At 39.2% G+C, this 288,358-nt stretch overlaps 2 protein-coding genes, 1 long non-coding RNA gene, 1 other non-coding gene and 1 pseudogene across 14 annotated transcripts; 3 read left to right on the forward strand and 2 right to left on the reverse strand.

Annotated features, from left to right (window-relative positions):
- The first annotated feature begins 18,122 nt into the window (after positions 1-18,122).
- Positions 18,123-36,063, forward strand: METTL21A (methyltransferase 21A, HSPA lysine). The gene is made up of 4 exons (XM_004458141.4): positions 18,123-18,500; positions 19,380-19,559; positions 21,022-21,133; positions 31,713-36,063. The coding sequence occupies exons 2-4, from the start codon at positions 19,413-19,415 to the stop codon at positions 32,108-32,110; spliced, it is 657 nt and encodes a 218-aa protein (XP_004458198.1). The 5' UTR covers positions 18,123-18,500; positions 19,380-19,412; the 3' UTR covers positions 32,111-36,063.
- Positions 36,064-38,028: 1,965 nt separating this feature from the next.
- Positions 38,029-116,870, reverse strand: CREB1 (cAMP responsive element binding protein 1). 9 transcript variants are annotated; one of them, XR_009186492.1, is made up of 9 exons: positions 116,744-116,863; positions 92,049-92,170; positions 86,911-87,057; positions 79,919-80,019; positions 69,103-69,245; positions 65,183-65,365; positions 63,111-63,261; positions 43,722-44,134; positions 38,029-42,302 (listed from the first exon to the last, which is right to left on the reverse strand). XR_009186492.1 is itself a non-coding variant. In XM_058300277.2 (8 exons), exons 2-8 carry the CDS (start codon positions 92,160-92,162, stop codon positions 43,990-43,992), a joined length of 984 nt encoding a protein of 327 aa, XP_058156260.1. In that variant the 5' UTR covers positions 92,163-92,170; positions 116,744-116,870; the 3' UTR covers positions 38,029-43,989. The 9 variants fall into 9 exon arrangements, 4 of the variants coding, with proteins under 4 accessions (XP_058156260.1, XP_058156259.1, XP_058156262.1 ...); XR_009186493.1 differs by having other exon boundaries at positions 43,567-44,134; positions 116,744-116,848; XR_009186491.2 differs by having other exon boundaries at positions 116,628-116,848.
- Positions 101,203-101,307, forward strand: LOC111764066 (U6 spliceosomal RNA). Its single transcript, XR_002796768.1, has one exon. It is a non-coding gene; the product is annotated as a U6 spliceosomal RNA (small nuclear RNA).
- Positions 116,837-130,871, forward strand: LOC101434575 (uncharacterized). Of its 3 annotated transcripts, none has more exons than XR_011649211.1 (4): positions 116,837-117,149; positions 119,336-119,509; positions 120,717-120,796; positions 130,304-130,871. It is a non-coding gene; the product is annotated as an uncharacterized lncRNA (long non-coding RNA). The 3 variants fall into 3 exon arrangements; XR_011649210.1 differs by lacking the exon at positions 120,717-120,796 and adding an exon at positions 129,406-129,612; XR_011649209.1 differs by lacking the exon at positions 120,717-120,796.
- Positions 130,872-269,552: 138,681 nt separating this feature from the next.
- LOC101445598 (histone-binding protein RBBP4 pseudogene) lies at positions 269,553-271,469 on the reverse strand (annotated as a pseudogene).
- Positions 271,470-288,358: the final 16,889 nt, after the last annotated feature.

Genomic DNA, 288,358 nt, shown 5'->3' on the forward strand with positions numbered 1-288,358 from the left:
GTTTATATTGTAAAAGAGAAGAGAAATAGAAGTAAATCCTCCCCCCGACCAAAATTAATATTGATAAGAAGACATATATGATGAAATTATTTATTTTACAAGGAGATTCTATACATCAGGGAAGCACCTTGAAGTACATCAGGTTTTTACTTTTTTCTTACATTATGATTGTGAATTGGTAATTATAAGGAAAGGGAACATAAAATCCATTTTATTTAAGAAATCAACAAAACCTGAAAAGACTTATCCCCCAAAGTATCTTGTTTCAAAAGGCTCAGGCCTTCCAATTTACCCGCTGCTGAGGGTGCGTGGAAGGAGAGGGCTTTCAGCAGGGGTGTTATGACTCATGTCCCATTGGCCAGGACCAAGGCACAGGACCCCAATTAACAAGGCAGTCAGTTTTCCTTTACACAGTTTATTTCACTTAATCCTCACAGCAAGCCTAGGAGGTAGATAGTAGTCATATGCTCGTTTTATAGATGAGAACGTTGTGACTTACTTAGAGAGGTTAAATGACTCACCCAAGGGCGTCCACCTAAGTGGATTAGAACACAGGCGACCAGCCTTCAGAGTGCACTCTGAACATGCTTTCTGTATTGCCGACATTGCTTGCATTCTAAAGAGAACAAGAAAGTTGGTAACATACCAATTATCTATTTATATTTGGTGTGAGAAACTCAGAATTTTTTAAGATTTTAAAATTATTTATTCCCTGAATAACTGTAGCTGGACAGAGAAGATAGTTATGCTACAGAGTCTAAGGAAAAGTTTAAACCAATTGCTATCAAGAGTGGTGCATGGCCACTGGGGAGCCCTGAGAACTTTTTGAGGAGCTGCAAGATCAAACCATTTTCATAATAATACTAAGGTTATTTGCCTCATTCTTTCCCTTTTTTTAAAAAAAAGATTTATTTTTAAAAATTCTCTCCCCTTCCCTGCCCTGTCTACTCTCTGTGTATATTCACTGTGTGTTCTGTGTTTTCTGTGTCCACTTATATTCTTGTCAACAGCACTGGGAATCTGTGTCTCTTTTTGTTGTGTCATCTTGCTGTGTCAGCTGTGTGTGTGTGTGGCACCACTCCTGGGCAGGCTGCACTTTTTTCATGCAGGGTGGCTCTCCTTATGGGGTGCATTCCTTGTGCATGGGGCTCCCGTATGTGGGGGACAGCCCTGCATGGTATAGCTCTCCTTGTGCGCATCAGCATTGCATGTGGGACAGCTCATCACATCAGGAGGTTTTGAACTCTGGACCTCCCATATGGTAAGTGGACGCTCTATCTGTTGAGCCAAATCCACTTCCCTCATTCTCTCTTGAGTGCATTGTGGAGTTTTCCAGAGGCTTTCTCATGTGATATTATCACTGTGATGTTAAGATGTAATAGATTTATAGTTGTTACTTTTAAATGAATTGAGACATAGTTTACCATTTTTAGTTTCTAATATGATAAATATCAATGGATATAACCGACATAAACCAAAGTTCTTTGGGGTTCTCAATAATTTTTAAGAGTATAAAGGGTACTAATACCGAAAGGTCTGAGAATTGCTGTGTTAGTGCAAGGCAACGTGTTTTCAGATACCAATTTTTTTTTTAGGATATACCAGGGATTGAAGCCAGGACCTCATATATGGGAAATAGGTGCTCAACCATCAAGTTACCCAATAAAAGTTGTTTTTTTTGTTTATTTTTAGGAGGTATTGGGAATTGAAGCTGGGACCATGTATGTGGGAAGGAGGCATTAACCACTTGAGCTATATCTACTCCCCTCTGATATCAATTTAATTTCATCTATAGCAATTAAGAGACTCAATTTTAAAAATATTTTAAAAATTTCTGTCTCAACTTCTTCATCTTTCAAATGAGATTATAGGGCTATTATAAAACTAATCTATATTTTAGCATAGAATAAGAGATTAATTAAAAAACCATAATATTCTGGACTACCATCAAGCATTCAAAAAAACTAAAACAGAGGAATATTAACAATAAATTCAGGGAAGAGCTGTGGCCAACTGATAGAGCATCCGCCTACCATATGGAGGGACTAGGGTTCAATACCCAGGGCCTCCTTGACCCGTGTGGTGACCTGGCCCATGCACAGTGCTGCTGCGCACAAGGAGTGCTGTGCAAGGAGAACCACCCCGCATGAAAAAAGTGCAGCGCCACATGAAAAGAGGCGCTGCACACTTGGAAAGCTGCCACAGCAAGATGATGCAACAAAAAAAAAGGAGCAGTTTCCCAGTGCCACATGACAAGAATGCAAGCAGACACAGAAGAACACACAGTGAATGGACACAGAGAGCAGACAATGGGAGGGGCAGGGGAAGGGGAGAGAAATAAAATAAATCTTTAAAAAAAAAAAACCAAAACAAAACAATAAATTCAAAGAAATTTCCTTGATTTTTGGTCCCCTTTTAACCTTAACTCCATTTTTCCTCAGGAATAGTGGGAAAATGTGTCCAATTGGATATCAACAGTACATTAAACCAATGAAGGCATCATCTGTTCTTTTGGAGGTTAGTAATCAATTTACCTTGGTTTGCACTAATGAAAATCCCTACAGGTGAAATTCCATGGTAACAAAGCTCATTTTAACACCATACTGTACAAACAGATAGTTCTTGAGCTTGACTGATGGCTTAATGTGTTAGTCCATGCTGTTGTTATGATGGTAAATTTCAGTTTAAACAAAATCAAGTAGCTAGTCTCTGCACTGGATATAAAATATCACAATAAAATAACATGGTATTTATATCCCATTTCACCTTCATTTAGAAGGCAAGCCATATGGGCAAAAAGTTCACTGCAATAACAACATTGTTATTATACCAAAAGCCATTGATTATATATACACTTTGGACAGATCATATGGGATGTGTATACATCTCAATAAAACTACTTAGAAAATAAATAATTGTGCAAGAATAGACAAATAGTAGCTATATGCAGCAGGGGAAACAGAGAGACATTGAGTGGTGAAGATTTTGCCTGTTTTTTATTATTATTATTGAAATAATGAAAATGCTCTAACAATAACTGAAGTGATGAATGCACAGCTATGTAATTTTATCAAATACCACTGTGGTACACTTTTGATGAATTGTATGATTAACATGTATCAATAAAAGTGATTTGTCAAAGAAAAGTTCACTGTAATAAAATTAATGTCAGAATAGCTTGAAATTTATAATCCGTGTTACCATACAAAGGTAACATGAAGGTAACTAGAAGGTGAGCCATATAGGCACAATTAGCCAATTTACAAAACAGATAAAACTTGCCCAAATGTTTGAAAGCTAATAACAGGGAAGTGGATGTGGCTCAAGTGATTGGGCTCCTGCCTACCACATGGGAGGTCCCTGGTTCGGTTCCTGGTGCCTCCTAAAGAAGAAACACAACAAAGCAAGGAGTGGAGATTCCCAGTGCCTCCTAAAGAAGATGAGCAAGACAGCAAGCTGATGCAATGGGCTGGCGTTTTTGCAAGCTGACGCAGCAAGATGATGCAACAAGAGACATAAGAAGAACATAATGAGAAACACAACAAAACAGGGAATGGTGGTGGCTCAAGTGATTAAGCACCTCCCTCCCACATCAAAGGTCTCAGGTTTAGTTCCTGGTGCCTCCTAAAGAAACAAGGAAGACAAACAGACACAGCAAGTGCAAACAATGAAGGGGAGGGGAGAAATAAATAAAATAAATCTTAAAAAATAAAGCTAATAACAAAGACTGATTTAAAATATTCTAGCTTTTTAAAAAAAAGATTTATTTATTTATTTATTTCTCTCCCCTTCCCCCCCAAAAGTTGTCTGTTCTCTGTGTCTATTTGCTGTGTGTTCTTCTTTGTCCGCTTCTGTTGTTGTCAGCAGCATGGGAATTTGTGTCTCTTTTTGTTGTGTCATCTTGTTGTGTCAGCTCTCCGTGTGTGCAGCACCATTCCTGGGCAGGCTGCATTTTCTTTCACGCTGGGCAGCTCTCCTTACGGGGTGCACTCCTTGCATGGGGGGCTCCCCAAAGTGGGGACACCCCAGCGTGGCACAGCAATCCTTGCGCACATCAGCACTGCGTATGGGCCAGCTCCGCATGGGTCAAGGAGGCCCGGGGTTTGAACCGTGGACCTCCCATGTGGTAGACGGACGCCCTAACCACTGGGCCAGGTCCGCTTCCCTCTAGCTTTTTGAAAAATTAAGTTTCTTAACAGTTAATAAAAAATAAAACAGGGAAATGGATATGGCTCAAGCGATTGGGCTTCAGCCTACCACATGGAAGGTCTTGAGTTCTGTGCCTGGTATCTCCCAGAAAAAGTGAGCTGGTGCAGTGGGCAGGCATGGTGACATGATGCAACAAAAGAGACACAAAGAGGAAAGACAATGAGAGACACAACAAATCAGGGAGCTGAGGTGGCTCAGGTGACTGAGTGCCTCTCTTCCATATGGGAGGACCTGGATTTGGTTCCTGGTACCTCCTAAAAGAGAAGATAAGCAGACATAGAGAGCACACAGCAAATGGGCACAGAGATCAGACAGCGACTGTAAACAACAAGGGTGGGGATAAACAAAATAAATCTTAAAAAAAATAAAATAAACCAGAACACATTATCAAATATTATACTTGAGTTAGTACTAGAGAAGTCTTATTGACTGATAATTCTGTGCCAGTGTTCTACATGGCAATTCACATGTTTTGTTCCTTTATCACCCACCCCACCCCAACCCAAAGAGAGAGCATGACTACCATTTAATTTCTACAAAAACAAAGAAATTGAGCTTTATAGGATTTAAACCCAGGCATGTTCTCAATCACTATGCTATGCCACTTTCAATGATAAAAACGTGACTTTTAAACTAATCCACAGAGTTAGGGGGAAAAAAGTATTTTCATTAAAATTTTGTGCTCATTTATTTGTCCTCACTGCTTTGGTTGCTGACTTCTCAGATCTTGACTGTTGCTGCACTGCCCTGACAGATACCAAGTAGAAACCTGGGGAAGAGTTCGGTGGCAGTTTGAGATTTATGAATTCCAAAAGAGACATTGACTATGTTTGTACTCTGGTCTGTGTCTCTGGGCATGATACCCGTTGACTGTACTAGATTCAGCTGAGGTGTCTTTTATTAAATTATGTTAAGATGAGGGCTGTACGTGTGGAGCTGGCCGACGTGCAGTGCTGATGCATGCAAGGAGTGCCGTACCGTGCCTTGCAGGGGTGTCCCCGTGTAGGGGAGCCACATGCACAAGGAGTGCGCCCCATAAGGAGAGCCACCTAGCATGAAAGAAAGTTCAGCCTGCCCAGGAATGGCGCCACACACACGGAGAGCTGACACAACAAGATGACGCAACAAAAAGAGACACAGATTTCCGTGCTGCTGACAACAGAAGTGGACAAAGAAGAACACACAGAAAATAGACACAGAGAACAGAGAACAGACAACCGGGGTGGGGGGGAGGGAAGGGGAGAGAAATAAATAAATCTTAAAAAAAAAAAAAAAAGATTAGGGCAGTAAGGGAAGGGTTAAATTTAATTTTTACATAAAGGTGAAGCCAGGGCTGGCTCTGCAGTTGGAGGAGGAAGGGAAAGGGGTTCTAGTGGCTTTGGCACCAAAGTGAGGACGGGTCCAAAGGTGGGAAGTGAGGGTGGGGCCAATGGTGAGAAGCAGGGCTGAACTTGAAAAGTGGTGCCAGGAGTGAAAGCAGTGCCAGGAGTGAAAGCTGCGCCAAGCCACCAGAATGTAGGGAACTGGGAGCGGCAACTCAAAGCAGGAAGCAGTGTAGGTTAATTAGACCTCTTGGATAGGTGTAACCCCTGAAGTACCCAATCAATGGGGAGCAGGGGGAGGAAGCTGCATGTTAGGTTTAGGGTATAAATGTCATTGTTTCTTGCTGTTTGGTGTGCTGGCCATTTTATCCAGGTCATGTGCCTTTTCTTGCAAGATCGTTAATAAAATTCTTTTCTCTTCCACAATCAGGTAAGCTTTGTTCTCTTACAGGTGCAGCTTTCTTTCTAACAACTTTGGGGGCTCATCCAGGATCCAAAGCTTCAGAAGGGGGAACCCCTGGGGTGGACGAGGGGAAGGTATTTCCCACTGATTGAGCAGTCTTGGATTGCACCATTGAGGGCCTGCTTTGACAGCTGGAAGGACCTGAGACCAGATGCTTAGATCTGCTGGTTGTAGATGAGAAAAGAGGAGGGGAAAACCTGCATCTCAGTGACCAGGCAACCCTGTGCATGGGCCAAGGTAAGAAATGGGACTATTAAATATTACCTTGGTGGTAGGGAAATTCTGATGAATCTGGGCTTGAAAGAAACCCAGACAAGACTCAGAAAGGGGAATAGAGGTAGTCGGTTGACTGGGGAGGGGGTATCTGTAAGATCCTCAGAGAGGACATTCCTCCATAAAGTCATTAGGGAGGAGGTTGGAACATTGGACCAATAATGATCAGACCAAGGGAAAGGAAATGATCACCTGATGTATTCTGGCCAAAATATGGGGCAGATGAGGTTTGGCTCTGTGCCAACCTTGCTTTCATAATTCTTTTTGTGTTTGTTCAGTGTATGTTTTAATACCTTCAGGTGGTAGTATTAAATCGGCAAATGAAAATTCTTAATTGAAATGGCTAAAAATCAAATAAGAAGTTATATTGGTAAATAAAGTATGGAAATCTTTGGAATGCCTAAGTTGAGATGAATAGTTCATTCTTTTTTCACAGAACAGAGTGAGGGTTATGAGACCTAAGTAGATATAGAAAGATGTAAAATGTTTGGGGGAGTCCTGACTAACATTTGTTAAGTTTGTTTAAAGGAATGCATTTTCCCCTAAGACAGGATAGCTGGTTTTCATAAAATCAGAATGGAAGAATGTAGGACAAAACTTGAATGCATATGGCAAGTGGTAGAACGTATTGTAGAGGGTAGCATTAAGTAAGGGAATGTGTTTTGTGAAGGCGGAATTTGTCTTGAGATGAAGCAACTATTGTCTATGTGGCTATGGATGGTAGTAAGAAGTTTGTAGAGGTAATGTTTAAACCAAAATATTTGAATGGCTAATTCCAGTAAGTCATTATTAAACTGAATTGATTATAACAACAAAAAGTAGCTTCATAACAGGAAAAACTGTCAGAGGCTACCACAATCTGCATATTAAAGTGGTGGTAAAGGAAGATAAACTTGATTCCATTGGTTATCTGTACTGCTAAAGTAAAATACTTGTTAATTAATATTGTCATGGTGAAGGTGTAGAAGTAAAAAGCTCCAGGGTGCTGAAGGGTGCTATGCACCAGGCCGATGGAATACTAGAACCTACCTTCCTAGCTTCTCTCTAGGGCCAACGGTGCTACAGCATGCTGGCTGTGTGAAGACATGCTAAGTGGAGTGGTGATGACCAGAGTGCTGTGAGTAGAACTTAAACATAACTGGCATTATGGCCTGCTCCCATGTAGAGACAACTTGTATGGTATTGCAAACCTGGAGCTTAGATCTATTAACTGCAACTCAAAAAGAAACTTATGCATATGTTAGTGCATTGATTAGTATTAAGTACTATACCTATATCTCTCCTATTCTAGATATATGCTTGATGATTATGGTGATATCTTTTCTAGCTCATATGCAGAGGAATACTGAACATGTTAAAAGGTCCTGGTAAACTTCATTTTCTAGTAGTTAATGAACATACTTAATCCAAGTCTCCCTCCTAGCCCTTATTCTAAAACCGGTCCCACTCATATTCTGGGGAGAACTGGCAAACCCACAAGCCATCCTGCTGGGGCTAAGCATTTCCCACCAGGAGGGAAACAGCAAATGTGGTGGCTGAGATCCACTTCAGCTTAACCCCTTTAAGATAGTCTATGGGTAACATTTCCTCACTTAGGACCTGGAAACCAGTTTCTGATGAAAACCTGCAAAATAAAACCCATCAACTTTGAGAAGAGGCAGGCATTAGGCACCTGGACTTTTCTAATTTTGTGGCCCAATATCCTTTCAGTGAAATCCTATATCCTCAAAATTCTAATTAAGTTTATTTCTTCCATCTTGTTAGCCATACAGGGATTTCATCCAGTTTCACCCAAGGTGCCATAGTTGTCTTCCTCCAATCATGATAGACTAGCAGGAAGGTTTTATACCTTGCCAGGTAAGGCCTACAGCCCCTAACCAGCAGGAAGCAGCTACAAAAGAAGGACCATCATCCTTTGGTACCCCTTGAAGAATGAAGGTATAAGCTCTCAGGGATAGATAGAGGCTTTAGAGGGGCTCAAATGGGAATTGGTGCAAGCTCCTGTTCTGGCCCTCTATTCTCTTCAGAAGCCTTCCCACATGTTTGTTACAGTAGATAGAGGGACTGCATTGGGGGTTTTGACCCAATTTTGGGGAGGTCAGAGGAGACCTGTAGTCTTCCTTTCCAAGAATTTGGATCCTGTCTCCAGGGATGGCCCAGATAGATTCAAGCTGTGGTGGCAACCCCTCTGCTGGTAGAAGAGCAGGAAGCTGAATTTTGGAGGAGCCTTAGTCATTAGCACCCCTCATCAGGTCAGAACTATTTTGTCTCAGAAAGTGGGATGGTGGCTGACTGACTCCTGAATTCTGAAGTATGAGGCTATCCTAAAGAAAAAAAAAATGACTTGGCTTTGACAACAGACCATAGCTTAAACCCAGCCTCCTTCTTTCAGAAGGGACCTGATCAAATGGAGGCTCCTGAGCATGACTGTTAAGACCTGATTGAGTATCAGACCCGAGTCCAGTCCAACCTAGAGGAACTTCCCCAGCATTCAGGGGAAAACTGTTCATGGACAGGTCCTCCAGGGTCCTACAAGGAAGGAGGCACAATGGCCATGCAATTGTAGATGGACTGACTTGTGAGGTGAAAGAAGTTGGCCGATTGCCCAATGACGGGTCAGCTCAAACTTGCAAATTGTATGCATTAAATCAGGCCCTCAAATTATTAGAGGGAAAGGATGGTTCAGTCTACACTGACTCTAAGAATGCCTTCGGGGTAGTCCACACCTTTGGGAAAATTTGGGAAGAGAGAGGATTGATTAACAGCAAAGGAAAAGGGCTAGTCCATGGGAAATTAATAAAACAAGTCTTGGCCAATCTACTTTTACCCAGGGAAATATCAGTGGTGCATGTGAATGGACACCAGAAAGGTCATACATTTGAAACAAAAGGCAATAGATTAGCAGTTGAAAAGGCTAGGGAAGCTTCCATTAGTTTCCCTTTGGAGTTGATGATCTTGATACCCTCCATCCAGGGTCCCCACATTCTCTGAAAAGGAGGTGAAAGAGCTGGAGCAGTTAGGAGTGACCCTAGATGATCAAGGGAGGTGGTTCCTCCCGGATGGCAGGCAAATGTTGAATAAAAAAGGGATGAGAGAGGTATTAGCAGTCTTACACCAAGGGAGTTGTTGGGGGGTACAGGCCATGTGTGATCTGGTTCTTAAGTATTTTGGATGCATGGGCCTTTATACTGTAGCTAAACAAATAAATGAAGTATGTATAATTTGCCAAACAGTCAATAAGAAAGTTTTTTTTTTTTTAAAGATTTATTTTTATTTATTTAATTCCCCTCCCCTCCCCTGGTTGTCTGTTTTCTGTGTCTTTTTGCTGCGTCTTGTTTCTTTGTCCGTTTCTTTGTCCGCTTCTGTTGTCGTCAGTGGCACGGGAAGTGTGGGCGGCGCCATTCCTCGGCAGGCTGCTCCCTCCTTGGGGCTGGGCGGCTCTCCTTATGGGTGCACTCCTTGCGCGTGGGGCTCCCCTACGCGGGGGACACCCCTGTGTGGCACGGCACTCCTTGCGTGCATCAGCACTGCGCATGGGCCAGCTCCAGACGGGTCAAGGAGGCCCGGGGATTGAACCATGGGCCTCCCATGTGGTAGACGGACGCCCTAACCACTGGGCCAAAGTCCGTTTCCCAAGAAAGTTTTAAGGAAGCAAGAACAAGGAGGAAGGGATCTAGGCCTCAGGCCACTCCAGAGATTCAGGTTGATTACACGGAAATGCCCCCAATGGGTCAGCTAAAGTATGTTCCGGTTATTATAGATCATCTGACAGGATGAGTGGAAGGATATCATCTGGCCTCAGCTACAGCATCAGGAACTTCTAAAATTATTCTTGAACAAATCATTCCTCATTATGGATTAGTGGAAAATACAGACTCAGTTAATGGTTGCCACTTTACCTCCCGTGTACTGCAGAAGGTTTTGTGAAGCCTGGATGTCACACGGAACTTCCATATACCTTGGCCAACTGCAGTCTTCAGGGAGAGTGGAGAGAATGAATCAAACTTTAAAGAAGCATCTTTCTAAATTGGTTTTAGAAACAAAGTTACCCTGGATTAAGTGCTTACCCATAGTCCTATTGAAGATTAGAACTGCCCCTAGGAAAGAACTGGGAATGTTCTCTTATGAAATGCTTTTTGGCTTGCCTTTTCCTGGGAGGGCAGGAGACCTCCATTCCTTAGAGTCACAGGATCTCTTCCTTAAGAATTATATACTTTTTTTGTCCTCTACTTTGTCATCTGTCAGGCATTGTGGTTTGCTGGCCCAGACCCTGCCTCCAGAATTCACTGTCCATCAACATTGACCTATGGCTGGGTCCTAATAAAGTTCTGTAAGGAGTCCAAACTTCAGCCAACCTGGGGAAGACTTTATCAAGTTTTGTTGACAACTAAAACTACAGTCTGGACAGCAGAAAGAGGCTGGACCCAACACACCAGAGTAAAAGGACCAGTGCCCAAACCGGATGATAATACCCAACAACACCGTCCAAGTCCTGGGAAATAACTCCAACCTTGGATCCCTTAACGATCACCCTGAGGAAGCGGTTTGGTTCAACTGACGGAGCGTATGCCTATCACATGGGAGGTCCAGGGTTCAAACCCAGGGCCTCCTGACCCATGTGGTGAGCTGGCCCACATGTAGTGCTGATGCACACAAGGAGTGCCATACCATGCAGGGGGGTGGGAAAAAGTGCTGCCTGCCCAGGAGTGGGACTGCACACACGGAGAGCTGATGCAGCAAGATGATGCAACAGAAAAAGAGGTGCCGCTGACAAGAATACAAGCGGACACAGATGAACACAAAGTGAATGGACACTGAGAGTAGACAACTGGGCAGGGGGGCAGGAAGGGAGAGAAAAAAAATCTTTTTTAAAAAAAAGGATCACCCTGAGAAGGCAATAGTTGGGAGGGCATATCAGGAAAGGGGTGGGGATGCGGGACTGGTTGGACTCTGTATGAGGGAACTTTTCTGGAAGATATCCCTCCACTTAGAGAGCAGGCTATTACCTATATCCACCTTGTCCAGTGCCTTAAGAGATTAGCAGATGAAGGATTTAAAGTTTCTAGAAATGAGAATAATTATACTATGATGTTTCAGATTTGGGTTATGCCAAGCCCCACTAAGTTGATAGTAAATGTAACTGAAGGCTGAGAGTCCCAGACTGTGGAATCTGATGCCTGCCAAGTGATAAAATGTGGGGATCCAGAAATCAATGGTGGCTGAGTGGGCAAAATAAATATCTATGCCTAGAGTTACTGAGAGGTTATCTCAACCTCTTCCCATCTCAACTGCAACTTTGTATGGTGGACTACTGAGTACAAGGGGTGGACCACTGGGAATGGAGGAGGCCATACTCACTGGAAACCACGGGAGGATGAAATAGCCTTTTATAAAGGTAAAACCCAACCAGACTGCAGAAACCTCCAGTGTAACCCAGAGATAATAACCATTAGAAAGGCAGACAAATTCAGCAACTACAACTGTGTTATTCTTTCCCTGACAGAGTCTATGGGATAGGGGTGGACATTACAGGTAAAGACCCTCTGGGGAGGCTCGTATTCAAGTCCTTCCTTCCCCTGCAGATATGATGTCAACAGTGTCCCCTCCAGCTAGCCTTTCAGAGATACCAAGGGAAATCCCATCAAAGGCCAGTTCCCCAAAGTAGAATGATCCCAAAACAGTCAGGATACTTAAGGCAGAAAATTTAAAGCAGACCATAGAAATAGAGACAGGATATGGGGATGCAAATGCCTGGGTAGAATAGGTCAAATATACCTATCAGTCCAGGGTCTGAACAAAAGCAACTGTTACACTTGTGCAACAGGCCGGCCCATTGCCCATATTGTACCTTTTCCATTAGGTATGAAAAAGCACGAAAGAGAGTTTAAGTGCAGGGTGCTCCTCTTCCAGAATGCTACTCCTGGTGAAAATTGTAGTTCATTTTCCTCTCTCTTCCCTCCTGTCAAAAAGGGAAACATTAAAGCCGTCTGGCTTCCCACCTTGGCCCAGGAAGTCACTCTGCCTATCTCACTAGATGGGGAAAAGAGCTCCAGGATCTTGGGACCATGGCCTTGTATACACAAGTATGGAACCTGAGTAAGGATAGTACTGGCAATTTCTCCAGTTTGGCCATACCCCAAGCAGACCTTTGGTGGTACTGAAGAAAGGGTGCCCTCTGACTGGTGTCACCTGAGAAGTGAGGAGGAACCTGTGCTCTGGTTCAACTGGTCATTCCATTTACCCTGGCATTTGAAAAAGAGGAAGAAACACAAAACCAGGGAAAAAGAAAGGAAAGAATTTTATCTGGTTCCTTTGATGACTGAATTTATCTAGATAGTATAGGAGTTCCCCAAATGAATTTAAAGTTAGAAATCAGATAGCTGCAGGATTTCAGTCATTCTTGTTCTGGTGGGTCACCACTAACAAAAATGTGGATTGGATTAGCTGTATATTATAATCAACAAAGATTTATCAATTACACTAGGGATGCAGTAAGGGAATAGCAGAACAGTTGGATACTACTAGCCGAATGGCATGGGAAAATAGCCTTAGACAAGATTGAAAAGGAGGCATCTGTGTTATGATTGGAGGTAGTTGCTGTACGTTCATCCCCCAAAATACACCCCAGACAGAACTATCACCAAAGGCTTGCAAGGCTTAACAGACTTATCTGCAACATCCGTAATGATCATATTTCCAAATAAGGTCACATTTAGGACTTAAGCATATTTGGGGGGACGGGGCAATTCAACCCATCACACATGCAAAGAGTGGAAGACAGCCTACGACAGAGGGAAGGAGTGCTGAGAAACAGAGGCCGGGAGCCTAAATCATACTCCAAATCCTGACCCTGATGGGAAGAAGAAAGACAGGCCTAACAGGGACACCGCACATTTGAAAGTAAAAAGGAGAAAGACTGAGTGGGAAGCAGACCTCCTCAGGACTGGCTGTGGTGGTGGTGGTGGGGGGCATGGGAACAGCCCACCTCTGCATCCTAGAGTGGACAGAGAGATGTAGCCAGTGATCATGCTTCCATTTAGCAAACATTTATTGAGATTTATGCAAACTCATAACTCAGGTCATCTGCTGACAAGGGTGGTAAAGAGACTGCTATAGTTCAAACAAATGTCTGAGTATAGGTTGTCTGGCAAATATGACAAGCTAGCCACCACCAAATTATTTCTAAGGAAATTACAGAATGTTTATGTTCCACCTATATTACTTCCTAAGAACAAACAGCAACAAACAGCAATTCTAAGTATTTATTAGGATTCTGGTTGCATGTAGCAAGCATTCACTGAAACTAGCTTAATCAAGAAACAGAGGGAAGCGGACTTGGCCCAGTGGTTAGGGAGTCTGTCTACCACATGGGAGGTCCGTGGTTCAAACCCCAGGCCTCCTTGATCCATGTGGAGCTGGCCCATGCGCAGTGCTGATGAGCTCAAGGAGTGCCCTGCCACGCAGGGGTGTCCCCCACATAGTGGAGCCCCATGCGTAAGGAGTGTGCCCTGTAAGGAGAGCTGCCCAGTATGAAAGAAAGTGCAGCCTGCCCAGGAATGGTGCCGCACACACGGAGAGCTGACAAAAGATGATGCAACAAAAAGAAACACAGATTCCCGTGCTGCTGACAACAACAGAAGCGGACAAAGAAGAACATGCAGTAAATAGACACAGAGAACAGACAACTGGGGTGGGGTGGGGGGGGAGGAGAAATAAACAAAATAAATAAATCTTAAAAAAAAAAGAAACAAATTTATTATCAGGCTACACTGGTGTCCTGTGGGCCCCCAAAGCCCAGGAGCAGCCCAGGACAAGGCCCTGGAGAGCCCCTGGGAATGCCATGATTCTCCATCTGCACAGCACACTAAGGATGGCCCCCCAGGAGTGACTTTATATCTCCTTTGTTTTAGGGACTAGCCCAGACTGAATGTTTTAATGTTTTTTTCTTCTGTGGGGGACCAAAAAAAAATCCACAAAAAACAAAAGCAGCTAACTGGCTTCCACTAATAAGGGGATTTAGTGGCTCAAGTAACTGAAAATTCCAGGGGAGCTGCTCCCTCCATCCTCAACTGCACTCCTGCATTGGCTTCATTCCTTGCTGGTTATGCCCTCATGGGACCAAGACAACCAAACAGGACTCTAGACTTCTCTCCTTCTTCAATGGGCTGGTTCTCTGAGAGTCCCAGAAGGTCTTCGGATGGGCTCTAATTAAGCTCAGCTCTGGGTGCCTGCCTACCTCTGAACCACCCATGGCCAGATGGAAAATGTGACCAGACCTGGAACTGGGGCTGAGGTTAGCCCCAGCCCAAACACAGACAATCACAGCAAATACTCCAAAAATACTTGTACCAGTTAGCCAAAGGGGGACTGAAGCAAAATGCCAGAAATCTGCTGGCTTTTATAAAGGGTATTTATTTGGGATAGAAGCTTACAGTTACCAGGCTATAAAGCTTAAGTTACTTCCCTCACCAAAGTCTACCGCCCCGTGTTGGAGCAAGATGGCTGCTGATGTCTGCCAGGGTTCAATCTTCCTGGGTTCATTTCTCTCAGGCTCAGCTCCTGTTTTCTCCACAAGGTCACCTGTAGACTATGTGGCTCTCTAGGCTCTGTCTTTCTCCACAAGGCCAGCTACAGATTATCAGGCAATCATCTCTGTCTCTCTCTCCAGGGCTTGATTCTCTCAAGGCTTAGCTGCTCTCTTCCTCTGTGTGCTTACTTCCCAGGCTCCAGCATCGAAACTCCAGCATTAAAACTCTAACATCAAAACTCCAACTAACTCCTCTGTTCTGCCATGTAGTTCTATCTGTAAGTCCCCGCCCACCAAGGGGGCAGAGACTCAATGTCCTACTGACATAGCCTAATCAAAGCCCTAATCATAATTTAAACACACCCAGGTACAGACCAGTTAACAAACATAATCCAATATCTATTTTTGGGATTCATATACCAAACTGCTACAATACTCCATAAAGCTTACTTTGTAGGCACTCTTACAAGTACTTTTGATAGGTGAACTCATTTTAACCTCAGACTATCTTGTTTGTTTACTAATTTAACCAGCACATTATCCTCATTTTTCCGATGGGAAAAAGGAGATACAAGTTAAAGCATCTTGCCAAAGCCACACAGCTACCACGCTGCAGAGCTGGGATTTGAACCTAGACTGCTGGGCCTCAGAAGCAGGGTTCTTGACCATTAGCAGAAGGGAACTGCTACCAGTAAAATGGAAAACGGATGCTGGACAGACAGTAACAACAGATGTCCAAAACTACTCCAAATTCTCACTTAGCAGAGAAAATTATTTACCCAGCCTGGAATGGGTATCCACTCTGACCAGGGGGAGGTTGGGGAAGGATCAATTGTACCAAGGTGGCTGCATCTACGGTGACCTTACACACAGACTTGTTCCAGAAAACAGGAGGGACAAAAGAATTAAGTGTCCTTCTACCATTTTTCTCTGGAGAGGTGTCATATGATTGGGGAAAGGTAATTTTAGTCAGGCAGATAAAAATAAAAAGCTCTCAAACAAATGCTCCTGGGTGTACTTATTTATATTCTACCCTTACCTTAAATTCAACAAGGGGTTGAGTGGTTATGAAACTGTCCAGGAGACTGAAGGTGCACGGGACCCCACTGAGCTGGAGATGCCCAAGGATGTTTCCTTTTTAGTTGTTTGAGTCCAGGAAGGAACCAGGGGAAAGGAGCCTTGTCTACCTTTCCAGAAAGAAAAGGCATATCTTTTATAAACTGTTACATTACAATTGAACTGCACTTTAGAATTACTCACAGATAATGCAGAGTTAATTTACCCTTCTGCACATCCTAGCAAGACTGCCAGTATTGTCATCAATTCTTAGAATCCCTATATAATGGTGTTAGGCAGCCTTAGGCTGATGCTGACAGGTGTAGGGCCATTAAGGCAGCCATTTTGAGCCAGGTGGAGCTCTAAAAAACGACCTACTTTACAGAAAAGCTAAACTAAGCTACACTTTTTTAAAAAATCAAGCCAATTTTTGAAATTATAATCAACAAAGATTTATCAATCTTTGCACCTGGTGCTCCTGCTCAGGGGGGCAAACGTCATTCCTACCCATGTTCCATTGGCCAGAGGCTGACCTGAGGGTGGGGAGACATATTTCCCTTGGGAAGAGGCCCCAGGAACAGGCCCTGTAGAAGGCGTGTGAATATTTTAAACAATATGACCTACCACACGCACATTTTTTTTCAAGGATTATTATTTATTTTCACATATTCACAGGGAATCACTGGTTATCTTAATTTTTTATAAAAACAGATTCGCTGAATACACTGGTATTGTGTATATTCCTAAATATTATTTTCAGTGTTTCCTGAGCCAATCATTACCAATTAGACCCACATTATTTTAAGGACAGAACCAAATGACTTTCTTTCCTATACAGCTAAGAAAAGGTAAATTAATTTCTAAATAATCAGTAAATAAATGTAAAAAGGCAAATGTCCTTCTATGTTAGTAGGGGGTTGGAGAGATTGGGAAGGTGTTTTTTTTTCGTTTGTTTTTTACCGTATTTTAAGTCACGGGAATGATTTCAGCAGAAAAGATGGAGAGCAGGGATAAGGACGGAGGAGGGAGACCAGAATCTCTTTTATTGGATGTGGGTTGGGATCTGGTGAGGTTACTCAAGGCCATCCCATTTAAAATGTCTGGGACAGAAGTTGAATTTTCCAGATCTCTCTGGCTCCAAAGCCCAAGCTTTTCCCTGTGCCCAAGGCTGGCTCCCCAAAGGGAGAGGCAAAGAGAGGAAAAGAGAAAATAAAGGGAAGGAAGGGAGTTTTGAAAAAGGAAAGTTAAGAGAGGCAGAGGAAGCACAGTGAGGGGCCTGAGGTAAGAGAGAAATGAAAGGATTGGTAAGAGAGAGGCGGTGGAAGAAAAGAAGAGGGAGAGAAGACAAAAAAGAGGTGGAAGACTCTCTCTGGTGATCTTCAACTTTATTCGCAAAGTTCGCCTTCCCAGTTCCAGTTTACAGACTGATGTTGGAAGGTTGAAGAAATCTGGAAAGAGAGTGGGTGAGGCCTGCGGTTCTCAACTCTTGGTTGCCCGGGTTCAGCCTCACACCAACTGAGATGCTCCCGTGGCGAGGTCGGGGAATGGGGAATTAAAAATCTTTCCAGTTCTTTCTATAATAATTTGCCGCCAGAGCTGAAAATCACCTCGAGAGAGCGGCAGCTGGGTAGAATGAGGGGGCTTGGGTTAGAGTCCAGATAACAAAAGGAAACCGTCCCCGAGAGGAGGACGCTGCCCCCGTGCGGTCACACTCTGGCCGCTGACTCAGGCCTCCCGCAGTGCGAGGCGCTCCGACCTGGGTGCCAAGCCGTCCGCACCCTTCATATCACGCATGGGTGCCTCCACGGCAGGTGCTTTAGCCGTCCGCTCCGGGAGGAGGAAGACTGGAGCATCTAGTCTCCAACCATCGCCGGGCTCAGGGACAGGGGATCACCGCTCGCCCACGCCCGCGCTCCCGGGGCCGCTTCACCCTTCGCGTCCACCGGGCGCATTTTCAAATCCAGACCCAGATGCCCTGCCCCGACTCCCCGTTTGCGCTTTAGTTGGGAGGGACTTCTTTCACTCGATTGCCACCGCGTGGGCGATTACGCCATTTCGGACCCCACTTTGGTGACGCAGGGACCAAGGAGTGTCCACGCCTTCTTTCTCCTAAAACCATTAACTGACCACCTTTAAAGCTAAAAACAAAACGAGGAAATGAGAGAAAGAGGGAGGGAGAGAGCGAGCGAGCGCATGGTTAAAAAAGCGGAACCGGTACACGTGCGGTTCCAGTGCAACGCAGGTCGCTCTCTGCACTCGCGTCGCCCGCGCACCCCGAGCCCTCGGTGCACCCACCCGCTGCTCTGCACCTCGCTCTTCCTTCAGCGCTCCTCTCGGTGCAGGGCCAGCCGATCTGACCGCCCGAAAACCCTGGGGGACCACGCGGGAAGCCCGACCCCTCCCACAACGTCTCCGCACCCAGCGGAGCCGGGCGCCCCGCGGCGCTCTCACTGCCCCTGGCGGGCGTGGGGGCGGGAGCACCGGAAACGCGTGTCTCCCCGCCGGGCGCTTTTCACCGCCTCCCGCCTTCCTGCTCGGCCTCCGCGGGACCCGCCTCCCGGTCCTCCGGCCCTTTACGGCCGGTAGTTTCCGCGGCCGAGCTCGGGGCGGAAAGCCAGGCGCGCGGCGCGCCGGGGCCGCCTCCGGAGCCGTAAGTACCGGCGAGGCCGCGCCTCGGGCCGGGAGCCTCGAGGACCCCGGTTCGGGGGGCCTGGGCGCGGTCTCGCGGCTCGGCGGGGCCGGTCACCGTGCTGCCGGGGCGGGGCGGAGCGGGGCAGGCGTCCGGTGCGGCCGGCAGATCCCGGAGGATCCGTGAGCTCTTACCCGCTTTTACCCCCACGCCCGGTTCCCGGAGCTCTGGAGCCCGCGGGACGCAAGGACCCACCTACCGACCATTTAGGAGAGTTGGGCCGAGTTTCGGGGTCTTCCGGGGAGGCCTTCGAGCCGCCGACGCCCGAATTCGCCCCAGACGGGAGGCTTCCCTCTCCGCGGAATTTTCCAATGTCTTTCGCTTCCAGTCTCGAGGAGGTGGAACAGCGTGGTCCATACGTATCCGTCTGGGTGGATAATCAAAATGTTAGCACCGAGTCCAAGTGCAAGTTTGGGGCCCTTTTTGTCACCTGTTCGGAGAAAAGCCACACAAAACAAAACCAGCCTCCCGGCGGCGGCGCGTCGGGGCGGTTTAGCAAGCACTGCTTTACCTGGCTGCGCCGAGACCCGTGGCCGTCAGCGCCGCTCTGAGCGCAGCAATCCGGCTCCGGCTTCACCCAGTGCTGGCTGTGGAGTGTGAAGGGCATCCCATGGGAGTCGTGACGTTCTGGGTTCTTTTGCCCAAACAGATCTTGAATCCAGAGCTAAATAAATTCCCTTAACACTTGGAGGAAGAGGCGTGCAAAGGGAATTAGAAACAAGGTTTTCCCCTTAACCTTCTTCTTTTGAATTTACCAAATGACTTACAAAGTTTTTGGAGCTACTTAGGAGACGTGCATTTTCTGACCAGAGCATGACTCGGGATTCTTTTGCACGACAGATCTGAGGGAGAAGAGAGCCAGGCGCTGGCGAAATGGCCCTGGTTCCTTATGAGGAGGCGGCCGAAATGGGGTTGCAGAAATTCCACAAGCCTCTTGCCACCTTCTCTTTTGCAAACCACACGATCCAGATTCGGCAGGACTGGAGGCAGCTGGGAGTCGCAGCAGTGGTTTGGGACGCAGTAAGTAGTCCCCAGGCCTCCGAAAACATCCACACTGGTCCACAGATTGCAAAAAAAACAAAAAACCCCACTGCTTTCTTGAGATATAATTCACATGTCATACACCTCACCTCTTTAAAGGGAACATTTTCATCACTCCCCCCCAAAATCCATACCCATTAGCAGTCACTCCCTTTGTCTCCCTACCCCAGATTGCATTTTAAGGATGAGTGAATGAAGGCTTAGGGTAATTGTTTGACTTGCCAGGAGTTACCCAGCTGATGAGAGGGGGGACTGGGAGGAAAGTGGGAGGCTCTAGCCACTGTTGATAACTTGTTAGCCTTTTACAAACATCTCGCGAAGAATATTGTAAAATATTCTTTTACAAAACAACCCCCAAAATGAATCTTTTTTTTTTTTAAGTTTTCCATTGTTGTAACTATTGCAAAAATGATATTCTAATTGCTTTTTTTACTTCCTCTCCCTGCCCTCTTTTGTCAACCATTTGAGGGCAGCCTCTACCTTATTTGTGCCCTCAACCTCTAGTCACACCTGGGATTCAGTGGGCGTTCAATTAATGTTGAATAAATGGTTGGCACACATACTGTTTTACATTTTTAACATTGTATTAGGACTGTTAGGTAAACATTTAGGAATAAAACTGTTTATATAGTTTTCTGTATTAACCCACTAATACCATTTCTAGGAATACAGTTCAAGGTAATTATGGGAAAGGTATTCACATAATGAGTAAATGGTGAGGAGTGGAAAGCCTCATCAAGAAGAGGAATTGCTAATTATACTTTATTTCCATTGGAATATTCAGTGGCCCTCAAAAACAAATTATATTAATTATTTTAATAGGATACAGTTCTTTTTATAGAATCATAAGCAAATGCTGATTCACACATCAAGTATCCAAAACTTTGGCCAAAACTTACTTTCTGCCTAAAATATATGGTGAGCGCCCCTGTGGGTGCAGTGACTATTCTGAGGTGCAGGAGAGCAGGAGAGCCTCTGCTTTTCCTCTCTGGCTGAGGATGTGGCCTTGCTAACCTGTTCGGTTTAGGAACCAAACATTCCCTTAAACAAAATCCCAGATTGTTCATGTCAGTTCTTCCAGAATAGTTCTGTCCTCCTGTAGTGTAAAAGAGCTGTGATACGTTAGGAACGCCCCAGATTCAGCAGGACCCTGCCTCGTGTGGGCAGTGTCACTGACCCCTGCCGACCCCCTGAAGGACTTAGGTGAGGCCCGGGGAAGCTGACGCATGGGACGCTGTGTCCCTGCTGGTTCATGGAGGTCCTCCCGCCTTGCAGCAGCAGCTCAGTGCCAGTGCGAGTTGTTACCTTGGGAATTGAATCATGCAGTGGGAGAGGGTGTAGGGGTCTACGTGTTCGCATGCCAGTGCTTAGCCTCCCTGAAGCCCTGAGGCTCCTAAAGGCTCGACAGCTTCAACATGATCACACTTGTGTTTTGCCTCAGGCGGTTGTACTTTCCACGTACCTGGAGATGGGAGCTGTGGAGCTCAGGGGCTGCTCTGCTGTGGAGCTGGGCGCCGGCACGGGGCTGGTGGGCATAGTGGCTGCCCTGCTGGGTGAGTGTGACGCTTCAGCTCTCCTTAGTGAGCGGAACTCATTGAGAGATGCATGTGCTGTTCTGAGCACAAAACCCGCTGTTGGTTTTCCCCTTTACTTATTAGCTGTGGACCAGTAGTTGGGGATCTTAACTCCAGCAAGGTTAACAGGCCAGTTTCTTTTCTTTCTCTTTCTCTTTATTATCTTATTGGCTGTACTTCTCATGGGAGATTCCTTAGCACCCTTCAGTTCTATGGGGCCAATAATATGATCTTTAGGTGACTTTGGTTTCAAGGAGAATAATCTTACCCTGTGTATAGTTTTTTACAGTTTAAGGTGCTTTCCTGTATACCAGCACATGTAACCCTTTGAGGAGAGTAGTGCAGATAGCCTCTTTTCTGCAGACCTGAGGACACTTTGGTTGTTTTTCTTTTCTAAGGAGGTGAACCCCACTATAGTTTGTCCTGACATCTTATATTAAAAAATTATATTAACGGTATACAGTTCTGAATTGATATCAGTGTTTGCCATCCTTTTTTTTGGTGTACAGACACTAATTTAGCCTTAGATCATTTTAAAGCTTATTTTTATTATTTATGTTTACTCCTTTCTTTAACTTCTGGCTCATGTAGCCCAAGCTAACCAATGATGAGTGTGTTAGTCAGTCAAAGGGGTGCTGATGCAAAATATCAGAAATTCGTTGGTTTTAATAAAGGGTATTTATTTGGGGTAGGAGCTTACAGATACCAGGCCATAAAGCATGAGTTACTTCCCTCACCAAAGTATTTCCACGTGTTGGAGCAAGTGGCTTCCTGGGTTCCTCCCTTCCTGGGGCTTGCTTCTCTTTCCTCTGTGTGCTTACTTCCTGGTGCTCCAGCTTAAGGCTTCAGCATGAAACTCCAGCTTCAAAACTGCAACAGTAAGAACCCCCCAACTCTGTCCTTTGCCATGTCTTTTATCTGTGAGTCCCTACCCACCAAGGGGTGGGTACTCAATGCCATATTACTTAATCAAGTAAACCTCTGAATCCAATAAACATAATCCAATATTTCTTATTGGAAGTCACCAATAAATAAAACTGCTACAATGAGGCTAGGTCAGCTTCTAAGACACCAAATATAATATTCACCACTATATCCTTAGTATCGTCACTGGCATTAGTGGTGCTTCTCAAACTTTACTGTGCATACGAATAAGCTGGGGCTCTTGTTCAAATGCAGTTTCTGATTCAACAGAGGTCTTGAGTGGGGCTTGAGAGCCTGAATTTCTAACAAGCTCCCATGTGGTGATAATTCAGTATTCCTTTTTCTGCTGAGTTGTCACTTTCCCAAAGTTGATGGCAAGCATAGTAGTGATGATAGTTAAAAGTATCTCTAGGGCAGCAGGTGTAGCTCACTGGTTGAGCATCTGCTTTGTATGTGTGAGGTCTGAGTTCAATCCCCAGTACCTCCTAAAAAAAGAAAAGGATGTATAAATTGTATAGGTGCCTGTCTGTCTAAAACCACAGCAGTTTTAGTCATTGATGAGGCCCTTGCTGATACATTGCCTCTTCTTCTCCTTAGACTAGCCTTATAATATCCCTTATAAAGTAAATATTATTTTAAATTTTTATGTAAAACTGGAATTCCTGGAGGAAAGCCCCTTCCTGAAGTCCTGGTCAGTGGAGACCTAGGACTCAAAATCAGGCATGTCAGGCTCAGCAGTCCAAGTTATTTTCTTTCCAGGACACCAACTTCCCTCTCTGCTGATATGAGAGGAGTTAATTGGAAGGGTTTCCTTTGTTTCTTGCTGAGAACAAGGGTTCATGCAAAACTCTGGCTGGCATAGTAACATTAGTGATAAAAGTGCATAGGTTGGGGGAAGCAATGTGGCTCAAGCGATTGTGCTCCCATCTACCACATACAAAGTCCAGAGTTTGATTCCCGGGGCCTCCTGGTGATGGCTAGCTGGCCCATGTACAGTGCTGGCCCACGTGGTGAGCTGGCCCGAGTGGAGAGCTGGCGCAGCAAGATGATGCAACAAAAAGAGACAAAGGGGAGAGACAATAAGAGATGCAGCAGACCAGGGAGCTGAGGTGGTGCAAGAGATTGAGCACCTCTCTCCCATTCCGGAAAGACCCAGGATTGGTTCCTGGTTCTGCCTAAAGAGAAGACAAGCAGACACAGAAGAATGCACAGCAAATGGACACAGAGAGCAGACAATGGTCGGGGGGGTGGGGAGGGGGAATAAATAAATCTTTTTTTTTAAAGTGGGAGTGGATGTGGCTCAGGCAGTTGAGCACCTGCTTCCCACATGGGAGTTCCTGGGTGCAGTCCCTGGTACCTCCTAAAAACAAAACAAAACAAAAAAACAAGCAAACGGAAAAAATCCACCCAGGGGAGCCATTGTGCGTCAGTGGTTGAGTGCCAGCTTCCCACTTACGAGGTCTGGGGTTCAATCCCTAGCCTCAGTACCTCAAAAAATTTGTATAGGTTTAGAGTTATATTTGGTTTTGACATCTCTTACCTCTTACTAGCTGTGTTCCCTCAGGCAAGTTGCTTAACCACCAGTCTTCAATTTCCTCATCCTTAAAAGGGGGGTAACAGTAATATTTACCCCACAATGAAGATCAAATGAGATGGTGCATAAAAAATCTGTTAGCTCATTGAAAGGTACAAAGTGAAGGTTCAGTGCGTGTTTGAATTGCTACTCTAAGTATTTCTGTTTCGTTCTAGAAATCTATTTGTGTGGGTTTGGGTAAGAGGTGTGTTTCAGAGACTATCTCAGAGCAAAGGACTAGTTGGTTGTTGCCACAAAAGACTTGGTTAGTTTTGGTAGTTACTGGAATGACAACAGCAGATGGTGATCTTGTGCCTGGAAGAGGCATGCTTCCTAGCCCTGCTTCACTGTTCCCGCTCTGAGGCTTTTCCTGCCCTGCCCCACCCCAGAGGAGAATTAATTACAGTCTTATTTCTTTTTCCTGTGGCACTTGGTATTCTTTCCACCTGTGTTCCAGCTTTATTACATTTCCTTATAGGCAGTTGTTTCATGTGTGTCTCTCTTAGTGGGCAGAAGCTCTGAAGCTCTGGAGAACTGGGATTGGGGCTCCTGCATGTTGATGACCCTAGAATAGTACCTGCCACCCAGCAGCTCCTCGACTTGTTCTGAAATAAGGATGAACAAACTAGATTGAAGGCTATTGCAGTCATGGAGATCAATGTTTTTCTTATTGAAACAGATGTAACTCTATTCCAGATTAAACCTAAAAGCAGTCTAAAGAAAAAAAAACCCTCAGCAATAATTCTTTTTTTTTTTTTAAGATTTATTTATTTCTGTCCCCTCCCCCCCACCCCGGTTGTCTGTTCTCTCTGTCTATTTGCTGCGTCTTCTTTGTCCGCTTCAGTTGTCAGCAGCATGGGAATCTGTGTTTCTTTTTGTTGTGTCATCTTGTTGTGGCACTTCTCCATGTGTTGCGACACCATTCCTGGGCAGGCTGCGCTTTCTTTCGTGCTGGGCGGCTCTCCTTACGGGGCGCACTCCTTGCGTGTGGGGCTCCCCTACGTGGGGGACACCCCCTGTGTGGCAGGGCACTCCTTGAGTGCATCAGCACTGCGCATGGGCCAGCTGCACACGGGTCAAGGAGGCCCAGGGTTTGAACCGCAGACCTCCCATGTGGTAGACGGACGCCCTAACCACTGGGCCAAGTCCGCTGCCAATAATTCTAATTATTCATGACCCTGCAACATAATTGCCTTTATCATTTTGGTGTTTTTCCTTCCATTCTTTTTTTTTTTTTTAAGATTTATTAATTTATTTCTACCCACCCCCTTGTTGTTTTCCACTTGTTGTGTCTGTCTCCCTTGTTTCTTTAGGAGGCAACAGAAGCTAAACCTGGGACATCTGATGTGGAAGGGAGGCGCTCAATTGCTGAGTCACCTCTGCTCTTTGCATTTTGTTGTTTCTCACTGTGCCTTTCCTCCCCTGTCTTTTGTTACATCAGCTTGTTGCACCTGCCCATCGCGTCAGTTTGCTGTCTTCCCCAGGAGGCACCGGGAACCTCTGCTCCCTGCTTTGTTGTGTCTCTCGTTATGCTTTTTCTTCTTGGGTCTCTTGTTGTATCAGCTTGCCGCACCTGCCCACTACATCAGCTCACTATCTTCTTTAGGAGGCACCAGGATCCAAACGAGCAACCTCCCATGTAGTAGGTGGGAGCCCAGTCACCCGAGTCCCATCGGCTTCCTGCCCCATCCATATTATTAGTCATAATTATAGTCATAGTTATATGTACATTTATATATGCTAAGTGTACACGCATATATAAATGATGTTTTATTTAATAGTGTAACATTTCTCAGTGCTCACTACGTGATTTTCATACATATTATTTGTAATGGCTACAAAGTATTAGGCTGGAGTTGTTTTGATGTTGAACCTCGAGGTCAAGAAAAAGTTAATCTCTTTAAAGTGGAAATGGTGGGAGTTAAAGCCGGTAGTGACATTGAAAGCCTTTGTAAAGCATTTTCATTTTTTGAAAGCTTAGCATTTAGTCATGAATTCATAGAGTACCTACCATGTTTTAGGTGCTATGGGTATAGCAGTAAACAAAAGTGGGCAGGTCACTGCTCTCAGGAAGCTTACCTTCTAGTTCTAATGGGAAGGTAACGACAAATTACATAAAAAAGCCTCAAAATGTTGGCTCAAGTAGTTGAGTGCCTGCCTCCAACATGGAAGGAACTTTTGTTTACTGCATGGGCCAGCACTCTTACATGGGCCAGCACTCTTACATGGGCCAGCACTCTTACATGGGCCAGCACTCTTACATGGGCCAGCACTCTTACATGGGCCAGCACTCTTACATGGGCCAGCACTCCATGCAGGTCAGCATTCCATGTGGGCCAGCTTGCCGCTCAGGCCAGCATGTCATGCAGGGTATCACTCTGTGTGGGCCAGCTCTCTCTTCGGGCCAGCTCGCCACGCAGGTCAGCTTGTCTTCACCAGGTGGCCCTGGAAATCAAACCCTGGATCTCCCATATGGTAGACAGGAGCCAAATTGCTTGAGCCACATCTGCTTCCCCCAGTGCCTCTTAAAGAAAAAAAACCACAATAAACAATGAACAAAAACTGCGAGCAAACACACGAGGGAGCCATCTTGGGGGGGGGGGCTGTGTGGAGAAAAAAGCCTCAAAATGGTAAGCATTCTGCAGAATATTAAAATAGGATGATAACAATTTTCCTGTTATGAGAAAAAGCAGTTGCTAACTACTAAGCACTTTGTATATTCTGGGTGCTGTGTATTTGCCATTTCTCATTCTTGCAGCAACCTTGCATGGTTGGTGCCCTTAGACCCCTCTTCAGGTGATGAAATGAAGGCTTAATGAATAGACTGTGGAGCCAGAATTTGAATCTAGTTCTGACTCTCAAACCTTGGTTTTCAGTTTGCAGATCTCCCCAACTGACTTTATACTTTATGATATTTGGGAAGTATCCTTAGAAGAAAAATACCCTATCCTGAAGTTGATTCAGTATGTTGGGGTAGGACTGGGGAACTGGATTTTAAAAGCTGCTGGGTGATTGTGATGTCCAACCAAGCCTAGGGGTCACTGTCCAGAAATACTATGCTCAAGAAGAAATAGCCCTGTAGTTTTCTGTACTTCTAGTGCATATCTCCTGTGAACTTTAGACCAATATGTCTGGTATGTCAGACTAAAGGCTAGTTATCTCTATGAGGCTACTTCCCAGCACCTCAAACAATATGTGTTTAAACCCAAACTCTTCTTCCCTTTTCAAATTCATTCTTCCTCCTTTTTTTCTGAGTTGGTTCACTATCCAGGTAGTCACTCAAGTCAACATCTTGACACGCCCCCTCCTCCCCTGGCCCTTTTAACTACTTCTTGAATCAATTCTCCCTTTTAACCCCCACTACCATGTCCCTCCATGAGCCAGATTAAATTTACCCTCTTTCCCAGTAGTCTTTAGGTGGTCTACCTGAAATGTAAAAGTGATCAGCAGACTTCCCTTGCCTCTTGGCTGCTGCAGGCTAAATCCCAGGCTCTTTTGCAAGCCTGTGTAATCTGCTGCCTAACTCTTCAGCCTTACTCTTCATTTTTCAGTACCATCGCATTGTTTGAAGTGCCCAGACTGTTTCTGGTCTGTCCCTTCTGCCTTGAAAACCCTTTCTTCATTCCTCTCCCCTGGTTACTGCCACATCTTTGAAGCCCAAATTCACAGTTCCCCTCCTTTGGGAATCTTTCTTTGTCCTCTGCCCCTCTTAAAGAATGCCTCCTTGGTGACTGCATAATTTCCTGTGCACACCATTTCGTTTTTTTTTTTTTTTTTAAGATTTCTTTATTTTATTTTTATATTTACACCCTGCTCCCCCCACCCCAATTGTTCTCTCGTCTGTCTTCTCGTCGTTTGCTCGCCTTCTCCAGGAGGCACCAGTAACTGAACCTGGGACCTCCCACACAGGAGGCGAGTGCCCAACAGCCTGAGCCACAGCTGCCCTCTGTGGTTCGGCATCTGCTGGCTTGTGGTGTCTGCTCATTGTGGCGGGTGCAGTGTCTGCTCGTCATCTTTAGGAGTCATCGGGACCCAAACCCAGGACCTCCCGTGTGGTAGGTGGGCACCCAACTGGTTGAGCCACATCTACTTCCCCATTTCTGTTCTTTTGTTTCCCACACTGCATCACCATTATGCTTATGTCTCTATCTCCCTCATGAGACTCGAGTACCTAGAGGGCAAAGTCTTTCTTCCTCATCTTTGTATCTAAAAGTGATGACAGATGTTTACACTTTTCTTTTTTCCATCACCAGGTGAGTGACTATGGGCTCTGTTGTCATATTGAGTCCATTCCCATTACTTGTTTATGAACTAAGTATTGCCTCGCTTACCTTCATACCCAGCATAAGTCTCACGGGCAGTCAGTTTATCAGTTTTCATATACAGGCAACACTCTGCCCTTCCTTGCTCCTTCTTCTTCACCAGACTAAAAACAACCCAGGTTATGTCCAGCTCTCCACAAGTTCAAGGCCTGTATCTGTGCAACTTCATGAGACTGGCATTCATGATCAGGAACCTCAAGTACACTCTCAGTGCTGTACAACAGCACTACTTCTTTCATTCTGCTAAGCAACCGTTTCATATTTTTTGTCAGGCCCCCAATCCTTCCTCTCTTCTTATTCTCAGCTGATGGCATTTCCTCCTGTTTCCGTGAGGTCAAAGCAGTCTGAAGAGAATTTCCATAACTTCCCACCACTGCCTGCATGTGGGCTCATAATCTCTGCCTTTGTTCCTCCTGATGCTATTGATGAAATATCTGTCCCATCTAGGGCCAGTCCTCTACTCAAGGACATTGTTCAAGTAGTTCTAGCTACTGCGTCATCACTTTTCCCCCTTTCTACCTGATCAAACCCATTAGCATATGAACGGGCTGCTATTTCTCCCATCTTAAAAAAAAACAAAAAACAAATACCTGTTTGGGAAGCGGATGTGGCTCAAGCAGTTGGGCACCCTCCTACCACATGGGAGGTCCTGGGTTTGGTTTCTGGTGCTTCCTAAAAAAAAAAAAAAAGAAGACAGGCACACAATGAACAGACACAGAGAGTGGACAGCGAGTGCAAACAGTGGGGGTGGGGAGGGGGCGTGGGGAGAAATAAAGAAAAGTAAAAGCTTTAAAAAACAAAACAAAACCTGTTTAGTAGCTGGTTCTAGGTGTATGGTAGAAAATATAAAAGATGAGCCTGGAATATCTTGTTACATCAGATAGCAAGGAAGCTACCGAAGATGTTAGAGTTGTGTCAGAAGGCTACTGGCAAAAGATGGGGCGATTTGAATACCAATAAGGATAATAAAGACAATGGATAAAAATACAGTAAATATGTTTAATCAGTGAGCTCATGATGTAAGAAAAAAAAAAAAGAAATTGGACATTGTTTTAATTTCCTTGTTGCTAGAGCAAATACTATTGCCTACATAATGGGAATCTATTGGCTTATGGTTTTGAGGCTAGGAGAAGTTCAAAACCAAGGTGTCATCAAGGGGATGCTTTCTTTTTGACGATTGAGGTCCTGGGGCTGGCTCTTGGTGATCCTTGTTCTTGGTGTTCTGTTGCATGGAAATTCCATGGTGGCTTCTCTGGCTTCTCTCTTCTCTTCCAGATTCCCTTGACTTTCAGCTTCTGGCAGTTCCTTCTGTGGCTTTTTTTTTCTTTCTGTGACCTATCTTGTGAGGCCTTCAGTAATAGGATTAAGACCAATCCTGGACCACACTTTATCTGAAGTAACCTAACCAAAAGGCCCTGTACAAGGGTCCACACCCACATGAATGGATTAAGTTTAAGAACATGTTTTTCTGGGGTAAATAGCTCTAAACCACCACAGTCATTTTTGGACAGTGCTGAAAAATCAACTCTTATTTTGAAATCTGGTAAGAAATAAAAATGTGGAAGGAGAAGCATATATAGCTGCCTTTCTATGCAAAATAAGTAACTAAATCATAATTAAGAGAGAAGCTTCTCTTTATAGAAGTTTCTGGACAAATAAATGCAAAAGGAATCTAATGAGTTAAGGATCCAGGAATTTAGTATCAGTGGCTGCTCTCATCACAAAAAGAAAGCCTAGCAAACATTACATACGTCTTAATGAAGAATATACTACCACCTCTGAAATAGTTCTATTCAAAACAATCAAACTTGAATCAATAAATTTACTAGAGATACAGAGGACTGAGGAACATGCTAAAGTGCACAAAGGATGTAATTAGCAAAACCCACATTGTGGGAAACTTAAGGACAAATGGTGGGGAAACATTAAAAGTGACCTAAAATGACATCCCTGCTCCCCTTCCTTTCCCCAATACACGGACAAAAAACAAACCAAAAAAACAAAACCACAGGCAGAGCTGTAATGATTAGGGGTGGCCATTTGGGTGATAAAAATTTAGCAAATAGTAAGGGAGTGATTACCGTAAAATCAAGAGAGTGGTAACTTTTGGGTGGGTTGTATGTGGGAGATGACTTGTGCAGGGTGTCTGGTTGGTCACAGCAAGTTGCAAGCTACCAGTATCCTTCATTTGATTTTTTGTGGTGTGGTAGCCTCCTCACTGGACTCACTTCTGCCCTTGCTCCACTGCCAAATACCTGAGTGACTCATGGTATTTGTTTAATTGATGGATAATACAGGGGAATGATAACTGACACTAAGATCTTTTTTAGACTTCTGGAACACCTAGACAGTTAGAAGTAGCCTCAGAAATTCCTGGAGACAGGCATTAGAGGAAGTATACTTATAGGGGCTATTAAAATGAATATCAAGAAATGTGTAAAAGACTAGACCACTCCATTGTTGCTAGCAGAGTATGTGAGAAGGCATGAGATGAAGTTCTTGTTTAAACCAGGAAAACATCAAGACTGTTTTTTATTATTAGGAGAGATAAAAACTGTCATTAAAGTTTTCTAATAGGCAGTACACCATTTAACAACAAATGGTCAAGATGGTAGGTCCAAGCTTGTAAAATCTAACAACTTGAACATTTTCATCAGTATCATACTCTAGGACTGTAAATGGCAAATTGAATTACATACTGTCCTAATGTTACACATCATGAAAAGAAAAACTATGTATAAACTGCCATTGCTTACTACAGTGATCTGGAATCCCATGGGGGAATTACCTATGATGTTTACAAACTTAAGAAGGATGCAAATAAGAAATTTTAGAAAAGAAGGAGGTATAATTGTAAATATCAGAATTTATGGGACCAAAATTAAATAGGGTTACCCTTAATATATTGTTATTACAATGTAGATTAAGTGTTTCAGGACTGACCTTATGTGGTTGCTTCACCTTAAGGGTAACTATCAATTCAGTCTTACCCTCAGCCATGTTAAAAAAATGAGATCTTTTAGTTTCGTGGTAAACAACCCACAAAAAAAGCAGAATAATAAAATATTGCCTCATTAATTTTCTACACTGCATGTAAAAACTCAGCACCTAGAACATCATGTAGTGTTTCAATCTACAATCCTTTTATACAGTCTAATAATTTCTAAGTTTATCGTTTTTTTCAATAATTACTTATGTTACATAAATACATGTAGGTTGGCTGCTTTATAAGGAGAGGTGGCCTGGGATTTCTTAGTAGCTAGTTAACTCTTTCTTGATTCTTTTATTTTTAAGTTTTAACCCCAGATAGCAGCCTTTCCCTGTTTTTGGTGTCTTGTCATTTGTGTAATAGTTCCCAGATTTTTCATTCTTGATTTTCCTTTTATCCTGAGTCCCATACTGACCTAAGGAACATGACCTGATGAATGAAGTTTAGTGGTAGACCCCTGTGGAGGGTAGACCACTCTACTTGCAGAATTCAGAGGCATCAAATTATTATCACCTGGTGACTTTGCATTTCCATTGGCACAACTTCAGCAAGCAGCAGATGTGTCGTTGAGGCTGTGTAGGAGTTCTTGCTGGTCACTGTCTGATCCATTGCAGCTGTCCATGAAGAACATGATATTCTGCATTTTGGGTGGAAAGTGTAGAGACCTCTGCCCTGTTTAACTTGATCTCCTCTCTGCCTATTACATTTGTACTGATGGGCACATTACTTTTTCTCTGTTCCACATTCTAGGTGCTCATGTGACCATCACAGATCGGAAAGTAGCATTAGAATTTCTTAAATCAAACGTTCAAGCCAATTTACCTCCCCATATCCAACCCAAAGCTGTTGTTAAGGAGCTGACTTGGGGACAAAATTTGGGGCGTTTTTCACCTGGAGAATTTGACTTGATACTTGGAGCTGATATCATATATTTAGAAGAAACATTCACAGATCTTCTTCAGACACTGGAACATCTCTGCAGCGACCACTCCACGATTCTTTTAGCTTGTCGAATTCGTTATGAACGGGATAACAACTTCTTAGCAATGCTGGAGAGGCAGTTTACTGTAAGTAAGGTACACTATGACCCTGGAAAAGATGTACATATTTACAAAGCACAGAAGCAAAACCAGAGGGAAGATTTATAGTTGGCTATAATTTATATATGTGTATCATATAGTGGTATAATGTATAATGCCAATGAATATGCCAATTAAGGTCATAGATTGGGAATATCCCAATTTAATTAAATGGTTTGCTGTACAAAAAGTATAACCAGAGGTTCTCAAAGGACAGAGAATACTTGCAGTTTTAGAACAAAGCAATGCTTTGTTCTATTTGCTGTGGCTTTTTAGTCATGTTTTATTCATTTCGAAATTCAATTGACATTAAAGTAAAATGGGTGAGTTTTGGCTTTGGTTGTTTCTGTATCCCATGCTGTTCCCTCCTGAAGAACAATTTTCATTGGTATATGATAAAGGGCTAGTATAAGGGTGTCTTCAAACCAGTGAGAACTTTTGGTGAGGCTAAATGATAAATTATCTTAAACACATTCTTAGATATGTATTGTTTAGCCCAGTTTTCTTATTTTCCACATATCAAACAAGAGGTTTAACATAGATTACCTGAGCTGTTAATGCTACTGAAATCTTTGTTAGCCCATTTAAGTCTTAAGTACTTTTGGATGCCAGTTTTCTTGAATCTCCTATCATGTTTTTTGACTTACTTTCAAATATAAGTATAGAAACAAAGGAATAAATAAAAATATTTTATATGCTTTTTAAAAGCACTTAAAATCTTGGACCTGCATGTGCTGTGAATAGGATATCTTCTTCAAATCAAAAGTTGTGGGTTTTCCCTTCAGTTTTACCCTTTCTCTGAGGTTGTTTTTGTACGTTTCTTTCTTAGACTTTCCCTGCCTTCTTAGAATAGGAGGACAGTGAAAAAGTTTTAAAGCTCATCCCTCCATGGAAGTTAGCTCTCCAAGTACAAGTTCCTTCTGATCTTACTTGTAATTACTTATTTAATGCCCATAATCTCCACTAGACTGTAGGCTTCTTGAGGGCAGTGAATGCTTCTGCCTTTCTTTGTTGCCTCATTACCAAGTATATCATAACCACCCACATATTTATTAAATGAAAAGACATATTCCAATTAGAGGGCACTGATATTTTGTTGAATGATTGCTACATTGTTTTATGATTATCTTTGATAGATTTTACGGATCAAGTCACACACATAAACCTTGCTTTTTACAATGTAAAGCTGGAAACAGCTTAAATCTAGACCACAAGAATATTATCATTTCAATATGGTATTTGGTATTAAAATAAATTTTCTTTGCAGGACATGAGAAACATGACCTCCTTTTCCACCCCTCTTAACACTTTTATGCATATCTTGGATGTGAAAATACCCATTTTCTACATATACTTTAAATATACGTTTTAGTTTAATAAAGTTAAATTAAAAGTTGAGTATTCTGTAATATAACAAGCTAACACAATTCTGATAAATGCACATTAAATGGAAATATCCATAGCCTGAGTCCATAAAATGCCAGAGTGTAGCGTGAACATGATCTTTTTTTTTTTAAGGAGGTACCAGGGATTGAATCCAGGATCTCATATATGTGAAGCAGGCACTCAACCCCTTCCCAACATCTACTTCCTAATGTGGTCTTTTAAAACAAGTAAAAGCTCTGTACTATCACCAGCACCGTAATCAAAAGCCAAGCCTATTATTGTGTGTTACTGAAATATATTAGAGTTCAACTCCTTTGCTTTAAGGTCTAAACTTCAGAGATAGGTATTAAAATGAGCGCGCACAGGGCCTTGATTGGGTTGTTTTACATTTTCATAAAATATTAACTAAAAAACAGAAAAGGTTGAAGGTAATTTTTTTTCTCCTGTTTTATAAATAGAAAGGCAGGAAAAATTCAGGAATATTTTGCTTGTGTAAGTGAAAATCAAGGTTTTTTTGTTTTTTTTTTTTTGCTTTAGGTTTAAAAGGTTGTTTCAGGCCAGGCTCCCTGGGGAAATAAACTCAAGAGTTGGAGATCAAGGTTCAGGAAGTTTAAATGGGAATGCTTTCAAGATCAGTACCTCTGAGATACTCTAAAGCAACAGGAATTGGAAAAGGAGAAATTGGGCTGGGATACAGTCAGATAAGTTCTCAGCCAGTTCTTCAGAGCTGAGAGGGATGGTCTTGCAGCTTTGCCATATTTAGGCAAGAGGGTGGGTCTTTATACTTGTGTGAATTAGGCATTGGATATAAGAGGCATAACCTTGGGCTGGTGGCTCTCTTGGGCTCAAGACAATTCCTGGTCAGGCACTCAGCCGAGATCCAACAGCAAGTAACATTCCCAGAAGCTGGGAGAAATAAGTCCCGGGGTGGAGGGGAATCTGGGTGGCCTCACTATAGTATCCACTACAAGTGTCAATGAAATTTCGACATTTTTCACTATGCCAAAAATACTAATATATCTTATAAATGTACATTTTAAGTGTGCTTGCTTTGTCCTCAAGTTAAAGATGGAAACCTAAACCATACCTTCACTAAGCCTTGATTCTCACATTTCTCTATTTCTTTAAACTTAGGCAGTTAAGTTACCAAGTCACTATCAGTAACTTTATGCCAATTAGTATCAAATACTACTGCAAAGATGCTATGGTAAAATATGTGTAGAACTACCACTAAAAAGTATGTTATTGTTTTGTAAGTACTTTACCTCAATGGCATCTTGCTTTAGTTCATGATTGAACTATCTGGAGCCCTGATAACATGTTCAAATAGTTGCTAGTGGAATACTTATTTTCACACAAGAGCTGGAATTCTTATTACTCAAAATTCTTATTTTATCTTAACATTAAATTGAAAGGACAGGCCATATTTCTTGAGTTTTTTTCTCTTACAGAATGTCTTACACATAAAAGGTTTGCAAGTGCATGAAATGAAAACTGTCTAGGGAAGTTAACTTTGATGGATTATGAGGATACTTTTTTTTTTAAACAACAGGGTGAGTACCTTTTTCTTCAGAAATTGCACTCATCCCAATATCTATATAACCTATACCTTCCCTTTCAAATATCTGGAATAAGTTACTTTGAGCTAATAGCAATGATTACCTACCTTCCACATGACCATATTTAAATAGTATTTAAAACCTTTACACCATAACAAATACATTACGGCTAAATAGTTAAGGTACTATGTACTCCTTGTAGAAACGATTGACAGCTACTGAAGACCATTTATTTTTCAAATTTAAGAGAATACATGATGAAAACATTTTATGGAAAATACATTTTGAATGGAAAACCCAAGAGAAAGTGTAGTCTAGCTCTAGACTAGAAAGAGCCAAGTTACAAAAATGAGAGGATGGAAGTGTATATATGGTATGCTGGCAAATTTAGTGCCTGTAAACTGTGCATGGTTTCAAGTACATAAATGATACACCTCTGAAGAATTCAATTCCTTGCCAATAAGATGAACCAATTTCAATTAAAAGGATTTAAGGGGAGATAACAAAGCTCATCAAAATTTGCCAGATCTAAATACAAAAAACACTATTATTAATAAGATTTAAAAAAGTATAGGCAAGTTAAATTGTTCATGAAATAAGTCTTGGCTGTACTAGTACTGCACTTGCTTAGGCAGGAGATTTCATTGCTGTGAACAGGCCAACATTGTATGGAATGGCAAAATTTGATGGGCTTATAATTAGTGAATCAACATTAATCAGAGAAAGGGAGCAATTCCATGTGTTAAATGCCTGGAGTTTTAGTAATAATTTTGTAATCTTCAAGGCTATATACGAATTGCTAATTCTGTCCTTGGAAATAATCAAGTACAATCCCACAAAGTTTTCAAGTGTTAATTTTTTAATGACCAATTCTTTTAAGACTAGTTACAGAATAGCAGTAACGCAGAGGCTGTGGAATTTAATAACAACATTGCCCGAAATGTTTTATCTTACTAAATACAACTTATGCTCCTGATAAACAAGGATTATATATAGTTTATACTTCTTTGTATTTCAGTTGTTTTAACACGTTGCTGTGTTCAGAAAGGGAGTTCAATAAACTTTTACTCATGAAAATATGGACTCCTTTACAGAGTAGCTACTTTCCTAAATTACCTAATGTTTGTGTTTTATTTCTTCTTGTGTACTTAGGTAGAGATTAGTACACTCTCTAGAATAACAAAGTTACCATGAATTCATATAAAAGATCCACCTCCAACAATTCTGCTTGATCTGTATACTTTTATAATAGTTGAAGCATTTTCTGTCAGTTCTTACATTCTTAACAAAACAAAAATAAAACCTTAAAGTATGTTTAACAAACACTATATAATGTACTCAGGATTGGTAAGTGATCCCAGATATAGAATCCAATTTAATGGTGAAATAAACACATGCTTTATTTTAGGGTCAGAGAAAGTAATAATCCTACTGCTCCTCAAAACCTTTGTCTAGAGAGAAGTAGCAGTTTCAGAGTCTTTACCAGGAATGAGGCTAGTCATTTGTGAATACAGAGGGCCCTATTCTGGGAAACTGGAGACTTGGGTTCTCATCATAGCACTGACATGAACTGCATGACATCTGGGCAGTCCTCAGCTCTATTTTTTTACTTTAAAATTTGAGGACCTGATTGTTATCTCAAGTCTCTTTCAGCTCTAAAATCATGTTACACCTTTCCTTCTACTACTAGAGAGGAGAGCATACTGAAAAATTAAGTCTCTTGCTGAGAATAGTGTTTCTAAAGGAGACAGTATAACTGGAGAAGAAGTTTTTAATTTTATGCAAGGTTAGTTCAACTTTTAGTCTTTCTAGCAGGGGTGGGGTGTGGGCGATAGATTGTGAAATTTGACATTTAAAAAAAGGGAGCAGGTGTGGCTTAAGTTATTGAGCACCTGCTTCCCACATAGGAGGCCTGGGGTTCAATCCCAGGTCCCCCAGTACCTAAAAACAAAACAAAACAAAAAAACCAAACCAAGAGATTTTTTATTAATTTAGCAGATTCTTAAAAATGCTTAGGAAACAGCCTCCAAATAGAAAGAAATCAGTATTTCAGAACAGAATTTTCACTTAATATCTATGCTGGAGATATAAAGGCTTAGATATGCATCTACACAAACTTGTGTATATCTCTGTGAGTCAAGTTTCAAACCTAAGGGTCTGCAAGAGAGTACTTGTTAAAGTATGACATCCATAAAATGGAATACAACACAAGTGTTGACTGAGGCAGATGTACATATACTGAAACAGAACCTTCTCCAAGGCACATTCAGTAAAAAAAGCAAAAACTTTCATAAGCCATTTGTGTATAGATAAAGGGAAGGGGAGAATATACATTTTATGTACATGTATATACAGATTATCACCAGAAAGATACACAATAAACTGCCTTTTACCGTTTGCCCTTTTGTAATGTTTTATTTTTTCCAGTGTAGTTAATACCTCAAAAACAAAATCCCTAAGTTACAAAATATTAAGAATGAAACTCTAGTTCTTTCAATACAGGTGTAGCCAGGTTAAACACATCTTGGCAGTTATCACAAAATAAGAATAAATGCACCTGCTTATTTTCAAATATTGAATTATAGTTAACAATCTCACCTCCTCCCCCCATTCCCTTAAAATTCTGATAGGATCACAGAACTGCAAAGGGAACTGAGTTAGCTTTTCCTATTACTCTTCCAACGCAAGCATGCATTTTAGGACGCCAGAGAAACCTGGTCATGTTTCCTATCTGTTGTGTCAATAAGGTAGTAAATATCTCTAGGTCTTCAAATAGGCACTGTTCAGTCTTATGGGAGGAAAAAATCCTGTGCTAAAATTTAGAATGTACAAGAAGATTACTTAATTACTTAAAAGAGATATATTTTCTTGCTGCTTGAATTAGGTTTTTTTTGTTACTTGGCAAGACCAGCTTGTGATATATTCTAATATAACTTGCTCGTCTAACAAAAGTAATAAACCTAAGTCCAAGAAAACACAGCTTTTCACTACTATGGTAAACCAAAATATAAAGAGATCCCAGCCCCAAAAAAGAGACTTACAGAGTTTTTAAAAGCATATTTATGTGACTGCACATAATTGTTTGTGTAAAAAGGGCATTATGACAGTTGATACCACAAAGATTACAGTAAGAAAAAGCACTTTATGACAATATTTCACAAATTCACAAAGATCACTTTAATATACAAAGCAATTGCTATCATTTTGAACACAAAGCAGCTAATATGTACATAGTGTTAATAAAATGCATTATAACTCAGTACATTTATTTTCTCTTTACAGATAAAGCACAAAAAGATTTAGGTAAAAAAATTAAAACAGGGATGTTTCTAGAATGTAGGGAATTTTATTAGAAATGTACTTCCCTCATTATAGTTATTTATTTAGTATTCAACTCCAATAGAAACATCAGAGTTAAAAGCAATACCCTGTTTTGTGCTGATAGTTTTGGGAGGACATACTCATTACCCCAATCCTCCAGGAAAAACCCAAAAACCAAAACACCTTTCTCTAGAAACTTCCCTGATTATTTTATTTCTAAAAAGTTTCAAGTGATACATCTAGGTTAAAAATAATTCCTTTTGTGGGGATGACAACTGACATGTGAACAAATCAAGTAAAGTAAGGACAACTTTACATGGAAAACTGCTAACTAGCACTCTGCTTTTTCCACCCCTAATCTATACTCACAGAAAAATGTTGACAAGTTATTTCCCACTTTAAATAACTTTATTACACAAATTGGAGTGGCATGTGGATAAAAATATGCCATGGAGCATTTACCAGTTCAATTTTAAAAACTTAAGAAAATAAAACCTCTCAAACACAAAGATAGGAATTTCTCTTGGCCAACTAACATCAGATCATTATCTGCAGGGATTTTCCTTCTCCCCTACCAAATTTTAAACTATCTCAGATGTACTGTCCCATGTCTGAGATGCTCTTCAGCTGGACAGAAGTTTGGAAATGCCATACTTCTTTCTCTAGGCAAGTACTAAATAATGCCTATATAAAGTAGGTAAAATATGAAATTTCTACCATCTGGCTTTTTTCACAGACATTTCCTAAGGATGGTTCATTTTCCTTTTCCTTGCTTGAGAGTAGTTCAAAATATATGTTGTACCCCAGCCAGGACCTGCACCCACAGTACCAGAATGCAGACAGGTTACTATTTTCTTTCTGTGCTAAACAACTCTGCCTGTTTATAATATCAACTTGCTTCACAGGCTTGTTCTATTTTTTTAATTTTCCTTTTTTATTAAAAAATAAATTTCAAGCTAAAACACCTGAAATATAATCCCTCCATTCAAATGTTATCTGGTCCCTCTTAAAGTTTGCCCCCTGAGGACACATACAAAGGCTTAAGCTACATTCACTAATCAATAAGAACTTATCATAAGCGAATGAGACAGATGGAACTTCAGCACCCTGTTTTGATTTATTTGAAATTCTTCCATACTGGCTCAGCTTCATGATATGTTCAAACCCCTCAAGGATTAGTGCCTCTCCTATCCACTAATTTAGAAAGTCAAGGAAACTAGTTCCTAGTACATACAGTGACTGTGTAGTCAATTTTTAAGTCAACATTATCAATATTAAAAGTATTTAAGATGTATCTAAGCCACCCAACAAAAAGTTCTAGTTGTGCTTAAGTTAACAAATTTAACCCACAACTCCTCACCTACAGGCTTACTTAGCATACTCACTTTCCTCCTCCTTATGGGAAACCAGTCAAATTTAGGCAGCATTTCTTTGATGTTAACAAAGTCAATTGAAAATGAAAACTCTAGTCAAATCATTATATGTGGTCTCCATGATGATAATTAATTGCTTTTAGAAATCATCTACTGTTTCGAACAAATTCACGGGTATTTTGGTACCCTAGAGATATGTATTAATGTTGGGGTGAGGACTAAAGCCTCATTTAAAATTAGAAATAAATATTACTCATTTGAACTACTTTTCCTCCCACCCCACCTTTTTCCATGATGAAAAACAAGATATGGTTTGAGCCCAACTTTTAATTGTGTTAGCCAAATCTCATTTCCTGATATTTTTCTTTTACAATTATTTTCAAGGTTAGCCTTTAGGTGCTAAAATATTTTAATTAATGAAAAGCTTCCATTTAAGAGTCACATGATTTGAAGAGAGAAAGATACAAAGTCTGTGGACAAATAAATGATGAGGGAATTTCTAAAGTTGCTAATACCCAAACCGGGTCATTTTTAAAAGTGCCAAGTTACACCAAACATTTACAAAGAATGTACTGTAAATATAATCCAAATAAATATACAACTTGGTAAACAATATACCAAGTTTTCAAGGCTACAAAGGCAACAAAATAAAGCCTCTTGAAAATAATTGAAAAGATGTATAACCACTAACTCTAAAACTCACTTTAATTAAAAATCTTAACTTTAAGATATTAGCCTTATTTAAAATGGTCTTCAAAATAAAGAGACTAATACATGCTAAGAGCTGGCTGTAGCGGATTATAAAATTAAGAACTTAACTACACGTGTAAAGAAGAAATCTAGTTGAAATCACTGCAAGTAAATAAAGCATCCCTGTTTAAGCAAACTTATTTCTTCCTAATAAGCCTTTGTATGATTCCACGTATCACCCCAAATGGTCAAAATGATAGTAGGGATTAGGCCTGAGAGACAGATAAACTTCAGCCAGATGATTTCTGATCGGACAGCCTGCCTGACTGGTATTGTGCTTTCAGACACTAGCATTGCTGCTGACCCACCATCAAAACAGTTTCTGACAAAATCTGCCTCCCCGCCCCCTGCCCTGGTGATTTTTGAAAAATCAGTGGTTCCTTTCAAAAAAGTTAGATTCAAAATGTTCTTACCACTGTTATAGCTGCCAGAGAAAAAGAATAAAAACTGAATACTTTCAGGGGGAAGTTTTCAAGTGACTAGTAACATTTAAAAGTATCAAGCCAACAGACATGGAGAAAAGAAAGGAAAAAAACTTTGATGAAAATCAGAAGATAAAAATCAATCATGAATAATGCAGTCCAAAAGACTACCAAAAGGGATGCAACAGAACACACAAAAATGTAAAATTTCATCTGACCTCAATATACTATAATACTCAGCATTCCTGACTTAAGAGCTCTCAGAGCTTCAGATTATATACTGTGTGTATATATATATGTACACATATATTATACAAATGTTATTTTTTCCCCAAGAATACCTAAATGAACAGAGCACCTATGACAATGTTATGGTTGCCAGTAAGGTACTTGAAAATGAAAATGAATGAACTTAAAATTGTCTCTGATTTGAACTTTTTAATAATGTCAGCACATTGGATCTAGCCCTTTCTAAATAACTTTTCAGTTAAGCACTATCAAAGCTTGAAAACTCATAGGAGTAATATATCAAAAATAAACCCCTCCCCACTTCATTTTTATTAGAATTAATCTGTCCTATAGATAAAAGTGCCACATGGCCCTATATTTGAAAAGTAAGCGATACCAAACCTGTGTTTTCTAGAGCAAATCAGTAGCATATGTACAGATTCCTATGATGACATTTTCATTCCCTTTTGGCCAGTATGAACAGAAAAACATTTATTATTGGTAATGTGGCCACATATGTTCTTGGCTACAATATTTTTTTAAAAAATTATATCATTTTCTTAATAAAGATTCTCAAAGTTGCATGCTTAAAAAAACACCCTTTTCCCATTTTTCTTTTAAACAAAAGCAAGTCTGCACAAAAGATGCTTGATTTACCTGTATAAACTGAAATCTTCAAGTTCACCCAAGGGTCTATCTTCAAGTTTACCCAAGGGGCTAAAACAGATTTAGCAATAGAATATATTTCTCACCTCACCACGAAGTAACTGACTTCAAACCAGTGTAATCATCCTCAAAGAATAAAGGACCAGGTCATTAGAACTTACGAATCCAACCAGCTCATCATGAATGTGATTGCCTTGATTTATTAGGGACTAAGAGGACCACCAACTTACTTCCCAATTTAACTGGAAAGCCTCAACTTTCAAAAAACATACAGCTTTAGAGGAAAGAATAAAACTTACTTAACAGCAGGAAATTTACATTTACAAACAGATTTGTGATTTCACTTTGGGTTCTGGTAAACCAGTTTTGTAAAATAACAGATTTATCCTGGTATACAAACAATTTGTATGCTATAACTTTCCGTTAGGCTCAGCAGGATAAACATCAAACTTTACAGTCGTTTGAAAGCCTTCTTGCGAATCTGGTGAATTGTCCAAATATAAAGACTACATCACTTAATTCTTAGAATGATGCTCCTTCATAAACTTTGTTCACCCTTGAAAAAAGACAATGGTTTGTTACAAACAAAAATATATCATTTACAAATATTAATTTAAAATCTTTTCAAAATGGACCAAATAATCAACATTCATATTTACATATTTTAATATGTTAAGCAATTTAACTTCCCTAAATAACCCATTACTCAATTAAAAAACATTAATTTTTCAAGTTTCTTGACTCTTTTAAAAGAGAAAAAATTATAACCTAAGTTTTTAAATTCACCTTAGTCTTATTTTTCATTTAAAGGGTAATATTTAGATTAGGCTTAGTGAATAAAATAAGCAACAATAAATGAACTATTGGAAACACTGTATGATATACACATAGACTGTTCTAGAAGATAAAATAGGTGTCTCCTTTATAAAATGACAAAGCTTATGTAGCATATTGGAAAGTGTAAGCATAACTAGCCTTTTTAGGGGAAACCAGTAGTAACAACAAAAAGTTTTACATGAATGACAATCCAAATACTGTGCTACAGCAATCATTCAAATATGTCTGAAGAAAATCACTTTCCTTGTGTATATTTAACACTGTACTTTTTAGAACAATATCCTTATAACTTCTTTCATTAAAAAAATTCATGAGATACTCTTAAAGTATGTTAATGTGGGAAAGATTTAAAAGTCAGTATTTTCCTATGACATATTTCATAAACAAATACATCATTTTGTTTTATTCAACATCTTGAAGGCTTTCCTGATGGTGGTACAATGTAAGTGCAAAGGGAGCAGTAAAATTCGAGTATCTTTTTAAGTAAATGAGTGACAATATAAATATTTTTGAAGACAAGGACAAAAACATTTATTTAAAAACTTTGTTATATATAAATCAAGGGGTTGGTTTACTAATGAGCATCTTTTTGTTAAGTATTTAGTCCTAACTAAAACAAAGCTTTTATTTTTATTTACTTTAATTAAAAATCCAAATACCAGGCTTTTTCATTCAGTTGATTACTTCTTTTAATGTATTCAAAATGTTGAACACATAAGAAAACCGAATTAAGAAGCAACAACTGACCTGTGGAAGAGCTGTAGTTTATACAAAATGTTTTGAGGAACCAACGACAAAGTTTTCAGTTTTGAGGAAGAGGATGTACATAGAAAACACTCCAAATTCATTTCTAATTTCATCACCACCACACTAAAACTCTTTTTTTAGAGGGTATGTCTTTTAACAATTTTACATAATTCACAATGAAAATGTGAAAACATGTCAATTTGGCAATCAACACTTCTTCATTGCACCTTACTTACTTTATGCATGCGGCCCATACATTACTTCAGCTCAAGAAGCTGGGGTAATTCTGTCCCTAAGGCAATCAAGGAGCTCAGCACAAACATTGAAATCATTTTAAAGATTTCCTTTTCCCCATTCCCCCCTATTAATTAACAAGTAAACGAATTATTACTTCTTGAGGAAGGTGGGGGTTGAAAAGCAGAAGTCTCTTCATGATTCCTGGTGCTGAAAACTTCTTAAGGGGAGAAGTGGAGGCAGGTGTTGGAACATTCACAGTTTAATGCAAAAGCACAAATGAACAAAATTCTGTAGTTGCTTTCAGGCAGTTTTGCGCATAGAAAAAAAGAAATCTTTAGAAAATAAAATGTTTATTTTGTCTTTCTGGTTGTGGCCAACCCAATCCTTTTTCCACCTTAAGTGGTGAAAATTTAAATTCCAAATTAATCTGATTTGTTGCAGTAAAGGTCCTTAAGTGCTTTTAGCTCCTCAATCAGTGTCTTGTTTTGGTTTTCAAGCACTGCCACTCTGTTTTCTAAACATTTCACATATTCCTTCTTCTTTCTACGACATTCTCGTGCTGCTTCCCTGTAAGTAAAAAAGAAGAGTAAAAATTATCATACAATATTTCTGTATCACTTAATCTGGGTTGAACAGAGTACATTTTTTAGAGAAATCCTTTTGCTCCAAACATTTTTATGTATCGTTTAAAAGGATACGCAGAATCACTTGGAAACTGCCTACTGCCGATAAAAAAAAAACAAACAAAAAAAACCTTTTATAAAAACCACAATAAGTTGAATAATCACTTAAAATCTGATTTCTCACTGTTAATTAAAATTTTCTATATCATTTATAAAACTTGAATTCTATCCATATTAACTAAAAAAAATCCAATATTAAATTTCATTGTGAAAACATTTTTTAACTAGAAAATCTCTCACAAGACTTAAAAAAATAAATTTTTTAGCAAGCTAAATCTAAACTAGTAAACTTCTTTAGCTCTGGGTGGGCAAGGAACGCACACATATATATACATTTTTTGAAGCACTGGGATTGAACTTAAGACCTCATATATGGGAAGCAGGCACTCAATCTGAGTTAACACCTGCTCCCAACATTTTATTTTTATATTCCTAAGCTTCTAGCACAGGGGCCTGGCATGTTATAGGAACTTCTTACTGAATGAATATGAATTGAAAACACGGTTCTAAGCCTTTTAAAAAATGAAATAAAAGCAATGATTTACAATAACTCATTTATAGCAGAGGCAGTATAATGTAGCAGTTAAGAATAGCATCTTCAGAGGCAGATTCCGGGGGTTAAATGGTTTTACCCCTTACAAATTATATGACCATGGGAAATTACTTTATCTTACTATCCTGACTACAATATGGTGCTATATCTACCTCAAAAGATTTATGAACACTAAATGTTAATATATGAAAATCACATGAGATAGTACCTGGCATTTTGTAAATGCTATATATGTGTTAGCTTTTATTATTTCTAGGTAACTCAAATGGTAGAATATTATAAGCCCATTAATGTCTTTATCTCTATATAGGCTGTCAATTCAGAAAAATGTAGCACGTGCTTGGATTGCTAACAAGATTTTTGGAATTAAAAACCTAGCAGCCTTTTCTACAGAAATGGAAAAACTGACCACAAATTCATAAGGATTCAAAAGGGACCAAGAGCCAAATTATCTTGAAAAAGAAGAGAGCTGGGGGTCTCACTTCCTGATTTCGAAATTTATTACACAAAGCTACAGTAATAAAAACAGTACTGATGTAAGGATAGACATATAGACCAATGGAATAGAATTCAGAGTCCAGAAATAAACTCACATATTTATGGCCAATTGATTTGACAAGTGTACCAAATGCATTTAATGGAGAAAGAACAGTCTCTTCACAAATGGTGATGGGAAAACTGGCTGTCCATATGCAAAGAATGAGGTTGGGATTCCTGCCACAGTCATACATAAAAATTAACTAAAAAATAGATTAAAGACTGAAATTTAAGAACTAAAATCATAAAATCCTTAGAAGAAAACAGGGAAACATCTTCATGACCTCAATTGAGTTCGGCAATGGGTTCTTAAATATGACACCAAAAAAACCAACAGACATACTGGGCATAATAAAAATTAAGAACTCTTTGCATCAAAACACATTATTAAGATAATTTAATTCTAAATCGTGCATCTGGAAAGTGTTTAATATCTAGAATATATAAAGAACTGCTACAATTCAACAACAAAAAGACAAACAGCCCAATTTAAAAAATGGGCAAAGTACCTGAATAGACATTTCTCCAAAAAAGATGTAAGAATGGCCAATAAGCACTTGAAAAGATACTCAAAAGCTTCAGTCATCAAAATCTTTAGTCATCAGGAAAACACATATCAAAACCACAATAAGATGGCACTTCTCACCTGGTAGGATGCATTACATATATAAAAAAGGAGGGTAAGTATTTGTAAGAAAATGGAAAACTTGTGCAGTGCATAGGAGTTTATGCAGCTGTTGTGTAAAACAGTTTGGCAATTCAGTTAAACATAAAATTGCCATATGATCTGGTAATTCCACTTCTAGGTATATATCCCAAAGAAGTGAAAACAGGAATTCAAACAGATACTTGTACAGCAGTATTCACAGCATTCACAAGAGCCATAAGGTGGACACTACCGAAGTGTCCACGAACAAATGAATGGATAAATGTGGTATACTGGAATACTATTCAGGTGTAAAAAGGAATGAAACTCTGCAACATGAATGGACCTTGAAAGCATTATGTTGAGTGAAATAAGCCAGACACAAAGGCACAAATACTCTTATGATTCCCTTTATATGAACTCTCTAGATGAGACAATTCATGGAGACAGAAAATAGATTAAAGGTTATCTGGGGTGGGGGTAGGAAGGTGACGGCAGTTACTGCTTAATGGATACGGGTTTCTATCTGGGGTAAAGAAAGAGCTTTGGTAATGGATGGTGGTATTAGTGATGGTGGCACAACACTGTGAATGTTATTAATGCTACTTAATTGCACACTTAAAAATGGTTAAAATAAGAAAATCTGCATTATATACACGTAACTACAATTTTTTAAAAAAAGCCTAATGGTGAAGAAAACACACCAAGAGATGCTCTGAGCTCAAGAGGGAAATGGTGTTCTAAAGGATGATAATGGGAATGATCTGGAGGTCAATTTGGTTGTTCTATATTCAGTTCTAACAGAATAGAAAGCATGTAGGATTTATATGGCTTATTGGCAGGTTAGGAAAACGTATCCCATTAAAATCAAATGATGGGTATTTGTATATTATTAAAAGGGATAATTCACAAGAAATAAAAATAAATATGCCCTAACCTGGGTACCCAAAATATATGAGGCAAAAACTGGCAAAAGTGAAGGGAGAAATATACATCTCTACAATAATAAACGCTTTAACATACCCCTCCTGTCATTAGATAGAACATATGGACAGGGAATCACTAAGATAGTGATAGGCAAGAAATAAGACATATGGACAGAGAGCTTCAATAATATAACTGAACTAGATCTAACAGACATAAACCTAACAGTGTACTCCAAAACAGGATATACATTCTTCTCAAGTGCTCATGGATCTTTCTCCAGAATAGCCCATAGGCTGGGTCACAAAACAGGTCTCAAAAAATCAAAAAGACTGAAATTACACTAAGCATCTTCTCAGATTATAATGGAATGAACCTCAAAATCAGTAACAGACTTCCAGGAAGATGGTAAACTAGAAAGAAATGGGACTCTCTTCTCTCCCAGAAAAATAGCTAGAGGACAGGGAGAAACAGCCTGGAAAATTTTTTTCTAGGGTTTAGGAAACCAGGAAGCTGGACATCACCCAGAAGACAAGGCGGCAAAGGGAAAGAATCAGGACAGCAAAACCCTGAGTTAAAAACTAGAGCAGCAACTGCCAGCATTTCCCCCCATCCTACAGACTTGAATTCTCAGTGTTGGGGCCTATAGCTATAGACAAAGGGCCCCCCAAGGGACTCACCTCCCTAGGAAAGGGGGGAGAGAGGGACAAAGCATAAGGCTGACTCAACTTATGACCCACAAATTTGGCCTGCCTTGCAGGCAAGGGGGGCTGCATCATTGTTTGCCTTGGAATACAAATGCCTTGGCTCAATACCCCTCTCTACTGACAGAGGCGAGAGGAATTATTATTAGAGGGGAGTGTAATCATTTTCTACTTAGGAAAAAGGAGGGTGCTGCAGGCAAAGGTTGGAGAACTGCCTCTGAGAAACTGTCAATTAATAGCCTCCAGGCAGAATCCTTCCTCACATCTGATCCTGTCACAGTTTGCAGCAAACACATTCTGACTAAGCATGGAAACTGAGATGGCAACCAAAGAGCACCATCTGCTGATGGGCCTAGGAAGTGCATGTGAGGAAATTAAAAGTAAATAAGAGGGTTTTCCTGGCCTTTACAGCCTCCCTTCTTGAGGCCCTAGGAAGCAGGTCTGCATCCCATTACTGGGTCCAGGGCCCAACTTAGTGCAACTAAGTGGGACAATTTTAAAGACCCAGAACACACTGAACCAAGAATCAAAGAACAGCAATAAAACACAGCATCCTGCCACTAAATCCCTATGAAAGAAAGAGAAATTGAGCATCTGAGTAAATGCATCCTAATCAGATGCCTACACATCAGCAAAAAATTACAAGACATACTAAGAAAATGAAAGAAATGGCCCAAGAAAAAGACTATATCAAAGCCCCAGAAGAGATACAGGATTTGAGACAATGAATCAACAAGATGCACACATTTCCAAAATCAAATTAATGAGCTGAAAGACAATATGGCTAAAGAGATAGGGCACATCAAGAAGACACTGAGTACAAAGAATCTGAAAACCTGAAGAGAAAAGTAATAGAGCTCATAGGAATGAATGACACAAAAGGTGAGATCAAAAACACATTAGAGATATTCAACAGCAGATATGAAATGAAAGAATAAGTGATATAGAGACAGAAATAGGTGGAATTGAAGAGAGAAAAGAGAAAAGAATGAAAAAATTAAGCGGGCACAAGGAGTTGAATAACACAAAATGTAACAACGTACATGTCATGGGAGTTCCAGAAGGAGAAGAGAAGGGAAAGGGGGCAGAAAGAGTACCTGAGAGAATATGAGCTGAAAATTTCCCAACTCTCACAAAAGAAATGAGTTTACATGTCCAAGAAGCACAGCGTACGCCAATCAGAATAAATGTGAATAGACCTACTCCAAGACACATACTACTTGGAATGTCAAACATCAAAGATAAAGAGAAAATTCTGAGCACAGCCAGGGAGAAGCAAATTATCACAAACAAGGGACACCCAGTAAGACTTAGTGCAGATTTCTCATCAGAAACCATGGAGGCAAGAAAGTGGTATGATATAATTGGGATACTGAAAGAGAAAAATTGCCAGCCAAGAATTCTGTATCCAGCAAAACTGTCCTTCAAATATGAAGGTGAGTTTAAAATATTCACCAACAAACAGAAATTAAGAGTTCATAAAAAAGAATCCACCTTTGCAGGAAACATTAAGGAAAGTATAGAAGAAAGATTAGCACAAAGGATAACAAAGAATAAAGAGACAGATGGAAATAAGATATGACATATGAAAACCAAAGAATAAAATGGTTGAAGCAAATAATGCATTTAACAGTAATATCACTGAATGTGAATGGACTAAACTCTCCAATTAAAAGATACAGGTTGACACAATGGATAAAAAAAACATGAGCCATCCATATGCTGCCTACAAGAGACTGACCTTAGACCCAGAGATACAAACTGGCTGAAAAAAGATACTCCATGAAAACAGAAACCAAAAAAGAGCAGGTGTAGCTATACTAATATTGGACAAAATAGATTTTAAAATACAAAAAAAGTTATGAGATAAAAAAGGCCATTATATACTAATAAAAGGGACAATCCATCAGGAAGAAATAACAGTCATAAATAGCTAGTTATGCTTCCCACCAGTGTGCCCCAAAATACATGAGGCAAACTCTTACAAAACTGAAGGGAGTAATAGCCATCTCTACAATAACAGTTAGAGACTTTAACACATCACTCACATTATTAGACAGAATGAGACAGAAGATCAATAAGGAAACAGAATTTGAACAATAAGATAAAAGAGACAGACCTAACAGAAAAATACAAAGCATTTGTACCCAAACTGAGCGGGTTATATATTCTTCTCAAGTGCTCATGGATCCTTCTTCAGGATAAACCATGTTAGGTCACAATGCAGGTCTCAATAAAGTCTAAAAGTATACAGAACATAATGGAATGAAACTGGAAATCAATAATAGATGGGAAAGGGGAAAAATTCACAAACGTGTAGAAGCTGAACAACACACCCCCAAATAATCAGCGGGTCAAAGAAGAAATGGTTAAGTGAAATTACTGAATATACTGAGATGAAAGAGAACGAGAACAAGCCTTATCATCAAAACTATATGATACAGCGAAGGCAATACTGAAAGGGAAATTTATAGCCCTATAATGCCTTTATTTAAAAAGAAGAGCTAAAATTGAAAAACTGAACTGAAGAAACCAGAAAAAAAAAACCATTCCCAAGCAAGCAGAAGGAAAGAAATAATAAAGATCAGAGCAGAAAGAAATGAAATTGAGAAGAAAAACAACAAAAAATAGAGAAAATCAACAAAACCAAAAGCTGGTTATTTGAGAAGATTTAAGAAAACTGACAAACCCCTTGCTCGACTAGTAAAGTAAAAGATGCAAATAAAAAAAGGAGGTTATGACTGATCCCATAGAAACAAAAAAGGATCATAAGAGGATATTTTGAGAAATTGTGTACCAACAACTAGACAAACTACCTGAAACGGACAAATTCTTAGAAATATACAAACAACCTACACTGATGTTATAAGAAACACAAGAACTTAATCCAATCACATTTAAAGAGATTGAATCAGTAATCAAATATCTCCCAAGAAAGTAAAGTCCAGGACCAGATGACTTCACAGGTGAATTCTATCAAGCATTTTGAGACGAATTAACCCTAATCCTTTTTTTTAAAAAAAAGATTATTTTATTTCTCCCCACCCCCTTGCTTGTCCTTGCTTTGTCTGCTCATCTTGTTTCTTTAAAGATTCATTTATTTTATTTTGTTTACTTATCCCCTCCCCCTTGTCATTTGTGCTCACTGTCTGCCTCAGCTCTCTGTGGCGGCACAGGCCAGCTTGCCTTTACCAGGAGGTCCCAGGAATAGAAACCAGGGCCTCCCATATGGTAGATGGGAGCTCAATCACCTGAGCCACATCCACCTCCCTTGTTTCTTTAGGAGGCACTGGAAGCCAACCCAGGACCTCTGATGTGGTAGGGAGGAGCCTAATCACTTGAGCCACCTCTGCTCCCTTTTTTGTTGGGTCTCTCATTATGTTTTTCTTCCCTGGGTCTCTTGTTACATCACCTTGTGTCAGCTCACTGCATCTGCCTGTTGCATCAGCTCACTGTCTTCTTTAGGAGGCACCAGGAACCTCTGCTCCCTGCTTCGTTGTGTCTCATTATGTTTTTGGGTCTCCTGTTGTATTATCTTGTTGCATCAGCTTGCTGCACTTGCCCATCATGCCAGCTTGCTGGTTTTTTTTTTAAGGAGGCACTGGAAACTGAACCATGGACCTCCCATGTGGTAGGCAGGAGTTAAGTCACTTGAGCCACATCAGTTTCCCATCATTCCTTTTAAAACTCTTTCAAAAACTGAATAGGAGGGAAAAATTACCCAACACATTTTATGAAGCCCACATCACTCTAATACTAAAGCCAGATAAAGACACTACAAGAAAAGAAAATACAGACCAATTTCTTTAATGAATATAGATGCAAAAATTCTAAACAAAATACTTGCAAATCAAATCCAACAGCATCTCAAAAGACTGATACATCACGACCAAGTAGGATTATTCCTGGTATGTAAGAGTGGCTCAATATAAGAAAATTGATTAAAGTAATACACCACATTAATGAACTGAAGGGAAAAAAACACGGGATCATCTTGATTGATGCAAAAAAATGCATTCGACAAAATCCAGCATCCTTTCTTGATTAAAAAAACTTCGAAAGATAGGAATAGAAGGAAAATTCCTCAATGTGGTAAAAAGAAGATATGAAAAACTCACAGCCAACATTTAATTCAACAGGGAAAGCTGAAAACTTTCCCTCTAAGATCGGGAACTAAACAAAGATGCTCACTGTCACCACTGTTATTCAACACTGTGCTGGAAGTTCTAGCTAGAACAATTAGACAAGGAAAAATAAGTAAATAAAAGGTAACCAAATAGGAAAAGAGGAAGTAAAACTCTCACTATTTGCAGATGATATGATCCTATATTTAGAAAATTATGAAATGTTTACCTCAAAGTTACTTGAGCTAATAAATGCGTTCAGCAAAGTGGCAGGATACAAGATCAACACATAAAAAACCAACAATGTTTCTGTAACTAGTATTGAACAATTTGAGGAGGAAATTAGGGGGAAAAATTCCATTTACAATAGCAACAAAAAGACTAAATACCTAGGAATTGATTTAACCAAAGAAGTAGAGGACCTATATGCAGAAAACTACAAAACAATGCTATAAGAAATCAATGAAGGGAAACGGACTTGGCCCAGTGGTTAGGGCGTCCGTCTACCACATGGGAAGTCCGCGGTTCAAACCGCAGGCCTCCTTGACCCGTGTGGAGCTGGCCCATGCACAGTGCTGATGCGTGCAAGGAGTGCCGCGCCACTCAGGGGTGTCCCCCGCGTAGGGGAGCCCCACGCGCAAGGAGTGCACCCGTAAGGAGAGCCGCCCAGCGTGAAAGAAAAGTGCAGCCTGCCCAGGAATGGCGCTGCCCACACTTCCCGTGCCGCTGATGACAACAGAAGCGGACAAAGAAACAAGACGCAACAAATAGACACAGAGAACAGACAACCATGGGAGGGGGGGAATAAAATAAAATAAAATCTTCAAAAAAAAAAAGAAAAAAAAAAAAAAAAGAAATCAATGAAGACCTAAACAAATGGAAAGTTCATGGACTGGAACACTAAATATTGTGAAGATGTCAATCTTACCCAAACTGATTTACAGATTAAATGCAATACCAATAAAAATTCCAACAGCCTACTTTACAGAAACAGAAAAGGCAATTAACAAATTTATTTGGAAGTGCATCCAAATAGTCAAAAGCATTATAAAAATGAAGACAGAAGAATTTCATTTCATGCCTGACAATGAAACATATTACAAAGCTACAGTGGTCAAAACAGCATGGTATTGGCATAAAAACAGACACATTGATCAGTGGAATAGACTTGAGAGTCCAGAAATAAATCCTTACCTCTTTGGCCAACTGGTTTTTGACACACTCACTGAAGCCATGTTAATAGGACAAAACAGTCTCTTCAACAACTGGTGCTGGGGGAACTGGATATCCTAACCAAAAGAATGAAAGAGGACTCCTATCTCATTCCCTATACAAGAATCAATACAAAATGAATCAGAGACCTAAATATGGAAAAAAGCCAGGACCACAAAACTACAAGAAGAAAATGTAGGGAAACATTGTGGTAGGTGGTGGTTTTTTCAACCTTACACCCGAAAGCATGAGCAAAAAAAGAAAAAACAGATGAATGGGACTTCCTCAAAATTAAGCATTTTGCACCTCACAGGACTCTGTCTAAAGAGTAAACAGCAGCCAACTCAATGGGAGAAAATATTTAGAAATTACTTATCTCATAAGTGTTTAATATACCTGATATATAAAGAAATGCTACAATTCAATAATAAAAAGACAAATGACCCAATTAAAAAATGGACAGAAACTTGAAGAGACATTTGTCTAAAGAAGAAATACAAATGGCAAAATAACACATAAAAAAATGTTCAACACCAGTAGTGATTAGGGAACTGCAAATCAAAGCTACAATGAGATATCATTTCATACCTGTTAGAATGGCCATTGTTAAAAAGACAGAGAACTGCAAGTGTTGGAGAGGATGTGGAGAGATAGAATACTTATTCACTTTTTGTGGGAATGTAGAATAGTGTAGCCACTGTGGAGAACTGTTTGGCAGTTCCTAAAGAAGTTAAATATAGATTTGCCATGTGACCTAGAAATATCACACTACTAAATGTATACAGAGAAGAACTGAGACCAGTGACATGAAAAGACATCTGCACATTAAAGTTCACTGCGGTGTTTATTCATGATTGCCAAAAGCTGGAAACAACCCAGGTGTCCATTAACTGATGAATCATTAAACAAACTTTGGTGTATTCACACATGGAATATTATGCAGCTGTAAGAAGAAATGAAGCTGTAAAGCATATGACTTTATTATGGTGAGTGAAGTCAGTCAGACACAAAAGGACAAATACTGTCTGACTGTGCTACCAAGAACTAAATATACTGTATAATCTCATGGAGTTAATAACTTGAATATGGGCCACCAGAAAATAGAATGAGGTTAGAGAATGGAAAGCGGAGGGCTAACTTGTGCAGAATTAGTAAAAAAGATGTGTGTTAATCTTTGGTTTAAAGGGAAAATCTAAGGTCATGTACATTACTATAAGGAAAGCTAAAAAATGAAATGTGACTGTATAGCATAGTAAAACCACAGGTGAAATATGAATATTGTGATTATACTAAAAGCCACTGATTATACACTTTGGATAGATTGTATGGATATGATGACATCTCAAAAAACCTGCTTAATAAATAATTATGCAAGAATAGCTAGAAAGAGCAGCTATGTATAGCAAGGGGAGCACAGAGAGACTGAAATGTATAGAATTTTCTTGTTTGTTTCTTTGTTTTTTATTTTATTATTATTGAAATAATGAAAATGCTCTAAAAATGACTGAAGTGATGAATGCACAGCTATGTGATTATACCAAATACTATTGACTGTACACTGTATATGAATTATATGCTATATTCATATGTACCAATAAAGTTTATTTGTTCAAAAAACTAACGTGGGACTGTATAGCATAGTAAAACTGCATGTGAAATATGAATATGAATTAAATTGCATATATAAGGCTAATTTTCTTTGAAACTGAACACATGTATATTAATACTATAAGATGTTAATATCAGACAAAAAAATTATGCTAAGTGAAAGAAACCAGACACAAAGTACTATATATTGTATGATTCCACTTACAGAAAAAGTAAATATAAATTCATAAAAATGAAATTATATTAGTGGTTATGTAGGGCTGGGGAAGGACTGCTAATGGATGTGGAGTTTTTCTTTTTGGAGTAATGAAATTGTTTTAGAAATTTTTGTGGTAATGAATGCATAACATTGTGATTATACTAAAAGCCATTGATTATATACACTTGGGATAGATCATATGGTATGCGAATATATCTCAAAACTGCTCAATAAAAAAATAGAACAGAATAAAATAAACTCAGGAAAAAAATCAATAACAGATAAAAAAAGGAAAATTCACAAATATATGGAGATTAAATAATACTCTTAAACTATCAGTACATAAAAGAAGAAATTGAAGAAGAAATCAGTTAATTTCTTATGACAATGAAAATGAGAACACAACTTTTCAAAACCTATGTGGTACACTGAAGGCATTGCTGAGAGAGAAATTTTTAGCTCTCAATGCTTACATTTAGTAAGAAGAGCTAAAATCTAAGGCTTAACTGTAATCTAGAGAAACTAGAAATTGAACAACAAAGTAATACCACAGCAAGCAAAAGTAAAGAACTAACAAAGATTAGAGCAGAAATAAATGAAATTGAGAACAAAATAACAATAGAATCAACAAAAGCAAAATTTGGTTCTTTGCGAATTATCAACAAAGAGAAAAGATGGAAATAAATAATATCAGAAACAACTAGAGGGGGTGGGTACATTACTACTGACCCCACAGAAATAAGAGAGATCATAAGAGGATACTATGAACAATGGTACACCATTAACTAGACAACACGGACAAAATGGACAAATCCCTAGAAACACAAACAACAAACACTGATCCTAGAAGAAAAAGAAAACAACAAACCAATCACAAGTAAAGAGACTGAAACAATCTTCAAAAATTCCCCAAAATGAAAAGCCCAGGACAAGATGGCTTTACATGTAAATTTTACCAATTATTCAAAGAAGATTTAATACCAATTTTGATCAAATTCTTCCAAAAAAATCGAACAAACTCATTCTATGAAGCCAGTAGCACTCTAATACCAATGCTAGATAAAGATACTGAGAGAAAACTACAACAATTTCTGTAGTGTATACAGATGCAAAAATCTTCAACAAAATACTTGCTAATTGCATTCAACAGCACATGAAAAGAATTATACATCATGACAAGTGGGTTTTATCCCAGGTATGCAAGTTTGGCTCAACACAAGAAAATCAATTACTGTAATACACGTCAATAATCAAAAAAGAAAAATTACATGACCACCTCAACTGATGCAGAAAAGGCATTTGACCGAAGGAAAAAAAAAAAAAAAAGCATCCTTTCTTGATAAAAACACTCAAATAGACAGGAAAACAAGGAACTTTCTCAACATGGTAAAGTCCATGTATGAAATACCCACAGCTAACACTGTTACTCAATATTGTTCTAGAGCTAATCAGACAAGAAAAAGAAATAAAATGCACCCAAGTAGGAAAGGAAGAGGTAAAACTTTCAATATTTGCTGATAATATGATCCTATACTTAGAAAATGCCAAAAAATCCTTAACAAAGCTACCAGAGCAAATAAAAAGAGTTCAGCAGGGAAGTGGATGTGGCTCAAGTGACTGGACTCCCTTGTTCGATTCCTGGTGCCTCCTAAAGAAGACAATGGGTGGTACAATGGGCAGGTACAGTGAGCTTACACAACAAGATGATGCAACAAGAAACATGAGGAAAACTTACTGCGAAACAAGAGAAAGCAGGGAGTGAAAGTGGCTCAAGCAATTAAGCACCTCCCTCTCACATCAGAGGTCCCAGGCTCAGTTACCAGTTCCTCCTAACGAAATAAGGAAGACGAATAGACACAGCAATGCAAAATAATGAGTGGGTGGGGAGAAATAAAAAAATAAAGTTCAGCAAAGTAGCAGGATATTAAGATTAACATGCAAAAAGCTATAGTGTTTCTATTAGTAATGAACAACCTAAGAGAGGAAGTCAGGGAAAAAATTCCATTTTCAACAGCAACTGTAAGAATAAAATATTTAGGAATGAACTTAACCAAGGACATAAAAGACATGTATTCAGAAAACTACAAAATATTGCTAAAAAAAATGAAGGAAGACCTAAATAAATGGAAGGACATTCCGTTTTTGTAGATTGGAAGACTAAGTATCATTAAAATGTCAATTCTACACAAGCTTATTTACAGATTCAACACAATCCCAATAAAAATCCCAACAGCCTTTTTTGCATAAATAGAAAAGCCAATGATCAAATCTGGAAGGATAAGGAACTCTGAATAGCCAACAATATCTTCAAAAAGAATGAAGTTGGAGAACTCTCACTTCTTGACTTTAATGCATGTTACTTAGCACCAATGGTAAAAATAGCATAGTACTGGCATAAAGATAGAAATATTGACAAATGGAATTGAACTGAGTTCAGAAATAGACCCTTATATCTGTGGTCAAGTGATTTTTGACAAGGCTGTCAAACCCATCCATTTGGATCAGAATAGTCTATTCACAATATGGTGCTGGGAGAACTGGATATCCATATTTTAAAAAAAGAAAGAGGCCCCCTATTTCACACCTTACACAAAAATTAACTGTAAACAAATCAAGGACCTAAATATAGAAGCTAAGCCATAAAACTCCTAGAAGAAAATGTAGGGAAACATTGCCAAGATCTTATGGTAGGTGGTGGTTTCTTAAATCTTAAACCCAAAGCATGAGCAACAAAAGAAAAAACAGATAAATGGGACTTCCTAAAAATTAAACTTCTTTGTTCTTCTAAAGACTTCATCAAGAAAGTAAAAAGGGAGCCTACTCAATGGGAGAAAATTTTCAGAAACCACAGATATAATAAGGGTTTGAGTTCCATGGTATATAAAGATATCATCCAACCCAACAATAAAAAGACAAGCAACCCAATCAAAAAACAGGCAAAAGACCTGAATAGACATTTTTCCATAAAGGAAATAAAAATGGTCAAAAAGCACATGAAAAGATATGCAACATCACTAGCTATTAGAGAAATGCAGACCAAAACCTACAAAAAGACATCATTTCATACCTTACAGAATGACCATTATTAAAAAAAAAACAGAAAAGTACAAGTGTTCGAGAGGATGTGGAGAAATCTAACACTCCTTCAGTGTTGATGGGAAATGCAGAATGGTGCAGCCTCTGTGGACAAGTTTGGCAGTTCCTCAGGAAGCTAAATATAGATCTGCCCTATGATCCAGCAATTCTACTACTGGGAATATACTGAAAAGAACTGAAATCAGGGACACGAACAGATATTTGCACACTGATGCTCAAAGCAGCATTACTCACAATTGCCAGAAGATGGAACCAACCCAAGTGTCCATCAACTGATGAATGGATGAAGAAAATGTGGTATATACATATGATGGAATACTATTCTGCTGTACAAAAAAATGAAGTGGGGATGCATAGGACAATATGGATGAACTTGAAGGACATGACGTTGAGTGAAATAAGTCAGACACAAAAGGACAAATATTGTATGTTCTCAATAATATGAACTAAATACAAAGAGTAAACTCATGGAGTTGAACTACAGAGTATAGGTTAGTAGGAGACAGAATGCGGGTTGAAAACAGGGAGCTAATGCTTATTGCATGTAGAATTTTTAATATGGTTGATTGTAAACGTATGGAATTGAATAGAGTTGATGGTAACACATTATAGTGAGATTAACTAATAATGATTTATAAATGTGATTGTGGCTGAAAATTGAGTCTAGAGATATAAATGTCAAATGAAAGAAAGCTAGAGCATAATCTAGGGACTATCTAACATTAAACTATAAAACTTCTAGAGGAAAATAAAAGATAAAAATCTATGTGATCTTGGGTTAGGCGAAGAAGTCTCAGATACAACATTACAACCACATTCCACAATAGAACACAACTGATAAAGTGGATTTCATTAAAAAGCAAACCTTTTTTGCTCTGCAAAGGACACTGTTAAGAGAATGAAAAGACAAGCCACAGACTCGAAGAAAAGATCTGCAAATCACATCATCTAACAAAGGACTTGCATCTAGAATAAAGATCTCTCAAAACTCAACATAAAGGGAACAAACAATAAAAGCATGTGGAAAAGATCTTCACCAAAGAAAATATACTAACAGAAATATGCATATAAAAGATGCTCAAAAGCATTAGTTTCTAGGGAAATGCAAATTCAAGTCACAATGAGATGCCTCCACATACCTTTTAGAATATCTAGACTTAAGAAAATCAACCTGACCATACCAAGTTCTGGAAAGAGCACAGAGCAACTGAAACTCTCATACACTGCTGGTGGTAATGCAAAATGGTACAGGCACTTTGGAAAACTGTTTGGCAGTTTCTTACAAAGTTAAATATACATTTACCATTTATCCAGCCAGTGTACTACTAGGTATTTACCCATGTGAACTGTAAATTTGTATTAGTATAAAAACATTTATATGCAAGTTTATAGTAGTAGCTTTACTCACAGTACTAAAAAACTGGAAAAAACTAGGATTAATTTCAAGGTGAATGGATAACAAACTATAGTACATCCATCCAATGTAGTACTACTCAGTGATAAAATAAATGCAATATGGGTGAATCTTAAATATATTTTTCTAAGTGAGAGAAGCCAGATCCAAAATACATATTGTATGATTCCATTTATATGAGATTCTGGAAAAGGCAAAACTGTTAAGGATGGAAAACATTTCAGTGGTTGCCAGGTTGCCCTCCAGAAAAGCTGCCCCAATTTCCACTCTCACTAATGGTATACAGTACCTCTTTTCTTACAGCCTCATCAACAATACAAGTAATTCTTTATAACCTCTATCAATGAGGTAGGGCAACTACCTTTACATTTATTAACGTGCATTTCTTTAATAGTAAATGTAATCCCCCCATTTTATCATACCATTTCTAATTAAATTTCTATGAATTTGCCTATTTATATCCTTAACTGACCTTATTTGTCAATAAGTTTCCCAGTTGGCTTGCTTTGCTACTTTAGGTTTTTCTTCTTGGTTAAAGAGAAGTTTTCTATTTTTATATGGTCAAATTCATTTAACCTTTTCCTTCATTGTGTCTATCTTTAGGGACCTGCCATTAGACTCCCCCTGCATCCTAAAATTATATAAAGGTAAGTGATAGACTGTATTATTTTCATAATTATACACTCTTCCCCTCTTCCCTGTTGGAAGAATAGACATCCTTAATGACTTTGAGCCTGTGCTTGGCCAGTGGAATATGAGTGGGCCTGATGTTCACCACAATCAAGCAGATGCTCTTAAAAAGCACTAATCTTTGCCCTTTGCCACAAGAAAGTCATACTCAAAAAGGTCCTGCTCCTCTGGATTGAGTCCTGGAACCAGACAGTATGTGGAAGAGAGCCACAGCACCTGATTTGCAGCCGTCAAAAAATCTAACAAAAGGAAGAAATTTTTGTCATTCTAAGACATTGAGATTTTGTGATTGATTCTTACTGCAGTAACAGGGTAATATTATAACCATCTATATTTTTAGAATGTTTACCACTTAGCTTTACTCTTAAGTAAATGGCAATTTGGATGGTATAAAATTTTTGACTCAGCCTTTTTTCATCAAAGCCTAGTTAAGATAGGCTGTATTTGAGGTGTGTAGTATGTTGAGGAAGATAGTGGTTCTCTAACGTTTCTAGTGAAGTACCTACAATGGTGGAAGAAACTATGTTCCCCTGGGAAATTTCTTTTTGATCTCTTATTTTACCTTTAAAATATCAGCCATATATCCCATTGCACAGCAGGAGACAGTTTCATAATGGAATCTGAGAAGTAGCATGTACACAGACTTTGGCACCAGACAGAGAGAGGTTTAAACTAAGCTCTCCAATTTTTAAAAAGGGGTCCTTTGGCAATATATTTAACTTCTCTCTGAACTATATCCTCCCTCTTCATCTGTAAAGGGGGATAATTTTTTTTTTTTTTTACTTTATTGTAGGTAGAACTCATAAAGTAATATATAAAGAACTGAGGTATAGTGCCCAGCATATAATGGGCCTTAAGGGACAAGGTCAAAGCTAGAATATACATAGAATTAAAAGGATCAACATACAGGTGATGCCTGAAATACATAAGCATGGCTCACAGTTGCAAGGGAAAATTTTGAGAAGTAGGCAGAGAACTAAATGAGTTAAGTCAAAGGGAAAGAGTTTAGGGGAAAGAGTAATCAAAAGTATACATAGAGGTAAAATGGAATGGAAAGATTATACAGGACATGCAAAGTGGGAGGGGATCTGTATGTTTTGATAGAGAGAGAAGTGATATGGGGGTCACAGAAGCCAGTTTCAGTGAAAGAAGGTAAGAAAGAAGCAGTAGCAGTAATCTGGTAATGAAGGGAAAGAGGGAAGTATGGTAGAGTCAATGGCAAATTTCCTTTTTTCGGATAGTGAAACTAAATACAAGCAAATGTATTTTATTAAAGAGTCCCTGGTAAGTCAGGCAAGCACAGGCTGTTAGATACTGTAGCTATACATGTCCTGCCCCTAACTTGGTGGAAGGATTATAAATCTGAAGTAAAAACAAAGAGAGAAAAAAGGAAATTTAGTTTGTTATTTAGGAGTTCTCACAAATGGGCAGCTTTTCTGGGCTAGTTTCTAAACAATGGAACAGATTAGAGGCTACAGAGTTGCCCTCTCAGCTACAATTTTATTGCCTGTTAGATTTTTTTGTTTAAGGGGGAAATGTATTTGTTCCCACAGAGCCAAACGATATAGGCATAATCTGAAGTCCTTCTGCTGTTTTTATAATTAAGATGATTTATCTTCTGATTGCTTTGCTGTGCCTGCTTAGAACTGGTTTCTTTAGTAAATGCTGTTGAGTTAGAATTTTACAACCTAGTTTTTCCTTGAGATTTCTTAATCCGAACTTGCTTCTAATTTTGAAAAGGGTTAAGTGCTTCCTTGTAAACATTTTAAAACTAAGTACTTTTTTACCCCTGTTGATTTTTTTTTCATTTTTTAATCTTTTTTTAAAAGATACATATATCACCCAAAATGTGAGCAAAATATTTTATATGTGTAGTTTTATTTAAAAAATACATTTCAGTATGAATGCAAATATTCTTCTCTTCTTTAGTATTATAACTTAAATACATAAAGAAAATCACAGAATGATGGGGCACAAATAAAAGTCACTCAGCTTGTTTCCATCTCTTTTTATAATATCCCAGAAAAGGCCCTGCTATTTCTTATAGCTCAGATGTAATCCAACTGTCTGCAATGGCTAAGAATATTTTAGGAGTTGATCTGCGCTGAAACATCAAATTGCATAAAATAGACATTTCAATAAAGCACTACAGTTACAAAGTGTTTTCAGAATAATTATCGTATTTGACTCTCAGAATAACCCTTCAGGTTGGTGGTAGCATCCCATTTTGCAAAGGAAAAAACAACATCTGAGATTTGGAAAGATTAATATGCTCCCCCAACAGTACAGGTAAGTGGTAGAACAAAGACTTGAGGTCATTATCTTCTAAACTCAAGTTCTGTTTCTTTCATTTTATCATATCACAGTGTTTGAAGAGAAATATTTTCACCAATTTCAAACTTTTTACATCTTTGTATACCTTTATTTTTAGTATTTTTTGTTTTAGAGTGTACATATTAAAATTCTAAGTAACTTTTTTTTGATGACAAAAACATCTACACCTACAAATTTACTTCTGAGAACTGTGTTGTCCACATTTCAGATTAAGATATGTAGTATATTCACTGCTGAAGACCAATTACATGTATTTTAAGATTTACATCAGTAACAAGGTATTCTTAGAATTCATCTATTTTTGAAGAATCCTGATTTAGACGTTAAATTATTCCTGAGTTAATTACAATTATTTATTAAAGAAATTCATAAAAGCACAGACTAGCCACTGAACATTTATTTTATTACTAATAAATTTAATATAAACAAAACTGGACATTTAACTTTAATAGCCATACATGAAACTCTTGATTTATTTGAACAATACCACTGTATAAAAAACAATTTTTAAATAATGTGGTTGATCAATGCAGTTAGTTCAGATATAGCCAAGGATGTGTATTAAATCTTCATAGGGAAACTGTATTAAAGCAAACTCCATGGTCACAAAGATATATCCATAATCCCATTAGCCATCTCATCGTAAGTATGGTATCTTATTAAATAAAGATTTTTAAAGCATGATCCATTAATTCCATCAAAACAAAAACAAACCCAATGCAAATATCTTATTAACACAGCAGATGCTATGCAAAGACACATATCTGACATACTTTAAAAATGTACCTACAATAATCTAAGTAAATGCAATGTATCTACCTGTTCTTCATTAGACGAACCTCTCTCTTTCGTGCTGCTTCTTCAGCAGGCTGTGTAGGAAGTGCTGGGGAGGATGCCATAACTACTCCAGGGGCAATGGTGCTAGTAGGTGCTGTGCGAATCTGGTATGTTTGTACATCTCCAGAGGCAGCTGGAAAGGAAAATAGCAAGCATGGTGTAGAACACTGAAACACCGTGACTTGATTAAACTACACATGTCAAATCATCATTCTAAACATACGAAAAGGATTAACAAGGGGAAAAAAGGAACAAGTGATTCTGGCTAAAATGTTGAAGGAATCAGCACACTCTGGGTCATTACTGAGAAATAATTGAATTCCCAATTTAATAGATTAGTATAGATACTTGGATAAAAGAGGTCTTAACCTATATCCTCTAAGTCTTTTATCTTTCATTGAAATGTAGTTCTATTCTGTTGTTAACATGCTTACCAACCTTAAGTCTAAAAGGTAAGTAGGACACAGCTTGGATGATCTTCCTAGATAGAGTATAGTCCTCAATGTCTTCCTTTGATATTGGTAAATTCATATTAAAAAATTTCAAGTAGACTCTTGCCACGACATAAAAACGACCATGATTTTTCATAAAATAGCAAAATGGAAGAGAAAATAAAGCATTATGGTCAACTATTGTAAATTTCCAATTTAAACAAAACTGAAAGTATGAAAAATTGTACCAGTTGATGCCAATTATATTATTTGTAGACATATTGTTTTAATGTAAATGGTAATGGCTAAATATACTAGTTTTATTTTTCTAACTAAATGATTCATCATTTATGACAAGAAACACAATCATTATTTGACAACTGCTTCTAAAACAGCTTAATATTCCCTCCTAAAAACAAAAAACCTAACGTTGAGAGAATTTCAAGGTGTTCATAAAATTAGCCTTATTTGCTATTAATACCAATTAAAATGTGTAGTTTGAGTGGAAAAGATTTATATACTAAATATGTTACCATCTTCAAACTGACGTTCAGAATTCAAATTCACTGACATCTTGCTTTACAATTTTTGAGTACCTGCATGTAAAGTGAAAAGGTGTTTTACTGCCATTAAATTAAGCAAAATATTATGTTCTTCAAATATTGTTAATAACAGAATATATTCTGTAAATACATTAGGGCCCTTTAAGTAAATTATGACTCTCTCTAGTTGGTGTTTTAGGCTTATTCAGAAATTATTATCCACAGTGAAGGGGCAAAATTGTCATTACTTAACAAAAGCAAGATGCATTATTATTAATGAAAATATTTTTAGAAACAAATTTATTCCCGCAATTTGTGAATTTCTGATACAGATTTTATTCTTGAAGTATCCGTACGGATTCTAAGAAAAACAGTCAACTGCCATCTATAAAGAGACCTGAAACAAATAAGAAAAATCTATCTAAACTAAAGAAAAACAAAAACAAAACAACAGGAAAAGGCTATTTCTATAATTCATGAAGGATTTACCTACTTTTTGCCTAAAGGATGAGTCATGCTTTGACCAGCAGACTTGCATACTGATATAAGATTTTTAGAATATGTTTACAATTGAAATAAAAATTGATGATCTTAGAAAGGAGGACAGAGAATTCTTTTGAATAAAAAGCAGAGAAACAGAATTCTGAAACCTCTAAAGATTTTTTTATCTGAGATTTATCAGCACTCTCACCTGACACATCAAAAACAAAAAGAGGTCGAAAGAGCTTGGGTCTTACTCAAGGCTACATGGCAAGTCCATGTAGGGTTAAATTTAGAATACAGCTTTCTTAACTCTTGATTTCATTGTCTTTCCTTCTAACCTACCCTGTTTCTCCTATTCCGAAATACTAAAGCTGTTAAAGATAGAAGTTAAATTTTTTAAAACTGAAAATAGTTGTTTTTATGCCATGACATTTTGGTCCAAAAGGAATAATGGAAGAGTTCATAGAAAATATTATCTTTAGTGAACAAAACTTTACATTGCAAAGTGCTTTTTGATATAATACTTACGTTTTCTGAATTTAAAAAAATTTAATCTTTCAAAGAATTTACCACACCTGTGAATTCTGAATTTCCTTACCTTGGACAACAACTTGGTTGCTGGGCACTAAGATCTGTTGTCCATCAGTGGTCTGTGCATACTGTAGAATGGTGGTACCCGGCTGAGTGGCAGCTGCATTGGTCATGGTTAATGTTTGCAGGCCTTGTACCCCATCAGTACCATTGTTAGCCAGTTGTATTGCTCCTCCCTGGGTAATGGCAACTAAAACCCAATGGAGTTTATTGTTACAAGTTTAATTAACACCATATAAGACTTTTACAACATACTAAATTCCATGCAGAATAATCTGTAATGCATAACCTAGGAGAAATTATTACAGCAAATAATATCATTAAGAAGGATTTGATATACTCAAATAACTTCATGTTCAGGAAACTCACATCCAATTTCTACAATATAAAGGCACTCTTTGAACCCCACTATAATTGATAATAATAATGCCTGTTATTTATTTATATATTTCAAACAGATAAGTGAGAAAATGTTAAATTCCTTTCAGAGTTATTTGGTTTTCAGAGACAGTACCATTTTGTGCTCCACACTTATGCTAACATTAATTACATAGTATTTTAATTGTTTAATACTTGCTGTCCCATTAGTAAATTGGTTTCTTGAGGATAAAAGAATGTGATTTTTGTCTCCATTTTAATGTGCTTAATGTTAAGCTAAGAATGTAACAGGTATTCAATGAATGGATGCTTTAATGAATCATTAATAAACGGTTTAGCAGTGCATTCCCTAACTCACCTAGCAATGCAAGAACTATTAACAAAGTCCACTCAATGAAAAAACTGAAATGTCCTATGGAACTTAATTATCCAAGTCTCTCAAGTTGTTTAAAATTAGAGTTCAAAATCATCATTTAAAAAACAAAATATTTTACTGTTTCTAAAATTACATATCCAAGCATTTTCATATAGAATCTTTTGTCAATTAATTAACCACACTTGTCATTCACCTGTAATAAAGCAAATCAATCAACTTTGACTCATATTAATAAATATTTCACTTCATTAAAAAATTGAAATTCTTTTATGCTATAGTACAGAAAGAGTTAATAAAAAATTATTTTATCTGGGAGAAACAGTCCTTTAGATACCAGCACTGCGATTGGTGTAGCCACTCTCCCTGCTAGGTTTCAAGTGTTTCCAGAAGGGGAGGAACCAAAACTCACAGTATTATGTGCAAAACTACATAAGAGGTTTTAAATGAGTAAGAGAAAAGTAAAAAATGTTAAGAAAGTCAATTTATCTGACCTAATAAGCATAATGTTACTTTCTATTAGAAGGTAATTAGTTTGGGATCAATTGTCAGCAAGCTGGGAAACATTAATATCTAGAGTCATCTGAATACAGAAAATTAATTTTCCACTGCTTAATCAAAGAGTAAGAGATAATGGCTATGATTTGTTGAATTTATCACATGATACCTGTGGAAATTAAGATACTATGCATATATAATCCACCCACTTTAGCTAATCTTGGAAATTTTACTATCCTGGAACTGAAAAAAATTGGAATGTGTAAGAACTATTCTAAGATTAATTTTCCAAGATGACTCAAAAGAATCAAGAGGTCAACAGAATCAAACCACATTTCTTATATAGAGAGTTAATAAGCAAAATCTACATACAACTTTCTTCCTAGGTTCATACCAACAAACTCAAAGTAGGAAGAAAGTAACAAGCTGTGTATCAGGAGATTTGGGGTGTGGCCAAGGTTCCACTACTAATTTGTTTTTTTGCTTCTGGTATCTCTTCTTTGAAAATAAAAATATCTCGTTTCTAGCCACTTTATACAATTCTTTTAAAAACTGAATGAGATAATATGAAAATACTTTGAAAACTAAAGCCAATCATGTCAACTATGGTTATTCTCTGTAATATTTATATATTTGATCATTATTCCAAAGGGATGTGAAGTAGTTTCAATGAAACCAAATCCATTAAAACAAGAATAAAAAGGTAGAGATCAATTAATTGATGTCTCTAGACCAAGCAAAGAAAATACAAATAAGCATAAACATAGTTGAGGCCATGGGGTGCTAAGATAAAGAGAAAAACATCATGGGTTACAGTTTTATTCAGTGAAACAAATTCAAATTCAAATTTAAAATGAGAAACAGGCAGGTGAAAAAGTAGAACCCCCCCCCCCCAAAAATGAAAAACGAAGCAAAAAAGCCCACAAACTTTCAATTTATATTAATACTATAAACCTCTAGCATTTGAATACTGGCAACTCTACATATGTTCTGTAAGTTAAGAAATACATAAATGTTTTTGAATATTTGAGTATTCTCAATATTGATTCTTAATGAAAATCAAGAACAGGATGTTAAATCAGTTCTACCAAAGCCATGTGTGTATGTAGAGAGGATAAGGGATAAAGATAATGAATACAACTCTCAAAATCTTAATGTATTATTCTCTTAAACTAGTGATTTTCAGTTGTTGGAGGAAGAGGACATGCTAAGTTAAACATCTAGAGGGAGGGTGACTTTTCCAAACTTCACGTCCCTACTTAAGATTCTGATAGGCCCCTTTTCTAAAAAGCATGCTTTCTAATTCAAGTTAGAGTTGCTTAAATAGTGGATGACTGTTACTGGTAGGCGTTATGTTGTATCCCTCAAGTGTGCTGAAGTATGAGGAAAATAAAGGTCATGAATCACTGTTTTAGAACACCCATCTTAACTGAAATTATCAAGATATAAGGTAGTGCTCTCATTAAACTAAAAATTCACACACACATATACAGGTATATAGACAGCAACTCTTTATCTCCACCAACAAAGACTTAGGAAGGAAAAGATGACTAAGCTCTATTGAGTTTTGACAGTGAACAAGAAGCTTACTCAAAGCATTCCTTCAACAGTATCAAAAGTTCCAGCTTTGGGAGAGCTAAAAAGTCTGCTACTTGGGAATCTGTTCTTAATAGACTTGGAAAGCAAAGTAAAGTTATGGAAACCAAGGTTCTATTTTAATTCGAAAACTAGTAACTTGGGGGGTCAAGCTTTTATACATATTTCTGATACTACCCCAGGACATTAGAAGACTAATGCAGCAAAGGAATTTCAATGTATACATTTAATTTGTAACTAAGGAAGAAAGGGTGGAAACTATAAAATGGGCAGCATTGGGTTTAACAAAGAAATAAAAAATATGTGTGAGGCATTTAATGAAAGGCAAAAAGGTATAATATAAAAAAGAAAAAAGTACCATTCACACAAATGCCTACAATCAAACAAAAGCAGATTTCAAAAGACCTTATAAAAGATTTAGGTGAAAGATAAGTGATAGAGCTAAGAAGAAAGACCTAGGTGCCAGAGTAATCAAAGAAATAGAAATTTTAAAACTTTTACAAGAGAAACTTTACTTTCTTTAAGTCAAAAAAAAGTCCTCTTAATTTCAGTAGTCCATGACATTTACATTATTATAATCTACTACAGTTAACTTTTTATATTAAAAGAAATAATCACTGAATGTCCTAGTAGATTGCAGCCCAAGCCCTCCCTGCCAGAAACATTTAATGTGAAGATTTTAAAATCCATTTTTAGAAGGGAAGATTAGTTATTAAAACAGATAAACAATCAGAACATGTTTGGTCTTAACTATATCCAAAGAATGATCATTTTCTTTATCAGAAAACAAACCTTGTGTTCTTAACATCATTATATCCAGAATTTCAATTACTGGTTCAAGAAACTTCTAAGGCATTTCCTGCATCTGTACAAAACAGAGAGACATCTAAGGGGCTAACATACTTGAATCATCCTACCTAAAGCCCTGAAGAAAAGAAAATATTTAACTTATAGATCTTTGCATAATGAACAATAATGGCAGCTAAGACTGATAAAAGACTTGGCATTTGTATGTTTCCTGTAAGAAGAAAGCAACCATTAGTTTCTCTTTTTGATTTTTAAAACAAATATCCGCTACTCACTGTACTGTCCACTGCTAGTTTGGTAAATTGGAGTTGGCACCGTTACAGTGGTGATGGCAGGTGCTGATGTTTCCTCTTCGGACTTCTCTTCTTCAATCCTTGGCACTCCTGGTGCATCAGAAGATAAGTCATTCAAAATTTTCCTAGAAAAATAGAGAATTATATCAATTAAAATAAAAGCAAAGTATACTGGCTAAATAAAATTAATAGAAAAAAAGATCAGAAAACTGGCAGAAAGCGCCTAGCTTGCGGGATGAAAGAATTTACAAAACAAAATTCCATCAGGAAGACAAATGAAAAAATGAAACCACACCAGTACTGGAAAAAACACAGGTGAATTCCTCTTGAATATGAGTGTAGGGAAATGTTAAATATGACTCAAAATTCAGATGCAATTAAAGAAGTGTAAAATTGAATATGTTAAAAAAAATGCTTTTGCATAGAAAAGAATACCAAAAACCAAGTCAAAAGACAACCAACAAAACTAGAAGAAAATACTTATGTAAACCACAGATACACACAAATAAAAGGCCAATAACCCCTATATATATATAAACTTAAAAATTAAGGGAAAAAAAGGCAATAAAAAACCTACTTTTTCAAAATGGGCAAAAGATGCCAACAGACAATTTACACATATACATATGTAAAAAATGGCCCTTAAGCATATAAAATATTCAGCCAGGTTCATAATAGAAACACAAATAAAAATTACAGAGATACCACGTCTCAACTCTCAGATTATGTATCTCAATATGGATGTCTTTGAGTTTATCCCATTTTGAGTTTACTGAGCTTCTTGGATGTATAGACGCATGCCCTTTATAAAATTGGGGACATTTTTTTGCTTCAAGTATTTTTTTCTCTGAACTCTTTCTCTCTCTCCTTTCCTTCTGGGATTCTAATGATGTGTATGTTGGTAAGCCTGATGTGTCTCACAGGTCCCTTAGTCCTTATTCATTTTTCTTGTTTTTCCTTTTTGCTTCTCAAACTAGATAATTTCAACTGATCTAGCTTTAAGTCTGCTGATTCATTCTTCTGCCTCTCAAAACTACTGTTGAACCCCTCTATTGTGTTTTTCATTTTATGTATTTTACTTTTCAACTCAAGAATTTCTATTTAGTTTCTTTTTATAACTTTTATTATTGATATTGGTTTTTTTCTATTTGATGAGACATCATTCTTATTTCTTTTAGTTCTTTGATCCTTCAGCTCTTAGAGTATATTTAAGACAGCTGGTTTAAAATATTTTGTCTAATAAGTCCAATGTCTAGATTTCCTCAAAGACAATTTGGTTCCTTTTTTTTTTTTGGGTTGGAGAATGGGCCATACACTCGTTTCTTTGCATGCCTCATAGTTTTTGTTGTTATTGAAAACTGGGTAGTTTGAATGTTATGATGTGGTTAACTCTGGAAATCAGATTCTTTTCCCACCCCAGTTTGTTTTTCTGCATCTTGTGGACGTAGTTTTGTTTAATGAGATTTCCATACTATTTTTGTAAGGACTGTGTTGTCATGTGTAATTAATCACGTCTCTCTTCCATTAGGTTAGTGAGCAGAGCTAGTGATTTAATAAAGATTTCCTTAAATACTTGGAGTAAAGGAGGGAAAAAAAAGCTTCTGTTGGTCTTTTAAGATTGGCTCTGAAATGAGCACTACTTCAACACTGAGGAGACTATTTATAACCATGCCTTAGCCTTCATTTCCTGCTTTCATGGATCCTAAAGATCAGACAGAGGTGAGAGCTAAGGGCTGTCTCCAGGCTTTGCTGGGCATGAATCCAGTACTAGGAATAAATAAGGTCTTCTAGATTCCCTATTGTATATATGGAAGGTTTTCAAAGCCCTTATTCCCCATGTACTTTCCTCCCCAACCTCTTCCTTCTAAGGCTTTTGGTCTGTCTGTTGCTTGCCTTGCCCTCAGTAGCTTCAGCTTTTACTGCTGGGGAGAGCCTTCCAGCACAAACATCTCTGGGGAGGGCAAAATGAAGGCAAAACTCTGAGATGACAGGTCAAAACATACAATTACAATTCTTGGAGAACCAGGTCCACACTGACCCCTAAGATACCAGAAAGCTACACCAAGAATGCAAGCCTCCCTCCTGGAAAGACACTAAGGATCTGATCTCAGCCTTGGGTGGTATTCTGGAGGGACATCAGCAGCTTGTCATCTAAAACAGACGTGGCCCTTTGTTTCGCTCTCTTGGAAGGCTGTGTGGTCAGCTGTGCCCCCAGCACTTGGTTGTGTCTTGAATATAAGTTATTTATTGCTGCTTTTATCACAATGATTACTTTCTGATTTTCCAGGACTGAAATGTGGCCCAGGACTCTCTTCACTAGACAAAAGACATTCACAATAATCTCTTTGAATTCCTCTTTTGTAAAAGAACATCCAGCGAGATGTTCGACTCAAAGGAATGAATCGCTAATGGGGGGATTTTCCCCACCTGGGTAACACATAGATTTGTAGGGAAAGATAACTTCCAAGCACCTCGCATGTCATTTGGACTCAATGCCAGAATGACCTATGCTGAAATACTGAGACCAGTGGCCCTGAGAATGAATCATTTTGCTTTGGTGGCTGCGCAGAATTAAATTTGTTTAGAATTAGAAGCTAACACTTAAAAAAAAAAGAATGCAAGCCATCATTCTCAGGGTTGCTGCTCAAAGTGATGGGTTAGGGGCTGGTAGATATTTAATTAAAATGCCACAACACTCTTACTGATATACAACACGTTCTGTCTTAGTTATGCATTATCCTGGTTGTTTTAAGTTTTGTTTCAATTCCACAGATCAGAAGACGTTGTTTCTAACAATTTTTGCCAGGTTCATCATTGCTTTAGTGAAGTGACAGGTTTTTGGAGTTTCCTACTCTGCCATTTTCAAAGACATAATTCCCAAGTGACTTATGACATCAGGCTAAAGACAAAAATAATTCTAAAAAATGTGTACTCTTTAATCAGCTTCTCTTTAACAGAGGCATCGGTTAACAAATTTGAAATTACTTTCTGTGTATTCTAGAACTGAGAAAATAAGGAAATATACTGTAGATATAATGGGAGCCAGGTTTCTCATCTTTGAAGAAGGAAGTTAAAAACAGAGAAGAATGAATGATAAAATCAGCCTTGCACTGGATTGGAATTGGAGGTTTCAATGTGAACTTTGGTTTTATATAGACAGGTATGCTGATAGAAAGGATATACAGATTCAGATGCGCGTGGTTATGTGTAGGTACACACACACATATTTCTATATACACATGAGTGTATGTATGTATACACAGCTGTTTTATAGCTCTGCCCATTGAGAGGGCCTAGAAGCATAAAACCATCTAGCACCAAGACTGGTTCCTAAAACACTCTCCATTAAAAGAAACCAGGGCTTCTTGGAGCCACAGCTGATTCTAGGACTGGGGCAGGGAAAGTTACATGTAGGGTCTGGAGCATACTGTTCTGCCAGAAATTAAGAAGTGCTCGGGAAACGGACTTTGGCCCAGTGGTTAGGGCGTCTACCATATGGGAGGTCGGCGGTTCAAACCCCGGCCTCCTTGACTCGTGTGGAGCTGGCCATGCGCAGTGCTGATGCGCGCAAGGAGTGCCGTGCCACGCAAGGGTGTCCCCTGCGTGGGGGAGCCCCACGCGCAAGGAGTGCACCCGTGAGGAGAGCCGCCCAGCGCGAAAAGAAAGAGCAGCCTGCCCAGGAATGGCGCCGCCCACACTTCCCGTGCCGCTGACGACAACAGAAGCGGACAAAGAAACAAGACGCAGCAAACAGACACCAAGAACAGACAAACGGGGGGGGGGGGGGGGGGGGGGGGGGGGAGGAATTAAATAAATAAATAAATCTTTAAAAAAAAAAGAAGTGCTCAAAGAATGATAGGTACATGCCAAAAGGGCATAGGAGCCAGCCAGAAGAGGCTGGTCAAATCTGGGAAAAATTGAGAATAAAAATAAATAATTATAATCCACTGAAGGAAGAACCCATGAATCTACAGTGATATAAATATATAAGATGATATAGCTCTTACCTAAAGTAGAAAGCCAACTAATAAAGGTAAAAAGGATTATGGAACTGGGAAAAACACCATAATAATAATCATCATCAATGGATGCTAGGAGGTGAAAGTTTGAAAATAATTTACAAAACATTTTTCATTATAAATGGAAAAATAATTTTAGAAAGGAGAAACTTGGCAGATACCAGCTTAAACAAGAGATCAAATTAGCATCTCAAGCAATGGTACAAAACAATTCGACCATGTCAGTAAGGTGTAACTCAGGTTGAGTCCCTGCCCTCTTGGTAGGTCTGATATAAATGAATACTCACACAGACAGACAGACACATAGGAAGAGAGAGCTGTCATTTCTGATCCTGCCATATGATAGAAAGGTGAAGCCTCAAACAGCTGAAGCCCTGGGAACAGATGAGACATTTTGCCTCATAGCTTCCAACTGACCTTGGGAAGAAAGCGGAAGAGCTGAGACTGATATGGTACTGTAAGAGAAGTCCTATGCAAGCCTGCGGTGGCCAAACTCTCTCTGAACAATGGGCTGAAATATCCACCCTCTTCAAATACTTGGGAAAACTCACTCTCTGTACACAAGGGTAGGATCCCTCTCATGGCCTGAGGAGATGTCTTGATTCCAGACCTCAGCTTCCATAGTTTTCCTTTTAAAGCCGTCTTCCCTTCCATCTCTCTCCTCCCTGTCCCTTTTAGCCCAGGCTGACAATGGGTTCATTCATATATAGTTCATACAGAACGCTCACAAAGCTTGTTGGTTTAGCATGCAGGAAGCAGGGATCCAAACCATCAGACAGTCTCTCCTGGATAACTGCATTTTCAATCCTGAATCCTTGGAACTTATTCAGTTCCAAGTGTAGTTAAGACCAAAGAAATAGAACATCTCAATTTAACACATGATCTGGGATTTTCTTTAGCTATAAAGGACATTTTTGGTACAATTAGTAAATTTTGAATAAAGTTTGAAAATGAGGTAATAGTATTTTATCAAAGTTAATCTTTGATAAGTAAACTTTGGTTATGTTAGAGAATATTCTTGGTTTTAGGTGATACGTAAGTATTTAGTGACAAAAAGTCTGAAACTTACTCTCAAATAGTTCAGAAAAATTATATTCATGTTGTCTTTATCTTGAAATAAAATTATAATAGTTTTTTTCTAAAAACAGTAACCCTTTGACAATGTTCAAATTACTAAAAAAAAATTTCTTTTTCCCCAAAGAACAATTGTTAATTAGAGGTATAGCACTGACCAATTCCGAATTTTGAAATTCTTGGTATAATCTGATATAAAAAAACAATTATGATTGACATATTTTCATGCAAAGTAAATGGCAATATATGTTAAGTTCTGTTCTTGTGCCACCATATATCTGTGCTTATTACTGGAAAAAGGTTGATTACTGCATATAAATTCAGAAGTTCAGAATGAATTTCTTCTACTCCAAGATCAAATTCTAATGTGAAAAAGGAATTTCTAATAAAAGTCTTCCTTCATCTTTTACAATAATCCCTAACACTGGTGATTAGAATTTTAAAAGTTTAAAGAAAAACATCTTCCTTTCTTTTCCTTAATTAGTCTCATCAGAGTTCTATTTTGTTTGAATTTTCAAAGAACCGCTTTTTGGTTTTATGAAAATCTGTTTATGATTAAAAATTTAATTTTTTATACAACGAACATATGTTGTTTTTTCTCTACTATTCCCCGTGAAATTATTCTGTTCTTAGTTTCTTGAGTTAGAATTTTCTAGGGCTGTAAGTTAAATGCTCAGCTAATTTATTTCCCAATCTATTTGTTGTCTAATAAATGCATTTCAGGCTATAAATTTTCTTCTAAGTTGTACTCCAGAAGTTCCAGTCTGTGGTATTTTCATTATTATTGAAGTCCAAGTATTTGTCCTTTAACTCATGATTATGTAAAAAGTGAGTTTTTTAAATTCCACAGTATAGATGTTGCCCCCATGTTCAACCTTTTATTGTTAATTTCTTATTCAACTTTGTGGTCATAGAATGTGCCCAATTTATCAATTCTTTGGAATTTGTAGAGATCCACCTGAAAACTAGTACATGTTTAATTTTTGTTTCACATGTTTAACATATGTGTGCATATATATATATTTTTTTCTTTCTGGGAGTGACAATTTTTATTAAAGATTTGTTCAAACCTTATATCCCTTCTAATAATCTGTATGAGCATCCAATTTTTGAAACTGAGATATTATCAGAGACATATCACTCCTTTATGATCAACACTCTTGATTTATGTCTCCTAAAAAATAGCATTATATCACGCTTTTCTGGATTAGGAATTCTCTCAGGGTTTGTTTGAGTAATTCGTTGGTTCTTTTTGTGTTGTTGCCAAAGTTACTTGATTTTATTTAACCCCATCTGAGAGTCTATCAATTAAAAATGTTTACCTTATTGTGATACTGATATACTAGAAACCCACATGTGGTTGAATTTGGAGCTATATGTATCCCCAAAAAACATGTTCTTAAACTTAATCCATTCCTGTGGGTGTGAACCCATGGTAAGGAGGACCTTTTGATGAGGTTACTTCAGTTAGTAAGGTGCAGCTCCCCTCAATCAGGATGGGTCTTAATCCTAATATTGGAGGTCTTTCTAAGTGGAATGGAATTCAGACACAGAGAGAAAAAGCCACAGAAGCAAGAAGGTGCAATTCAATGGAATCCAGAAGAAAACAGAGGCCACCATGTGCACTGCCATGAGACAGAGGCACTAAGGCCAAGGATTGCCAGCAGCCAGTCCTAGAATGCCAGTCTTGAGGGAGAAAGCTTTGCCTTGCTGAGAACCTGTTTTGGAATTTTTCCTGGCCTCAAAACCGTAAGCCATTAAATTCCCAGTTTTTAAACCATCTCTTTTTGTGTTATTTGCTTGAGCAGCCTAGAAAATTAAACCACCACATATCTTTGTGTTTATTTTCCCCCTTTTCTATATTTTTCCCAACTTCTGCCTATCTTTGGTTAGTATGCATTTTCTTTATTCCTTTTTCTACTACTGTTTTTTGGGCACATTTTTCTTTTAATGGTGATTCCTTACTTATTACTTTCATATTTTTTTATTCTTTTAACCAATTATCTCCATCCTTTTGACCAAGGCAAGTACTCAGAATGCTTAAATCTTTCACCTGAACTACTCTCCTTCTTCCTGTTTTCAATCATGGGTTTCCAAAATATTAGTTCCAGCTTGATTCAAACAGACAAAAAATAAAGTCTTATATATGTTCTTGGCTTTAGTAATTGAGTTATCTAAGACATTTTACTGATGTATTTACACCCTACTCTTTTGAATTAAATCAGCCTTTATTTGTTCTTCCAGAAAGAATTTTCAGGTACATTTTTTCAGGTTTTGATTTCTGAAAATGTCTTTATTTTGTCTTCACCTTGTCCAGATTATTTATTGTTGTATTGCAAACTACTCCAAAATTCTGCACTTTAAAACAAGTGTTTTTTTTATTATCTCATAATTTCTTAACTTAGGGATTCTGGCAGGGTTTGATTGCGTGATTCTTCAGTTGCTTGTGGTGTTGACATGTCATTTGATGGCATTCAGCTAAGTGTTTGGGCTGGTCTGGGAGGGTCCAAAATGGTTCCCCAATATTAGGTGCCTTGGCAGGGATGGCTGGGAGGCTGGGTTCAGCTGGGATTGTCAACTTGAGTCATATTGGCATGGAAGACTCAGGGAACTGGATTATCTTACTTGGTGGCCCAGGCTTCAAAAAATACATGCTCCAGAGAACACAGTTAAAGCTGCACGGCTTTTTGTGATCTAGCTTTGTAAGTCACATTAATAGCAATATTTCTACTCTATACTAATAATTAAAGCCTGCCCAGATTCAAAGAGGAATGTGAAGGAATTTGCAGCCATATTTTAAAACCACTACATTTTTGAATGATAGAATACTATGTCAATAGCTTCCCTCAGGTCTTCAAAGATATTACTCAAGTATCCATTGTTGCTGACAAAAAGTATACTGTCTCTCTGTAACTTACTTCTTTATAGACCCTGCTATGGCTGCTTTTAAGAGTTTCTTTTCATATTAGATGTTCTGTAATTTTTTATTTTTTTCTAGGTGTGAGTTAAAAACTAATTTGTTCTGCTTGGTACTTGGTGCATTGTTTAATGAGGCCTTTTTTTCAATTGTAGAAAACATTTGATTTTATTCTCTTCAAATATTTTCTCCACTCCCACCCGCCCCTCCCATTTCCTACTTAGGAAATTCTAGAAATGCTTCTACTGGAGAGCATCTCATCTCTTCTATTCTCCCTGACTTTTCACTTCTTTCATGTTTTCTACCTCTTTCTGTTCTGCATTCTCAGTTATTTTCACCATTCTCTTCCAATTTACCAATTCTCTCATCAGCCACTTCTATCTAATTTATCTTCTTTTTTAAAAATTCCAGCGTCTGCATTTTTCATTTCCAAGATTTCTTACTGGTTCTTGTCCGTATCTGCTTTTTTTTATTTAGCAAACTCTCATTCTTATTGTAAGGATGTTTTTTACTCTTCAACAACTCTTTGAGGATGCTGAACTTAACTATTTTAAATAGTTTGTGGACTGGCAGCCAGTCAGCAAATCACTCACTTTAGAGCAGTGCTTGTTAAATTTTAGCATGCAAAAGCAGCTCACAAAGAGCATGTTAAAACACAGATTCCTGGACCACAACCTCAGAGATTCTAATTCAGCAGGCATGAGGCAGGGCACTAGAATTTGCATTTCTAACCAAATGCTGCAGACCACATTTTTAGTAGTACTGCTCTCCAGAACATTATTTTTCAAATTGAGATCATAACCCACATGTGGGCCAAGAAAACAAATGCACTGCAACTAATATAAAACAACAAATTAATCTGAGAACATCTAATAAAAGTATTGCTTTGTGTAACTTGTTTTAGGTGCCCATATTTATATAAACATTTATTTATATATATATATGTGTATTTATATGTGTGTGTGTGTATATATATATAGCCATAATGTAAAAATGTATTTCTAACTGTGGGTTGTGGTCAAAAAGTTTAAAAGCCACTACTCTAAATCTGCAAATAAATCAACTTTTTTGCATAATAATCCAATCACATGAAATCAGTAACTATTCTTAGTCTTCTGTTTTCTAGATTCTCAAATTGTTGCTTCAGATCATCTTAATCATTCTCCCCTAGATACAGTTCAGTCTCTCTTAAAGTATATTCCATATGTTGTCTGAACAATGGGATTAATTCCCTCCCCTGATCTGGACACTAGGTTTACCAATGTAGCCTTACATTGCATTGACTTTTTTATCAGTCACATCACATCACATCACCTGCATATTTCATCCTATTCGTTTCCATCTACTTTTCTTGACTGCTATGATTTGCCAAAGTACTTATTTTCCCTTTCATCATGGTAAATATCCCATAAGGTTCTGTCATCTACAAATTTGATAAACTAAATTGCTAGTCAAATTACCAAGCCAGATGAGACCAAATGGAGAGCCCTTCAAGGATCCTCTCAATATAAACTAATCACTATCAAGCTGGCTTGTTCTAATTAAAAATAATAGTACTCAATGGTAGAAGAATGATGATTAAATAAGATACTGTTATTTTTCTTGAAAGCACACCTTTCTCTACATATGTGTGGTCTCACAGATCTTTCATTTGATTATTAACTAAGGTATTACTATTTAAATGACCTTTGCTAGAATTCAGGTTACAAGGAAACTGGGACAAATAAAAGATGGCCATTTTTTCAACGTAAAGCTCATCTTTTATGAACCCATAGCTAGGATTTGCCAAGAATTTAGAATTCCTGTATTTAAAAATATATAGAGAAGTCATGCAGGTTATTTTGTAGTACCTGGTTGGATTTGCTTCAGGGACCAAGGTTTTATATACTTCTGTGAGATTTACATCAAAGTTGAAATTAACACTAACTCTATTTAAAACAAAACTAAAGAAATCAAGGGAGTGTAAATGCATACAGCACATATTCAGTCACATAAAATTTCTTAAGTTGTCAAACTCAACTGATATTCAGGGCCATTAATTTAACTGTGAGAAGAGAGAAAAGGGCTAAGGAAAAAAATCAACCACTCCTTTGTAAAATAGATTTACATATGTGAATAGAAATAATTTAGGCTAATAACAAGGAAGATAATAAGTCTGAGGTTTATTAAACTTGGGAGTAAGCTTTATCCACGAGATCTGAGGAATCACCCTTCCTGGAGATGTTTAATATGGAACCAACTTCTATATATAAAAATAATTTTGGTTCAGCTTAGAGGCAAGGCAAGAACTAGGTTAACTTCTATAGCTGAACACAAAACCTACAGTAAGATTTCCCTAAATTTGGGGGATGACAGCAAAGGATCACCTTTAGACAACTATTAAATTAACAAACACCTAACTGCTAAGTACCCTTACATAAGAAGGAGTTTACGACTATGTTGTTAAGTATATAAATATGCAGTCTCAGAACTGACACATAACTAGACAATGATAAAATCTTAAGAAATATACTCCAAACTTTTAAACTGAAAGGTATGAACAAACAGTCTGCAAAAAAGCAGCAGAAAAACAAAAAAAAACCACAGTGTTTATCCAAGGTTATTCAGAGTAAGAAGGGCTTTCATTCCATATAAGCTTCAATTTATTTGAGAGAAGTAACTCAAGAGAAAGTGATCCATAAGGTACTGATACAGCAGCTAATTGGTCTTCTGACATCTCTTTAGCTACAACTATTAGTCTTCCTCCACATCTGTAATTCTAAGTTCTTTAAACTATTAATTTCCATACCTGTAGGAAGGCCTCCTTGAAAGAATCTCTCTTCGTTTTTGGGAATCTGTTACACTATCCACTGACTCCTGTGAGTCTTCACTTTCTGCAATAGTAGAAATCTGAAAATAAAGAAGAACTTCATCTTGACAATCAAATTTAGTTCCTATAAAATCTTCATGTATTTTAAGAAAAAGTAAAATATAAAAGGACATATATAAACTTTATTCTTAACTTCAGCAGGAAAAAAAATCTGTTTTCATGGGAGACAACCTTACCAATCATACTTCTCTCCCCTTTACTTACCCTATAGATTCTAAAAGACAAAGTCTGAGAACCTAAAAATATTTTGTCAACACCATATTTTGTAATAGCCAAATCAACTTAATTTCTTTTAGGACTCATTGTAATTAATACTGAATATATCAATATTACTTGTCAGTTATTTTCTTTCAGTTGTTAGAACAACACTACCAATTGAAGTAAGGTTTCTGTAATGAAGGAAAGAACGAATGACTAAATATTTGGTCATAAGTCTATGCAGTAACTATGTATTTTCCTTTGACTACTGTGTAAACAATTGTGAATATATTTACTATTGTACAAATAAGATCAGTGATCCCCCACCATGTTTCAGATAGTTGTTTCTGGCAACCTCAGAAAAACCCCTCTGCTCACACAGACATGTTTCAAAATTGGCATACTACAATTTTTATTAAGAAAAACTTCAAGGTAAACAACTGTGCATTTCTGGACAGTATCTCTGGACTGGAAAGTAATGAAGATAAGTGAATAAAGATTTAGATGGGATAATAACAACACCAACTAGCATTTATTGAAAGGTTATTATTATGTGCCAGATACTATACTAAAACATATATTACTTAGCACAGTAACATTAGGTATCAGATAGTACTGCTCTTTTTAAAAATTTTGAAATTTAAATGGGTGTATCTGAGGTAAATTCACAGACAGTACTACTATTAAATCCTTTTTATAGATGGGGAAGAATGTTTAAAGAGCCAAATCACAATTTGCAGCTTTAGATGCATATTTCTTAAATTTTTTTTGTTCAAAACCCATACTTCCTGTTTTTTTAAGGAAGAATCCTCCCCCTCTGGCCTCTACTTTATTTGAAATCTCAAAACAGACTATATAATGACAAGAACCAAATCAAAGTATTATAATTTTGGACCTTTTCCTAAAGCTATACATGTTCCCCTGGAAATTTAAGTACTTTCCTTGGGGAGAAATAAGATAAATATAAATATAAAGTTTTATTTTTAAATTTCTTAAAGATAAATAATTTAATTTTTCACTAACGGTGAGAATGATGTGATATAATATGCTTCACTAAAAAATGTTCACTTAATCCTTTGTAACAGTGATTCAAAAACCTGATTCTAAACTCAGGTTTTTTGAAACGTGATTTAATATGTGCTATTACTGAAAGAAAGAGACCTTGCAATGATATGCAGATATAAAAGTAAGTTCATTTTTGGCTGGGCTTACTAAGAAAGACAATCATTTTTCATCTTCCTATAACAATTATGCAAGTTCCTAATGAGATTTACCTAGCAAATTTCTGTCTCTGGGCTATCAGTCAGTTATTGCATGTTAATAGGAAAGTGTTACAGCTTCCTATTTTTAATAAATAAGTTCAATACTTAGTGAAACTTTGGAAGATTTCTGAACAGTTTAGAAAATTTCATTTTTATTTAATGAGTGCATATTTGAGTTCTGAGAGGTGACAAACTTAAAATGTTTGTAATTAAACCAAAAATTAAATAAGTAAACAGTTCCAAACTTCTGTTTTCAAATTGCTCTCCCACAGCACAAGTTTCTTTCAAAGAGCATTACACTCTGATGCATGGTAAAAATGTTACTTTCTCCTAGAAAGGATAGCTCAAACATATTTTTTTTTCCAAAAACATCTGTTAGGTAATATATCCCTATAAGTCCTTGCTTGCCATCATTAAAAGATCAGAAACTTTGAAATGCTTATTTAGTCAATAAAAAAATAACTAACCTCTAAATTAGACAATACTTTGCTGTACAGTAATCGATGAATTCCTATGTAGTACAAAAAACGTTATTTCCTATCACATTACCAAATATTGGAAGACTACAGAAAATCTCATCTCCAAGCACTCTCTTCCTTGCTCACTCTATTCCAGCAGTATCTTTTTGTTATTCCTTGATACGCCAAGCATACTCTCACCTCAGAGCATGTGGAATGCTTTTCTTTCTAACAGAATGCTCTCCCAGATATTCTGTATCATGTAAATTCCTACACTGCCTTCTAGTCTCTATTTACCCTGTTCCCTCGCTAACCTATATAAAACAGAACACCTTTTTCTCCACGTGATTCTCTTCCCTTTACTTTAAGTCATCTTCTGAGCACTTAGCATCACCGGATCAAATTTTATTAGTTCACTGTCTCTTTTTACTCAAATGTGATCTTCATGAGAATACAGACAATTCTCTTTGTCCACTGCTGTCTGTTCTAGCACCTAGTGATTGGTAAACAGTTATGTGATTAATAAAAATTTGTTGAAGGAAAATATTAATTTAAGATAATATAATCCATCAGTCATCTATCTGGTAAATTTAAATTGCACTATATTGAAACGGGGCCAAAACTAATGAATGGAAAGTGTGAGTGCCACTGTCAACCTCTAAACATTGTGTAAATCCCATTATTTGAGGGAAGGGGGGGAGTTAGTCACATAATCTCTGAGATGTGACTTACATAGAAAGATAGAAGGGCACCAATGTTGTCACACCATACCTGAAATATTAGTACAGCTTAGTTTCTAAGTGTTTCAGATAAAAAAAATATAAAATATAAATCCTAATACCTTATCGTCCCATCAAATGAAATGTACCTTTTATCTCGTCTAATTCCAACTACTAATTCAGTTGTTCCTCTAGTATTCAGAAAGATACACAGATGAATATAAATTAGTAAATGATGTAAGTGCCTGGACAGAATTTTCCAAGAGCAATGTTTTCATAACTTTTGAAGCAGCATTTTTCTGTTATTTTATATTTTTGAATTTGAAATAAAGTTATTAAAAAAAAAAAAGAAATGTACCTTGTATATTTTGGAAACACTGATCTAGAACACTAATATTCTCCCATATAGAACTTTGAGGACATTACTCTCCTAACTTGGTTACTTCTTCTGATACTGTGAATTACTTCCTAGTTATTAATACTAGCTACTGTTAACCTGCTGAAAAGACCATTAAAGTTTAATAGGTTCTCCATGGTTTAGGTCTTTAAAGAAAAAAATTACCATATTGTGTCTCTATTTATAGAATTCAAGTTTTAAGAAGTCCAACTTCTCTTTCTTAAAATACATTCACTGAAAATTATAAGCATAGTGCACACCTTAATAGAAAAATGTGTTCTTGAAAGGGTGAGTACATATTTCTTTTATAAATTTAATGGCCATATAACCCCCAAACCAAAATTATTTTGCCCCCAAATAAAATTAAGAATATAAGCAACGGGAAGTGGATATGGCTTAAGTGACTGGGCTTCTGCCTACCACATGGGAGGTGGCTAGTTTGGATTCCAGTGTCTCCTAAACAAGACAGTAAGCTGGTGCAATGGGCAGGTACGGCAAGCTTACACAACAACAGACACAAGAAGAAAAAACATAATGAAAGACACAATAAAAGCAGGGAGCAGAGATTTCCGGAGCCTCCTAAAGTAGAGAGCAAGCTGACACAACAAGATGACACAAGAGATGTGGGGAAGAAAACACAGAATGAGAGATACAACAAAGCAAAGGGAACGGAAGTGGCTCAAGCAATTAGGCACCTCCCTCCCAAATCAGAGGTCCTGGGTTTGGCTCCCAGTGCCTCCTAAAGAAAAAAGGAAGACTGACTCAGCAAGTGAAAAACAACAAGGGGGTAAGGAGAAATAAATAAAACAAATCTTAAAAAAAAATATATAAGCAACAATTAAATATCAGGTACTGTAACAAAAAATAAATTTTGTGGCTATAATTTTAGTAAATTTTCTGTGTTCTTTATAGAAACAGTTCCTTCTTGTGGCAGTTTGGTATTATTTATGAATTCCAAAAATAGATATTGGATTGTTTGTAAACTGGTTTGTTCCTCTGGGTATATTAAATTATATTGGATTCAAAAGTTTTATTTTTAATTGATTAAATAATGATTAAGGCTTTGATTGGGCCATGTCAGTAGGATGTTGCATCCCCGCCCCCTTGGTGGGAGAGGAATCACAAAGAAATGGCACTGCAGAGAATGGAGGTTAGAGTTTTGATCCTGGAGCCCGGGAAGTAAACACACAGAGAAGCAGATAAGTGAGGAACTAGAAAAGGTTCCATTAGATACAGGAGGAGCCGGGGAGAGAGACAAAGCCATTCACCTGATACTCTACACCTGGCTTGTGGAGACAGCACAGCAGCTGAGCCCAGAGAGAAACAGCCCTGGGAAGAGAGGAACCCAGGAAGCCTGAACACTTGGCAGCCACTGGTAGCCATCTTGCTCCAACACGTGGAAACAGACTAGTTAGGGAAGGAACTTATACTTTATGGCCCAAATAAATACCCTTTATAAAAGCCAACATATTTCTATTATTTTGCATCAGCACTCCCTTTGGCTGACTAATACACAAGTAAATGCTGAACCTGCTCAAAGTCATATGGCTCCTCAATGCCCAAACTAAGCCTATAATCTAGGCCTCCTGACTCTCAAGTTCTATCAACTACTATAAAGACCAGGATATAGGTGGGAAATTATGGAGTATGGAGAATGGTAAGGTAGCATTTAACAAAATAGAAACTGAGACACAGAATATCCTATTTGATATATCCACAGACACATCAAATTCAAAGGGAGTTTACACTGGACAACACTGCCTCCTACTTGGTAACAAATTCTATTACCAGTATCTCTGAGTATGAAAATTCATACAACTGGATGATTTCACACGATAACACCCCTACTCCCCAATGTACAATCAAATTAAAAGCACAAGGACAGAAGGACTAGATTGGCTAATAGCCACTCAGTAACAGAACAGTATAATATGGCTGACAAAATCTAATATACTACTTGATGACTTTAACAGAATGCTTCCAGAATAAGGGAGGCACTTCTCTCCTCTACAAATATCACATTTAGGTTGTTTCAGACAGTTCTGGCTATACAATACTCAAGGAAAACACAATAATAGTCCATCAGAAGAAAACAACCAGGATGATGAAGAGGCATCAACACTATACCATATAATAAACGGAATACACTGTTCCTTCCTGGCAAATTTTTTTTTTAATTGGATAGGGCTGGGAGATGGAGAATGTGGTCCAACAGAAAAAATAATTAGGCGTGCTTATCCAGTTTCAGAAGATAGAACTGGGATCACTAGGTAAAAGGTTTAGACAGATATATTCTGGCTCAATCAACTGAATTAGCAATCACCCCTAATTGTAAATAGTATAGCTCAGGAGACAAAACTTCCTATCTCTGAAAGTTATTTGAGCACTTCTGGACTACAATTGGTGGCAGTGGGGAGTATTATACAGGAGAATTAAGCAGCTGACTGAAGGTAGCGTGATAGTAAATTTAGCCTAGGCCTACAAAATCTCTACAACTTTTTCCAGTCTTGAAGTTTCATGTTTACAGAGGAGAAGGACAAAGATGTAAAGAATATCTCACCTTCCTTTCTACTAATAGTTTCCAAATCTAGTATCTAGAACTCACCTGAGTTCTGGAGAAAAGTCTTTTTAAGTCCTTAAGGAAAACTGTGAAGCAAAAAAATGAAATGGGAGGCTGGGGTTATGGCCTACTTGAATGACTGAACAAGGTTTCTGTTTGTCTGTTTGTTTTTAAATAATATTCAACTGCAAAGATCTATACTGCTCTTGGTTCCCTACAATTTAGTAATCATCTTCAGAGGTCTACTATTCCTTTATTTTCCTTTGGAGCCAACTCAAAAGGAACAGAATTTTTCTAAAGAATAGGACAATATATGTAATATAATTCTTGATACTTAAGATTTACCTTAGGAATGTATCATACTTCAAAGTCATATATTCTAACTAAAAACCCTAAACATAGTTGTTTTAAAAAATGCTTTATGTGACCTCTAACTTCAAATGATGTATTAGGAAAGGTGATAATAATTAACTTTTGATGAGGGTTTATTTTTTTCCAATTGCAAGTTTAACATAAAACCAGTCAATTATTTTTGTATATCAATTTCCTTAACTGAGGTACATTAGTCAAAATATTTGGCAGCTGTTTCATGATCACTTTCTTTCATTTCTAACTAGTTTTCTAGTCATCAGTCCTACAAAGTCTCTTCTTAACATTTCCACTTAACTATTTTCTCCAATCCTTTTTCTTCAGTAGCTTAACAAAGTCTTTTCTTTATAGGTCTGTTCTGTATGTGTTCCTATACTTAAGGTAATTTTATAAATGCAGCATATTCCATTAATGTGAAATAAATTCTGCACTAGAAATGTTCCTATTTTTTTTTTTTTTAAAGATTTCTCTCCCCTTCCCCTCACCCCCCATTGTCTGTTTTCTGTGTTCATTCGCTGTGTGTTCTTCTGTGTCCGCTTATATTCTTGCCAATGGCACCGGGAATCTGTGTCTCTTTTTGTTGTGTCATCCTGCTGCATCAGCTCTCCGTGTATGTGGTGCCATTCCTGGGTAGGCTGCACTTTTTTTGCACTGGGTGGCTCTCCTTATGAGGCACACTCCTTGCGCATGGGGCTCCCCTATGCGGGGGACCCCTCTGCATGGCACAGCACTCCTTGTGTGCATCAGCACTATGCAGTGGACCAGCTTCACCACACGGGTCAGTAAGCCCTGGGTTTGAACCTTCGATCTCCCATGTGGTAGGCAGATGCTCTACCCATTGAGCCAAATCCGCTTCCCAAAATGTTCCTATTTTTATAACCAATGAAAGGAAAGAGACATAACTATAAACGATTATCAAAGTAGATGCAAAAGTTTTTATACACATACCTGAACTGTCTGGACCTGTGGAGACTGAATAACTGATGGCTGGGCTGCCTGAATAACTCCATGGACTTGAACTGTCTGCCCATTGGGCAGCTGTACTAAAGTTACTGTGGGAGCAGATGATGTTGCATGAGCTGCTGGCATAGATACCTACGGTGATGAATATGAAAAACAATCACTGATACATTTTCAGGAATATTCAGATTAAAAAGGAAATAACTTTCAGTAGCAAAAAAACAAAACAAAGTTTCTATTAGATATTTCATTGATGTAAAAGAAATGAATAACTACATTTAATATTCTTAATAAGAAAAAAACTTCTGAAATCCCTCCCTTAATTTTCAATTCCTCCAAAATCTATTTTAATATAATATTAAAATATATAAGAGACTTCCTTTGAACATTAAATACCACTTATTTGCATGATACTTTACATTTTTCCCATCTGGTTTCATATCCAATTTCTCATTTTGCTCTTCAAAGAAATGCTATGAAAGAGTGGGTAATGAAGATTATCTCCATGTTAGAGATAGCAATAATCACTGCTCAAAGAGATTAAATAATGTATCCAAGGTCAAAAGAAAGGTGAAGAAATAGGGAAAAGACACAAATAAATACATTTCAGTGGAATAATGAGGTTTGCTCAGAGAAAAATGGACGCAAATGAGGACAGCTTAACCAAACTAATCAAGGCAGGGAAGGTTAGCAGGGAAGAATGTGAATTTTTTACAAAGAAAACAAGTTAGGAATGTTACTATTATCACTTTCAGGTGAGAAGGGGAGAATTTCAAGCAGAGAAGGGAAAAGAGCATCAGTATGGCAGGGAGGGAAGTCAAGTATTTCAATACTAATGGCAAATAAATGTGTCACTATATGATGTAGGAAGTGGACAGAGATGAAATAAAAAGATAGGAGAGGACAGATGTGCTAATCATGAAGTACCTTGTACATGGCACATTAAAGAACTTGTATTTTATCCTGAGGATACTAGGGAAGTTATTGCAGAGCCTTTAACTCCTGAATATCATAGCAAGGTTTGCATTTTAGATAAATCACTTTAGTGCTCATATGAGATATATATTTCGGGGAAGAAAAACCTGGAGGTGGGGAGACCAACTGAGATTATCTATGCAGTAGTCAAGGAGCAATAATGAAGGCTAGGGCAGTAGTGGTATTAGGGATAGAAAAAGAGCAGTGATTTAATAAAAATTCAGGCAGGGGCTTTATGAATGATTGGTTAAAGGATGTGAGAGGGGAATCAGACCCACATGTTTCAAATGAGTGAGAATTGGTAGATGGTTTGCTATCAACCAAACAAATGAAACAAAGAATGGAAGAAGTAAGGAGACACTTTTGGGCGGCTGAAATTCATAGGACACCTGAATACAGAGATGCTAAGGAGACAATTAAATATTTGATTTGAAGCTTCACAGAAATATCCCTAACTAAAGGCAGAGTCTTTGGAGCTTCAATCTATCAACAATTAGGAGGTTCTTCTTCTTTGATCATCTTCTCTCCGGCTACTAACTACAAGTCTTGCTTAGTTCTATTCATTCTGGGAGTGGTTCTCAAAGTTTAGTCCATGGACTACTTGCATTAGAACCACATGGGGTACTTGTCTGAAGAGTCAAAATCTCTGATGGACCCAAGGACACTCTCCTCTATACTGAAGCCTGAGAACCACAACCTTAATGTCATTCAGAATATTTCATTTCACTTCTTTATAAAAGCTCTTCTAAAATTTGAAGTAATTATGTCCTCTTCCCTGAGTCTTCTCTAGGATAAATGTAACAAGCTAACACAATAAACAATGTTTTCCACTCTGATCTTTTTTACTGTAATAGCTCCTCTTATTAAAAGTTTATAAAATACAGATACAGAAAGGAAAAAAAAAACACTTATATTCCCACCATTCAGAGCTAATCACTATCAATATTTTTGCTGTATATCTTCTAGGTATTTTTTTTTAAGACACATATATTCAATTTTAACAGCATACTATCATGGAAACTATTTATCTTTAAAATACATTATAAATCTTTCCACATCAGTAACAGCCTTCTTTGTTTTAATGCCTATACAACAGTAAAAATTAAGTTGTTTGATAATTTCTTATTATGAATATTTAAGACTTCCAAATTTGCTTATTACAACAAAGCTACAATACTACAAAGCTACAATGACACCTCTACTTAACTCTTTACTTAAATCCATAAAAATTTATTGACAATCAACACATTTTTTTTTACTTTAAAAAACTATGTAAATTCCAAAGGCAAAAAAGATATCTTATTGTCTAAATTTGATTTTCTTTTTTTACTAGTTACTTAATTTGTTTTTCCAGTTCATTGTCTAAACCACAATCATTCTGGATGTTGGACAATTTTATTATTTTTAGTATTTAAAAACTGACTTTTAACATGCCACCTCCCTTTTAAAAACCTTGACTGACTTAGGGCTGCCTGATAAAGATGACAAATTGAATATGAGCACATAATTTTACTTTCTCTTGAATCCCTACTTAAACTTCACAAGATTTCTTATATTTTATAGGCATAATCATGTGAGTGTAGGGAGAACAGGAAAAGAGTTTTAACTCTTAGGCAGATGGATGAATGGTAATAAACTTGGAAGACCTAGTAAGAAGGCCAATTCATAAGCCAGAGAGAAGGAATGCTTGATTTGCATACAGAATTCTCAAGAGGTTCATGACCTATAGCACCACAGAAGATGAAGCCAAAGAAAAGGCTGAAAATAAGGAAGGCTGATCGAAGGCTCTTTGAGAAGCATTTGGATCTACTCCCCAACTCTCTGTGGAAGAGCAACTAACCTACTCCACCCTGATAGAAAAATGGAGATTTACTCTCTGGAAAAGACAGAGGTCTCTGTACTGCCTAATATCAGGTACTTCATTAAGATGGGGTACTAAAGAAAAGCCCTCTTCTCCCTCTTGGCTCTCACACCTTTATCCTATATATAAGCAGGGGCTTAGCAAAGGCTTCTCTGGGGAACCTGATGAATGCAAGAGGAAGGCTGTACAGATAATGACATTGAGGACCACAACTATTATCCTAGAGTGAGGTTCACAGCTCACAGCTAATGGTACCAACAACTATTCACAGAGCTTGTAATAAAGCAGTTTGCTCTCCTACTTTTAAACCCAAGCAGACAACCACCAATAATCAAACATTTGAGGAAAGCACTAATATGAAAGATGCAGTTCAAAACAAGTGAGGAGGGGAATGCTGTATGTAAGAAAATCTATATAGGGAAAAAAAACTTTAAAAAAACCTAATTAATATTCTCAGAGATAAGAGAAAATATTGTTCCCATGAAACACAAACAGGATACTATTATAAAACAAAAGGACTATTCAGAGGTCAAAACATGATTCTTGGAAACACGACAGAAATAAAAATCTCAACAGCTGGGATTGTGGAATGTGAAATTGAGGAAACCTCTCAGAAAGCAAAGCAAAAAGACAAATAGATGGAAAAGGGGAGGAAAGATGAGGTAATTTGAGGACCAGTTCTGGAGGTATAACATTGGGATTACAAAAAATTTAGAGAAAAGAGAAAGAGGGGGAAAATCATTGGCCAAATAATTTAAAGAAATCACCCAGAACCTAAGACATGAGTTTCCACTACAAAGGATCCACTGAATAGACAGCACAATGGATGAAAATTGATCCAAACCAAGGCCAATCGTAATCAAATTGTGAAGCACTTGAACACAGAGATTTTACAAGATGCCAGAGACACAAAATAAGAAGTGGATTTAGTCTTTTCAAATAGCAACACCAGAAGTTAACTGTGGACCAATGCCTGCAAAATTCCAAAGAAGACAGATTTCCTTAACAAGAATTCTTTACCCCAATTTTTTTTTTCTCAAGAAACCACTGGAAATATGCTATACTAAATCAAGTACTTAAATCCTACAAGAGAAAAAGAGTAGAGGGAAGGAAATTTTGAGGATGATACAATGAAGTATACAGGTCATCCAGACCAGACAGAATAGTGTGACCCAAAAGACAGATATGTAGTGGCCTGTCATCATCAATATGCCTGCTGACATTGTACCTACTTTTTCAGGTGGACAGACTGCTTGGATAAGTCTAGATTCGTATTTGTGCTTGCTTGCCTTGATGAAGTCCTGGCTCCCCCTCCACCCTCCATTTCTACCCGTCTGCTTCAGTTGAGTGCAATCATTTCAGCCCACATATATTCTGCATTGCTTTTATTCCTAAGGGCTAGAGGTGGTGGGCCCTGATGGACTTAGGAGAAAACTCAATGCAGTCTACTCCTTCTATGCTCCTGCTATATGCCCAGTATCTGGCCTACATTTTAGCTGAGCCAGATACCACAATGGTGGTATTTCCCAAGACCCATTCTTGCTCAGTGATTCCACTAGGATGGGAACCTTAATTGGAAAGAGGTGGTATCATACTCTCTTACACAGCAGGTTTATCTTTGCTACTTGGTTTTTATAATAAACCACCTTTTGCGTTCATATATATATATATGAAAACAGCTAATGAAATATTTGAGGAAAAATACATGAAAACAAAAAAAATAAGGACAAGGGAATGAATGTAACTTTAAAGAAAGTTAAATGACTAAATGAAAGAATCATGTACATTTAAAATATTCAGGAAGTAACCTCTTTCATCCTTGAAATTTACAGTGTGTCAACTTACTGCTTATCTTATTTTTTAGTTTAAGCATATTTAAACTTAGCCTTTTCAGATTATCTGTGCGGCCCCATGCAGCAAAATAAATGATATGAAAAAAAGCAGTTGTCACAACCAAGGTTTTCTTCCCTTGAGAGGCAATTTCTTCATCAACTAAAAAGAAGTATTTCTGAATCATGTCACTATAAATACCATATTAGTACATAACAGTCCATTTTACTGTCATGCTACTGGACTAATACTATCATTTCTAAATTTGGGTTAAAACTAAGTAAATAGGAATTCTGATATTCTAAGAACATCTCTAATAAAAACCAAATTCTCTTGTCTAAAACATACAGACACCACTTGAGTTAGCATTTTTTAAGCAATAAAGTATTTTTAATTAAGGTTAAAAAAAAAAAAAAAAGACAAGACACCACTTGGAGACATTTTTCCATGTATTTTATACCTGGGCTAATGTGGCAATCTGTGGCTGGGCCTGAACTGTCATTTGTTGGTTTTCTCCTTCTGTTACAGCTGCATCTCCACTTTGCTGGTTTTCTGCTCCTGATTCCATGGTCATTTAGTTACCTATAATCATAGGGAAGAATGTTACAAGCACTACAGTGTTTTGTCCTTTTGTGATTTAAAAACAAATTTCAAGTTATAAACAGGTGTATGTGTAGATTAGGCTCCACATACACTCAGAAATGTAGTTAAAATATAATGTAACTGAATTATTGCCAAACTAGTCCAAATTTGCTGTAAAAGTTACAGTCCTTTAAAAAAAAACAACACAAAACAGAACACTTTCTCTGTCCTTCCTTTTCCTTCCCAAGGGGCTAATTACTCCATCTAGATAAGAGATTCCTCTCTTCAATTAATATCCCCAACTAATATGGAGGATGGCACAGGAAGTAAAGGGCAAACTGATAATTTTTCCAACCTGGACCAATCAGGTATGGAGAAAGGGGAGACAGTATTAGAGACCTGATGATAGGGTCTATGATGTATTGGTTTTATGGTACCTCCTGTAAGGGTATTCTGTCCTGTATAAGGTAAAAAGTACAGAAATCATAAGCTACTCTTGTGAATTTAGTTTTGGGGAGATTAATGGTGGTAGGGCAAAATCAGTCCAAATTTCTAGAGCCCAAGTTGTGGGGTATCAAGACAGATGGGATAAGTGGCCACAAAATAGAAACTCTGGAATAAGTTAATCAAGGCATATCTTTTTTTTTTTTTAATTTACTTTTACTTTTTGGACACTGCTTTGCTAAGTACTTAGTATTTTTGTTGGTAATCTGGCACTGGATGGTGGCAAATGTAAATGGATAGCAATCTCTATACCAACAGTAGCTACATGGAGGTTAGAGAAATTTCTGAACTGAGGAAACAATCCTACATAAAGAATTAAGAAGAAGAGGGATAACTTCTTTCTGGTACACATATACCTGTTATCACCCAGTGCCTAGGATATTATGTTACATTTGTTAAATGACATTATTAGCAAGGGAGTACTGAAAGTGATTCCATGAATAACACAAAAACCCCAATACTTTTCCAGAATTTACTACTTTTATTTTCTAACCTTGATATTGATAAATAATCAAAACTGTTGCTGACCCTCACGTGATTATTACATGCCATTACAATGTATCACATACTAATACATCTTGCCATCATTCACAAGCTTCAATAAACAGAAAAGTGTTTTTACAAATAACAGTTAAAAATGAAAGTGAAAATATCTCTGTGGAATATAAATAATTAAGAAATACAGAATCCAGGAAACACCAGATGAAAAAAGGAAAAGATCACACATTTTTACATTATTTAAAATGTTCATATAATAGCCACCAAGACAAGTACAGTGGGAGAAAATATTAGCCACATATAATCAATATAATAACATCCAGGCTACAGAACTACTAGTCAATTAAAATATCTTATTATTGACTAGTTCACAAAGATTTATGTTCAAAGTTATTCACTGTAGGATGATTTTTATAATAGCAAAAAAAAAAAAAAAAGGGGGGGAGAACAAATATCCATCATTAGGAGGACCATTAAAGAAATTATAGCAATGAAAACCCATAATGTAACAACATATAAAGTTTTCTATGTCAGACTGGAGTGAAAAGGCAAGTCACAGTACACATTGTGATACAGACCTCATTTATGTTACAAACAAGTAAATTATAAAGGTGTACTACATGGAAAAAGATGTGGAAATTATATACTCAACTGTAAGCAGTAGCTGGGGAGAAGGGAGGTAGTATTTGGATGGAACTGGATAGGAAGATGACTTTTATTTTTAATTCCTGAAATACTAAAGTGTTTTAGTGTTGATTTTTTAAAAAATTTCACTGTGAACATGAATTCAGGATTAATTTGTACAGTTTAAAATAATTAATACCAGAAGTCAATATAACTTTTTTGGTTAACTATGAACCAGAACTTCATCTCAATCATGATTTAAGAAACAAGTTCACAAAAATTTTTCAATTCCCACACTCTTTATTTGGAATTATCATTTTTGTGTAAAGTTTGCTTTAATTGTTAATGATCCATTTCTAAATAATAATAGTGATCATCTTAAAAAATTATCCAGAAACTTTGGTTATCACTTGTGATGATTCACTGAGGTGTACACTTCTGATTTGCACTCTTTTAAATGAAAAAGTTTAAGAATGACATCAAATGTAAAAGGAAACAGCAACAACAAAACAATTTAATCTCTATACTTTTGGTCTGAAAGAAAAAGCTTGTAAAAGCAAAAACCTAAATCTCAACAACTATAAAATAAGTAAATGAATCCAGTCAAGGTCAGTACTGAGTCAAGCTATATAAGAGCAGAAATCTGCAAACTGCAAACTTCTCTCCACTCTCCCTTAAGTCATCATTTTCACTAAAAAAAAGATAAACACAGATTTTTAATCATATTACCTCTTTTATAGATGGAATACACACAAAAACTTTATTCCAAACCAAACTTTTTTAGCTACACGGTCATCCATGTATAGTTTCACTCCACCATTTGAATAAAAGTAATCTGAGGGAAGCGGTTGTGGCTCAACTGATAGAGCATCCACCTACCACATGGAGGGTCCAGGGTTCGATACCCAGGGCCTCCTGACCCATGTGGTGAGCAGGCCCAAGCGCAGGGTTGCCACGTGCAAGGAGTGCCGCGCCACGCAGGGGCTGCCCCTTGTGTAGGGGTGCCCCACACACAAGAAGTACACCCCACAAGGAGAGCCGCCCCATGTGAAAAAAGTGCAGCCTGCCCAGGAGTGGTGCCGCACACACAGAGAGCTGACACAGCAAAATGATGCAACAAAAAAAAGTGAGTTTCCCTCGTGCTGCATGACAAGAATGCAAGTGGACACAAAAGAACACACGGTGAATGGACAGAGAGAGTAGACAATGGGCGAGGGGGGGGAAGGGAGAGAAATAAATAAATCTTTTAAAAAAAAAGTAATCTGAGGCACAAATTATACTTTTTTCTATTTACAGCACATCATGACTACTTAATATTATTTGCCATTTAAGGCATAGGGCTTCGTTACAGCTTTTTGTTTGATAATAAAATATTTATATTATCATAATAAAGGAAAAAAACCTGGTAGCTAATATAAGAAACTATAGCTATAAAGACATTCATAGCAGAAATGAAATTTTCTTCCTTCTTCACTAGCCAACTGAATAATGTTCTTTCTTTTTATGTTTAATGGATAGAATCCCCCATGAGTTGCTAGTATTTTTTGGATCATTTCATTAGGCAGCCTACCAATCCTACATGAATTTTTTCCAGGGTACAGGACAATACTTTTAACTTATATAACTCTTAGCTTGAGTAGATATTAACCATTTGGGCAATGTACAAATAGTGTTTCATCATAAAAGTGAGGCTTCTTAAAGTATAGATGAGAATTATTTAGGGAAGAATAATTTATTTCAAAAAGAGAAACTCACTGACTCAACCAAAATAAAATACTCTTCTTTTGGTTTTCACCTTGAAGGTACAGCAGTCTCCCAATTAGACCAAACCAGCATTTAAAGTGAATGCATTAATTTGGACTTACAAATTGCTTACTCTTTTTTGTTTACATCCTCACCAGAAGTAGGGAGAAGACTTGCCATAGTGTTCTGTGTCTAATCTTCAGTTTTGTTATTAGTCCGCTGTCTGGACAGTAGTACAGCATCCAAACACAGGATTACATATTAAGGACAATATGTGGATTTCCAACATTGTTTGAAGAGATTCCTAATTCATTAAACATTGTGTGTGTGTGGGGGACTGAATAATGGACGTAGAACATTAAAAACAGAATGGATCTTAGAAATCACTTAAAATCTAGTACTGGTTAACAGTTTGTGATTTCTGTTCTTTGAACAATTCTGAATTTAGGATTGTTTTGATGTGGGATTGGTGTTAGGGTTAGATTTGGGCATAATATAAGGCTTTTGGAAACTATAATTTATAATGAAATACTGTCATGCTTAAATTTTTTAAAAACCATTTCACAAAGATACTATCATTTTGCTATAATGTTTTTCAGAGTTATTCCTTTTGATATGAAAAATATAAAGTGAAGTGATTCTATATCTGCAGTATTATTCTCTCAATCTATAGAGAAATAAAGAACACTAATGTAGGTAATTGGGAAAGGATATCTAACACTTGGTAGAAAGCTGGATTTGTGGGAAAGAGATGTGGCTCAACCAATTGGGTTCCCATCTACCATTTAGGAGGTCCAGGGTTTGATGTCCAGGACCTCCTGGTAAGGGCAAGCTGGTCCACATGGCGAGCTGGCCCACACGGGAATGCTGCCCCACACAGGAGTGCCGCCCTGTGTGGGAATGCCGCCCACCACAGGAAAGCCGCCCCACAGGAGTGCCAACCGACGTGAAGAGCTGGCGCAGCAAGATGACACAACAAGAGACACAGAGGCTAGAAAGTAAGAAGATGTAGCAGAACAGGGAGCTGAGGTGGTACAAGAGAGTAATCACCTCTCTCTCACTCTGGAAGGTCCCAGGATCAGTTCCCAGAGCTGCCTAATAAGAATATAAGCAGACACAGAAGAACACACAGTGAATGGACACAGAGAGCAGACAACAGGGGGAACAATAACATAAATCTTTTTTTTTTTTAAAGCTGGATTTGTCACAAAGTGGCAATTGGTCATTAGACAAAGTATTTTAAACTTTTTGTGTGTTAGTTTCCTTATCTGTAAAAACAAGAGGAATGGATTAAAAAATCGCTTCCAATTTTAAATTCTAAGATCCTAGGAACTAAGACCACAAAAAGATGTACACATGTAATTATTCATGCCACATAAAAAAATATTTATACTAAATAAGTATTTTAAGACACTGAATAAGAGTAGGTCACCTAGCCTTTTGGTGCTTGGGCAAATAGAGATGTTACCATTCCTTATACATATATTAACACTCTCTCTTTCTAAGTATATAACTATGAGAATGCAACTTGAAATAATTAGCAGTACTTTTTAAAATGCTCTAAGACTAGGCTATTACCCAATAAAGCTTCTGTGTATGTCTCTCTTTCCCATGGTTATGGTGTCACTTACTCATTGCATTACTCTGGTCATAACTGTTGTTACAGAAATTATTAATTGATAAGTTTATAGTCCCTTTTCTTAATTTTCAAAGAGGAAAGCGGTTTTTCATTTTCCTTTCTATCCTAAAAACCTTCAAGAAATTTATCTAGGTTCCCTAATGTAAAGGGCTTTATCACTTCTGTACCTTTTACATAGTAAAGATATTAAGTTCTTATTTAAAATGTACTTGGGACAAACATCCCCCAGAGGTGCCACATGAGTGCTTTCATGACATTTAAAGGACAGAATATGAAATGCAACAGTAAGGAAAGTGATGGGATTTCAAAGACATATTAAAGATGGATACAGTATTGATAAATTTAAGGAAGAGAGTGACTTTTCTGGTAAGGAAAATGGTATGAGCAAAGGAGGCATTTAGAGAATAAGTGAACCAGTGGTTGGTGCCAGATTTTGTATAGAAGTAAGGAGAAAAGGCACATGATAAAATAGAATGGTCACTCCAAAGTAATCAGCAACTACTAGTGAAAAATGAAAAATGAGAATGATGTCTCTTAAAGTCAATTATCCTGTTAAGGATTTTTATAACGCAATCAACTTAACTTCTATTCTACATTGTAATATATCCTAGGGGAATTCACCACAAATGAATAATTCACTTTTCTAAAAACAAATGATAAAGTCTCAACTACTAGGGATAAAGCAATGAACGAAATTTTCTTAAAAAGACTGCTTTTATGGAGCTTAATTCTAGTGTGTGTAAAGCAAAATACACAGCAAGCTAGATACAAGGGTTGTGCAAAAAAATAAAATGAGAAGAATTTTGAGATAATTTCAGTATTTCAGACTGACCACCAAAAACCTCACTGAAAAGTTAGTATTTAAATGCATTTACTCAGGGAGTGATGTGGCTCAAACAGTTGGACGCCCTCCTCCTACATTGGAGCCCCGGGTTCAGTTTCCAGTGCCTCCTAAAGAAGACGAGCTGATGCAGCATGCAGACACAATGAAGCAGTGAGTGGATGAGACTCAAGCAGTTGGGCACCTGCCTCCCACACAGGAGGCCCCAGGTTCTGGTGCCTCCTAAAGAAGATGAGCAGAAACAATGAGCAGACAGATGAGGTAGCCATTATGAGGGGGGAGGTATATTAAATTCATTTACTCAGCACCTATAGAGACCTGTACCAAAGCAAGGACAAAACCTTCTGGCAGCACTATTTCCATATCTATAATTCTTGTACCAAGTTAACACAAACCTTCATCAAATTGCAAACTACAGCTTATCAAGCAAGACAATTTCAACACTTATTAAGCAAAAATAATCATGCATGCTTTTACTTTGTCCTTTTTCCTAACACAGTTGGTTTTAGGTGCCCAATCTTTATACTAAAATTGTAGTATAATTAATGAAAAATAAAAGAATCTCCTTCACTCCCTAGTTTCTTTTTTCTTTTTAAAGATTTATTTTTATCCTCCCCCCTCATTGTTTGTGCTCACTGTCTGTTCTGTGTCCATTTGCTGTGTGCTCTTTCTGCTTGTCTTCTCTTTAGGAGGCACCAGGAACTGAACCTGGGACCTCCCACATGGGTGAGACGTATCCAATCGCTTGAGCCACCACTGCTCCCTGGTTTCCTTTGCTTCTCCCTGTTGCATCATCTTGCTGTGCCTGCCCATCGCACAAGCTCACTGTCCTGCTCATCCTCTACAGGAGGCAATGAACCTGGGACCTCCCATGAGGTAGGCAGGAGCTCAATCGCTTGAGCTACATTGGCTTTCCCCTAGTTTATTTCTTAATCCCCTAAATTTATGACAAATTAAATCCACTTTAGGAAGACAAGTATTCAAAGAAATGAACTGCAAATTTTGAAACAGAAATAATGCATTCATAGCCAAAGGACTTATGAATGTATGCTGTGATTTTTTCCCCTGAAAATTACTGTGGAAGTTTGGTATTGTTTATGAATTCCAAAAAGAGATATTGGATTGTTTGCAAACTAGTCTGCTGCTCTGGGTGTATTAGATTGTATTAGACACAGAGGTTTCACTTTTACTTTAAATCAAGATTAGGGCTTTTATTTGACCACATCATTTGGGTGACTTAGTTTGAGTCCCCACCTACAGCTGTGGGCTATAGAAATGGAAGTTCAAAATAAATACATGGAGAAGGAGAACACAGAGAGTTTAGTTTTTGATGCTAAACTCTCTCTTGGGGAGAGCCAAGCAGTTCACCTAATATTTGCAGTTGAAGAGACCAGAGCCCTGAACAGTTGAGAAAGCCCTGGAAGAATGAGCCCTTGGGAGAGAGACCAACCTTATGCTAGCCTACAGGTGAGAATAGAAGGAGTTGGGACCATGGAGCCTTAGGAGGAAGAGGAAGGCTGAACCCTCACAGAGACTGGCAGCCATCTTGCTCCAACATGTGGCAACAGACTTTTGGTGACAGAAATAACTTATGCTTTATGGCCTTGTGACTGTAAGCTTCTATACCAAATAAGAAACCTTTATAAACGCCAACAGGTTTCTGGTACTATGCATCAGCACCCCTCTATATAAGTTGACTAATACAATGACCTTAATTATAAATGAGAAAAAAACTTGCCTTACACTCTAGCAAATGGGCACCTCCTCCTGAACTCTTTCAAACCAGGCCAAAATTCCAGAGGTTTAAAGAAATCACATAGACTAAAAAGGAAGATGGCAACAGACTAATAGGCAGAGCTGAATACTCTTACAAAAACAATGGAGAAAGAAGCAAACACTATCTGACGGATCTGCTTTGGGGGTCAGCAGACCAGGACAGTGCTACACAATTCCTAGGAGGGTGAGGGACTGAGAGACAAAGACACCAAAATGACAAACTCGATTTTCCAAGCCCCCTCGGCAGTCACACCCAAGATATTAAGCTGGGGTAAAACCCCCGGCTGCAGTCTACTGAGGGAAAGAGACATCTTCCTTTCTGTCAGCTATTTCAAGGGAGAAGGGAAGGGAGGTTGGGGTGCTTTTCTTGAGTGAATTCGGCCAGCAGAGCCTGCTTTGAAGCTCTGCTCTGGAGAGTCAACACATGAACACAGGAAAGTCTAGAATGAAACACCTCAGAGGAAAGGTGCTCAAATTGCGCCATCTACTGGCTAGTCTGGAAACTGCAGACAAAAACTTCAAGAGCTCTGTATCCAATCTCTGGGAGAAAACTCTGGTAAGATCCTGGTCTGATTTTGAAAACTTAAGCTGGGCAATTTTTAAAGACAGAGAATAACTTGAACCAAATACCAAAGAAAATTTGTGGGGGGAGAAAACAATAGGCAAGAGAAAGAAATTGGCCATCAGAGTAAATTCGCCAACATACTCGGATGCTTAGACATCAACAAAAAATTACAAGCTATACTAGGAAACAGGAGGAGATGGCCCAGCCAAAAGAATAAGCCAAATATCTTGAAGAGATATAGGATTTAAGACAAGTAATCTGTGATAATCATACAACTTTCTCCTAAATCACTTCAAAGAATTTATAGAAAATATGACGAAAGAAGCAAAGGATATTAAGAAGACATTGGGAAACCATAAAGAACAATTTGAAAGCTTGAAAAGTAGCAGATCTTATGGGAATGAAAGACATAAGAGAAGAGATTAAAAATACATTAGAGGCACATAGGAGCAGATGTGAATTGCTTAAAGACAGAATTAGTGAACTGGAAAAGACAGAAGAACAGAAAGGGAAAAGAATGGAAAAAATAAGAGTCTCAGGGAACTGTATGACAATACAAAATGGATAAACATTCACATTATTGGTATCCTAGAAGGAGAAGAGAATGAAAAAGGTGCAGAAAGTATATCTGAGGAAATAATGACTGAAAACTTCCCAACCCTTTTGAAGGACATAAATATCAATATCCAAGAAGGACCACACACCCCAAACAGAATAAATCCAAATAGACCAACCCCAAGATATCTACTATTCAGAATTACTAATATCAGAGATAAAGAGAGGATTCTGAAAGAAGAGAAAAACAAAGTATCACATACAAGGGAAATATGATTACATGCAGTGCTTGCTTCGGCAGAACATATACTAAAATTGGAACGATACAGAGAAGATTAGCATGGCCTCTGCACAAGGATGACACACAAATTCGTGAAGTGTTCCATATTTGGAAAAAAAAAAACTAAGTGCAGGCCTCTCATCAGAAACCACAAAGAGAAGAAAGTGGTACGATGAATTTAAGGTACTGAAAGAGAAAAACTGCCAGTCAAGAATTCTGTATCCAGCAAAGCTGTCCTTCAAAAATGAGGGTGAGTTCAAAGTCTTTACAGACAAACAAAAACTGATGGAAAATGTTACCAAAAAGACCAGATTTACAAGAGATACTAAAGAGGGTGCTGCAGCCTGAAAGGAAAAAAACAAGGGTAAGAGATTTGGAGAAGAGTTTAGAAAAGAAGATTATTAGGAAGAGTAAACAAATGGTATAATGAGAAAATGGAAAGGCAAAAGGGATAAAGTAATTCCTTTATAGTAGTAACACTGAATGTTAATGGATTTAACTTCCCAATCAAAAGACTTAAGAATGGAAAAAAAAAAAAACGAGCTATCTGTATGCTGTCTACAAGAGACCCACCTAAGATGTAAGGACTCAACCAAGTTAAAAGTGAAAGGTTGGAAAAGTATTCCATGCAAATAGTATCCAAAAACACAGAGCTGCAGTAGACAATATAGATATAAAACAACAAGATTATAGTAAATGAACAATAATTACTCAGTGCAATTAGCAAATTGTTTCTGTGATCAGTACTCTAAGTTTCCTCACACAAAATAAACCCTTGCTTTTAACTGAGGACTGGAGAAGAGATATATTTTTGGATACTTCATTTTTCTTTAATTCTTTCTTAAGCCTAGTTCTTAATTAAAATAATCCATCTGGATCAGTAATGACTTAGCATGACTACTATTGATAATGAGTTGGCATATTGTTATTTATTTTCATAGGAATTTGATTATCCAGAAAGAATTATGGCCTAAATGGAAATTAAATAACTAAACCAATAATTTATTTCATTCTTAAAGATTATGTCCAATAGAGCTGTAATATAAAAATTAGAACCATGCTATAATTTCTATATTAAAATTATGATTTACATTTATAAATGTTTGTTGCTATACTATCCATTTCTAATAACTGATTATATTAAATCTTAACCTAGACTTTCACTCTTTAAAGTTTTGTAATTTCTTCCAATCTACATTTCTATTTATTTTACAATAAAGTTCTTTTTAACAGCTAAAAACAAACAAACAAACCACTGATTATACACTTTGGCTAGCTCATATGGTATGTGAATATATCTCAATAAAACTGCTTAATAAACAAATGAATAACTGTGCAAGAAAAAGAATTACAAACATAGGTACAACATCTCCAGGGTCAATAATAACAAAAGGCGTATTTGGGAACATAGTTTTAAACCTAAATGACTGATTTGCAGAAGTGTACCCCAAAACACCTGCGTGATACACAATACTTTCTACATAGCTATTTTGTACCTGTATTTATTATTTAGGGTATTACAATGTTTGAAAGCATTGCTAACACATTCTTAAACGTTCAACACATCTTGGTAAATTTCTAAAATGTTATGATTAAAATACATAATTAAATGTTCTGATGCTACACAACAGATTTTAGTTTCCATGAATTACTGTGTTACACTGCCTTTTTCTACTCTTTTTTGTACAATTATTTAATTGTTAAACTTGAAATACTTGTCATTTATCTTTGTCAGATGTTCAATCTAGCAGTACTAAGATATATACAATTGGTATTAGAAATTTAGCAATGCTCCAACTTTTTGATGCTAACAATAAATAGCAAACCATCACTGAAACCAGATGTGAAAAAAACAGCATAATCAAATTTTGCATGTGTATGTGTGAATGTATGTATGTACATACATACAGAACACATCAACCTCTGTATAAACTTTTCAGATTAGACTGACCACATCCTAACCAAAAAAAACCCACATTGTATATAATCAACTGTATGATTTGAAGAGATCAAGACAAAAATAAAAGCTTGAAATTTTGTTTATATAATTTTATAAATTCTCTGTATTAACGGTAAATACAAGTATAATCTCACCATTACCAAGGGAAAAAAAGGGCAGCATATAGTAAAGGAGAATCTTTTTGAAGTTACTTAAAATAAAATCCCTAGTTCAGGGAAACGGACTTGGCCCAGTGGTTAGGGCGTCCGTCTACCACATGGGAGGTCTGCGGTTCAAACCCCGGGCCTCCTTGACCCGTGTGGAGCTGGCCCATGTGCAGTGCTGATGCGTGCAAGGAGTGCCCTGCGCAGGGGTGTCCCCCACGTAGGGAAGCCCCACACGTAAGGAGTGCACCCGTAAGGAGAGCCGCCCAGTGCGAAAGAAAGTGTAGCCTGCCCAGGAATGGCGCCACCCACACTTCCCGTGCCGCTGAGGACAACAAAAGCGGGCAAAGAAACAAGACACAGAGAACAGACAACCGGGGGAGGGGGGGAATTAAATAAATAAATAAATCTTAAAAAAAAAAAATTCCCTAGTTCATTTGTTTATTGGAACTTGGGAAAATGGCTTTAGGTTGAATATTATATTTCAGGATTTTTTTTTGCAGTTTTTTGATTACCATGACATTTCAATGATATTTTTAATATATTAATTTATTTTAAAAATATGTATCAAACCCTATGAGAAAGACACTGTCCTTAAAGAAAATATTTAACAGAAGTCGAGAAAAATGTTATTTGGTTCATAGAAACATTATTACATGGCTTATGCTAGCCATTCTAGCATATATGATTAATTCCCCAGTGCCTTTCAACAAGAAAGCCACTATGCGTTCTCAAATTAAAGTTGCCTTTTTTTTTTTTTTAAGTATTGGCAAAAATTATCTGCCTTGTTTTCCTTTACCTAAGACTACTCATGGCTCTGAAATATGCTTTCATGTATCTGGTCACCAAGAGACAAACAGTGTCACTTCGCAAAGCAGCAGCCATGACTATGCATTATTTTAGACAATGTTTTATCACTTCTCATCCCATTCCTCTACTTGTAATATCGGTCCCTTAGGAAAAAGCTGTTCATAGCTTTGAATACCTTAGGTCTTTCAAGAAAATAATCACATACAGACTTCTACATATGAAGTATTACTAAATGACTCTTGGAAGCTGAATTTTTTCAAAGGAAAAAAAAGGATTTTATATATCCTACATATACTTTAGAAAAGCAATTTTTATGCTGACTAAAGAGTGAAGCTTGCCTTTAAATTTTAAGGGTTGCTTAATAAACCAGCTCAATGCTGAAATAGTAAAGACTTACAAAAGTTATGCCCTTAAATATTTATAGTGTACTATTATACTTACTCAACAAAATCTGAGTAACTATGTAAAAATCACGACATGCAAATAGGAAATGAATGTTCAAATGTTTTCTAAAATGAGCATACAAATTAACATTTATTTTGACAGTTCTGCTTCGATTTAAATTTTGAAAAGTTATCCTTAGCAAAATACTTAAGAATTAGTATTGGAAGAAAAAAAATTCTGTTTCCTGATGTGAGAGTATAAGTCATAATAGGAGTCTAAGACAGGAATTCTGGTTTCAGCTTTGACTTCACAGATGGGAGAAATAGTGATGTTAAAAGATTTATAAAGAATTTACAACAATGATGCACAACTGCTAAGCCAGACCCTAAAAATTTTTGTATGTTTGGTAATGGAACTGCATAAATTATTAAGCAGCATGCTAATCATTTGAATTATATCTTCTTTACTACTCAGGCAGCCCCAAAACTCAAGGGAGCAAACATATATTGGATTCTACTGGCTATAATCTATAAAGCTGAAAAAAAAAAAACATGCAAGGACTTTATATGCATCTTTATAAAAAGACTCATTTCAAGTTCAGGTAACCCTGAACTTAACGCTTTCGTTAATCCTGAAAGCAATCAAAATTTAGTCCAACCTTTGTGGTAGATACACTTTAAAAAATAATCTGTTTTTTTACCAAACTGGTAGCGATTTCTGGTAAGGCAATTTTGATGAATAAGACCCCATACTATTCCTGATATCTCAGAGGTGGGAAGTACTACATCAGCAAATCACTAGAATGAATGAAAACTCAAAGCAAAACCCTCTTTCTAAGCCACGGAAAATGAACTTACTTAACTTGATTTAAAAAATAAATAAATCTATAGCTCCTGCAAGCTTTAATTGTCTAAAACATGTATGCCTACTTCCTCTAATCTGTGCAACTCTAAAAAGTGATTTTTAACCCTGCCTTTCAAATTTGTGACCCTCCAAAACAAAATCATTCATTAAACAAATTTTGTGCCTACCACATAATAAGTGTTCTGTCAAAAGTTATAGGAGAATAGAATCTTTCTCTCAAAGAACTTGCGACCTAATAAGAGAGAGAAAATAACGCATTATATATGAAAGAGCTAGGCAAGCATAAGCGAACCCTTAAGACCAGTTTACCTAAAACCTCCCTCCAAAAAAGTAACAGTGATTTAAAACCATAAATTTGTATCTTGAAATGATAGGAATACATGAATTATGGAAAAAAAGAAAAGCATGAATTTACCATTTGTGGTAATCTTTTCTACTGATCCAGACGTGGTTTGTTTTTTACTATTTTTTTTCTTGCTTCTCTGCCCTTCCCCCCCTCCACTGTCTGCTCTCTGTGTCCATTCGCTGTGTGTTCTTCTGTGGTCTGTTGTATTCTCATTAAGTGGCTCCAGGAATCCATCCTGGGACCTTCCAGAGTAGGAGAGAGGTGATCATAATCTTGCGTCCCCTTAGCTCCCTAGTTCACTGCATCTCATATTGTTTCTTCTCTGTGTCCCTTTTTTGTTGCATCATCTTGTTGCGTCAGCTCTCCATGTGGGCAGCGCCACTCCTGGGTAGGCTGCACTCCATGCGTGGGGGGCTCCCCTGTGTGGGCCAGCTTGCCACACGGGCCAGGAAGCCCTGGGTATCAAACCCTGGACCTCCTATATAATAGGCAGAAGCTTTATCAGTTGAACCACATCCACCTGCCATGATCCAGATGTGATTAATAAGATAATGAAACCAATATATTTTTACAAGACTATGGCCAGAATACTTACTCAGTGAACTATTTATAAATGTAAACCAACACTGTTTAGAAACAAAAATTCTAGTAACTGTTAATAATTCTAGTAACCCTGAAAACCTTCTTCAGTGAGAGAATGCTACAGAAGAGTGATGAAGAATATGCTTTCTTGCCCAGGGAAAATGCTCTACACAGCAAGTAAATCACTTAACTTCTCTGGGGTTCAGTTTAGTCATTTGTAAAAATGAAGGAGTTACTACTATCATGGTAAAAGTTTGGAAGTGTATATTTCCCAAATACAGTACAATGCAGTGAGTAATACATTACACCCACAGTTATCATCATAATTCTCAAAATATACTATTTCAAGTTAAAATGCTTCACTCAAAATTGTCCTTTCTTGGTATGTGTCTTTGTTGCTTCTCATCAGTTACTTCAGCTAAAGTGTCTAGACAGAGAATATGGGGAAAACCAGAAGGAGGTGGGGTGTATCTCCAAATATACATTAGTTTATTTTCTCTGACCTCTAACTGAAATCTAGCATTTCCTTCACTTATGAATGTATGCAATAAACAAATTATAGTAGTATTCACTTCACCTGACTGGCAAAGGGGTCTGTAGAACAAAAAAAGGTTAAGAACCCCTGCAGTAGTGGTTTTAGTTATTTTTCATTAAGTAATAGTATCCTGTTGGCCTGAGTTTTCACAGTGACCTTTGAGAAGAAAATGTCCTTAATAAATAAACAAGAATCTATGATTTCCAATATATACCACTTAAGGCACAAACAACAGAAGAAAAATTAAACTGGAAATCAAAAAAATCTAAAAACTTTGTGTTCCAAAGGGCACCATCAGTAAGTGAAGACAGCCCACAGAATGGGAGAAAATTTTGCATGTCATATCTCATGGGGAGGTTTATATCTAAAATATATAAAAAACTTATACACCTCAATAATAAAAAGACAAATAATACTAAAAATGGGTAAAGGATGTGAACAGATGTTTCTCCAAAGAACATTTTCAAATGACCAATAAGCACATGAAAAGATGCTCTACACACTTGGCTTTAAGGAAATTCAAATCAAAACCAAATAGGATAGTTATAACAAAAAAGACAGATAATAACAAATATTGATAAGGATGTGAAGAAACTAAAACCCTCATACATTATTGGGAATGTAAAAAGGTACAGTAGCTTTGGAAAACAGGCTGGTGGTTCCTTAAATGGTTAAACATAGAGTTACCATCTGACCCAACAATGCCATTTTTAGGTATATACTCATGAGAAGTGAAAACATTTATCCACACAGTAATGTGTATACAAATGCTCATGGCACCATGAATCATAACAGCCAAAAAGTGGAATAACTCAATACCCATCAACCAATGAATGGTTGAAAATGTGGTATATCCATTTAATTGAGTATTATTCAGTAATGAAAAGGAAAAAAGTACTCATACATGCTACAATATGGATGACCTAGAAAATATTATACTAAGTGGAAGAAGTCAGCCACAATGGACCACTTATTTTATGATTTCATTTATGTGAAATGTCCAGACAGGAAACTCTTCAGCAGGAGTTCTTAACATTTTTTGTTCCACGGACCCCTTACTAAGTCCAAACTGTACTGTGTATTATTTAATAAATACATCACACCCGCACCAACAGGTCCCCATAAGAATAATGTGCTTTTGAATTTCAACTCAAGCTCATGGTCTCCTTTTTAAGAACCCCTGATCTAGAGAGACACAAAGTAGACTAGTGACTGACTACCCAGAGGGGATGGAAGATTAAATGGTGATGGCTAAGGGGTGCAAGGTTTCCGAATGTTGTAAAATTGATACAGAGGCCATGTACACAAAAACTCTGAACATACAAAAAAACATTAAACTGTACACTTGAAATGAATGGGCTGTATGGTATGTGACTATACATCTCAATAAAGGTGTTTAAAATAACCTATGCTGGGCAATGGATGTGGTTCAAATGATAAGAGCGTCCGCCTACCATACAGGAGGTCCAGGGTTTGAACTCAGGCCTCCTGGCTTGTGTGGTGAGCTGGCCCACGCACAGTGCTGCCACGTGCAAGGAGTGCCATGCCACATGGGGGTGTCCCCTGCGTAGGGGTGCCCCACAGGAAAGGGGTGCACCCCACAAGGAGAGCTGCCCACACCCACCCACAAAAAGCACAGCCCGCCCGGGAGTGGCGCCGCACACGTGGAGAGCTGAGGCAGCAAGATGGCTCAAGAAAAAGAGATAGAGATTCCCAGTGCAGCCGAGAATGCAAGCAGACACAGAAGAACACACAGTGAATGGACAAGAGAAAAGACAATTGGGGGAGGGGGGGAGTGAGAGGGTAGAGAAATAAAATAAATCTTAAAAAAAACAAAAACAAAAACAAAACAAAACAAACCTATGCTGTCCAGTTTTTAAAATGGCAACATAATCTACCATGAAGAGAGGATTTAGAGACAGGAAGTCTACATTTTATCCTAATTCATGTTGTCATTCCTCTGCTTCTACCTTTCTTCCTCTTCTATGAAATTTAAAGCATCCTGCCGCATGCTCAGGATTCCTCATAATGTGGTTCTACGGTTACTCTAACACCTTCTTCACCACCTTGTGAGAATGTTAAATTTATTCCTATTTCCATGTCTTCACTTTTATTGACCATTCTATGGCGCAAAATACTCCCTTTGATCTCTATCCAAATTTTTCAAGGTTCCATTTCAATGCTACCTTTCCCACAAAACTTTTCCTAAATTCCTTCTCTTTCTCTTTTTTAATTAGAGAAGTTGTGAGCTTACAAAACAATCATGCATAATATGCAAATTCCCATACATTACCCCTCCACCAAAACCTTGGAACTAAGGTCCTTCTCTTTGAAAGTCAACAGCCCTCAAGACAGTAATGAAAACTGATACTCTGCCACCATGTAATAGCCATTCTTATGTAATTTTTATCACCGCCCCCCCCTACAACATAAGTTTCTTGAAGGCAGGAGTCATATACTGTGGCATTACTGTTTAGGTTTTATTGTTTATATCAACTAGAGAAATACTTATATCATCTATAAAAGTACCCAATGAATAAATTTTCTCATGATTACTTCACCAACTATAAAAAAGTTAATGTTCAAATGTTTACTGAATAACAGATAAATGGCAGTATATAAAACCAAGATGTTATTATATAATATCACAATAAACAATAAAGGTGATATTGATACTTATAAGAAAATAGTATCCCTTTAAGAGTACAAATAGTCAAAAGAAACAATAATTTTCACTGCAGTGATGAAAAGTTATTTGAGTTTCCTATCACTACCACTTTTACAGAGATAACCTTCAAGAATAATGGTCATCTAGCCTCAGCTAAATTACAGACATTTTAGTTATATCTGTACTGTCATATACTTATAACCAGAAACTCACATGAAAATAACCAGCTCGTGTGTAATACACTTGAAACTATGAAGAAATCTTAGATTCAGGGAAGACTCATCTTCCATTCTACACCAAGTCATTACTTAGCTTTTTTAACTTCCCACTTTATTTCTTCTCCAACCAAATTCAGGTCTTTCCTTCTCATTCGGACCACCTCCTTCTCAAACCTAGCCTCTTATTTATTGAGATACTAGATTAATGCAATAGCAGGAAAAGAACTAATAGGTGCTTTTCATCTTTGTTCTTATGATCTGTCCTATTTAAACTCCTTTATCATCTTACTTCAATCCTGAGAAGCAATCCCAAGCATTTATAATAAGTTTATCAAGGAGCACCACTGCTTTTTTTTTTTTTTTGAGATTTGTGTAATTAGCTTCAAGGATTAAATACTAGTAAGATTGTTTCTCATTATGAATATATAAATACTGTCTTCTACTTAACTGTTGGAATAAACACAGGAATAAAAAGGACTGGATTTTTTTAAAGCTTATTAGACAGCTAGCAAAACTCTGGGCAGAAAAATGAAAAACATTTTTACAGGGCCATGTATCCAGAGCTAAGAACAGATAAGAACACAAAACAAAAACAAACAAACAAACAAAAACACAGGATGTGAGACGAGTGTATATATTAAAGGGAGAAGTATTTTGAATGAAAAGAAAAATTAATGGCTATTTTTTTTTTTGAAGTACCAGGGACAGAGACTGAACCCAGAACCTTTTATGTGGGAAGCTGGTGCTTAACCACTGAGCCACATAAGCTCCCCTGAGTTGTTTTTTCCATTTGTTCACTTGTTTGTTTTTGTTTTTAGGAGGCACCGAGAACTGAACCCAGGACCTCCCATGTGGGAAGAAGGCACTCAACTGCTCCACATCCACTTCCCTATTAATGGTTATTCTTATCCAAGTCTCAAAAACCTATGTTGGGAAGCAGATGTGGCTTGGTTTCAGTTTGTGGTGACTCTTGGAGAAGAGCCAGACAGCAAGCTGGTACGACAGCTGGCGTGGGGAACTGATGCAGCAAGATGATGCAACAAAGAGAGACAAAGAGGAAACACAATGAAAGACAACAAAGCAAGGAGTGGAGGTGGCTTAAGTGATTGAGCGCCTTTCTCCCAGATGGGAGGTCCCAGGTTCGGCTCCTAGTGCCTTCTAAAGAGAAGACCAGCAGACAGAGAGAGCATACAGTGAATGCAGAGAGAACAGACAGCAAGCATCAACAACGGGAGTGGGGTGGGGGGGAGGAATAAAGAAATAAAAATCCTTAAAAACAAAACAAAACAAAACCAAAACACACAAAAAAACCCCTATGTTTACAGATATGATAGTGTGGAGTAAGTTTAAAACCATTATTTTCTTCCTACAATTTCAGTTACCCGATCAGGGTTATTAGCCTTTTATAAGAGGGCTGAGCTAACATTTATATTAAATAGACAGAGGAATAACAAACAGCTATTTTCACACTATCAGACTGTGGTTTTAATTCAATAATATTTACTTCTCTACCCCAAGAGGAACTCATATTGATTTCACAAGGCTGTGAGAAGTCATTTAAACTCCTTCCAATTATGCTCCAGAAGGAAAATTTTCTTCCTTTATAGATTTCAATACCTGCCCCTCCCCAGATCTGTGAAGATAAATGCTTTGTAAACATTTTAATCATTAAGCACATGAAAATAGTAAATAATATCTTATATAATATTAAAAAACCTCAAAATAGTAAAATAATATATTATGCTAACAATTACAGTATATGTGGTTACAACATCTGTCAAGCTCAGCTTACAAAGAATGAGCTACTTGCACCATGACAGTTCCATGATTTTTTTTGAAAACGAACGAACTTCTCTATGTTGCTGCTACCAATTACTTACCATTTCTAAGTTTGATCAACTTAAAAAACATACAGGGAAGCAGATGTGGCTCAAGCAGTTGAGCACCTGCTTCCCAGAGGTCCTGGGTTCAGTTCCTGGTGCCTCCTAAAATTAACATATATAATGTATATTTAAAATGTACTATAGGTTAATGCTGTGTAGAAGATTCAGAAAAGAAAAACAGAAAAAAAAAGGCACTAAATATTACTAAGAACCTTGTTTTGTGCTCTAGTTGAAATGTATATTACTTGATGCAGTTGGGTTAACCAAGGACTTCCACAATTAAAACCACATAGATGAAGGTCACTATACATTTAGGTACCAAATATAAATATAACTCACTGATTACTACACTAAAAAATATTAGAAATCAGCAAAGAATAAAATGAGTATGTAAAAAATGCAGGAATAACTGCACTAAAGGTGGTTACATAAGTGAATAGCCTTGGTCTTTGGAAATAAACATGGTCTTAGGAAATGTACATGGTATATTCAAGGAGTATGATTTATGCAACCTACACCCAAGTGTTCAGAAAACAAAGACAGCTGGATTGATAGACTGATCTGGTAAAATGTGGCAAAATGTTAATATTGGTAGATGTGGGTATCCAGGGGTGGGGTGGGGTGGGATTATTTTGGGAGTTCTCTGTTATGCGGTTTGTATTATTTTGTAATAATTTTTGTAACTGTCTTTTAAGTTTAACAGTACTTTAAATATAAATGTCAAGTAAATAAATAAAGCTTGACAGTATTTTAAAATAAAATGTTAAATGTATAAATAAAGGCAGGGAGAAAGCTAAGTACACCAATCAGTCTTACCAGGTAAAAAGAGTTAGTTGTTTACTTTAAGGAAAAAAAAAAAAGCACAATTGAAACTACATGGGATAAGTTTTCTAATTAAGGGAGAAAACCACAGAAAATTTTTGGCTGAAATAATAATTGAAGAAGACTGTTCAGGAATATAAGAACCCTAATGAAAGAAAAAGTTAAATTCAGATTAAATTCACTCATACAGCTTGCTTGTCTCATATACATCTTGAACACTTAATAAAACATTAAAAAAAATGAGCTAAAAAGGAAATGAGGTAGTTCAAATAACAACTTCCTGCCCCAAAGTATTTAATATTTCTCATTCAAAAGAAATGTTCTTCACTTACAGAAATAAAGGAGTAATGGCATATTCCCTTAGTTAAAAAGGTAGTATTAGGTTTAAGAATAAAATCAAATTACTGATTAATACAGGTACACTCACACAATGAAATTATCTCAAAAAAGAAAGAAGCTTGTTATATACTGATATAAACCAATTGCTAACCCATATTAAGTGAATAAAAGCAAGGTATAGAATAGTATGCTTAATATGCTACCATTTGTACAAAAAGGAAGGGGCAAGAGTATATGCATAGTTGCCTGTTTATGGATGAAATCCCTCTGGAAGCACAAATATGAAATTAGTAATACTTGGGAGATGGGGAAGAGAGGAGCAGCACACAACTTCCTGTTGTATTACATTTTATGTTTTGAATTATGGATTATCTAAATGAACTGCTTAGTCAAAAATTAAAACTGGAAATACAAAAAACATACTTTTTCCACCATGGTACGGCTAAGAGCGTGAAATTCATCTTTGGATGCCTTGTAGCTCCTGGCCTAGGGTACCGAACATAGTAGTAGTAGTACTTTAAAAATGAAGGCAACATGTGTTGAGGACTTGGTAAAATGCCTGGCAATTAATATGTATTAACTTATTTAAGAAGTTTACACATATTAACTTAATCAGTCCTCATAATTCTGTGAGGTAGGTACTGTACATTTATCACCAAGGAAACTGAGGCATGGAAAAGTTAAAAAACTTGCCCAAGGTCATAGAGCTAGGAAGTAAAAATAGATATTAAAAATGAATAGCCATCATTAGTTAAGTCCCTAAGGTGGTGCTTTATAATTATCTCACAACTTTATGAAGGAGGAGGTGGTATTCTAATTTCATATGAGGAAAGTGAGGTTGTGAAAGGTTAAGAAACTTTCTTTAGGCCACAAATTCCTTGAGGGTAGGACATGACAAGTCGCAATGCTAGAATTCAAACCAAGGACTACTATTCCAAACCTGATGTTCTTTCCACTAACTACATTCTCTGCCACAGTTAAGTGCTAAATAAATATTTGAATTAACACAAACGATTGTCTCAAGTGAACCTTCAGTAGAGATGAGTTCACATATAGGTAAGAAAAAAAAACCATTTTTTCTATTCCCTGACTATTTACACATCCTTACATTCAGAGCTGAACTGTAACAATTCAATAAAAAAGCTATCATTGGAAGTGGCACTGTACATAAAGATATGCTTGCAAGACTATGTTTTAGGGTGGCTATAAACAAGCTTATATAATGGTAACTGATTTTTACAGAATAAATAAAATTACAAATTTTTGTGATACATTATAAGCATTAAGTTACAAGTAAATTTTCTGTTAAAAAAAAAGCTAAAAATGAGGGTTAATGGGGGATACATATTGGTTTTTCTACAATCATATTGTACCCCCCAAAAAACCCAAATATCTTAGAATGAAAAACAATAAAAGTTCTAATGATGAAATCAAAATTTCTATTAGTCACATCTAATCGAGAAAACGAATTTCAGAAAGCAGAAAAAGGTGCTGTTTTATGGATCAAGTTTCTAGGTTTTAGGTTCTTATGTGAAAGTTCATTCAAAGGGGCAACACTAGAATTTTAAATTAAAAAAGAAGTCTCCTTTTAACATTCTTCAGGTAACTGTCAAAGAATTAATTTGTTTTCTGATGCACGTGCCCACCAAAAAAAAAAAAAAAGATTCAAACAAATTCAATTGTTATTTTTACTGATTCCTGGGAGGGGAGAGATGTATAATTCAGTTCAAGTGAGTATTCCGTATTAATGAACACAAAAGCTTGAAAAGTTTCTCTGGAATTGCTCAAAACCACAAATTATGAACCTGTAAATAAAAGTAGAGTGTAAAAGATCTTTTGAACAAGACCAAAAAAATAACACATCAGAAAACAAAAATTTTTTTTAATTTCACAAAGTGTACAGTACAATCATGTATTCTTTATAGGAAAATAATTCTACTCAATTGATGCTGCTTGCAGTAAATCTTTCTCAGGGAAAAACTCTTAATCTACCATCAACAATACTATAATAATTTCCCCAGTATTCAGAAATAAAATCATTTTCCCAATTCTAATAGGAAAAAAAACCTCCTTTTATTGCACCTTCTTAATTAGGTTTCTCAGCAATGAGAAATTGCTAATGTGGTCGTTTAAAGACCAGCAATACAGCAAAGTAGGGTTTGTAAAAGTGATTTGGATACAGAAAAACCAAGAGACAGTGCTTCTACTACCAATCAATACTTATTCTTAACCAGAAGTCCTGTATCAATCATATTTCTATCTTCTGTGACAGATAAGTATTTTTAAAACATAACTGTTCATCTTTTGCACACCTAAAATAATCGTTCCTGGCTTTACTCTGCAAACAGGAAAATGAGCAGTTGAGTGTAAAGATTTCAAAAGCTAGCAGCCTAAAGTTATCGTAAACAAAACCTTTAGGAGACATAACTTACTTATGCTATCTGAGGCTGGGATGAAATTCTAACTTCTTGGAAAGGTATGACGAATTTAAGTAGGTCACACTCCGGATCTTCAAAAACTGTCTTTTAATCTTTAATGTGTCAATGACTTTCCTGCAGCCCCTTTCTTCCCAACAGGTGAAGAAAAAAGTCTTGTGGTTTAAACTGTCGTCATTCCCAACTGGTGTAGACTACCGCAAGCGAAACAAATAATGGAATCTTTTAAGGCCTATTTTTAGAAATAGTATCAATCTCTTATTTAAATTTGGACAGAAATATGTCAGAAGCATGGCGAACGGTGAGGCACGGCAGTGTAGGAGAATATCTAAATGACCCAAACGCCTTTGGCAAGGTTGACCCCCACCACCCCTTACGTGCGTCGGCTAATACTCGTTTTAACGAAGTGTTTCAGAATGATAAATCTCAAGTGATTATTACACTATCGAAAAGGGTTAAAACCGAAACTGTTTCAAACACCAGCTTCCTTTTTACAAGATCCCAACACTTTTTAAAAGTTATTACCAAAATGTTTTTCTTAGTACCCCTTTCCTCCCCCAAAAGAATGCATCTCCATGACTACTGACTTTTTAAAAAAAGGGCGGGGGGGGGGTGAGGGAAAGAGTAAATAATTATCTAAAAAAGCATGAGCTCTCATCATCTCAACTAAGCAGAAAAGAGCATTTCCCCATTGGGGTGGGTGCGGGAGGGGGGAAAGAGGGCATGAATAAAATACAGCACAAAAGGAAACCTTTGGTTTCGAACTTTATTGCACAAAGAGAGAGTGAAGAGTAGGTCAGACGTTGCAGCTCTTCCCCTCGCGAAGCGGGCAGAGGAGACACGGAGACTACCGGGAAGGCAGCAGGCACCTTCACCTCCTCTGCCCTCAACTGTCGCCTTCTTCCTCCTCCACCCCCCGCGGGTACCCTGGCGGCGGCTGCCCCGGTAGACAGCCGGGCCGGGGGCGAGGCGAGGCGGGGGCCGGGGACCGGGCGAGCGGCGCGGGGGGCAGCGCCGGGCCGGGCAGGCGGCCTCCCCCGGGGCGGCTCCCGGCTCTCGGCTCCAGGCTCCGCGCCCGCCCGGCCCGGCCCAGCGGCGGCGGCGGGAACGCGGGCGCCAGCTCTCCGCGGCCGGCCGCCCGCACACACCCCCGGCCTCCGGCTCCCACCCCGCCCGCCGCCCGTCGCCCCCCGCCATGAGCGCCGCCGCTGGCTGCAGGCAGAGTCGCTGCCGCCCCGGCCGCCGCTGGCTCCAGTTCGCCGCCATTATTCTTTGTTCGCTGCGAGCGGCGGCGATGTTGTGGGGCTCGGGCGGAGGCTCCATCTTTACCGCGGCCCCTCCTGCGAGGGTAAGGCCCCAAGCGCGGGTGTCCGGCGCCTCCCTGTCCCCCCTCCGTCCCCCCGGCTCTCTCCGGCTCCTGCCTCCTCCTCCTGCTCCTCTTACCGGTGGTACAAGCTCCTCCGTCACTGCTTTCGTTCGCGGCCCGGATCTCGCTGGAGTTTTATTCTCTCCCCCACGTAACACACCGCGTCAAACTACACCTCCGCCGCGTCACTCACCAACACTCCGCTTCTCCCAGCCGCCCGGGCCACAGGCAGCAGCAGCCGCCGCCGACTGAGGAGCCGCAGCCAGGGAGCCAGCCAGCGCCGCCCAGTGCCGAGTGCGCAGCGGCCGCGCACGGAAACAGCCGAGTCGGACCCGAAGGTGGCCGAGTGGCCCCGCCCACTGCGCTGGAGACGGAACTTGCCGAAGCCATTCGCCTAAGGCGAAGGCATTCCGCCAGGAGAGGAGAGGAGGACGTGGCCCGAGACCGGCAAGCAGATCTAAGCCCCATCTCGGCGTTTCTGTGGGTAAAACCCGGGGCGGAAATTTGGCGGAGGAAGTGGGGTTTGTGTGTGGCCGTGGGGAATTCCCGAGAGGTGTCGAAGACTTGATGGAACCCCGCTCAGTCCTGTCCCTGCGGCGGTAAGCGGCGGGCCATAATGCGGGCTGGGCTGGCTCAGCCTCGGGTCCTGGGCGCCGGCCGCCCTGGGAACTTTCAAACCCTGCCCGGACGTGGGAGACCAGCCGCTCGGTGTGGGAGGCGGCTGGGGTGCTGGGTTGTGCTGGAAGGAGGAGCAAAGAGTTGCTGCGGTCCTGCAAACGCCCCCAGGACTCTGTCCCTAGGAGCGCCCGGCCGCGAGGTCGCTTCACTGCTTAGGAGGGTCCCTGGGGTCTTAGGGTCTGTGTAGGTAGGAGCCAGGATGCCTCTCCCCGAAAATCCTCAGGAAAACCAGCGCGCTGCAGGCGGAACTGTTCTTTTCAGAGGAGGGAGGGAGCCCGTCCCCATTCGGCGGCAGCTCCAGGACTGTGGCACCTCGCGGAGTTCAACCCTGCAGCGTGGGCGGAGGGCCGCGGGTTTTCTCAGTCGCCTCGGAGGCTTTCTCAGAGCCTGACCTGCCCTGACCAAGGCTGCTCTTCGACCCTCACTCTGTGCTCCCAACCCTCCCGCCTTTCTTCAGGCTACATCCTGTGTCGCTCTCTTCACGACCCGCTTTCTACTGCAGTGGTTTCCACCCACCGCACCCTTCTCTTCACCACCCACCCTCTCTAAACCCGACTGTTACTTCCGTTGTCTCGGAGCTACGGAAAGTGCTCTCTCAGAGGTCGCTCAAGGCACACTACTACTGTACTCTTTATTTCTCCGTTTTCTTGAACTCTGCAGCTGTTCCCCATCTTTCATGTCTCTCGAGTCTCTCTGTCCTTTAAAACAAACATATCTTTTGGAAACAGACAGAGGGTTCAAATCTGGTGTCTGTTAAGAGATAAAGAGTTGCCCTTACTCGAGCTTGTAATCTTGACCCCATCTGCCTTCTCAGGGACTTTGGGCTGAAAAGTTATCTCCCTTTCCTTGTATTTTCAATGGTTCCTTCTGTCTCTTTCGCATCAGCATTTAAACATGCTTAAATCTCATTTCTTTGAACAGATTTATATCCTCCCTAGATCCCTCTTCAAGCCACCACTCCAACTGTTTTTTACCCCATGAGCATTCTCGTGTATTCCTCTCAACAGCTCTTCGGTCCATGTTCTTACCCTTCAATCTGAAACATCTCTGAATTGTAACAGACAAGTTTCATGTCTTTAAACCCAGTCATTGCAGTGTTTGACACTATTGACCTGTCTTTCAAATAGGCTCTTCTCTTAGCTCTCAAGTAAAAAATTTCCTGTTACCACTCTGACTGCTCTTTAACAACCACCTCCTCCTCCTTTATTCAACACTTAAATATTTGAATCCTGCTTAGCTGAGCCTTTTTGAGTCCCACCATATACATCTTCCTATGTGGTCTCATCATCTCCCATTGGCTTCAGATGCATCTTCTTCAAAACCCTTCTCCCATAGTCCTGGGCTCAGTGAAGGGCATCCCACCTTCCTACCCAGGTCAAGCCAAACACCTGGGACATCTCCAGCACACTTTAGAGTCACCTAGACTTGTCTGCCACCTGCATATTTCTTGGATTTGTCACTTCTCTGTTTCCATGGTCCCTTTTTCATTTACTCTGTAGTTTAGGCTATCTTCATCTTTTGCTTGAAGTCCTGTAATAACCAATTTTAAAGAATTCCAAAGGTGTTCTTGCCTCATTCCAATCCATTTGCCACACTGCAGCCAGAGTGATCTTTTGAAAATACAAATCTAGTAAAGTTACTACCCTGGTTAGATCACTTCAGTGTCTGTCTCTTGCTTACCAATACAATCTAAGTTCCTTCACCTGAGCCTGTCTTTCTCCCTCACCTCCCCAGCTGTTTGCCTTGCTCCCTGCACTGCAGCCCATATCATTCTTTGTCTTTTTTTTTTTTTTTTCTAGTCTCCCTTTTCTCTTTTAACCCTAATGCAGATTCTCATCTCAAGGCATTTATACATGCCATCCCTTTGTCTGGAATTCTTTTCTCTCACCCAAAATCTACCTAATTGTAACTTACCACTTTTCTGATTCAATGTCTGTGCTACCCTGTAGGGACCATGTCTGTCTTGTTCACTTCTACTTTTCCCCTTCTCTCTCCTCCCATCCCTAGCACCAGTGCACTATCTAAAATATAGTGGTGCTTGTTAAATATTTATTGAATGAATATGAATATCTGTATAATCTCATGCAAAGTTTCTTAATATTTTCAGGCTTTGAATCCTGGCTCAACAACTTACTTCCTGTGTGACTGTGTGCAAATTGTTTACGCATGTGGCTGAGTTTTTCCATCTGTAAAATAAGAATGATAATGGCATCTACCTCATAGTGTTATTGTGATGATTAAATATCATTATTTGAACTCTACTTGGAACAGTGTCTGGCATGTAAGTATTAATAAAAATGTTGGCTGTATTATGAGCATCTCACCATTGCGTCAAATTCATTTTCAAAATTAAGCTTTTTATGTGCCTGTCTCAACCATCTTTTTTCTTACTCTGTCCCTATACATGGTTCCACAATCTTGGAATGATCTACTCATAGCTTGTATCTATCACCCACCAAACATCTGGCTATCACCCACCAAACATCTGGTAATGTTTTGCTTTAAAATTTCCTCACATTCCTCCTTTCCGTTCACACTGACCTTGATTTAGACCCAGTCCCCCCAAGTCTCAGTTAACTTTGCCTACTTGCTAGATGCCTTCCTAGGCCCTCTTCCCTTATTCATTTACCCTACTGTCAGTCCAGTGGGTATCAAACAGTTATTAAATCACATACTCTCCTTGACTTCTATTTTAGTGACCCCTGTTCTCACCTAACTTTGTTAATTCACTCATTCATTTGATCTTTCATTCAGGTGCAAGTTAGCTCACTAAACATTTGGGTATCTTCTGGATTCCCAATTTCATATATTCTACTCTAGCATCTCTATAAACCATTTGTGTGAACTAGAAATGTCAAATTTTCAGCATTCAATTTTTGTCTCTGGGGCTCCATTTTTTACTCAATTTTTTAACTGGTAAATATGGTCAATATTGAGGAAATGAAACAGAGAAGATGAAAGGAGAGTATATGTATATAAAACTCAACATAGAATAAGATAAGTGTCTTCAGAGAGGTCCAGAAAAGGGGGAAGGGCCCATGAGATGATTATAAAAGACTTCAAGGATAAAGTGATATTTGAGCGCTTTTCTCTAACCATGACTTCCTTTTCCTGTTCTTTCTCTTCCTTCTGCTAGTGAACTTAATTTTCACCCTTACTATGATCTCAAGTCCCATGAACCTTGCCTATCCTCCATTCATCATCTCTCATGACTTGTTTTGCTTTCCTTCCTAACCCCAATAACCTGTTTCATTTCTTCTAAAAATATTTATTGAGCCCCTACTGTTCTAGAAACAGAATACAGCAGTGAATAAAACATTAAATCTCTACCAGAGATGCTAAAATTTTCAACCTCTCATTTTCCTGACATTTCACATTGTCTTCGTTCACCTGTTTGGACTCTCATCCAATCCCATGTTTGTAAATACCATGTATATACTGATACCTCAAAATTGTATCTTCTCCCCCAAATCACTCTCAAACTCCAGACTCATATAAACAACTACCTATTCACATCTCCCTTTGGATGTTGTCATAGCCTGGATTCCTCCAGAAGGCAGAACCAGAGGTAAGGCTTCTGTGCAGTTTTTTTCATTATGGTACAAAATTCCAAGGAAATGGGGTTAGGGAATATAAGTGAGTTAGGGAAGGTGGTCACGTTTCAGCCAGTAGGTTGCTAATGCCCCCTGTTCCCTCACACACACTTCCATCTTACATGGGTACCAAAGAGACCCTCTTGTGAGAAGTGTGGCCCAAGCATGACACAAAGGGCTGTGAGATTGTTACTACCTGGAGTTAGTTGCTGTGGTCAGGTGCTGTTGGGTTGCCTGGGGTTGGCCTCACAGTCAAGTGAAGCCAAAAGGAACCGAGGTGTTTTAGACATTTAATAGACATCTCAAACTAATATGTCCAAGACTGAACTGATACTTATATATTCCATACCTACAGGCTTTCCCATCTTAGTTGCCAAGGTTAAAAATCTAGGCGTGATTCTTGATGCCTTTCTCTCACATGTCACATCTATTCCATCAGTAAATTTTATTGGCTGCACTTTTAAAATAATATCCAAAAACAGTACTATTCATTACCTCCATTGCTGTTTGCACACCTAGTCTACCTTCTCTTGCCTGGATTGCTGCAATAGCTTCCTAAGAGGTCTCCCAACTTCTTGCCTGGCACACTACAACCAGTTTTCAGCATAGCCCAGGGTAATCAGTTTAAAATGTAAGTCAGGTCACATTACTCCTCTGCTCAAAATCCTGTAGTGGCTTCTTTTTCAAGAGTAAAGGCTCACATGCTTATACCGTCCTCTGAGGCCCACAGAATCTGTACGTATCTCCACTCCTGCTATTCTTCTGTATTTGCTTCATGGCAGCCTCACTGCCCTTTGTTCTTCCACAGACACACCAGACATGCTTTTGTCTTAGCAATTGAGGCTGTTCCAGTGCTTAAAGTACCTTTTCCATATATACTGAGAGCTAACTCCCTCACCCCCTTTATTTTATTTTTTAATATGTATATTTTTAAAGATAATTAGATTACATAAATGTTACATACAAATATAGGGGATTCCCATATGCCCCATTCCCAACCCTTCCACATTTTCCCTCATTAACAATAACCTTCATTGGTGTGGTACATTTGTTAACAACTGATAAACACATTTTGGAGCATTGCCACTGAGCAGGATTATAGTGTATATTGTAGTTTACACTCTCTCCTGCATATTTTTATAAGTTATAACAAGATATATAATGGTCTGTGTCTGTCATTGTAATGTCATTGAGGACAATTCCCAAGTCCCAAAAATGCCAAATTACACTTATTTTTCTTTCTCCCTGCCCTCAACCTCCAGTGACCACTGCCTCCACATCAATGATAAAAGTGCTTCCATTGCTAGAATCACAATAAGTCTATAGTAGAATAACAGTCTACTCTAGTCCATTGTTCATTCCCCAATCCTTATGATTCTGGAATGGTGATGCCCCCTCCACCTCTAATTGAGAGGGGGCTTAGATCCATGGGCAAATAGATGGGACTATCTTGCTTGCAGTTGCATACTCTTTCTGTTCATCATCATCTCCTTATTGGTTGTCCTGGGTGAGTCAATGACCTGGAGAGTTACTGTCGCAACTCTGTTAAGACTCCGGGTCCAATTGGTATATGGATAGCCCAAAGATTTAAGTCTCTTGGACATCACCTATCAACTCTAGTACTAACTATAGGTTAAAACAGAAGGGGCAGGAGAGTCATGAGTAGGGAAACCACAACTCAGTCCAACTCTGTCACACTGGGGAGCATAAATTTCAAAGTAGGGCCCACTGGCAGGGTGCCAAACTCCTGAGCTGTCTGACCTGTCATAATGTGTATGGATGTCTCCAGAGCCCTCAGGAACCCTGCTACTTGAGACAACATTTACTTAGTGAGATCCTGCTGAGATTTGTATAAGTATAACCTCTGGAATGACCTGATTCACTTTGAAATCTCTTAGCCATAAAAACTCATTTGTCTTTACCTTTTCCTTCTGTTGGTCAAGGTCTTTTTCCAGTTGCATTGCTAGTTGGTACTTAGTAGTAATCCTTTGGTGCCAGGGAGGCTCATACCCAGGAGTCATGCCACATGCTGTGGGGAAGGTTACGCTGAGTTTGGCTTAGAGGAGGCCACATTTAAGCAACATAGAAGCTCTCAGGAGGTAACTCTTAGGCACCCTATAATACTAGACTAAGTTTCAATTTCAAAACCAATGGTTCATAAGTACAGTCAACAGTATTAAGGGTCCGTCAGTGGTCCATCCTCCTTCACTAGTCACTGCCCCTGTACTGGGGGTATTCTTGCTGGCCCGTTAGAGAATGTGGCAGAGCTCCCCAGGATGGGAATTCAATATTCTTAAGGTTATTAGCTCTACCCACCGTGACAATACCCCATGAACACTTGAACACATTCATATGCCTTATAGGTATGACCCAGCTGAACCTCCTCCCATACAGCCACCTTCACTGACACCCTGTACCAGTTATCCTCCCCTGCCACAGTTGTAACCCTTCTGTGATCCAAAACTTCAAAATGAAGCCAACAATATAATAAAAAACAATAAGAAAATGAAAGAATTATGGTTTTAAAACTAAATACAAAAATTTTAAAAATAAATTTGAAATAATAAAAAATATAAAATTAAGGTTTTTTGACACTATGTATTTTACCACTATAAGATCTGTTGTCTTGTATGTGTAGTGGCATTTTCTTCCATTTATTTCCCCAGTGTCTTTTTTTTTTCATTTTGTCTTCCAAGAAGTTTTAGGTTACAGCAAAGTCATGTACAGAATACAGTGGATTCCCATACATCCAACATCCTCCCCCATTCCCCTTTCTTGTATTAATAACATTTTACATGTGGATGGTACATCTGTTATAAGTGATGTACAAATATTGAAACATTGCTATGATTTACATTACGCTTTACATTTTGGATCATACACTTTTATAAATTTTGATGAAATTTAACATGGCCTATATCCATCATTGCAAGATCATGTAGAACAATTCCATCACCCCAAAAATGCTCCATGTTCCATCTAGTCTATTCCTCCTTCCCCTCCCCTTGGGATCCTTGAAGATCTTCACTCCTTAAAGAACAAGAGCATAGTTACTTGCAACAACATGGAGGGTTTGACATACTGGCCCCTCCTCCCCCATTAGGCACTACCCATGTTCTTGAGAAACTCCTGCTCTGCTACTTGAGAACATAGCAGGATTCTCCAAGATGGGAGTCCAACACCTTCCTGTTCATTATGTGGGCCTCCACCCACTGGTACAGCACACTATTGCAAGATGAACACTCACACATTCCCTAGAAGCCTGCCTCAGGTGAGCCCTGTCCTGAATGCCCCCCATATCCAATACCTTAAACCAGTAACCCTCCCCTGCCATATTGCCATAAGAACATTCCCAACGTTGTAGTTTCAACCTCATACCCGTAAATCCCGAGTTCACCAGCACCCTCCACCCAGTTCCATGGACAGTCCAACCCAACCTCACCCCATCCCACCCGCCAACAAACCCGCACCACCCAACCCAGTAGTATCACTACACCCCTGTCATGCCCATTCACTGCACAACTACACCCTTCTACCTTCTCCCTTTCTGTCTCCTATAAACCTATCTTCCGGACTCTAGCTCTGTGAGTCTGTTCAATTTGCTAAATTCATATCAGTGAGGTCATGTAATATTTGTCCTTCGGTGCCTGGCTTGTTTCACTCAACCTAAGGTTTTCAAGCTTCATCCATGTTATCCCATGTGTTAATACTGCATTCCTTTTTAGAGCTGAGTAATATTCCATTGTATGTATGTACCACAGTTTGTTTATTCATCTGTTGATGGACATTTGGATTATTTCCAACTTTTGGCAATAGTGAGTAATGCCTCTATGAACATTGGTATACATATATATGTTCATGTCCCTGCTTTCAGTTCTTCTGGGTATATATCAAGTAGGCTCATCTGCTTTAAAACTTTGCTGAAAAGTCACCTTCTTTCCGAGAAAATCACAGCCTGGCTACCCTATATTCACACCTCAGATTTCTGGAATTCCCTTACCCTGCCATATATATGTGTGTGTGTGTGTACGTATTTCCGTAGCATATATCACCTGCAAATATAGTGTTTTTTTGTTTTTCCTAATTTCTTGTTTATTGGTGGTTGGCTGTGTCCTTTGCTAGAATTTAAGTCCTAAAAAGCACTCTTTGCTTTCTTCTCTGATGTATTGCAAACATCTGGAATCATGCCCCAAAGTATAATACAATATATATTTGTTGAATGAATTTCCAACTTGCCTGCCCTCATCTAACTAAGGTGGGTTACACTGTTCAGATTTATTTTCTTGGTTGCTGTTTACTTGAGTATATAATAAAGTTTTCTTGTTTGGTAAGATTTCCTACAGTCTTAATGTGACATATCAATAAATATTTCTGGGTAAGAACTCAATTGAAATTCTTAACATCCCCCTATTTATAACAGAAAAGAAAGAAAAGGGGAGGGGAAGGGAATGAACTAAATGTCTCCATTACTGAATAGCTAATCACTTAATTCATTTTTATCTGTTATATGTACATCTACCTATTTTAATTCTTGTTATAACTGTAACTATTCATTTCCTAGTCTCATCCATTATTGAATCATGAGCTCCTTAAAGAAAAAGTTTTGTGTTTTCTTTTAAGACTTGTATCCCTAATAACTGACACATAATAGGAATTCAATAATATTTCTTAAATGAAAGAATGAATGATTGGTTAGTGTTTCTCCAGCACTGGGCAAAGCAGAGGTACTCTGCCTGGCTAATTCAAGCATCTGGTCTAGTTAGCGGTTTTTTTCTCTGCAGTGCAGATAGATGCTTGAGATTTTTTTTTTCCCGAAGATTTATTTTTTATTTATGTCTCTCCCTTCCCCCCGCCCCACAGTTGTCTGCTCTCTGTCCGTTTGCTGTATGTTCTTCTGTGTCTGCTTATACTCTTGTCAGTGGCACCAGTAATCTGTGTCTCTTTTTGTTGCATCATCTTGCTGCATCAGCTCTCTGTGTGCAGTGCAGTGCCACTCCTGGGCAGGCTGCACTTTTTTTTTGCGCTGGGCGGCTCTCCTTATGGGGCACACTGCTTGTGCATGGGGCTCCCCTACGTGGGGGACACCCCTGCGTGGCATGGCACTCCTTGCGCGCATCAGCACTGTGCATGGGCCAGCTCATCACATGGGTCAGGAGGCCCTTGGTTTGAACCCTGGACCTCCCATATGGTAGGTGGACGCTCTATGCATTGAGCCAAATCCGCTTCCCTTGAGATTCTTGGTAGTGGTCTCAATGCAACATGGGACTGTTATCTAAGTAAACTTGTGATCTTAATTTAAATTTTCCAAATAGTTTCTCAATAGAAAAAAGAAAGCACCGATCTTTCACAACTATTCTTGGTCTACTTATCAGTTATAGTTCTCCTTGTAAATTAATAAATTGCATCTTAAAATTAAGCTTAAAAAAACTGTTGACTTCTACTTCCCTCTCCAGCTGTCCGTTTTTCCCCCTTTCCTTTATGTCGACCTCCTTGAAAGAGTTTTCTCTGCACTGTCCCAATTCCTTTCCTCCCATTTTCTATTAAATCCACTCCAGCTACCTCTTGCCCCCAGCATTCCCTGAAATTACTCTTGTCTAGGTCAACAACATCTCCATTTTGCTTAATCCAACACCCAGTTCTCAGTCTTCATCTCACTTGGTCTATCAGCAGCATTTAATATAGTCATTCACTCATTCCTCCCTGCAACACCTTCTTCACTTGGCTTGCAGGACACTTCACTCTCCTGGTTTACTTCCTACCTTACTGGTGTCAGCCACCCTTAACCTTCTTCATTCTAGTCTCAACAGACTAGCCAGTGATCCATTTGAAATGTAAAACATATTGCCACTGTTTAAAGCTCTCCAGTAACTTCCCATCTCACTTGAAATAAAAGCCTAAATTCTTACAGTTGTACATGACCCCCATTACTTTTTTAAAATTTCACTTCCTGCTATTCTTAATCTTTTTCTGCTCAGTCACCTTGTCCTTACTGTTCCTCAAACACCATGGACATACTCTTTACTCACTGTTCCTGGGAGTACTCTTCTCCAGACACTTCCATGTTTCCTCACCTTCTCAGGTCTTTCTTCAAATGTTTCCATTCTGTGAGGCCTTCCCTTACTACCCTGATTAAAATTGCTCACCCTATAATCCACCTCTTTGCTACTTTATTTTTCTCCATAGCACCTATCACTTTCTAGTGCTATGTACTTATTTATTGGGTTCTTTGTCCATCTTCCTCTTCTAGGGTGGAAACCTTTGTCTCTGTTTTTCCCTGCTATATTCTTAGCAACTAGAATGGTACCTGGTACATAGCTAGCACTCATTAAAAGTTGAAAGAATGAAAATGAAATCTGGATTTATTATTTTTTTTAAGATTTATATATTTACACACACATAAATACACACCATTGTTTGCGCTTGCTTTCTACTGTGTCTGTTCATTGTGTGCTATCTGTGTCTGTTCATCTTCTTTTTAGGAGGCACTGGGACCTCCCATGTGGGAGGGAGCCACCCAATCTCTTGAGACACATATACTTCCCTCTTGTTGTATTGCTAATTGTGTCTCCTTGTTGCATCAGTTTGTTATGTCAGCTTGCTGTGCCAGCCTGTTGTGTCAGCTTGCTGCCTTGCTTATCTTCTTTAGGAGGCACTAGGAACTGAAACTGGGACCTCCCGTGTGGGAGACAGGAACCCAACTGCTTGAGCCACATCCACTCCTCTGGATTTAATATTAATTTTCTGGGCATTCAGTTAACATAACCAGATCTCCCTCAACCTGATCAACTCTGGATACATCTATAAATATTGAATTTCTCTGTTACAGCCTCAATCATGTTGCCTCCACCAATGCATTGTGTTCTTGTGGGACCTGAGTTTTGCATAGCCACCCTCTATGCCATCTCTGTCGTCATTCCATATAATCTGATAGAAATAAGGAAGTCTTTGAAGATTTCTGGTCCTCCCACATCCTAGAGTCAGAACTAAAGAACTGATCATTAAAGTTCTGGTTGTTTTTAATTTGTATTTTGAGGACCACATGGTAGCTACTAGTGCTACTGCACTTCCGTCTTCCCTGTAACTGACATCGGTGCCATGTAAACAAAGTCAAAATTGTTTCTTCTCCCCGTTGAAATTTGCATGTAAACCAGTGGTTGACAATTAAAATCAGTAATGGCAAAAATGGAGATTTATTGGGTGCTAACTTTGTGCTAGACACTTATCTCTCTAAACACTTTTCTAATATTAACTAATTTAATCCTCATAATAACCAACTGAGGAAATTATTAAAATTAGGAATATTTTACAAAAGAGTAAACTGAAGCACAAATGGGTGAAGAAATGTCTCAGGTCTTAGAGCTAGTAAATAGCAGAGTCAAGTTGTAAATTCAGACAGTCTTGCTCCAGAGCCTGCACTCTTAATCACTATGCTCCACTGCCTAGTTGTAGAAAGAAAAGACCAGGAGGTACTTTGCATTGAAAAGAAAACAAAATAATCATGCACTGTGATTCTTTCATTCTGAAAGCACCATAGTAACCCAAACACTTTCTTCTATTTGGCATCATTTTCATGCAAGACAAACAAATCAGGCTAACTGGCTTCTAAGATATCTCCTTACTCTCCCTAGGCAAGGAGGGGAGTGCTTGCAACACTCCACTGACCCTCTACCCCCTTTTGCTTCACTGAGTCATCAGCTGAAATACAAAGGAGGTATTGTTAACTCTGAGAGCCCCACCTTATCCCCTCTATCCCCACTAGCCAAGTCTGGTTTGGAAATAAAAACCTCTGTGTATCTATCACACTTACATGTCATCATTTGTTTAATTGTCTGGTTCCCCGCTAGGCTGTAACCTCTCTGATGGCACAGATTGTGGCTCTCCTATTTGTTGTTATATCCTTAATGCCTAGCATGGTGTGTTGCACATTGTAGGAGTTCAATAAAAATTTTTTTGAATGAGTAGAGGTGGTATTTCTATAGAATATCTATAATCATATCCTTGCATTAAGGTGAATGTTCTTATGGTCAAGCTGATCCATCTTTTTAGAAATGGAAAAGATAATTTTCTTTTAGTTTGTCTTCTAGTTGTTGGGTCTTCATGTAATGGTATCCACCTACACCATAAGGCTAGCTTTCATTTCATGTTTCTGCTTCAGATTCAACTAATATTTGACTGCTATGTCACAGGTACTTCACTAGGGTCATACACACACACACGCGCATGCAAATATATAGAGAGATATGCTAATTTAAATTGGGATAACTTTTCAGTGTTGCAATTTCCTCAGCTATGTAACCAAGATACCTAACTGACTTGCCCAAGAAAGATCCAATTCTAACTTTGAGAGTTGGGGTTTGAATTTAGAACTTCCAATTCTAAATTGAGTTTTTTGCTCCCATATACCATGGTGCCTTCTCATTCCCATCTCTTAGCCTTGTTTCCTAGTCTATGGTTAGTATCTATATTACTGAGTGATAAGTGTATTTCATAATCTTATCATATGAACCTCCATTGAAATTTTTCCCTTCTCTTTCTCCTACTTTTTTCACTTTTATTCATTGTCTTCTCATTTCTACTTTGCTAGCTTCTATCCCAAACAGTGCTATTCAGTGATTATGAAAACATTTCTGGGGCATTTCCTAATCTCATCTGGATTAATGAGAGCTTTAATGAGATTTGGTTATTCCTATTATTTCTGTGCTAATAGGATATCTATTTTAGAAATAATTGTAAGAAGAGTCCCAGGGATTGGACCCAGGACAGATGCTATTTGGACTCCTGATCAAACAAAGTAATTGAACACATGCTTTCACTTTAATTTTTCTTATACTCCACAGTAAAGGAATAGGAAAAATATAAACCACTTTGGTAGACAGAATAATGCCCCACCCCCCAGATGTCCAGTATCTAATCCCAAGAACCTGTTAATATCTTACCTTATATGGCAAAAGGGACTTTACAGGTATAAATAATTTAAGAATTCAAGATGGGGAGATGATCCTACATTATTTGGGTAGGCCCAATGTAATCACAAGGGTCTTTATAAGGGAAAGAGGAAGGCAGGAGAGTTAGAGTCAGTGAGAGAAAAAAATTGGGAGATGCTTTGCTGCTGACTTTGAAGATGGAGGATGGGGTCATAAGACAAGGGATACAGGTTACCTCTTGTATTAGACAGCCGAAGGGGTGCTGATACAAAATACCAGAAACCTGTTGGCTTTAATAAAGGGTATTTATTTGGGGTAGGAGTTTACAGTTACCAGGCCATAAATCATAAGTTACTTCCCTCACTAATGTCTTTTGCCACTTGTTGGAGCAAGATGGATGCCGATATCTGCCCAGCTTCAGGCTTTCTGAGTTCCTCTCTTCCCGGGGCTTGCTTCTCTCTGGCTGAGGGTTCCTCTCTCTGGGCTCAGAGCTCCTCTCTTCCTGAAGCTTGCTTCTCTTTCCTTACAACCAGGCTCCTCTGTGTGTTTACTTCCCAGGGTTCCAGCTCAAGACTCCAGCATCAAAACTCCAACATCGGGAAGCAGACTTGGCCCAGTGGATAGGGTATCTGACTACCACATGGGAGGTCCGTGGTTCAAAGCCCAGGCCTCCTTGACCCGTGTGGAGCGGGCCCATGTGCAGTGCTGATGCGCGCAAGGAGTGCCGTGCCATGCAGGGTTGTCCCCACGTAGGGGAGCCACGCACAAGGAGTGCGCCCTGTAAGGAGAGCCGCCCAGCGCAAAAGAAAGTTCAGCCTGCCCAGGAATGGCACTGCATACACGGAGAGCTGATGCAACAAGATGATGCAACCAAAAGAAACACAGATTCCCGTGCCGCTGACAACAACAGAAGTGGACAAAGAAGACATGGCAAATAGACACAGAGAACAGACAACCAGGGTGGGGGGGGGAGGAGGGGAAGAGGAGAGAGAGAAAAAAAAGAATAACATAAATAATTAAAAGAAAATTTGATTGTATTAAAATATTTATACTTTGAATATATTTTATTGAAATGTAATTGAAATTTATTATCTAAATGAAAATTAAAATATTTCATGTTTTCAAATAGTTTTTTCTATTAAAATAATCTATTAAATAAAAATATAAATTAACAATAACAGTCAAAAGCTTAAATCCAATGATTTAACTAAAGCTTGATTTTACATATTAATTCTCATTACATATTTGAATAAAAGAAAATATTTGCAATTCTAGTGGCTAATGTATACTTAATGACTGATGGAAAAGTTTGTTACCACACTTTATAAGTGTGAAAAGTTTACAAGTAATATTAATTGTTTAATACTGCAAAATGTCCCTCAGCCACCATGTACAATTGGTGTTGTACTCTGCTAATTAATGGATACCTCCATAGCTGTAAATGCATGAGACAAGAAAATGGAATTTCTGGACTACTGGGAAATGATACTTTGTCATGTATCTTTCTTACTTTACCACCTCTCAAATTGCTTTGTATTTAGAATAAATGTCTATCTCCAGTGTCTGCATTAGATGCAGTCACAAGAGCAGATATTTAGAGTGACATGTTGTGCCGTGCTAGCATTCATGCCAGTTTCCAAGTGACAGTGGCACCCATTTGTTTTTAAAAAATATTTTCTGTGTGTCTTGGGATAGGTAGGGCTCTAAGCAACTGGGCCCAGGACTAGGTCCCTCTTGCACAGATCTAAGGGCTCTACCATTGAAGGCACCAATCCTGCAAAGACCATGGAGCAAATAACTAGTGGAATTATTTGCAAGTCTTTTCTTTTTAATTACAGAAGTTGTGAACTTAAAAAACAATTGTGCACACCCTTTACCAACACACCACACTGTTGTGGAACATTTGTTACAGATTATGAGATAATAGCATCAGACTATTACTATGGCCATAGTGTACATTTGGTATATTTTTTTCATGGTCCCCTATTATTAACATAGTACATCTTTGTCATTGATGCAAGAATATTACAGTAATGTTGTTAACTAGGTTACATTAATTGTGTTTTTCCTATGCTTATCCACATTCTCGCCACCCTGCAATAGTGATGGATATCTGTTCTATTTTACAGAAGGACATTCTTGCCTTTGTACTATTAGCCACAGTTCTCATCTACCACCTCTGGGTTCACTATTATTCAGTCCCTAGATTATTCTCTAGCTTTCTTTCAATTAACATTCATGTCCCTAGACTACACTTTTCATCTACAATTCCATTTATAAACCAGCTGCTACTCACTATAACGTGTTACCATAAACTATCCATCTCCACACTTTAACAGTAAAGTTAATTAAAACTTGTACATGCATTAAGCATTAGTACTCCTTTGCTGTCCTCCTCTTATCTCCCAATAACCTCTACTCTAGGTTTTAACTTCATGCATTTATTCTTCATATTTGGTTCACAATGTGAAACCATGCAGTATTTGTCCTTTTGTGTTTAGCTTATTTCATGTAGCATAATGTCTTCAGGATTCATCCATGTTATCATATGTGTCCTAATTTCATTTCTTCTTACTGCAGCAAAGTATTCCATCATATGTATATACCACAATTTGTTTATCCATCGGTAGAGGGACACTTTGGGTTGTTTCTATTTTTTAGTAACTATGAATAACGCAGCTAGGAGCATCAGTGTGCAAATGTCTGTTCGTGTCACAGTTTTCAGTTCTTCTGGATATATTTCTAGTAGAGGAATTGATGGATCATATGGCCGTTCTATTTTTAGCTTCCCTGGGGAACCACCAAACTCACTTCCACAGAGGCTGCACCATTTTACAATCCCATCAACAGTGAAGGAGTGTTCCTATTTCTCTACATTCTCTCCAGCACGACTGTTTTCTATTTTTTTAATAATGGCCATTCTATGTAATGTGAGATGATATCTCATTGTCATTTTGATTTGCATTTCCCTAATAGCTAGTGATATTGGACATTTTTTTCATGTGCTTTTTGGACGTTTGTATTTCTTTTTTGAAGAAATGTCTATTTAAGTCTTTGGCCATTTTTTAATTGGATGGATTATTCTTTCATTGTTGAATTGTATGATCTCTTTATACAGAATGGAAATCAAGCCCTTACCGGATATGTAGTTCCCAAATATTTTCTCCCATTGAGCGGGCTGCCTTTCAACCTTCTTGACAAAGTCCTTTGAATCATTTGAAAGTCTTTGTAAGGCATAGTTTTAACCACCAGTCCCCCACCTCACTACCAGGAAAATACTCATCATTGCAGGCAAGAAGATAAGAGGCTTATTCTATGGAGAAATTGAACTAAATGACTCTGGACTGGGAGATGAGGATGAATGAAAATGTCAAAGTCTTCAAACTTATAGCTGATGCCTGCAGGCCCCTTCCTCCTACTAGATCCTAGAATGTAGGCAGCCAGTTTTCATCCCTAGGCAGAAGACTAGAGAATTCTTTGGAGAAACCAATCTGGAGAAAGGACCTCCATTTGAGGCTACTCCAGCAAAGACACATGCTTATTATTCATCTACCTTCAGTGAAGCCCACCAGTTGTCAATCCCTGATCATGTACCCAGAACTGATTTTTTTAGTGCCTTTTCCTTAAGTATGTATAGACAACTAAGGATCAGCATACAGTTAAGGAAATTGTTTAGTATGAAAAATAGAATCAAACGACTGGCCAACCAATTATTCAACCAAACAGAAAAAGCAGAATTCAGAGGAAACAGAGACAATGCAGGAAGCAGAAGACAACAACCAACAACAAAATCATGCAGTTAATATATCAGAGAGATTTCATCCATAAAACAAAAACAGGTTTTAACAAAGTAATCAGATAAATTCCATAGTAGAGTGGAAAGACAAAGTCATGGAAACTTCTCAGAGAGTAGACAGAAAGAGTTGCAAAAAAGGAGACAGGAGACAAAGGTAAGAAAATTGGGTGATTCATCAATACGAAAATCCTGCTAAAAGGAATTTCTGAGAAGAGAGAACATAGAAAATAGAGGGAAGGAAATTATCAAAGAAATAATAAAGACCTGTGAGTAAAGATATTATACAAAACAATATGTACCTAACTTTATTCCCTCCAGAAAGTCCTCTAAAACTATCAGAAATGTACAAACTTACAAGGGCAGGGAGAATAAGAGAGGAAATGATAAAACTCAGGAGTTGAAAAGGAAATGAACAAGTGGTCACTGACATACCAGTCCTGCAACAACCAAAAAAGAAAGTCTAGCTGGTTGTGGAGAATGCTGAGAATTAACTAGATTCCTTAGAAGTCTCAGGAATTGTACCACCACCAAAGGGGGAGAAAGGGATGGAGAAAGGGGTTAAAATAGGGAGGATTACTTGAAAACTCTTTAAGAAGTGATTAGGGGTAGTGGATGTGGCTTAAAAAGTTGGATGCTTGCCTCCCACATGGGAGTTCCTTGGTTCAATTCCCAGTGCCTCTTAAAGAAGTTGAGCAAGAAAGTGAGCTCACCCAAACAGGGTGGTGTGGCAAGCCGACAGAAAGAGATGATGCAATGAGGAGATACAATAAGAGACACAACAAGCAGGGAGTGGATGTGGTTGAAGTGATTGGGCACCTCTGTTCCATGTGGGTTTGGTTCCTGGTGCCTCCTAAAAGAGGATGAGCCTACAACGAATAGTCACAGAGAGCACAACGAACAATGGACAGAGCAGACAGCAAGCACAAACAATGAGGGGGAGGGGAATAATAAATAAAAAAAAAAAAAAGGAATTGGACCCATATCTACTCTGCATGTTTCAGGGTAACTTTCTCTCTACATCCAGGCAGGAGACTGAACACCTTTTCCCTGGAAAGGATAAAATTGAGGCTCTCTGGACTATGTGATATTGCCACATTTGGGAGGGGGTTTACCAGATCATGAACAGGGATAAAATGATGGTTAGGCTAATGAGTCAACTTGGCCAGGTAATGGTGCTTTGTTATTTGGTCAAGCAAGCACTGGGCTAATTGTAATATAAGGGCATTTCGTCAACTTTAATCATCAGCGAGTTGAATGGATAGATGGCTGATTAGATCTACAATCAACTGAGGAGATTGGCACTAGCAATGAGTGACATCTCAACCAATAAGTTGAAGGCCTTGAAAGGGGAAGTGATCTCTGCACTCAGAGAGGGAATTTCCATCTCTACTTCAGACAGCCAGTGTCTCATAGGGAACTCATCAAAGACCTTCATCAGAGTTCCTGGCTTGCAGCCGTCCTATGGAATTTGGACTTGAGCATCCCCAGGGTCGTGTGAGAGAATTTTATAAAATCTCATACTATTTACAGATCTCTCCTGTCAATTCTGTTTCCCTAGAGAACCCCTACTAATACAGGGACTTAGTGAACCTGTGATAATGAACATTGGTGCTTTCCTACCTTCCTCCACATGTCTCCCAGAAATCTGTCAACTAGGCTTTTACTCTCAGGGTAGCAGATTTGAAGTATCTATTTTAGGAATGTCACTAGCCTCAAAATGAAAGAACTCAAGATACTGACACTGGAGACTTCCTAAGAATGGGCTAGCCAAATCACCCTATAACAGTAGTTGTCAATGGGGCCTGGATGGTGGTAGTGGGGAGAGTTGGGGGAGGAAATTTTGCCCCCAAGGGGACATTTGGCAATATCTGGAGACACTTTTGATTATCACACCTGAAGGAAGGGTGCCACTGGCCTCTAGTGGGTACAGGTCAGGAAAGCTGCTAAATATCCTACAATGTACCAGACAGTGCCTCCAACTAAGAAGTGTCCTGTCCAAAATGACCGTAGTACCAGGGTTAAGAACTGGTCAACAACTCAACCATTACTGACAATTTAAAAACAGCTTTTTAATCTTTTTCTTTTAAATATGTGCAGATAACTAAGAATTTGATGTTTAAGAAAAGACTCTATAATGATTATAGATGGAGATTTTAAAAAATAATAAACAGGATGAAAACAGCTTTTGATGACAGAGAGCTTATGCAGAGAACTTAAAAAAAAAAAAAAAACCAATATCCTCAGAAAGACAAGAGGACCTGGAGACAAGAATAGGTTATTATAAAAAAAGAAGCATTCAGAGAACTTTCCAAAAGAGCTTTTGGAAAATAAAATTTGTGGCTGAAATGAAAAATTTAATAGAGGCACTCGATGATAAAGTAGAATTTCCTAGAAAGCAGAGCAAAAATAGAAGAAAGAAAAGAAAAGAAAAAAGAGAAGAAAAGAAAAATTAGTGGGCCAGTCCAGAAAATGCAATACTGGATTTAGAAGATATAATAAAAGAGAACAAAGAAAATAGAAGGGAGAAAATTACCAATGAAATAATTCAAGGAAATATCCCCAAACAGAAGGAAACAAATATTTAGACTAAAAGGGCTCACTGAATGCCAAGTTCACACCAAGTCACATCATCATGAAATTGTCAAACAATGAGAAAAGATCGTCTAAGCTTCTAGAGAGACAAAACAGGTTAACAACAAAGGATTAGGAATAAGCAGACTGGAAACTAGAGTATGATTAACTTCAAAATTCTAAGGGAAAATTATTTCTAACCTAGAATTCTATAGCTAAACTATCACTCAAGTATGAGGGTGGAATAAAGACGTATTTTAGACTTGTGAGATCTCAAAAATTTCACCTATTTTGTGCTGTTTCTCAGCAACAATTAATGGGTAGGATTTACCAAAACAAGAGAGTAAAAAAAGGGAGGAAGATGTGGGACAATTGAACGCTGGAGAGAAGCAAAGGGAGTCTTCTAAAGGGAGATCCAAGATGACAGTTCTGTGCCATATCCCAGTCCTGACTGGAGTGGCTCACAGGACTCGTGGAGCAACCTCTTCAGGAAAATGATGTGTATGACTGCATTGAGATGAGGTTTAGGCAACTGATGGAGAGTTTTGGGTTGAATTAATGTATGTGCTTAGAAAACTAAGCAAATGAAAAAACAATATAGTTATTAACTGCAGAGAAAACAAAAAGTTGAGTAGAAGAGGAAAAGGACTCATAGTTTATTATTTGGCTCACATATGACTAGGATACATGGTCCTAATAATGTAAATACTGATCACTGGTATAACTAAAATTATGAGATACAGTGAAAGGTACATACGTGGTAGGCATGCAGAGAGGGAAGAGAATAAGCCCCAATTTCCTAATGGAGAGTCCATAAATAATGCCTAAAAGATATACATTGAGTTACTGCAAATTAAAACATGTTATTTAGAGATATGGAGTCAATTCCAAAAGAATCAGCTGAAAGAACTTACAGTTGCCTTTTCTGGAGAAGAGTAAATATTCAGTGGGAGTGTTATTGACTCTTCATACTATAAGCCTATATAACTTTGATAAATCTAAATTCTTAAGAAGAAAAAAAAAGGAACTGAAAGATAAACTTAGAGGGAAACAAATTTATAGAAGATATTTTCCTGGATTTGAGGAACATGAGCATTAAGATTGAAAAAGATATTCAAACACTCAGCACAATGATTGAAAAAGACCCATGTAAAAGACATGCCCATGAAAGTTTACAATATCAGTTATTAAAAAAAAAGAATTTAAAAATCTCAGGTTGGGGTTGAAGGATCACACACAAAGGACTAGGAATAAGAATGGTTGGAAGTGGATGTGGCTAAAGCAGTTGAGTGCCTGCCTCCTACACAGGAGGTCCTGAGTTCATTTCCCCATGCCTCCTGAAAACAACAAACAACAAGCAAAACAAATGAGAAAACCAACTCAGGAAAGCCAATATGACTCAGTGGTTGAGCCCAAGCTTCCCACATATGAGGTCCTAGGTTCAATCTCTGGCCCCTCCCAACGGCTAGGGCATCTGCCTACCACATGGGAGGTCCACGGTTCAAACCCCGAGCATCCTTGACCCGTGTGGAGCTGGCCCATGCACAGTGCTTATGAGCACAAGGAGTGCCGTGCCACGCAGGGGTGTCCCCCATGTAGGGGAGCCCCATGTGCAAGGAGTGGGCCCCGTAAGGAAAGCTGCCCAGCGTGAAAGAAAGTGCAGCCTGCCCAAGAAGGTGCCGCACACACGGAGAGCTGACACAGCAAGACGATGCAACAAAATGAAACATGATTCCCGGTGCCACTGATAAGGATAGAAGCCGTCACAGAAGAATACACAGCAAAATGGACAGAGAGAGCAGACACTGGGGTGGGGGTGGGGGTAGGAGAGAAATAAATAAATAAATAAATAATCTTAAAAAAACAAACAAACTCTGGCCCCTGGTACCTAAAAAATAAGAGAAAAAAAATGGCACTGGACAGCAATGCTTTCTAATTCTGAGGAAAATTATTTCCAATTTAGTAATCTATTTTCAGACATGCTGGGTCTTTGCTTGTCATGAGCATTTCCTTAGGAAACTACTGGAAGGTACACTACCAAGGTGAAATAAACCAAGAAAGAAGATCCAGGATATAAGGATGTATCTGTCAGTTTAGGTTATGATGCAGCAATGAACAAAAATGGTTTAAAGCATAGGTTTATTTCTTACCTAACATGTCCATCATGGATAAGCTGTAGTGCTGCTCCTTGTCACCTTCACAAAGGGATAAAGGCTGATTGGTCTTTATCTGGAACATTGTGACAGGGAGAGAAGAAAGAGGTTGCAGATCTGTCTCTTAAACTTTCACCTGGAAGTGACCAAAGAAAGTCACGTGATCATTTCTGAGTTCAACAGTGCATGGATATAAAATCCTTCCACAGGGTAGGATTTCATAAGTTATGGCCAAGTCTGATTTCAATGGGATGGGGATGTATAAATGCACCCCAACACAAATCTATCTCAAAGGGAATCCTTACATAGAAGGGAGGGGAAGTATTTATCCAGGACAGCAGCTATGCAACATGCCCAGAAACAACAAGGGATTAAAAAGGAGGAATGAGGAAGCGGATTTGGCCCAATGGATAGGGTGTCCACCTACCACATGGGAGGTCCAAGGTTCAAACCCAGGGCCTCCTAACCGGTGTGGTGAGCTGGCCCAGGCGCAGTGCTGATGCGCGCAAGGAGTGCCGTGCCACGCAGGGGTGTCCCCTGCTTAGGGTAGCCCCACGCACAAGGAGTGCGCCCCATTAGGAGAGCCACCCAGCGCGAAAAAAGCGCAGCCTGCCCAGGAATGGCGCCGCACACATTGAGATCTGATGCAGCAAGACGACACAACAAAAAGAGACAGAGATTGCTGGTGACGCTGACAGGAATACAAGCAGACATGGACACAGAGATCAGACGACTGGGTACGGGGGAAGGGGGGAGAAATAAATGAAAAATAAATCTTTTTTTAAAAAAAAAAGGAGGAATGAGAGCTCCAGGAGGAAGGTCACTCTGGGGCAGGGGGGAAGGGGAAGAGGATGGCATTGATAGCTCTTCTGACAGGTTTGATCATGAGGTGGCTTCCTCTTGAAGATAGAGTGACATGGAATAGAAGATTGCTATTTTTCACATAAGCTTTTTTTTAGTATAGAGTTCTTTAAAAACGACACAAATTTAATAAAACACATTTTAATTATTTTTCAAATGGATAGAAATTCAACTAGGGAAACGGACTTGACCCAGTGGTTAGGGCGTCCGTCTACCACATGGGAGATCCGCGGTTCAAACCCCGGGCCTCCTTGACCCGTGTGGAGCTGGCCCATGCGCAGTGCTGATGCGCGCAAGGAGTGCCCTGTCATGCAGGGGTGTCCCCCGCGTAGGGGAGCCCCATGCGCAAGAAGTGCACCCCGTAAGGAGAGCCGCCCAGCGCGAAACAAAGTGCAGCCTGCCCAGGAATGGCGCCGCCCACACTTCCCGTGCCGCTGACGACAACAGAAGCAGACAGAGAAACAGGACGCAGCAAATGAACACAGAGAAGAGACAACCGGGGAGGGGGGGAATTAAATAAATAAATAAATCTTAAAAAAAAAAAAAGAAATTCAACTATACTTGTGTGATGCATTTGTGTAATGTACTTCTGTGCTATGTATGTGTCCTGTGTGTGTGTATATATATATGTTAGGGCAATGCTACTCTAAATGTAGTTCACAAATAATTTGTTACCAGACCACAACAAGGTAAGCAGAGAAATTCAGATTCAACACTTATAGGCTTTAATAGCAATTGGACAGTAATTTTGTGTCTGTTGAAATCAGTCATACAAAAAATTGGACTTATACTTTGTATTCTTTGTTTTTAAACTTTCATTTTTCTAATAATTCATTTTTACTGTATTTCTGTAAAAAGTATTGGTGTGCAATAGATTAGAAATTTAGAAAACAACAACTCTTCCTTCACCACAGATAATTTGAGAAACACTGATTCTGGGTAAGGCTATAGGGTGAAAGTATTTGAGAATTATTGTGCTATCAGCAAATGGCACATGTTCTATTTCCTGACTATCCTTCCTTCCCCACAAGTATATTCATGAGAATTTTCTGTAGAAGGAACAGAAGCATTTTTAGGTCAGTAATCCTTGCCCTTTCATAACCAAATTGTTTACAACACTCTCCTTTTCCTCCATCTTGCCCCCTCAATAAAGCACCTGGAAAGAACCCAAGGAAAACAGTGGTATTTTCCAAGAATCCATGGGAAAACAGGATTAGTAACTCAGAGATGGTGGAATCATTTGACTTTCCAAGGATAATAGGCTTACTTTTTTACAGTCCTGTCCAAATTCTGCATTTTGACTGCACTACTCTCATCCTCATGTACTAGTCAAATATCTATGGCATTAGGAATAAAAATAAAAGAGATAAAGATTATCTTGCCCTTTTAACTGGCTCATTAGGTTCTTGCCCCTTTCTCTTCAGGTTCTATGCCCATGCTACCAGACGCTTATTAAAAGAAAACAATCGTATTAAATGTGTTTTGGGGCTTAAAAACCGATGCTTTCCTGTGATAAAGTAAAATAGAATTTATCCTAAGATGTACTTCAGAAGTACCAAAGCACATTTGTTGTTCAGAATAGTGACATTTCTTTCAATTTATGAGTAAAAAGGACAAAATGGTCGGTAATTCTATCAATCTTGATGCTGAAGTTCATGTGTGTCTTGATAAAATTCTTCTCTGAGTTAGCTGCGGCTGAGTTTATAAATTGCCTTGGTAACACTGGAAAACAGAGTACAACAGACTCATGCTGTAACAGGAATTGTTACTACCTAAACTCAGGTACAGGATACAGTGGTTCAAACCACACCTTAAGAAACACCCCATCTCTCCAAGTGAGTGGCTGTATAATATTATGGTTAGCTGAGGTGGTAGGAGTTACTGTGTGGCATAAAACGAACCTTATCAAAGGATCTGACTTGTATGTTCTGATAGTTACTGAGTGGTTCTCAAGTTTTCTATCATTTTCACCCATGACACATTTCTATCAGTAGTGTCTAAGGATGGGGTGGGGGATGCTATTTTCAAAAGCTCCTCCCACCAAGACTTTTATTTCTTTCCTCCTTCTGCAAGGAATTTAGAAAGGCTGCATAAGGGTGTTGGGGAAGGAGAGAGTAAAATTTTCATCTGTACATATCCCTAGGCAACCAATGAGATTAAGAACCCTTAAAAAATACAATGCCTTGATTGTCATTGCTCCCTTTCTATGTAGATTTTTCTTAGCAAAGAATCCAATCCTGCCAGCTAACCTCTTGTAATCTACTATCTGACATATTTTTCAAGGGACCTCTTGGAAATGACAGTGATTTAGTGTATATGTTTCTGTGTGCCTGTGCTAACTGCAAGGCTGCTTCTTCCAGGAAATATCTTCTTGCCAGCAGAAGTTAGAGGCAGGCACACATGTCCATGTCTCCCCTCCACAAGATTTTAGTTTATTAGGGTTTTGCATTTGTAGATCAGAAAAATCTTTGTTCCATCCTAACCCAGTGTGTTGGAGCAGTGGTTTACAGTTCTGAGATAATTTTAAGATGAGGTCCTTTAGTATATGTATTCCCAGACTATGAGTGAGGAGTATAAACGTGAGTGAAATGGAATTGAATTTGCTAGAATTTGGTAGGCTCATAGCCCTGGCTCTTGACAGTGTAGTTTCTTTCTTTTAAAAATAACTTATTTCAAATTAAAAAAATAAAATAAAATAGAAAAAGACAGCTCAACAAGTTATGGAAGTATTAATTCTAAAAAGTTTTGTCCAGCACTTTTATCTAATTCCAACTACTAACTCAATTGTTCCTCTGAGTGTTCAGAAAGATACAAAGACGAACACATTAAGGTGTATTTCATTAAGGTCTCCTTAATGAAAAAATGAAGAGAAAAATGCTTTGTGATATTCATATCTCACAAAACCAAACCCCCATATTCTTTTTTTAAATTTTTATTTTACCTTTAGCATTTTAACATAGTAACAGTTGAGTTTCTTTTTCAAGGTACGCGGAGTCTCCCTAACTTCTTTCCGGACAGATTATTTCTTTTTTATTCCCAACTCCATCCCTCTGAGTAAGGTTACTTTCAGGCAGATTCATAAATGAATCTGTAAATGTTACTGTCTGCTGTGTTACCGTCTAATACTTTGCAAATGCTACTGTCCATTTATTCTATGCCACAGGGCTAAATAGTTTTTGTGAGTGTGGTCTCAAGACAACCAGTAGAACGCTTTTATAATTGTGTGTTAGAGTTTCTTGTACTTCTTCCAGGAATCCAGAACTGAATCATTTTGGGACTTTTATATGACCTGATCTATTATCCTTAGTCCAAGATTAAACAAATACCATATGTTCTTGTGGCCTATGTGATTCTAGGAGTGAAAGGGTTGTAACCGAAACACCCGCTAAGCAGCTAGCTGCAGCCCACTTACATTTACTGGAATTGTTTGTAATATATCATGAAGCTAAAAAGAGCTTAAAAAACACCCTCTTTTTCTTTGCCTTAGAACTTGCCCTAAATTGTCCCTTCCCTGTCAGAGCTTGCTCCACACACAACAGCAGAGCACCCACCACGCGTAATGAATTAATTATCCGTTGGTGTGTCTAACGTTCCACCGTAAAGGCATCAAGGCCAGGAACAAAGTTTTACTTATCCCTTAAGCCTTGGTAACCCCTATCTCTGCTTATTGATCTGAACTGAGGGAACCAAACTCAGCACCCAAAACACAGGACACAAAAGACTGGAGTTAGAGAACAAAGTTGTATACAGGGCAGAGAGAGCAGCCACGCTGAGGCTACATATGGAGCAGGCATGGATGGCCCATCCTATAGAACTAGTTCTTGAAGTCCTCAATTATTAAATAAAAGGTTGATGATTTTTTCCATGAAAAAATAGCAAAGTGCAGAGACTACACAGGACATATAGAAGGTTTGAAGCTCACTGTTTTGAGCTTTCTCTAAAAAGGGGATAAATAATAAGTTATAAATTGATAGATAAATTCTATCGTGATATTTGATAGAATTGTTGTGAGGATGTAATGAAAAGTTTACCATATATTGTTTAGCCATCTCCCAGCACATTGTAAGTGATCAGTGTTAGATATTATCATCATCTTATCTCATTGTATCCCATGAAAACATACCACTAATTTTGCGTACCACTAAGAAAAAAAAATTGCCATCCATGACAGTTATTTAAAATTTTTAGACTTATTTAGACATAGATTTATTTTTATTTTTTAAAGATTTATTTTTTATTTATTTCTCTCCCCTTCCCTCCCCCGCCCCCAACTCCCCCGTTGTCTGTTCTCTGTGTCCATTTGCTGCATCTTGTTCTTTGTCCACTTCTGTTGTTGTTGGCAGCACAGGAATCTGTATTTCTTTTTGTTGCGTCGTCTTGTTGTGTCAGCTCTCTGCACGTACAGCGCCATTCCTGGGCAGGCTGAAGTTTCTTTCCCGCTGGGCGGCTCTCCTTATGGGGTGCACTCTTTGCGCGTGGGACTCCCCTACACAGGGGACATCCCTGCATGGCAGGGCACTCCTTGTGCGCATCGGCACTGTGCATGGGCCAGATCCACGCGGGTCAAGGAGGCCTGGGGTTTGAACCGCAGACCTCCCATGTGGTAAACAGATGCCCTATCCACTGGGCCAAGTCTGCTTCCCTAGATTTTTTAAAAAAATTGTATTTTATCATGCCATAAAAGGGCAAATATAAATAGAATTTAAAAAGTATTTTTAGAACATTTTTCATATTCAGAGTCTTTTTCTTTGAACTCACTTTTTGATTCAGACACACTGATGTCCATGCTTATGCCTCACGATATTGTCCTTTGTGAAATCAAGAGTGTTGGACATTAGTAATCCAGTATTTCTAATATGTGCCCCTTTGCCGAATCTCAGATTTCCTTTCAAACACTGACACCCACTGTCCTAATGCTTGCTCTATCTTACCTGAAGGGTCAATGAAAGCTTTTCAAAAGATTGAGAAGTAAAGAATTTTCTTGCTTGTTTGTCTGTTTTTTGTTCATTATTATTGAAATAATGAAAATGCTCTAATGACAATTGAAGTAATGGATACACAACTATGTGATTTTGCCAAAAACTATTGATTGTACTCTTTGGATGAATTGTATGCTTTATTAATACATATCGATAAAAATGATTTGTTAAAAAAAAGTTTCTTAAGAGTGGTAAAGACCATATTTGGTGGTAATAAATAGTCTGATCATTTTCTTTCTTAATCTGTAACAGGAGTTCCACAATAATGTAAGGTATTGGTGGAGGGATGATGTATGGGAGTTCTGCACATGATGCAAGATTGTTTTATAAGCTCGCAACTTCTCTAATAAAAAAGCTTTTCAGACAACAACTGATTCATATTCCTTCCTGAATTCCTGTTCTCCAAGTCCTAACCTGATTCCACGGTATTCCCCACCGCAGTTACTATAAATCCGTTCCAATAGTTGCTTAAGGAAAAACCCAAACCCCTGGAGTCATCCTTGGTTACTCCCCACATCCAGTTAACCCAAGATTCTAATCCAAAATCCACCTCCACTGCTACTACTGTGGCCTGAGGCATCATCATCTATCATCTGTAATTACCTCCGAACAGGCTTTTCTTCTTATGTCTTGGCTCTAGTATAATTTTTAAATTCTATAGTGGCTAGAGTGTCTTGCAAAGACTAAGATCACATCTCTTCCTCTACTCAAAACTCTGCAAAGGCTCCCCATTTCACTCAGAGGAAAAGCCAAAGTTTTTATAATGATCTGTAAGTTCTACACAATTTATCACTCCCTGCTTCACCCCTCTCTGCCCCTTGTACTCCCTTTTCATGCACTCACTGGCCTCCCGCTGGAAGGTCTTTACTCTAGCTCTTCCCTCTACCTAAAAGCTTCCTCCTCCAGGATCTACAAAGATAACTCCATCACCTCCTTTAAGTCTTTGCTCAGATCTCATGTTCTTTCTGTAGCCTACCTTGACTATCCTATTTAACCTGGCAACCTGCACCTCATCCTCTGCCCCAGTCCACCCCGTCCCTCTAAGCCCAATCCACATTTTCTTCTTCCATAGCACTTAATATACCGCACTATTCAATCTACTTACTTATTGTGTTTTATTGTTTATTATCTGTTTCTCCTCAGGAACCTTTGCCTGATTTGTTCACTGCTGATTCCCAACTGCCTAGAACAGTGCCTCAGAATATCTCCTATTTGTTGAACTGGACTGAATTGTGATGAATGTTATGCCCAAGGAGTATATATTGAACAGGTTAAGAAAGACTTTGTGAAAGAACTAATGCCTCAACTGAATTTTTAAGGATTCTTAGGTAGGTGGAAGAACCATGAAAAGCAATTAAATCATAGATGCAGAATACTTCCTTGGGTGTTGTTTCAGGTGGTTATTTGGATTGAACCCTATTTCTTAATTATAGTTCAGAGTATAGAGGACAAATCATGTGTGTTAATCACTTTGCAAAGTATTTCTTTAATGAAGCTTAATTCTGCCTGGGGTTACCAGCTTATCTTTCTGAGCACTGATAACATTTAATCATCAAATGTCATCAGCCAGGAATTTCAACTTGACCATCCAAGGCTTCAGATCTTTGTTTTGGACAAGTAGGTAGCTCATAATCAAAATACCAAGATTCTGTTAGACATACTTGTAGGTCAAGAATTTTACGGTGAGTATATTCAGAAAGGGATGTGATAACCTATGGAGATTTTTCTTATTTGAGATGTTCTTTCAGAGTAGACCAGGGATTGTACTCAAAGACTGAGCCTTAACTATTTGGGTACCTGGGACAAGCTCAAACCCAGCCTTGAATCAGCTTTGTAACTCATGATGTACCATGTATATGCTCTGAACAATATGAGCCATCTTGTGGCTTCATATTTAAGTACTTGCTAAATAGATGTCAAGCGCAATTGTTTCTAGCTGTTAGATGAGTGTATGTGTTGTCAACACATCAATAAAGCAATTTTAGAATTGGACACTCTTTAAAACATTTTCTTCAACCCTTTAAATTTCAGTGGGCAGGTGAAAAGCCCCTCCTGTCATACCAACTTTGTTCATAAATCACCTAAACTCAGTGACTGACAGGCATACAGTAATTAATACACATTTTTTAAACCACTGATATGAGTAAATTTTGATCGGGAAGAAACAGATAGTCTAAACCTCAAGGACTTGGGGAAACAGAACTTCATGTACTCTTGTATATGTGAAATGGGACTCATCATTTTACCTATCTCACAGTTTTTGGGGGATTATGCAAGTTAATATACATAACGGTCCTTAGCACATTAAAAAAAGCCTTTTAGAAGAATTTTAGATTTACAGAAAAATTGAGAAGATAATAATACACAGAGTTTCCAATTTCTCTTATTAACATCATACATTAGTATGGTACATTTGTTATGTTTAGTGAACCAATATTGAAAGTCCATAGTTTGGTCAGGTTTCTTAGTTTCTACCTAATATCCTTTTCTGTTCCAAGATTTCAGCCAGGATACCATGTTATCCTGGCAACATACCATGTCTCTTTAGACTCCTATTGGCTGTGACAGTTTCTTAGACACTCCGGTTTTCGATGACCTTGACAGTTTTTTGTTTTTCTTAAAAAAAGATTTATTTATTTATTTAATCCCCCCCCCCCGGGTTGTCTGTTCTCTGTATCTATTTGCTGCATCTTCTTTGTCTGCTTCTGTTGTTGTCAGTGGCACAGGAATCTGTGTCTTTTTGTTGCGTCATCTTGTTGTGTCAGCTCTCCGTGTGTGCAGCACCATTCCTGGGTAGGCTGCACTTTCTTTCGCACTGGGCAGCTCTCCTTATGGGGTGCACTCCTTGCACGTGGGGCTCCCCTATGTGGGGGACACCCCTGTGTGGCAGGGCACTCCTTGCGCGCATCAGCACTGCGCGTGGGCCAGCTCCACATGGGTCAAGGAGGCCCGGGGTTTGAACCGTGGACCTCCTATGTGGTAGACGGATGCCCTAACCACTGGGCCAAGTCCGCTGCCTGACCTTGACAGTTTTGAGGCGTACTGGTCAGGTGGGTTGTAGGATGCCCCTTGGAATTTCTCCTTGGCATATTTTAAGGTTCATAAAAGATTAGCTATCATAACTATTGCTTCATATTCAGATTAAAAATTGGAATAGAGATGGGATACATGTATGTGTGTGTGGGGGGGTGATTTTGTTGAACATTCAGTATTTAAAAGAAATATTTCTTTTGAGCTTTGGTCAGTTTATCAGTGCTGAAAAACTGGACAGAACCAGTTTGCTTACATCCATACTTCTGTCCATCCGCTCAATTCAATAAATATTCACCAAGTCCCTTTTGTGAGGGATGCCAGAGATTCAGAGATAAAACAAAACTGCCCTCAAAGAACTTCCTGTTGATTAGGGAGATAGTTCATAAACAGTGGAAGAAATAATCTAAAAGATTATCACATGGCAAATGAAGGAAATAAAATACTGTTTTATTAAAGAATATCTCATAGGTGAGTGAGGGGAAGGGGGACTAATTTGGGTTGTATATTAGTTAGGATCACATTTAGCTGCAAGAGACAGAAATCTCATGATAACTGGGCTTAAACTAGATAGAAATGTCTCTTTCATGTTCTGGAAGTCAGGGGCACTATAGCAAGGCTAATGTGGCAGCTCCATAGTATCAGCATTTTGGGCTCCTTCATTTTTATTTCTTTGCTGAGCATGGATTCATTTTCCAGGATCATCTCATGGTCTAAGATGACTTCTAAGCCTCCAGCCTCATCTCTGACTCTGAGCCAGGTTGAAGATGAAAGGGACAGAGAAGGGAACCCCCTTTTCCCATTTCTGCCCAACTCTTGCTGGCCTCACCAGGCTGGAAGGAAGGCTAGAAAATGTAGTCTTTGTTCCAGGTGGCCATGCATACCAAGTAAATATCAGAGGTTCTAGTGCTAGAAAACAGTGGTTCCCAAACTTCAACATGCATCAGAATCACCCAGGGAACTTGTTGAAACATGGGCCCCCACCCTCAAAGTTGCTCACTTAGTAGGCCTAATCTGCTTTTCTAACAAGTTCCAAGGTGTTGCTGATAGGCTGGTCCAGGGCCACATTTTGGGAATTACTGCCGTAGAAAATGGGAAGCATAGATATTGGAAACAACAAGCTGTCTCTAGTGTGGACTTTAATTTGGAATTGCATCATTTACATATTTGTACTAGCTAAGATTATGTTTTCTGAGAGCAGGTATCTCATCTTTGATGTGTCAGATCTAGGTAAGTACATAACTTAGTCATTTTTGTGTAAGGTCGTTGTTTCAGTTATCTACCGCATAACAACTTTAAAACATAATGGCTTAAAAATAATTTTATTTGTTCATTATCCTGTGGATATTGATTTGGGCAGGGCTCAGTGGGAAGGCTTGCCTCGGCTCCCTGTTGTGTAGACTGGTCATGAGAAGAGCTGGAGGTTCCACCATGATCTCACTCACATGTGCCCCTCAGTACTCCTCAAGGAGACTCTCTTTCTAGCAGCATAGCCTGGGCTTCCTTACATGGAAGCTGGGGAGTCCAAGAGGTGAACTGGAAGCTCAAAGACTTCCTAAATTCTAAGTCTAGAAATCACACAGTGTTCGGTCAAAGCGAGTCACAAAACCAGCCTAGATTCAAAGGGAAAGGAAAGAGACTCCACCTATTGATGGCAGGAATGACAAAGTCACGTGGAAAGGAGCATGTGGTTGTAGCTGTCTCTGGAAACAGTCTACCACGTTAGGAATGAGAATGCCAATAAGGATTACAGTAGAAATTCCTTACAATTGTAATATGGATATAGACTTGTCATTCATTGGATTTTATCCCTATCAGGATCAGAGTTAGATTTGGGTAAAACACTTCCACATTTTTTGGTGTACTATAGTAAAGAAGTGTGGCAAGATGAAACAGGGTTTTAAAAAGATTTGTTAGTTATTGAAACAACTCTTCCATACTGTGTTAGTTTCCTGGCTATGACAAATACCATACAATAGGTTGGCTGAACAACAGGAATTTGTTGACTCAAGATTTTGGGGGTTGGAAGGCTTCCTTCCTCCTGGAATTGGTAGCCTTCTAACTGGCTGGCAATTCTTGGGTTCCTTAACTCTTCTGTCACATGGGGATGTCCTTTCCTTTCTCTTCAGAGTTCCCACTGACTTTCTGGCTTCTAGCTCCTCCTTTTTCTTTATAAGACTTCTAGTAATAGGATTAAGACCCATCCTGATTCAGTTGGCCATACCTTAACTAAAAAATAACTTTTCAAGGTCCTGTTTGCAATGGGTTCTCACCCACAGGAATGGGATTAAGATTAAGAACATTTTTTCCTGGGATATATAACTCAATTTACCATCCATACTCTCACTGATACAAAGTTCAAAAATGAGGAAAAGAACAGATGATAGAAATAAATTCATAAGTATTTTTCTGCTGGCCTTCTTTAGATATTCATCTATTTCATTGGAAATTGGTGATCTTGACTCTAAAAGTCAGCATTTAAAAAATAATGTTTGGGTGAGGGGGGTGGGGGGTATATGGGGACCTCATATTTTTTCAATGTAATATTAAAAAAATAAATAAAGACAAAAAAAGTAAAAAATGTTCTCACAACCATACAACATGAATTATGTGTGTCAAAAAATGTCCAGATTGCTCTAAAACAGGTCAAGTTTATAGTATATTTTTGCATGGTAACATTTAGGGTATGGGGAAGAGATTCCTCAACCACCACCCACATCCTTATGAAATCTCTGCAAATGCCTGAATGTCTACCAGGAGTGATTCATTGTTTTGTGTCAAGCATTTCTTGCTTTCACTGAACTCTTACAGAACAAGTACTTACTTAAGTGAAGGGAAGCATATGAAATAAATAGCATTGTAGTATGAATTATTTAGATGGAGATCATTCTTCTCTTGGAGAATTCTGAGAGTCCTTGATGTCTTTGGAGGAAGAGGGTATTGAAAGTCAAGACTGTGCAAGACTGAGGGTAGGAAGATGACAAACAATAAGACAGAGGGACTGAGCCCTAATGTGTCTACATCACATGGACTGCTGCTTAAGAGGCATGAATTAGGCTTATATGATGTTACAACAACCACTTTTGATCCCATTTCTTATTTTGAATAGAACATTTTGTTCCTATAATATGATATTCATGCTCTCTCTGTGGGTTTTTCCCCCTAAATGCTTCTCCATAGAGAGTGTTTCTTTAGCCTTAAAATAACTCCACTCTCCTGCTTTGGGTCTATCTCCTGTAGCTTGTAGCCTTTGTGATTTTCCTTTAGAATAAAGTATCTCTTCTGGCCCTCCTTCCCACCCTATTTTCTAAAGCCTAAAAGAGTGTGCTGGCATTCTACTTGGTCTGTGAAGTTGCCAGTCCACTGTGGGAAAATCCCAGCTTGGGCAAGGACAGAGCTGTTTGTTCACCAGGTGTTGAACAGATCATAGAATAGAGCTGCCCCTCAGTCTGTACTTTCCTGGCTAGAATAGCCAGCTTATTTACTTCTTTCACTTTTTAAGGGTACTTGACCCCTACTTTTAATTTATTCATTTTCTCAGTGAAAACTAAATCCAACTCAGAAACCCCGACTAGTCATTTTCTAGGAAGTTGCTTTTGTCTGAGGTGCTAATATAGTATAGGACTGTGATTTTATTATTCCCACAGAAAGCAAGAGCCCCTGCTTTGTGGTTCAGATTCAAAGCTCTGTGACTAACTGGATTCTTTCTTCCTTTTTTTCGGGTTACATTTCTCCCATTAGCTGTAAGGTTGTCTCCTGACAGTGCTCCCAGCTGAAATGGTTTATCTTGTAGACAAGGAAGGACAAGTGGGAACTGTCTGGTTTCCTTTAACTCCCTGCGAGCAGGGTTTCTCCTCCTGTGATCAGGGCGGGCCAACAGCCCATTTACTTAGGCGGTATGAGCTGAGTTAGGGAAACTTGACTCACAGCTATTTCAGTTCTGCAGCAGTCCTTGTCTTATAGGGCAGTGAGCCAACGGGTGCAATCTGCCTCCTGGTACTCCAGCCCAAAGCCAAAGGCTCTTGGAATGCACAACTCAGTTTTGCAGCCAAACTAGGGATTGCAGTCCTCCGGCTGTAGTCATGGGGATCTAACTCAAGATGGATCTCACAGTTAGCCAGAGACTACCATAAATTAAACTGGAACTAGAGCTGACCAGGACTTTTTGCCTTTTGTAAGACTCTAAGTCAGCCCATCCACCCCAATCAGGGTGGCGGGGGCCCAGGGGATACCCACAGGCTGTTGAAGCCTCCTCAGTGTTGGAGTTTCCCTACTTGTGTTCCTTAGTCACTCACTTCCATACTACCCCCCCCAAAACCATACCCCACTGCTACTTCATATAGATAAACCTGTTCTGAAAATACGTGGCAGTTTGACAAAGCCAATTAGTAGCTTAATGTCATGACAATTGCTGAAGAATAAAGGTATCTCAAGGTCTTGATAGCTTGCAAAGGTCCAAATTAAAAACAGGTGAGCCATGGCAATGCATGAACTGGAGGAAAGTGCTAACTTGTTAACAAGATGGATCAAAAAGCTGTCAACAAGTGGAGAATAAATGTAAATACAATCCCTGGTACTCTCTTGGGGCAATCTCCCTGAATTCTCCCATTTCCAGCCTCTGTGCATGGGTTCAGATATATGCCCAGAACGGGCCCAGTTTCTGAGCTAGTCATGACAGATAGGGAGTACATTGGTATACCAGGAAAAAGTATAACCAGGAAAAGAGAAACCATGCTGAATATTTGAAACAGAGAGTTGAATGCTGGGAAACCAAAGAATGGATGGTGAGATAACCCAAAGTTTAGCTACAGCAGGAAGCTACTTTTAAACTGGAAGTTAACAGGGAGGAGGAGCCAGGGTCATTGAGTTGAAATTGGAACCACTGTGGGTCTGCCTGGTAGGAAGGGGAGTCACAGAGGTAATTAATACCAGAGATAGGGACTTAGGCAGAGAAGGAGGGGGAGAAATACCTTGGGAAACAGCTTATAAGGGTCCCTGTGATACACAGCAGCATAGCAGACGGGAAGGACTGGCCCAGCCAGGGACCCCCATGTAGCATGGGGGAAAGGGGGACAGAGGCTAACAATCAACTCATGTTGCTATTGGATCTTGTCTATGATGCTGGGGCTATTTCCTGGCGGCCATGAAATCTACCTGTGGTAGGGCCTCTTGCCGTCATGTGGTCTGGTAGAAAGCAATGGTTGAGTCATTAAGAGTTCTTGTTAAGAGCCTGGGTTGGATGGCGCGTGCATTTGTCAAAACTCATTGAACTGGGTAGTGGGCATAGCTCAGTGGTTGAGCACCTGCTTCCCATATATGAGTTCCCAGGTTTAATCCCTGGTACCTCCTAAAAATAAAAATAAATGTAAATAAATAAAAAACCTCATTGAACTATGACATACACAGAAAGAATATTAGGCTCGAAAGATCTGTCTACCTTTGTTTCTTCTACCTTCTTCTGTCTACCTTAGTTTCTTCATTTGAAAAATGGAGATGATAAAATTTCCCTCTTCACAGAGTTTTTGGAAGAATTAAGTGAAAGTATGAGTTTAAAGCACTTGGCAGACAATACGTGTGCACAGCTCCATGGTCTCTGCTCCTTGCACTCCATCCCATCGGCCTGTGTGAGGTCGATCCTGCATGTGTCCCACCTCCTTTAGCATACACCAAGCTTTTTTACACAGGCTTATGAGCCTGTAGCAGTTCTAGATTTTTCTATGTGGAAATTCTTTGGATTGGAAAGGGTGAGGGGATGAACTTGCTTTGAAACTGCATTTGCATAGCAAACATGCTGTTTTATGTTTTTTTTGTTGTTGTTATTGTTTTAACTTAGGTTGTGGGCTTATTTGGGTTGAATTGTAGGAGAACTAATGGAAATTATGTGTATACATATGGATGGGAATCACGGGTGTAGGCTGATACAGTGAGCATACTTTCTAGTCAGTGTATGTATAGTATCATAGTTCGTAGCTGCATAGTATTTCATTGTACAGGTAAGTCACACTTTACCTATTTCCTATTAATGAACATTTAGGTCCAGCCCTGCTTTTATATCAAGTTGCCATAAGCTATAAAAGGACCATGACTGGTGAGGAATTTGATCTAGGACCTAGGTCCCCTCTTTAATTCCATTTCAAGATGGCACATGGAAAAAATATAACAATAGTTAATGATGGTAAACTACAGCTCTCTTAAAGTAGCCTATTCAGAATAAAACCAGAAACGAGATTAAATATGGCTTCAAAGTGGTCAAAAAGAGGAGGGGGGGTCAAAAATCTAGATGGAATAGGCAGTCCTCTGTGTAATGCTTTTCATTTTACTTGTAAGAGATACCTTTATTAGGAGTCTATTTAGCCTTATTTTACTTGCAATTCAAACTAGATTGGTATCTGAGTTACTGTTTTCACAGCAAATGTGTAAAGGGGAAGGAAGCTGCTAAAGGAAGTTACTGACAAAAACAAAATCAAAAAGTGGCCACTGACAACAACAAAGGAGGCAAAAAAAAAAAAAAAGGAAAGAAAAGATTGGTGTTCTATCCTCTTTATAGAATAGTAAAAGAACTGATCTTCACAGCCTGAAACTATTTAAATTGTGTTGCGAGTACTTTTTAAATGGCAAGGAAATGAGTAACTTATTTTATGCTCATATATCTTTTCATGCAGTATTGACTCAGTATGATTATTCTTTTTGCGTAATGCATTTTAGAGATTTCTCAATAAGTAGGACTAAAACGATGAAAACAATTTATTCTAAAAACTCTGGGGAACCTTATTCTCCAAACAAGAGTTTTCCATTGTGTTTTAGCCAAGATTTTTCTGTGGTTACTCTTGCAAAATTGTTGGGGAGCCTTCCTCCATAGGGGCTGCGTTCTCTGCCTCTCTGCACTAGGGGGCAATATCTACCTGCCTTCTTCCTCTGAATCCCTTGCTCGGTTTAGGCAGTGCACTTTTACAATCAGTCTTTGCACAATGATGGTTTAATTTGGACAGACAAACACTGAGACTTCTCACCTACCATCCTAGAAATTTTCAGGACATTTTAGAGGTGAGCTAGAGTGAGAGGACAATAAAATAATCCTTCCCCAGAAAGAAAGGAATTTGGGAACTTACTCTATAAAAGCAATGCCATTTATTTCTGGTTTAGGATGTATCATAAACTGTAACATTCCAGCTATGGCATCAGCTTAAACAGGGTAATACTTCATGTGTGTGTGTACATGCATGCTAGAAACTAGCTAGTAGACCTGAATAGAGAATTTTTTTGCTTTGTTCCAGAATCTTGTAGACAAATACACTAATTCTTACATTTCTTGAATCTTATTAATGTTACCACTCCATTGTATTGACATTTCTTCCTCTATATTTCCTACTATTATTATTTTTTTTTGGTGTCACATCATATGAATGGGAGAATAATGGCCCACAAAGATATCTGTGTCCTAATCTTTGGAACCTGTGGCTGTGTTAAATTACATGGTAAGGGAAATTAAGGTTGCAGATAGAATTAAGATTGCTAATTGGTTAACCAAAAAATAAGATTATCCTGGGTTATCCAGTGAACCCAGTGTAATCACAAGAGTCTTTAAATGGGAAAGGGGGAGGCAGAAGAGTCAAAATCAGAGAATGGCATCAACCTGCCATTGATGTGCTTTGAGGATGGAAAGGGCCATAAGCCAAAGAATGAGGGCAACTTTAGAAGCTGGAAAAGAAAACAAAACAAAATAGATCTTCCCCTAGAGCCTTAAGAAGAAGACAGCCCTGCTGACACCTTGATTTTAACCTAGTGAGATCCATTTCAGACTTCTGACTTGCAGAATTTTAAGATAATAAATATGGGTGTTTTTAACAACTTTCTTGAGATATAGTTCATATATTACACCATATTATTCACCCTTTAAAATGCGTAATTCAGTGTTTTTTTAGTATATTCACAAGGTTATGCAACCTTCACTACCATCTAATTCTAAAACATTTTCATTACTCTCAAAAGAAACCCTATATTCATTAAGCAGTACACCCCATTTCCCACTTCCCCCCAGCCCTCAGCAACCACCAATATGCTTTCTGTCTCTATGGATTTACTTATTCTGGATATTTCATATAAATGGAATTATTCAATATGTGGTCTTTAGTGACTGGCTTTTTTACTTAGTATAATGTTTGCAAGGTTTATCCATGTTGCAGCATGATCGATACTTCACGTCTTTTTACGGCTAAATAATATTCCATTGTATGGATATTCTACATTTTATTTATTCACTCATCAATTACTAGACATTTAGATTGTTTCCACCTTTAGATTGTAGTATTTTTGTAAAAGCTCCTGTCTTAATTTCCAGGTTTTTATGGCAAATACCACCCAGTGAGTTGGCCTAAACAGTAGGAAACTTTATTGGCTCATAGTTTTCAGAGCCTAGATGGCTTGTTTCTTTCTGAGTTTTGTAACATTCTGGTCTCCTGCCCATCCTCGGGTTCTTTCACTTCCCATCACATAGGGATGTCCTCTCCTTTCTTTTCCAGATTCCCACTGACTTCCTAATTCTGGTTCCTTCCTGTGGCTTTCTCCCTATAAAGCCTCCAGTAATAAGATTAAGACCTGTCCTGATTCAGTTGGCCACATCTTAACTAAAAATAATACCTTCCAGAAGTCCTATTTACAATGGAAACACACTCACTGGAATGGAATTAAAATTAAGAATACTTTTTTTTTCTGTGGTCCTAAATCTACCATAGTTCCCCAGGTAATTTCTTACCTTTCTTTATAGAAAGATAAATACAGCAGAAAAATAGATCACCAAATGAATCTCAACAAGTGAAAAGTTATTTATTTATTTGTTTGTTTATTTTTAGGAGGTACCAGGGATTGAACCTGGGACCTTGTCCACAGGGAGCAGGAGCTCAATCACTGAGCTGCACCTGCTCCCCGAAAAGTTTTTTTTTTTTTATATGGGAGATACCATATTATTTGATTACAATGCCATACATTTATGAATTAACAGAAGAAAGCCACTCAAAATCTATACATTTAGAAATTAGCAAAGTACATTCCTAAATAATTTTCTGGATAAAGAAGGAGGCAGAGTAAAATTGTGAAATATTCAAAATGAAACCATAATGAAAATAGTACATATAAAAACTGTAGAAAGTAGCCAAAAATGGCATGTAGAGAGAAATTTAAAGCCTTAAGCTTTTTTATTAGAAAATGAAAAAGAACTGAAAATAAAGTACTCAGTTCAAGAGGATAGGAAAAAACAACAAAAATAAGTCCAAAAGAGTAGATGAAATAATTTACAGCAGATTAAAAGTAAAAGCAAAAATTAATGGAGCAAAACAACCTCAGTAAAGCTGATTAATAAATTTAAAAGTTTGTTCCTTGAAAAAAGATGAATAAAACAAATTATGGTTGTGATATATATATGGTATTATAGTAATTATTATTAATAGTAGTTGTGGATTGAATCATGTCCTCTATAAAAGACATGTTCAAGTCTTAATCTCCATTCCTGTGAACCCATTTGTAAACAGGACTTTTGAAGTTGTTTTTTTTTTCATTTATTTTTATTTTTTTAAATTTTGAATTAAGCAAACTTATATTGAGGCATTAATTATGGTAGATAAATACATTTCCACTAGTTTAAGTCCAACGCCATGAAAAGATAATTTATTAAACCAAAACTCTTCTCCTCTAGTACACTAAGATCTGGATTACTGTTTAATCTACAGGCATTGTTTCACTTAATCTGCAAAAACTCTTATTAAATCTGCTTTTACAGATGGGGTATCTGAGGCACAGAGAGGTGGACTTGTCCAGGGTCACACAGTAGGCATGTTAGGGAGCCAGTATTCAAAAGCCAGGTAGCTGGGCACCAGATTCTGACTTTGCTGAGCCAATGGATAATAGCTTTTTTTCCTGTTCTATAGAATAAGTAATAGGAAGTATTCTCTTTATGAAGATGCTTTTATAGTTCAGGTGTGGCCAACCTGAATGAGGGCAGGCCTTAATTCACTATTAAAGGGTTGCTGGAATGCTACAGACTCTGGAAGAAAGCGAACCCTGCTAATATCTTGTTGGACTTCAGCCTCCAAACTGTGAACACTAAATTCCTGTTGTTTAAGCCAACCAGCATCTGAGTGTGTGGTAATTGTCACAGCAGCGCTGGAAAACTAAGACCACAGTAGTAGTAACAGCAGCAGCAGCAGCAGCAGCAGCAGCTCTAACCAGTGTTCACTTAAGGAATATCTATCTATCTATCTATCTATCTATCTATCTATCTATCTATCTATCTATCTATCTATCTATCTATCTAATCTATCTAATCTATCTGCTATGTCAGAGACATTTATTGCCCACTAGATACCTTTGTGCTTTTTTCCATTTCCTGGCCCTCTTGACCACGACTCTCATTCTGGTCACTAACCTGTAAGCAGAAGTGACAAGGGCCATTTCTGATCCAAGACGTTTAAGAGCCTGTGTATGATACTTCAGCTCCCTCTTTTTCTCTGCCTCTGTGATCTTGAAAACCAGGTGTGGAGATAGTGAATCCATTCAAAGGACACAGTCTGGATTATTGAGCCCCAAAAGGAGGATAGATGCTCTGGCTAGATGCCCAGTGCATATAGCACTCTGCGAGAGCAAGAAATTAAACTTTTTAAAGTCACCAGCTAATGTTTTACTGTGGCACAGTAGTCTTATCTTGACTAATTCACGTTTTATAAAGTGTGCTCTTCTTTAAGTATCCCTCGGTTGCTAGATAAATCCCTGTAACTTGCCAATTTATTTTGAGAGTTAAAAGTGCAGGAAGAGAGTGAAAAAGGAAAGGTAAGCTGAACTCTTCAAAGTTCATTTTTTCTTGTTTGTTGCTGAAAAAATATTCCTAAAGTCACAGTCAGTTACCAAGTCCAATAATCTATTCCCATCCACAAATATACATATACCTCAAAGCTTATAGAAGAAAAAGGGTTCCAAGACCTTCTTTACTGTGTTCTGTTTAGAATGTTTCTCTTAATGTGTTAATTCACTGTCACTTTAGAGAGGTAGTAAGACTAAGCATCAATTCTTTTCAATTTCTAACTTCAATAGACTATTTTTTCTTGTTTTTTTTTTAACAAGTCAATTTTATTGGTACATACCAATAAATAAAGTATACAATTCAACCGAAGTATATAATCAATGGTATTTGTTACAATCATATAGTTGTGCATTCATCACCTCAATCATTAGAGCATTTTCATTATTTCAATAATAATAATAATAAACAAAAAACAAACTAATGAAAAAACTTTTTACTCCTCAATCTTCAATAGGCTATTAATGTGATTAACCATAACTAACTTATTATAGCATATTTCCATCAAAATGAAAAAATGAAAATAAAACAAAACCAACCAGTCCCTGAATTAAATTACCTGTAACTAAATTTGACTTGATTTTGCAGCTAATTCTCATGTTCATAATGCAATAAAGGCACTTATTGACTTTTTTTGAAGCACTAGTAATGTTTTACTTGTACAGGAGTACTTAAAAAGTGTTAGTTATATTTCTGAAATGTACAGAGTATTGAAGCATGCAGTGGTTAAGTACATGGAATCAATTTGTCTGAGTTTAAATCCCAGTTCCACCAATTTCCTAGCTAGTTGGCCTTGGGTACTAGTTCCCCTTCTGTAAAATAGGAATAACAAGAGTTATTACCTTAGGGGATTGTGGTGGAGAGTAAAAGTGGAACTCTATGCAAATTGTTCAATAAGTATTGTGGTTGTTGTTGATGGTGATGGTGATCATTATGGTACAAACTTGAGGGTTGTCTAGTCACATGGAGCTAGCACTGATGGACAGCTCCGCCTTTTGCTATCTGTGTATCTTTGAGCAACTTACCCTCTCATGTCTTTGGGTTTCTCATCTATGACTGGGGATAATAAAGTTATCTGGTACACTTGCTGGGAAGAAAAAATCAAATAGAGTATTACAAATAGTGTTTAGTATAGAGATGGGCACACAAAGCACTCAATAAATAATAGCTATTATTATGAAAACTAAACATAGGAAAACTGCCATTCAGTATATCTATTTAGCACAAATATTATCCAAAATAATGTTCTTCTTCACTGTGCTCTTCTACTTCCTGTGACCTTAAGCATTGCTGTCACTATTTTCTGAACAGGTCAAATTCTGATACCCAGAATTCCAATGTATTACTCATTTTTTTTTGGTCTTTGTATTTATTTTAGTTTGCTAAAAGTTTCTGGGAGTACTATACCAGAAGTGGGTTGGCTTTTACAAAGGGAATTTATTAGCTTAAAAGCTTACGGTTCTGAGGCTGTGAAAATGCCCAGATGAAGGCATCATCAGAGATGCTATCTCACTGCAGTTTGACTGCAGGCAATCTTGAACTCATACCATGTGGCAAGACACACATGGCGGCTCTGCCTGTCTGAGTCTCTGCCTTCTCGCTGAGGCTTACTTTCTCTCTGAGCTCCGCTGTGGGCAGTCAGGCACATGGCTTGTCTCTTCCCTCCTAGTGAGCTTTGTCTCTTTCAGCCTCTTGGTCTTTCTGTTTCTGTAGCTTTTTCTGTGTGTCCTTTGCTTTTAGTCCTCCTTTTATAAAGGACTCCAGTAAAAGGATTAAGACCTGCCCTGGGTCCTACAATCTAATCAAAGGCCTGTAATCAAAGTGGTCTAATCAAAAAGTCCCATTCACAATGAGGCACAGGAATGGGTTGCTTTAAGAGCAGGATTTTCTGGGGTACACAAAAGACTCAAACCAGCACAATCTTTGAAGATATCTATATTATATGAGGTTTCACATCTGGAAACTTGATATGAAAGTTGTTGTTATACAGATTTTACTTGACCATACTGAATTTAACTCAGAATCCACCCTTTTGCTTTTCTTCTTTTTCCTCCTCTCCTCTTCCCCACACTCCCTCCTTCTTACCTTCCTTCCTTTGTTTCCTTCTTCCTTTCCTTTATTCTTCATAATTAGGTATACCTTCCAATTATATTCCAGGAAACTCTCTGTAACATTGACAGACTAGCCATATTTTGTGGAAGAGGAGCTTTGAGAATGTAACATCAGAGATAGCACTGACCCTGTTTTGGCTTCTCTATGCTAGTCCAAATGATGACCTATTCTGCTGTACAGAGGCCACTATTGCTCAACTATCATTTCTCTCATTTCTGCCTAGAATTGGCATTCTCCAAATGAATATTAATTTGACTGTAATAATTTAATAATTTAAAACCCATGTTTCTTACTTAAATGATACTGCAAACTTATTACTTCCAGCTTTTCTATTGATTATTAATTTTAAGTCCTTAAAGAAGATGCTGAACAATTAAAATTTGGTTTACTCTTGAAAAACAACCTCAGTAGTAGAGAATGGTATTGCTTTAGGTCTAAGTCCTGGCCATGCAGGGAAAGTGTTTCTCCTTGTTTTCATGACCCTTTTTCCAAATAAAGTCATACCCTCAGATTCTGGGATATGGACATACCCTCAGATTCTGGGATACGAACATATACATCACTCTGTAATGCTTTCCTAGGGATTCTTCACATTTTTAAGAGATTTTAGAAAAGTACTGGCTAACTCAAAGGAAAAATTGTTTCAAAGTGGTGGAATTTCAGGAAATCATGCAGAAAAGTAGATGTAATTTGGTGGCCTAAAGCCTACTCTACATAGGAATATGTTCAGCCCAGCCAAGGAACACTCTGAACAGTGGGGCAGGAGTCAGGAACTGGATTCTAGTCCCTACCTTACCACTTATTAGGAATATGATCTTATAGAAAGCTTCCATTTTCTTCTCTGTGAAGTAGGGGTGAGACTTTCCCTGCCACCTCACAGGGCTGTTGTGAGCACCAGGTGGTTGGTGTATCACTCTGCATATAAAAGGTATTTTTACAAGACTAGATTGAAGTGACTGAAGCAATCGCAGATAATTTGAGCCAAAAAGATTCTCATGCGCATACATGGTTTCAGTCCTGCAGTTTCTATACTGACCTTGCCTGCATCTGTTGTCACCTCTCCGTTTTGGCCAGAGGCTGACATTCATATCTCCCAGCTTCCAAGCAACTGAAAAAGGCCAGGGATGGACAGGGATTATGCTCCACTCACAATCCAGCAACTTGATTAACCAAGGCAGAAGAGACCACCAGGAAGGTCAGATAGATGTCTGGGGAGTACCTGGATGCCAGACCCCAAATAGCCCTATTAGATGCCCCAGCATCCAATGGGGAAATCACTCTGAGTGAGACTGAGAGCTACAAGTCCTTCAAACACAAGCAGTCAAGCCCCTGAGAGTTCTAGAACTCTGCCTCATCTAAGAGAGCTCCATAAATAGCCAGTTTCCTCTAATGTCTATATGTCTTAAAATTAAACCTATATTAGGCAAAGAGTTTTATTGAATTTAAATGGTCAAAAGAAGAGTAGGAAGGAGGGGAAGAGAAATGTTAATTCTTTTTTTTTTTTCAAGATTTATTTATTTCTCTCCCCTCCCCCCACCCCAGTTGTCTGTTCTCTGTGTCTATTTGTTGTGTTTTCTTTGTCTGCTTCTGTTGTTGTCAGTGGCATGGGAATCTGTGTTTCTTTTTGTTGCGTCATCTTGTTGTGTCAGTTCTCCGTGTGTGCGGCACCATTCTTGGGCAGGCTGCACTTTCTTTCCCGCTGGGCGGCTCTCCTTATGGGGCGCACTCCTTGTGTGTGGGGCTGCCCTACGCGGGGACACTCCTGCGTGGCACAGCACTCCTTGCGTGCATCAGCACTGCACATGGGCCAGCTGCACACGGGTCAAGGAGGCCCCAGGTTTGAACTGTGGACCTCCCATGTGGTAGACGGACACCCTAACCACTGGGCCAAGTCCGCCGCCTGTTAATTCTTATATTCAAACAAACATATAAAAAAATGAGAAGAAAGAAATCCTTCCATTTCAAATTCAGAGATTGAAATCAAGAAACAAGGTTGATTGGAGAAGGTAAAAAACTTTCATTCCTCAACTGAATCACAGAATTCAATAATAATAGTAAATAATAGTAATGTGAAAACAATTGTAATAATACTAAATCTTCCTTGAATTTACCATGTACCTGGTATGGTACCAAAGGCTTCCCATGTATTCTTGTACTTTATCCTCACGACAACACTGGAGGAAAGGTAGCATTACTATCCAAATTTAACAGATGAAGAAGCCAAGTTTTGGTGAAGCTAAATAATTTATGCAAGGCCATGCAACTACCAAACAATAGTGTAGGTTGTGAACCCAGCTGTCTGCCTCTGGGGCCTGTGCTCATAACCATTATGCCACCTTACCCCTCAAAATGTATATGCACAACTGTGCCCCAACTCCCAGAGAAGCCAGGCGTGCTGACCTCAAATATGTCTCTGCTGCAAACTCATGGTAGGTCCTTCCCCACCCTTGCTCTTCCCAGTCTTGTCAAACATATCGTTAAAATGACTCTCTCCCTATCTCCCTAAACCTCACAATCACCCTCCCCTCTTCAGAGAAGAGAAAATAGGCCCAGACAATAGCATTTAATGTTCATTGGTACTTCTTCTCTACAAATAAAATATTAATGATATCTTAAAGAGTGTGTACTTTAACATTGGAGACAAACTAGATTGCTCAATTTCTTCTGTCACTTAGGTACCAAACAAAGAAATGGGTAAGGTCTTAGGACCCAAGGAAGAAATTATTTCCTTTCCCTGAAACAATTTCCCTGCATGGTCAGGACTTGGTCCTAAAGCAAGGATCTTGAGATTAAGTCATCCTGGTTTACCTAAGTGACCCCTGAATCCAATCACAAGTGTCCTTATAGGAGATAAAAGAGGAGAAGACATGGACACAGAGGAGGAGAAGGCCATATGAGGAGAGAGGTAGATATTGGAGTGATGCAGCCACAAGCCAAGAAACACCCAGAGCCACCAGAGGCTGGAAGAGTTAAGGAAGGATTCATTGCCCATGGGGGAAGTGAAGCCTGTCAACACCCTGATTTCAGACTTCTGGCTTCCAGAACTGAGAAAATAAATTTATATGGTTTTAAGTCACTAAATTTGTGGTAATTTGCTACAAGAGCTCTAGGAAACTAAGACAGAGGGGTAGGTAATTCATAAGTGGTAAAAAAATTTATCAAGTTAATTTCTCTCTTGATAACCAGCTGAGATCAGGGTAATTAGGGATGGAAATGTTGATGGAGATGGGGAGAAGAATCTCTGGAGTCTGAAGCACTGTTTGAGAAGGGCAGGCATAGGAGGGCGTATGAGTTTTCTACTGCTGCATAAAAGATTACCATAAACGTAGTAGTTAAGACCACCACACATTTATTATTTCACCATTTCTGTGGGTCAGGAGTCTGGGCACAGCTGAGCTGGGTCGTCTGCTCAGGGCCTCACAACGCTGAAATCAGAGTGTTTTCTGGGGCACGTCCTTTTCTAGAATTCGAGGTTTCCTCCAGGCTCAAAGGGTTGTTGGCAGAATTCAGTTTCTTGCATTTGTAGGACTGAGGCCTGTGGCTCCTCTAGGCCACCGGCAGCTCCATGCCAGGGGGCCCTCTTGATAGGCAGTTCATTTCACAGCTTCTTTAAGGCCAGATGGAGATTTTCTCTTTCCAGTCAACAAGATGGAGGCTCATATAAAGTCACATAATCATGGGAGTGAAATTTTGAGATATAACCTGAGAAATCTAGATTTTTAGGCAAAATTGGACCCACAGTCTCATTTGGCATTAGTGGCCCCTTTGGACAGAGAAGAGGACGGAGTCCCTGCCTTTCACTGGTGCGTCATATGTACTGCTAACCAGCCTGCTTCAATTGTATACTGCACCCAGCAGTCTGTTATGGGCATGCAAGTTTGTGAACCTGGAGTGAATTCTTGAAAGAACTGAAGGAGTGTATGATTCCAGGAAGTGGAATAAGGATGCTGTGATTGAAAAAGAGGGTACAACTGAGGCAAAGATGGTCCCTTTCTTTCCCATTTGTCTAATTAGAACTTAAATGAAGGTGGGATTGGACAGACCTGGGTTTCATTCCCGACTCTGCCACTCACATGTGTGGACTTGAGCCTATAATTTAATTTCTCTGAGCCTCAGTTTCTTCACCTTGGAAGGCTGCCCTCCCTCAGAGTTTCTGATCCAAGTAGCCCTGGTGAAATCTGCAGTTTTGACAACTGTGACTCTTAATGGTCAGATGAGTTTGGATAACACTCCACTGGCTGATGTGTCTGTCCACAGCTGGACATTGGCCAGCCACTCCAGGCTCAGGAAATGAGACTGAGCTCTTGGGGGAAAGGCATTGACTACTGAGGCTCATCTAAACAGGCTAGGATTCAGGAAAACATTTCAGTTCCAAAAGAAATATTCTCAGGGAGAGAATGTTGAAAGTTGAGCATCTGAGAAACTGAATCAGAAAACCAACCGTATAGGCTGGGCTAGCATTGCAGGATAGGGGAGAGTGTAGTTCATGAGGGGCCCAATTTCAAAAAAATCTTCTATTTCTAGTCAAAAGCAAATCAAGTGCCTATATTGTCTTGGTTTAAAAATGCAAGATTATAATTTTTCCCTGGGAACAAAATCCTTTAGTCTCTGAATCACAAACTCTGGTATACATTTTCCTAACCAAGGGGACTTTCTAAGAACTTAGAGCCTCACTATAGCCACAACTTGTATTTAATCATTTTACAATCATATTTGAAAATGTAAGAGAATTTCAAGTACTCTAATACAAATGCTGACTATTTTGTGGTTAAAAAAACATGAGATTTAATTAAATTGTGTACTTTTACGTTGTGCAGTCTATTGTATGTCCACCATTCCTCAGTGAAGCTGTAAAAACTGAATGGCACGTGGCACAGAAGGGCGTGTGCCTTGGGAAGCCCTGTTGGGGTAAGTCTTTACTTCCCCTGTAAGGACAGTTACTGAAACATATTTTGGTCAATTAATTCACTTTTTTTCGGGTCCTAAATCTTTTTAACACAACATTGGTTTGGTTTAATAACCCAAGAAGGCCTTTAAATATTTCATAACTGATAGTCCTGATGAAAACTTAACTCGTACCAAAGTTATTTTTTATTTATGGGCTGCTGGGGCATCCACAGTGCTCCGTGAAGCACAGGAGAGACAAGTTGATGCTCTGGGCCTTCCTTGAATGCTTGGCATTTAGATCACAGTGATGGGTAGGAGCATGAGTGGCTTTTTGAGTTACGTGAAATGATAGCTTCCTGTGAGAAGTGACATGCTGGGCTGCGTGGGGAAGATGATTCTACAGGGTATGGTCAGTAGACTTGGCATTTGAGATCAGGTTTTCAGATGAGATGATCGGCATTTAGGGGGCAGAAGGAGTGGGGAGGATATAAAGGGAAGCAGAAGGCATTTATAATGGGAGCAACAGCACGACTGTGGCACCAAGGGGCTATATCTGTTGCATATGTGGGTAAGTGAAAGACTAGACGTGAGGGCATATTTTGGGGAAGAGAATTAAATGGGGCGGTGTAGTGGGGTGGGCCGAGATTATAAAGGATCTGGAGCTGCAGGCCCTGGAATTTAAGCAAATGAAAATAGAAAGTTTTCTATTGAAGGTTTTTGAGTGGAGAAATACCATGATAGTGATTTTTTTAAAAAAATTGAGGTGGGATGCACATAACATACAATTAATCATTGCAAAGTGTACAATTTAGTAACATTTAGATCACCCAAAATGTTGTACAACCACCACCTCTATCTAGTTCCAAAACATTTTCATCACCACAAAAGAAAACCCTGTACCCAATAAGTAGTCACTCCCTCATTCTTCTCTCCCCACCAGCCTCTGGCAAGCATCAACCTGTGTTGTTGCTATGGATATACCTAGCCTGGACATTTCATACAATATGTGACCTTTTGTGTCTGGTTTCTTTCACTTAGCATAATGTTTTAAAGGTTTATCCACATTTGTAGCTTGTATCAGTATTTCATTCCTTTTTAAAAAAAATTAATTTATTTCTCCTCACCCCCTTGTTGTTTTTCACTTGCTGTGTCTGTTCATCTTCCTTGTTTCTTTTTTTTAATACATAGTTTTTAAAAAAATATTTATTTATTTATTCATTTTTGTTTCTCTCCCCCTCCCCCCCCCACCCCCTGTCCCAGTTGTCTGTTCTCTGTGTCCATTTGCTGCGTGTTCTTCTTTTGTCTGCTTCTGCTGTTGTCAGTGGCATGGGAATCTGTGTCTCTTTTTGTTGCGTCATCTTGCTGTGTCAGCTCTCCGTGTGTGTGTCTCCATTCTTGGGCAGGCTGCACTTTCTTTTGCGCTGGGCAGCTCTCCTTCCGGGGTGAACTCCTTGTGTGTGGGGCTTCCCTATGCGCGGGACACCCCTGTGCGGCACGGCACTCCTTGAGCGCATCAGCACTGTGCATGGGCCAGCTCCACACAGGTCAAGGAGGCCCGGGGTTTGAACTGTAGACTTCCCATGTGGTAGATGGACGCCCTATCCACTGGGCCAAGTCTGCTTCCCTTCCTTGTTTCTTTAGGAGATACCAAGAGCTGAATGCAGGACCTCTGATGTGGGAGGGAGGTGCCTAATCATTTGAGTCACCTCCACTCTCTGCTTTGTTGTGTCTCTCATTATCTTTTTTCCTTCCCGCATCTCTTGTTGCATCATTTTGTTGCATCAGCTTGTTGTACCTGCCTGTTGCGTCAGCTTGCTGTCTTCTTTAGGAGGCACTGGGAACCTCTGCTCCCTCCTTTGTTGTGATTCTCATTATGTTTTATCTTCTTGTGCCTCTTGTTGTGTCTGCTTGCTATGCCTGCCCATTTCACCAGCTCACTGTCTTCTTTAAGAGGCACCAGGATCCAAATCATCAACCTCCCGTGTGGTAGGTGGGAGCTCAGTCACCTGAACCACATTTGCTTCCCACTTTGTTCCTTTTTATGCCTGAATAATATTCCATGACATGGATATACCACATTTTGTTTATCTGTTCATCAGTTGATGGATACTTGTGTTGTTTCCAGTTTGGACTATTATGAACAGTGCTGCTGCTATGAACGTTGGTGTAGAAATATCTGTTTGAGTTTCTGCTTTCAATTCTCTGGGAGAATTTACCTAAGAGTAAAACTGCTGGGTCACATGTTAACTCTATTTTTAACTTTTTGGGGAGCCACCAAACTGTCTTCCACAATAGCTACACCATTTTATATTCCCACCAGCAATATACCAGGGTTTCTATTGCTCTGTATCCTCTCTAGCACTTGTTATTTTTCTTCTTTTTGATTTTAGCCATCCTAGTAGGTACAAAGTAGTATCTCATTGGGGTTTATTAATGTTTTATTGAGTGTTTACCATACACAAGAGCTCTTACATACATTGACTTTTAGCAACCCTATGACTTAAACACTATTTTCATAGTCACATTTTATACATGAGGAAATGGGGCACAGAGATATAACTAGACCAAACTCATACAGCTTGTAAAGTGGCCAAGGTAGGATTTGAACCCAGATTCTTTTTTTTTATTATTTATTTCTCTCCCCTTCCCCCTCCCACCCCCCTGCCCCAGTTGTCTGCTCTCTATTTTGCCGTGTGTTCTTCTTTGTCTGCTTCTGTTGTTGTCAGTGGCATGGGAATCTGTGTTTCTTTTTTTGCAATCATATTGTTGTGTCAGCTCTCTGTGTGTGCAGCACCATTCCTGGGCAGGCTGAACTTTCTTTTGCACTGGGTGGCTCTCCTTACGGGGCACACTCCTTGTGCATGGGGCTCCCCCACATGGGGACACCCCTGTGTGGCAGGGCACTCCTTGCGTGCATCAGCACTGCTCATGGGCCAGCTCCACACGGGTCAAGGAGGCCCAGGGTTTGAACCGCGGACCTTCCACATGGTAGACAGATACCCTAACCACTGGGCCAAGTCCGCTACCCTAAACCCAGATTCTTTGTTTCCAGAGTAAATGTACCTAATTGCCAGGTCGTCTAGTACCTCTCAACAGGGTAAGTGGTTAAGGAAAGTTAATCTGGTGGTGATGCAGAGTTGATTGTAAGAAAAATAGCCTGATGATGGGGCTTCCAGTTAGGAGAGTAGGGCAATCATTCTTGGCATGCCAGAAACCATTCTCATCTTTGCCTCCTTTGTCTTGATTACTCCCTGTATTAGTCAGTTGAAGGGGTGCTAATGCAAAATACCAGAAATCTGTTAGCTTTTATAAAGGGTATTTATTTGGGGTAGAAACTCACAGTTAACAGTTCATAAAGCAAAAGTTACTTCCCTCACCAAAGTCTATTACCATGTGTTGGGGCAAGATGGCTGCTGACATCTGCCAAGAGTTCAGGCTTCTTGGGTTCCTCTCTTCCCGGGGCTCATTTCTCTCAGGCTCAGCTCCCTTTTCTCCACAAGGTCACCTCTAGACTATGAGGCTCTCTAGGCTTTGCCTCTCTCTACAAGAGACTATCAGGGACCGGCTCTGTCTTTCTCCCTGAAGCTTTGATTCTCTCTGGGCTCAGCTGCTCTGCTCCCCTGTGTGCTTACTTCCCAGCTTCCTCCTCAAAACTCCAGTGTCAAAACTCCAACTAACTCTTCTCTGCCATGTGGTTTTATCTGTCTTACTGACATGACCCAATCAAAACCCTAATCATAATTTATTCATGCCCAGATACAGACCAGTTTGCAAACAGAATCCAATATCTATTTTTGGAATTCATAAACCATATCAAACTATTACACTCCCCACTTCTGGTCACTCACCATATCCAGAGATTTTGCCCTATGCTGATTCCAGGTTCTGTCATTTTCTGCCTCCTACTTTGCTTCTCTCCAATCTGCAGGCAGAAGATCTTTGTCAAGAGCAAATCTGATCATGTTGTTGCCTTGATTAAACCCTCCACGTAAAAGCCAAACTCATAGATTTCAAGGTCCTTCACGAACTGCTCTTGTTTTCCTTGTCAGCCTCACTTCTAGGCACCTGAATCCTTCCACTCCATTCTCTTAACCAGGGATTTTTGATCTGGCTACATGTGAGAATCACATGATGGCTGGGTTCCTCCTCTGAAGTCAGAGCCTTGGGGAGCAGGGGCACGGTATAAGATGCTTTTGAAAACTACCCCCTGCTGATTTTACTATACAGTCAGGGTTGAGTGCCACAGACTCTACTCTTTTGAGGGACCTGCTCTTTTTCAGTCTGGGCTTTTTTGCCTATGCTATTCTTTCTGTCTGGGGCACCTATTCACTCACTGTTTCACCTGGATAATTCCTACTCAGTCTTCAGATTTTTTTTTTAAAGATTTCTTATTTGTTTATTTTATTTCCCCTCTCCCCTCTCCTCCTCCTTCCCTCTCCCCCAACCCCCCACCCCGGGTATTTTTGCTGCCTGTATCTATTTGCTGTGTGATCTTCTGTTTCTATTTCTCTTTTTGGTTGTCTTATTTTTTCTCCTCTAGGATTCACTGGGTCCTGGACACCTCTGATGTAGAGAGAGGTTCCCTGTTAGCTGTGCCACCTCAGTTTCTGATCTCTGCTGTGCTTCACCTTGACTCTCCCCTTTGTCTCTCTTTTGTTGGGTCATCATCTTGTTGCTTGACTCACTTGCACGGGCACTGGCTCACCACATGGGCACTCTTGCTGTGTTGGCATTCTGCTCACCACACGGGCACTGACTTGCTACATGGGTACTGGCTTACCACACGGGTACTGGCTCACTGTGCAGGCATGCTTTCTCTTCTTCTTTTACACCAGGAGACCCCAGGGATCGAACCCGGGTCCTCCCATATGGTAGGCAGAAGGCCGATCACTTGAGCCACATCTGTTCCCTTCAGATATTCTTTATCACCATTCCTCCAACACCTTCAAGGGTGCACATAGTAGACTCTCAGTAAGTATTTGTTGAATCATTGAGTGAACCTGCTTTAGATATTGTGGTTGGCTGAATAATAGCTCCTCAAAAAGATCAATGTCCTAATCCCTGGAATCTGTGGTTTTACAGAGATGATCAAATTAAGGATTTTGAGATGGGGATATTATCCTGGATTATTTACGTGAGCCCAGTGTAATCACAAGGGTCCCTTATAAAAGGGAGGCTGTAGAGTTGAGTGAGAGAGAAGCTGTAGGAATAGAAGCAGAAGTCAGAGAGGAGAGAAGATACTATGCTGCTGGCTTTGAAGATGGTGGAAGGGGGCCACTGGTCAAGGAACAGAGATGGCCTCTAGAAACTGAAAAAGCACGGAAACATTCTGCTCTAGGGCCTCCAGAGGGTGTGCATCCCTGCCAACATCTTGATTTTGGCCCAGTGAAATATTTTTCAGACTTCTGACCTCCATCACTATAAGATAATACATTTGTGTTTTAAGTGACTAAGTTTGTAGTAATTTGTTACAGCAGCAATAGAGAACTAATATAAATATCATTTCCAAGCAGCTTTTCCTGACACTTCTTCCCTAGTCAGCCAAAGGGTGCTGATGCAAAGTACCAGAAGTCTGTTGGCATTTATATAGAGTATTTATTTGGGGTAGACGTTTACAGTCACATGGCCATAAGTTACTTCCCTCACCAAAGTCTGTTGCCACATGTTGGAACAAGATGGCTGTTGGTCTCTGTGAGGGTTCGGCCTTCCTCTTCCTCCTAAGGCTCCTGTAGTTCCAGCTCCTTCCATTCTCAGCTATAGGCTGGCATAAGGTTTGTTTCTCTCCCTGAGGCTTGTTTCTTTCCAGGCTTTCTCAGCTGTTCAGGTCTCTGGTCTCTTAAGCTGCAAACTATCAGGTAAATGGCTTGTCTCTCTCCCCAGGGTTCCAGTGTCCAAAACTAAACTCTCTGTGTTCTCCTTCTCTGTATTTACTTCCCTGTCTTTCACTGAGCATCTGTTTATATAGTCCACAGCTGTAGGGGAGCTGTAGGTGGGGACTCAAACGGAGTTGCCCTAATTATGTGGTCAAATGAAAGCCCTAATCTTGATTTAATGAAGTAAAAGTGAAAACTCTGAGTATAATAGAATCTAATACACCCAGAGGAACAGACCAGTCTACAAACACAGTCCAGTATCTGTTTTTGGAATTCATAAACAATGGCAACCTGCCACACTAGGAGTAGGATAAGTGCTTCTCCTGCTCATTCCTACACAATCCTATGACTCAATTTCCTTGTATATAAAATAAGTAGCTACCTCATTGGGTTCACTTGAGGATTAAATGAATTAATATATAAAAAGTGCTTAAAAAATGCCCTTCATATAGTAAGTGCCTAGTAAACATTAGCTGTTATTTTTGCCCCTCTCCCCTCCATCATAGCCCACTTATACCACTGAATTTGCTGAAGAAAGTCAGAGAGGGAATGGAGATTGAGGGATGGCTGTGACTACTAGAGGGATGTTTAATTTAATTTAATTAATTAATTTTGAAAAAAGATTTATTTATTTATTTATCTCCCCTTTCACCCCACCCCGGTTGTCTGTTCTCTGTGTCTGTTTGCTGCGTCTTCTTTGTCCACTTCTGTTGTTGTCAGCGGCACGGGAATCTGTGTTTCTTTTTGTTGTGTCATCTTGTTGTGTCAGCTCTCCATGTGTGCGGCGCCATTCCTGGGCAGGCTGAACTTTCTTTTGCGCAGGGCGACCCTCCTTATGGGGCGCACTCCTTGCGCGTGGGGCTCCCCTACGCGGGGGACACCCCTGCGTGGCAGGGCACTCCTTGCGCGCATCAGCACTGCGCATGGGCCAGCTCCACATGGGTCAAGGAGGCCCCGGGTTTGAACCGCGGACCTCCCATGTGGTAGACGGACGCCCTATCCACTGGTAACCACTGGCCAAGTCCGCTTCCCCGGGATGTTTAATTTTAATACTGCCTCTCAACTGTAGGCCAGAGGTCAAGAAACCCAGAAAAAAAGCATCTACTTTTACATTCCAGGGCCTCAGCAATCTTTCCTCCTAGAACCTGTCCAACAAATATTTTCCCTCTTAGTCCTGCCCTTTGAACAGTCTGTTCCAGGCCTTAATCCTGCATATCTCCCTTGGCTCTTTACCCAGAAGCCTGAGTACTGGCCATGATTACTGGCAGCTTTAGCTCCAGGAATCCTAGCCCCATGGTCCTGAGCCCCTCTGTTACCTTGGGAGGGAAATTCAGAAAATGTCAAACAAAAAGGAGAGGGGTGTTTAAAAAATGAGGTGATGGTTTCAAGCTGATAACTCAGAATGATTGAGAGAGGAAAGCTTGAGGGGGTGGGAGGGCAGTAGCTGTGATAGGGGCTCTGGAGTCAGTGAGACCTTAGTTTGCTGGCTGTGCAATCTCCTGCACACAACCCAGTTGCCCCAAGCCTCAGTTTATTCTCCAGCAAGTGGGGCTGTTGTGAGTGTTGTGAGTATCAAAGGAAAAGTGACCTGCCTGGCACTTAGTATGATGCTGAATCGGAAGAAAGCACCCTATAAATGTCAGTTGTTATTACTTGGAGTTAATGGGAAATAATAAAAGAGAGGTAGAGCAATTTTCAAACTTATTGGTCTCAGGAGGGCTCCCTTACACTCTTGAATATTATTAAGGATCCCAAAAAGCTTTTTTAAAAATAGGTGGTAACTAGTGATATTTACAACATTTGCCAGTTTAAGATTATTTATGAATTCCAAAAAGAGATTATATTTGTAAACTGGTCTGTTCCTCTGGGTGTGATACCCTTTGATTGTATTAGAGTCAGCTGAGATGCCTTTGATTAAATTATGTTAATATAGGGCTTTGAGTTGACCACATAATTAAGGAGATTCTGTTTGAGTCCCTGCCCCCTTTGTGGGCTATATAAATGGACTCTCAGTCAGGGATAGTCACAGAAGTAGATACACAGAGGAAGAGATAGTTCCATAGACATGGCACAGGCCCTGGGAAGAGAGAGGAGCCATTTGCCTGAAAGTTTACAGCTGACCTTGTGAAGAGACCAGAGCAGCTGAGCCCTGAAAGAAATGAGCTCTGGGAAGAGAGATGAGTCCTATGTCAGCCTGCAGCTGAGATAGAAAGAAGCTGAACCCACAGTGCCCTAGGAGGGAAGAGGAAGGTTGAACCATCTTGCTTCAACATGTGGCAACAAAGTTTGGTAAGGAGGTAACCTTGAGTTGGACTCTTCAGGACCTTGTAACTGTAAGCTTCTACCCCAAATAAATACCCTTTATAAAAGCCAACAGATTTCTGGTACTTTGCATTAGCACCCCTTTTGGCTGACTAATACATAACGTTAGAGACTAAAACAGAAATACAAGAAAGTGTTTATTATGTAAAAAATAATAAATCCATTGTATGTTAACATATTTTTATGAAAAATTATTTTTCCAAAACAATAATTTAGTGAGAATAACGGCATTGTTTTGCATTTTTGGAAGTTTCTTAATGACTGTCTAAATAGAATACAGTCTGTTGCCCTGTCATAGGTCTCTGGAAAACTCCACTGTAAACTTGTGAGAGAATGAGAGTGGAAAAAAGCCAAATAACATCTTTTTATTATTAAAATGATTTTGATCTCAGTGACTGCCTGAAGGGATCTCAAGAATCCCCCAGGGGTACCCAGACTACACTTTGAGAACCACTGACCTTTAAGATCATTTTGGAAAAAACATTTTCAAATTATGTATAAAGATCATGCCAAAAAATGAGATTATATATTGCCTCCATCACTCATACGAAAATAAAGAGTGCCAAGGATGTGAAAGATCAGGAACTCTCATACTGTGCTAGTAGGAGTATAACTCATTCAACTGCTTTATTGGACATTATCAAATTTCTCTTCAAAGTTAAAAATACTATTATTCTTGTGACAGTTTGAAGCTTTTGTGAATCCCAGAAAACACCATGTTCTTGAAGCTAACCTGTTCCTGTGGGGGTGGGACCCTTGATTAGATTACTTCAGTGAGGCATGACCCAGGGTGGGTTTTGGGCCTCTTGCTCGAGTCTTTTATAAACATTCAGTGACACACAGAGATAGAGAGCTGCCATTTTATACCCTGCCATGTGAGAGAGGACTCTGGGATCACCTACAGCCACAGAAGAGAAACCCTGAGAAGCTGGGAGAGAGGCCAGAGGATGGAATCAGTGGAGCTGCAGAAGCTGAAGAGACAAGGCCAGGGGAGAGATGAGCCATATGCCTGACTGCCCACAGCTAAGCCCGGACGAGAAGGCCAGCCCGGACGAGAAGGCCAGCCCGGACGAGAAGGCCAGCCCAGAGAAGGTAGAGAGAAGGTATTTTGCCTTGCCAGCGGGCAAGAGTCAGAATCGCTAGCAGCTAACCTTTGGTGAAGCATCATCTCTCATGATGCCTTAGACATTTTTACAGCCTCAGAATTATAATTTTTTTTTTTCCCACCTTTTGGGAGGCAAGGAACCCAGGTTTTAGGTGTGGGCTCGCGGTGGCTTGAAATGTGGTCGAACATTCCACATTCGGCTCCGGTCTATTCTTTGTTACCCAGAGGGCCGCTCAGGGGCTCGCTCCAGGTGTAAAGATGGGTAGCAGACGCCTGTGGGAGCCTCCCCAAGAACAATGAGCTGCTAGTTCGGTCCTCTGGCCTCCATGTGAAAACCTGACAGGGTGTGAGGTGACGCAATGCTCTTCACTATGGGCCCTCCCAATCTTGGCCTGAGAGCCCCACTAGAACTATAAGCTTTCAAAGTAATAAAATCCTATTATAAAAGTTGGCCCAGGGGAGTGATGTAGCTCAAGGGGTTGAGCACCTGCTTCCCACATACAAAGTCCTGGGTTCAATCCCCAGTACCTCCTAAAAAAAAAGGTCAGCCCATTTCTGCTGCTATTAGCAAACTAAGACAATGCACCTCAAGAGAATCAAGAAATAAACTATATATTCACCAAGCAGACTACTACAGTGGTTAGATGAATTAACTAGAGCCATGTAAACATGAATATAAGAAAATGTTGAGCAAAAACTATGAGTTAGAGATACAAATCCAGTGTACCAATTACAGAAAACTTGAAAATAAGCAAAACAAAACTGTGTGTAATTTGTCAACACATACATAGGTAACAAAAGCATAAAATCATGCCTGGGGATGAGTGACACAAATGAAATGAAATATCAATTCAGGACAACAGTTACCCTGGAAGAAAGAGGGTGGGTACTGAAATCACAGAGAGATTTTTAGAGGCTTGAACGATATCCCTAATACTTCATTTATTTATTTTTAAAATCTGAGTTAAAACTAAAGTTCTGTTTAAGTATTTAATTATTTTGCACAAAAAGGACATATGGCAAGAAAACAAGGCAATTACAATAAAAAAATTAAAACTCTGCAAAAAGCCTGCAGACAATGAACCCAATTTCTTTACTCATATTGGCAGTCCAGACAAGGTCCAAACATGAGCAGCTGGGTTCCAAATACTCATTTGTATTTGATTGGTGATTACTGAAGACTTTCCCCCAGAAACTGTTAAGTGCATTGCCTAAGGTGTAGCCCAGGCTTTTCTTTCTAGCCTGTAGAAACCTGTAAACTTCATAAGCTGACAAATGGGAAGAGTTGAGCAGCATTGGAAAAGTACTTCCCTGGGAAAGTTTGTTCTGATTTGGAGAGTCAGGAACATTCTCAGTCTCCCCTTCACCCCTACCTCTGCAGTTCTGGTCTGACTGTCCTTTCCAGCCAGGTATTGGGAGAGGGGATTGGCACATTTTTTAACAAATCAGCATTTGGGACGATGATCTGGAATAGAATCTCCATCTGGCCGGACAGTCTGAGGTGTGCATGTGGAGGGGAGGGGTGGTGGTAGAGGTGGATGGTCTGAGGCCACAGGTAGGGGCAAACCTGTCAGCATGAGTCTCTGAGTAGGAACAGTTCTTGATTGTTTCTGCTAAGATTTCTTTTACTTTCTCTTTTACTGTCACAACTGATTGTTTCTGACCTGAGTTAGCGCTTCTGTTCCATTGAGGGAAAAGACCACAGTCTCACAGAGCCATCCACGGCCTGCCACCTCCTAGACACTCAGCTGCTAGTGACTCCAGAATTTATTTGCAAGCGGGGTTTAGGAGTGCTGATTTGGTTGGAAAGAAGAAAATACAATTATATACTGTTTTACTCAAGATGAAGAAAACATCAGTTGTCCTTCTTAAATATGGCTGGAGCTAGTGGATAGGTGGAGATAGAGTCTAAAATTCCTCCCAGTTCCCCGACTCATCTCCATAATAGTTAATTCTCCTTCTCCCCCTCCACCTTCCTCCCCTTTTTCTCAGTGTCTGGCATGAACACTCGGGGAATTTAGGGCTTTTGCTGCCAGCCTCAGTGGGAAAAAGGCAAGGACTAAAAGTAAAAAGCCAAAGGAAAGTTAACAATTTCAAGAATTCTTTGAGAGTCTCCAATATGTGTTGTTCCTGACATTCACTGGAATGTGCGTTAAAAATACATTTTAATTATGTTTAAAAACTTTAATAATAATAACAACACATACTCATCATTCTGACCCAACTCTTCTCATTTTAGGACTTTCCTTTTCAGTCCTTATGACATAACATGCTGGAAGCAATATACCAAAAATGGGTTAGCTTTTGTAATGGGAATTTATTAGGTTAAAAGCTTACAGTTCTGAGGCTATGAAAATGTCCAAATTAAGGCATCATCAGATATGCTGTCTCAGCTCACTATATGATGGTAGAAAATATTTGGAAACCATGTATCTGATAAAGGAATAATATCCAACATGTATAAAGAAAACCTTCAACTTAACAAGAAAAAGACAAACAACCCAATTTAAAAATGGGCAAAAGACTTGAACAGACATCTCTCCTAGGAAGATCTACAAATAGACATAAAGTACATGGAAAGATGCTCAACATCATTATCCATCAGGGAAATGCAAGTTAAAACCACAATGAGATACCATTTCATACCCATTATCCTGCCATAACCCACTGAATGCACTGAGTGTATTCGGTGCATGTAGAGAGTATAAACTACAATGTACACTATAATCCATGCTCTGTAGCAGTGCTCCAGAATGTAATTTTTGCATTGCATCAAGTGTAATGTATGTACAACACTAATGAAAGAAGTTGTTGATGTGGGAAAATTGGGAATTGTGGGGAATGGGGCATATGGGAATCTCCTATATTTTTTAATGTAACATTTAGTGTGGTCTATGTATCTTTTAAAAATAAATAAAAAATATATTAAAAAGAGAAAAAGGGGAAGCAGACTTGGCCCAGTGGATAGGGTGTCTGCCTACCACATGGGAGGTCTGCGGTTCAAACCCCGGGCCTCCTTGACCCGTGTGGAGCTGGCCCATGCGCAGTGCTGATGCGCGCAAGGAGTGCCGTGCCACGCATAGGGGAGCCTCACGCACAAGGAGTGCGCCCCATAAGGAGAGCTGCCCAGGGCAAAAGAAAGTGCAGCCTGCCCAAGAATGGTGCCACACACATGGAGAGTTGACACATCCAGATGACGCAACAAAAAAAAAAACACAGATTCCTGTGCCACTGACAACAACAGAAGTGGACAAAAAGAAGAACATGCAGCAAATGGACACAGAGAACAGACAACTGGGGCGGAAGGGGGGAAGGGGAGAGAAATAAATAAAAATTAAAAAAATAAAAAAATAAAAAAATGAAAAAAGTACAAAGGGAACATATATGTTATTCAGAGATTTAACATTTGCAATCGATAAAGAATTCTAATAAGGAAAAAGCAAATGACCCGATATAAAATGGAACAAAATAATGTACTCTAAACTTATTTAAGTCCTATACATAATGCATGGTATATATTTAAATATTCAAGTTTATAATCATAAAATTGAATGGAAAAAAAAATCAAAGAAATACAAACTCAAACCAAAATGCTGCATTAGTTAGTATTAGTACTAAATTCACCATTTAACAATGTGTCTATAAAAAAATAATAGTACCTGATGCTGGTGAAAATTCTATGAATATATACTTAAGACTACTCCCATTCAGAATGTAAAAATGTAATTATATTTTTAAAAGCATTATGGAAAAGGTATTAATAATGTAAATATTTAATAATAGAAATTGATTAAATAAATTCAATACATATGTTTTGGAAATTTGGTACTCATTGAAAAATCATATCTTCAAGAATTATGAGAAATGTCTAGAAAACATTTTTAGAAAGAAAGTGGCTTGTAAGAAATTGTGTTAAATATACTTATAATTGATAGTTGAATTAAATTTAGTAATATTTTAACAATGAATTTCTCTGGTTTATATATTTAATGGGTAGATTAGATAAATACAGATTTTTCCTGTATTTTTAACATAGTTGTTTAATAATTTAAAAAGTTAAAAAATGAAATTCTTGAGCTTTGACTTAATTATAAAAATACTTTGATTCCAGTCAAGATGCTCCCTCAAAAAAAAAAAAAAAGAGTGTCTGCTATTTAAAAAATGGAAATAAACAAGTGTTGGAGGGGATATGGAAAAATAGGAACACTCATTCATTGCTGATGGCAATGTAAAAAGGTGTAGCTGCTGTGGAGGACAGTTTGGCAGCTCCTCAGAAAGCTAAATATAGGACTACGATATGGCCCAGCAATCCCACTACTAGACGTCTACCCAAAAGAGTTGAAAGCAGGGATTTGAACAGATATTTGCACACCAATGTTAATAGCGGCATTATTTACAATTGCCAAAAGATGGAAAGGACCCAAGTGTCCACTAACCAATGAATGGATAAATAAAATGTAGCTTGTACATACAATGGAATATTATTCAGCCATAAAAAAGAATGAAGTCCTGATACATGCGACAACATGGATGAACCTTGAAGACATCATGTTGAGTGAAATAAGTCAGATACAAAAGGACAAATATTGTACATCTCCCTGATTTGAAACAATTAGAATAAGTAAACTCATAGAGTCAGAATCTAGAATATAGGTTAAAAGGGGATAGGGTAGGGATAGGGAGTGGGAAGTTAAGGCTTAAAATGTACAGGGCTCCTATTTGGGATAATGGAAGTGTTTTGCTAATGGATGGTGACAAAATTGTAAATACAATTTACAACACTGAAATATATATGATTTTGATTAAAAGGGGAAATGTTAGATTGCATATATGGTAACAGAAGAAAAATTTTTAAAAATCCATGGGACTGGGGAAACGAACTTTGGCCCAGTGGTTAGGGCGTCCGCTACCACATGGGAGGTCCGCGGTTCAAGCCCCGGGCCTCCTTGACCCGTGTGGAGCTGGCCCATGCGCAGTGCTGATGCGCGCAAGGAGTGCAGTGCTACACAGGGGTGTCCCCCGCGTAGGGGAGCCCCACGCGCAAGGAGTGCACCCATAAGGAGAGCCGCCCAGCGCGAAGGAGGGAGCAGCCTGCCGAGGAATGGCGCCGCCCACACTTCCTGTGCCACTGACGACAACAGAAGCGGACAAAGAAACAAGACGCAGCAAAAAGACACAGAAAACAGACAACCGGGGGAGGGGAGGGGAATTAAATAAATAAAAATAAAAAATCTTAAAAAAAAAAAAAAATCCATGGGACTGTACTACACAAACATGAACCCTAAGTTCAACCATGAACTTTAATATATAAACTTTAATTATAAAAAAGTGCTGCCATCAATTGTAACAAATATTCCATACCAATGCATGCGATGGTATATGGGAATCTTGTATTTTATGAATGATTGTTCTGCAAACACACAACTTGTCTAATAAAGAAAAAATAAAAAAATCCATTGGCCATAGATGTAAGGCCTTATTTCTGAACTCTTAATTCAATTACATTGGTCTATATGTCTGTCCTTGTGCTAGTACCATGCTATTTTGATTACTGAAGCTTTGTAATAAGTTTTAAAATCAGGAAATATGAGTCTTCCAACTTTGATCCCCTTTCACGGTTGTTTTGGCTATTCAGTCTACTTGCTCCTCCATAAAAATTTGATGATCGGCTTTTCCATTTCTGCAAAGAATGCTGTTGAAACTTTGATTGGGATTATAATAAATCCATAAATTGTTTTGGGTAGAATTGCTGCCTTCATGATATTTAGTTTTACAATCCATGAACACAGAATGTCCTTTCCATTTATTTAGGTCTTCTGTGATTTCTTTTAGTAATGTTTTGTAGTTTTCTGTGTACAAGTACTTTATTTTTTATTTTACTTTTTTATGGTCTTTTTAAAAAAGATACATAAATTGCACAAAATGTTACATTAAAAATATAAGAGATTCCCATATACCCTGCTCCCCCTCCCCACTCCTCTTACATCAACAACCTCCTTCATCAGTGTGGCACATTCATTTCATTTGATGGATACATTTTGGAGCACTGCTGCACCACATGAATTATAGTTTACATTGTAATTAACTCTCTCCCCCAGTCCATTCAGTGGGTTATGGCAGGATATATAACGTCCCTGCAATATCATTCAGGACAACTCCAAGTCCCGAAAATGCCCCCATATCACACCTCTTCTTCTCTCTCCCTGCCCTCAGCAACTACTGTGGCCACTGTCTCCACATCAGTGATATAATTTCTTCCATTGCTAGAGTCACAATAGTTCTATAGTAGAATATCAATAAGTCCACTCTTATCCATGTTTTATTCCTCCATCCTGTGGACCCTGGAATGGTGATGTCCACTCCACCTCTAAATAGAGAGGGGGCTTCGATCCCACATGGCTGATGGATAGATTCTCCTGCTTGCACTTGTAGACTCTCTTGGTTCCCTGGTGTTGTGGTTGACCATCCTCACCTCCCTGTTAGTTGACCTGGGTAAGTCCAATGAACCAGAGAGTAGGTGCAGCAACTCTGTTGAGGCTCAGAGCCCAGCTAGCACATGAACAGTCCAGAGATCCAAGTTTTCTGAGCATACATCAACCCCAGCACCAACCACAGATTCAGTAAAAGTGACAGAAGAGGCATGTGTACAGAGGTCACATGTGAGTCCAACTCCATCACAGTCAGGAGCACAAATTTCAAAGTTAGGGCCCACTGGCAAGGCACTAAACTTCAGAGCCATCTGTCATGACCATAGAACCTGTGTGTCTCTGTAGCCCTCAGGAGCACCAGTACCTGGAGTTGTTATCTACTTTGGCTGTCTCTGGGATCCTGCTGAGATGTGCATAAGTGTGATCCCTCTGATGACCTCCTGACTCATTTCGAAGTCTCTTAGCCATATAGACTCATTTGTCTTTACCATTTTCCCCTTTTATTTAAGGTCTTCTTCTAGTTGCATCACCAACTGGTGGTTGGTAGTAATCCCTTGGTGCCAAGGAGGCTCATCACTGGGAGTCATGTCCCTTGCTGGGGTGTGTACAAGTACTTTACACTCTTGATTAAATTTATTCCTAGATGTGATTCTTTTACTTGCTGTTGTAAATGGAATTTTAAAAAATTCCTCTTCAGATTGGTCATTACTACTGTGTAGAAAGACTACTGATTTTTGCATATTGATCTTGTATTTCATCACTTTGCTGAATTCATTTATTAACTCTAGTAGCTTTGTTGTGGATTTTTCAGTATTTTTTATGTATAAGATCATGTCACCTGCAAATATGGAAAGTTTTGCTTCTTCCTTTTATTTCTTTTTCTTGACTAATCACTCTAGCTAGAACTTCTAGCATAATGTGGTGACAGTGGGCATCTTTGTCTTGTTCTTGCTTTTAGGGGGAAAGGTTCCAGTCTTTTATCATCCGGTAAGTTTTTTCATATATGCCCTTTGTGGCAGTTTGAGATTATTTTATGAATCCCCAAGAAAGAAAGATTATGTTTGTAAACTAATCTGTTCCTCTGGGTGTGATAACTTTTAATTTCATTAAATTCAGCTGAGGGGTCTTTGATTAGATTACTTGGTATGATCCATTTAGGGCTTTTGATTGGAATATGTCAGTGAAACATGACTCAGGTTGAGTCTTTGCCCCCTTGCTAGGTCTGATATTAGGAGAAACACAGAGAAAGACTCGGACAGACACAGGAAAAGATTGCTTTGCCATTTTTGATCTTGCCATGTGACAGAAAGGGGAAGCTCAATCTGGTGAGACCCTGGGGAGAGATGAGTCATGATGAGTCATTTGCCTGATAACTTGAAGATGAAATGAGGAAGAAAGCAGAGTAGCCAAACCTGAGAGAACATGCCCAGTAAGAGAGTAACTGTAAGCCTGATTGTCCCCAGCTGAGCTCTGACAGATGGTACAGTCTGAATGGGAAGGCAGAGACTGCTTGCCATCTTGCTTCAACACGTAGCAGCTGACTTGGATGAGAAAGCACCCTTTATGGTGCCTTGAGTTGTACCTTTCACAGCCTGGAAAAGATTTTACCCCAAATAAACACCCTTCATAAAGGCCAACACATTTCTGGTACTTTGCATCAGCAGCCCTTTGGCAAACTAAAACACTCCCTTATCATGTTAAGGAAGTTTCTCTATGTCTATCTTTCAAATATTTTTCTCAAGAAAGGATGCTGGATTTTGTCAAATGCCTTTTCTGTGTCAATTAAGATGATCATGTGGTTTCTCTCCTTTGACTTGTTAATGTGTATTGCATTAATTTATTTTCTTGTGTAGAACCACCCTTGCATACCTGGAGAGAAATCCATTTGATCATGGAGTATAATTCTTTTAATACACTATTGGATTTTGTCTGCTATTATTTTGTTGAGGATGTTTGCATTTATATACATAAGGGATATTGGTAATTTTCTTTTTTTGTGGTATCTTTATGTGGCATTAGTTTTAGAGTGATTTGGTATCATAAAATGAGTTGAGTGTTCCCTCCTCTTCAATTTTTTGGAAGAGTTTGCACAAGTGGTGTTATTTCTTCCTGGAAATGACAGGAAATAACTGGAATAAATTCACCAGTGAAGCCCTCTGGTCCTGGGCTTTTCTTTTTTGGGAGGTTTTAGACGACTGATTCAACCTCTTATTATTGGTGCAACACTTATTTTTAATGCCTGCTAATATTCTGCTGAATTTATATTAATGGGCTTGAGGAAGGGAGTGTTCCGAATTCTAACTCAGGGCATCAAGACCTCAAGGGGTTGATTTGAGAGTTAAAGGTTACAAGAAATAAAGGTATTTACACTAGTATCTCAACAGAATAAAGGCTGACTAAATCCTATTATCTATAACCATATCTTCAACTTTTTTCTTTTCTTTTTACTTCATTTTTTTTTGTGGATTGCCTATCTTTTATATAGTCTTTGCCAGTTTATTTTTATCTTTCTGTCTTTTCTTTTCTCTTTTACAGATACATAGATCACAAAAAAGACCATTTTTCTTTTAAGAGTTTCACCCATTTGATGAAAGCCTGGACTTCACCACCAACTCCCTGCCATTTCTTTTTCCATTTGGGTATATGCAGTTGATATAATTTTGGGTCTCAGGCTAGGAAAAGTACCTAAGTAGCTTCATTTCAATTTCAGGAGAGCAGCTCCACTACCTTCACGTTCTTTCTTTCTTTTTTTGTCTGCTTCTGTTGTTGTCAGTGGCATGGGAATCTGTGTCTCTTTTAGTTGCATCATCTTGCTGCGTCAGTTCTCGTGCCTGCGGCGCCATTCCTGGGCAGCCTGAGGTTTCTTTCACCGCTGGGCGGCTCTCCTTATGGGGCGCACTCCTTGTGCGTAGGGCTTCCCTACGTGGGGGACACCCCTGCGTGGCATGGCACTCCTTGCGTGCATCAGCACTGCATGTGGGCCAGCTCCAGACGGGTCAAGGAGGCCTGAGGTTTGAACTGCAGAACTCCCATGTGGTAGACGGACACCCTAACCACTGGGCCAAGTCCTCTTTCCTCTTTCTTTACTTTCTAAGAACAACTTTGGGTGGGGGAAGTAGATGGGGAGAGGACCAGAGCAGGATCTCTGGGATTAGACAATTTGACAAGTCCCTGACATTCACTGATGCTATTTTGGGAGCACTACATATGAGCCAAACACCAAACAAGGCTACTAGGCCCAGAAGATATAGATGAAAGAACTTTTCTCATTGTGTAAAGAGGAAGATATACAATGGGGAAAGAGAATATGGGAAGAATATTCAACCTTGGAGTTCAAGGAGGGAACTAACCCATGCTGAGTAATTCTCAAGCTGATTGGGTAGGGTTACTCCTAGGAATTAGTCAACTTTTTAGGTAGTAACAGTAGGAAAGATAAACAGGGAACAGATCATAAAAGGCCTTGTGTTCTGTAAAAAGGAGGGTTCTCCCCCACCCTGCATGTGGTGTATGAAGTGATAAAGGACGAAGGTACAGAAGAAATGGGTAATAAAGATTTCTTTTTCCCTCACATTTTCCTCTTTTTTTTCTCTATGCTACAGATTTTTCCTTTAGTAGCACAAGGGTTATAGTTGATTGGGAAGAGAGGAGAGAAAGGAGAGAGAAATTCCAAATAGTGGCAGTGGAAAGGAAAGGAGAGTTTTTTTACATACCTGTTTTGTGTAGTCATTTGTATTTAAGAACTGTGCATAGTTTAGGCATCTAAAAGTTGGAGACTGTCCAAATAAATTTCCACGCTAGGAAGTGAATCATCAACCCTAACTTTCAACTCATAGTTCTTTATGAGTTTGTGAAATTTGAATAAATGCCAGGCAAGTTTTTCTTAGTTTGGTTCTTCACTTAGTAAGTTTATTTTGGAATATTTTTTCCTATGACCAAGTTATTATAAAAATGATGTCCTCATGCTAAAAGGTGAGGAGTATTGATTTTGAGATAAATAAAGCAGTCCTTCTGATAATTTCCAATCCTAACTAACTTTTCTCTCAATTACAGATCAATTAAACAAAGCAAGGTTGTGTTTTTATTTTATATATATATGAATAATTGTGACTGTAGATTTTAGCAGATGGCCTATATCAACTTTGTGAGGTAATTCTGTCAAGTTAAAAAAATAGGGAAGCGGATGTGGCTCAAGTGATAGGGCTTCTGCCTACCATATGGAAGGAGCTGGGTTCAATCTCTGGGACCTCCTGGTGAAAAAGAAGAAGAGAAAGTGTGCCTGTGCAGAGAGCCAGTGCCTGTGTGGTGAGCCAAGTGCCAGCACAAGTGCCTGTGTAGTGAGCCGAGTGCCCGCACAGCAAGCTGAGTGCCCATGCAGTGAGCCAGTGCTTGTGCAAGTGAGTCATGCAGCAAGATGATGATGCAACAAAGGAGAGATGAAGGAGAGAGTCAAGGTGAATGCAGCAAAACCAGGAACTGAGGAGGTGCAGCTGACAGGAAATCTCTCTCCACATCAGAGTCCCCAGGATCAAATCCTAGAGGAAAAAAATGAGAAGACAAAAAAGAGAAATAGATACAGAAGATCACATAGCAAATGGACATAGACAGCAAAAACAGCAAGATGGGGGAGGGGAAGAGGTAAATAAATAAATCTTTTTAAAAAAGTTAAGAATATATATATTTAAAAATATTGATCCTCACCTAAAATAGTATTTTGTATTCTATATGAGTCTATGGCTAATTATGTGATTCTGTTTAAGTGATGACTAGGATACTGTTTGACCATCTGAAAGAACAATTTGATTCCTATAGCAATTCATTTTGAGTAGTCATTTCAATAAAGTTCTTAGAAGTTACATAAGAATTTTTAGTGGAATTACTATGATTTAGGAGTGACAACAGTTTCAACTCTAAGAATAAACTAATGTTTCAAAGTTTCAAAGCTAATATTGTCTAGATAATCCTAGATGTCATAGTATAGTTTAATTTTTTAAATTTTTTATATCAATGTTATAAATTACTCCATTAATACAAGCTACTATCTACAATAACAATCTGCTTTGGTCTAAGTTTGCTCTCCCCTATTATTTTTGTTCATTTCCCAGTCTTGAGGAATTTGGGACGATGTCTACTCTGACCACTTCAGGCTAAGGGAGATAGATATTATGGGGCAGAGGAAAGGAATTGTTTTGCTTGCAGTTGAAGATACTCCTTGTTTTTGGGATGGGACTGGCCCATCATCATCATTTTGTTAGTTGTCCAGGGCAAGCCCTGAGAACTGGAGGGTAGGAGTTGGTCACAACTTTGCTGGGTTTCAGAACTCTACTGGCATAGGAGCAATCTGATGATTTAAGTCTTTGAGAAATATACTTAACAGGTATGTTGAAAATTATAGGTTCATATAAAAGGAGTAGAAGAATCATGATTAAGGGAATTACAAATGAGTATAAATATGTTATATTAGGGAAATAGATTTTCATATATTCCCAGATAGGACCCACTGAGGGGGTGTTGATTTCATGAGGCCATGCAGCTTGCCTATGGTGTCTGGAAATCCCTAAGGCCCTCAGGAGCACTTTTGTTTAAGGATTTGTTTGCTGTGGTGGTTTGTGAAGTCTGCCTGAGACCTGTATAAAATTAACCTCTGGAAGACTTCCCAACTCACTTTGAAGCCTCTTAGCCATAAAAAACTCTATTTTATTTAATATTTCCACCTCTTGATCAAGGACTTTCTCCAAATGCATAGCTGATTAATGCTTGGTAATAATCCCTCAGTGCCAGGGAGGCTCATTCTTGAGAGTCAAGTCCCACATCAAGGAGAAAGCAATGAGTTTATTTGTAGAGTTTGGCTTAGAGAGAGGCCATGTTTGAGTAACAAGGAGGTTTTCAGGACATAACTCTTAGGTATTAATTATAATTAAGCTTAGTTTCATTATTACAGGAATAAGGTTCATAAGTGTAAGCATTAAGATTGAGGGATTGGCTTATTGGCCTCTTTTCTTTTATTAGGCAAGGCTTATCTATTCCAGAGTTTTGCCATCTTATTTGAGAAAGTAGCAGAACTTCCTCAGGAGGAAAGTTTAATATTTTCTTAGCTTCTATGTGGGCCTCTATCTATCCAGAAAATATACCTGTGACAACAATGATACATTATATCCCATAGAAGTTGCTTTTTCCATCTACTATCAATACCTTTTACTAGTAATGTAACTTTATTACAGATCTTGAAGGAACATTCATAAATTTGTATTATTAACTATGGTCCTCAGTCACCAGAGTTCACTTTGTTATACAACCCCATATTTTATCCTCTAGCTTTCCTTCTAGCAACATATACTACCCCAACTTCCTCTTTCAACTACATTCACACACACACTTCTGTGCTGTTAATTACACTCACATCACTGTACCACCATTACTTCCATCCATTTCCTACCATTACAATCAATATAATTATAAATTCTGCACAGATTAAGCATTGGTCCCCATTCTCTACTCCCCCCTATCTCCTGGCAACCTATCTTCCAGACTCTACCTCCATGAGTCTGCTCATTATAGTTCATATTAGTGAGATCATACAATATTTGTCTGTTTGTGTATGGCTTATTTCACTCAACATGAGTTCCTCGAGATTCATCCATCTTGTCACATGCATCAGTACTTCATTCCTTCTTGCACTGAATAATATTCCATCATATGTATATATCACATTTTGTTTATTCATTCATCTATTGATGGACACAGGCTGCATCTATTGTTAGGCAATTGTGAATAATGCCACTATGAACATTGGTGTGCATGTATCTATTTGTGTCCCTGCTTTCAATTCTTCTGGGTATATAGCTAGTAGTGGGAATGCTAGATCATATGACAATTCTATACTTAGCTTCTTGAGGAACTGCCAAACTCCCCTCCACAGTGGCGGCATAATTCCACATTCCCAGCAGCAGTGAATGAGTCTTTCTATTCCTACATATCCTCTCCAACATTTCTAGTTTTCTGTGTTGTTTTTAATAGCAGCCAGTCTCATAAGTATGAAATATCTCATTGTAGTTTTGATTTACCGTTCCCTAATAGCTAATGATGTTGTACATCTTTTCTGTGCTTTTTAGCCATTTGTATTTCCTCTTTGGAAAAATGTCTGTTCAAGTCTTTTGCCTATTTTTTTCATTGGGTTGTTTGTCTTTTTTATTGCTGAGTTATAGAATTTCTTTATATATGCTAGATATTAGACCTGTATTGGATATGTGGTTTCCAAATATTTTCTTCCATTGAATAGGCTGCCTTTTCACTTTCTTAACAAAGTCCTTTAAAGCACAAACTATTTTAAAATTGAAAAGGTCCCATTTATCTATTTTTTTCTTTTGTTGTTCATGCTTTGGGCATGAAATTTATGAAACTATTGCCTACAACAACATCTTGAAGATGCTTCTCTACATTTTCTTCCAGGATTTTTATGGTCCTGGATCTTATATTAGATCTTTGATCCATCTTGAATTGACTTTTGTGTAGGGTGTGAGATAGTGATCGTCTTTCATTCTTTTGGATAAGGATATCCAGTTCTCTCAGCACCATTTGTTGAAGACACTGTTATGTCCCAGTTGAGTGGATTTGGTAGCCTTGTCAAATATCAGTTGGTCTTAGATATGCAGATCTCTATCTGAATTCTCAGTTTGGTTTCATTTGTCAATATGTCTATCCTTGTGCCAATACCATGCACTTTTGACCACTGTAGCTTTGTAATATGCTTTAAAATCAAGTAGTGTGAGTCCTTCAATATTCTTCTTCCTTTCCAAGATGTTTTTGGTTACTTGGGTCCCCTTGTCCTTCCAAATAAAATTGATAATTGGCTTCTCCATTTCTGCAAAAAAAGGCTGTTGGAATTTTTATTGGGATTGCACTGAATCTGTAAAATCAATTTGGGAATTGATATCTTAATGATATTTTAGTCTTCTAATCCATGAACATGGAATGTCTTTCCACTTTTCTAGGTCTTTTAAAATTTCTTTTAGCATTCTTGTGTAGTTTTCTGGGTATAAGTTCTTTATATCCTTAGTTAAATTTATTTCTAGATATTTCATTCTTTTAGTTGCTATTGTAAATGGAATTTTCTCTTGCTTTCCTTCTATACACTAGTTTTGCATGTTGATCTTTTATCCCACCACTTTGTTGAACTTGTTTATTATCTCCAGTAGTTTTGTTGTAGATTTTTAGGATTTTCTGGGGATAGGATCATGTCATCTGCAAATAGGGAATGTTTTACTTCTTCTTTTCCAATTTGGATGCCTTCTATTTCTTTTTAATTGCTAACTTCTCTAGCAAGAACTTCTAACACAATGCAGAATAAGAGTGGTGACAATGGACATCCTTGTCTTGTTCCTGATCGTAGAGGGAAAATTTTATTCTTTCATCATTGAGTATGATGTTAGCTGTGGCTTTTTCATATATGCTCTATCTTGTTAAGGAAGTTTCCTTCTATTCTTATCTATCAAAGTATTTTTATCAAGAAATGATGCTGGACTTTTGTCAAATGCCTGTTCTGCATCAATAGAGAGGATCATGTAATATTTCTCCTTCAATCTGTTAATGTGATGTATTACATTAATTGATTTTCTTGTGTTGAATCATCCTTGTATACATGGGTTAAAACCCAGTTGATTATGGTGTAAAATTTTTTAAACGTTTTGTTAGATTTAATTAGCAAGTATTTTGTTGAGGATTTTTGCATCTGAGTTCTTTAGGGAGTCTGTAATTTTCTTACAGCATCTTTATGTGACTTTGATATTAAAGTGATGTTGGCTTCATAGAACGGGTTTGGTAATGTTCCCTCCTCTTCAATTTTTTGGAAGAGTCTGAGAAGTATTTGTATTAGTTCTTTTCAGAATGATTGGTAGAATTCACCTGTCAAACCATTGGGCCCTGGACTTCATGTTGTTGTTGGGGTTTTTTGATTACTGACTATATCTCATCACTTGTGATTTGTCTGTTGAAGTCTTTTATTTCTTCCTTAGTGTAGGTTGTTTGCGTGTTTCTAGGAATTTGTCCGTTTCACCTAGGTTGTCCAACTTGCTGGCACACAGTTGTTCATAGTATCTTCTTATGATCCTTTTTATTTCTGTGGGGTCAGTGGTGATGTTCTCTCTCTCAGTTCTGATTTTATTTATTTGCATCTTATCTCTTTTTTCTTTGTTAATCTAATTATCATTTTTATTAAACTTCTCAAGAAACCTGTTTTTTTGTTTTGTTAATTCTCTCTAATGTTTTTTTATTCTCAATTTCAATTAATTCTGCTTTACTCTTTGTTATTTCTTTCCTTCTGCTTGCTTTGGGATAAGTTTGCTGTTCTTTTTCTAGTTCCTCCAGATGCGCAGTTAGTTTTTTATTTTAGCTCTTCTTTTTTAATGTAAGCATTTAGGGTTATAAATTTCCCTATCAGCCCTGCTTTTGCTGCATCCCATAAGTTTTGATATGTTGTGTTCTCATTTGCATTTATATTTACTGATGTTTCTTGCAATTTCCTTTTTGACCCACAGCTTGTTTAAGTGTGTGTTTAACTTCCCAATATTTGTGAAATTTTCAGTTCTCTGCCCATTATTAATTTCCAGCTGCATTCCATTGTGGTCAGAGAAAGTGCTTTGTAAACTTTCAATCTTTCTAAATTCATTGAGACTTGTTATAAGACATAACATGCATTCTATCATGGAGAATGATCCATGAGCATTCAAGAAGCATGTATATCCTAGGCTTTTAGGGTGCCATGTTCTGTATATATCTGTTAGGTCTAGTCCCTTGGGCAGAAATTTATGAAACTATTGCCTACAACAACATCTTGAAGATGCTTCTCTACATTTTCTTCTAGGATCTTAATCTTATTCAAGATCTCTGTTTCTTTATTGATCCTCTGTCTAGATATTCTGTCTATTGTTGATAGTCATATGTTGAATTTCTCCACTGTTATTGTAGAGCTGTCTATCTCTCCCCTCAGTTTTGCCAGTATTTGCCTCATGTACTTTGGGGCACTGGATAGGTAATAAATATTTATGATTGTTCTTTCTGCTTGGTTGATTGCCCCTTTTATTAATATATAGTGTCCTTCTTTGACTCTTACAACTGTTTTGTGTTTCACATCTATTTTGTCCAATGTTAGTACAGCTACCTCAGCTCACTTTTGGTTCTGTTTGCTTGGAAAATCATTTTCCAACCTTTCTGCTTGCAACTTACATGTATCCTTGTATCTAAGATGAGTCTCTTGTAGATAGCATATAGATGGATTCTATATTTTTTATCTGTTTTGCCAATCCTTAATTGGAGAGTTTAATTCATTAACACAATGCTATTACTGTAAAGGCAATAATTACTTCAACCATTTTATTGTTAATCTTTTTTCTGTCATATCTTATTTTTGTTTCTTTTTTTTTACCCTTTTAGTTACCCATACTGATAATCTTTCTTTCTACATTCTCCTCCAAACCTCTCTTTCCTGTCTCTTCCTTTCAGCCTTCAGAATTCCCTTTAGTATTTCTTATACAGCAGAACTCTTATTGACAAATTCTCTCAATTTCTGTTTATCTGTGGATATCTTAATCTATCCTTCATCTTTTTTTTTTTTTTTTTTTGAGGTACTGGGGCCAGTAATTGAACCTGGGATCTCTTACGTGGGAAGCTGGTGTTCAATCACTGAACACATTGCTTCCTTTTCCCTCATGTTTGAAGGACAATTTTACTTGATATAGAATTCTTTCAGGACCTTAAATAGATATACCACTGCCTTCTTACCTCTTTCATTTCAGATTAGAGATCAGCACTTAATCTTATTGAGCATCCCCTGTATGTGATGGACCTCTTTTCTCTTGCTGTTTCTTGCTGTTCCAGGATTCTCTTTTTACCTTTGGCATTTGACAATCTGATTTTCACTTTCTGGACATGTACATCCGTATTCCTCATAAGAGTTGGAAAATTGTGACCGTTATATCCTCACACACTCTTTCTGCCCCTTTGCCCTTCTCTTCTCCATCTGGTGCACCTATAATATATGTATTTGTGCATTTCATGTCATTCAATTCCCTCAGACCCTGATCAATTTTTCCTTCATTTTTTCTATCTGTTCTTTTATCTCTGTGATTTCAGATATCCTATCTTCTAATTCCCTAGTTCTTTCCTCTGCCTACTCTAATCTGCTGTTGTGTGATTCTAGTGTAATTTTTATTTCTTCTATTGTGACTTTCATTACCATAAGATCTGTTATTTTTTATGTATGTTGGCAATTTCTTGTGTATGCTTACCCTGTATCTTCTTAATATCCTTTACCTCTTCCTTTATTTCCTTGAATTGATTTAGGAGATTTGTGTGAACACCTTTGATTAGCTATTCCAAATTCTGTGTCTCTTCTGGCTTTTTAAATTTGTTCCTTTGACTGGGCCATATCTTTCCATTTCTTAGTATGGTTTCTAATTTTTTGCTGATGTCTACACATCTTTTTATCTTGATGGATTTACTCTGCCAGTTTCTCTTCATTGTCTAGGGTGTTATTGTTGTTTGGCTTTGCATTAAGATTCTTCTTTGATACTTGGTTCAGCTTATTCTAAATGATTAGAAGTGCCCATGTTTACCTGATTTAAAAAAAAGAGGAAAAGGAAAAACAAAGTGGAAAAGGAAAGAGGAAAAAAGAGGAAAAGGAAAAAAGAGGAAAAGGAAAAAAGGGAAAAAATAAATAGAAAGAACTGGGCTTGTCTCTCTGGCCATCCACGCCACTCACCCCCCGGCCCTGCCCTTCCCTAGCACCTGGCTGGGCATCCCCTTGCTGGCCAGCTGTGCCACTTGCCCTGCAGCCACACCACTTTCCCTAAGCCCAACAAGCCTGCCTGTCTTCCTGTGGTTCTGGAGGATGAATGCATCCTGCTGCTCCCTACTCTACCATCTGAGTTTAAATTTTGAGCAAGAAATAATAAATAACTGAAAAAGTCTAGTGAGAACTCATTCAAATGCCTCATATTAGAGAAACTTCAAGAAGAAAATAACAGAACACTGATTTCATGAAGATGAGGTATAAAAAATAAACAGATGGGGGACCTTGCAAGAAAAAGTGTTATCACAAATCTGTTTTCCTTCCAAATTCCAAAAATAACCAGTCCTGTAAACATTACATAACTAGTGATTGGTAATGTTTTATTGTATCTCCTAATATTTCTTCTCTATTTTCTCACATCTCTGTCTGTGGCCATATAGGCAGAATTGGAGGACATGTGTTCCTTAAAACCATAAGGGGAGAGAAGGTCAGATCCAGTGAACAGTCATCATCAGTTTGGATTATGTTCAACTATAGGAAAGAGAGACCTGTCTATTAGGCTTAAACAAAGAAGGTGTATATTTTCCTCACATGATGATGAACCTGGAGGTAGGCAATCTAGAGCAAGTGATGTTGCCTGAGGAAGTCATTGAGGATCTGGACTCCCATCTCCTCCACCATCATCTTGGGTTCACCAACAGGCAATGTGTTTATGCTCCAGGCAAGACAAAGGGAAGGAAGAAGGGCAATCGTGAAAAGCAGAGACTCATGGACATGGTTCCTTTTTAGAAAGTTTTCCTGAAAGCTCTGCCTTGTGATTTTTGCTTACATTTAATCAGTCAGCACCGAGTCCCCTGGCCACCTCTAACTATAAAGGAATCTGGGGGAGAGGAAAGGATTTTAACTGGGTACTTTGCCTCCCTAAATGAAATCGAGTTTCTTTTTTTCCAGGGGTTTTCGAGTTTCTTGATATGGAAGAAAGGGAAAATGCTTTTTATTCCTAATTTTAACAGTTTACACTTTATTCCCTTTGCCATTAAATGGAAGTTAGAATAAATCTTCCATTGCACTCAACACAGTACTTTGCATATAGTAGACACTCAACAAGTGTGAGTTCATAGATTATTTCATTTTATCAGTAATTATCACGCACCTATCTCATCTCAATATACTCAGATATTTATAAAAGAAACATAGGCTCCTGCCCTTGAGGGACTTACAGTTACGATTTCAGACATTCCTAGACATAAGATAATTAGAGAGCAATCCAGTTGATATGAAAGGTCATTAGACCTTTTGCTTCCTTCATTTGTATTCTGTTTCCTATTTATTCATAATATTAATGTACTTATTAGACTGGACTTTAATTCCAGAGGACATTTTCTTCAAATTATTTGGTGAAATGGTGGCAGTGTCAGTCTTTCTGCTTCTCTGTCTCTCTCTATAAAATATAGATTGTACAAATAGCCATCCAGCACAGACATTGTGTAGGTGAGTGGTTACATAAGACAGTGAGGAGCACTCATGGACTCTGAAATCAGATCTCTGGGGTTCCTCTTCTAGGTCTGTCATTTACTAGTTGTGTAACCAGGGGTACTTACTTAAGTTCATATGCCTCAGTTTCCTTATCTGTAAAGTAGGGTCATGATTATCCACATGGGACCAAGTGAGTTATGATAAGCAATGAGTCTAGAATGATCTAGGCACATTGTAAACACTCAATAAAAGTGAGCTACTATTACAGAGTATTTTCTAATTGTTAATTTAGGAATATAATAAAATCAGCCTAGAAGTGAAGGATTATTTTCTCCCATGCATGTTTTCATGAGAGCTTCCAACTTCTTTTTTCCCCTCCTTTTACATATTTTTGCCTGTCTCCTTTGACATGTTTGACTGGGTCAGAGAAAGAATCCTCAAGGCGACAAGGGAGCAGCTAAGTAGGTGCCTGCCCCTGGGAGAAGCAGCCTGGCAGACTGAATGCCATGAGGCAGTGTGATGGGCTTTTGAGCCATGCAACAATCAGTGTAAAGCAATGGGGCCTGCCAGTGGAGATGTTAATTTCAGCTGTCACACATTTCCCTTTCTGGACTCTGCATAAGACTCTTGACCTTACCCTGCAGTGGTTTGAAATGGATTTTATTAAGCTTTCATTAAATTCTAATATCTGATTTTTTTCTCTTGGTATCTAAGCTACATGAGAACCAGTGCCACTTACTTAACCAGTTTCTGCCCAGATCTCTCCTGAATGACCAGGTCCCTCCCTCGGTTGCACTAAGTCCAAAGAGTAAGGCCAGGGGTTTGGAGACCCAACTCAGCTTGGTAATCAATGGAGCAGTAAGGCTATTTTGTGTTCTTAAATTTCTTCCTGAAGCAGAATTATAAATAGGATGCTCTGTGACCTATGGGTCAAAAAGGGAATAATCAGGCAAATGAATTTTGATTGTAATGACTACTGTGCACATAACATATTAATAATAAATATGAAGGATTCAGGTCAAAGACAATCAAGGCAAGGGCACCATGTATCTTCTCTTTCTCTCTTATTCCAGTTATTTCATATCTTGTCTCTAGGAAGAATGGTAATAGGATATTAAAAAGTGAATAAATTTTTTTCACACAAAAGAATAACTAGTTAATTTTTATCCTTGCCTAATGAAACTCCATCTTTTGTTATACTGTTTGCAAACAGAAAAAAGAATAATAATCCACACTAATAAACAATTCTGAGAAAGCTTTTAAAACCCCTTTATTTGCCTAATTGGAGAAATTTCTGGAGAGTGGTTTTCAAGGGAAAACAGCATTTGAGTCTAAATATATCTTCTTGCTTTTGCTCCATTTCAACCTGAGGATTTTTTTCATTCTCATGTAGAGCTGATTGTTTTGGTTAAGGATACTATTTTTCAGACTATTTTAATTTTACTTCCCTTTTTATATATACTACCCTGAGCTTCCACATTTCTTGTTGAGGACATTTTTCTTTCTGAATTTCAAGAGAGTGACGTCTTGTCAGGATGCTTGATATTACTGGTGTGGGTTTCATTTCATTCTAGCAAAGCATTTAGCTCATTCTCATCTTGTGTAGGGAAACATAAGCAGTGACAATGGAGCACTTCATAACTCTCCCTGATTTTTCTTCTGTGGTGTCACCTTCCACAGAGTCCAAATGCATCAGATTTTAAGAAGAACTAATTTAACTTGATAGTAGGTGATGGCTCTTATGAGAAGGATCAGTAAATATTTTGTGAAATACCAAATTATCAGGTAGTTTAAGGCTACTAGGCCTGCTCCCCTCTTCCCCATTTTCATTTTGTAGATATTAGACACAAAGTTGAGGAATTTCATCCCTGTGATCCCAGAAACACCCTTTGGACACCTGCTGTATTATGAACTTACAGCACTTTCCGTTTAAGCAGGATTTCTTAACCTCTGCACTCCCGGAATCTGGGGCCGAATATGTCTTTGTTGTGGGGCTGCCCTGTATGTTGTAGGATGGTTAGCAGCTTCCCTGGCCTCCACTCGCTACATCCAGGAGCACCTTTCTGACAGTTGTGACAACCCAAAGTGTCTCCAGGCATGGCTGAATGTCCGGGGATGGGCGAAGCGGTAACAAAATCGCCCCCAGCTGAGAACCATTGGTTTACAGTCCATGAGTGACAGTGACAGTTTCTATATATATATTTTAAGATTTATTTATTTATTCCCCCCCTCCCTCCATTGTTTGCTCTCTTGTCCATTCGCCGTGTGTTCTTCTGTGTCTGCTTGTATTCTCATTAGGTGGCTCCAGGAACCGATCCTGGGACCTTCTGGAGTGGGAGAGAGGTAATCATTCTCTTATGCCGCCTTTGCTCCTTGCTTTATTGCATCTTTTATTGGCTCTTCTCTGTGTCTCTTTTTGTTGTGTCATCTTGCTGCATCAGCTCTCTGTGTGGGCGGCACTCCTCAGCTGGGCGGCGCTCCTTGTGTGGGGCGGCACTCTGTGTGGGCCAGCTTGCCACATGGGCCAAGAGGCCCTGGGCATTGAACCCTGGACCTCCTATATGGTAAATGGGAGCCCAATTACTTGAACTACATCTGTTTCCTGACGGTTTTTCTATTAAGGCACAATTACTAGAGGATGTACGATTTAGAAAGCCCTCATTGCTGACATAAGCAAAGGGGTTGTTTATGCATGCCCCAGTCTATAATGAAAGGAGAATCAGGGATTTAAACTTTACTCTGTGCTTGGATCAATCTGCCTAATTGATTCAATCAAATGATTATTATGAAGGGAAAGGAACAAAACGACTACTTAAACTTCACTTTGACTAGTCCAGGGTGCTTCTTAGCAATATGTTGGAAGATATTTCCCATTGTTTTTTCCTAATTTGTATATTTCTAAAATAAGACATGCTAATGATTAAAAAGATATTTTAGAAATGGTTGCAGTGGAAATCATTCAAGTGTAATAATTCAGTGTAATTATTGAAGTCTTACAAATAAAAATATAAGGATTTTATTTCCTTTTTCCAAACTTCTCTCTCTTAAATTTCTATTTTTTGTCATTTTTTTTATTACACAGCTAAGACATGCTCATCATAATGTAAAAAAAAAGATGAGCCAAAGGGTGAAAAATCACCCCAAATACCATGACCTAGATAAAACTACTATTAATATTTTGTTGTATAGTCTCCAAAAATATGATTACATAGCAACAGCTTCCTTTTTCATTAGGTCTACTTTGAACAGCATTTTAATACTTGATGTCTAATGCTTCATCATGTAATGTTTGATCTCTATAGAATCTATTTCTTCTCTAGACTCAGAACACTTCACGGATATCTTCTGATTTATGGTTATTGTTAAAAAAATCCCAGTGAGGTAGGAGAACCAAGTATTATTATCTCCTATTTATGGAGTATTAAAAGGTAAAGAGGGTTTAAGTAGATTACTCAAGGCCATGGAGTTTATCAGCAAAAAATGTTTGAATGAGATCCTGGTTTTTCTGCTTCCTAATTCAATGTGCTTTCCATTAGTCTGTTTTAATTATTTTAAATATAGATTTATATAAAAGCTTTCTTTACCAAAACTTTCGGTGCTCAAGAGGTAACTTTTACTCAAATAATACTTAAGACTCTTACGAGAAATTGTAGCAATGAAGGGAGAAAATGGAGGAAAAGAGTAAGCAAAATTAAAAGGGACAAATTAGAATTAGTGCTCATAAACTTTGGTCCCCCCTGGAATGTTCTTTAAATTTGCTCATCTCTGTGACTGCTAAAAAATAAATATGTGCATCACAATTCTCAGAACTAGAACAAAAAGGGATATAACTTACAGGCCTACAAGGCAGAGACAACAAGTATAAATCAACAAAAGCGTCTGGGTGCATGTGAGGGAATGGTGGGGACTGTGGTGTATCATAGTGGATATGCTCCATCTAAAGGGGGCAGTCACTCCTCAGCTCTAGCTGGAAAAAAAGGACTCAGTGATGCCAGGGCTTCTGATTTTAATAAGAATATGAAGATTACATTCTTATGTAAAATATTCCCATGGAAAAAAAATAGTGTAACCCAAACTAAGTATGTTGGGGAGTGAAGTGTGCCTTGCAGGCTTCAGTATATTCTTGGCATATTTAATTTTTAGCTTCCAAATATTTTCAGATTTAGAGTTCCACAAAGAACAACAATTGATCTGGCAGATAAAATGTTTCCTTTCTCTTGCAAGTATTCCTTGAGAGGGACCGTAACGGTGGCCCTATTCCTTCCTACTTTCAGAATACAGCAACCCTGCTCCCCTACCCTCTTTCTGCACATGGCATTTCCTCTTCTAGGGCTACTGTCCACTCACTGGCACCCAAAGAGATGTACCCTCTCCTGGGTCAGGGCTTGTGACACAGGCTCGGAGGCAGCAGCCTCCTTCTAATCCATGGTTCTGAGAGTTGTCACTCAGGTCTGAGAAGACTGCCCTGTGGTATCTGCCTGGTGTGGCTAACTTTTATCTGGCAGTCTCCTCCTGGTCTTCAATTTCTCTGCAATTATAGGCCACCTGTCCCTGAAGGAAATTAGAAGATGATTTTCTAGTCAGATCCACAAGCACTTAATTTTACCTGAAAATATATTTATAAACTGATCCATTGTTTTCCCCAAAAAGGACAAACACTCCTCCATTGAATGGGTTGGCCATTTCTGTCAGATCATTTTCAGAGTAGAGAGACCCAGACATTTTCTCTTCTGGAGATCTTCTAAGTTTGCTGTCATAAGAAAAACATTTCTTCCCTGAAGAACTGAATTCTCATAGTTCAGGAACCCAGGATCATCATGATTTATTTTCCATTCGTTTTCTCCAATGCCCTGTAGAACCCATTAAAAATACTATGGTCCCAATCCAAGGTTAGATATAAAAATGTGCAAAGGGTATGTCGATAATATACTGTATGCACAAACCTGATGGTAAATGAATGCAATTTTCTAGAAAGTACTTTGGGAAACTAAGGAACATAACACTGTCCTGATTTTAAACATAGGATCATGCTCTTAAAAAGGTGACCATCAGAGGGCAGTGTTGCCTACACAAATAATAGAATAGCACCTATAGTTGAGCCTCAGGTATTTTTTTGAACTTCTTCCGCCATTTGGTTTCTAACACAAGGAATACTAATAGATACAACATTACTTATGCTTGAAAATTCAAGATTTTAAATGAAACATCTCCCTGTTATTTCTTGGTCTAGGCAGCCCTAAGGACAAGGCCTTTATTTACTTATTTTTTTCTTGTCACCATACTACTATGTCTCCTTCACATTCTGCTCTGAGTTTCTGTAGTTGGATGGGTTTATTTTTTAAAAAAATAATCCTGCTCTTCTCTGACCCTCACTGACTTTTTTTTTTTTAAGGTTTATTTTATTTATTCCTCTCCTCTTGCCCTCTGTTGTCTGCTCTCTGTGTCCATTCACTGTGTGTCCTTCTGTGTCCACTTGCATTATCCTGTGGCACCGGGAAACTACGTCATCTTGCTATGTCAGCTCTCTGTGCATGCGGTGCCAATCCTGGGCGGGCTGCGCTTTCTTCATGTGGGGCGGCTCTCCTTACGGGCGCACTCCTTGTGCATGGGGCACCCCATGTGCAGCATTGTGCATGGGCCAGCTCACCACATGGGTCAGGAGGCCCTGGGGATCGAACCCTGGGCCCTCCATATCGTAGACGGATGCTCTATCAGTTGAGCTACATCCACTTCTCTCACCAACTTATTTAATCCCACTAAGCCTTGGTTTCTAGATCTATAAAATATATAGATATATATTTGAGTGTAGTGAATAAAAACATGGCCTCAGCTGTGGGCAGGTATTGGTTCAACCACTTAGAGACTTGTTTTTCCCCATTGGTGAACCAAGAGCAATTAGAGTATCTATCTCAAAAGGATGCACTTTATGATGGATTTATAAAGTGCCTGGCATATAGAAAGTGTTCCATAAACATGGCAGGAATGGTGGTGGATTTTTAAAAAATTTAAACAGTTGTCAACATTCAAAAATCCAGACAGATCACATAAAAATCCCCACTGATTCTACTTCACATTTGCTTGTGTTATTTGCTTGGTTTCTGTGGGTGCTTGAGTTCATATCCTTCCCCGATTCCTTCCATCTCCTACTGTCCGTATTTTTCAGGTGATGAGAAAAACCAACCACTACCAGCATAGCATGCTATAGGAAGACTTCTTATTTTTTCTGAATTGCAGAAGATGACTGAGCCCAGTCTTAACAACTCTCAATAGATTCTTTTATCTGAGCAACCAAAGCCCTTAGCACTGGAGTTTAATCTAATTTGTTTCTTTTGTGGGCTTTCATGTTGAGGTTGCAGCCTTGAAGAGACTAGGAGAGAGCATTTCCTATGGGAAATTTGGTTTAATTCATTTTGAGGTGGCAGGCTGTGGGGTCAGGATTATCACACCCAAGAGGACATCTGGAGCCGGATAGTAGGACAAAAAGTCTTCAGGCTTAGGACAGCTACGCTTTGACATGCTATCTCCTTTTTTCCATTATTTCCCTTCTACCCCTACCCCAATTTGCTTCGCCCCTGGGTATTAGGGTTTTTAAAATTTTAATTTTTCAGTGCTGCAAAGGAGAATTTGTGGATTATAAAATAAGGCTTAAAAGGTTATTTTCTCCTTCTTAGCAGGAGGCCAGGGAGAAAGCTTTGCACTCCCCAGAAGTGCAGTGAGGAAATTAGAGACCCTCAAATCAGAGTCTAGTAACTGTGCTAAAAGTTAGCAAAAGAACCCACTGCCCACTTATTTAAATGCTTTTCCAGTTAAATGTTCAGACAAATGTGCTTGTTGGAACTGCTCTCAGGGTGGCAGCAGACACTCAGAATGGTGTTTCAATTTAACTTACCGCATTTCAACTCATTGAAAAACATAGCACATCAAAAGGCTGCTGTGAGAACACTTTTCAGACTATAAATTGGGGCTGGAGGAGATGCTTAATTAAATCATTCCTGAGGTCATAGGAAGGAAAAGCAAACCTCTCCTTCCCAGACTTGACCCAGTTCACATACGGGGCAGCTAGAGAACTTGGAAATGTGTTAGTAGGACTAATGTAAATATACCAGAACAAAGCAGTTCCCTGCCAGCCTAACAAGCATGAAATCTGAACTAGACACAGAAACTGCTCTGACCTTCCGACTTATTTCTGCTTGCAAGAGACACATACAAAGATGGTTGGGGAGGCCAAATTGCAATTTTTCAGATTATAGTGCAGTAAAGGGACAGAATTTCTTAAAAGAATTGTTTTCTAAGGAATTCTATTATTTGCCAGCAGTGACGTGGGAAGCCTTGAATCAGTCCTACACAGGGGCTGAGCGTTTGAAGGGTGTACCTCATTAACTAAAACCTACCAGTTCAGGGATGAGGAAACTTGGTTTCTTGATGGAACACCAGCCAAGCAGAGTGTGCAGCAAAGGAAAAACTCATTTACAGAGAGCAAGGTGAAGCACGTGGCCTCTTAGCAAGGCTGGGGCCCCGAGACCATCACCAGCTCACCTGGCAGGCCATGCACTGGAAAACGCCTAACAGGACAGTGTTCCCTCCTTTGTCAAGGACTTCCCTCCGAGGTTCTCGGGCTTACAGGATATTATTCATGCAGCATCTCTCTATAGCTTCCTTTCCCACCCCTCCCCAAATTAAAGACAGAGTCACAAGACTGAAATAAAAAGAGCAGGCCATAAATGTGAAAATCACAGCAAGGCAAGGTATGTCCTGGCTGAAGATGTGATTTAATCCACGTATGCCAATCAGCACAGGTGCTAGAACTCTGCTCATCGTGGCCTGGCCCCGCCCAGGACACCCAGGTTTCGGGTGATAGGAGCATCCCGACGTGAGACTTAGTCATTACCATACTGCCCCCTCACATCTATAATCATTTATTGATTCCACTTCCTTTTCATTCATGATTTTCCAGGACTCATTTCCCAGGATACATCCATATCAACCCCATTAGCCCCTTTGGATCTATTGGTTAGCTGGATCAATTCTTGTTAGGACTTTAGGTTAAGTTAACACAGTTGGGGAGGAAGGAGGGAGAGTTTCTGGAGGAGGCATTTATTTACCTCTTCTGTGTCTGAGCAGATAAATATAAATCACTCCCATCACCTTTTGTATCTTATCTCTTGTTTTCCACCCTCTCCTGTTTTCCCCTTCCTTACAAATTACAAAGAGGGTCTGAAGGATAGGGACAGGGTTTGTGAGAGAGGTCAAGTGTTTGCCTCACAATGAGCTGCAGCCCCTTATCCTTATGCCCTCTCTAATAAACCACAAAGAAATGCACAACTAAGGGATATAAGGAGACGTGGAGACATAAGGAGAGCAAAGCCAAGATGTGAGTGGAAAGCCTGTAGGACCTGGGATCTGGAGGCAGGAACTTAAGATCCACTTTCAAGGCATATGAGAAGGCTTGGCTTGGGCAGTGATTCACCTCTCTGGACCCCAGTTATCCCAGTTGTAAGCGGCTGCCTCTGGAGTTCTGTCAGTTCATAAACCTGGAAGCAGCAGTTTGTACTTTGCAGGTCCTGTAGCACACTTGTAAAGCCTATTTATTAATGAAAAAAAAAAACCCTCATGTGATCTGTACATTTACACTCCATTACCAATGCCATTATGTGTGAACAACTTAGTAGAACCAATCAAAGAAAAGAAAAAAGGACCAAAGGCAGAATGATGAAGTAGACCATGATAGCACCAGGCTCATTTTGGTAAGTGACTATCTTGTTTATTCCCTCTGTACTTGGGGTTGCCACTAAATCTGGGCTGGAGAAACTAGTAAATATTTTTAATGTGACAAGAAAATCAAAGCATTCTGTGCATCGTGCACTGTTGTTACTACTAGCTTTGTTATTATTATTTTATTATTCACTGTAACCTTTGGGCTTGGTGTTGGGCGAGAGCTTGGTGCAGGCCCAAGATGGGTGAGATGGCAGGTGGAGCCACTGCCTTATGCTGGGTCATCTGCTAATAATTCACGCGACAATGGCCAGGGCCCCTCTGATAGGGTGCATGGACCTGGATTTGTTACCCCGTCCAGCAATATTTATTTTTATTACTGTGTTACCATATATTTCTGAAGCTAATCATGTAGAGCAGTTCAAAACCTCTTTAGACCTATAGACATCTTCCCCAGCTAATATAATTTGCATTGCATATCTGGACACACCCACTAGCAAGTTTATTCTCTTCCATCCAGTGCATTAAGTAAAGGAAACACGCACACACGCAAGCAACCATCTGCCCATCCTTGTGAAAACCTAATAAAAATAATAGCAAAGAGAGGCAAGGGTTTATCCAATTTCATTTAGACCTGGGCAACATTAATTTCCTTCTCTCGAGACAGCCCATATCTTAGAATGATTTGATAAAACTCAGCAAGGGCAGAAGCAGGGCTGGGGATGTTCACTTAGTGACTCCTTCTACCTGGCGTAGACAGAGTTAAACTTAAAAAAAAAATTGAAATACAATCCCAGCTCATGTTACCCATTAGCTGGGTATATTGACCAAATTTATAGTCAGATAATGCAAACAATAACAAAGTTATTGATTGAGGAGATGTCAGGCAAATAGGCACTTATCATGATGCTGCTGATAAGCTTAGGATCTCCCTCACGTAGCAGCGACTGAGGCCTATTGATTCTGTAGCTGGTCATCTGTGGCTTCTAGCTGACATAGAATCTGCAGGCTGATTCTCTGTGCAGGAGCGCAGCATTGCAATCACCTAAAAGAACGCCACTGAACTCAGGCTGCGGGGAAAGGATGGATTGACTCCATGTCAAAAAGAGGAGCCTTGTGAGCAAAACCTGGCAGTGCCACTGGGGTCCCCAATCGCTTTTGGGCTGCCTGCTACTTCAGGGACAATTCTTTTCCTCATGATTGGAGGAGACTCAGAAGAGCAGGTCCTTAAGCAGCTGGCATTAGTGCTGAGCTGTGCACTGACCGGTAGGGGTGCAGAAGACAGATGAGACCTGTAGACCCTCCCCACTGAAAACCAAATGTATCACCTCCAGGGCACATCTGCTCCCCAAACCTGGGCCTTCCAGTTGGTGGGGAAATGTGGCCAGACATATTATTATTGCCTCACCCAGCATGTGATCAGCCCGAGGCATTCATGGTTGATCGTCTAAATTTTAGCTGTGAACCAGCAAAATGCCATCTCTCTTAGCACTTTTTGTATTAGCCAATTACTTTGCCGGGGAGAAGATATAATCATACTCATTATTTTTTGGATTGCCTTCTGAGAAAAGGATTCTCGGTATCTGCCAAACAGACCCAGGTGATTGTTTGACACTTCAGTGTGTGGGGGAGAGAAGGAAGCTGGCATGGCGGCGTGGTGTGGAAAATGAGAGGAGTAGGGGATTGTGTACTTTCTCACAGGTAAACAATTCTGTTGATGATATGCCAACCTTATGTGTGAGAGAATAAAATACTTCGTGTTCACTGTTATCAGTTCTTCTTCGTGCAGATGCCCCCAAAGGATGAATGATTTTTATACAGAGGAAGGAAGAAGACTTCCAGTCTTTCATTTATTCATCCCATCATTCATTCAGCAGATATCTACTCAGGATCGCCCACGTGTCACACACAGTACACAGAGCTGGGTAGAACTGAGGGACAAGGCAGACAGTTCTGGCACCTGTATTGGTTTCTATATAATGAGGGATGGAGGCAGATGAGACCAAAGGAGTTTATTTACTCATTGTCCTATTTTTGGAGATTTAGGTTGTTTCCAATTTTCCTGCTATTATAAATAATGGACCTCTCTTGGAGGCCTGGGATTATTCTGTGGGAAAACCACTGTTTGTCTTCAAAGCACCACTTACCGAATAGGGGTGTCCAAAACTGCAGAGGTTGTTTTGGAAGTTTCTCTCTTGGAGTTATTTTTCAAAGCTTATTTGTAATATCCTCAGTCCATCGAGGGTGAATTTAATTTGACTTTTAGCCATAGGCAAACGTCATCTGGCCTTACATCTGGTGAACATGGTGAGGATGAATCATCCTGATCTTTTTTTTTTAAGATTTATTTTATTATTTCTTTCTCCCATCCCCTCATTATTTGCATACACTGTGTCTGTTGTAAGCTGGTCCTCTTTTTTTTTTTTTCCCAGGATGCACCGTGAATGGAACTCAGGACCTCCCATGTAGAAGGGAGTCACCTCTGCTTCCTTGTTGTTGTTAAAAATGCATGACTATAAAATAATTTGACTGATATTTTGGGTGGGGGGACAAGGCTCCTACAAGTCCTACAAGGACTCCAAAAACAGTCACAGAATTTTGAACAACAGCAGCATCTTTGTTACAGAAAAGTGGCACAGGGGAGAGGACACGGCCACGGGATCAGCGAGGTCGGGCTTCCCACCTCAACGCCTTCTCTTCCTCCCTGTGTGACTGTGGGTCAGTTAGTCCACTGGACACCTCAAGTTGATCATTTGCAAAATGGACCTAATTTTACTGACCACACAGAGTTATTGTGAGGATTAAGTAAAAACAACAACAACAACAAAAAAAAAACTATACTGCATCTGACATGTGGCAGTTGATATTATCAATAATGCACGAAGACCTTCCCAAAAAGAATAATTTCAAGGGGACTTCTTTGCTGCTGCTGTTGTTTTTTGAACTTTAACTTCCAACTGGTTTATAAAATATACCCACTTCATGCTCTGTCTAGGTGGATGCTGTGCTGGATATTATTTTCTTGCTGCCCCCAGTCTGCTCTCTACTCTTCTGCCCTTGCTCCGTGCCCTGTGCTGCGCAGACCCTCCCTGCCTAGCTTCAGGTGGGATTCAGGCCAGGGCAGCACTGCTAGGGGACCAGAAAGTGAGAGAAGCGAGAGGTTGAGGTAATTGGTCGCCCAGCTGGCTTTACCAGAGGGTGTGTTCCTCTGCCGGAGGCCACAGCTCTCAGGTCAGGGTCCTCTGCAGCCACAGCTCCCTCTTCCTTCTTGCTGACAGCGCTGCTACTGCTAGCCAGATCGCTTCACCATCCTTACTGGCTTCTGTGAGCCCTGCCCACACTCACAGATTCTTCATTAAATAGTCTCCTCACTGACCCTCTCTGGATCCCTGACTGGCATTGATACCATAGAGTCAGTTTTCTTATGATGTTCTATTTCCCTAAGGTAGAGATAAAATTTGATTGTATCCAGAAAGAGAAGAGCATCTTATAAATTGTGGGCCATGAAAAAAGCAGAATTTAGCAGAGAGACTGAGAGCAGGCTTTGGAAATGCCCATGCTTATGCTCAGAGTTTGATTTCTAGGCCAATTGTGGGATTTTGCTCTTCTCTTTATCCTCCTGTAACGTTACACATGTCTTCATGTTAAGTGCCTGCATTGTCAGAGGGGCACTCAGAATAAGTAATGCTACTCAATGAGTCGCAAATGGAATCCATGTCAGCCAGTGTCATGGAATGGATCTATAACTGGCTTTTTGTCCCTCAATTTGAGATGATCTAATTCAATTTCTATGATTTATGGCTTGAGAGAAGAGACTTTCTGTCCTCTTGAACTTTCATTCTGTTTCTCTCTTGCTCCCCAGTTTCCTGGGATTTGAAGGAAATTCGGACCAAAGGTAAACTCAAGCCTATTGCAATGGCCTGGCAATAATTAAAATCATTTAGTTTATTATGAAGTATCATAGGATATCACTGAAGCCAATCAGCATCCCTTGTATTAAGATGAGACTTCTGTAGGAAAACCAAATGATTTTTTAGATATTAATTGTGCAAATCATGAGGACCATGTTAAAATATCTGACTGGTCTGATTGCCAGCATGAACTGCTGGTTTAAAGTTGGTTGTGGTGTTCAGTTAAGCAGTTACTGTAGTGGAGACAGCCTGGTCTGGATTCTTATACCAGGTTGGTGCACCTACCCCTAGCTGCTGGTAGTGGTGTACCACATAACTGCCCTTTCTCCAAAGAATTGCTGGGACCAACAGGAGCTGCCTTGCAGGAGCTTACTGCCCTCCTCTCTACCCAGCCTGAAGTAAATGACTGATATGAACGGTTCAAAAGGCAAAAAACCATGCCTAAAGGGTACACCTCTGGAGAGGCCTTACCTTTCCCCTACTTGAGGCCCCTCCTTCCCCAGCCTAACAAGTTTTTTTTTTTTTCCTCTCATGAATATACTCTCAATAAAACATGTGCCCCTGAATTCTTGTCTCAAGCTCTGCTTTTAGGGAAACTGACCCAAGACTATCCTTCTCCCTTGTATTGTTGAAGATAGTGCAAGTGGGAGAGGCACAGAGAGAAGGGTGTTGCTCCTCTGATTTGCATGCCTTTGATTAGCCCGTGGGGCTTTCACAGAATGCTCTTGGAATAAATAGATACCATTTTGATGACTGCATCCGAGCTGTCTGTGGATATAGACAGTTGTTTGGGTTTTGCCTTTGACCAGTTGTGGAAAGACTTTAAATATTGTGACCTTAAACCATCTTGGGTAGCTTATGTTACCAGAGTTCTTGAGTCATAGAAACCTTTGGCCACTTGTTCTAATTTGTGTTTGTTTTTTTCCCCAAGATCTTCCATGCTGGAACCGTCCACTGTAGCTTGTCCACTGTATTTTTAACGGTGTAGAAACATGGTTTCTGACTATCTGGAAACCTCTTGCCATTCCTTTGCTGGAATGCCCTCGCTCTCCCTCCTGCCAAACCAAGGCTATTGTCAAGTAGAAACTTCCCTCCTAGAACATTCTATGTGATCCTGTCCTCTGGCCACCTCAGTCTTTCCTGCATCCCTCTGACATTCATGTATCGAAACTCAACATAGCAATATCCCATCACACTTGACACTAATAGCATTTCTTTCTTTAAAAACAAAACAAGCAAACAAACATTTTAGAGGTATAAAATACATAAAAGACACATCTTAAGTGTTTACCTCAATGAAGTTTTACACATGCATATGGCCAGGAAGCTCCCACCCTAACCAAGACTATTTCCAGCACCCCCTACTCCTTCTCACTCAGTTATCACACCCACCCTGTGAGAGGTAACCAGACTATCCTGACTTCTAATAACACTGATTAGTTGTGCCTGTTCTTAGACTTTATATAAATAGCTCATACGGCATGTATCCCATTGTATCTGGTCTCTTCCACATGTCACTATGTCCGTGAGCTCCATCCATGTTGTTTGTTCTTTTGTTTATAGCATTTCCTGTTATGACTTTTTATGTTTTATCATTGAGTATGTTCTGCCCTGTGTTCCCTTTTACCTTGAATACTTTGCTTAAAAACTGGGCTGTGTCTTCTACGTACCTCACAGTTTAGCATATTATGAATATTTAAAAATTTACATGGGTGAATGCTGGCTAGATTCTAGTTCATATGGTTACTTAGCAAGACCAAGCTTTGCCTTCTCTCCCTGAGTGCATCGCATGCTTATTGAAATCATTGTGTCTGGGGCTGAAGCATGTTTTACTGTAATAATTATAATAGTAGTAATAATACATTTACATTGAATCTCCATCCAAGGGATTCAGGATGACTTGCAGTTTCTGGTTCATCTCTTTCTTTTAGAGCTTGTTAGAAAGAGCAGTGCAGTTGGTTTGCTGAGGGCTAAACCGTGATGTTCTGAGATTGAGCCGCTGACCCAGCTCCTAGAGAACGCTAGTGACGGAATTGGCAGTATAATCTTGTTTTAGCTAATTTTCTTTCTTGGATTCAATCCCAGGCCCTTCTCATCCCTGGGAAGTGCTTTAGGATTATTCCCATGGAGGGAGATGCATTAGTATATCTGCAAATATTAGCAGAGTTAAAGTTTTGGAATTCTGTTATATTAGTTCTTGTCATGCTATTGTTTCATTCTATGTGTGTGAAGATCGAGGACTTGTCTTCAAATTTATTTTACCCTCCATCTTTTGTGATACTTTTTATAGGAATTACTTTTAAATAAATCAGATGTGAGAAGTTACAAATTTACAGACATGGTATGGAGAGGTGTTATGTGACACTGAAGCTTCTGCTTCACTAACCCCTAAAAGAAGTAACCTTTCCTACTAATTTATTAAAGTTTCTATTTCCTTGGTTTCAAAACTCCATCTCCTTTATGTATATTAATAGGAAACCTATCCCACCTTATGCATAATATAAGACTATTAGATGTTCTAATCCACAAATCTGGGTTAGATCCTGTTTTTGTCTTTCACTTTAGAACTAGAATAAACTGGTTCTGGTCAATAAGACATGTGCAGTTAAGAGAAGCTTGACCTAAAAGTTACCTTTGCCTCATTATAATAGCAAAAATCATGCCCACAGCTGCCATTGCACTGCCATTTTCTTACATGTGACCTATGACCAACCATGGTTTGAAAGAACGCATGCTCAGCTAAGACCCACCTCCTATCCCATATAATCTCACTCCATCTGCCTCATTATACTGAACTAGCCCCCAGAAAACCTCATAAAAATCAGCACAGCTTTTCGCTTGGGGAGACTAATTTGGAGAACTGTGTCCTGTGGTCTCTGCTGGGCTGGCCCTTGCTAATACACTCTTTTCTGGAAATGCTGGTGTCACTGTTTTGGCATTGTGTGCATCATGCAAAGGACTCACTGGAGCGGTTTCAATCCCCTTCCACAGTAAAAACACATTCCATTTCCAGTCTCTGGGGAGCTCAAGATAGTGGGGACCATATTTCACAAGAGGTCACCATGCTGCCTGATCACCTTTTTAAAATTTATTTTTTTTGCTATAAGTTTTCTTCTTTGTTTCCTGTGGGATCACATTTCTGACTTATATAAGAAATAAGTGGGGAAACAGGATTCATTTGATAGAAAACAAAATGATGTCTAACTTGACCAGATAATATTTGGAATATTTCATAACGTAAAAATGGTTTTATTTGACTCACAAATTCAGGTGGAAATATTCCATGTGTATAAACATGCAGTGGGAAGTTTTCACATGAAGCGTTTTAAGACTTGAGGGTTAGCACAGGGTATGGACAAGTTCTGAGACAATTTATAAAAATAAAATCAATCTACTTTATTGTCACATGGTCCGATTTTTTTTTTTTTTTTAAGATGCTGGGGCCAGGTCTTGAACCCAGGACCGTGTATGTGGGAAGCTGGTACTCAACCACCTAAGCTACATTTGCTCTCCTGGATTTTGTTTTTAGCCTTGTTTTATGTGTGGTTGGTATATTGGAAGGTCTTGATAGCCCCAGTATTACTTTGCTTCTTTTATAAATGGACTCAAATGGGAATTTCTCCCAATTTCTGGCTTCTTTCTGTTTTTCTTAATCAACCCGAATACAGACTGGGATAATTGTAATTTTCTTCTTAACTTCCAGGGTGATTGAACTAGAAGTTTTAAGAGGAGAAATATGTGTTAATGGCAACTGATCTTCCAATTTTGAGATGTTTAAGTGCTTTTGATTCTTCGAGCTCAAATCATGAATGTTCTAAATTAATGAATTAATAATTATTCTCAAGAAAACATACACAATACATTTTCACAAAGGGTCAGGTGATGGCGCATATTAAAATCAAGGTAATTATGTTCATTCTCTTTTTTGAAAAAGAATCACAATGCCACATAGGTACTCAGTCCAGGAAGAAAAAGGCTTTACAATCTACTTTGTTCATGAAATGCTATAACAATAAGCAGAACTTCTGTTCTGGAAGTATCTGTTATGCCAATTTCATGGCAAATTTTCAAGTTCTAGAATGGATGGATATTTAATTGGTAAACATTTTATAACCAAAAGAAGACATGATCTACAGAAGAGAGCAGGTAATGAATTGAGAATGTGTGAATATGAACTTGATTGTGTGTATGTTTTATTGCAACCTGGAAACTAGACACTTTTACATGCAATATATTTTTTTCATGTAACAGTTCCCAAATAAACAATTAAAGTGGTTTTAGGTGATTAAAGCAATATGGAAGATTAGTTTTGTTATGTATAATCACCTTTGCTTCTCCTTTATTGAGGGAAAGAGCTCTTCTCAGCAGGTTGTGTTATCTATTTTAGATGTTGCCTGATCTTGTTTTTTAAATGTAAATCAGCTTTTTAATCTTTTTTATGTAAATTTGATAGCCCATACCAGCAATTATTCTGCTTTGTTGCAGCTCCCTCTTTAAAACTGTCTCTGTTTTATGTTTAATTGTCCTAATTGTCCAAATTTGAATAAACCTGGAGAACAGCAATGGAGATCATTACTTGTTTTTAAATTTACAAAAAGGTTTAAGCACTCCTTCCTGAACTTCTCTTTAATTCTTTACACTGTTAATTATGATCTGGGAGAAAGGAAAACCTCTCTTGTTATTGTTCTCAAAGCTGCTACTCTAAATTATAGATTGGTTTATTCTTGTTTTACTACTTTATTTCAGACTTTTTCTTATGAAATGATAAAAAGCTCATCAGAGGACATTTGTTAAATTCACTTTGTCATCAATGCAGGATTTTAGCAAGAGGGTGTCTAGGTTAAGAAGTACATTGTGTAGTTGTGACAGATTGTAGCTGGGTGGATCCCAGAAAATCATGTCTTTAGGGCTCATCCATTCCTGTGGGCATGGGAATTTTGGTCGGGTTGAATCCAGTTGGGGGTCTTGGATTGGATTACTTCAGTGAGACATGATCCAGGTGGGTCTTGGTCCTCTTGGCTGGAGTCCTTTATAAACTGAAGAGACATACAGACATAGAAAAAAGGGCAGCAGAGATAGAGAAACCTGAGAGGCTGAGAGAGAGGGCTCCGAGGAATCAGTGGAACACTGAGACTCAGAAAGAGGCTCCTGAGAGGATCCAAGACAAGAGCCCCAGAGAAGAGAGAGATGAGTCATATACCTGATATGCCTCATATGCAGTGCACAGCTGAGCTCAGGGAGAGAGGGAGCTTGGAATAGAGGCCCAAACTGGAGAGCCGCCCTTGTATCTTACCATGTGGCAGGAAGTTACGATCACCTGCAGCCAGACTTTGGTGAGACAGAATCTCTGATGATGCTTTGATTTTGACATTTTCACAGCCTCAGAACTGTAAGTTTTTAACTTAATAAATTCCCATTATAAAAGCCAACCCAGGGGAGCAGATGTGGCTCAAGCAATTGAGCACCTGCCTACCATATGGGAAATCCTAGGTTCAATTCCTGGCCCTGGTAACTCAATAAATAAATACAACTCAAAAAAACCAAGTCAACTCATTTCTGGTATAGTGCTCCCAGTAGCTTTAGCAAACTGAAACAGTAGTCATAGGGTTTGGGGCCAATAAATACAGTCCAGGAAAGGAAATCCATCCACTCACCCATCCATTTTTGGAGGGCTTGAACTGGATAACATATCAATTCAGTGAGATTATGTTCTGGTTCAAAAATTTTTAGAAAATGGGTAGATTAGATCCTAGGTCCAAACTGACCATCTGAATGTTATAAGTGATTAAGCCTATAATTTAATTGGAAAAACACAATTGAAAGAAGAAAACCTAGGGAGGGGTCTTATCTCAGTTTATTAAGGTTCTTTGCAGTTTGGGATTTTATATTTTGGTCAGGAGACAGGGCATGTGATTCAGCAGTTGGGTGTGAGGCTTATCTGCATCTGGTACACATCTATGTCTAGTACAGGGATTCTTAACCATTTTTGTTCCACGGAGCCCTTTGCCAGTCGGGTGAAAACCATGGACCCTTTACTAAGTCCACACTATACTGTGTGTTATTTAATAAATATATCACACCCACACCTACACGTCCCCACAAGAATAATGTTTTTTTTTTTTAATTTCAATTTAAGCTCATTGACCCCTTGTTAAGGACCCCTGGTCTAGTACCTCTAGTACATAATGTCTAACAGCTAGAGCATTTTTTGCTATCAGCTAGCTAAAAAGACACCATCTTTCATTCATTCACAGGTTCACTCAGCAGAGATTCCTTATTGGAATCCATAAGGTTATATGTTAGCTTCTGATCAATCTGTCATGGTGAGGGGTGCACTTAGATCTCAGTGAGAGAAATCCTTCATACTGTACAGGTGGTCACATAGATAAGTAACTAGAATGGGTTTTGTGGCTGGAACTCTTCAGTACTGCCTAAAAAGACAGTATTGGGATGACCTTGGACAAGTCACCAAAACCTTCTGAACTTAATTTCCCCACCTATGAGGTCACAAATAGGAATAATTCTTAGGAGTGCAATATCAGGGAAGAGACAAGTGGCAGTATTTTAAAGAAGCTCCATTATCATATACAAGGTCAGATCAAATGAAAATGAAATGTTCTTTCCTAGCATCTCTGAGTTTCAGCAAGTTAATTCTAGTCATGCTTTGTATTCACAGACAGGAAATACCTATTCAGAAGGAATGAATAATAGATAACTACTTTCTTTGCTTTACACCTAGTTATAATTCTATAACTAATATAGTATTAAATGAGTTCCCCTCCTCCCAGTGATGTTTCATATTCTGGTTACACATTGAAACCTCAAAACTCAACAGTATGAAAAATCAAACAGCTGGGGAAAATGTATCTTTAATTTTCCCACCACCCCTTTCCCTTTTGCTCTGGATGCTCTTCCTGGTTCTTAGACAAATTGTATATTCTAAATCCCTCTACTCTTATAAAAATTATGGACCCCAGCCAATCTTAGGCTGTTTCTCAGATTCAGTTTTTATTTGCTAGGTTTCAAAAACCAAGGTTTACTCTCAGGTATGTTAAACACCTCATTTGCTGAATCATACCTCAAATAAATTTAACAAAATACTTTTGAATTGCATGTAGTGTTCATCTGTGGTGTTATATCATGAGTAGTAACATATTCAGTAATGACATTAGTAGTAATAAAAACTTAGCCTCGTTTACGAGAATTGAAAACTCTTTTGTTGTATATGGTATATGAATAGCAAGAAGAAAAGGAATCAGGGTCAAAGAATGATATAATTTTGACTGCAAGAAATCATAGACTATATATTAACTATTATTGAAGAAGTGAAGGAACAACAGTTTTGAGGGGACGAAGTGACATGCACAAAGTCACACAGCTGGTTATCTCCAGAGTTGGCCCTAAACCTCACAGTTTTTGGCATCTGGTCCAGCACACTTTCTATCACAACAGGCAGCCTCTTAGTTTGTTGGTTTTGCATCAGAAATATAATTAACACAGGGCAAGAAGCCTAGATTATGAAAATTTTGGAGAGGAATCTAATGAAAATCAACCTTTGATGAAAGTTCTAGGCAGTTGACCTGTTCCATGATATATTCATGATGTCCAGCTATAATTGGGGTTTGGCGAGTGGCTCTTCTTTCCTCTTTGACCCCCTGGATTTCTTCCTATACTAATGATATAAGAGCCATGCAACCTGCAGAGAATACAAATTCTAGCTGAGTGATGAGTACAGTAATAAAAGTAGTACAATTCCAGGAATTCTAATGCAAAGTGATGAAGCAGTAGATGGAGAACAGCCATTCTAGACGTTTACCTGTGATAAACAAAGAGAAGTAGTATCTGGTGTTAAGTGACGATCAAAAAATATGGCTTCTTGAAAACCAAGATGACATGACTACAAAAAGGACAGGGTGTGTTCCACACAGATGGCATGGAATACAGTAGAGGCATAAGAGATTGTAAATTGATATCAAATCCACTCAGAATCCTATTTAAATATATACACACAACTATAATATGTAAATATACATATATATGTATGCATACATATATGTATATGGATTTGTTTCCCGTTCCTCAGTGTTGGATTATTTGATTGCCTTTCTGATGTCCCTTGATAAAGAACGCCCCCAGATTAGAATGGATTTACTGATATTCTACTATGGAACTATTGTGATTAGTAATGGAAGAAATTGTAGCATTGATGTGGAGAAAGTGACTGTGGTAGCTGCTGAGGGTAGGAGAGGGAAGAAGAGATATGATGTAGGGAAGTTTTCAGGACTTGGAGTTGTCCTGGGTGGTACTGCAGGGTCAGATGTTGGACATTGTATGCCCTGCCATGGCCCACTGGGTGGACTGGGGGAGAGTGTAAACTACGATGTAAACCATTATCCATGTGGTGCAGGTTGATGTGGGAGGAGTGGGGTGAGAGGGGTGGGGGGTATATGGGGACCTCATATTTTTTTAATGTAACATAAAAAAAAATAGAGAAAAAAAAAAGGAAAAAAAAAGAATGACCCCAGGCATGGTTTGAGATGCAAGTGGAGCTCATTAACAATTATAGTCAAGATGCCATGAGAGGCAAGCTAAGTGAGTAGTACCTCTTACAGAATGGCTCATTCCTATTTGCCTGGGTCTATCCACTATTAACCCCTCTTCTCAACCCGACCTACTAAAAACTGGTGTCCTCTCATGAGGCCCTGAGCTACTAACTCTTCTGTCTTGATAGACACTCTTGGAGTGAACAACTGTATAAAATTATTTTCTAATATCCCTCTTCATTACTGATGTTATGGAGAGATGGGCCATTATGGAAATGCTATATGGATCTGCTGACACAACCTCTCAGAGGATACACTTCAGTTGAGCCACCATATTAGAGCTGAGAAACTGGATGCGGATATGATGAGTCACTTGGTTATTGGCTCACACTACCAAACCCAGTTGATGTCAGTGTATAAATCAGAAGGCTGTCACTTTAATTTATCTTAATATATTTATAATTTATATTTAATTTGTACATTACTTTATACTTATATTTAATGTATATATTTTTGATTTTCACTGATCAAAAAGTTTACCTTCCCAATCCTGGGAAATCCCTTGCTGATATCAAGTTACACAGGAGGTGAATTTTACTCAGAATGTTGCTTGGTGAGCCTAGAATAAAAATTGCTTCGGGAAGGTGTTAATTGTAAACTCTAGTAAAACCCTATGAAACCTCCCTACTCCACCACAGAATGCATTCCTCTAAAGGCCAGATAAAAGAATCTCATAAAAATGAGAGTTGTATTGGAGTAGAGAAAGTGATGAGGAACAAAACTAACAAAATAGTCCCCAAAGATGTCCACATTCTGATCCCTAGAACCAGGAAATATGTTATATTACATCGCAAATGGGACTTTGCAGATGAAATTAAGATTATAGGCCTGTATTATCCAGGTGTGTCAAATCTAATAATTTGAACCCTTAAAAGCAGGAAATTTTCCCTAGCTCAAGTCAAAGACAAGTGGTAGAAGAAGAGGTATCAGAGTATGTCAGAGAGATTCTGAGTGGAAGGGCCCATCCTGTGCAAGGACCAGAGAGAGGCCTCAAGGAGCTAAGGGTAGGTCTTGGCTAAAAACCCGTCCTACAACTGCAAGGAACAAAATTCTGCCAACAATTTCAATGAGCCTGGAAAGTGGATTCTTCTCCAGATTCTCCAAAATGGAATGCAGTTCCACTGATACCTTAAGTTTGGTTTTGTAAGGCCTGGAATAGAGGGACCAATTGAGCCATTCTTTGCCCACCAGACTTCTGACCCACTGAAATTATGTAATAATAAATGGTTGTTGTTCTAAGCTGCTAAATTTGTGGTAGTTTATTACAGTAACAGTAGAAAACCAAAACACTATATTAATATGTTCAAGTCAAGCAAAGAAAACAATTTGAGAAAAAAATATAGTTGTGTGTTTATCCCACACTCCCCCCACCCCCCCAAAAAAAGAAAAAAAAAGCCAAACAGAATTCAGAGAATATGGATAGTGAAACCAGACAGGTCATCCAAACACCATTTTTTGAAAGATGTAACCAAAAATAAACATCTGGTTTTTTTGTATAATTTAGATCAAAGGAGCATAATATGGTTGTACATACTTGGAGGAATACCATTCTAATATTATTTGAATTTTCACCAAGGAACAAACTGTATGGGTGTCAAAGAGGAGCCTCTGACATCAAACCACTCCCTGTGTTATAATGAAAAAGGAGGTGGAGGTACAAATCTAATTTGGTTGAAGAAATGAGCCATCAGTGGACATACTGGATGGAAGCTTCGGTGGAGTCAAAAGAAGGAATAGAGAAAGGCTTTACTCTGAGCCCACTTTTTATGCTCATCACTCAACTTCAGTTAGTACACTTTCGTTGACTGCTGCTGGCGCCACTGGCTCTGTAGTGCTGTCTCTTTTCATACATTAGTTTTATTAATACTTTTTGAGAGTTCCTTTTAGAGTTCTAGGGAAATCAACTATGGACTTGTGCTGTTTCTGCTCACTTAGTATCCTTTCTTCTGGCAATAAAACCCTGATTTTGGGAGGAGGAATCATCCTTCCACACCTCATCCCCAACATACTTCTTGGCTGATTCACAACTAATCTGTCCTCCTGGTTCTGGGGTTGGGCATGTGTCCCAGGGTTGACCTATCCATATGTTGTATCTCCCTTGCCATAGTGATTGGTTCACAGATGTGGCCAAAAAAACCCAAAAAACCAAAACAAAAACAGAACCTTTTCTGGGAGGCTTGTGAAGGTAGCGCTCTCTTCCCATGGGTGCTGCTGAACTGGGAGGATGAATGCTTAGATTGCTGGTGGCCTTCTTGCCATCATTTGGGAAGAGAATGCCTGGGAATGAAGTCGGCACAGACAAAGCAGAACTGAAAAGATGGGGCAAGACAGATACCTAACACTATTGATTGAGCATCTAGATCCAGCTGAGCCTCTGGATTTTACCCTGCGCTTTTTCAGCTACTTGGTTTCAGCTAATTTGAGGTGGGTTATTGTCCCTGGACATAGAAACTATCCTGACATACCTGTTTCAATTACTGTGTTATTGCAAATGACTTGCAAATCTTGTAGTACTGATCTCTCAGCTGTTTAATAACCCATTTCCAGTAGACTTTAGAGCATCTACACTGGAGACAACCAGTCACCTAGACTTGAATGTGTTTAAAACTGAGATCTTTGTGAACTTTACTTCTCCTCCTACCATTCCTCCTCCGTGCTCACCCCCTGCATCTATTAGGGTTAGAGACACTGTAATGGAGTCTGTTTTGACTTATAAGCAGTTGTTTGTCCCTTTTTCCATTAACACACCTTCCTTTCTTTGGGTGGCTGCCTCTCGTACACTCCACATGGATTGGTGGCTCTTCTACCCAGAGTTGGTACATCAACCTTTGGACAACTATAGGTTGGTGCAAAAATAATCGCGGTTTTGCAATGTTGAAATCTGCCATTTGATATTGGCATATATTCTTGAATAAATGTGGTTATGTTATATATAATTTTAATGTGCATTTCTTGCTTTATTTTTTTGCTAATGACTTATTACTTTATTTTATATTTATTTTAGACTATGGAAATGATATTAGACAAAAAGCAAATTTGCGCGATTTTCTTATTTGAGTTCAAAATAGGTCATGAAACAGTGGAGACAATTCATAACATCAACAATGCATTTGACCCAGGAACTGCTAAAGAAGGTACAGTGCTGTGGTGGTTCAAGAAGTTTTGCAAAGGAGACAAGAGCCTTGAAGATGAGAAGCATAGTGGCTGGCCATCAGAAGTTGACAATGACCAATTGAGAGTGATCATCAAAGCTGCTCCTCTTAACCTGCATGAGAAGTTGCTGAAGAACTCAATGTTGTCCATTCTGTGGTCATTTAGCATTTGAAGCAAATTGGAAAGGTGAAAAAGCTCGATAAGTGGGTGCCTCAGGAGCTGACCAAAAAAAAAACCACGTCATTTTGAAGTGTCATTTTTGCTTATTCTGTGCAACAACAGTGAACCATTTCTCAATCAGATGTGATGTGCAATGAAAAGTGGATTTTATACGACAACTGGTGACTACCAGCTCAGTGGTTGGACCGAGAAGAAGCTCCAAAGCACTTCCCAAAGCCAAACTTGCACCAAAAAATGGTCATAGTCACTGTTTGGTGACCTGCTGCCACTACAACTTTCTGAATCCCAGCAAAACCATTACACCTGAGAAGTACACTCAACAAATCAATGAGATGAATCGAAAAGTACAGCACCTGCAGCCAGCATTGGTCAACAGAGAGGGCCCAATTCTTCTCCATGACAACGAATGCACGTTGCTCAATCAACACTTCAAAAGTGGAACGAAAAGGGTTACTAAGTTTTGCCTCATCCACCATATTCATCTGATCTCTCACCAACCGACTACCACTTCTTCAAGCATCTCCACAACTTTTTGCTGGGAAAATGCTTCCACAACCAGCAGGATGCAGAAAATGCTTTCTAAGCATTCATCGATTCTTTTTTATTTTTTAAAATATTTTCTCTCTCTCTCTTTCTCTCTCTCTCTCTTCCCCCTTCCCCCCACACCCTGGTTGTCTATTCTCTGTGTCTATTTGCTGCATCTTCTTTGTCCCCTTCTGTTGTTGTCAGTGGCACGGGAATCTGTGTTTCTTTTTTGTTGCGTCATCTTGTTGTGTCAGTTCTCCGTGTGTGTGGCACCATTCCTGGGCAGGCTGCACTTTCTTTCACGCTGGGCGGCTCTCCTTATGGGGCGCACTCCTTGCACGTGGGGCTCCCCTATGCGGGGACACCCCTGCGTGGCACGGCACTCCTTGCGCGCATCAGCACTGTGCATGGGCCAGCTCCACACGGGTCAAGGAAGCCTGGAGTTTGAACCACGGACCTCCCATGGGGTAGACGGACGCCCTAACCACTGGGCCAAGTCCACTGCCCATTCATCGATTCTTGAAACACAGATTTTTATGCTACAGGAATAAGCAAACTTATTTCTCATTGGCAAAAATGTGTTGATTGTAATGGTTCCTTTTTTGATTAATAAAGATGTATTTGAGCCTAGTTATAATGATTTAAAATTCGTGATCTGAAACTGCAGTTCCTTTTGCACCAACCTAATATAATTGGTCCAGGGATGGGAACATGACCTATGCTGGTTTCTGTCACTTGCAACCTAAATAACCCTGACAAAGTTTCTGCCATTTTCTCCTTTGCTCACTTTCAACCTGCCTGCCCTATTCCCAGGTCCTATAGTCTTGGGGGTTATTTTCTATTTCCTTATTTTCATTTCATCTAAAATAACGACATTTTCTCCTAATATGTAAGAAAATAATGTTCAGTGTTGAAATGTAGAAAATATAAACAGGTATACAACAGAAAATGGAGTTAACTGCTTTTTAAGGGCTCATGTAATTAGATTGGGCCCACCTGGATAGTCCAGATCTATAACCTTCTGTCATGAAATATAACATATTCACAGGTTCCAGGTATTAAGGTACAGACATTTTGGGTGCCATTCTGCCTATCACATATAGTTGCCAATTTTTCTCTTCATTACTTTCTCTGTTTGATGATAAAAGGTTACTAAATTTGGGGATTTCATTATTTGGTCATTAGAGCAATGTTTTCTATTGTGGAGTAGGGATATTTTATCAGACTTTTCTAGTACATAAAACATCCTCCCAAAGCAATTTTGACTCTATGTTCACCAAGCATAGAGAATTAAAATTCACCTGCCAGGTAGTTTGATATCAGGAAGGGACTTCCTAAAATAGGGGATGCAAATAATTTCAATAGAAATTTAAAAATACATTAAATATAAGTATAAATTAATATAAAAATTAAAATGTAAATTATAAATATATTAATATAAATCTTATAATCTTTGCTTTTCTTCCCTCAAGTTAGTTTGTGTAGGTATTCATTTGTTTATTCAATTTTATTTTGATTTATTCTTATCTGATGCATTCAGATAAGACTTGGTGGGTAGTCAGTTTATAAAAATATTCAGCAGAAATTGTAAAAATTGATAAATACATTCTGCAGACATATAGCATACACATTATAGTCTTTTACCTATCTTTTGAGATAGGGCTGAGGCCTTTTCTTATGAGTCCATTGGATGAAGTTTATTTCACATTAAATGCATCTATAACGGTCAGTTTTCAGTTTTTGTCTGTTTAAAGCTACTTGCAAAGCACTCTGCATCAAGATTTCTTCTAGAATTTTATTTTTTCCCATTCTTTTGCAACTGTGTTTACCACACCTAATTGATAGCATTTTCCCCAATAACTCACCCTTAACGGGTCTTTCCAGTGATTCAAACATGTTTTGTAAAAACAACTACTGGTTTTCATTATTAATTAAAGTACTTAAGTACAAAAACAAATAGAGAAAGCATGAACAGGCTTGGGAAAACAAATGACTTTAGGTAAGCTTAAAGGAGTTCAATGCATGGGAGAAGAATCAGACTTTTAGAGAGCAGCTTACTATCATGGTTTCATTCACTCATTCCTTCAAAAAATATTTGTTTAATGACTACTATATGTTAAACACTGTTTTTGAGTGGGGATGAAGAAGTGAAAAAAACTGACACAAATATCTACCCACTTGGAGCTTCCATCTAGAGCATGGTGTGCAATGCGTTAGAACATCAGTCACCAGGTTTTACAGGGGGATGAAAAGAGTTGGTCAGTTAAAAAAGAACTCTTAATGGATTTTCCCTTTTCTATATTCTTCTGCTTAACTCAAAGCATTTGAAACCCTCTCTCTCTTTTATGTTTTATTTCCTATCCATTGTGAATTTCTCCCAGATTTTTCCTTGTAATGTCTCTTGGCAAATTACATTAGTCACCATTTGGATCACTTACCTCAAATATTTTCCTTCTTCAAAGCATCTCATGAATAGATTCTAGAATTATTGTCCTTGAGAAGCATTTTCTCTATCACTCCAAAACACAGGATCAGCTTCATGGACATGAGATCCTACGCTTAGTTTAATGCTCTCCTGTCACTGTCTTCTTACTGCTTTTTGAACAAGGGGCCCCACATTTTCATTTTGCACTGGAGCCGACATTTGTAGCCAGCCCTGCCTAAAGATCCTATAGATCCTTATTTCTGATTCTGTTAGACCTAAGCTCCTCTGTCTGGTTTGTGAGATGAATGCCCAATTTCCCATCTCAATAACCTCTCATTTCAGTCTCTCCTGGATAGATTCATTGCTAGAAGTTAGCCAGTCCTGCTGCTCTCACATGAAATCAGTCCACTTCTGCCACTGCAGCATGGCTTCAGCAGCTCCTTTGGTGGCAGTAGGCCCCCGTCTTTCACTGTTCCAACCTTTAAAATTTGGCTCAGAGTTCACCTCCTCATACCTGAGTTCATTCCCTCTCACCGTCTATGTTTGTATGAATTTAAGCTTTCTAATAAAATAATAATGGGTAATCTTCACTTAGTGTTTACTGTGGGCCGCCTTGGCATGGAACTAAGTGTTTTTCACTCATTATCTCATGTATATAGAGAATTCTGTATTTTCCCTTCAGTTTGGAGCATGCTTGCTGCTCCATGTAGACTTCACATTTTCTGCACCCATGGGTCATGTCTCCTTAAGTTGTTTGCACATGGTGTTTGGTGCAGAGCTGATGCTCTGTGCCTGTTGCCAGTTGATGGAAAAACAAGAACAAAAGCTGAAAGTATAAAGTATTGCACTTCTTTCATCTACTGATTTTTGCAGCTAGCTGTGTCTAGGAAGACTTTGCTGGCCTGAGGACTTTTAAAACTAGTCTGCCTCATAACTTGAAGTAATTGTTCTTCTGATTGAAACTAACAACTCTATAATGCCTGCTAGGCATAATGCCAAGACATGATTTGATTTCAGGTTAAATTTGCAGCTAAGTTGATTTTGTGAAATGTGCCCACATATACTCAGGCAGGATGAATATTCTCCCTACCTCCATTCCCCCTCAAAAATGCACTTGTCCATACAGTTGGATACGATTGACTTGTTGGAATATTTGACCCTATGCACTTAAGGTTGAAGCATCCAAAGCTAATAAAAACAAAAAACAAAAGCCAAAGCTGTTATTGATCAACCTCTGCCAAATGTAAAACGGCCTATTCAAATGCCTTTAGGATGTCCATAAAAACAGCCAGAAATGGGGCCATGGTATTTATCAAGCCCAGGGAAACTCGTGCCTAATAACAGTGAATTGTATTATGCCATTAAGAAATGAGCAGACCTGTCAGGAGAATGTTCAACATAAGCTAACATCAAGCTTGCTGGAATAACTTACTCACTGCAGGGTTCCCATCTGTGAAGTCACTGGGGAGGTGCCTGCCTCCATTTGATTTCTCAGATTTGTCAGTTAAATTAGATACCCAAAGGCAAAACCAACTGACAGGGCATTATGGGACACTCCTGGAGGATTTGGAATCCATAAGCCCATGAGTAGTTTTCATTCACAATTGTGTTAATGCTGATACTACAGGTCCTTTCAGTTTTATAAGAAAGCAAGGATAAGGAAGAAGTCAGCAGGTCAGCTCTCTCAAGACTCTAAGTAGCAATGTGCCTAAAGCATATTTTGTATTATTGGAGAGAAAGCAATGACTTTGTTTTATTTTCCAATAGGAAAGCCCCAGAATGTTACCTGGAGAGAAGAGTCTATAAGCTTTTAGGAAGTGGATGTCTTGGCTACACTAAGGCAGACTACTGTCAGTTATATTTATGGGTTACCAATCTAAGTATGACTAATGTTTCCCCATGGTGCACCAACATGAGAATAAAAATAGGATACAAGAGCAAAAAATATAGCAAGTGTCTGTTTTTCACCTCATCAACAACAGCAAAAGAAGCATTCACTTCATTTATTCTAGTTTATTTTAATCTCTTTTTTGTTCCCTCTCTGACCCCATCTTTCTCCACTAGAGGGCCTTCAGCTGACCATGGGTGTGGGGTAAGGATATCCTGAGTAAAGGAGAGTAGACAATGTACTCAAGGTATACTCAAAATTATCCCAACCCACTTCCTCTTCTCCCACCAACTCTGACCTAAAGTGCTTGGACTAAGTTGCTATCTCTTAACTCTTCTTTTAGAGTAAGTTATTTCCCAGGAAGTTCTTTGAACCTTAATGAAGGTTCAACTTGATGAGTCTCTTCTTTAGGCCCCAGATTCAACCAGATCAGTCGGGACCTTGGGCGAACACAGCTTCCACTGAGAAAGTTCTTCCCCTGTCACGCAAGTGTAGCTGTCTCAACTAGCTCAAGATTTAAAGGTCAGGCAGTGAAAGTTAAAGACTGACTTCACCCTGATAAGCATTTTACTTTAGGTCCTTCAAAAACAGACCCTGAGATAAGGAGTCAAGTACATGTAGTGTTTTTGGGAGGTGACCCCAGAAAAGATTTCAGGAGAGAATGGAAATGGGGCAGGAAAGGGAGAGAGACCAGGAAAGGGTGGGTTATCAAGACAGTTATCCTGTCAGGCAACGGGAGCTTATTCTGGGATTGAGTGTAGAACATACCTGAGAGCTTTCCCAGCTAAGGGGTGTTATTCATCAAACCCCTTCTGTCATTGGTGGAGGGCTGCCTTCAGGGGCTAACCACTCTACCACTTCTGACCATCCTGCAGGAGGACTGGCCTTGCTCTTGCAGACACATGCACACAAAGCAGGAAACTGTAGGCCTCCTTTGGTGTGCAGAGGTGATGGATGTGGGCACTGAGGAAGCTGGTTAAAGTGAGAGCAGGAGGCAAAGTAACTAATGACCAGGATCATCAGAAAGGCCATCTTTGGGCGGTTTTCTTATCAGTGCATACACAAATTTCATTTTAGACAAAAGCCGTTGGGAGACAGGCAAGTGAAAACTTAAAAAACCCAAGTGAATACTTCCATTTAAATAATTTGTATCACGCAAGTGAATATTTACATTTAAATAATTTCTGAAAGGACCCTCACTTGCTATTGTGTAGATGTGCAAGAAGTTTTGAGCAAGAGAAGAAAAATTTGATGGGCAGATTACCTCAAAGAAATTTATCTGATTGTAGAATACACTTTGAAATTATCCATTGTGACTTAATCTCTTCTCAGAAACCCAAGAGTCCTTTAGCAAATTCCTTTCCAATGAGGAATCCAATCAATGTTCTTTCAGGGGAGAAAATTACTGGAGAGCCTAGTATGTGTTTTGATGTCCTAATGAGGCACTATGAATCACTGAACCCAAACCAATTAAGCTCCGGTCCAGATAGAGGGCTACTGAGGAGATGAGGACGCAGCATGCATTTAGGGCAGAATTAACTGCTTCCACAGCCTGGAAACATGCTTGGGGGGAAGCCAAACCTTCTAGGCATTCCGCTGGCCTTAAAGCTAGCAGCTGAAATGTGATCCAGCCCAATGTTAGCTTTTGACACTTTTGCTTCGTTGGCCTTAAATTTTAAAAAATGTCTGTAAACCATAAAATATATTTTGAACATTACATAAGGCTATTAAGAGGGGGTGAATCATGAAAACATGGTATGTCAGAGACAATAAAGTAAGTGAAATGAACTGCTGCTGACTAGCTGCTTGACCTTGGGCCAGTTGCTCAGTCCTTTCTTGTCAATCAAATGGGAAATTATAGCCCAATAATGTAGTTTTGGATCGCAGCTCAATAAGCAGGCTCTAATCTCCCAGTTACGCCTTACTGTACCATGGGAAACCAAGCACTTATTTTCATTTTAATGTGATCTCTTCCAGTGGACTGTGACTTCCTTAGGCCCTGAGCACAATGCCTGGCTTGGATTAGGAACTCAGGAGCTATGTGTTGAATAAATGTGGAATGAATAGTGGGAAAAGTTGTTCTAAGTATTATGGTGCACCTAGATATACGTTAATAAATACACCATCAACACAAATAACCCTTTTATAGAGAATGATGCATATTTAATTTGTATACAGCCCATGTATACATACACAGGAAACATGGCAGGAGTGTTGTCACAGGGGTGCAGATGTGTTGTATGGTGAGTAAGACACAGGCTTTGGAGTCAGGCTACCCTAGACTGGGATCCTGTCTCTGCTACTTGCTAGCTGTGTGCCCTTGTGCAAGTTATCTACCTTCTCTAGGCTTCAGTTTCTTCTTCTGGAACAATAATGTAACCCTGCAAAATCTAGAAAGGTTTAAAATTGCGTTACTTAAAAGAGCCCAGTCTAAGCTGATTATGACACACACAAGGTCCAGAATGAAGTGCAATACTTCCTCATTGTGTTGCTTTTCAGGCCTACTGAGTCAGTCTTTGGTGGGTATTACAGTGGGTTAAAGAGTTGCCCCCTCCCCACTAGATATGCATTTACCTGGAACCGTTATTTGAAATAAGACCTTTGAAAGTATAATTAAGGTGAGGATCTTGAGATGAGATGATCCTGGATTAGGGTGGATGTTAAATCCGATGATGGGTGTCCTCCTAATAGAAAAGGCAAAGATACACAGAAACGTAGAGGAGAAGACCGTATGAAGATGGAGGCAGAGAGTGGAGTTATGCTGCCATAGGCTAAGGAACACCAAGGATTTCCAACAGCCACCAGAAGCAGGAGTGAGGCATAGAATGGATTCTTTCTCAGAGCCTCCAGAAGGAGCCAGTCCTATTGACATCTTGATTCCAACTTACGGTCTCCAGAACTGTGAGAGAATAAATTTCTGTTGCTTTAAGTCACTTAGTTTGTGTCATGGTTTGCTACAGCTTCCCTAGGAAACGAATAGAGGTTTCTGAGCAGATTATTTTTCTGTTGATCTCTCTCTTTCTTTTTTTCAGCCTTTACTATCTCCCTAGTGTTCTAGCTTCTTTTTCCTGGCACTAGAATTGGCCAAGGCTGGTGAAACTGTTGCTCCTTTCTCTATTTTCTGAGGGAGAAAATAGTGATCAATGGATTAGATGGTGGGTCCTCAAGGTCCCCCCTTTGCTCTTACTGACCAATTCTTACAGTACCACTGTGAGAAATTATGCTGACGTCACCTCCTGGGGTGAGGGTGAGAAGGGACAAAGGACAGAAAGAGAACAGAACCATGTTAGGATGCACTGAAGCTAGAAAATGTGATGCTTAATTTCATGTGTCAATTTGGCTAGGTTATTGACTAAGCAAGCACTGGCCTGATTGCTACTGTGAAGGTGTTTCATAGCTGGATTAGCATCTATAGTCTGTTGATTGCATCTATGGCTGATTGCATCTACAATCAGCAAAGGAGACTGATCTCAGCAATGAGGGGAGTCTCCTCATCCAATCAGTGTAGAGGTCTTAAAGCATAACTGAGGATTTTAGCAGTCAGAATGAATTATTGCCTTTTCTTCAGCCAGCCTTGGGAATACAACTTCACCTTCGTTGGAGTTCCCAGCTTGCAGCCTGCCCTACCAGTGTTTGGAAATGCCAGATTGCAGACTTATCTTTTTCTGAAGTTTCTAGTTTGTGGCCTGCCCTGTGGAATTCAGACTTGTCAATCCCTATGGTTGCATGAGCCCATTGCTGTAATAAATCTCTTAATACTTATACAAATATCCATGCCCTGTTGGTTTTGTTTCTCTGGAGAACTTGGACTAATACAGACAATGTAGATAATCCACTTTTCTAGTACCTGCCACATAGTAGATGCTCAAGAAATAACGGCTGTTTAATCTACCTAGAGTTGGAGGCTGATCAGGGGATACTCCTTACCTCACTTGCTTCATCTCTTTGAACATGTGTTTTGAGCTAACAAATCTAGAATAATGAGCAGATCTCCAAATGTGACTAGCGCAACAAAGAGGATGGTTGAGAGTGACACCACTTGGGTCAGCACCAACCTTTGGGCAAAGATCCCTGATTAATGGATTGAATACTGTAAATCACAAATCCTTACTGGTGTATCTCTGAGAGGATTTTGCTATTCTGTTTACCTTTCTGAAATGGATGTCCTTTACGAGTATTTTTGGGAAGTCCCTCATTTCCTGCCCCCACCCCCACTATTAATCAAGGACAGAATAAAGAACCCCTTTTCCCAGAAATTCTGGGAGAATTTTTTGTTCCTAGGTCACTTTGTATAACAAGGTTGTCCACAGAAAAGCTTTTGAAAATTCATATATTTTATGTTCTGACGCAAAATACCTGTTCAGTTTACTTGATTACCTGTTTCAAGAATTTAAGCAGGGAAACGGACTTTGGCCCAGTGGTTAGGGCGTCCATCTACCACATGGGAGGTCCGCGGTTCAAGCCCCGGACCTCCTTGACCCGTGTGGAGCTGGCCCATGCGCAGTGCTGATGCGCGCAAGGAGTGCCCTGCCACACAGTAGTGTCCCCCGTGTAGGGGAGCCCCACGCGCAAGGAGTGCACCCATAAGGAGAGCCGCCCAGCGCAAAGGAGGGAGCAGCCTGCCGAGGAATGGCGCCGCCCACACTTCCTGTGCCTCTGACGACAACAGAAGCGGACAAAGAAACAAGACGCAGCAAAAAGACACAGAAAACAGACAACCGGGGGAGGGGAGGGGAATTAAATAAATAAAAATAAATCTTAAAAAAAAAAATTAAGCAGTGCAAGGAGTCTAAAGCAAAGATCATCTTCATTTTAAAGAAGAGAAAATGTAAAGTTTGGTTTACTACAAATCCTCATAACTTTTTATTTCCTTCCAGTATTTCTGAATGCCAAGAACTTTGTCTGGGGGACAATCTAGAAATTATAAGACTGTAGACTGTTTTGTTTTTTTTTTTTAAACAGAGTGATGCTTTAAAAAAATTCCTTAAGATAAAACAAAATTCAGAGTTGAAGTTATGTAGCTGCTTGGTGAGGTGGAGACATGGCATTATGCTTAATATAGCTTATTTTTATTTATTTATTTTTATACCTGTGTAACAGCAAAAAGACACAAAGACATAGAGAGCCATAAAGCCAAACAACTCTCCCATTTTATTTTACAGCACAAGATGGGGAAAGGCACAATTTGGTGTCCTGACCATTTTTATAGGGGTTCGGAGACAGGTTAGACATGTCTGAAATATGTCCTTCAATTCTTAGAACTCTTTCAGGCATTGCTGCTGAAGGATGTTCCTTGGAGAAATACTCCTATAAATACAGGATGTTTTCATTACTGCATGTGGTTGATTCAGCCTGTTGGCTACATGACAGTGAGAAGAAGTGCCTGAGAAACGACTTCATATAGCCCACGTTCAAACAGTCCCCAGAGCGCCCCGGATTAGAATGGCTCTAGTGGGAGTGCTTGGAAATGAATGTTCATATATCACTGGGGTCTTTAAAAAAAGGTTTAAGGTTCTGTAGGCTGTCTCCCTTAGTGTAGGGAAATGATGGAATGATAGCATGTATGGAGATGAATTTCTGCCTACGAAAATTTTCACTTTTCCTTACTGAAGAAAGCTATGAAATCAATAACTCAGCACAAACAAACAAAAACCCAACAGCAACAAAAATCCCCACACAGAAAGAGATAGCATGATTTACTCGGGAACAAACAGTAAATTTGGGGGTACATATTGTAGGTTCAAAATGTGTGTTTCCTTCAGGAATTTACAGCTACATGCCCACTGAGTGGAAGACAAGCATCTTAAAAGCCATTTGTTATTTTTTATTAATAATCATCCATGTTTATGTAGCTCTTTATGACTCACAAATATGTTTACTTTACAGCTATGTGAGCCTCAAAACAACCTTGAAAGATGTGTGACTTTTTTATAAATGAACCTGAAGCTCAGAAATGTAAAGGAACTTGACCAAGGTCACACAGCTAATGGGTCTCTAGATCTTCTGACTCTCAATATGGTATTCTTTCCACCATCCTACACTGACAAATAAAATATTGCTTCTCTGTTTCTGTAATATTGCCAGTGTTGTAAAAATATTATAACCCCCACTTCCCTGATCAAAAATTAACTGCTTTTTATTGAACAGAGATTTCATGGTGGGAAAGACTGGGGAATATGGCACTCTTGATGGAGGGTAGGCAAGGAATTGACTTTGGAATGCATCATTTTCAGAGAGATGTTGAACTGGCAATGAAACATGCAATTTTGTAGTAGCTTATTGCAAAAATACAGAAAATATTGGGTAGGTTAGACAAAAACAACTGAGAAAATCATTTACCATTGTTAGCTTAGACTGCGGGCAGGATAACATTTATGAGCAAGGGTGACCTTTCCCTGCCAAGACAAGGGTAATATAATCTTATGTGTAGAATCGTGCTGCTTGCCACCAGCAAGGACTTTTTCTTTCTTTACTTGTTCTTGCCCTGGGTATTATAGCAATTATCTATTTGTCCGTTCATCCATCTGCCTATCTGCCTGTCTATCTATCTACCTACCTATTTTTTTTTCATCCCCCTAAATAATTTAGGAAACTTTACCAGAAGTTTTAGAAGAGACAAATACAAATAAGGCTGTGGATGAAGTAGATTCTAGCTTGATATAGATAGTTCACTGTTTATGATTATGTTTATTATTAAGACTGTGAAATGAAAGGTGATTTATGGGTATTTCACAGACTAAAAACCAACTAACCATTAAAAAAAAATTGATCCTCAAATGAAAAATTCCACCTACTCACTTGTGACATGCAGTTAAAAGATGAGCCCAAGGCTGGCCTTTTCAGAGCTGGAGCGCTCACCTAATTCTTTCAATGACTTCGTTTCTGTACTTGTGACCCACTTGTCCTTGGCTTTCCTACCTACTGCTAGATCATCTTAATTGTGGGGTCTGGAACAACTTCTTACTTAATCCCCTTCAAGGCAGCTTTATAATTTTTTTCCTTTGAAAAAAAATTTTTTTAATGTGGAGGAAATATCAAAGATATTCTCACACACACTTGTGTACCCCCACCCAAAATAAGTGCTAACATTAGTTCTGAGACAATATGATCAATGCTTTAATTAAATTTACTTCCACTTCATAAACTTTCTTGGATCCCGTGGTGAAATTATCAGACCTGAGAAGTCTGGATCTAAGAATATGCATATTTAAAGCCAAAATTGAAACCACAAATACTGGTTTAGCATATTGAAGCTTCAATAGATCAGATTAATTCGTGGAAAAGATTGAATTAGTGAAAAATCTAAATTAAAACATACAAAAAGAAGTGAAGATGCACAATTTGAATCTTACAGAAACATATAAGTAGGAGAAAGTTGGCAAAAAGTTTCCCAATAAAGTTCTTTCTGAAAAGCAAATACAAAAGAATGATTTTTGGTGTACCTACTAGCTGCTTTTAGGTCAATGGATTTAGGAGTATTCAGAGTACAGTACTTGAAACAGCAAGACTTTGGTAAATATTATTGAATGAATGTATATTATGTGCCAGGCACTGTGCTAGGCATTGGGAATTAAAATAAGTATGATCTGAGCTCTTTATTGACAGGGCCTTGACCTAGGAAAGGACACACCTGGGTTGGCAGTTAAAATGCAACCTGGTAAGTAGAACTATGGGGGTAGATGAAAGTTACATTTTTAAAAAGTATAGTGAGTTTTCTTAAAATTTTATTTCACTATTCATTTACTTGATAAATCTTTCACATCAGATAATGCCCTGCCAAAACAGTTATAAATTTCAAATGACTAGACTATGATTTAATGATAGTTTACTGTAAAACAATAAAAAAATATGTTCACCCATCTTTCCATAACAAAGTTTTTCAGGAGAATCATATGTCCATGTAGCCAGCATTTAATAAATATTAGATAATACAAAGGAATAGTCAAAGGGACAAGGTATTTAAAAAATACATAGATATTAGAAGTTGATTTTCTCTATGAATCAAATTTTAAATCAGAAAATTATATATCCCTTCCTTCCCGCCCCCCCACCCCGCACCCAAGTTGAGCATCATAAAACTTCCTTTTCTTCTAATGGTAGTGGAATTGGCTGTTGTAAACTATTGTCCCATCAGTATGTCAGAGTAGTAATAAACCTAACATTTATTTAGGATTCTACCATTATTAGTAATACTGTTAGTAATAATAATTGCTCTCTGCCATAATCCAGGGCACTGTGTTGGCTTTACAGACACCATCTTCATAATAGCCCCAAACTTAGTTTCATTCCGATTTTATAAATGAGGACAAGGTTCAGAGGCAGCAGATTGATTGAGCTGTAATTCACATAGTATACAATTCACCTATTTAGAATGTACAATTCAATGATTTTTAGTATATTTACAAAGTTGTGCGACCATTACCACAATCAGTTTTAGAGAACTTTCATCACCCCAACAGTAAACCTTGTACTCATTAGCAGTCTTCCCTGACCTTTCCATCTTTAGGCAACCACTCTTGTCTCTACGGATTTGCTATTCTGGACATTTCATGTAAATGGAATCATATAATACATGGGCTTCTGTGTCTGGCTTCTTTCACTTAGCATAATGTTTTCAAGGTTCATCCATGTTGTATCATGCATCAGTGCTTCATTTCTTTTTATTGCCAAATAATATTTCATTGTAGAGCTATACTATAGTTTATATTTATTTATCCATTCATCAGTAGATGTACATTTGAGTTTCTACTTTTAGCTATTATAAATAATGCTTGTGGGAAGCGGACTTGGCCCAGTGGTTAGGGCGTCCGTCTACCACATGGGAGGTCCACGGTTCAAACCCCGGGCCTCCTTGACTGGTGTGGAGCTGGCCCACGCGCGGTGCTGATGCGCACAAGGAGTGCCCTGCCACGCAGGGGTGTCCCCCGCATAGGGGAGCCTCATGCGCAAGGAGTGCGCCCCATAAGGAGAGCCGCCCAGCGTGAAAGAAAGTTGAGCCTGCCCAGGAGTGGTGCTGCACACACGGAGAGGTGATGCAGCCAAGTTGACCCAACAAAAAGAAACAGAGTTTCCTGTGCCGCTGACAACAACAGAAGCAGACAAAGAAGACGACGTAGCAAATAGACACAGAACAGACAACTGGGGCGAAGGGGAAGAGAAATAAATTTAATTTATTTGCTCATTTTTAAATTGGGTTATTCATCTTTTTATCAAGTTGTAAGAGTTCTTTTTGTACTTCAGAAATAGGACCCTTTCCAGATATGTGATATGTAAATATTCTCTCCTATTCTGTGGGCTGATTTTCACTTTTTTGATTATGTCCTTTGCAGCAAAAAAGTTTTAATATCGATGAAGTCCAATTCATCCATTTATTCTTTTGTGGCTTGTGCTTTTGAAGTATTATCTCATAAGCCATTTCTTAATTCAAGATAATGAAAATTTAAACCTATGTTTTCTTCTAAGAGTTTTATAATTTTATCTCTTACTTTTAGGTCTTTCAACCATTTTGAGTTAATTTTTGTAGAGGGCAGGAGTTAGCACCTGACTTCATTCTATTGTATATGGATACTTCGTTGTCCGAGGAGCATTTGTTGAAGACTTTTTTCCTCCCCTGTATTAATTCCTAGCTGCTAAAACAAATACCATGCAATGGGGTGGTTTAACAACAGATATTTATTGGCTTACGGTTTTAAGCCTGGGAGAAGCCCCAAACCCAGGCATCAGCAACACAATGCTGTTTCCCTGATGACCGGCATTTGGGCCTGGCTGCTGGTCTTGATCTTTGGCTTTTCTGTCACATGGCATTCCACATGGCAGCATTTTCTCCTTTCTTTTCTGGGTTCTTTTGACTTTCAGCTTCTGGCTGCTTCCTGTGGCTTTTCTCCCATGTCCAATCTCCTTTGCTTCTAATTGGATGAAGGCGCGCCATCGTTCAATTTGGATGCACCTTAACTAAAAACATCTCCTAAGGTCCTGTTTACAGATGGGTTTTCACACCCATAGGATCAGGGGTTGGGACCCGGAACCTGCCTTTTGTGGGGGACATGCATGAATCCCCTACACCCCCTATACCATGTTGTGGTGGTTACTGTTGCTCTATGGTCAGTTTTGAAATCAGGAAATGTGACACCTCCAAATTGTTTTTTCTTTGTCAATATTGATTTGCCTATTCTGGGTGTCTTGCCTTTCCACAAGAAGTTTAGGGTAAACTTGTCAATTTCTGCAATGAAATCAACCAGAATTTTGAGGAAACAGAGTTTTTACTTTAAACTCTCCACCCCCCAAAACTTTCAACACTAAAGAAGTTTTGAAATACCCCGATGTTTTATGCCTCCCTTCCAAAATAGAACCATTCGGCCATTAATTAACTTAGATGGGAAAGATACAAGGTTGAGCTGAGGCTCTCCCCTCTAACCAGATGTGGACCTTGGGAAAGTCATTTGGCTTCTTGGAACCTATTTCTTCATCTATTAAAAACTGAGGTAAATTGGACTATATTAAATGAAGAACTAGACATTATTAGGACAGAGGAAAGGCAATGTACAGAATGAGACTCTGTAATACATATTATCTACCCAAGGAATTGTATCCAGAATAATACAGAAGTCCTAACAAATCAGTAAGAAAAAGGCAGACAACCCAATAAAAAACGGGCAATAGACTTGTACAGGCACTTGATAAAAGAGGATATATAAATAAAAAGGTGCCCCCCTGTAGGTTGTAAAAATGGTCCCCCAAAGACCTTATATGGCAGAAGATGTGATTAAATTAAGGACACAGAGGAAGAGCTTATCGAGGATAATCTGGATGGTCCCTCAATGCAATTACATGTGTCTTAATAAAAAGGAGGTAGAGGGAGTTTTGACACACACACACAAACACACAAAGTGATGTGAAGACTGAGGCAGATAATGGCAATGATTCAGCCACAAGCCCAGGAATGCTGACAGCCACCAGAAAAGGGAAGAGGCGAGAAAAGGAGTCTCCCTAGAGCTTCCAGAAAGAGTGCATCCCTGATGACACTTGGATTTCAGACTTCTCCAGAACTCTGAGAGAAGTTTAATTTGCTTTAAGCTATGGACTGCATAATAATGTGTCACAGCAGCCCTAGGAAACTAACACTCCCCCCCCTTTGTTAATTATCAGGGTTCAGCAAACAAAAAGCTCCATATGATACCTCTACACACCCTCCAGAAAAGCTAACATGAAAAAGATAACTTTAAGTGTTGATGAGGATGTGGGGCTGCTTGAACGCCCACATGTTGCTGTTATTGTACGTTACAACTTCTTTGCTAAATGGTTTGGTAGTATCTTCTGAAACTGAGTATATGCTTAACCTATGATTCAGCCATTCCACTTTGAGAGATGCATACTTTCATCCAAAGTCAGGAATGTAAATATTCCTAATAGCACCATTCATAGATGCTCCAACTTGGAAACAATTCAAGTGTCCATCAACAGTAGGTTGCTTATGTACACAGTGATGTATTCCTATTATGGAATAGTATACAGCAATGCAAATGAACAGACTACAGTGTCACACAACAGCCTGGACGAATCTCACAATCATAATGCTGACACACGGAGCCAGGCACAAAATAGTATATGCTGTATGGTTCTATTTATATAAAATTTCGGGAAAAGGCCAACTCCTCTATAGTGATGGAAGCAGGAGAGTAGTTCCCAAAGGGAGAGAGTAATGACTTGGAGGGGATATAAACAGTCAGACTTTAATAAAATTTTATTTAAAAAAAAGTGACCCAATTAATAATTTTTTTTTAATTCGTAGGGTTGTGTCTCATTATACTGAATATTTCTTGGCCTTTTATTTGCCAGGAACTATTCTAGTACTAGTGGATGGTAAACAAGACTAAGTTACCACCCTCAGAGAGCTGCCATTCAAGTGATTCCCCCTCTAAATACTGTAGTCTAGTGTCACAGTGTTGGCCACCAATGACTTATACCACATGGCGTTCACCCTTGTATAGTCATCTCCCACAGGCACTCTGGATTTGGTTATATGGTCTGCTCTGGCCAATGAGTCATTAGCAGAGGTAATGCAAGCAGAAGCTTGAAAAGTGCCTGCACTTAGGCACTGTATCTCTCTCTTTTTTAAAAAGATTTATTTATTTATCTTATTTCTCTCCCCTCCCCCCCCACCCTGGTTGTCTGTTCTCTGTGTCTATTTGCTGTGTGTTCTTCTTTGTCCGCTTCTGTTGTTGTCAGCAGCACAGGAATCTGTGTTTCTTTTTGTTGCGTCATCTTGTTCTATCAGCTCTTCATGTGTGCAGCACCATTCCTGAGTAGGCTGAACTTTCTTTCCTGCTGGGCAGCTCTCCTTATGGGGCGCACTCCTTGCATGTGGGGCTCCCCTATGCAGGGGACACCCCTGTGTGGCAGGGCACTCCTTGTGCGCATCAGCACTGCATATGGGCCAGCTCCACACAGGTCAAGGAGGCCTGGGGTTTGAACCACGGACCTCCCATATGGTAGACGGACGCCCTAACCACTGGGCCAAGTCTGCTTCCCAGCACTGTATCTCTTAGGATGTTCCTTTTTGGAAGCCAACTGCTATGCTGAAAAGAAGCCTGGGCTCGATGATGGAATGTTGAAAGTCCACATGGAGGAAGTCCCTGAAGGATGAGAGCCCATCTTGGATGCTACAGCCCCAGCCATGTTCCCAGCTTAATGCAGCCACATGAGTGCACTAAGGCACACCTTGTGGGATGGGAAAACCACCCAACTGAGCCCAGTCAACATATAGAGTTGTGAGAAAGCATAAACTGTTGTTTATTTAATTCATAAGTTTTGGGGTCATTTGTTACACAGCATTAGGTAACTGAAACAGATAATAAATAAAGAACATGATTTGGGATATAAAACAGTAAACAGAGTAATGGCATAAAGAGGAACTGAGGGGCAATTTCAGAAAAACTGGTGTGGGAACATCTTGAAGAACTTAAAGTCACATACACTTGTGCAATATTACTAGGGTGTTCTGTGCAGACACTGAGGAATTAACATTTTTTTGGTCAAAGATTTATTTTAATTATTTATTTGTCCCCACCTCCTCATTGTTTGCACTTGCTAAGTCTGTTTGTCTTCCTTGTTTCTTTAGGGGGCACCAGAACCAAACCCAGGACCTCTGATTTGGGAGGGAGGCACCTAATATCTTGAGCCACCTGTGTTCTTGCTTTTGTTGTGTCTCTCATTATGTTTTTCTTCTCATGTCTCTTATTGCATCATCTTGTTGTATAAGCTTGCCATGCCTGCCCATTGCCTTAGCTCACTGTCTTGCTTGTCTTCTTTAGGAGGCACTGGGAACCTCTGCTCCCTGCTTTGTTGTGTCTCTCATTATGTTTTTTCTTCTTATGTCTCTTGTTGCATCATCTTGCTGCATTAGCTCACCGCACCTACCTGTCACACCAGCTTGCTATCTTCTTTAGGAGGCCAAGAACCAAACAAGGGACCTCCCATGTGGCAGGCAGGAGTTCAATCACTTGAGCCACATCTACCTCCCAGAATTGACTGTTCCTTGTTGAGAGTGTTTGCAGTGGAATGTGGGATATCAACAATAGAGGAAAGACACTGGACTTGGAGTCAGAAGAGCTAGACTGGAGTTAAGACTATGCTTCTGCAATGTTCAAAGCTCTACTCCTTTTTGAGCCTCAGTTTCCTCATCTCTAAAATGAGGATAAGAATAGTAATCTTGCCTATCCTACAAGGTGGCTGGGGATGTTGTACTTGGTAATGTAGTCAAAAGATACCCCAGCACTTCCAAGTGTTATTTATATGAAAAGCATTTCTAGGGGTGGTGGACTTGGCCCAGTGGTTAGGGCATCCGTCTACCACATGGGAGGTCTGCAGTTCAAACCCCGGGCCTCCCTGACTCATGTGGAGCTGGCCCATGCGCAGTGCTGATGCGCGCAAGGAGTGCTGTGCCACACAGGGGTGTCCCCCACGTAGGGGAGCCCCACACGCAAGGAGTGCTCCCCGTAAGGAGAGCCACCCAGCACGAAAGAAACTGCAGCCTGCCCCGGAATGGTTCCACACACACGGAGAGCTGACACAACAAGATGACGCAACAAAAAGAAACACAGATTCCTGTGTGGCTGACAACAGAAGCGGACAAAGAAGAACACACAGCAAATAGACACAGAGAACAGACAACCAGCGTGGGGAGAGAAATAAATAAATAAATAAATAAATCTTGAAAAAAAAAGCATTTCTATAAAAACAAAGATGTTTTGGTCACACATTTGCTTCCTGAGCTGCTGCTGCATCCACAAGATGATACATTTAAAGTCAATGAAATAAATGTTACTTGCCAAAGTCACAGTCTTTCTGTGCATTCTGCTGCCATGGTCTACGTTTTACGTTAGCCTTTTTAATTTATTTAGCATCCATTGGGACCATGGGTCTGCAGTTTTGAATAATCCACGAAGTTGTCACCGAAAGCTAGTATTCTCTGTTGATAATGAAGAAAAACGCCAATGAACAGCCTTATTAGTGAAAAAAGTGGCAGAATCCAAAGCCTCTATCCCATTAGGAAAAAACCTCAACATATGTCATGTCACATTAATAAATACTGTATGTGCAAAGTGTACCTTACATTAACAGGAAATTCCCCCACGGAAAAAATTGATTCGTTTGAAAAATTTTATCTACTTATTTATTCTTCTATAGATCCTGATTAGGCTCTCCCCCCCACCCCCACCCCATACAAAAGATGTAAGTTTGAAAAATAAATAGGTCATTCTCTAAACCAAACAGCAAAAAGAGAAACAAAATGCAGGGGGAAAAGGAGGTAAGAAAAAAAATAACAAATTGGTCATTAAAAGGAAAAAGATGCAAGAGAGAAAAGAGAGGGAGGCAAGAGGAGCATCTACTATATTGGGCTTCAGTGCAGATGTAAGTATAAAATGCTCCACAAGTCCTGTAATTGAGAAAATCTATCAAATGGCCTGACAGCTGCTCGGGCATTTCCAGAAGCGATAAAACTTGAATTTATTTCACTCTTAGAAAAGGGGCAGTATCACCTTCTGGCGGCTTTAATGAAATGCCATAAAATTCGAGGAAAAACTGTGTTGTAAAGTCATAAAAAGGTAGTCGGAAGTGGCTTGTTTGAAATGCCGAGGGAGGGGCTGCAGGGACTGAAGAGTGACCGAAGGGGATCAGAGGCCACTGCGCGGTGGCGAGCGAGCGGGCAGGCTGCGTGGAGCCCCAGGCTCCAGGTGGAGGAAGGCGCCTTGAGCCCAGGAGCGCCGCCTGCGGCCTGCCCATCCGCTTTCGGGGTCACAGGACTTGGGAGATGGCTTCATCTCTCTCTGACTTTTCAAACGTGACACAGGGACTGAGACGGTCTCTCCGAGGCTCACCGGCCCCATTTGTATTTAGCCGAGGTGGCCAGCGGTAGTACTCACCTGCCTCTGCTTGGAGAGAGGTAATACGGTAACTGTAGTGGATGTGCCCCACGCAGAAAGTCATCTTTCTGAGCTGCAGAGCTGGGTAGGAGGTTCCAATGTCTCCTGGCTCTTCAGGCCGGACTTAGAGTCAACACAACCGGACCCTCATGTTCTTTCTGCTTTAGAATTTGATTTTCTGGGGCTTGGCCCACAGGTGGCCCTCTCCCAGTTCCCTGGCGCTGTGGTCCTACCACCTGATGTTCTCTCTGTGGGTCTGCTTTTCCTACTAGATTCTGAGCAACCACAAGAAAGAGATTGTCTCTAAGTCCCTTCTCCACCCCCTTGGAGCTGTGTGCCACATTTTGGGCATAGTAGGAGCTCAATACACGTTTCCAAGGAAAAGAAAATTTCTCGGGAGCGTCAAGTTTTCAGGTAATGTCTTCTACTTTTCAGTCACTTCTATGGTAGCAGCTACTGGAAGCTTGAGCTGAATTCATTATGATTATTGTATAGGGAGCATTTACATAGTATTTCACTTATTTTTGAAGTTTAATAAAGTCACATTCGATCTGTATAAAGAATTCGACTTCCAAGATAAATAGAGCCACCGAGTCTTACAGTGAATTTCTCTGGTCAATCAAGCTTTGTGCAAAGGTTATGATGTTAAATTGTAAACACTGAGAACAAAGGGTTCATATGTGAAGATAAAGCCATGCCTAAGAGCTAATGATATTCAGAAAGAGAGGGTGAAGAGAAAGGTATTCAAAATGGTGACAGACATAAGAAGAATTTTAGCAGGGACTTCTTGAGGATGTCCCACACAAAATTAAAGCAAACAACTAAGAACAACAACCAAAAAGATGCTCTCAGGATAGTGCAAGGAAGGGAGAGGATCAATAACTTTAACAAAGACAAAGAAAATAAAAATGGATTGGGAACTTTGAAAGTGGGAATGTTTGTTTTTTTTTTTTCCCCTTGGAGCATTGATGGCCTTGAGCAGAGGGCATGAAGGGGAAATTTCCTCAGTACTGGCTTGTTAAAGCAGCCTCAGTAAGGATGTTGATCTTTGGAAAATCTTGTGAGCCCTGTCATTGAGTTATTACTGTCACTTGAGCAGCGTCTTCAGTGGAACAGGATATAAACTTCTCTGAGGTGAGAGTGACTGCTTGGGACCCAACAAAATTCAGTTGTCATCCCTTCATTTTTCTACTCTCAGGTCCATTGTCAGCTTCAGAATTGGGAAGTCAGCTATTTAATTAAAGATGAAATAATGCTGCCTCACACTCCTGACTTTAGCCAGATGTGCCCAAGTCATCGCTTTCATCATGATTAGAGTGAAGGCACTGGGATAGTGTCATGTAACACACCCATAGGAATCCTCACTCCCAGCTCACGCAGGGAGGCTTACCTCAAAGTAGAAAATCACTGCTCAGAGAGCAGGGAATAATGGTGAAGACTCTTCAAAACTCCTGTAAAAGGAAGTGTACATTTTTTTTTTTTCATGTGTCATCATCTTGCTGTGAGACTCACTTGTGTGGGGCACTGGCTCACCACTTGCGCAGGCACTGGCTCACCACATGGGCACTCACATAGGCACTGGCTTGCCGTGTAGGCACACTTTCTCTTCTTTTTCACCAGGAGGCCCCAGGGATTGAACCCAGGTCCTCCCATATGGTAGGCGGAAGCTCTATCACTTGAGGCACATCCGTTTCCCTACATTTTTTTATGGCTAGTTGACCCCAGCTCTAGGTTCCAATTATCAACCTTAGGTCATTAAAAAAGCTCTTTGCACAGCCATATTTAAACAGCCACCTTCCCTTCTTGCAGCTATCCTGCTCTCTTAGCACTGAATTTATCCTTGCTAAACTGCTCTCTGTTGTGGAGTAAAGACTTCCATTTTCCTCCCATTTCCCTTCACCCACTTTTGGTCGGTGGAAAGCTTGAATTGGCACCAACCAGTATGGGAACTATGCTAAGTGTACAGAAGCACGGAAGGATGTTGGATCTCAATTCATTTTTGGGAGGCATGGAGGGGTTCACTGCAGTTCATGGCAGGGGTTTGGGGGCAGGGCAGGCTGCCCTAAAGTCCCACTACAGCTGAAGGGCATCTAGACAGAGTTATCGTGGTCTGTAGGGTGAAACAGAGAAGTCACACGTCACCACTGTGTCTCACAGATCAGAATCTATATTTCATCTGTCCTTCACACTTGGAGATGAGACGGGCATACCTGAGGGGTCTGGGAGCCTGGCAGCTTGTGTTTGGATTGGTGTAAAAGGAGTCCTTGCTTTCGGTCATTTCCGTTGCAGCCTGCAGTCCACATTAGCTGTAACTGATTCTGTCAGGTGTGAGGTGAGCCATTGTCGGAACATGACTGAGAAGGAGTGAGCTGTGTCCGGAATGTAGTTTAAAGGTTATATTCACCAGGAATGGTTTTACTTAGAGTCAGAACTAGCCTCTGAGAATTCTTTACTCAAAGAGTCATTTCATTGTTGGATGAAGTGGTAATTACCTGGATTGAATAGACCCTTCTCACATTAACTGAAACAAAATGGACAAAAATCGTCACATTTAGGTCCTAGGTGCTTTTATGCTGACCAAGCATGACAGGTCACTTCTAAAAATCCCAAGATAACATGGGCAAGAAGGCTTATTTGAAAAGAAACTTTAGAATATTCTAACATTTTAACTGACATTCCACTTTTGATATAGACCACACATTATTCAAAGAAATGTTTTCTAATAATATTTTTCACCTTGATACTGTGGAAAACCTTCAGCCTCCATCCCATTACTTCTGAGAGAGAGAGAGAGAGAGAGAGAGAGAGAGAGAGAGAGAGAGAGAGAGAGAGAGAGAGAGAGAGAGAAGGAATCATGAACAATTTTAGTTCATTCGTAAGTTGAGGAGACATTTTTGAAATGCATTCTCTCAAATCCAGATCCATGTAACAGATGCTCTCAACTCCCAAGCTCCTTCCATCTGTAATTCAATTTCCTTTTAAACGTGATGCTGACATCTGTTGCAATGCAGATACCTACTCAAGTACCTGCAATTTCTCTGTCAAGCACAGTGTCATGTTAAAGACTGAACTTTGCAGGGATGGGGAGCAGAAACTGAAATCCACAGGGCTGTATGCAGAAAGAAATTTAAGGTCTCTTCCATGGTTCTGATGCCTCAGCATTTTTTCCTCTGACATTGAGGCTCTTGTTAAAGGTATTCAAGGAAATGTAAAACATTTATTTAATACTGCAATTAATTGTCTTAGCTTCACTTCTGCAACCACCTCAAATCAGCACACACTAGGATTTAGCAGGGAGGCAGAAATTGTGTCTTCAAATTCCTCCCGACGGAGAGGATTAGATAAATTACCGCACAATTCTCTAAAGTATCTTAAAAAAAAAAAAAGAAAAAAAAAGACAAAGCACCGCACATTGCTTTTAAAGATGCTGATCTTCGTCTTTTTTCATTGTTACCCTTTTGTCCCAGCATTACTGTAAAGCAAGACTATTTGGGGATATATTGAGCCCAATCATTCCATCATTAATTAAGTCATTAAACAAATACTTGCCAAGGCTCTATTCCGTGACCAGAACTGTGCCAAGTGATGGGGATAGAAAGAGTGGTATGACATGGGACCCATCTTCAGGGAATTTCAAAAGTGTTTCTTTTTAGAAAAAGTACTGAGTCTCATCCAGGCTCTAAGGGGTGAATGAAGACAGACTTTTATGTTAAAGGAAAAATGACTAGTTCTGATACGAATATAAGCCTGTTATTGGGTTAAATAGCCTTCTTTCAGCAGGTTCATGTTTTTGCCGCTTCACAGGAAAGCAGGAATCTTTGCTATAGACCAACTAATTTGGAGGTGATGGGGGATGGAGGAGAATGGAATATTCCTCTGACCCTTCCTACCCTCCCCACTGCAGACGATCAACTGACATATGAAGCGTGGCAGTTAATTATCCATGTCATTTCTTTAGGTAGCTTTGCTGGCACGACGTCAGAATCGTGAAATCATCCAGGCCTTTCAATAGGTTTGTCACAACATTTAACCTGGACACCTCCTCTGCCAATTACCATCATTTCAGTTTTGTACAACCCCATCAAAGGGCTCAGTGGACTGCACCATGTGTGGATAGCGTCACTTTACTGACTCAGGGATGAATCTTGCTTTGAGAGCCAGCCCAGCTGTGACTGGCAATAGTAAGACACAGAGGAAATGATGGCAGCCTGTGATTGCAAATCTGCTTAAAGGTAGGTCTGGTGTAAAGATAAAGAGAGTTTTAATTTCCTCATCTAATTTCTCAGGAAGTGCCCTCTAAATAAGAGATTGCAAGCTGTTGGATTCTGGGATGAACCTGGCCCCTAGATTGAGCCTGCACAGTATTAACATCTTTCCTTTTTAATTGGTTGCCAGCATGTAAAAACTGGGTGATTTCATATAAAAAAATCTGTCTTCTCTCTAACAATGGGAACACCTGGCAGCAGGGAGTCTACATGACTCCTTGCTATTGGTGAGCTGGAGCTGAGTTCTGGCTACCCTCTTCGATAGGACATGTACTTTTCACATAACCTCAGTCCCCACTACTCCATATTGACTCACAGCCTTCTTCATTATTCAGTTACCTGCTTGGTCGGGTATGCATGAATGAATTAAACAAAAAGTCTTTTCAGTCAATCAGTTAATCAAAAAGTGTTTATTGAATCACTTCTCCATGAGCTTGTTAGATATTGTGGAAGAGGCAAAAGAGCTTCTTGTCCAGATGAGGAAGGAGAGAGTAACTTGTGAAACAAGTAGGACATGTCCTGAAAGAGACCACAAGTCGATGTAGGTTTTAAGAGAAGACAATGGCATTGATGTTCTTAGTCATTGGCTTCTGTATTTTACTACTTCTATTTCCCAGAAAAAGAGGGAAAAAAAATTTCTCCTTATTGAAAAGGAAGTTCTGAGAAAGTGTAAAATGCAGCCATTTAACACATCTAAGTGCAAAAGTCATTTGTATTCTAATCACATTTTATAGAAAATCTTTTTGTTATGCAGAAATAAGAACCCAATCCCAGGCAACTAGTATTACTTACCCCTGGGAGAATATAAAAAGAAATGACACTGAATAGACTATAGAGATTTCGAAGGATTAACAATACCAGTTCTATTCTGCAACTCTTTGGGAGCCCACACAGAAAATCTAATGCTAAAAAGGATGTAATTGTGGAGAAAGACCTGGGTAATGTTTTAAAGTTCTAGGTTTAATTTAATACCGAATCTCTGGCTAGACTTGTGGTCTGGGTTTGCTTCGTGAGCTGCAGGTTGCCATAGAAAGCAGGAAAGGTCAAGGTCTTACTGGCATCAAATAGGGACTAGTTGGCTACTTTCCCTAGGAGTAAACTCATAGTCCATTATGCCACCACTTTGCTCACTAGTCAGCAGAGTTGGCCAATTTAAAGCCACGGCAGATAGTCAGGAGATTCAAGTCTCTCACATAATTTAGACATGCATGTATATACATGAGATGCCATGCTTCTAGTAGTGAATGCTGATCAGTGAAGACATTGAGCAACTAGAAGTATCAGTGAAGTCCTTGCTTGAGCCTTAATAAAAGTTAGCATTTATTGACCACTTATTAGGTACTAGACACTGTGCTAAGTGCTTTATATGTTTTATTTAATCTTCACGACAACCTTATGAGGTAAGTTCAAGTAATACTTCTTTTTACAGATAAAAAACTGAGGCAAAGAGAGATTAAGTAACTTGCCAAGGTCACCAGCTACCAAAATACACCCATGAAGCTGAACCCAAGCAGCTTAATGCCAGTTTTCTGGCTCTTAACCATTAGGCTATACTTCAGGTTCATTGTGCCCTTGCTCTTTCACTGTATGAATTATCAATCTTCGATATTTTCCTTTTTTGTAGAACCTTGATCATTTGAATACTCTGGGGTCATTCGTGGGTTTGTAAGCAGTCCCTAATACTGAGCAATACTACTTCTGTACTTCCAGCCATTGTTGGAGAAAATTAAAAATCAAGGCAAATGGTTTTACTATAAATATATATATATATATATAAAGAGAACGTAAGCCCAGAAGGAGCCACAGCGCTGCTGAAAAATGCTTGCATTCACTTACAGGGGAATACAACATGACAGTTACTTTAGACATGTTGTGATGTTAAACTGTAGCTCCACCCCAAGGCTCTAGGGTTAGAGATACTGGCAGAGGGGTGTGTGCTCACTCAACCTTTACTACTTCCATGCTTAGAAGAAGATACCCCTCACTTGTGCACATCAACAAGCCCTTCATGCCCAGTGACCTCGGTGTTTCTTGCATCTGGAATCTCTCTCCTATCTGCTCATCCTTCAGGGATGCACGAAGGCAGTGTTGCCTCATGCATGGGAGCGTGGCCACTTGCAGGTTGTGTCTTCTTAGACAATTTACTTAACTAAGGAAATTTTCTTTACAATGAAGATGATTGTGAACCTTATCTGATTGCTGTGAGGATTATCTCCATGTGGAGATACACCCAGGACTTGATCTCTCTCTACTTTCTTTCAGACTGTACTTTCTTTTCTTCCTCCCCCAACCAGCTTAGATTCATAACTATCACTTGAGTTACTCTCTGGTCAGTGATGTCACTCTCTGATTTCCCCACACCTTGAGGTGGGCTACTGGACTGGAGTGAGTAAATAGTCATCATCTCTAACCACAGCTGAATCATCCTCACTGCCTGACGTTCTTCCCATTACCAGGAAGTCAGTGGCTTTTGCTCCCACTCCAGGGAATTTCATCTTCCATGGTCCTTCTTTATCATTTTTTGTAAGCGTTTATTATGTGGAAACACTGACCTCAGTAACACCAAAGGGTAGAACAACATAGTGGTAGAGGTCATGGGCTCTCAAATCAGACTTTCTGATTTGAAATGCCAGCATTGCCTCTTGCACCCTTTCAGTGTCTTGTTTCCTCATCTATTTTGTAAGGTTGCTGTGAGGTGTAAAATGAATTATTGAGTGAAATGCTTAGAAGAGAGCCTGTAATGATTAAACATTCAGGTAAATGTTACTTATTATTATAAAAATGGGCACCTGAGTTCCTCTCTTTTGTCCTGCATCAGTAGATCAAGCCAAAGTGCAGAATTATATCATACATCACAATCAGGGAAGGAAAGGTGCAAGCCTCCCTGAGGCAAAGGAAGCAGAGGTCATCACCAAGAGGTCCTGTTTAAGAGACCAGGAAGGGGGAATGGATGTGGCTTCAAGCGGTTGAGTGCCTCTTCCACATGGGAGGTCTTGGGTTAGATTCCTGGTGCCTCCTAGAGGCAAGGAAACACATGAAAAAACCAAATCAGGGGAGTTGATATGGCTCGTTGAGTGCCAGCTTCCCACGCATGAGGTTCCAGGTTCAATCCCAGGCCCTGGTACCTAAACAAAACAAAACAAAACAAAAAAACAGGAAGGATGGATCTATGGTAATGTTAAGAGCTGAATAGGGGAAGCAGATATGGCTCAAGCACTTGAGCTCCTCCCTACCACATGGGAGGTCCTGGGTTTGGTTCCTGGTACCTCCTAAAGAAAACAAGCAAGACAGCGAGCTGATGTGGTAAGCTGATGCAACAAAGTGACACAACAAAGAGACATAAGGAGGAAAACACAATGAGAGACACAACAAAGCAGGGAGTGGAGATGGCTCCAGCAATTAGGTGCCTCCCTCCCACATGGGAGGTCCCGGATTCCGTTTTGGTGCCTCCAAAAAGAAGATGAGCACACAATGAACAGACAAAGCAGTGCAAACAATGGGGAGCAGAGGAGGGGAATAAATAAAAAATAAATCTTAAAAAAAAAAAGCAGACCAGAAAGAGGCTGAAACAATGGCTCCTTCTGAGCAGCTGTAGCTGAGGAATTTAATAAAGTCCAGAATTATTTTCCAGTTTGATTTAAAGCCCTCCTGCTATACTGACACAACTGGGTCTGATGTAACTCTGATTAGGGCAACTGCCTCTCAAAAAAAATTGGGAGCATAAACACAGAGCATACGAACGTTGAAAGGGCTCTTAGGAACCCCTAGTCTAACTCCCTGGTTTCCTTGGTGGTGAGAGTGTACCGTGAATTTTTGTGGGCTTGTCTCCTCATTCAGACAAAGCAGGATTCTCAGTATGGGGAGCCCCACTTCCAGGGAGAGAGAAGTGGAGATTCCTAGAAGCCTGTGCTGGCTATTGACTCATTTTATGCATTTCCTGTGTGGTTCTTGTGCCTTCCATCTAAGTTACTGACTCAGCTTAACCCTGCTTAGCTTGCAAGACCTTTCAGGGAAATCAGAGCACGAGATGCAGTCACTGCAAGTTGTCACACATGATTAAGGAGCTGGAGGGAGTGATTTATGTGGAAAGATTAAAATCCCTAAATATGTATGGCCGGGCGCTGCTCCCCATGATTGAGTGGGGCTTCAGGTATTTGAAAACTGCCGTGTGGGAAGACTGCAGACTTCAGTATGGGGAAGAAAGTTTTAAAGGGGTTGAAGGGCAATGTGGGTGGCAGAAACGTGAGGATATTGAAACAAGGTACCACTTCCTGGTAAAGGTGAAAAGACCAGACTCAAACAGGAAATTATTCTGCAGCATTTATTTTGTCAGGCCACTGACCAGTTTTGGAATTTTCTACAGCCAGGACTTGATGCTCTGTGCTATAGGATAAATAGCGCTCAGCAGTTCTTGTCCCCTTCCTGGGACTTCCTTTGATGTCATCCCACTGTCTCTCTGCTGAGACCCACCCCCCACTGTCTTGGACAGTCCCTCCTGCTGCCACTGTTTGCTGCTTACACACTTACACACACCAGTGCCCCTCTTCCACTATAGAGTTTCTTGGTACCCTGATTTTAAGTTAGGACTGTGAAGTTAGAGTTAATTAAGTAAACTATTTTCTGTCTATTAATTATAGGCTAGATAATGAACTGAATCTCTCAAATAATACCTATCAAGCCTTTTGAGTAAGTGTTGAGACTTTTCAACACCTTGTATGTGTGTGTTAAGTGGATGAAGGTGGAGGAAAGTGTCCTTTCCAGTAGCCCACACGTGACCCCTTGCAAGCCACAGAAAACTCCCAACATGCCTAAGATGGATGTGCATTTATTGACTAATCGAGTAGTCAGGGAAAGCTTCAAGCAGAAGATAGAAGGATGAGTAAGCCAGGAGAAGGGATTGGGAGGGAAGGGGGCTACTTCCTGAATTCGTGTGGGGACTTCTGTTTTCCAGTAGTCTACCCCATGTCATGGTTTGGACAACATGATTACTAGATCTTTAGCTGTAATAGACTAAATAAAAACAGTGTTCTGGACACATAGACCCTCTTTTTCGGAAAAGCCAGTCAAAGATAGCCTGTGTATGCTTCTCCCCTGCCTCAGTGGCCTCACTGTGCAATACCAAGCCCTCTGCAGTCTCTTCCTGACCCTTGCCTAAAGGCCCTTCTGTTCCAACCTTGCAGCTCTCAGATGAGGCTTTGGGACCTCTGTACCCTTGAACAGTCTTTTCTTCTGTTTCTGGATTATTTCCCCATTGTTTGTGTTTGTCTGCCAAGATCTACCTTAAAATATCACCTCCCCTAGGCAGCTGTTTTAGTTTTCCAAAGGGATGCTAATGCAAAGTACCAAAAATGGGTTGGCTTTTACAATGGGAATTTTGTTTAGGGTAAAAACTTAGGGTTCTGAGGCTGTGAAATTGATAGCTGGAAAATGTGCTTATTGAAATTGCTTAAGCAGCTTTGAAAATTCTAAAACTAATTGAGCTGGTTTTCTATTAATCTAATTTTAGAAGTTTAGTCTTTGCACTTAGTTCCCTGAAGGATATTAACCAGACCTTCTCAGTTTTGCTTACAGGAGTAAGATAATGTCTCAAAGCAAAACCAGACAGAATGGTGTAAATCTGTAACTTTTCCCAGAGACAAAAAGTTTGATATCCTTGATGGGTTGTCTGAGGAAGGAGCCATGAAGGCCTTGCATCTGCACAGCTATGTCTAAAATGTGGTTTATTAACTGCTGAAATTAAAGACAAGTTGGATGTGCTTGAGACAACACAGGACTGAGAAATTGCACATAACCTCCTCCTCACAAGATGTCTGACATCACTTGTTCTCTTTTTTTACTTGTTTTTCTTCTCAACTACTCCTGTTCTTTTTTTCCCCTTATAAACACCCTAGCTCCCATTTTCACTTTGAACTGGTTTTTGGGAAGATTTCCCCAGTTCCTTGCTTGTGCACTCACAATAAATCACCTTCTCACTAAAAGACATGTCTGTCTTGTAGTGTGGGATTGAGTGGGCCTGTCTATTGGAAATAGTCATCCTTATGGTACCAAAATGTTCAAACCAAGGCATCATCAGAAATATTTTCTCAGGGTCCTGCCACGTGGTAAAGCAAAATGGCTGCTGATCACTGCCTAGGTCTCTGCCTTCCCCTCCAGAATCTACCATTTCCTGGAGCACAGCTGTGGGCAGCCAGGCATAGGGTTTCTCTCTTTCTGGGCCTTCTCTCTCAGTCTCAGCTGCTCTGCTTTCTTCCCAAGTACAGCTGTGTGCTTTCAGGCATATGGCTCATCTCTCCCTGGGCCTCAGCTCTTTGACTCTCTCCTTGAGCTCAGCTGTGGGCAAACCTGGAATCCTTCTCTCACATTGTAGGATCAAATGTGGTGGCTTCCTTTTCTTCTGTGTCTCATTTATATCAGACCCAGCAAGAGGGCTGAGACTCAACCTGAGTCATGCCTCACTGATGTAGTCCGAACAGAAGGGTCTCACACCCACAGGAATGGATTAGTCTTTCTCTTTTTGGAATTCATGAAAGACTTTCAGACCTTCACAGAAACCCTCTGTTATTAAGGATATCTTCCTCTAGAGTACTGAGGTGCCTTGTATGTAGCTCTATTTAGCACAAATCTCAATATCATAGTTATTTGAATGTATGTTACCCCTTCTAGCCTGTGAGCATCTTCTATATATATTTTTTTGGGGTCCCCAGTGTCTAGCAAAATGTTGGGCACAGGGTAGGTGTTTAGTAAATGTTTTTTTAAATGAATAAATGGTAGTATACATATGCATGTTTTATAAATGTAGTGTATGTGCATTAATGGATTAACAATAAACCAGAACACAGATAGTGGAACATTTTGTACCTATTTTTTGTTAAGCATTTGAAAAAACTCGCATGCATTTAATCATTAACCCTGCAAATAGTATAGTTCTTATTTTTGTCGGTAAACTGCAGGTGTCTCTCTTTAAAAATAATTTCCTTAAATGTGATAAGATTTATTTTTTGGCTTATATCTGTTAGGTTATTATAGTGTTTTTAAATATCTGCCTTAGAACACTTGAAATTCTTAAATTATACTTTAAGCTGCTATTAGCATAATGATATTATCTATTAATAGAGATTCCTACAGGAGTAAAGGTACCTGCAATTTACATGAAATCAGAAAACTCAGTGTGATTAGTAGCATCACAACAAACCCAGCATGACAATTGTAATGACTATACTTTCCGTCACTGTAATTATCTCTTAAAACTTTTATTGGGAACATTGATTGCTGTTTGCTCACTCATTCACTTGGAGAAAGTGGAATGATGAGCAACCACCAGGAGTGAAATAGTGGCTCTGCAGATCCTGTGGAAAATATGTGTTGGATGATTACAAAGTGAACCATCTGTATAGGCCAGGAGAACTGTGTGACCTTTCATATTCTGGGTTCAAAGTAATGATCGATTTCACATTTCTTTCAATTCCCATGAATTTCAACAAAGAAGATGAAAGAGAGAGTGCTTTTCTAAGAGAAAATTTAGAGCGATAATATGCATTTGAAGAATCTTAGGCAAAATGTCTCATCCCTCCACTCCCAGGACATCATTCACATTCTCACGGTTGAGGGAAAGAGGGAATCTGCTTTCTCAGTATCTCTTGAATCTGTTAACTTGTCTCTGTCTCCACTGCCAGGTCTGTAAACCAGGCCACCATCATCACTTCCCTGCACTTCTTCAATTGCCCTTCACTGGCCTCCTCTCTTCTAGATGTTTTCTCCAATTCCGTAGTTCTCTCCACAGCAGCTGAAGTGCTCTTTCTAAATGGCAAGTCTGATCATGTCACTTCATTGCTTAAAGTACTTCTTTTACTCCCCAAATCTTTATCAGACCTATATGGAGTTATGTTATCTGCCCCACTCTCAGCCCTGCAGCCTCACGACCCACCACTCACTCCCCTGTTGGATTCTGCATATATTCTGGCCACAAGGAGCCCCCAGGGATGCCTGGCTGGGCTCTCTTTCTTAACCATGGCCATCCTCTTGCTGACTGCTAAGGAGCTTCCTGGGTTAGAGGCTCCTCTCTGTCCGCCATGGGCATCCGTTACTCCTCTTTTAGCACTTATCACACTGTCCTGAAATGGCTTATTGACTTGTCTGTTTCTGCCACTGTCTGTAAATTCTGTGAGGACAGAGGTCTTGTTTATCTTGTATCCTTAGCACTTAACGCAGAGAGATGACAGCCAGTGATGGCTAAGAGAGAGAGCCCTTCTATTTCTTGATTTTGCTCGTTGCTGCCTTTAATTCAGGTCAAAGGTGAAGTGTTCCTTTAGCTCCAGTATCCTTTTCTAGCTATTGTGCCATACTTTCCCTATTCTAGTGAATTTTTTTTTTTTTGAGAACAGAGTGAAAGTGAAACTGTGGTTCTAATAAGGTTTTTCTGTGTACAGAAAATGTAAGTGTGGAAAGGTGTTTAGTCTGTATCTCCCAGAGCCAAGCTGGAAAGACTTGAGGCTGATAGAGCAAAATTGCAGCATGTGTGTGCACGCAAAAACACATGCACGTTGGGGTGTCTGGATGCAGTGTGATGCCAAACACAAGGCTGGGTGAGCTTTGTTAGAAATTAATGCCTGAGTTCTTCTTATAAAGCAGTTGCTGAGCTCTGCTTTCTTTGTCAGAGAATAACCTATGTGTGTCAAAATGCCATGTTTCAGAAAGGGAAAAGTAGCAAATCCTGGAAGGTTACCCTGAGATGTCTGATCACTTCAACAGTTCAGATTTTATGACTAGAAAAGATTTTGTAAGCCTCTTTGAATGTGATTGTGTATGTGTGTATATGTGATGGGCACTGGACCAAACCAATTTAGAAAAATGTAATTTATATCAAGAAAATGAAATTGCAGAATATAAAAAAGGTAACCCAGGAAATTCATTTATATGTAGGTTGTAAATACCTTGAATTTTTTTGCATTCATTTAAATTTTTTTTGCATATCATATTCCCCTTTTCTTTATTTTTTATTTTATTTTATTTTCAAAGTTTCCCACAGTTCCCATTGAGGCTTCTTTGGAGGTATGCTACACAAACTTTGCTGACTGCCTTCTTTCTCTCACAGACTAACAGATAATTGCAGAAATGTTCTCCTGCCATTGCCTCACCCTGAAGATGCCACAGGCATCTTGAGCCATGTGGCTCCCTTTGTCTAACAAATGGTACAAATTGGGCAATTCGTTTGAGCAAGTCTGGTAGGTTTCTGACAAGATGCAGACAGATTGAAAAACTAAAGAAGCCTAAGAGGTGCCCCTTTTACTTCCAGCCCTTCCCAATGCTGGGTCAAATGCAGAGGTTTAGCCAGCACCAAGCAATTTGGTTTAATTGATAAATCACAAAGCAGTTGTGTCATTCACGCTTCCCCTAAAAAAGCTATCAGGTGGTGAGAACCTGATTTGGGTTCCCAGCAAGAACTTTAGTGATTGCTTAGCCACTCAAATGATTTCTTCTTTCTCAAGTTTTCTGTGTGGGGAATTTGTTTGTATCTTGTTCCTTTAAAGTAAACAGCTGGTTTGACTTGTCTATGACTTCTGGCGGTTAAGTAACTGGAGAGCAGCAAATGAAAATTCTACTCGGAAACACACCCACACACTTGCACAACCCCACACTCACACAGCACACAGACATGTGAGCTGGTTTTCAGTGTTCTCTGTGGCTTGGAGAGAGAGATTAGGACAATATTTCTGTACTATATGTCCATTAAAATTCCACCTCATATTAGGGATCAAAGCTGTAAATCCCAACAGGCAAGTGTGGGGGAAGTAAAACGTTGCATTTATCAAAAAGATATGTGGATTTCGAAAATTTGAACAATTCTGAATGGGACACAAAGGAAGGGGATCATTTAGTGATCTATGCAGCCTGCACAAGGAATTCTTCATGGAGAAACCATGCCTTGGTAGAGATGAAAGTCAGAAAGGGAAAGAAACAAACATTTATTGAATTCTCAACTCATGTCAGTGCACTTTGAGTGAATTAGTATGTTTCATTCTCACAACAAAGCTGCTATTCTGCCTAATTTTACAGATGAGGAAGATGAGAAGTAGAGAAATTTAGTAACCTGCTCAGGTTCTCATGGGATAAGAGACAATTAGAACTTGAACCCAGACCTTTCTGATGCCAAACTCCACTCCAGTTACATCATTTTAAATCACTGGGGAAAAGAAATGGCAACCTGCACCCTAGCTGTGGACCAGGGGATTGCTGTTCCACCTTATCAACAGCAGAGGCCTTTCTCCTGCTCCTAGCTGCTCCTGCTCTTTGAAAGCCATCAGTGCTTACTAGTTCTGGGGAATGTTCTCTTGAGGACTGAAGGCCTTGCTCCAGTTCAGAGTTGTGTGTAGCACTAGCGTTTCTGCTTTTACACAATTTGGAAGTACACCTCTTTTGTACAGTTTGGAAAGATAACATGTGAGATGATTGCTCAAACTCAACATTACTTTTTCATTCATTCAGAAGTAGCTTGTACATTTCCATTGAGTCATCAATCAATGGGCATTTATGGAGACCTCTCCAGGAGCAAACCTTTGTAGTTATCTACCTGGGAGATAGAGACTTATTTCAGCTGCAACAGCTCGGCAATCTAGTTGGGGAGATAGACAAGACATATATCTAACTCTATACGTCTCTGTCTCATTTATCTATATATGTATATATGTCATTAACTATAAAATTAGGGCAATGAGAAAGTTTTTATGGGCTTCAAACATCTATTAATTGAGAAAGTAGTTAAATATAGTGAGAAGGTTTTTAGAAGACTTGAAATTGAACATGTTCCTTTTGGAACCTGATAATATTTGCATTGGCAAGGTCTTTTCTGATGTTTATTGGTGCAGCCCTGGAAATAAATTTGTACTTTGGATTCTGTGATTGATTTCTATTATGAATAAATTTGGAATTTATTTTAAGACTTTTAAAACTTTGACTGCTGTGGTCTCAGGATTATTTTTCTTAAACATTATCTCCTTCCATTGGCTGCATTTCAGGAGCTGGTCAAATTCTGCAGAGTGGGTTGTGTCAGCATCAGAAATATCATTGAATGACAATAATTATTATAATTACATATATAAAAAGGATGGATTTTGGTTCCAATTCTATTCGGCTGAACTTGATATTTGACTTTACCAACTCAGTTTTGTTGACTTTACCAACTTCAGTTTAACATGAAAATTGATAAGTACCCTACTGTCTCTGAAGACTGGGCACAGTCGTGCTTGAAAAGGGATTTTAACCCTGGTATAAAGGTGCTTGGAATGCAAATTGTATTTATTTCAGTCAATAAGTTTTGCAGGTTGACCTCTCAACCAGGAAGGAAATCTTCTGTAAATTGTCAGTTCAAGATTGATTTCCAAATGAGAATTAAATAATCACAGTGGATGAGGAGGCTGGGAGGACTGGCCATCTGAGTTTTTCCAGAAGACAATTACCATCTTCAGCCACCATGAACTAAAATTGCCACATTTTCCCACAAAATCTTACTTTTTTTTTTATCCCTCCCCCCTTGCGGCTTTTTTTTTTTGCTTGCTGTCTTGTTTTCTGTGTGCATTCACTGTGCACTCCTCTGTGTCCGTATTTATTTTTATTTATTTATTCCCCCCCCTTGAAGCTTGCTTGCTGTCTGCTCTCTGCATCCATTTGCTGTGCCTTCTTCTGCATTTTTTTTTGTTTGTCTCCCTTTTTGTTGTATACCTTGCTGAGTCAGCACTCTGCGGCACTTGTGGGCTGGCTGCTCTCTGCAGCAGTGTGCGGGCAAGCCTGCCTTCACAAGGAGACCCTGGGACATGAACCCAGGACCTCCCATATGATAGACGGGAGCCCAACTGATTGAGCCACAACTGCTTCCCCCAAATCTTACTTTTTGAAAGCCAAATTGCATTTTTTTTTGATCCTATATATAGCCAGATACCTCAGCCTCCTCCCTGCTCCCTTCTCAGTCCCATCTCTCCCCAAGCTCATCTATCCTCCATTCCAATGGGAGTTACCAAGAGAAACAGAGTAAATCATTTAGTAAGGGGAAAATGTCAACCATCTAGAATTCTCAGCATTGCTTTGGAGTCTACTTTAATGTGATTTAAAACATAGCTAAACAATAAAGAAGGAAAGGAAGATGGAAGGAAGGAGAAAGGCTCATCTAGGGAAACCCATGGAAACAAACCAGAATCTATTCAATGTACATTTAGTGCTGGGCCAGCTAGGAAAACATAGAGATCTTAATGATTAAAAAGACTGTTTTTTGTCTCTTAGGAGATTATAGTCTAAGTGGGGGGAAAAGACATGCTAACAGTTTATGGTGCATGATGAGATAATTTATGACTGTCCACAGAATGTCACTTCTCTTCAATTTCTGGGAAATGGTACTCCCCATTCCTGACTCCCAAGGGACCTAGAAATCCATATCCATTCTCTCTTTAGTGGCCAAGAGTGTATACAGGTAGCAGGGGGACACATGGAGTGGGTGAGGGAAGCCAAAATTGGGGTCATCCCCTATGGATGCCCCTCTGGCAGATCACCCTGTTCTGACAAATTCTTACTCTCTTCAATTCACAGCCACCTCCAGTCTATAAATGGGTTCCCCAATGCTTGCTTATGACTCTTGGGTTCAGAGTCCTAACCTCTCTTCTTTTCTGCTCTCCCATCAGTTTCCTCTCCAGGGTCTAGAAATGTCTTCTCATAGGTCTTTTAAACACAGAACTTATGACACTCCCTTTCCTGGACAATGGAACCACCTTCCTATTCTGCTAAGAGTGGCTACTCTGAAGATAATTATTTTCTTTAGGACCACCAAGGTGATTTTCAGTCTTTTTTTTTTTTTTTAAAGATTTACTTATTTATTTCTCTCCATTCACCCCCCACCCCGGTTGTCTGTTCTCTGTGTCCATTTGCTGCGTCGTCTTTGTCCACTTCTGTTGTTGTTAGCGGCACCGGGAATCTGTGTTTCTTTTTGTTGCATCATCTTGTTGTGTCAGCTCTCCGTGTGTGCGGCACCATTCCTGGGCAGGCTGCACTTTCTTTCACCCTGGGCGGCTCTCCTTATGGGGCACACTCCTTGTGCATGGGGCTCCCCTACGCGGGGGACACCCCTGCGTGGCAAGGCACTCCTTGCCCGTATCAGCACTGTGCCTAGGCCAACTCCACATGGGTCAAGGAGGCCTGGGGTTTGAACTGCAGATCTCCCATGTGGTAGACAACAACTTAACCACTGGGCCAAGTCCGCTGCCCCCATATTTTTTCTTAAAGGCAAGAAAAACAAAGGAAGAAAGAACACTGAAATGCAAGAACAACCAATTATCAAGGAAGGGAAGAAATGTGTGCTGAACAACAAACAAAATGACAAGAATTTTAATATATTTCATTCTGTTTAATCTCCACAATAAAGACTATAAAGAAGTTATTCTTCCTTTTTTTTTAGGTGTTACTGGGGATTGAACCTGGGACCTTGTACATGAAAAGCAGGTGCTCAACCACTTGAGCTATACCTGTTCCCCATATTCTTCCCATTTTATTGAACAGAAAGCTGAGGCTCACAGGGGTTAAACAAAATGCTCAAAATTTTACATTTAATAGGGCCAATATTGCACATATTTTCTGCTGCCCAAATCATTTCCTTTCTACTGTACCACAGCTGCTCTTGGGTTAAAAGAAGAAACACTTCCTGTGGGTTGGAAGCATTCTGGGGACAGGTTTATGAGGAGGAGGTATTTGAACTGGTTCTTGAATTTTATAGGCTTTGGCTAGACACTGGGGGAAGACAAGGCTCTTCCTGTATTGGGGGAGTAAAAACCCAAGTAGTGGAAGTATGACTAAAAACCCAAGTAGTGGAAGTAGAGTTGTATTTGGAAGACTGTGTGTAGACTGTTTTGGTTGGAAAGGAGTTCATTCATATAATCAAATGGCACACAGCCAAAGAGAGGAGAGCAGTGAACACTGCTTCTGCCATTGTTATGATTCAGGAGTTTCAGGCAACTCTGTTAAATGAGGATAAACAGTGCTGACCTTCCCTCGCAGGCAGCCTGGGATTCTGAATCATCAGTGGCTGGAAAGTGGCATGCTCCATTATCTGATGCGTGATATTATATCCACCAGCTATTTTGTGCAGTTGAATTTTTGTTCCAAAGAAATGATTCTCTCAGTGTGAGCTCAATAGCAACGGGCATGATGGTAGTTTCTGTATGTTGTCAGAAACTAGGTCTGAATTTCTTCCAGCGCCTCCTGCTCTAAAGCACCTCTTATGATTAATTAACCTTTTGTGGAGTAACTAGGACATCTGTGTGGGATGAGATGTACTTTGGTCTGACTTCAGTTTTCAGTTGTTTGGTAAGAGGATAATTAATTATAAGAGCTGAATCTGAACAAAGGATTGTTGGAAGAAATCCAAATGAAGCAAAACATCTAATTATCAATGAACAGGACTTGTTGTTGTTGTTGGAGTGAATAAAATACTTAATGTAAATAAGAGGTAGTAAAAGCTTTAACATGTTAAACTCTGTTTTGAGTGTACACTTAAAAGAAAACATTTGGGATATTTGCTTTTGGAGATTAACTACAATGCACTAACCATAACTAGATAAATAGGAAACAGAAGCCAAGTTAATGACTAAAATAAATATGTATTCCCCTTTGAGATAATTGTTATGTTGACTTTAACAAGGGTATATCTAAAATCATCTGGCTATTATTACTGATAACAAATAACAACAAACAACTCTTGTCTAGAGGAGAAAGTTGGATTAAAATGCACAGTAAGAATCCTCTCTGTTACCTTCCCTCCAAATCGTCCATATAGAAGAGGTGGCATTGGATTGGGAAAAGTGGACATAATGGACAAAGGGTATGGGGAAAGGCAGGAAGAGATGAGAGGTGGAGGCGTCTTCGGGACATGGAGCTGCCCTGGATGGTGCTTCAGAGGTAATCACCGGACATTGTAAATCCTCACAGGGCCTACATGATGGAATAGAGGAGAGTATGGACGATGATGTGAACCAATGTATATGAGGTGCAGAGGTGCCCAAAGATGTACTTACCAAATCCAATGGATGTGTCATGATGATGGGAACGAGTGTTGTTGGGGGGGCGGAGAGGGGGGGTGGGGGGCTGGGGTTGAATGGGACCTCACATATATATTTTTAATGTAATATTATTACAAAGTCAATAAAAAATTAAAAAATTAAAAAAAAAAAAATGCACAGTAAGAGATATAACACAGGAAGCTAAATGCAATGCAAAATCAATTTCTTTAACATAAATAGCTACTGTGATAGAGATGGTCTCCCAGTGCTTAGCTTTCTGAGGTGAATCACTTCCATTGTTTAGCCTATATCAACATGATACAAATCTCCTACAAAATCCATGAGCATTATAGCCAGAGGTTCCAACTTGAATGGGGTAGATTAGTGGACAATGAGAGAAACCATCCATTCTCAAGCAAAATGATCCTCAAGATTGGTTGTTACCTACATGCACTGATAACTTCTTTACAAAAATTGCATGATTCTATCTGGATGAGAAAATATGATTCTAGTTTGAGTTTATAAATATCAACAGGTTTCCATTGGCATGGGGATAGTATGTCCTTTCTTACTTATTTCTCCTGCTGCTATGAAATAACTTTCATTCCTGTTTTCTGTCTTGTAGCTTCTGCTGCCTCATGTTAATACTTAACACTTTGTGTCTCTGTTTCTACAACTTTCTATTGTGTGCTGCTGTTGGGAGACAGTTCTCCATGGATCTCTTGCATTTCTGCCCATCTTGTGAAGAAGCACTGACAAATTTTGTGCTGGACTATCTTTTCAAGGATGTTTGTAGATTGAACAGCTGAGGAAGATAGATCTAGTGTCTCCCTCTGGAGCAGAGGGTCAATATAATAAAGGTAATGTCTCCCTTAACAGCAAAGGTAGGGAAGGTTTGCTAATAACCCATTACAAACGATTTAAGTTTATTAAGTTTGCGATTCCTTAGCTGTGATGCAAATCTAATGTATGCATAGCATCTACCTGGGCTGCTCGATGTCACCCCTTTGGGAATAAGAGGAGTGGGAGGGCAAGGGGAACTGATAGAAATATGAAGCTGATGCTGCTTGCTGTGCTGTAAGTAACAAATTCTTTTCCTCTGACCCTGGCATTTTGTGTCTTCTATCGGCAATCTATGAAACCATGGCAGATGTAGGAGTTTGATATGGTTATGAACTCCAAAAATAGATATTGAATTATGTTTGTAAACTGGTCTGTACCTGGGCATGATTAAGTTATGATTAGGTCTTTGATTGGGCCACATCATTAGGGTGTAGAGTCCTTGCCCCTTGGTAGGTGGGGACTCACAGATAAAAGGCATGGCAAAGGACAGAGTTGAGGGGTTTTGATGTTGGAGTTTGATGCTAAAGTCTTAAGCTGGAGCCGCAAGGAGAGAGACAGAGGAACTGAGTCCGGGGGAACCCAGGAAGGCTGAACCCTTGCAGATGTCGGCAGCCATCTTGCTCCAAAACGTGAAAATAAGCTTTGGTGAGGGAAGTAACTTATGGTTTGTGACCTGGTGTCTGTAAGTTCCTACCCCAAATAAATACCTTTTGTAAAAACCAACCAATTTCTGGTATTTTGCATCAGCACCCCTTTGACTGGTGTTAGCAGGATAAATTTTTAACTTGCACGGTCTCTTCACAGTTCTTGATGTATGTGTCTTACACTCAAACTCCCTGAGAGGATGTGAGCAGTCCTCCAGTCACCATCCAGTACAGGGGATCCCTGTAGGGATGCACTCTTGTTCTAGACTATCTGATAGACCAGTTAATAGTTGGCTGTCTTTGGATTAGATATTCCTACTTGAACTAGTCACCTGTGGCCAAATTGTCAAGGTCATTTTGTTTGAATATTGAGTCCTGTGAATGAGGAACTCATTAAAAAGGGGCTATGGGCTTGGGGAACCCTTCAAGGTTCTCAGAAGCAGGCATTATAATTTTTACCTTTCTTAGACTGTTCAAGGAAATATTTTGAGAAATAAAGCCACCTCTGCAACTGTCCTGCATATTTTGAGTTTTTTTGTGAATAAAGGTGAGTGTATGCTTTCTTCTATAACCCATCATTTCTCAGCCTAAGGAGAAAGGGTTTGGAAAATCTTATGCTCCTATCATTGGATATCTGAGATGAATGCTCAGATCTGCTGTGGTGGACCTTGTTGGTTCTTTCTTAGCATTTATCCTACCATTGGAAGAGCAGTCATGTGGTTTGACTAAGATTGTCTGCATTGCCAGTTTCAGGCATGGACCCTGATGGTTGAAATCAACCAGCAAAATCCTACCCTTTTTTTCACTGGGATTAATGCAGAGGTGGGACAATGACTGTACAGCATTGCTTGGAAAGCAGTCTCTCTCTTTTTTGGATGACCTGATATGGATCTATAAATCCTGAACATAGAACCATTTTGTCACCAAAAGGAAAGCCAGCCTGAAAATAAAGTTGATACCTGGAGAAAGGAAGAGTCAAGGGACTGGCAAAAAATAGAGCCCTAATTAAACTATCTCCAGAGTCTATGTAATTTTTGGGCTTTTAAGTTATGTGATCCAGTAAATTTACCTTATTGTTAATATCAGTTTGAATTGGGTTTTCTTTTTTTTCTTTTTATTTTTTTTAAGATTTATTTTATTTATTTCTCTCCCCTTCCCCCTCACCCCCCCTCACCCCACCCTAGTTATCTGTTCTCTGTGTCTATTTGCTGCTGCTTCTTCTTTGTCCCCTTCTGTTGTTGTCAGAGGCACAGGAATCTGTGTTTCTTTTCTTTTTTTTTCATTGCATCATCTTGTGTCAGCTCTCCATGTGGGCAGTGCCATTCTTAGGCAGGCTGTACTTTCTTTCACACTGGGTGGCACTCCTTGCGTGTGGGGCTCCTCTACATGGGGGACACCCCTGTGTGGCAGGGCACTCCTTGTGCGCATCAGCACTGCTCATGGGCCAGCTCCACACGGGTCAAGGAGCTCCGGGGTTTGAACCGCGGACATCCCATGTGGTAGACAGAGGCCCTAACTGCTGGGCCAAGTTCACTTCCCTGAATGGGGTTTTCTGTTACAACCAAAAGCATCTGAAGCAACTCATTTACCAATATTTATAATATCTGAGATCACTCAGGATTAGTGTTCTGAGATATATGGATAACAAAGACATCTTTCTAAAGTTGAATCAGTGCACTTTAATACTGGAGGCATCAAATACAGCAATCTCATAGGCATATCTTTTTCCCAGGGCCTGGCACATAGTATATGCTCATAAACATTTGTAGAATGAATCAATAAATGCTGCCTATTGCTCTCCAAAACTTACCTGTTACTTTTCAACTCTGGTTACACCTGCTCAATTGTTTTGATTGGATTTTTCCTTCAGAATTTGGTGGATGAGGTTAGTTACTGAAGGGTTAAAAAAAAAGCCAACCAAAAAATATTGTTTCCACAAGGAATGATGACCCATGCCCTTTTGCAGCACCACACACTTCAGGAATGGGTTTCCACGCTGGTGATTCAGCAGGCTAGGCCATACACACTATTTAATCAGAAGTTATAATTTTGGTTTGGACAGTTTCGTGGTCCGTGATAATCTTCAGCTTACATCTTGTGGTAAAAGACTAACTGGTTTGGCTAAAATAGAATGTTATTTTCTTCAGAAACTCACCAACCCTAGAACCATATTTTAGAACTCAGCACTGATACTTTTACATGGAAAAAATAATGTTTCTTGTTGAAAACTGCCAGATAAGGAATAAAGACAGAGATGGCCTAATCCCGCCTACAGATATCACTTCCATCTGTTGTAAGTGGAAGGACCAGAGGGAATCACATGCAAAGTGAAGAAATAGGAACAGCCTTGCTAACCATGGCTAAGCCATCCATTAAAATGATGACGAATTCTGGTGGGACTGCAGTTTAATATTCCCAGCTCTCCAGGCCACAGGCTTGCTTATATCAGGCTATTCTAAATGATGTGGAAACAGTTGAAATTGGAATATCTGGGTCAGCATAATTTAATGTGTACTGACAAAAAAAATCAAACCTGACCAGAACATTGAGACTTTCCCAGTGTTCTCTCTTCAAATGCTTTGGTACACCTGGAGAAGTGGAGAACTTCTCAGATGGTCCCCTGACTGTGGACAGCAAATCCACAAGTTGCAACAAGTAGGTGACAGGGTTATGATGCAACAACTGTCCACCTGGGAAATAAGGCAGAAAGTCTTCTCTCTCATAGGCGCATCATTTATAACACTCTGCCATTCACGTGTCTTGGAATATTACCCTGGAATCTCAAAGGTGATTCAAAAAAGAAACCCAGGTCAAGGAATTTTCTTATAGGTAGATGGAAAACTGTAGTCATTCATTATTTGAAGAGCGAAGAGTCTTCTGATGTTTCAAAAAGACAGAGGGGCTCCTTGTCCTGGTCAAAATTTGAATTCAAAGAAATTCTGCTACCAAAATTCTCCGTCATTTGCATGATTGAGTTGCATTTCAGTCTTCATTTCATTAATGTAGCATTAAGCACATATTTTCTTAAATCAACATTAAGCCTATCTTCATTTATTTTCTTCAGTATTTAGAAGTCCAAAATACCATTGCTGCTTTCTCTTAAGTATTCTGGCAGATTTAGATTGCCAACGATTTTATATTTCTGGTCAGCAAAAATAATCCCTGTTAACCATTACCCCACGGTATCCTTCCCATCAGTAAGAATTTCCTAGATCCCTTTTTTTTTTTTTTCTTCTGTAATGAGTCTGCCCCAACAGACACCCGAATAATGGAAAACTCCATTGACTACCATGGAGCATCTCTGCCTGGGCTTTGTAACCTGTACCAGGAAAGTGTTTTCAATATCCTCTTTCTGGATGGTCTGTGTGGTAGTTTGAGATTATTTATGAACTCCAAAAAGAGATTAAATGTGTAAACTAATCTTTTCCTCTGGGTGTAATACCCTTTGGTCATATTAGATTCAGCTGAGATACCTTTGATTGAATTACATTAAGATTAGGGCTTTGATTCATTTGAGTCTTTAGGATGACTCAGTTTGAGTCCCTGCTCCCTTGGTGGGCTATATAAATGCACACTCAATCAAGAAAACACACAAAAGATACACCAGAATAGAGAGTGATCCATAGACACGACAGAGGAGAGAACTTGATCCTGGAGCCCCTAAGAGAGATAAGGCATTCACCTGATAGTTTGCAATTGAAGAGACCAGAGCCCTGAGCAACTAAGAAGGCCGAGAAATGAGCCCTCCAGCCTACAGCTGAGATCAGAAGAAGCTGGGTCCAGGGAGCCTTAAGAGAGAGGAAGGCTGAACCCTTGCAGACATGGCTCACCAAATTGCTTTAATATGTGGCAACAGACTTTGGTGAGAAAAGTAACCTTGAGTTGGACTATTTAGGGCCTTGTAACTGTTAGCTTTTGCCCCAAATAAGTACCCTTTATAAAAGCCAACAGACTTCTGATACTTTTTATCAGTACCCCTTTGGCTGACTAATACAGTCTTTTTCTCCTTTGTCATTATATAAATCCTCTTCATTATGCTTCTGCCTTTATTTGTGTGCATTTCCCTATAGTACTATATCCTCTTACCTTATAACGACTCTTGAGTATGCTTTTTCTCTATTATTCACTTCTCTACTGTCTTATTTTCTTTTAAGGATGGGTTTATTTCATCTCGCTGGATTTTTTTTTAAAGATTTATTTTTAAAAATTTATTTCCTCCATTCCCCCATTGTCTGCTCTCTGTGTTCATTCACTGTGTGTTCTTCTGTGTCTGCTTGTATTCTCATTAGGTGGCTCTGGGAACCTATCCTGGGATCTTCTGGAGTGGGAGAGAGGTGAGTACTCTCTTGCACCACCTCAGCTCCCATGCTATGTCTTCTTATTTTCTCTCTTCTGTGTCTCTTGTTGCATCATCTTGCTACACCAGCTCTCCAAATCGACTGGCACTCCTGTGTGGGGTGGCTTTTTCCTGCATGAGGTGGCATTCCCATGCAGGGTGGCTCTCCTGCATGGGACCACATTCCTGCACGGGTCAACACTCCATGTGGGCCAGCTTGCCACATGGGCCAGCGTGCCCTCACCAGGAGGCCCTGAGCATCAAACCCTGGGCCTCCTATATGGTAGATGGGAGCCCAATTGGTTGAGCCACATCTATTTCCCAACTAGCTGGATTTTAAGCATCCCAAGAATAGGAACCATATCTTCTAATTCTTCTTATGCCTCCAATACCAGTTAGCACATTGAAGAAGTCTAATAAATATAGTTTCTTAGTAATGTCAGTTTTCTGGTCTTAGTTTCATTTATGTTAGTTTGCTTTCCTTTAAAAATTGCCCTTAACTTTTTATTTAATACTTTAATTGTTTATAAACTATTCTCAGACTTTTTCTAAACTTATTTCACCTGATTTCACATTAAAACTGGATTTGACTAGAAAGGAATCTTAGATGTATGGGCTGTGACATAAATATATTTTAAGCATTCTACTAACCATGGATTACAGTTTACATTCTAGTTTACACTCTGCCCCATACAATTTTATAGGTTGTGACAAAATATACAATTGCAATGCATTGCAATGCCATGCAGGACAACTTCAATGTCCTGAAAATGCACCTATATTATACCTATTCTTCCCTCTCCTATCCCTCAGAGCCTCTGATGGCCACTGCCTTTTTAATCAATGATAAGAGTTCTTTCATTGCTAGAATAATAATAAATCTACTTTAGTCCATTGTTCATTCCCAATCTTGAGGATTTGGGGATGGTGATGCTTATTCTGCTTCTAATTGAGAAGGGGCTTAGATCCCATGGGGAAGAAGGATGGAGCTATCTTGCTTTCAGTTGTAGACACTCTCTGTTCCTTGGAATGGGTGTTGGACTCTTCAGGGCCTTGTAACTGTCCATCATCATCTCCTTGTTAGTTGTCCTGGGTGAGTACAGTGAACTGGAAAGTAGGTGTTGCAACTTTGCTGAAATTCAGGGTTCAACTGGCACATGGACGGACCAAAGATTTAAGTCTCTAGGACATGTATCTATCAAGTATAGTGTTAATTAAGGGGCTTATGAAAGGGGCAGAAGAGTCATGTGTAGAAAACCTATAAATGAGTCTAACTTTGTTACACTGGGGAGCATAAATTCCAAAGTAAGGGCCACTGACAGGGTGCCAAATTCCTGAGCTGTCTGCCCTGCTTATAGTTTCTGGATATCTCTAGAGACTTCAGGAGACCACTATTTGATCACTGTTTACTGTGGCAGTCAATGAGGCCTTGCTGAGACTTACATAATCATAATCTCTGGAATGACCTCCTGACTCACTTTGAAATCTCTTATCCGTAAAAACTCACTTCTATTTAACATTTCCCCCTTTTGGTCAAGGTCTTTGTCCAGGCGCATTGCTAGTTGGTGCTTGGTAATAATCCCTCAGTGCCAGGGATGCTCACCCTGGAAGTCATGTCCAATGCCAGTGATAGGGGAAGCAGGGAGGGAGTGTGTTTATAAGCTGAGTTTGGCTTAGAGAGAGGCCATTTTTGAGCAACAAGGAAGTTTTCAGGAGGTAATTCTGAGGCAGTATATAATACCAGGTTAAGTTTCAATTTCACAAGAAAAGTATCATAAGTACAATCATCACTGCTAAGGGCCTGGTGTAATGTCTGTCTTCCTTTACTAGGCACTGCCCTTGCACCAGGGGGATTCTTGCTGTCCTGTTAGAGACTGTAGAAGAACTCCCTAGGATGGGAATTCAATATTCATTCAGGTTTTGAGTGGATCTCCACTCACTGAGACAATGCCCTATGAACACTTGAACATATTCATATGCCTTAGAGGCATGTTCAAAGCGAACCCCTTCCCATGCATCCTCTTATCACTGACACCCTGCACCAATGAGCCAACCTAAGATACAGACAGATATTGATGTTTAAGCCAGCATCCTGTTTGTGACTTTTTTGTTATTGCTACTTGGTAATAAATAATTTAGCCTTGCCCAAAGAAAGGTCTGGCTTTTGCCCTCAGCTCCTGGGAGGTAATCTCTAAACCCTTGGAATGTTCTGCCTGATAAATATGCCTTTGCTTACCTGGAGCTTTTGAGCTATAACAGTGTGCTTTTAGAGTGAAGGCTTTGGATTACATGGTATGTGATTGACCTCCATAAGGGCTAGGGACTGAGATCAGCTTAGATGGGTAGTCAGTCAACTGTGCCTACGTAGCAGAGCCCCAATAAAAACTCTGGAGATCAAGGCTCAGGTGAGCTTACCTGGCTGGCAATATTCTGTGTGTATTATCACACACTGACAATGGGAAAGTAGTGCTATCCATGAGTCCACAGGGATAGGATAACTGGAACTCCACTTTTGGAACTTTCCTACATGCTTCTTCTGTTGGCTGATTTTAATTGGTAGCTTTTAGCTACATTAAACCATAACCATGAGCATAACAGCTTTTAGTGGGTTCTGTGAGTTCTTCTAGTGAATTATCAAACCTAAGAATGATGCTGGGACCCTCAAATTTGCAAATTGTCTCAGAAATGAGGGTGGTCTTGTGGACTGTGCCTTCTCTTATTAAATGTGCTAAAGTTGGAAGGGTTTAATCAGTAAAGTTTTATTTTTCTTCTACAACTGCTGTTAAATATGCTCTCTTAATTCTCCCTTCTTTGCCATCTCAGTGACAACTTGGTCAAGCCTTATAGCTTTGCAGTCAATTTCAAGTGTTAACAAAACAAGTTCATTTTCAAGTATTTAATAGTACAGCCCAAGTTAATACAAAAATGTTAATCTCTAATTCATTTCAAGCTTCTCCAAGCACTCTTCCCTTCCCCTACTGCCCAGGGCACATATGATCCCTGAGTGCAGTGGACATGCATTAAGACCTGGGCTCTCTCTGGTTCTCCACTCAGCGGGCTGTTTCCAGGCTCTTGCAGCATTGGGATAACTAGGAGGGAAGACAGGTAGATGGTGACAGAGTTTCTAACCTGACTGGTACAGGTATAACTGGGTGTCAGTGTCTCTGTGTGGCAGATTGGCAGATATCAAATGCTGATTTTCTCTAAGGGGTGTGTTTTTTGGGTAATTGAGGACCCTTGCCACTACCTGCTTGCATACTCAGGGAACTCTGTCATGCAAGGGGCAACATTTTCTCTGGTTGACCTCTTGTACACCCTCTCAATACATCGCTTTGACTGTAAACGCCACCAAGTTTTTTTTTTATTTTTTTATTGGGGTCCCGTGCCCTGTAGGCAGATTCCTTTCAAAATGGGTCTCGCTTGGCTATCTCTATGGAATTCACAGGGCCCAGGAAACCTGCATCCTGCCACAGCTGGTAGAAGGGCAACGTGACTACTCTACAGTCTTCTCAGCTTGCTTATCCTCCCAGGGCAGGCTATTTAGCAGGGAGAGCAGATTCTCTCAAGAACTCTTTCTTGCCATATTCCCTAAGATCATTCAGTCAAGGACTAAGATGCCAGTATTTCTCAATGCAAGTGTCGAAGCCCTTCTCGATTGGCTTGGGGTGATGCTAGGAGAGTGGGGCAGAGCATCCTATGTCTTTCTCCATGGGACAGAGACTGGAAAAACCACTTCCACTATTTTCTCTAAAGAATCTTCTCCCTTTTATGTTGGCAGGCTGTGGGCGATGGGCTAAGGTTCCTAGGACTAGTTTTGGCTGCGTAGCTAGTCTTTACCGGAGGGTGTTTCGAACACAGGGCGTGTCTCTCCTTGTTCTTAGCTTTGGCTTTAACCTTGGGGATGTTAGATGAAGTCCCGATTAACACTGCAGCACAACACAAAACAACTTGTGGCGCTAAAGGTTTCATGTTTCTCTAATTAAAAATAAAATATGAGTATACATTTCTTTCAGTTTTGATTCCGGAGTTTTCTACACGGTTCTTATGGATAGAGCAAAGCAATTTGAAAGCCCAGATGTTTGTTCTCGTCTTATGCTAATATCACACCTGTTATTAACAAATTCAAAGCATATGATTAAAGAAAGAGGAATGAGATAGGTAAAAATTAAAATATAAACTCATTGAATATTTGACTTCAGTATTCTTTGTGTTGACTCCTCTTTCAGTTGAACTGTTAATTATATTCAGTGAAATATTACTTGGTTGAGAAAACTTAGTATAATAGAAATATATTACATGTGATTCTTGGCTTTAGAGATTCCAGTTTCTCACACGGTTTCAAGATATCTCAATGCTGAGAATTGGCTTCGCAGCATTGGGTTTCAAGTCAGGCAGATTGCTTAGCTCTGTGACCTTGGATGAGGTATTTTAATACACCAGCTTGTATTATTTTTAAATTGAGAAGATTTTACTAGGTGTTCTTTGAAGTCCTTTAGACTTCTAACAGTTTGCAACATTTGGATATGTTCACACTGGCGTGAATTAAAAAGCCCCAGCTTAAAAAATGGTAACTGCTTTTCTAAAAGATGCAATTCGGCATTCTCGCTAACAATAGTGGATTAGAAATAGAATTTCATCATTCACCACATGATTCATATTGCTTTAATTTTATTTTTTAATTTTGCTATACTTGCAATAATTAAACATTTAATGATCAGTGTCTTTAATTATACTAATCACTTATTCTAATACTACCATTTTCCCTTCACTGATTGTAAAACAAGTCACTATTTTCTTTAAACTATATTTTATTTTCTTTTTTATGTAGAAAAGTAATTTATTCCATTATAAGCATTTACATAGTAAGTCTTGAAGAATAATAGGTGACCCAAAAGGGAGAGGTACCAAACCAGTGGTAAAGGACTAACCTCTGAAACAATAAAACAAACTCTTATTCAGGATTAATTTAATTTTAAAAACCAATATCAGCCATTGATTCCCTCTCCTCAACTGGACAGTCTACCTCTGGCAGTCAGGTAAAAACACACATCTTTACAATTTGGTGGTCCCAAGTTTAGAACACAACCATTTCATAGAAAGGAAAGAAATAATATGAACAGCTCAAGAAATACACTGATGAGCAAAAATATATGGAGAAAGAGAAACACACAAAATACAGCTTTTACTTAATTGAAGAAACCAAGAGTAGGCCGGTCTCCATAGGAAAATGTTCATCCTGGAAAGTCAGGTATGATGATTTTAGAGCAGGAATCTATATGACTTGAATCTCTCCCCTATTTCCTGAGTAAACACATCTTGCAGTATTATACTTCATGGCTCAGACACCTACCACACCTGGCTCTATTCCTTATGTACTCTAACCTTAAACAAGTCTAAAAAACTTGGGAACATAGCATAAGAAAAATGACCACATCATATAGTCCCCTTTTTGTGTCTACTTCAGACTTTGGTTTGATTCTGGAAAATTCCTGAGGAAAATTTAAATATAAGTTTGTGTCTTTGCTGTACCAAGTCATCCAGTTAATATTTAGAAAAGACCCAATGTCTGCGCTAATAGCGTTGTTGAAGGTAGGTATAGAGGGTAGCCAAATAAAGTCTGGGTTTCAAAACCAGTGTTCAATCAATCTCAGGGCTGAGAGGAAAGAAAGGGGATTTTAAAATCACAAGTGCAGACGTAGCTAGGATCTGTGACCTTCTCGATCCACACTTCCTTCAGGGTCTTCATCATTACAAATATTTTCTGCCATCTTCCACACTTGAATGATATTGTCTTCTGATATAGAACAAATCACCCAAGGTTCTTGGGATTCCAGGAGAAATCAGATATTTGGCAGTGTGACCATGATGAATAAACAACTCTGGTGGTCCATTGTAGCAGTTTGATATGGTTCATGAATTCCAAAAATAGATGTTCTATTATGTTTGTAAACTGGTCTGTACCTGGGCATGATTAAATTATGATTAGGGCTTTGATTGGGCCACATCAGTAGGGTGTTAAGTCCCTGCCCCTTGGTGGGTAGGGACTCTCACAGATAAAAGACATGACAAAGGACAGAGTTGGAGATTTGATGTTGGAGTTTTGAACTGGAGCCCAGGAAATGAACACACAGGAGAAGAATACAGAGGAATAGAGATGGTTCCTTAGACATACCAGAAGCCCCAGGGAGAGAGACAGAGCTGTTCCCCTGATAGTCTACACCTGACCTTGTAGAGAGAGCACAGCAGTAAAGTCTGTAGAGAAATGGAGTCCTGGGAAGAGAGGAACCCAAGAAGTCTGAACTCTTGGCAAATGTTGGCATCCATCTTGCCCTATGATGTGGCAATAGACTTTGGTGAGGGAAGTAACTTATGCTTTATGGCATGACAACTCTAAGCTTCTAGCCCAAATAAATACGTTTTATTCAAACCAACAAATTTCTGGTATTTTGCATCAGCACCCCTTTGCCTGACAAATACATCCATCTTCTGGAGATTTTCCCTCTCCAAGTTTGCTTAAATCCCATACATTCAGTGTATAATCAGTACCACTAGAAGTGAAAATAGTTTCATTGTGAGGTGACCACTGAACCTGGAATACTTCATTCTTATGATTCAAAGGAATGCAACTTGATTTCAGATTTCTCAGATTCCACAAGGCAACAGTTTTATCAACTGATTCTTTGTGGCAAGAATGAACTCACTATAAGGATTGAAAGAGAGGCAGTCCACTTCAGCTGTGTGAGCATCAACTGAGTGGCTTGGTTTGGAAGTATTGTTTGAATGAGTATCACAGATAATAAGTTTCTGATCATCAGCAACTTATTCAAACAGAAACTCATGGTGCAGGTGCCAGGAAACATCAACTACTACTGTGTACTATGTAAAGATGATCTGAATCATTTTCCTTCCTTTGGAATGGCACTGATGTCCCATAACAGATGGTGTGGCCATCTGAAGCATTAAATGCCCACTGAGATTTGGGTTCCAAGAAAGCCCATAGCCTTCCTTCTGATCACCATGGAGCCATAGGACTGGGCTGCATTCTCCATAAGGGTCTGGTTTAGAAGGGTGTTTCATTTATTCAAAAACAAGAACATCACTGGATGGAGTCTTTGTTGCAATGATGCATGGGTTCTGGGACATATAATTGGCCCTGTTTACTTCTCCTACATGACTGCTCTTTGATTTCTATTTCAGATTTTCCACTAACTGAGCCAAAACCTCCAAATTCTCCTTTCTCACTTTTGCAGTGTGACACATCAAACTGAGCATTATCACTATGGAATTGCACACTGTCTATCACAAGGTGCTTTTGTTCATCTCATGCATGTATCCCCAGGACAAGTTGATGAATGTTGAAGTCTTTTCCTTCTGATCTGGTTACATCTGAAAACTACTGTGCAGCGAGTCTGGGCCACTCCAGAGCATGGGATATCACCAAATCATAAAGAAAAGGAGTGTTCTTTTTCCACATTTTGTACTCCTTATTGATCACACATTCTTCCACTGTGTCATCAAAGGTTGCTTCCTTGTTGGGTTGTGGGAGGGGCAAGGATGAATGCATCCTCTATTGTTTCCTTATTTGTATTTTCTGTACTACTACTAAAGAGTAAATTTGGTTTTGTTATCTGGACAATGGTCCTAATAATACAGCTAAAACTAAGCTCTGAATGTCTCTTGCAAATATGCTCCTCAGGCTTTCCTACCAGAGGTTATGACACCAAGACTGTGACTCTTCTTTCCCTCACCCTTGACATTCAAGCAGTAGAAAATCCTTGGCTCAACTTCCAAAGCAGGTTTCAAATTTGTCCATTTCTCTCCACCTCCTCAGTCACCACCAATTCCAGTGATTCTTGCCTGGATGAAGGTAGAAACCTTTTCAGTGTTCTCTCAGATTCTTCTCTTGTCCTTAGGCTCCACAGGGTCATTAAATATGTAAACCAGATCACTTTCAGCACTCCCTAAAATCTTCCTGTGGCATTTGTTTGCACTTAGAATGGAATCCAAGCACTCTATCATGATTTCTTAGTTAGCTGAACTAGATGGGCTGATAAATAAAACTCAAATTTTCAGTGGCTTAATATATGAAAATATACCCCTGTCTAACATTATAGTTCAGGGCATGTATCCTGGTTATTGAACATTTTTCCTCCATATGATGATTCGGAGACCCAGGTTTTTCCTCTATGGTCCTTTCATTCCCTGGGGCCTTAGAGTCTTCTGCATCCAGCTGACAGACAGGGGAAAAGTAGATAGCAAAGGCACACCTCCTTCTTAACTGCTGTGGCACTAATATGACCATTTCACACCTGCTCACATCCCCTTGTTGAGAATTGATCACAAGGCCTTACCTAGAAGCTAGGGTTTCTGGGAAATGTAGTCTCTGGTAGGAAGATACTTCCCAGCTACAACCCTTATACAGAAGGGGCATCATGGATCTTTGGTGGGCACCTAGCTGTCCTGCCATACATGGTCTTCAAAGCACTCCACGGGTTCTCTTATCCACCTCTCCAATCTCATCTCATACCCTTTCTCTTATGTTTTGGTTGCACTGGCCTTCTTCCAATTCTAATTTCAAGGTCATCCTTGCCTTGGGACTTTTGTGTTCTCTTTCTTCTGCCTGGTAAGTTTTGTTCCCAGACCTTTGAATAGGTAGTTCTCTTTGTTGCCCAAGTCTCAATCCTAATGTTATCCCCTCAGGATTCCCTGCTTGAATACCCAATGTAGTCTCTCTCTATATTACCAGTTTAATTCTCTTCACAGACAAACTCCCTTTGGTTATTTACTTAGGTATAGTCCATTTTTCTTCCACTCTCCATCCTGGTAATGTAAATTCCATGGCTGACTGATTTGCTAGTCGCTGTATATATTTCCAGCACTCAGAACATGACCAGTACATATAAGTCACTCAATATATATTTATTGAATAAAATGGATAGAATCTTCTAGTCCTGGAAGTTCAAAATCCATAAAGAAGAGGTAGTATGGAAAGGCTGGCACTAATCCATATTTTCCATGACTAGGATTGTGCTAATACATCATTCAACCAGTAAAATCAACTGTCTCTGCTGCACTAAATCCTCATTTCACCATACTGGAAGAACATGGTAGGGTATCTTAATCCAACAAATAAACAAACAAATCTATATATATCTTGTTGCAGTTTAAAACAATGTACTTATTTCTCTTGGATTTTTAAAAATAATCTTTTTCTGACTAAATGTGAATTTATATTACATGTGGTTCATTTTGTCTGCAAGTAATTCTCATCACTAACAATACCACTACTACAAGGTGTCAGTTTGTCAGGTATGCTATGACAAATACCATAAACTGGCTTAAACAACAGGAATTTATTCTCTCATGATTTTGGAGGCTAGAAGTCCAGCATCAAGATACTGTCAGGGCTTGCTTTCTTCCAGAGTCTGCTGTATTCCAGCAAGCCTCTGTCTTATGGTGTTCTCTCTCACTTGTATCTGCTCGTCTGGTTTCTGCTGACTTCTGGCTTCTATTTTCATGTCTAATTTCTTTTGCCTATGAGGACTTCAGTGCTTTTGGGTTAAGGTCATCCTTCATTCAGTTTGACCACACCTTAACTAATAACAGCATCTTCAAAGATCCTGTTTACACATAGGTTCATATCCACAGAATGTGGGTTAAGACTTGAACATTTCTTTTGTGGGGGCATGATTCAGTCCTCAGCAGGGAGAATACAAATAACCAACATAAAGTAAATCCAATGGTTGCTCCAATGGCCAGTTTTAAAGCTATTAGTGAAACCTAAGGCATTAAAGTTATATATAGGGAAGCGGACTTGGCCCAGTGGTCTACCACATGGGAGGTCCGCAGTTCAAACCCTGGACCCATGTGGAGCTGGCCCATGCGCGGTGCTGATGTGCACAAGGAGTGCTGTGCCACGCAGGGGTGTCCCCCGCATAGGGGAGCCCCACATGCAAGGAGTGTGCCCCGGAAGGAGAGCCACCCAGCGCAAAAGAAAGTGCAGCCTGCCCAGGAATGGCACCGCCCACATGGAGAGCTGACACAGCAAGATGACGCTAGAAAAAGAGAAAGATTCCCATGCCGCTGACAACAACAGAAGCAGACAAAGAAGACGACACAGCAAATAGACATAGGGAACAGACAACTGGGGGGGGGGGGGGAGGGAGAGAAATAAATAAAAATAAATCTTTAAAAAAATAAAGTTATATGTGTACTCAAAATTTTAGAATGACTATTTAATTTATTTTCTCTGTTATTACCAGGTTAGAAATCCAAAGCCTTTTGAATTCTCTTTGATGAAACCAACTCACATGAACGTAGCATTTTTAAAAAATATATTTTATTTTAATAAGAAGCAATGTTAGAGAATAGAAAAATACTCCTTTCAAAACCAAAACCCTTGATCTTGAATTTTTGGCCCTGCCATTTACTGTGTAGCTGTGGGTACATCAAATTGTTTTGTGCATCAATCTCTTGATCTGTAAAAAGGGAATAACAATATTTGCTCAAGGATTTTTTGGTGAGGATTAAATGTGAGTGTTTAGCCTGATGCACTTAGTAGGCAATCAAAGATTATTAGTTTTCTTCCTTTCTAGTATATAAGTAATTTCTTTACTCAAAATTTAGCTCAAACTTCTTTAGAGGACAAAGGTGGTGGGGTGGCAATTGTTTGAAAATAGTGAACACTTTCACATGAAGTTTCTCATACACACACAGGGTCAAATTAGAAATGTTGGGATCACTTCTTCTCTTGCTTGCATATTTAATAATTTCTTAATCATGTTGATTGTGCTCCTGAATTATTCCTCTGTCTGTTCCCTCCTCCCTGGATACCTCACCACTGCTTTAGGTCATACCTCTGAATTTCTCACTAAGATAATCCCAACGGTTTTCGTTAACTCTCTTCTATTTCAGTCTATCCTCTACATGTATCAGTGCGATTTTTCTAAAACACACATATAATCATATTACTTTCCTTCTCAATTCTCTGATCCCATTTATTCATAGGTTCAAATTTATCTATGCAAATTCTTAGCATGATTTAGGTGTAAACAATCTTACAAGTCATTTTTTATTCCTTTATACCCTCAAATACTCTACGTTCTTGTTATACTGACCTTTACATCATTCCCCAAATACTCAGTCTTCTATAAACATTTGTCCCTTGAAAATTAGTTTTCTTTATCTAGAACGGCCTGTTCTCTCTTCTCTGCTTGGTGAACACTTATTTTTTAGGACCCTGATCACATACCACCTCTGTCAAACCTTCCCCATTCTGTACGTATCTCTTCCAGGGATCATAGTTGAAACACAGGTGGTGTTCTCTGGTAGCATACAGCCATGTCAGGGGTGTCTAAGGGATTGATGGGACAGATTCAACTGAAGTCTATTGCAAGGGTTTTAACTTGCTGCTTGGGACAGACCTTATCCTAAGGAAAGAATGAGGAACTTCAATCCAGTAACAAAACCTTGTTCTTTGGAGAAGAGTCGTTCTAATACATGAGGTACTGTTAATTCCTCAAATAGGTTCAGGCCCAGTTAAGATAGAGAGGTAGGTGGATACATAGATTGCTAGAAAGACAGACAGATGGGGTCTAGAGGGACTGAGATGATATTGAAAGAGCTATTTAATTGAATTCTTTACAAGGAATGAGGTACAAGAACTTTACTTTGGAAGATTTCAGTGGGTGACACAAAGAGGTGAGAAAACCATTCCTTCCACATACCACCGTCCAAACCCTCATCACACACACACACACACACACACACACACACACACACACACACTATGTGGTCCTCTGGTGGATCACAGCATCAGTGGTGATCACTGGAAGATGAGTGGAGGCCACTGGTGGAAACCTACTGAGCCTCCTTGGAGAAAGGCGCACTTAGAAGTACTGAGTGGTGAAGAGGAGAGGAATGTGGATGCAGGCAGCACAGGGAGACATGGCCTCAGCAAAGTCCACTGGGTCTGGCTGAGCAGTAGCACTACCAGTGGACAACCACTGTCAGTGAAAGTTCAGGAGGAGAGACTGTGTTACCCACAAGCATCAAGACAGAGGAGCCCAGTGGAACAGTGGAAGAGAGGGCACTGCCCCCGGGCAGCAGCACAACCCCCAGCCAGGCATCTCCTGGGGCCTCCCAGAGATACCTGGGGAGAGCTTGAGATTGCAGTTAGGGACAATGAGCACTGAGTTTTCAGTTATTGCTCTAAATAAATGATCAATTTATCCATATGTTGGTGGGCCTTGGGGAAATTTAAATTATGTTTTGAGGGGACTCATTCAAGATTCATTTGTGAAACTACTATACCTAAGAATTGAATCAATCAATATGTTTGCAAAAATGGCACGGATGATATTTAAGAATTGGTGAGCGGGATTGCTGTTGACACTCAGATTCTACTCTTAAATCAGAGAATGACAAATGGTGAAAAGGCCAAAATTGAAGAGACTGCTCAGGCTGTCTTATGTCTTTGGGAAGATTTAATGTACTTATGTATGTTATTTGCATGTTCATATGACAAAAGATTTAGAAGGCAGTTAGCATGAGAGGCTCTTAGTTATACTGCCTTCCCAGGGATGTGTGTGGAAATGAGGGTGCATGGTTGATGTGCTTTAAATTCCCTTACCATAGGCATTCACCTTCTAAAAAGACTAAAGTCTTTGTAGAGAAAAGGGATGGATATCATCAGATGTAGATCACCTATACACCCAAAGTCCATGCACATACTCAGAGAAATGGCAAATGTAATGGGGCAGCAATGGGGAACACTATTCAACTTATGGTGGAAGCTCCAGGTTTCCTAAATAGGAAGAATTAGCATAAACTGTCTGTTGAGACCTTTGAATCCCATTAAAATATGTTCTGAGATTTTGGAAGAGGGGCTTCTGTGGGAAACAAAACAAGAATTTGATGGAAACTAAACAGATGGAATGATCAAGGACATTTGACAGGTGTTCAAAAGAATGGAGAGCCAAAGGTACAGAGAAGGCCATTTATACTGCCCTGGGGTGTCAAAGGAGGGGGCCATGCCCACAAGGGAGTTCTAGTCAGTGTGTGGGCATTGGGAAGAGCCTAGTGCTGTGTCTACTACCCAAACAGGCTTATCTGGGTAAATCCTCAGTAATAGAATGGGGACAGGTGGTCCCTTCTGCTGACAGTCCAGTGATGACAAAAAAATTCCATAAAATTCAAAACATCATTAAATCCACTTTATATTAAATAACTTAAAAATGTAATTCTTATGTTTGAAATCTCAACATAGAATTCAAATCAAAGTGTAAAATTCTTAAAGATGCTCTAAGAAAGCACATTTTGCAATAAGAAGTTTATAGATTCAGTCAAGGAAAAATATAAACCACTTCAAAAGTGACTTAACAATAAAATTTGATCAAAGGTACAACATTAAAATCAAATACTGCTATGTATACTAATGACAATGCATATGAAATTTTAGCTCCCAACAAAAAACTCCAGTGAAAAGGAAATAAAAATAACGATGCTTAAGTTGATGATATTGCATTTCCTCATAATAAAAATATAACATCTTTTACAAATGTAGTCTGTGACCTTTTTTAAAAAAATTATTATTTATTAATCGACTTGCATGCATGTTGCTCCTCACTGCTTTAATCAATCAGCCCCAAATCAGTCAACAAATATTTCCAGAGTATGCTATGTGCTCTGGACACTGTGCTAGGCATTGTAGGGTTTTAAAAGAAGTATAGAATCATGGTTCCTTCCCTCATGAGGCGTTCAAGCTGCTTTTCCTGCTCAGGTTTTCTTTATCTCTGATTCTCTCCCTGAATCTTGCACTCAAGACTTTGATGGATACTGTTCTGCATCGAAACCTTTCTTGCGTCAGACATGAGTTCTTTCACCTTTCACATCAGCACATCAAGTCCTGCACTCTGGGCAGGACCATCCTTGACTGCATCTATCTCTTTTCCAAAATGGGTGTGATTCACAGGTTAATGTAACCACCATCTTGCCACAGAGGTTTCATCACTGTTTATGAGTTAGAACCACTCATTTGCACTTAATTATATTCACTTGTGTCACTAAGTAGATGGAAGGAGTGAACCTGGAGTAGAATGAGGAAACCTGAAAGAAGGAAAGAGAAGCTCACAGGAGAGGTGGGTGAAAGGGTTATCAATGTGCTGTCTAGTCCACAGCTTTTTCTAATATCTGGTCCTGAGTATTAAAATGGCTCCTCTATTGAGGGTGTAGTTTCACGAACTCTGCTGCTAGACATTTTTTTTTCTAGTGAATATTTATTACCTCAACTGTAATCCTTCATTTAACATAATAAAAAAATTATGGAAAAAGAGAGTAATTAGTAATAAATCATCATCTTACCCATTAGCAGTAAATAATGCCACTTTGTCAAAGTCATAATCATCAAGTAGTCAGCTAGAGGTGATTATCTGTGCTAACCAACTGGAATCAGTCCAAAAACAAACCACAGCTCCCGTTTATTATACTAATTATGCCTAAACATGATGCCATCTTTTTCTTCCATAAACTTGATAATAATAAAGGGTAACAATGAAAATTGACAGAATAAATGAGGAAGAAGGTAGCTTGAGAAACCTCCCAGCCCTACCACCCACCAACCTCTCCAATTCTAATGCTGTTAAGCTTTAAGACACAAGGCGGGAACTGAACAGAACAGGAAAACTCTTGGGGTGTTAGATGCATGAGTGTATGGGGTAATCTTCTGTCTGTTAGTCCATCAATCTAATTAGACTACAGGCAGCCCTCTCTTTGCATGGTACTGTGCTGACTGAAATGTGTACATTTCAGAATTGTCATCATTTTAGATGGTTCATTCGTAACCAAAAATGTTGCAATATAATTGTGCAAAACAGAGAACATGTTCTGATGTGCATGTATTTCAGTTAACACAGTACCTTGCCAAGTGAGGACTGCGTATAGCTTGTTATAAAATAACCCCTTCCCCCAAAATCTTTGTTGACTTGAGATTTATCAGACTGTTTGACAACGGGGACTTAATAGCTAAATGAATGTGAAAGGTTTAAATGGGGCTTTCTATTGCATCCTAGCCTGTATGTAGGATGAAAGATATGCATCAGCTGGGCCAGGTGGATCCATGATAGTATGATGGGACTTCTGTGCCACAAACGGTAAGTTAAGGATGAGCTGTAGTCTGGGAGACTTGGTTTAAAAATCAGAATTAGATGGGAGAAACCTTGTTGGGTATAGGGAAGGTAGAGCTTTTATTGACTTGTGAAACAAGAAGCTCTGAACTAGTATGGCATGTGGGTAAGTAAATTAGCAATTAGTGCTCTATGGTGTGATAAATAATAATTTTTGAGTAGGCACAAGGTAACCAAGAGCCAAGAGCAGGGATATCCAAAATCAGAGTGTGGGCTTCAGAGGGATTCCTGGGAGAAAAAGGCTTGGGCTGCGAAAAGTAAGCAGCTCAGAATGGTGGAAATAAAATGTACATTTGAGAGAGTGGGAGATAATGGTAGAAAGTTGAGCAGGGGCAACCACAAGCAATTTTATGGCTCAGAATTTGCACTCTGAGCTGAAAATATGAGGTACCATTGAAGGATTTTTAAACATGATACCGACCATTTATTTAAATCTCCCAAGACTCATTAAAAAAAAAACACACGACCATACTTGAGGTTAGTCATAATGGTATGGAAAATAAGGAAATGAGCAATTATTTCTATCTGTAGGGTGTAATAGGGAAAGCCTTGACTTATCTATGAGGCTCTGATCAACAGAACTTCCAAGAAGTGACTGGGTCGTTGTTCTCATGGGGTTTTAACAAAGACCTGAGCAGAAAGATAGCACTTTGAGAGAAGGAGGCTTTGTACCAGAGGGCGGTTACTGATTCAAATTCATGTATGTTGAGTCCCAGCTGGGGCATTGACATTGATCTACTGTATTCTTGGATCTGAAATAAATTCAGAAATACAGTCCTTTGGAATGAAGGCAAAAATAAGGGAGGGAAAAAGAGAGAAATATAAAAAAGAATTAGCTCACTTTAGTGAGAAATTCCCAGCAGGGTATTCTTTTAAATAGCATGCATTCTGTTCTATTCCATTAATTTAAAAAGGAAAACCACTAGAAATGACTTATCTCAGTAACCCAAAAGATTCAGATCAGCTAGTCAACTAATGGGACCCAGGTCACCTTTTACATGAATGATGCATGAGTAGATGATAGATACAAAGAGCTTTCCTAAGTCTGCTGATGTTTAGAGTCTAAGAAATTGAGGGGTTTTAGTGAAATGAATAAAGATCCTTCCAATACAGTAAATTCCTGTATTTTGGGAGATTAGGCAACATATACTTTCGCTAGCAGTTTATTTTCCTGATTTGGCAAAGAGAAAAAATTAAAGAAAGAGAGAGGTTGATATGTACACATAGAAAGATGGGGGATTTAGAGAACCACACTTTTACTTTCTCAATGACCCTTTCTTTAAATGAAAAAGAGACCTGTGACCTTATTAGCATTTCAAATGTTCCCAAATGGAATAGTGAAGATCAATGAATTGATTGTCAGAGAAACAGCATGAGTGACAAATTTCTTAGTAAAGGAAAAAAAAATACAAAAGAGGAGGATAGTAAGTTCTCCTCGGTTCAAGAGTAATAAAAGAAAAAGGTCTCAGCACAATTTTAGCCTTACTTTTTAAAAATTCAAATAAACTGTGAGGATAAGAAGAAAAATACTGACCTGAAAAAGTGCAGTTAAATATTTTTTTCAGTGCATAACTACATGACACTTGAATATGACCCACATGTATTTTGGAGGTGGGCTACATTTCCTTGTCTGGGGAATACTTTGAGAGGCACAGTGTAATAGAAAATGAGTTAGATTTGGAAGCAGAAATCTACCTTTCCAGAAACTTAGGCCTCAACCGTTCAAGGCCAGGGTATGGACTTCTTTTCAGAATGTTTGATAGTAGGAATATTTATTACTTTCAGAAGAACTCCCTGAAAACCTCAGTACATAATTGTCAGAAATATGAATATTTTACAAATAGTACTATTTAATAATGATGATCTGTGTTAGGGCATCTTGAATAGAATCAAGATCAGCCTATATGGAGATATAGCAAGATTGGCACAGCTCCTTTTCCACACCCCTCCTTCACTCTGAGGTGAGGTCTTATCTATATATATTTCCTTCCCTTCATCACACTGACCACTTTGGAAGGAGAAAGCCTGAGATAAGGATCTACCCTAATTCATGGGCAGGCCCAATGGTTTGGCAGATTAGGCAGTAAGACAGCAGGAAACCTAGATGTTTGGGGAATAGTTGTATGGTTAGACATTTCAGAATAAGCCCAGAATGAGAGAATTTATGTGTCCTAAATAGATGCTCATGACAACATCCCCACCCACTACACTCCAGGTACTACCTCATGCCACTATATGAAAAGGGAAAATAGGTGAAAAGGCTATGGTGTTGCTGGGTTGATTGATCCTGACTCTGAAAAGGAAACAAAGTAGCTGTTACACAGAGGGACAGTGAAGAATATGGATGCCTAGTAGTAAAAGTTAAAAGAGGCTAAAGGAATATTCCCACCTTATAAACATAAGGACTAGCAACAACACAGATCCCTCAGGAGTAAAACTCTGGGTCACTCTTGAGAATCCCTAATTGAGGTTCTGGCTGCAGGCAAAGGGAATGGGGATGGGAAATGTGTAAATACTACCTATTGACTCATGATCAGTTAGAGGAATGAAGACTAGAGAGTCTACCTATATTTCCTTTTTGACTGGGTAATACACATATTTTTTGTTTTTTTAAAGATTTATTTATTTTTATTTATTTCTGTCCCATTCCACCAGTTGTCTGCTCTCTGTGTCCATTCCTGTGTGTTCTTCTGTGTCTACTTGTATTCTTGTCAGCAGCACTGGGAAACTGCATCTCTTTTTGTTGTGTCATCTTGCTGCATCTGCTCTCTGTGTGTGCGGCTTCACTCCTGGGCAGGCTGTGCTTTTTTTGCCTGGGGCGGCTCTCCTTATGGGGCACATTCCTTGCGTGTGGGGCTCCCCTACATGGGGAGCATCAACACTGTGTGTGGGCCAGCTCACCACATGGGTCAGGAGGCCCTGGGCCAAATCTGCTTCCCCATATTTTTTAAGGTTAGCCTAATTTATTCTATTCCTCTTCTTTCCTTTCCATTTTTTTTTTTTTCAGTTAGGCCAGTAAAAAGAATTTATTTGGGAAATGGGGGAAAGAACAGAGCTTGCTGAAAAATGGGAGAGAAAGACGGAAATACACACTGTAGCACTTTGTTATGGTTATGAATTCCAAAAATAGATATTGGATTATGTTTGTAATATGGTTTGTACCTGGGCATGATTAAGTTATGATTAGGGCTTTGATTGGGCCATGTCATTAGGGCATTGATTCCCCACCCCTTGGTGGGTGGGGACTCATAGATAAAGGGATGGCAAAGGACAGAATTGAGGGTTTCTGATGTTGGAGTTTGATGCTGAAGTATTAAACTGAAGCCCCAGGAAGTCAGCATGCAGAGGAAACAGAAGTAAGCCCAGGAAGAGAGAACCTGAGCCAGGAGAACACAGAAAAATAGAGATGGCTCCTTAGACATAGCAGAAACCCCAGGGAGAGAGAGCCATTCACCTGATCGTCTACAGCTGACCTTGTAGAGAGAGGCAAAATCTAGAGAGCCTCATAGTCTATAGCTGACCTTGTGGAGAAAACAGAGGAGCTGAGCCCAGATGAACCTAGGAAGCCTGAACCCTCATCTTGCTCCAATATGTGAAAATAGGCTTTGGTGAGGGAAGTAACTTATGCTTTCTGGTCTGGCATCTGTAAGACACTACCCCAAATAAATACCCTTTATAAAAACCAACGAATTTCTGGTATTTTGCATCAGCACCCCTTTGGCTGACTAATACACACACCAAGATTTGGTGTGTGCCCCTCTAGGCAGAGAGAGCCAGCTCTGTCTCATGTGATTACCTTTTAAAATTAATTATTCCTCCCCCTTCCTAATGATAAGAGGATGGGCCCAGGCTGTTATTGGTTACCCCACCAATGGTGGGACCAATGGTGAAGACTGTTTAGAATATCCAGGGCCAAGAGGAGGCCCTAGAAAGAGAAACTGGGACCTCAGGTTTATACTCAAGTTCCCAGCAAGGTCCTGCAGCCATGTTCTCTGTTAGCCATGTGGTCTGTCAGTCATGTTGTCTGCAGGCTATGCTGTGGCTTGTCTTCTTGTTTCCCTGAATAACCTGCCTCAACTCCCCACTCAGAGAGTTTATGCCCTTATTCTTAAGGTATTGCTGAGGGGTGGTGATCATTCTTCTGTAGTTACTTCTGTTTGTTAGGGCAGTAGTCCCTGCCTAACAAGGTGTAAGCCCCTCTGGCTATTCTGTTGAGGTTGAGGGAAGATGGGTTCAACATACAGTTGGAACTTGATGAAATCCCTGTGTGACCAATATCTTGTTTTGGAAGGCATTGATTCTGGAAGAAATAAACTTAGTTAGAATTTTGAAGATACATGGCCCACTAAAAGGATAAAGAAGATGGTGGTAAGTGGGTCCAAAAAGGAGGTTCAGCTATAACATACTGGACCATGAGAGTGAGAAAGACAAGTTGCCTTCAGAGACTGCATTCCCCGGAAGCTGGTGGGCTTCATCTTGCTGGTTTCGAATGCTATTTAGGACTATTACAGAGCGATTTACATAGAAACAGCATTTTTCTTGAGAAATAGCCACCCCCCACCCCCATGCTGCTGTTAGCATGTTAAGGGCTATGGAATCCTGCAGTACTATACCAGCAAGAGAGTTTGTTTGCTGTTTAAGGACTTCTAAAGCACAGCTAGTTTCTTCTATGCTATTAGATTTAATAGATAATGGAGTTTAGTATAAATTGCCAATCCCAGTTTTCTATGGTGGTGGTTTATGCTTAAGACAACTAGCTATGAGGGGGATGAGAAAAGACATTGACCTTTTAGTTATTGTACAGGGAGAAACTACAGGAAATAAAACAGACAAGATTTCTTAAGGGGTGTTTGGTTTGCCCTCCCCCTAGCAATAGGTGTTTGGGCTAGAGTTAGAGGGAACAGCTGGCTTTGACACAGACACTACTTAGCTTCGTCTGTTGAAGAGGTATTTCAGGCCGTCACATGTTCATGAGCTGGCAGTTTCTTGGGTAGTTGACTTCACCCCATTGCTTTTATAGAGTAAATTCGTGGAGATTAACTTAACAGTTTGGTTCAGAGGTGACAACCATCAGGAGAAGACCATGACATAACAAGTATAAGAATGGACAACCAGAGATCCTGCATATGGAACTAGAAGCAGGAACTGATAAGAGACTTTGGATTTTTGGGTTGCCTCCCCTTGAGTTTTTTTTAAAAGGAGGTTCTGGGGATTGAACCCAGGACCTCATATGTGGGAAGGAGGCACTCAACCACTTGGCTACATCTGCTTTCTCATTAAAAAAAAATATATATATATATATATATATATATTTTTTTTTTTATTAAAGAAGTTGTGAGCTTATGAAAAATCCTGAATAATATGCAGAATTCCCATACATCACTCCTCTACCAATACCTGGCATTGTTGTGGAATATTTGTTACAGATTATGAAAGTACATCATCAGACTATTACTACTATGGTCCTTAGCTTATATTTGGTATATTTATTTATTACATCTCCTATTATTAATACCATGTTTTAGTATTGTATATTTGTTATCATTCATGAAAGAACACTCTCATATTCCCAGGGGGGAAGATGTCTGCTCTCCTCTCAGTTGGCTGCAGTGGGCCACAGGTTTCATCCAGGCTGTGTGCTTTGAGGGTGGGGGATGTGTGCCCTTCCTGGCCACCATGGGAGTATAGTAACTCCCAGCTGTCATTTTGGGTTCTTCCTCTCTCTCTGTCCCTCACCCTACTGGGAGTTGTGCTGCATTTTTCTGGTCTACTGACCTCTAAAGCAGGTCCCTCAGTTAGCTCTTTGCCCTTTGTCCATTGTTTTTATAATAGAGTTGAGCCCCATCTGCCTACTACAAAGCCATCTTCCGAAGTCTCTTGTAGTTTTGTGCTGAGATCAACTCAGTGATAGGTTGGCTCAAAGGGAAGGCAATGCAGAACTTTACAAAATAAAGTGACAGAGTGGAAAGACACAAGAGAGGAGATAAAGATGGGACCTGAGGACTCACAGCTACTGGAACTGAGAGCCTTGGCCCTAGTTTCCACCTTGTATTTATTGGAAACTACTGAGCAGCTGTTTGCTATCTGAACTGCAACATCAGCTACAATAATAGGGAACAACTGCAACATCTACAATAGAACAGGTATGACATTTACAATAAGGAACAGATCATACAAAGCTCAAATAATGTTTTCCCACAGTTTTGATTTGCATTTCCTTAAGTACTAGTGCTATTGAACAGTTTTTCATGTGCTTTTTATCAAACATATTTCCTCTTTAGAGAAATGTCTATTTAAGTAATTTGTCCATGTTTTAATTAGATTGCTTGCCCTTTTGTCATTGAATTGTATGATATCTTTATATAGCATGGAAATCAAACCCTTATTGGATATGTCATTTCCAAAAATGGGATTTCTCCCATTGAGTGGGCTGCTTTTTCACCCTCTTGACAAAGTCCTTTGAAGCACGAAAGTGTTTAAGTTTGAGGAGTTTCCATTTCTTCATTGTTTTCTTTCATTGCTTGTGCTTTCAGTATAAGGTTTAAGAAACCACCATGTACCACCAGCTCTTGAAGATGCTTCCCTACATTTTCTTCTAGGAGTTTTAATGGTTGCAGTTTTTATATTTAGGCCTTTGATCCACTTTGAGTTAATTTTTGTATAAGGCATGAGATAGGGGTCCTTTTTCTTTCTTTTGGCTATGGATATCATTTCTCCCAGCACCATTTATTGAATAGACTGTTCTGCCTCAGCTGGATGGGCTTGACAGCCTTGTCAAAAATCATTTGATCTTAGATGTAATGGTCTGTTTCTGAACCATCCAATTCTGTTTCATTGGTCAATCTGTCTATTTTATGCCAGTACTATGCTGTTTTAACTAGTGTAGCTAGGTAATAGGAGTTAAAGCCTGGAAGTGGGAACCCACTGACTTTCTTCTTCTTTTTAAAGATGTTTTTGGCTATTTGGGCCCCCTTGCCCTTCCAAACAAGTTTGATAATTGGTTTTTCCATTTCTTTAAAAGAGGTTGTTGGAATTTTTATTGGTATTGCATTGAATGTGTTTACCAACTTGGGTAGAATTGCCATCTTAACAATGTTTAGTCTTCCAATCCATGAATGTGGAATGTTCTTCCATTTATTTAGGTCTTCTTTGATTTCTTTTAGCAACGCATTGTAGTTTTTGGAATACAAGTGCTTTATGTCCTTGGTTAAGTTTATTCCTAAATATTTAATTCTTTTAGTCATTATTGTAATTGGAAGTTTTCCCCTGACTTTATCCTCAGATTGCTCATTGCTAGTATATGGAAACATTACTGATTTTGCATATTAATCTTGTATCCTGCTACTCTGCTTAATTCATTTATTAGCTCTAGTGGCTTTGTTGTAGATTTTTCAGGTCTTTCTAGTTATAGGATCATATCATCTGTAAATTGGGAAAGGTTTGCTTCTTCCTTTCCTATTTAGATGCCTTTTATTTTTTTTCTTGCCAGATTGCTCTAGCTAGAACCTCTAGTACTATATTGAACAACAGTGGTGACAGTGGGCATTCTTATCTTTTTCCTGATCTCAATGGGAAAGCTTTCAGTCTTTTGCCATTGACTACAATGTTAGCTGTGGGTTTTTCATATATGCCCTTTATCATGTTGAGAAAGTTTCATTGAATTCCTGTCTTTTGGAAAATTTTTTTCTAGGAAAGATGCTGTATTTTGTCAAATGCCTTTTCTGCATCAAATGAGATGATCAAGTGATTTTTCTTCTTTGATTTATTAATGTAATGTATTACAATTGTTGTGTGTGTGTGTTCAACCACACTTACAAGATAAAACCCACTTAATCATGATGAATAATTCTTTTGTGTTATTGGATTCAATTAGTATTTTGTTGAGGATTTCTGCATCCATAATCATTAGGGAAATGGGCCTGTAATTTTCTTTTTCATAATATCTTTATCAAACTGTTATTAGGGTGATATTGTTTTCATAGAATTAGCTTGGTAGCATTCCCTCTGGTTCAATTTTTTGGAAGACTTTGAGTAAGACTGGTATTAAATATTCATTGAATTCTTGGTGGAATTCATTTATGAAGCCGTCTGGTCCAGAGCTTTTCATTTGGGAGAATTTTTTGATGACTGTTACAATCTCTTTACTTGTGATTGCTTTGTTGAGGTTCTCTATTTCTTCTAGGGTCAGTGTAGGTTGTTCATATGATCCTAGGAATTTGTCTATTTCATCTACATTGTCTAGTTCGTGTGCACACAGTTGTTCATATTATCATCTTATAATCTCTTTTATGTCTGTGGGGTCAATAGTAATGTCCCCCTTTTCTTTTCTGTTTTTATTTATTTGCATCTTCTCTCTTTTATTCTTTGCCATTCTAGCTAAGGGTTTGCCACTTTGGTTGATCTTCTCCAGGAACAAATTTTTGATTAATTCTCTCTGTTGTTTTTTGTTGTTGTTCTCAATTTCATTTATTTCTGTTATGATCTTTGTTATTTCATTGCTTCTGCTTGCTTTGGATATAGTTTGCTGTTTTTTTCTCTCTAGTTCCTCCAAGTATGTAATCAGGTCATTTATTTTAGCTCTTTCTTTTTTGCTTAATGTGAGCATTGAAATCTATAAATTTTCCTTTCAGCGCTGTCTTCAATACACCCCATAGGTTCTGACATGTTGTGTTCTCATTTTCATTTATCTCGAGGTATTTACTGATTTCTCTTGAATTTCTGCTTTGACCCACAGATTATTTAAGTGTTTTGATTCATCTCCATATATTCATTAATTTTCCCTTTTCTGCCTGTTTTTGATTTCTACCTTTATTCTGTTATGATCAGAGAAAGTGTTTTTATAATTTCAATCTTTTTACATTTATTGAGATCTGGTTTGTTACCCAAAATATGATCTATCCTGGAGAAATATCCATGAGCACTTGAGAACATGTTCAATTTTTTCCCATTCTTTTCTTTATGTGTTCTTTTGTATATTTGCTTTTAGAGACCCTGTCTTCAAGTTCACTAATCCTTTCTTCTGCCTCTTCAAATCTACTGTTATATGCCTCCAGGGTATTTTTAATTTCATTTATTGAGCCTTTTATTCCCATAAGATCTACTATTTTTCTATGTATGATTTCAAATTTTCCTTTGTGCTCACCCAATATCTTCTTAATATCCTTAATCTTTAGCCATCTCATTGAATTGTTTGATATCCACGATTAGTTGTCTCAACTCCTTTATGTCACCTGGAGGCTTAGTTTTTCCTTTGATTGGGCAATATATTTCT

This window comes from Dasypus novemcinctus, chromosome 7, assembly GCF_030445035.2.
Source record: "Dasypus novemcinctus isolate mDasNov1 chromosome 7, mDasNov1.1.hap2, whole genome shotgun sequence".
Classification (NCBI taxonomy): Eukaryota; Metazoa; Chordata; class Mammalia; order Cingulata; family Dasypodidae; genus Dasypus; species Dasypus novemcinctus.

Bases quoted from the DNA above. Each gene is read 5' to 3' on its own strand.
- METTL21A (XM_004458141.4), top strand. From the start codon at position 19,413: ATGGCCCTGGTTCCTTATGAGGAGGCGGCCGAAATGGGGTTGCAGAAA. The intron at 19,560-21,021 runs GTAAGTAGTCCC...GTTTTGCCTCAG, and splicing joins CAGCAGTGGTTTGGGACGCA to GCGGTTGTACTTTCCACGTA. The intron at 21,134-31,712 runs GTGAGTGTGACG...TCCACATTCTAG, and splicing joins CATAGTGGCTGCCCTGCTGG to GTGCTCATGTGACCATCACA.
- CREB1 (XM_058300277.2), bottom strand. From the start codon at position 92,162: ATGACCATGGAATCAGGAGCAGAAAACCAGCAAAGTGGAGATGCAGCT. The intron at 80,020-86,910 runs GTATGTGTATAA...CTTTATTTTCAG, and splicing joins CACAGGTCCAGACAGTTCAG to ATTTCTACTATTGCAGAAAG. The intron at 44,135-63,110 runs GTAGATACATTG...TTTTACTTACAG, and splicing joins GTTCGTCTAATGAAGAACAG to GGAAGCAGCACGAGAATGTC.